The sequence below is a fragment of the Euwallacea similis genome, chromosome 19 (assembly GCF_039881205.1).
Source record: "Euwallacea similis isolate ESF13 chromosome 19, ESF131.1, whole genome shotgun sequence".
Taxonomy (NCBI): domain Eukaryota; kingdom Metazoa; phylum Arthropoda; class Insecta; order Coleoptera; family Curculionidae; genus Euwallacea; species Euwallacea similis.
Window position 1 is genome coordinate 3156 of NC_089627.1, and position 281562 is coordinate 284717.

The following is a 281562-nucleotide window of genomic DNA, read 5'->3' on the forward strand; positions in this document are numbered from 1 at the left end:
CCGTAAGCTCCGGAAATCTCCTAACGTATTCTCCCTGTATTCCACCCCCCGTCTCTTCATCCTTTGTCCCAACGATCACCACCCTAGTTCCGGCATCCCTTATGTCCACTGGGTTCCCTTCCCTAACTTCCGTGTTTTCATACTCCTCTTCCCTCCATCCTCTTCCCACCAGCTCCAGATACTCCCCATAATTATTTACCCTTTCCATACCACCTACTTGTATCCCGATTCCCATTCCTTCCAGCCCTTCTGTTTGTACCTCTGTGTCTATCAGTATTTTTTCGTTTTCTTCAAATTTATGTTTGTCTAAGAATTCTCTTATTATGTTTCCATTAATATTACTTATTTGTTTTTCTAACTTTGTAGTGATCTCTTTTATTTCCTTTTTAGTATTATTTTCGATGTATTTCCTTAAGTTGCCCACCAGGCTCGTAATTGCTCTGATAGACTCCGAAAGTACAAACACCTCGGGGCTCTCCCTCCTTTTGTACACAGACCTTCCTTCCCCTTCCTCTCTTTTCCTTTTTCTGTCATCCTCACTCCTAGTTCTCCTACTCCCCTCCTGTATTCTACTTTTCACTCTATCGACCGCATTCTCCATCCTTCCCCTATTCCTTGTAACCGATCTTTCCTCTTCCTCATCCCAAACCAAATCGATGGAGCGCCTCCTTCCTTCCTCCCCGTACGCAAAGTGGGTCTGGCCCCCCCCAGAATCCATGGGGCCTGCACCGGCAACCGGGGCTTGCACCCGGTCTGAACCGGTGGCGGGACTGACACCCGCCTGGGGTACTATGTTTTGTAACTCACTACTCATTGTACCTCTTGTTGTGTCTCTCTTTGTCCGGTCCCTCTCCCAGGACCCGTCCGGCACGGTTGCACCCACCGGCATGGCTCCTGGGGTCGCAGGGACCCTCAAGCCCTCCCACCACGTCAAGGTGGAGACACCTCGGGAGGGAACCTGAACTAACCTGAACTAACCTGAACTAACCTGAACTAACCTGAACTAACCTGAACTAACCTGAACTAACCTGAACTAACCTGAACTAACCTGAACTAACCTGAACTAACCTGAACTAACCTGAACTAACCTGAACTAACCTGAACTAACCTGAACTAACCTGAACTAACCTGAACTAACCTGAACTAACCTGAACTAACCTGAACTAACCTGAACTAACCTGAACTAACCTGAACTAACCTGAACTAACCTGAACTAACCTGAACTAACCTGAACTAACCTGAACTAACCTGAACTAACCTGAACTAACCTGAACTAACCTGAACTAACCTGAACTAACCTGAACTAACCTGAACTAACCTGAACTAACCTGAACTAACCTGAACTAACCTGAACTAACCTGAACTAACCTGAACTAACCTGAACTAACCTGAACTAACCTGAACTAACCTGAACTAACCTGAACTAACCTGAACTAACCTGAACTAACCTGAACTAACCTGAACTAACCTGAACTAACCTGAACTAACCTGAACTAACCTGAACTAACCTGAACTAACCTGAACTAACCTGAACTAACCTGAACTAACCTGAACTAACCTGAACTAACCTGAACTAACCTGAACTAACCTGAACTAACCTGAACTAACCTGAACTAACCTGAACTAACCTGAACTAACCTGAACTAACCTGAACTAACCTGAACTAACCTGAACTAACCTGAACTAACCTGAACTAACCTGAACTAACCTGAACTAACCTGAACTAACCTGAACTAACCTGAACTAACCTGAACTAACCTGAACTAACCTGAACTAACCTGAACTAACCTGAACTAACCTGAACTAACCTGAACTAACCTGAACTAACCTGAACTAACCTGAACTAACCTGAACTAACCTGAACTAACCTGAACTAACCTGAACTAACCTGAACTAACCTGAACTAACCTGAACTAACCTGAACTAACCTGAACTAACCTGAACTAACCTGAACTAACCTGAACTAACCTGAACTAACCTGAACTAACCTGAACTAACCTGAACTAACCTGAACTAACCTGAACTAACCTGAACTAACCTGAACTAACCTGAACTAACCTGAACTAACCTGAACTAACCTGAACTAACCTGAACTAACCTGAACTAACCTGAACTAACCTGAACTAACCTGAACTAACCTGAACTAACCTGAACTAACCTGAACTAACCTGAACTAACCTGAACTAACCTGAACTAACCTGAACTAACCTGAACTAACCTGAACTAACCTGAACTAACCTGAACTAACCTGAACTAACCTGAACTAACCTGAACTAACCTGAACTAACCTGAACTAACCTGAACTAACCTGAACTAACCTGAACTAACCTGAACTAACCTGAACTAACCTGAACTAACCTGAACTAACCTGAACTAACCTGAACTAACCTGAACTAACCTGAACTAACCTGAACTAACCTGAACTAACCTGAACTAACCTGAACTAACCTGAACTAACCTGAACTAACCTGAACTAACCTGAACTAACCTGAACTAACCTGAACTAACCTGAACTAACCTGAACTAACCTGAACTAACCTGAACTAACCTGAACTAACCTGAACTAACCTGAACTAACCTGAACTAACCTGAACTAACCTGAACTAACCTGAACTAACCTGAACTAACCTGAACTAACCTGAACTAACCTGAACTAACCTGAACTAACCTGAACTAACCTGAACTAACCTGAACTAACCTGAACTAACCTGAACTAACCTGAACTAACCTGAACTAACCTGAACTAACCTGAACTAACCTGAACTAACCTGAACTAACCTGAACTAACCTGAACTAACCTGAACTAACCTGAACTAACCTGAACTAACCTGAACTAACCTGAACTAACCTGAACTAACCTGAACTAACCTGAACTAACCTGAACTAACCTGAACTAACCTGAACTAACCTGAACTAACCTGAACTAACCTGAACTAACCTGAACTAACCTGAACTAACCTGAACTAACCTGAACTAACCTGAACTAACCTGAACTAACCTGAACTAACCTGAACTAACCTGAACTAACCTGAACTAACCTGAACTAACCTGAACTAACCTGAACTAACCTGAACTAACCTGAACTAACCTGAACTAACCTGAACTAACCTGAACTAACCTGAACTAACCTGAACTAACCTGAACTAACCTGAACTAACCTGAACTAACCTGAACTAACCTGAACTAACCTGAACTAACCTGAACTAACCTGAACTAACCTGAACTAACCTGAACTAACCTGAACTAACCTGAACTAACCTGAACTAACCTGAACTAACCTGAACTAACCTGAACTAACCTGAACTAACCTGAACTAACCTGAACTAACCTGAACTAACCTGAACTAACCTGAACTAACCTGAACTAACCTGAACTAACCTGAACTAACCTGAACTAACCTGAACTAACCTGAACTAACCTGAACTAACCTGAACTAACCTGAACTAACCTGAACTAACCTGAACTAACCTGAACTAACCTGAACTAACCTGAACTAACCTGAACTAACCTGAACTAACCTGAACTAACCTGAACTAACCTGAACTAACCTGAACTAACCTGAACTAACCTGAACTAACCTGAACTAACCTGAACTAACCTGAACTAACCTGAACTAACCTGAACTAACCTGAACTAACCTGAACTAACCTGAACTAACCTGAACTAACCTGAACTTACCTGAACTAACCTGAACTAACCTGAACTAACCTGAACTAACCTGAACTAACCTGAACTAACCTGAACTAACCTGAACTAACCTGAACTAACCTGAACTAACCTGAACTAACCTGAACTAACCTGAACTAACCTGAACTAACCTGAACTAACCTGAACTAACCTGAACTAACCTGAACTAACCTGAACTAACCTGAACTAACCTGAACTAACCTGAACTAACCTGAACTAACCTGAACTAACCTGAACTAACCTGAACTAACCTGAACTAACCTGAACTAACCTGAACTAACCTGAACTAACCTGAACTAACCTGAACTAACCTGAACTAACCTGAACTAACCTGAACTAACCTGAACTAACCTGAACTAACCTGAACTAACCTGAACTAACCTGAACTAACCTGAACTAACCTGAACTAACCTGAACTAACCTGAACTAACCTGAACTAACCTGAACTAACCTGAACTAACCTGAACTAACCTGAACTAACCTGAACTAACCTGAACTAACCTGAACTAACCTGAACTAACCTGAACTAACCTGAACTAACCTGAACTAACCTGAACTAACCTGAACTAACCTGAACTAACCTGAACTAACCTGAACTAACCTGAACTAACCTGAACTAACCTGAACTAACCTGAACTAACCTGAACTAACCTGAACTAACCTGAACTAACCTGAACTAACCTGAACTAACCTGAACTAACCTGAACTAACCTGAACTAACCTGAACTAACCTGAACTAACCTGAACTAACCTGAACTAACCTGAACTAACCTGAACTAACCTGAACTAACCTGAACTAACCTGAACTAACCTGAACTAACCTGAACTAACCTGAACTAACCTGAACTAACCTGAACTAACCTGAACTAACCTGAACTAACCTGAACTAACCTGAACTAACCTGAACTAACCTGAACTAACCTGAACTAACCTGAACTAACCTGAACTAACCTGAACTAACCTGAACTAACCTGAACTAACCTGAACTAACCTGAACTAACCTGAACTAACCTGAACTAACCTGAACTAACCTGAACTAACCTGAACTAACCTGAACTAACCTGAACTAACCTGAACTAACCTGAACTAACCTGAACTAACCTGAACTAACCTGAACTAACCTGAACTAACCTGAACTAACCTGAACTAACCTGAACTAACCTGAACTAACCTGAACTAACCTGAACTAACCTGAACTAACCTGAACTAACCTGAACTAACCTGAACTAACCTGAACTAACCTGAACTAACCTGAACTAACCTGAACTAACCTGAACTAACCTGAACTAACCTGAACTAACCTGAACTAACGCTGAACTAACCTGAACTAACCTGAACTAACCTGAACTAACCTGAACTAACCTGAACTAACCTGAACTAACCTGAACTAACCTGAACTAACCTGAACTAACCTGAACTAACCTGAACTAACCTGAACTAACCTGAACTAACCTGAACTAACCTGAACTAACCTGAACTAACCTGAACTAACCTGAACTAACCTGAACTAACCTGAACTAACCTGAACTAACCTGAACTAACCTGAACTAACCTGAACTAACCTGAACTAACCTGAACTAACCTGAACTAACCTGAACTAACCTGAACTAACCTGAACTAACCTGAACTAACCTGAACTAACCTGAACTAACCTGAACTAACCTGAACTAACCTGAACTAACCTGAACTAACCTGAACTAACCTGAACTAACCTGAACTAACCTGAACTAACCTGAACTAACCTGAACTAACCTGAACTAACCTGAACTAACCTGAACTAACCTGAACTAACCTGAACTAACCTGAACTAACCTGAACTAACCTGAACTAACCTGAACTAACCTGAACTAACCTGAACTAACCTGAACTAACCTGAACTAACCTGAACTAACCTGAACTAACCTGAACTAACCTGAACTAACCTGAACTAACCTGAACTAACCTGAACTAACCTGAACTAACCTGAACTAACCTGAACTAACCTGAACTAACCTGAACTAACCTGAACTAACCTGAACTAACCTGAACTAACCTGAACTAACCTGAACTAACCTGAACTAACCTGAACTAACCTGAACTAACCTGAACTAACCTGAACTAACCTGAACTAACCTGAACTAACCTGAACTAACCTGAACTAACCTGAACTAACCTGAACTAACCTGAACTAACCTGAACTAACCTGAACTAACCTGAACTAACCTGAACTAACCTGAACTAACCTGAACTAACCTGAACTAACCTGAACTAACCTGAACTAACCTGAACTAACCTGAACTAACCTGAACTAACCTGAACTAACCTGAACTAACCTGAACTAACCTGAACTAACCTGAACTAACCTGAACTAACCTGAACTAACCTGAACTAACCTGAACTAACCTGAACTAACCTGAACTAACCTGAACTAACCTGAACTAACCTGAACTAACCTGAACTAACCTGAACTAACCTGAACTAACCTGAACTAACCTGAACTAACCTGAACTAACCTGAACTAACCTGAACTAACCTGAACTAACCTGAACTAACCTGAACTAACCTGAACTAACCTGAACTAACCTGAACTAACCTGAACTAACCTGAACTAACCTGAACTAACCTGAACTAACCTGAACTAACCTGAACTAACCTGAACTAACCTGAACTAACCTGAACTAACCTGAACTAACCTGAACTAACCTGAACTAACCTGAACTAACCTGAACTAACCTGAACTAACCTGAACTAACCTGAACTAACCTGAACTAACCTGAACTAACCTGAACTAACCTGAACTAACCTGAACTAACCTGAACTAACCTGAACTAACCTGAACTAACCTGAACTAACCTGAACTAACCTGAACTAACCTGAACTAACCTGAACTAACCTGAACTAACCTGAACTAACCTGAACTAACCTGAACTAACCTGAACTAACCTGAACTAACCTGAACTAACCTGAACTAACCTGAACTAACCTGAACTAACCTGAACTAACCTGAACTAACCTGAACTAACCTGAACTAACCTGAACTAACCTGAACTAACCTGAACTAACCTGAACTAACCTGAACTAACCTGAACTAACCTGAACTAACCTGAACTAACCTGAACTAACCTGAACTAACCTGAACTAACCTGAACTAACCTGAACTAACCTGAACTAACCTGAACTAACCTGAACTAACCTGAACTAACCTGAACTAACCTGAACTAACCTGAACTAACCTGAACTAACCTGAACTAACCTGAACTAACCTGAACTAACCTGAACTAACCTGAACTAACCTGAACTAACCTGAACTAACCTGAACTAACCTGAACTAACCTGAACTAACCTGAACTAACCTGAACTAACCTGAACTAACCTGAACTAACCTGAACTAACCTGAACTAACCTGAACTAACCTGAACTAACCTGAACTAACCTGAACTAACCTGAACTAACCTGAACTAACCTGAACTAACCTGAACTAACCTGAACTAACCTGAACTAACCTGAACTAACCTGAACTAACCTGAACTAACCTGAACTAACCTGAACTAACCTGAACTAACCTGAACTAACCTGAACTAACCTGAACTAACCTGAACTAACCTGAACTAACCTGAACTAACCTGAACTAACCTGAACTAACCTGAACTAACCTGAACTAACCTGAACTAACCTGAACTAACCTGAACTAACCTGAACTAACCTGAACTAACCTGAACTAACCTGAACTAACCTGAACTAACCTGAACTAACCTGAACTAACCTGAACTAACCTGAACTAACCTGAACTAACCTGAACTAACCTGAACTAACCTGAACTAACCTGAACTAACCTGAACTAACCTGAACTAACCTGAACTAACCTGAACTAACCTGAACTAACCTGAACTAACCTGAACTAACCTGAACTAACCTGAACTAACCTGAACTAACCTGAACTAACCTGAACTAACCTGAACTAACCTGAACTAACCTGAACTAACCTGAACTAACCTGAACTAACCTGAACTAACCTGAACTAACCTGAACTAACCTGAACTAACCTGAACTAACCTGAACTAACCTGAACTAACCTGAACTAACCTGAACTAACCTGAACTAACCTGAACTAACCTGAACTAACCTGAACTAACCTGAACTAACCTGAACTAACCTGAACTAACCTGAACTAACCTGAACTAACCTGAACTAACCTGAACTAACCTGAACTAACCTGAACTAACCTGAACTAACCTGAACTAACCTGAACTAACCTGAACTAACCTGAACTAACCTGAACTAACCTGAACTAACCTGAACTAACCTGAACTAACCTGAACTAACCTGAACTAACCTGAACTAACCTGAACTAACCTGAACTAACCTGAACTAACCTGAACTAACCTGAACTAACCTGAACTAACCTGAACTAACCTGAACTAACCTGAACTAACCTGAACTAACCTGAACTAACCTGAACTAACCTGAACTAACCTGAACTAACCTGAACTAACCTGAACTAACCTGAACTAACCTGAACTAACCTGAACTAACCTGAACTAACCTGAACTAACCTGAACTAACCTGAACTAACCTGAACTAACCTGAACTAACCTGAACTAACCTGAACTAACCTGAACTAACCTGAACTAACCTGAACTAACCTGAACTAACCTGAACTAACCTGAACTAACCTGAACTAACCTGAACTAACCTGAACTAACCTGAACTAACCTGAACTAACCTGAACTAACCTGAACTAACCTGAACTAACCTGAACTAACCTGAACTAACCTGAACTAACCTGAACTAACCTGAACTAACCTGAACTAACCTGAACTAACCTGAACTAACCTGAACTAACCTGAACTAACCTGAACTAACCTGAACTAACCTGAACTAACCTGAACTAACCTGAACTAACCTGAACTAACCTGAACTAACCTGAACTAACCTGAACTAACCTGAACTAACCTGAACTAACCTGAACTAACCTGAACTAACCTGAACTAACCTGAACTAACCTGAACTAACCTGAACTAACCTGAACTAACCTGAACTAACCTGAACTAACCTGAACTAACCTGAACTAACCTGAACTAACCTGAACTAACCTGAACTAACCTGAACTAACCTGAACTAACCTGAACTAACCTGAACTAACCTGAACTAACCTGAACTAACCTGAACTAACCTGAACTAACCTGAACTAACCTGAACTAACCTGAACTAATCCTTTATATGATACCGAAATATGTTGTTAAAAACACTAGAAAACCACTCTGAAATTTACAGAAAACCCGAGAAGTATCTCTGAAATCAGTAACAAACCCGAGAGAATTCTACAAAATATCCTAATTCTTTATGAAACACTCTCAAGTTGTATCAGAAACACTAGAAAACTACTTTGAAAGTATGAGAAAACCCGAGAAGTATCTCTAGAATCAGTAACAAACCCGAGAGAATCCTACAAAATATCCTAATTCTTTATAAAAATACTCTATGATGTTGTTAAAAACACTAGAAAACTACTCTGAAATTACTTGAAAACCCGAGAAGTATCTGAAACTACCATGAAATTCCTAGAAAAACCCGAGAAGTATCTCTGAAAATAGGAACAAACCCGAGAAGTATCTCTGAAACTACTATGAAATTTACTAGAAAACTCGAAAAGTGTCTTAAGTATCCTAACAAACCCGAGAGAAGCATAGAAAAGTACAAGAAATATACGAAGAAATAGAAAAGTTGTTTGTACCCGGTTAGTTCAGATCTCCTTTGTCATTTTCAGAAACAAGAAAAGTAGGAAATTATGAAAATATAAGCAAACTCGAGAAAATCTACAAAATCCTAGAAAAGTACAAAGAAACACAAAAGTGTCTAAATCCGAAATAATCTCAATATCCTAACACACCCGAGAGAAGCATAGAAAAGTACAAGAAATATACGAAGAAACAGAAAAGTTGTTTGTACTCGGTTAGTTCAGATCTCCTTTGTCCTTTTCAGAAAACAAGAAAAGTAGGAAACTATGAAAATATAAGCAAACCCAAGAGAATCCTAGAAAAGTAAAGAAACACCGAAAAGTATCTAAATTTACGAAGTTTATACTCGGTTAGTTCAGATCTCCTTTGTCCTTTTAAGAAACAAGAAAATATAAGCACACCCGAGAGAATCCTAGAAAAGTACAAGAAACACACAAAAGTGTCTTAATCCGAAATAATCTCTAATGTACCAAGTTTCTAAAATTACCAAGAAACACAGAAAAGAGTCCCTTAGTTCAGGTCTCCTTTGTTATTTTTTAAGAAACACAAGAAATGTAGAAGTATCTAAATATCCTATAAGTACAAGAAACTTCAAAAAGTATGTTTCAGTCGGTTAGTACAGGTTAGTCTTGTTCTTTAAGAAAAATGTCAAAAACGCAGAAAAGTATCTCAATAGCCTAGCAAACCCGAGAGAAGCATAGAAAAGTACGAAAATATCCTAATCCTTCTAAAATAATTCAAAATGTCAAAATTCTAGAAGAATACGAGAAACGTACAAAAGCATCTAAATTTACGAAGTTTGTACGCGGTTAGTTCGGATCTCCTTTGTCTTATAAGAAATAATAATCTCAAATAGTAACAAACCCGAGAAGTTAGTAGAAAATAAGAAATAAGCCCTACGAATCATACTTAAATATCCTAAGCCACTCGAAATTATCTCTCAAAATCAGTCATAGAAGAATATAAGAAACACCGAAAAGTACCTAAATTTACAAAGTTACTAAAAAAGTATATACTCGGTTAGTTCAGATCTCTCTTGTTCTATAAGAAACACTAAGAAAGAGTGAAAAGTATCTAAATTCACGAAGTTTAGTTCATAGGAAACCGTGAAAATATAAGCAAATCCTACAAAATATCCTAATCCTTTATGAAATACCTAAATATGTTGTGATGAAAACACTAGAAAAAATAAGAAATAGTCTCTCGTAATCTAAGCAAACCCGAGAGACTTACTAGAAAAGGGAAAAAAGTCTCCACGGATCGTAAGAATCTAAGAAACACAGTAAAGTATCTCGATTCGTCAAGAAAGTGTTATAAGAATCCTAGCTAACTTGAGAAATATACTAGAAGACGTAAAAAAAAGTACAAAGACGCATAAAAATATCCTAATTCGTAATAATCCGACACCGAAGTTCTAAGAAACACTAGAAATACCCAAATCCTACTCAGAATATATAAAATCCGAGAGACGCCAGAAAAAAGTAAAAAAGTCTACGAATCCTAGCTAACACAGGAAAATCTTACGAAGAAAGAAAGAGTGTTTATAATCGGTTAGTACCGGTTAGTTTTGTTCTTTAAGAAAAAATGTCAAAAACAGTCAAGTATCTAATTATCCTAGCAAGTCCTAGAAAAGTACGAGGAAACACAAAAGTATCCTAATCCTTCAAGAAATACTAAATTATGTTGTTAAAAATCACTAGAAAACTCGACAAGTCTCTCAAAATCAGTACAAACCCGAGAGAGAGAGAGAAGCATAGAAAAGTACAAGAAATCTACAAAAAATCAAGTGTCTATACTCGGTTAGTTTAGGTCTCCTTTGTTGTCTTAATCCGAAATGATCTCTAAATATCCTAGCTAACGCGAAGTCATATAAAAGCACAAAGAATGTGCGAAGTATCCTAAATCCTTTTTCTAGTTTATACTCGGTTAGTTCAGATTTCTCTTTAGTCTTTAAGAAACATAAAAAAAAAAAAATCCTATAAGAATACAAGAAACATACAAAAGTGTCTAAATCTACGAAGTTACAGAAAAGTTGTTTTTACTCGATTAGTTCAGATCTCTCTTTAGTCTTTAAGAAAACACAAGAAATGTAAAAGTCTCCACGAATCGTTACAAATCCAAGAAAAGCACAAAAATGTCTAAAAGTACAGTTACTCAAAGAAATATCTCAAATTACAAAAAAGTGTTTGTACTCGGTTAGTTCGGATCTCCTTTGTCATTTTTTAAAAAACACTAGGAAAGTGAAAAGTATCTCAATATCCTAGCAAATCCGATCGAAAGTTCCGTAAAGTACACTAGAAATCCTAGAAAACTACTCTAATTATATGAGGAAACACGAAAAGTATCAAAAGTCGGAAGAAAGTATATTCCAAAATCAGTACAATCCTGACAAGTTACTGGAAAAAGTGAATAAAGTATCCAAGTCAGTTAGTGTCGTCCTTTAAGAAAATACGAGAAATGTCGAAAATAATGTGTGATCGTGTAAAATCCACAAGATAATAATAAGTATAAGTTTCTGTAAAATAATAGAAAACACGAAAGTATCTCAAATCACACAAAAGAGTTCTTTCTTTTGTTTATAATCGGTTAGTTTAGGTCTCCTTTGTCATATTTAAGAAACACAAAAAATGTCCAAGTATCTAAATATCCTAATCCTGTATAATCCGACTCTGAAGTTATAAGAAACGCTCGAAAGAGTCATAATTTACTAAAATACAAGAAAAGACAAAAAGTATCTAATCCTAGAAATTCCTAAAAGTACGAAGAAAAGCGTCTAAAATTACAAAAGTGCAAGTTTCTGTAAATTCCTAGAAATATAATTAAGTATCCCAATTACTAAAAATCACGAAAATGTACTATTTATCGAAAATTATAAAAATCTCTAAAAAAAACGAAAAGTATCTAAATTTACGAAGATACCGAAAAAAGTCGTTTATACTCGGTTAGTTCAGATTTCCCTTGTTCTATAAAAAGCACAAGAAATCTAGAAATATCTAAGAATCCTAGGAAACACAAGAAATGTGAAAAAGTATGCAAATATCCCATAATACAAGAAACTTCACAAAGTGTCTAATTTTAAATAAAGACGAAAAAGTATGTTTTAGTCGGTTAGGTTTGCTAGTCTTATAAATGCACAAAGAATCAAAAATAGTGTTTATCGTCGGTTAGTATAGATCTCGCGTGTTCTATAAGAAATCCAAATATCCTAGCTGACACGTAAAATGCAATAAAAGCACAAAGCATCTAAATTACTAAGAATCCGAGAAATCACGTAAAAGTACAAAGTCACGAAGAAGCACAGAAAAGTGTTCTTTTGTTTACAGTTGGTTAGTTTAAATCTCTTCTAGTCTTTAAGAAACACAAGAAATTTCAAAGAGTATGCAAATATCCAAGAAATATCTAATTATCCCATAAAAGTACAAATATACTAAAGTATCTTAATCCTTCTAAAATCCAAAGAAAGTCTTGTCTTGTAAAGTTACTCTAGAAATTCAAAATATTCGAAGAATCACAGCAAATCCATCAAGTCCCATAAGAGCACAAAGAATCGTGAAAAATGTAATTACTCGAAAAAGTATCCTAAATTACGAAGAAGCACTGAAAATGTCTAAAATCGCAATAATGTGCAAAATCCCTAAATCACAGAAAATATCAAAAGTACTATGAAAAGTACAATTACTCCAAAAGTTGTTTATTCTCGGTTAGTTCGGGTTTCTTTTGTTCTTTGAAGAATCGCAAGAAATCTCGTAAAGTATCATAATTTACTAAAATACAAGAAAAGACAATAAGAATCCCAATTCACTAAGAAACACAGAAAAGTATAGAAGTAGTCGGAAGCTGTGAAATCCCCAAGAAATTCAAAAAGTTCTCTTTTTTATTTTAATTCCTGTTTCTTTTGTTCTATAAGAAATCACACGAAATGTCGAAAAGTGTCTAATTCTAGAAATCCTTAAAAAATATCAAAAGTTACAAAAGTACAAGTTCCTGTAAATTCCTAGAAATATAAGAAAGCGTCTAAATATCCTAGCAAATCCGAAAATCATCTCGATTACTAAGAATCACGAAAATATGAAATTCTCTACAAAAGACGAAAAGTATCTAAATTTACGAAGAATCGTAGAAATGCTAAAAGTACCGTAAAATCCCTAAAAGTCTCAAAAATTACTAAGTTATTAAAAGTATGAAGAATCATAGGAAAGTGTTGTTTTAGTTAGTTAGTTCGGGTTTCCTTTGTCTCTTCAAAATTACAAAAAGTGGAAATCATAGAATATATCTAAATAGTACCGTGAAAAGCACAGTTATCCGAAAAGTCGCTTATAATCAGTTAGTACGGATCTCTTTTGTTCTTTAAGAAATCACACGAAAAGTAGAAAAAAGTCCAAAAAGTTCAAGTTCCTATCAAAATCATACAAAATGCAAAAAGAGTCTAATTCTAGAAATCCTTAAAAAGTACAAAGTTCCCATGAATCCTACAAAATCCATATAAATTGCAGAAAGTTCAAATCTCTGTAAAATGTCCAAATCATAGTAAATTCCTAAAATCACAGAAAAGTATTCTTTTGTTACAAGTCCGGTTAGTTTCGTTTCTTTTCAAAATACGCAAATAGTGTCTTATCCTAGCTAAATCGACAAAGTGTGAAAAATGTTAGAATCTATGAAAAGTACAAGAAATGACAAAGTTACTATAAAATCCCTAAATGTGAGAAGTTACTACAATTATGAAGAATCATAAGAAATGTCTAAATACTGTAAAATCCCTATACTTCCAAATTTATCAGAAGTGTGAAGAATCCTAGAAAATCATCAAGTTACTCGAAAAGTGTTGTTAGTTATGTTTCCCTTCTTTTCTTTTAAAACTTCCAAATTCGTCTCTTCTCCCTTCTTCTCAAGAATTGTCGATTAGTTAAGGTTTCCTATGTTCTTATAAAATCACAAGAAATATCAAAGCAGTCCCTACAAAGTTTCAAAATTACAATCAAATAAGCAAATCCTAGCTAACCTGAGAATTCCTTCAAATTGTACAAAAAGTGTGTTCCTGTAAATTCCTAGTCGTACCGTTTCAGTCAGTTAATTCAATTTCCTTTGAGAATCCTAGAAAATCATCGAGTTACGAAGAAATAATCTAATCCTAGCTAACCCGAGAAAATATCCTTTAATCCATCCATCCCTTAAATTGTACAAAAAGTATGTTTCTGTAAATTGTTTACTTCGAGTCAATTTTGTCTTTTCTAAGAAATATCATAAATTCCAGAAATCCCTTAAAATTTCAAAGAAATAAATTAAATAATCAAATCCTGTACGTATCTGTTAATTCCTAGAAAATATTCAGTTACAAGATACTATGAAATTCCCAAAAAGTGTTGTTTTAGTCGATTAATCATGTCTCGTTTCAAATCAAGTCATCACGAAGAGATACTGAAAAATAGCAAAGTTACTATGAATCCTAAAATTGCAAGAAATAGTCGCAATTTATCTTCATTTAGTCAGTTGATTCAATCTCCTTTGAGAATCGTAGAAGTCGTGAAAAGTGTCTAAAAGGTAGTTTCCGTACATTCCTAAGAAGTTTCAAAAAGTGCTTGCTGTTCTAGTCCGTTAATCCAGTTTTCCTCAAAGATCCTAAAATAATGTTGAATCACCATAAATTCCTAAAATGCTAGAAATAGTCTAAATCTATCTTCTTTTACAATTTGTTGTTTTAGTTTGTTAGCTCGGGTTTAGTTCAGTTTTCTATGTTTTCATTAAATTATGCAAGTTCCTATAATTACTTTGTTTTAATCAGTTGATTCACACTCTTCAAAAATAGCTGTTATCTTCTAAAGTTGTATAATCGGTTAGTTAGGGTTTATTGTGTTTCTTTTTCAGAATCCTAGAAAGCTCAAGTTTTTGTAAATTCCTTCGAAATGATATTTTAATCATCTAGTTCCAAATTATGCAGTTTCTTCAGAAGTCCTAGAAATCACACAAATGTTCAAGTATCCGTATATTCCTTCGAAGGAATGTTTTAATCAATTAGTTCCAGTTTCTCCAATAATCCTAGAAGTCACACAATTGCCCAAGTTTCTTGTTAATTCCTAAGAGCACTAGAAGTTACAGTTTTAGATAGTTAGTTCAGATCTCCTTGTTTTCTTTCCTTTTCAATAAGTCCGAAATGTCCGATTCAATCATCAATACTAGTACTTATTTCCACCATCTCATATCTTCCTTATATTCCAGTAATTTCACACTATCCTATATCAATCTAATCCCTTCATAATATCTTCTGCACGTTTCGATACTTCCCCCCTTTCCATCAAATCCAAAGAAATACACTGATATCCATCCTTCCTTTCGAATCAATACTTCTCTCTAGCTACTTCCAAATAGTTCCTACATTTCTTATAATATCCATAGTTCGTTCATCTTTTCCTATGTTCTCATAAGTTAGATTAGTTATCCCCATCGCCTAATATCTCTCTCAAATTCAATACTAGTATCTCTATTCTCCTCATTCCCCACGCTGTAATATCTACAGTCTTCTTATAATATAGTCATCGGACCTATAATCCTTCTCGATAATCATCAATATATCCTTCTAATCTAGTAAAATATCAATGTTCTCATAGTTCTCTTAATAATCCATCATCTAGCTATCAATACACACTCTTATCTCTCTCTCATTTATCTAATACTTCACCATCCTCTATAAATCTCACAGTTCTTTTAATAATCCATCCGCTTCCTATCTCCCCGAATGCCTAAATCATCCGTCTCTCAGTGGTTCCCTATCCGTCAGGAATATAATCTCATAATAATATCCCGTCATTGTCTCTTCTAATAGTTCCTTCTCTACAGTTCTTATAAATTCCTTATCTAGTTCCCTTCTTCCTAAAATATCTCTCATAGCTATCCTCTCAATGCTCAGTAAATCATCTAGTCCCATCTAAATAGTCTTCTCACAAAGTTAATCATAGTAGCTCTCCTTTAAATCCTGCATAAATAGCTCCCTTTCGATCATAATTCAGTTACTTCCTTCCTTCATCCCCATCTCCTATCCCTACAATAATAGTTCCTTCAGTATCTCTCTCTCTCACAGCTTCTAATATCTCTTAATCCATCCCTTTCCTAGTTCTCTTCACTCTCTCATCTCCCCAAATATCAGTTCTCCCCTTCTCTCTAATCCCTACAATCCCCCGCTTGCGAGTTCCCTTGGAAATATCTCCGAATCCTTCCACTACATCCCAGTTCTCTAGTAATATCAATACTTCCTTCCCTAAAAGACACATCCCTTCTTTCCAATCTCTCCCCTTCACCCTTTCCATCTCATCTCTTTCCGTGCCTTCTCTTATCCCCGCTATAGCACTATAATCCCCTTCTCACTAGTCCCCTATTCATCATCCCTTCTAATAATATCTACACACTCCTGTCCCTCATCCCTAGTCCCCCCTGCTCACTTCTTAATCCCTTCCTTTCTCAATCTCTAGTTAGCTTACTCCTATCCCTCTTCCTCAGCATCTCCCGTTAGAATACTCCGCTCCCTCATCGTTCGTCCCCCATTGTATCAATACTCTCTTCCCACACAAATTATAGCAATACTTCTTTCCCCCAATGTTCTAGTACTCCTGTCCCTCATCGTTCGTCCCCGATTGTATCAATACTTTCTTCCCTCACTGTAATATCAATACTTCTTTCCCTAATGTTCAAGAATTCCTATCCTTCATCCCTTCCCCGTGAAAGTTCTAATACTCCTTTCCCACATCCCCCTTCTCCAGAGTTCACAAATTCCCATCCTTCATCCCTTTCCCTTCCCAATTCAAATACTCCTTTCCCTCATCCCTATAGTCCCCCTTTCCCCTCTCGCACCTTCTTAGCTCCCTTCCTAGTCCCCCAGTTCTCATCCCTATCCCATTCCCCCATCCTTTCCTCGTTCCTTTTCCATCCCCTTCATAATCCCACCTTCCTTCCAAAAGCCTTCAATCCCCCTCCCTCTCTCTTATCCTCCCTTTTCCCAAGCTCTTCTTATCCTTCATCCCTTCTAAAATACTCACCTTCTAGCCTTCCTTCCCTTTCCTTCATCCCTCATAAAAGCCCCCATTCCCCCTCCTTCTTAAAATCTATATCCTCTCTAGTCCCCCTTTTCTGCTTCAGCATCGTCGTCTTCTTCTCCTATCCTACCAATCTTCTCTGCTCCTTTCCTCCTTCTCCTTCATAATACTCACCTTATCTCTCATCCCTTTCTAGTCCCCCCTTTATCCTTCCTCTTAATCTCTTCCATCCCCTTTTAGTACACTCTTATCCTTCATCCTTATTCCGTGTACTCCCATCCCTCATCCCTTTTCTAAAATGTTCCCATACTCCTGCCCCTTATCCCTCTTCTATAATATCCAAATACTCCCATCCCTCATCTCCTTTTTATAATGTTTCCATACTCCTCTCCCTCATCCCTTTTCTTTAATGTTCCCTTACTCCTGTCCCTCATCCTTTTTTTATAGTATCCAAATACTCCTGTCCTTTATCCCTCATCCCCCTTTATAAGTAAAACCCCCAATTTCCCTCCATAATGTCCCTTAATCCCCCATCTTCTTCTATTCCCTTTTTTTCTAAAATCCTCAGTTCCCCCTCCCAAATCTCATCTTCCCTAAGAATGTCCCTTTTTTTAAAAATACTTTCCAAATCATCTAATCTCTTTCCCCGCAGTATCAGACAAATAAATAAAGTAATACATCATCTCAGCAATAAAGAAATACAAAAATTATCTCAATAGTTCTATCTAAATAATTACAAATTAATACTAACACCCGTGAAAATCTAAAAAATGCAAAATCACACTGGAAATGTCCCCCTAAATCTACTACACACTTTAAGTCAAACAATAATCTCCCCTTTACTTCAAAATTCAAAGTCCTCAAATTCAATTTCTCAAAAGACAGTCAAATCAGAAAAATACAAATTACTTTAGTTTCTCTGTCTTCCCTACATCCCCAAATTTCCACAGTGCATCCTGACCCTCACAATACAATTTAATAATCAATATATACCACCCTCTAATGTGTCACTTTTTTTTAAATATCTAAACTATCCTCTAATTATAAATAAATAAGAGTACATGTCTTTATTCACACTTTACTCATCTCTCAATATAATACATATAATGCAGACCATGTATCTCTTCTTCATTCATAGAAAAACCAATAATATCCAATAAATAAATACAAAATATCAAAGTACAAGCTCCAAATCAGTCATAATACTGCGGGGAATGTTTCCAAAAATATAGACAATACCTATAAAAAATTACTACTTTTCCCTAAAATAAGAAAAACAGTGTAAACCCAATCCTCTCCCCAATCCCAAAAAGCCACTTTCCTATTCGTCGGGTAACAGGTTTAGAAATAATCTCACACAAAATCCTTCAATTCTGCTTTTATTAGTTGCAGTCAGAAGAAACACCCTTCTTTTAGTTCTAAAAGCTTCTTAAAAAATAATAATAATAATAAATAATATACAGTTACCAAATATACCACCACTCTAATGTATCACCTCGACAAGTACTCTTTCGACTCATCAAAAGTAATACAAAAAGAGTCACAAATTTAATAAATATAATATCCAGTTAGTAAATTACAAACAAAAATGTTATCAAAAATCAGTTAAATAATACATAAACTATAGAAAATTAGTTGTTTCAATTTTAAATTTCATCTTTTATCGAAAATACACTCATTTCCTATCTAGGAACGAAAAGTTTCTTTGCACTTTTACTAAATTCATATGTTTCTCTCAAAAATTCATTAAGAAACTAGTACCCTGCAATGTACTTTCAAATCTTTCCATTTATTTATCCCTTAACCCCTTTTACAATTCAAAAGAATCCATCATTTCTTGTTACACGAGTCATGAGCAATGCTAAAGAACCACACAATATCACAAACTGTACTGCTCGAGTACCAATTACACATCTACTCGACTCTCAAATTTAGAGGAAAAAGTACAATTCACTTTTCGTTCCTCACAAAATACTCTTCTTCTCAAATCCCTCCACCTATCACTACTTCTTATTTCTATCACTTACCTACCATTGGGTCCTTCCATTTCTCCCTTTTCCTTTCTCAGTTACTCAATGCATTTCATCTGTTTTCTCACAAAATTAATTAAGGAGCTTGAAACCTCCAATGCTTTCTTGAAGACATTGTCCCCTCGACTTATCTCCTGGCACCTATCACCAAATGCAAGTGTTCCGAGTACTTCATCCTTCGGAATCTGAAACAATGACAATTCATTGCACCTAGTTCAATGAGACACCACATAATACACATAATAATCTTCTGAATCCATCATTCCCAACACTCCTCAGTCATAATACCTACTTTCATAGCTTGGAATGTGCAAATTCTCAAACTATGCAAATCTAAAATACAAATAATCCTCAAATACTTCCAAAGGCACCTTTACGTGTTCCACAAATACCTTCATCCCCACACCCTGACAAAGTACGATGGGGTTATGTCCGAGGTGATGGAGCCATGGCTCGTATAACCTCAGTTCATCTTCGAGAATGTTATGTGGAATCCTTCGACCAATTCCAATTTACACCAGTGGGTTACTTCTTGTCCCCAGTTTTCAAAAATTACTTCCGAGACAATCGACACACGTAATCAAAGCCCCAAGGAACGAATTGGGGCAGTGTGCAATTATCACCCCACACAAGTTCTCGACAATGTCTTCAAAAGTATCAAAGTTCTGGTAAACTTCAACTTTCAAATGAGTGGACCGCGTTTTCCACAATTATTATCAATGTTTTAAACAATTAGACCTCTTTTCTTAAAAAATTGCTTAAAAGTTTAATCGAAATCTTCAAACTTAAAAATAGTAATAAATAAATTAATATAACCTCACTCTACTCTGTCATTCCAAATCGCATGATCGAATTGCGACTTACTTCTCATCTTCTATTTCTCTCGTGTAAATTACCACGGCTGACTGCTAATGCTAACCTAAAATTCGTCAATCGAAACCCGCCAAGAATTATACACCTACAGTAAATGTACAGTGTTGGGGAAATAACTTTGCTACTTTTCTACTTCCTATTTTAATCGTGGTTAGTTCCGGTTAGCCGTTCTAATTTTCTAATTCTAAATAATAATTCCTCAATTTACAAACGTTTCTCTTTCCTGTTCAAAAGAACTCTTCGTTCCAAATAATGTTCTCGATCGTCGGTTAAATTTGACAAAGTTATTTCCCTATACCCTGTACAATTCACTTAGAACCTACGTCCTAATAGTCTATTTCACACAAGACTAAAGCACTAATAAATTTCTAAAATAATACAAGTTATATCTCACCCACACAGTACGTGAACTACACAAAGAATCTACTACTATAGGAAACGCAGTATAAAATACTAATCAATCATAAAATGTAGTACAAATTTGGAAAAGTAAACGAACAATTCCCTACCTCTCTTTTTCTTAACTTTCCCAGTTCTAATAAATCCTTTAGAACCGTAAAAGTACCTACTAGTAGTGCCAGTTTAATAATACCCCAATAATTTGCACACTTGGCCCACTTGTGTGCAAATTATGTGAGGCTTCCTAAAAAGGCCCCTTCAGTCTACATAAATATCCTACTTATACATAATTAACGCTATAAAAATATTATCGTATGTACACAATATCTTAATTTAAAAACAATTAAGACCATTTCTTTAAAAATCGTTCAAATTCATCTTCCTTTCAATGCTTTCTTAAGAAGACCTTATTCGCTATATCGTTTAAATTCATCTTATCACTTTGCCCACTATACTCAAAATAAACCAATCATATTTTCCACCTTTTTTCTTATCTCTTCTCTTCTCCAATGAATACTGCACCACAGTGCTCCAATCTCTACTTCTCACTTGACTTGTCCACTGCTGGAAATGCTTTTTTCTTCCAAGTCTTTTTCCAGTTTTCCTCATCTTTCAGAATAAATCTTATCTCCCTTCACCAGTTCCGGCCCCTTCCTAAGCCTCTTTCAAATCTTCCCCTTTGCTAAATCTCCCAAGTTCTTCTTCCTTAATTCCGGTTACATCCTTTCTAAGACCTCACAATTTCGGTGAATAAATTTCGTTCACCATTTTGTCCAAGGATCCCCAAGTTATCCTTAAAAACAGACTTTTTCCAAATATCCTCCGGGAAAAATTCCTCAAATGGCTTTTCTACGCCCTAAAGTTCCTCTACAATTTTAGGAAGCTCCTAGCTGACACATATCTAATGACTACATACTAACACTAATTAAATATAATAATGCAACTTCCCTTATTCTATCCCTCCAAACGTGTTTCTCACAAGTTACCTAATACCCTTATAAATATCACTAATTTTAATTTACATGTTCCTTCTAAAAGCTCTAATTACTTCCCTCTGAAATACATGTACTTTCTTACTCTTATCCTTGAAATTCACAAGAAATAATCTTTACTTTCTTATTAACTACAAATGACCTACTGGCAAATTCTACTTTTCCAATATACATTCCTTCCCACTTTTCTTACATATGCTCAAGTTATCCTTCCATATAATAAATAAAGTCCTATTCTTATGTTTAAATCCCTCCTCTTCTTTCGCACCCACCATTTACTTCTAATTCCTATCTTTTCCAATTTCTCTCCAGTTTTGCATTCTATGTGCATGTTTCTGTTACATTTTTCCACCTACATTCCCTCCCTCAAAAGAAAAATTCCCTAAAAAGTCCTATCCTATGTCCCTACTTAAACTTACTATGAATACCCCTAATATCTTAACAGAATTACTTCACCTAACATATGCATCGACAATTTCAAATACATAATTCCTGTACCTTCACAAAAATCATCAGTACCTTTACACTATGCTTTCCTATCTGATATAAATATTCAAATCTTCTAAACAATTACAAATCATGTACCTAGTTTTTCCTATAAAAAATAATACATCCAATTTACTTTCTATTCTAAAGTACTACATCTTTATCCCTAACACTTAAATAATAATCACAATGTAATTCACAATTCCTACAATATCTACTAATTTAAAAATAATATGCTTTCCCTATGTGTATCTAAATAAAATCTAATCCTCAATTATTTCAAATAATACTTATAATGGTGAATCTTTCACCTTACATTTCCAAATATCAATAAAACACCCTATCTACTGTGCTAAGTTACAAATTCCAAATAAAATCACCCTTTACAGTAATATGGTGCCCCAATTAAATACTCTACTTTCTCAAATTACAATTCCACAAGTCAATCCATTAGTTATGGTACAATTTTTCACACATGTCCTTTTTAAATTAATCAAATATCTTTCTGATACATCAAAATAACTAGAAACTAAGAAATTCTTAATTCACTTTCAAAACTAAACCCACAAATTACTTATTAACTACTAGCAAAGTCCTATTCTTCTTAAGACAAAAAAGCAATCTCGTAATAGTACACTTACTTGCAATCCTCCAAATCTCACAATCTCCTCCCTTCTGAAAAAATACTTTGGCCCTTTTCTTTTTCCCTTTCCTGGGCCCCAGTCAGCTTCTTCGATCATTTTCACTTTTGCTGTTCTCGTAATTTCCTACTTCTCTCTTGCCAAAGTTCCATGTATCCATCTGGTGAGCTTCCTCTTTCCTTCCCTTATAAATCTTATTCTTTTTGCTAAGAGGAAATAAATAAACCACTGTCCTTCGATAAAACTACAAAGTACTACCTTGCTATCTTTTTGCCCTTAACTTAAGTTCTTTTGAATCCGACTACTCCGGTGAAAAATCTATCTTTCCTATCCTTGAATGTGAGCAATAATCCAACTTTCGATACAAGTTTTTGGTAAAGTTCCTTGTCTATATCTCTGGCCCCTCCGTCATTGGTGATCAGTCGAGGAAATCCACTATGATCTTAATGTTTCAATCTTTTTATGTCAAATCTGTGGGGCAACCCACCTTCTTTCTTCCTAATTTGTAGGTTAAATGTTCGATCCTTCCTGCTGGGTTTTCTGTTGAAGAACCTCACTACTAATCTGGTGCTCGTAAACCTAACCTAAAAGGTATTTGCTCCAGACCCTTTCTTTCTGTGTTCTGTTTTTCCGTGAGCCCCTCCGTTTGCTTCCTGTAAATGTTTGCTTTTAGGTCTTTAATTTACCTCTTTCTTTGTAATATTTCCCCATCCACGTTTCCATTTCGAATTCCACTGTTCCAGTAAATATTATCCAAAATTCCGGTATTTCTTTACTTTTTCTTACTCTGTAAATTTCTGGATCCCAATCTTCTCATCTCGAATCCCGTAGATCATCGATTCTTTTATTTTTTAATAAATTAACGTCCAAAATTTTACTTCTTTATTTACTTTTTCGGAATACTCGTGACGATCCGAGAGGTTATCCCGTTCTCGTCTTTTACCGTTTTAACTTCCTTTCCGAACCCTTAAAAGATGGAGCCACGCGAAAAACCCACCGCTTCCAAAGAAACGAGCGTATAGACATTCGCGATTTTCACGATTCCCTTCGTCTTCATCTACTCGGGATTCGAGACCAGTTAACGGCAACGACGCATGTCGCCGCCATCTTATCGGAAAGTGCCGGGAACTAAGGCATCTTTCATGCTGGCCCCATGAAAGATTCCCGCGTTCCCCCGCTTTCTAGGGGATGGCTCCGATGTGTTCTCGACGGTGTCGTTCTGCCGAATCCGAAAAACGAGGGTGAAGACCCCCAAAGAGGGGTCGGTCCAAAGTGGCCGACTCCTCGCCAGGTTACCTGGAGGCCAATCGCCTCCACGTAACTTTGCGTCGCGTCTGTCACTTTGCCGGGCCCTCTTTGGGCCCGGTGTCGTACAGTGTTGCCGGCTTGTGCAAGAAATCCTAAAATTTTAAGAAATTCTAACCCGGATCAAAATCCCCAGTTTCCTCTGCCAACAGTTCCCAATTCCCCCCTTTTCTCTCAAAATAAAAAATCATGTTTTTCAAACCTTCCCCAAATTCACGGTGAAATAGCACATTCGACAAATTCCTTGTTCCGGGAATTCATTTATCATCATATCTCAAATAGACAAAACCACCCCAGAGGTGTTTCGGGCAGTAAATCTGTTAAAAAACCACTAATAAATCGATCATGTATCAATTATTACCGTTCCTTCATCGGTATCCTTTCCTACACGTGTTTCTGTTTCGAAATTTTCATAATAATTGTCAAAAGATCTATTTAAATCGAGTAAATACAAATATTCATGACTCAACAGTAACAATTGATACATCTTCGGTTTATTAGGTGTTTTTTAACACGTTTACTGCCCGAAACACCTCGGGAATGGTTTTTCCTATTTAAAATAGGATGATAAATAATTTCCCTGAGCAATTAATTTGTTAATGTGCTATTTAACCGTGAAATTCAAAGATCAAATGAAAATTAAATCTTTCATTTTCCTTTTGGGAGAAAAGGGAGGAACTGGCAACGTCGCAAAAAAAACCGCGAATCTTCATCTAGGTTAGAATTCCTTCAATTTTAGAACTTGCAATAATAAAACACACCATGAAATACTAAATACGGTGGCCCACCTTTTTGTAACAAAACTTTAATAGTACATAGGTAATTTTAATTTAAAAACGTTATGAAAATAACCTCATTGTTCTAAAATTTTCCACACTCGATGTCTTCAAAACAAAACGTTTACGAGCCTATGTTGGTTTGAAATGTTCTTCCCAGTAATTATTCTATGTACTCTTAAAGTCCTGCTACAAAAAAGCAAAAGAACAAATCGAGGTAAAAGCTGTAGAATAAATCACAAAAACCTTAAGCAAACTTACCTGCAAAAATTATAACTGCATGCAAGCAAATTCAAGTAAAAGCTTCGATAAATATCAAAGTTTAAAAACAATTCACTTTATTCTTATTCCACAAATAATAAAGGCCCTTTGGAATAATTAACACCTTAATAAACAATTTTTCTTGGATACCCTTAATAAGAAAACATCTTTTTCCCAAAACATTTAGTAACGAAGCTTCTTTACTCTTTAGATATCATTTTTCCCAAAAACCTTTCTTAACGAAACTGCTTTACTGTTTACACATCAATTTTCCTAAAACATTTAGTAACGAAACTTCATTACTGTTTAAATATCATTTCTCCCCAAAACTTTTAATAAAAAGACAAAAAATTCTTTAAAAAATTAGGTATCACTTCACCTATTTAAAATCTTAGTGGTTTTCCCACCCCTGCTAAAAAGTACTTGCAATTTAATACAAAACCCCAAAACAAATTCCCCCTTGAAAATAAAATCCACTTATTTTTGTATATTTCCACTTTTTCTATAACCCCAGAAATATCAGAGGTGGTTCGTTTTCATATTAACACCCTGTTAAAATACTCTTTCCAATTCTTTTCAATATTATTTTCGTCAACTGCTTAACCCTCAAATCTGACACAATAAGAATTTTAAATTCCTACCTTTTTCTGTCTTCTTCGGGAATACTTCCTTTGGTGGGCACCTTGCACTTTCCCAGATCACACCATCTTTATCGCTGCATTCGAGGTAGACACACACACACACACAATTTCACATCCTTTGGCTGCACTTCTTATCCTGGAAGGAAAAGAGAGGCTACTATAGCACATACTTTCCACGAAGAATTTAATATTCAATATCCTTAAACATGAGAACTTTGAAATCTTTACATTTCATCGTGGCAAATCCCACTACATGACCCCAGAATATAAGACTCAAAACAATTAGATCTTTATCAAAAAGCTGCTTTACTTGTTAGACAAATTCCTTCATCCACAGCTCGAATAACCTTAGTTTATCTTCGAGAATGTAGTCATTCCTTTCGTAAGTTCCAGTACCGAGCATATTTACCCACCTCGGCCCCCACGCCTGACGCCCCTGGGTGGGTTCCTTCTTGTTCCCAGTTTTATAAAATAACACTTTTACACCGTAAGCACACCTAATCAAAGTCTCAAAGGACGAATTTGAGCAGTGTGCAGTTATCACCCCACCGGTTCTCCGCGATGTCTTCGAAAGTATCGGAGTTCTGGTAAATTTGTACGTTCAAGTGAATGGACGACATTTTCTACAATTATTGTTCATTTGTCGAACGATTAGACTAATTTTGTTAAAAATTAGTCATACGCCTTAACGTCTTCGAAATACAAAGTAAATATGGCGACGTAACCTCTCTCCGCTCTGTCAAAAAGTTCTTTTTGACAGAAAATGGTCGAGCTACGCGATGCGTTCCTCGCGACCTACTTTTCGTCTTCCGTTTCTCTCGTGCAAACTTCGAACGTCAATTTTCGGTGCAGATGTCGGTTCTGATGGTTCCCTCGGTACGATAACTTCCGAAAATGCGCGGGAATCATCCCGTCCTCTTTCTTTTCGTTACTTCCTCGTCTCCATGCTTATAAAAGCAATGTTGCAATTTAATATTAATTTCGTCGTCCTTCACAAGTAACTAACGATGACACCCACTTATCCTAATTGTACGGAGTGTTAGGGAAATAACTTTCCTACTTTGATTTCTCCTTTTCTAAAGAAGTATCCAAATGAAACAAACTAAAAGACACATTGCCAATTCTTCAAATGTGTCTCTCTTTTTCCAAAGAAATCAAAATAGTTACGTTTACGAATCTTCTTCCTCTTTCCTATTCCGAAGTTATTTCCCCGACACGATGTATAATTAAAATAAAATGATAGTCTCTCTAACGAAAGACTACAGCACTCGTGAAAAATTCTTCAATTTAAAGATAATGTGTAAAACGCACAAATATAAAATACTTTTCCGTGTTTCTTCAAAAGCAAATATATAAAAAAAGAATAGAAACACAAACTAGCAAATTCGCCACCTGTTTTTGTCTCTACCGTCGCAACTTTCCCAGTTCTAATAAACCCTTTAGAACCGTGAAAATACCTGCTAGTGCCAGTTTAATGTTACCCCAATAATTTGCACACTTGGCCCACTTGTGTGCAAATTATGTGGAGCATCCTATTATCTCTTTTACCTTAGTTTACAATTACAAAAGTTAAAAACTAATAAATATCCTACTTATCCCTAAATAGTTTTCTAATTTAGAAATAATTAAGACAATTTCTTTAAAAATCCTTAAAATCTCTAATGTTCTATAATCCATCTTCCTTTTAATGTCTTCTTAAGAAGACCTCTTTCCCCTTATCGTTCAAATTCATCCTATCACTTTCCCCACTCTCCTCGAAATAAACCAATCTTGTTAGTTGTCTTTTCTCTCGTGTCTTATACAATGACTACTGCACCTTCGTACTCCAATCTCTACTTCTCGCTTCACTTGCCTAATGCTTTTTTCCTCCAAGTCTTTTTCCAGTTCTCCTCTTTCAGGAAAAAATCTTATCTCCACTGACCATTTCCCTTCCTTCCTGAACTTCTTACAAATTTTTAAAAGCACCGAATCCCTAAATCCTCTAAATTAATCATCCCAAGTTCCAGTTAGACCCCTTTTAGGACTCCACAATCTCGGTTTTTTCCCATAGTCAATTTTCCTGACTCCACAATTTCAGTCAATACATCCCGTTCACCATTTTGTCCAAGACTCCCCAAGTTATCCTGAAAAAACAGTGTTTTTCCAAAGATCTTCCAGGAAAAATTGCCCAAATAGCTTTTCTAGCTCCTGCAAAAGCTCTTCTGGAATTTTAAGAAGCTCCCAGTTCACAATCACTACTTACTAATACTAATAAAATATAATAAAGTAATAACTTCCCTTATTCTATCATTCCAAATAGGTTTTCCATAAATTATCTCTAATTTTAATGTACGTGTTCATTTGTTCCTTCTAAAAGCTCCTCTTATTTACCTCTAAAATATACATAAGTTCTTCCTCACCTCTACTGTTACAATTCAAAAGTAATAATCTTTACTTTCTTATGAACTATAAATACATAAATGACCTACTGGCAAATTCTACTTTTCTAATATACATTCTTTCTCATTCATTCCCATTTTTCTTACAAATGCTCGTATTATCCTTCCATATAATAAATAAAGTCCTATTCTTATGTTTAAATCCCTACTCTTCTTTCGCATCCAGCCTACACACCTAATTGCTATCCTATCCAGTTTCTTTGAAGTTTTACGTTCTGTATGCATGTTTCTCGTACATTTTTCCACTCCCTCAAAAGAAAAATACCCTAAGAAATCCAGTACTATATCCCTACCTTTACTTACTATGAATACCTAATATTTTAATACAATTACTTCACTTAGCATATACATCTACAATTTCAAATTTACAATTCGAGTTTATACACATAATTTCTATATCCCCACTAAAATTATTAGTACCTTACCACTATCCTTTCCTATCTTATATAAATATTCAAATCATCTAAAAAATTAAATATCAACACTTACAAAAATGTACCTAGTTTTTTCCTATAAAAAATAATATATCCAGTTTACTTTCTATCCTTAACACTTAAATAATAATCATAATGTAATTCACAATTCCTACAATATTTACTAATTTAAAAATAATATACTTTCACTATGTGTATACAAATAAATTCTAATTTTCAATTTATAATAACACCTGTTATCTCACCTTTTAAACAAATTATGTCAAATAATACTTATAATGGTGAATTTTCCAAATATCCATGAAGCACCCTACCTCCTGTACTGACATACAAATTCAAAATAAAATTACCCTTTACGGTAGTACGGTGCTCTAATTAAACACTCTATTTTTCCAAATATTCAATTCCAAAATAATCCATAAGTTGTGGGACAATTTTTCACACAATTCCTTTTAAATTAATCAAATTTCCTTCTGATGCATCAAAATAACTGGGAAATTCCTATTCCTCTTAAGACAAAAAGCAATCTCCTAATAATCCACTTACTTGCAATCCTCCAAATCTCGTATTTCTCCTTCCTTGTGAAAAAATACTTTGGCTGCCTTTCTTTTTCCCTTTACTCGGCCCCAGTCAGCTTTTTCGATCATTTTCACTTTTGCTCTTCTTGTAATTTCCAATTTTTGTCTTTCAAATTTCCATGTATCCAAGTAACGACTCTCTTTCCTTCCCTTATAAATCATATCCTTTTCGCTAAGAAGAAATAAATAAAGCACTATTCTTCGATAAAGCTACAAAGTACTACCTTGGTATCTTTTTGCTCTTAATCTATATTCTTTTTGGTCCTCCACTCAAAAATGTGCCTTTCCTATCGATGAATATGGACAATAATCCAACTTTCCTTACAAATTTTGGATAAACTTAAGTGTGTCTACCTCTGGCTCCTTGGTCATTGTTGATCTGTCGAGGAAATCCTCTATAATCTTAATGGTGTATCTTATTTATATCAAATCTGTGGAGCAACCCACCTTCTTTCTTCCTAAGATCTAGGATAAACTTTCGATCTAACCTCTTAGGTTTTCCTTTGAGGACCCTCACTACTAATCTCCTGCTCGTAAACCTAACCAAAAAGGTACTTGTTCCAGACCATTTCTTTCTGTGTTCTGTTTTTAATAACTCCCTCTGTTTGCTTTCTGGAAATGTATGCTTTTAGGTCCTTAATTTACCTTTTTGTTGTAATATTTTCCCATCCACGGTACCATTTCCAATTCCGTTGTTAGAGTAAATATTATCCAAAAATCCAGTATTTCTTTACTTTTTCTCACTCTGGAAATTTCTGAATCCCAATCTTCTGATCTTGAATCCCGCAGATAATCAATTTTCTTATTATTTAATAATTAACGTCCAAAATTTTACATCTTTATTTACTTTTTCGGAATACTCGTGACGATCTGAGAGGTTATCCCATTCTCGTCTTTTACCGTTTTAACTACCTTTCCGAACCCTTAAAAGATGGCGCCACGCGAAAAACCCACCGCTTCCAAAGAAACAAGCGTATAGACATTCGCGATTTTCACGACCCCCTTCGTCTTCTTCTACTCGGGATTCGAGACCAGTTAACGGCAGCGGCGCATGTCGCCGCCATCTTTTCGGAGAGCGCCGGGAACAAAGGCCTTATTCATGCTGGCCCCATGAATAATTCCCGCGTTCCCCCGCTCTCTAAGGGGATGACTCCGATATGTCGACGTTGTCGTTCTGCCGAATCCGAAAAACGAGGTTGAAGACCCCCAAAGAGGGGTCGGCCAAACTGGCCGACTCCTCGCCAAGTTACCTGGAGGCCAATCGCCTCCACGTAACTTTGCGTCGCGTCCGTCACTTTGTCCGGGCCCTCTTTGGGCCCGGTGCCGTACAGTGTTGCCGGCTTGTGCAAGAAATCCTAAAATTTTAAGAAATTCTAACCCGGATCAAAATCCCCAGTTCTCTGCAAAAATATCCCCCATTCCCCCCTTTCTCTCAAAAATTATCATTTTCACACCTTCCCCAAATTCACGGTGAAATAGCACATTCAACAAATTCCCTGTTCCGGAAATTCATTCATCATCATATCTCAAATAGACAAAACCACCCCAGGTGTTTCGGGCAGTAAATGTGTTAAAAAACCACTAATAAATCAATCATGTATCAATTATTACCGTTCCTTCATCGGTATCCTTTACTACACGTGTTTTTGTTTCCAAATTTTCATAATAATTATAAAAACAACCATTTAAATCGAATAAATGCAAATACTCATGACCTAATAGTAATAATTGATACATCTTCGGTTTCTTAGGTGTTTTTTAACACGTTTACTGCCCGAAACACCTCGGGGATGGTTTTTCCTATTTAAAATAGGATGATAATTAATTTCCCTGAGCAATCAATTTGTTAAATGTGTTATTTAACCGTGAAATTCAAAGATCAAATGAAAATTAAATAATCCATTTTCGTTTTCGGAGAAAAGGGAGGAACTGGCAACGTTGCAAAAAAAACCGCGAATCTTTATCTAGGTTAGAATTCCTTCAATTTTAGGACTTGCAATAATAAAACACACCATGAAATACTAAATACGGTGGCCCACTTTTTTGTAACAAAACGTTAATAGTACATAGGTAATTTTAATTTATGAACGTTATGAAAATAACCTCATTGTTCTAAAATTTTACACACTCGATATCTTCAAAACCAAACGTTTACGAGCCTATGTTGGTGTGAAATGTTCTTCCAAGTAATTATTCTATGTACTCTTAAAGCCCTACTACAAAAAAGCAAAAGAACAAATCGAGGTAAAAGCTGTATCATAAATCACAAAAACCTTAAGCAAACTTACCTGCAAAAATTATAACTGCATGCAAGAAAATTCAAGTGAAAGCTTCGATAAATATCAAAGTTTAAAAACAATTCACTTTATTCTTATTCGACAAATAATAAAGACCCTTTGGAATAATTAACTTCTTAATAAACAATTTTTCTTTGATACCTTTAATAAGGAAACATCCTTTTTCCCAAAACATTTAGTAACGAAACTTCTTTACGGCTTAAACTTCAATTTTCCCAAAACCTTTCCAGAAAACCAAAAAAATTTTAAAAAAACCTTTCAAATAAGGTATCACTCAATCTTGCTACCTATTTACAATTTCCAATTTTATTCTTACTGGTTCTTTCCCTTCGTACTAGAAAGTACTTGCAATTTAATAAAAAAAACTCCAAAAGAATGTCCCCCTTCAAAATAAAATCCCCTTATTTTTGTATATTTACACTTTTTCTATAATCCCAGAAATATCAAATGTGATTCGTTCTCAAATTAACTCACTGTTTTAATACTCTTTCGATTCGTTTTGAATATAAATTGTTTCTTTGATAACAATTATATTCTTCCTTTGCATAGTAACACCCTCAAATCTAGCACCATAAAAATTGTAAATTCCTACCTTTTTCTGTCGCCGTCAGCTATACTTCCACCAGCAAACAGCTTCCACTTTCGGAGATGGCACAATCATTTCACTGCATTTGGGACGAACACAGACACACACACACTATTTCACATCCTTTGGCTGCAGTTCTTGTCCTGAAAAAAAAGAGAGGCAGCTATAGTACATACGTTTCCCCGAAAAATATAATATTCAATATTCTTAGTTAAACACCAGAACGTTGGAATCTTTGCATCTCATCTTTGCAACTCACATTAAATAACTTCATAGTACAAGTACCGGTTGACTCAAAACAATCACATCTTTATCAAAAAGCTGCTTTACATTTTAGACAAATTACCACACGATTATGTTCAACATAATATAACCACAGCTCTTATAACCTTAGTTTACCTTCCAGAATTCAATCGATCGTTTAATAAGTTCGTGCACTAAGCATATCTACCCACCTTGGCCCCCGCACATCACACCTCTGGGTTGCTTCTTGTTCCCAGTTTTATAAAATAACACTTTTACCCCGTAAGTACACGTAATCAAAGTCTCAAAGCACGAATTTGGGCAGTGACCAATTATCACCACAAAAATTTCGACACTGTCTTCAAAAGTATCAAAGTTCTGGTAAACTTGTACGTTCAAGTGAATGGACGACATTTTCGACAATTATTGTTCATTTTTTAAACAATTCGACCTCTTTTCTTAAAAAATTGCTTAAATGTTTAATCGAAATCTTCAAAGTTAAAAGTGGTAATAAATAAAGCAATATAACCTCACTCTGCCCTGTCGTTCAAATTCGTACGATCCCGCTGCGACCTACTTTTCATCTTCTATTTCTCTCGTGTAAAATTCCACAGCTGACTCTACTAATGATTCAACTTCGAATGGCCATTTTAAATGACTCAGTTTAATAGTTCCCTTCTTTACGACGACGTCCAAAAATTAAATCTCCTCAAATATCACGGTAATTTCCCTATTTGCTTTACTTTCTCATTAAATACAAAAGCAACGTTACGTTTCTAGCTTCGTCAATCCCAACTCGCCGAGGATTACACGCACCCGCCGTAAATATACAGTGTTAGGGAAATAACTTTGCTACCTTCGTACTTCCCATTCTAATCCTGGTTAGTTCGGGTTAGCCATTCTAATTTTCTAATTCTAAATAAAAATTCGTCAATTTACAAACGTTTCTCTTTCCTGTTCAAAAAAACTTTACGTTTCAAATAATGTTCTCGATCTTCGGTTAAATTTAACAAAGTTATTTCCCTATACCCTGTACAATTAAAATAGAACCTACGTCCTAACAGTCTATTTCACACAAGACTAAAGCACTAATAAAATTCTGAAATAATACAATTCATATCCCATCCACACAGTATGTAGACTACGTAAAGAGCCTACTCCTGCAAGAAACACAGTATAAAATATTAATCAATCATAAAATGTAGTAAAAACACGAAAAAGCAGACTAGCAAATTCCCAGTTCTAATAAATCCTTTAGAACCGTGATAGTACCTGTTGGTGCCAGTTTAATGTTACTCCAATAATTTGTACACGTGGCCCACTTGTGTGTAAATTATGTGGAGCATCCTATTATCTTAAAAAGGCTACGTCAACCTACCCTCCTCTGTCCCTCTTATTATCTCTTTTGCGTTAGTTTACAATTACAAAAGTTAAAAACTAATAAATATCCTACTTATACGTAAACAACACTATAAAAAATTATCATACATAATGTTAATTTAGAAACAATTAAAATAATTTCTTTAAAAATCTTTCAAATCTATGATGTTCTATAATCCATCTTCCTTTTAATATTTTCTTAAGAAAACCTCATTTGCCATATCGTCCAAATTCATCCCTTTATTTTACACACGATTCCACTTGTTCAAACCCTTCTCAAAATAAACCAATCTTGTTTTCCACCTTCTCTCTTATATCTTCTCCAATGAATACTGTACCCCCGTGCAATCTCTACTTCTCACTTGACTTGTCCAATGCTTTTTCTTCCAAGTCTTTTTTCAGCCCTTCCTGAGCTGCTTAGAAATTTCCAAAAACACCAAATCGCTAAACCTTCCAAATTCGTCGTCCCTAATTCCACTTAGACCTCACAATTTCGGTTTTTTCCTGTAATTACTTTTCCTAACTTCACGGTTCCAGTGAATAAATCTCGTTCACCATTTTGTACAAGAATCCCCAAGTTATCCTGAAAAAACGGTGTTTTTCCAAAGATCTTCCGAGAAAAATCGCCCGAATGGCTTTTCTAAGCCCTAAAGTTCCTCTACAATTTTAGGAAGCTCCTAGTTGGCAATGACTACATACGAACACTAATAAAATGTAATAATGTAACTTTCCTTATTCTATCCTTCCAAACAAGTTTTCCATAAGTTACCTAATACCTTTATTAATATCGTTAATTTTAATATGCTTGCTCATTTGTTCCTTCTGAAAGCTCTTCTTACTTCCCTCTGAAATAATTGTTCTTTCTTAGTCTTATCCTTGAAATCCAGGAGAAATAATCTTTGCTGTTAACAAATAATCTACTAACAAATTTCTCTCTTCTTTTATGCAGCTATTTGCATTCCCTCCCGTTCTTCTTACATGTCTTTATATTATCCCTCCATATAACAAATAAAGTCCTATTTTTGTGTTTAAATCTCTCATCTTCTTTCGCATCCACCGTTTACTCCTAATTGCTATCCTACCCAGTGTTTCTTTAAAGTTTTACATTCTATATGCATGTTTCTCGTACATTTTTCCACCTACCTCCCCTCCGTATCTTTTACCTCCCTCAAAAGAAAAATACCCTGAGAAATCCTGTACTATATCCCTACCTTTACTTACTATGAATACCTAATATTTTCACAGAATTACTTCACATAACATATACATCTACAATTTTATTTTATGCACATAATTCCTATATTGTGACAAAAATCATTAGTACCTTTACACTATTTCTTCTTACCTTATATAAATATTAAAATCTTCTAAAAAATTAAATATCAATACTTACAGAAATCTATCTAATTTTTCTCCTTAAAAAATAATATACACAGTTAATTTTCTATCTTAAATTACTACATCCTCCTTACCTATAACACTTAAATAATAATCACAATTTAATTTCCTACAATATCTACTAATGTAACAATATATTTTCACCATTTCTACATAAATCAATTTTAATCTTCAATGTGTAATACCTTCTGTTGTCTCTTACCTTTTAAATAAATTATTTCCAATAAGACAAATAATACTTATAATGGTGAATTTTCCAAATATCCATAAAACACCCTACCTACTATACTCACATACAAATTCAAAATAAAATTACCCTTTCCGGTAGTACGGTGCTCCAATTAAATACTCTATTTTCTCAAATATTCAATTCCAAAATAATCCATAAGTTATGGTACAATTTTTCACACAATTCCTTTTAAATTAATCAAATGTCCTTCTGATGCATCAAAATAACTAAGAAATTCCTATTCCTCTTAAGACAAAAAGCTTTCTCCTAATAATCCACTTACTTGCAATCCTCCAAATCTCGATATCTCCTTCCTGATGAAAAAATACTTTGGCTGCCTTTCTTTTTCCCTTTACTCGGCCCCAGTCAGCTTGTTCGATCATTTTCACTTTTGCTGTTCTTGTAATTTCCAATTTTTGTCTTTCAAATTTCCATGTATCCAAGTAACCACCCTCTTTCCTTCCCTTATAAATCATATCCTTTTCGCTAAGAAGAAATAAATAAAGCACTATTCTTCGATAAAGCTACAAAGTACTACCTTGGTGTCTTTTTGCTCTTAACCTAGATTCTTTTCGGTCCTCCACTCAAAAATGTGTCTTTCCTATCGATGAATATGAGCAATAATCCAACTTTCCTTACAAATTTTGGATAAAGTTAAGTGTGTCTACCTCTGGACCCTTGGTCATTGTTGATCTGTCGAGGAAATCCTCTATAATCTTAATGGTTTAATCTTATTTATATCAAATCTGAGGAGCAACCGACCTTCTTTCTTCCTAATGTGTAGGTTAGACGTTCGGTCCATCCTTTTAGGTTTTCTCTTGAAAATCCTCACTACTAATCTCGTACTCGTAAACCTAACCAAAAAGGTACTTGTTCCAGACCCACTCTTTCTGTGTTCCCTTTTTTAATACGTCCCTCCGTTTGCTTCCTGGAAATATATGCTTTTAGATCCTTAATTTACCTCTTTGTTGTAATATTTCTCCATCCACGGTACCATTTCAAATTCCACTGTTAGAGTAAATTTTATGGAAAAATCCAGTATTTCTTTACTTTCTTCTTACTTTGTAAATTTGTGGATCGCAATCTTCTAATCTTGAATCCCGTAGATAATCAATTCTTTTATTTTTTAATAATTAACTTCCAAAATTTTCCATCTTCATTTACTTTTTCCAGACACTCTTGACGATCCGAGAGGTTATCCCATTCTCGTCTTTTACCGTTTTAACTACCTTTCCGAACCCTTAAAAGATGGAGCCACGCGAAAAACCCACCGCTTCCAAAGAAACAAGTGTATAGACATTCGCGCTTTTGCCGATTCCCACCGTCTTCATCTACTCGGGATTCGAGACTAGTTAACGGCAGCGGCGCATGTCGCCGCCATCTTTTCGGAAAGCGCCGGGAACAAAGGCCTTATTCATGCTGGCCCCATGAATAATTCCCGCGTTCCCCCGCTCTCTAAGGGGATGACTCCGATATGTCGACGTTGTCGTTCTGCCGAATCCGAAAAACGAGGTTGAAGACCCCCAAAGAGGGGTCGGCCAAACTGGCCGACTCCTCGCCAAGTTACCTGGAGGCCAATCGCCTCCACGTAACTTTGCGTCGCGTCCGTCACTTTGTCCGGGCCCTCTTTGGGCCCGGTGCCGTACAGTGTTGCCGGCTTGTGCAAAAAATCCTAAAGTTTTAAGAAATTCTAACCCGGATGAAAATCCCCAGTTTTCTCTGCAAAAATATCCCCCATTCCCCCCCTTTCTCTCAAAAATTATCATTTTCACACCTTCCCCAAACCGGGAATTCATTCATCATCATATCTCAATTAGACAAAATCACCCCCGAGTTGTTTCGGGCAGTAAATGTGTTAAAAAACCACTAATAAATCAATCATGTATCAATTATTACTATTCCTTCCTCGGTATCCTTTACTACACGTGTTTTTGTTTCCAAATTTTCATAATAATTATTAAAACAACCATTTAAATCGAGTAAATGCAAATACTCATGACCTAATAGTAATAATTGATACATCATCGGTTTCTTAGGTGTTTTTTAACACATTTACTGCCCGAAACACCTCTGGGATGGTTTTTCCTATTTAAAATATGATGATAAATAATTTCCCTGAACAATGAATTTGTTAATGTGCTATTTCACCGTGAAATTCAAAGATCAAATGAAAATTAAATCATTCATTTTCGTTTTGGGAGAAAAGGGAGGAACTGGCAACGTCGCAAAAAAAACCGCGAATCTTCATCTAGGTTAGAATTCCTTCAATTTTAGAACTTGCAATAATAAAACACAACATGAAATACTAAATACAGTGGCCCACTTTTTTGTAACAAAACGTTAATAGTACATAGGTAATTTTAATTTAAGAACGTTATGAAAATAACCTCATTGTTCTAAAATTTTCCACATCCAATATCTTCAAAACCAAACGTTTACGAGCCTATGTTGGTATGAAATGTTCTTCCAAGTAATTATTCTATGCACTCTTAAAGTCCTGCTACAAAAAAGCAAAAGAACAAATCGAGGTAAAAGCTGTATGATAAATCACAAAAACCTTAAGCAAACTTACCTGCAAAAATTACAACTACTTGCAAACAAATTCAAGTAAAAGCTTCCATAAATATCAAAGTTTAAAAACAATTCACTTTATCATTATTTAACAAATAATAAACACCCTTTGGAATAATTAACCGCTTAATAAACAATTTTTCTTCCGTACCCTTAATAACGAAACATGATTTTTCCCAAAACCTTTTATAAGAAAACTTCTTTACAGTTTAGACATCATTTTTCCCAAAAACCTTTCTTAACGAAACTTCTTTACAGCTTAAACTTCAATTTTCCCAAAACCTTTCAATAAAACGAAAAAAAATAAATAAAAAAATTAGATATCACTCAACCTATTTAAAATCTTAGTGATTGTTCCCATCCCTACTAGAAAGTATTTGCAATTTAATACCAAACCCCAAAAGAAAGTCCCCCTTGGAAATAAAATCCTCTTATTTTTGTATATTAACACCTTTTCTATAATCCCAGAAATATCAAGTGGTTCGTTTCCAAATTAATACACTGTTGTAATACTCGTTCAATTCTTTTCGATATAAATTACTTCTTTGATAACAATTATTTTCTTTCGTTGCATAGTAACTCCTTCAAATCTAACACCATAAAAATTTTAAATTCCTACCTTTTTCTGTCGCCATCAGCAATACTTCCACCAGCAAACAGTTTCCACTTTCTGAGATGACACAATCATTTCACTGCATTCCGAGTGGACACACACACGCACACACAATTTCACATCCTTTTGCTGCGGTTCTTGTCCTGAAAAGAAAAGAGAGGCAACTATAGTACATGCGTTTTACACGAAGAATATAATATTCAATAGCATTAGTTAAACACAAGAATATTGGGATCTCACCAATCTTGCAACTCAACACTAGACAACCTCAAATTACAAGTTGAATTAAAACAATATGATCTTTATCAAAAAGCTGCTTTACGACGGTACCCAAAATAAGTTTTCATTGCGTTAGAAAAAAAATACAAATTTATTTAATCTGTGAGTACTAGAATAGTTATTGAAAGTGGAGAATTACTAAAAACTCCTTGGACAATGAGTTTTGTTACTTTCTTACCTCCTAAGTTCTAATTCTACAGATATTCTGTCGATCGACTGAGATGACACCACTTTTGTATTTTGCTTTTCAATTTTAACTTCCACATTTTCATTTAACGCACGCTTTTAAGTTAATTTCTACATTTCATTTAATATAAATAAAAAAACAAAAAACTCTCAGGATATAATTACTGAAAAATGTCATTAATGTCATGCACGATGTACAGAAAATTACCACAAACAAGAAATCTACAAGTACACACGAAGAAGAAATCTGCAAAGAGACACCAAAAAGAATTCTGTAAAATCGCACAAAGAAGAAACTTGCAACCCAGGTTCCCAGATGACGCCACACATAAAAAATCTCGCTTCTTTCGCATCCACCATTTAATCCTAATTGGTCCTGCTATGAATACCCATTGTCTTGACACGATTATTTCACATAACGTACGCATCAAACAATTCCAAATTTACAATTCTGTTTTATACACTTAACTCCTGTATCGTGATAAAAATCATTATTACCTTAGCACTATGTCTTCTTATCTTATATACATATTAAAATCATCTAAAAAATTAAATATTAATACCTACCGAATCTCCTTAAAAATAATATATAGTTCATTTTCTATCTTAAATTACTACATATTCCTGATCCATAACACTTAAATAATAATTACGACAAAACGTTGATAGTTCATAGGTAAATTTATTTTAAGAAAGTTAAGAAAAATAATTAAAATTTCTTCTAAAATTTTCCACACCCGATATCTTTAAAACAAAAGGTTTATGAACCTATATTGGTATGAAACGTTCTTAAAAGTAATTATTCTATTCACTTTTAAGGTCTTACTATAAAAAAGGAAAAAAACAAATTAAAAGTGACGTCCATATGATCATTCACAACAAAGCTTAAGTAAACTTACCACTGCATGCAAGCAAATTCAAGTGTAAGCTTCTAGAAATATCAAAGTGTAAAAACAATTCACTTTATTCTTATTTGACAAATAATAAACGCCCTTTAGAATAATTAACATCTTAATAACTAATTTTTCTTCGATACCATTAATAATGAAGCTTCTTTACGCTTTAAACATTATTTTTCCTAAAAAAACCTTTCAAATTAGGTATCACTCAACTTTGCTACCCATTTTAAATCTAAGTGGTTTTTTTCACCCCTACTAAAAAGTACTTCCAATTTAATAAAAAAATCCCAAAGAAAAACATCCCTCTTGAAAATAAAATCCACTTATTTTTGTATGTTAACACATTTTCTATAATCCCAGAAATATCAAAAGTGGGGCGTTTTCAAATTAACTCACTGCTGTAATATTCATTGGATTAATTTTGAATATAAATTGTTTCTTTGATAACAATTATTTTCATCCATTGCATAGTAACTCTCATTCACATCTAACACTATAAAAATTTTAAATTCCTACCTTTTTCTGTCGCTGTCAGGAATACTTCCACCACCAGGCAACTTGCACTTTCCTAGATATGGTACAATCTTTTTCGCTGCATTCAAAGTAGAACTACAATTTCACATCTTTTAGCTGCAATTCTTGTGCTGAAAGGAAGAGACAGACAGCTATAGTACCTACGTTTCCACAATGAATCTAATATTCAATATCATTAATTAAACACAAAAGTATTGGAATCTCACCAATCTTGCAACTCACACTAGATAACTTTCAATTACAAGTACAAGGTGAGTCAAAACAATATGATCGTTATCAAAAAGCTGCTTTAAGACGCTACCATAAATAAGTTTTCATTGCGTTAGAAAAAAGACAAATTTATTTAATCTGTGAGTACTAGAATAGTTATTAAAAGTGAACAATTACTGTACACTCCTTCGACAATGGGTTTCTTTTCTTTTTTACCTCCTAGTTCCTAATTCTACAGATGTTCTGTCGATCGACTGAGATGACACCACTTTTGTATTTTGCTTTTTAATTTTAAATTCCACATTTTCATTTAACGCACGCTTTTAAGTTAATTTCTACATTTCACTTAATATAAATAAAAAAACTCTCAGGATACAATTACTGAAAAATGTCATTATTGTCATGCACGATGTACAGAAAATTACCACAAACAAGAAATCTACAAGCACACACGAAGAAGAAATCTGCAAAGAGACACCAAAAAGAATTCTGGAAAATCGCACAAAGAAGAAACTTGCAACCCAGGTTCCCAGATGACGCCACACATAAAAAATCTCTCTTCTTTCGCATCCACCATTTAATCCTAATTGGTCCTGCTATGAATACCCATTGTCTTGACACGATTATTTCACATAACGTACGCATCAAACAATTCCAAATTTACAATTCTATTTTATACACATAACTCCTGTATCGTGATAAAAATTATTATTACCTTAGCACTATGTGTTCTTATCTTATATACATATTAAAATCATCTAAAAATTTAAATATTAATACCTACCGAATCTCCTTAAAAATAATATATAGTTCATTTTCTATCTTAAATTACTACATATTCCTGATCCATAACACTTAAATAATAATTACGACAAAACGTTAATAGTTCTTAGGTAAATTTATTTTAAAAAAGTTATGAAAAATAATTAAAATTTCTCCTAAAGTTTTCCACACACGATATCTTTAAAACAAAACATTTATGAACCTATATTGGTATGAAACGTTCTTAAAAGTAATTATTCTATTCACTTTTAAGGTCTTACTATAAAAAAGGAAAAAAACAAATTAAAAGTGACGTCCATATGATAATTCACAACAAAGCTTAAGTAAACTTACCACTACATGCAAGCAAATTCAAGTGTAAGCTTCTATAAATATCAAAGTGTAAAAACAATTCACTTTATTCTTATTTGACAAATAATAAACGCCCTTTAGAATAATTAACATCTTAATAACTAATTTTTCTTCGATACCATTAATAATGAAGCTTCTTTATGCTTTAAACATTATTTTTCCTAAAAAAACCTTTCAAATTAGGTATCACTCAACTTTGCTACCCATTTTAAATCTTAGTGGTTTTTTTCACCCCTACTAAAAAGTACTTCCAATTTAATAAAAAAATCCCAAAGAAAAACATCCCTCTTGAAAATAAAATCCACTTATTTTTGTATATTAACACATTTTCTATAATCCCAGAAATATCAAAAGTGGGGCGTTTTCAAATTAACTCACTGCTGTAATATTCATTGGATTAATTTTGAATATAAATTGTTTCTTTGATAACAATTATTTTCATCCATTGCATAGTAACTCTCATTCACATCTAACACTATAAAAATTTTAAATTCCTACCTTTTTCTGTCGCTGTCAAGAATACTTCCACTAGCAGGCAACTTGCACTTTCCTAGATATGGTACAATCTTTTTCGCTGCATTCATGGTGGAACCACAATTTCATATCTTTGGCTGCAGTTCTTGTCCTGAAAAGAAGAGACAGGCAGCTATAGTACGTATCTTTCTACGAAGAATGTAATATTCAAAATATCATTAATTAAACACAAAAGTATTGGAATCCCACTAATCTTGCAACTCACACGAGATAACCTCCAATGACAAGTACAACTTGAGGCAAAACAATGATCTTTATGAAAAAACTTCTTTAGGACGGTACCAAAATTAAGTTTTGATTGCATTAGAAAAAAGGGATATTTATTAATAGTTTGTTATTAATAGTTTGTATGGTCTGTAAGTATTAGAATAGGTATTGGAAATGGAGAATTATTGAAAACTCCTTCGGCAATGGGTTTCTTTTCCTTCTTACCTCCTAGTTCCTAATTCCACAGATATTCTATCGATCGACTAAGATGACACCACTTTTATTTTTTGCTTTTCAATTTTAAATTCCACATTTTCCATTCAAACGCATGCTTTTAAGTTAATTTTCACATTTTAATTTATATAAATAAACAAACAAAAAACTCTCACAGCATCATTACTGAAAAATGTCATTATTGTCATTCACGATGAACAGAAAATTACCACAAACAAGAAATCTACAAGTGTACGCGAAGAAGAAATCTGCAAGAACACACACAGAATAAACTTGCATTCCTAATTTCCAGATGGCGCCACACGAAAAAAAAATCTCTTCTCTCGCATCCACCATTTATTCCTAATTGGTCCTGCTATGAATACCCAATATCTTAACACAATTATTTCACATAACATATGCATCAGCAATTCCAAATTTACAATTCTATTTTATACACATAACTCCTGTATTCTGATAAAAATCATTAGTACCTTTATACTCTGTCTTCTTATCTTACATAAATATGTATTCACTTGATTTCTAACGTTGAGATTTTGAATTGATTTTTATAGTTTGGAACCATTCTGAAATTAATGGAGTAAAAAGAGGCTTGGGTCAGGAATACAGTTTGAATGAGGGGTAATTAGTATCTCTTGGATGGAATTATAAAAAAAAATTGCATTTTAGAACGTAATCAGTGAACTTTATTCATTGGCGGTATATGTGACGTGTCAATTGTTTTCAACAGTTGCGTCCGAAAATTACACTTTTTACACTACTCTTGAGTTCAACATTACGTGTAGATTTTAATTTAAAAAGCAAATCTAGAATGCAAATTGGTAGATTTGAGTCAAAACATTTTTCAAAATTACTGTGCTCCTCTTTATCAACCTAAGCAACTTAGCGCGGGACATCTCGTTTAGATTCTTATATACAGCGTCACCTTTGTATTGATTTCCTTAATTTTAAAAGTATCTTTAAAATGAAAGATATCTCAAACTGTTCCCCAGAACCTCAATTGAGACAAGTCAAGGGTCGTTTTTCAATGTTATTGGTGTCATCCAGAACAACCGTCGTAATATCGCAGTCTTTATCGCACTAATAAACTTCTTAAATGAGGTGATCGTAAGAGAACAGTGTGATTGCCATTTTGAGACAAACGAGGTATTGAGATGTCCATCATATTTTGTTTTTTCCGAATTTTGACCTTCGACACCTCTGGAATTTGAGGTTCAAAATGGCTCAAAATAATCGCTTGGATAGACCTCATAAGCTTATTACAAAAACCGCATTGAAACATCTATTCTATTTTGTGGAATATGAAGATCATTGTAATATCCGCCTATTTCTTCCATTTTGCACTGAAACAAAACTGATTTTGCCTCTTTATTCTAACATAACAACTTCAATACACTGTATTCAAAAAACTTATAAATAACCATGCCAACTATTCAACAAAGCCATCAAAACCACCCCTAACATGCCCATCCCTCCAATGCTGGCAGCGCCATCATCCTCCGGCTCTGGAGTCTTATCACTGGCGGGTGGTGGCGTTGAAGTGGTGGTAGTAGTAGTAGTGGTAGTAGTAGTGGTAGTGGTGGTAGTCTCTTTAATATCCAGATATTCATACAGAGACTCCGTATGGTTTGCAATAATTTCCTGGTTGCTTTTCGCAGTAGTTAGAGCCAATTGAATGGAGCTGGTTAGAGTCTCTTTGAGGCCATCGGTAGTTACGAAATCTTCTAGCTAAGATAATTGGGGGATAAGTTAATATTCTGGTTAAGGATTAATGATGCATATTACCCGTTCAATTTGTCCTGTTTTAGTGATATATGAGGCTAAGCCTGTGAAGATCGAACCGGCGTTTATGTTGTTGGTTTCAAAGCTATAACATTCTCAAATGTAAGTTTGGAATTGAACGTTAACACAATAATTACATGTCCAGGATTGCTTGGTAATTTTCAATAAAAAAATCCAAGACTGTGTCCACTCCAATTTCATTTGCCACATAAATAGTCGAGAAAATATTCAAGTATGATGAAGCTGAAATCACTTCGTCACGGATAATAATTTTGGACAAAAACCTTGGGAGTTTTAAGTAAAAAAAGACTAATCATCCATTCTGAAGAAACTTACGACTGTAGAACTGTGGTATTTGTAGCGCAGCCCAATGCTGTCCAAATGATGGTGGTGTCCGTGGAAACGGATTTGTTCTGGTATTGCTGGTAGAGAAAATGCCAGTCGGTCAATGGGTCGTCGCTGTACCTTATGGCGTTGCAATAAACGATCGACCGTATGTTGATATTCGGCCTAAAATACACATGAGATACGTTGAAACTAAAATATTGATGGAATAGAATATTACCTAGTGAAGGTGGTTTTGTAGGTCTCAAAATGCTCCTTGGCAGCTGCAATGCACGTATTACTCCCGAACTTACACGCATAGGTGCTTATTAAATTTTGCTGGAGAGTATACATGTGGTTATCTGGATATACCTTTTGAAGAGGGACTTTACTCTCCGCATTCACCATGAGGCGCAGAAAGTGGTCCTAAAATCAAAATATTAACAAATTACACCTGATGATATTAGAAACATACAGTCAACGCTTTTCCTAAAGTGATGGTACTCCCAATCCTTTGCAGCAAATACCAAAAGAGGCTTGTAGCAGGATACCAGCTGATATAGTCCAAGTCATTTTCCAGGAACTCTACAACCTTCAAAACATCCCCGAAGGTTACAAATCCGGCCCTGGCAAGCATGTAGTAGTCATCGACTATTTGAGCACGGTTGACCACGTGAATGCCAGAAAAGTTGGATTGTTTAAGAGCATTTGCCAGCTTGTCGGTGAGAGTTTGATCGTAGAACACCCGATAGAAGCCTTAGGAGAAGTTCCAGGGATATTTTTCCTGTGATTTTGTTCCTAAATGCTAACTTACCAGTCTCTTGGTTATTGACCACAATCCAATCATTAGTGTTAGCGAAGTCGGAAATGTTGACAAATTGAGTGGGAGTGACCCAGTACTTCGGGGATGTGTCCTCATTGAAATCATTGGAGCTGGACGTGGTGTAGCTTATTGGGATATACCAGGAGGAGTTCTCGGTGTCCGTTTCGCTGTACAAGAAGCGTTGCTGGAATTACATAAAAGCTTTCTGACATAGGGTGCATTATGGGCTTAATTCGGGTTAAATAATATTTGAACCATGTTAAAGCGATTGGATTTAGATTGAATGAGACAAATTATAGTAAAAAATATTTTTTTTAAGTTTAAGATTTTCAAGGCTTGAAAACGCATAGAATTTCTTGATAATTCTTGCCAAAATGGCGATTAATATAACATTTTTTAAAGACACAGGAGCTTATTCAAGGGTTCACCTGTGTAATCACCACATCATTGCCCGACAACGTGACATTCACCACTGGATATCCGCCTTTATTGACCCAATTATCTACTACTTCACTCAAAGTGGTTCCTATGGGCAAATGGGAGATTTCATTCTCCAAAACAGCCTCCAAGGCATCCCATAAGTCTTGAGACACCACTGTTTCATATTGGCTGCAATTATTCAATTATAAAACAATTAAGTAAACAAATTTATGATGTAAAATAACTAACTTGTCATGAACGTATTTTTGAATTCCTAGTTTAAATATTTCACGTCCCATAATGTGTTCTATCATCCTCAAAACGCTTCCTCCCTTATTGTAGGAGTAACTGCCGAATTTGGCGCTAGTCTCACTGGAAGTTGAGGCATTGGAAGTTAACGCTGGCACATTTAAGTTCCCTTCAGTAATCAAAATTGGCTGTAAGATTCTTATTACAAACTGTTTTTCCATCTCCATTTGAGGGTAAACCTGGAACATGAGTTTTAGCATCAAATGGCGAAAAGTTTTTTAGTTTTACATAGTGAGTTGTGTAATATTGGAAAATAGTGGCGAAGCCCTCGTTGAGGTAGGTTTCAGACCACCAATTGCATGTTAGCAGATTACCGAACCATTGATGGGAGAGTTCATGGGAAATAATTGCAGTGATGCTTTGCTTCGTTAGACTAGTCTGGATGTCAGCGTTGAACAGCAGAGCAGTTTCTCTAATTATTCATAAGTTTGTTAACAATTGTCTAATTTTGATAACTGCAAAAGTTACCCATAGATAACCAGACCCCAATTCTCCATAGCTCCAGACTTTCCAGGCACAGCCATCTGATCCAGCTTAGATAAGGAATAGTTGTAGTTCACTCCAGTATAGTTATTGAGATGCTCTATTATTGTGGGTGTGACATCCATGGCTAATACTCTATTTTCCTCTTCATCCATTCTCGAGCATACGCCATACTTAATTCCATGATGTTCTATAGGTTAAACTTTTTCTGTAATGAGAATTTTAGGATATATGTCGGCCTTACCGTTCGTTTTCTCAAGAGATCTTTCAGTGCACGTGTATTTAGAAATGGTGAAAGCCACCAAGTAGGAAGACATGCGAGGAGAGGTTTCAAAGACCGTTTTCGTCAAGTCGGTTCCCCTGGAAGAATTATATTATTTATTTGATGACTTGGCATCATTGGTGGCATTCGTGGACAACACCAAAATATCTCTGTCTTTATTGCACTTATAGGATTGTTAAATGGGGCAGCCATTTTGGTTTAACAAAAGAACAGCGCGACGTTGTCATTTTCAGACAAGTAATGCTGGATTCAAATTTAATCGGAACTGATTTTTAATCAGTTACTGTTAACTATAAATGCAAACTTACTCAACGGGGTAATCGGCAATCGAAGGGGTGTTGGTCCAGGCGTTCAATTCTGCTGGATAAGTTAAATTGAAAGCAAAAGTGGACTTGAAAGAGGGCTCATCAAAGCAGGGGAAGGCGTTCCTGGCACTAGTCGCCTGGAATTGGGTGGTGACGGTATACTGGGTCTCTTCGTTGTGGTCAACATAAGACACCTTATAGAAACCGCCTGGAAATCCCTGTAAAACCTCTTTATCTCAGCTTTTGAACCTCTTACCTCCCCCTAGAAGCTGAGCATTGAAGGCTATTGTCAACATATAATTCTGACCAACCAGAAGGTTTTTAGGGAAAGTTATAGTGAGGAAATTAGTAGTGCTGTTACCCCAGTAAAAGGCACTGGATAATGGCTCTTGATTGTCGAGTCGAAGGGACAAAATCTCTATATAACGGTAGCTCGAATGGAGCTTCACCACATTGGTTTGTACAGTAACCTTAAACGCACAATATTACTACTATTTCGGTAATAATTCCACAATATTTACCTGGAATTGAATAGCTACAGTACCGGAATAGTTGTTGTAATTCGCCGTAAATGCTTCAGAACGCACTACAAGGTCAATATCTTGATGCACAATATAATAATTAGGAGGTAATCTATAGGGGTCATCAGAGGAATCATCCTCCTTCAAATTGAAATAGCCGAGAATTGAGGCCTTGTGATCATCAATCAGTTTATGATTGCTTCTATAGGTGTTCTCAGCACTAGTAGCCGCCGTTACTATGGATGTGGGCAAATCTGGGGTTTCGGCAACGAAGTTTTGCAGCTAAAAATGATTTTAAAAAAAAACACACCTTGACTACTATTCAGAGACCTTCAAAATTTGGTCCTCCCTAGTGAGAACCGAGCCAAGGCCGCTAATGATGTTTTCGACGTCAATTAGTCCAGCTGCGTTGTAGCTGAAATTATTTTATTTTCATGAATAAAACTGAAAGTTTTGTAGAAACCGTGAAAAGGTCATGGTTTGGGGGCTTTAATGCAGACTCACACATCAATAATGGCCTGATAGTTTTCGATGAAATAGTCCAGGACCAAGTCAACCCCCGCTTCGTTTGCGTTATAGATCGTCGAGAAGGTGGAAGTGTATAGGGAGGAGATTATCACGCTGTCATTGGTGAAGATCCTACCTAAGAATCTTAAAAAAAAATTCATTTTAGTCTTCGACATAATTATTACGTAAAAATGTCCTACTTTCTCAGTACGGTGATGTTAGTGGCGCACCCCAAAGCTGACCATATGCTAGAAGAGTCCTGAGACACTGAGGCGTTGCTGTATTGCTCGAACAAGAACTCCCAATCTTCAAGCGGGTCTTCACTGTATCGAATCGCGTTACAGTATATCAACGACCGGGTGTTGATGTTGGGTCTAAAACCATTGCAACCATGACAAAGCCATTTGATTTCCTACCCTCAAAACCCGACCTTTCGTGAGTGCTTTTGTAGGTCGCAAACAGTTCTTTCGCTCCAGTAATGCAAAATTCGTTGCCGTATTTGCAGGCATACTTGTTGATTAAAACTTGGTTGATGGTGAAGACATGGGCATCCTGGTCTACTTTGCTGAGGGGTACTGATCTGACAACAGTATCTAGAAGACGGTTGAAATGGTTCTAGAAAATAAATTTGGCTGTTAGACTTAGGAGAGGAAGCCACTGGCATCTTTATCTGGAGGATAACTTTTTTGGAAACTAAGACTTTTGGTACTTATGCGCATTATCTTCCTGGTAGAGCTACCTGGACTTTGATATTTTCAAGGTTAGGACAATTTTTTTAAACTTTTTTTTATAACACAAATGCTACGCTTCTGATGAACCTTAAAAGTCAATAGTGTTCAAGAAATCTCTTTAATAAAGTCGTTTCAATTTCCAACCCAAATTTAATTTCTTACATACTACGTCTCTATTCTTACGTAAGTCTAAGAATTTTAAATTTTGCTCCTTAAAAAACTCAATAATATATAATTTTTGACTCACTGTGAGTATTCTTCCCAATAAAGATGTACTTCCGGTCCTAGTCAGCAAATTGTCAAACAAAGTGATACCCGGATACCATACAAAATACGATTCATCATTTACGAGGAATTCCGTGTTCTTCAAAGTCTGACCTAAAGTTATAAGTCCAGCTCTGGCTAACATGTCTGAATCTTGCACTACTTGAGCCCTATTCAGGACATGGATGCCGGAGAAATTGGTCAGGAGGAGGGCGTTTGCGAGGTTGTTCCAGAGAGTGGTGTCATAGTTTACACGGTAAAATCCTATAAAAATCGATATAAATTGGGGGCCATAATCTAGTAGATTTAAGATAAAAAATCATGCAGTCCAAGAAATTCATGGCTCAATTTCTGAAAATCAGAGCGTAAGTATAGAGAATTTTCCTTGGTGTTTTCGTACGCCACTGTTCCGACCTCTCACACCACATCACTTTCATAGTGATAGGCCCCAAAAAGTGTCTTTCAAATGAACTCTACCAGGGTTTTATGGCTCAAATGCGAAGACAGTTATTCATAATTTGAGAAACCCCTTTGCGAAAATATGTACTTGCCAGTCTCCTGATTGTTGACCACGATCCAAGCGCTGGAATCGGTAAAGTCTTCAATAACAAAATCTTCGGTGGGTGTGATCCAGCCCTTGGGCGTGGTCACTTCGTTGAAACTATCCTTATCAGCAGTTGAGTAGCTTATTGGGATGTACCACTTGATGCTGCCATCATCTGTTTCGTGGCTAAGGAATCTTGCCTGGAAATTTGCATAAACATGAGCAAGAAAACTTGTCAGAACTGGTCATTTGCCTGTGTCATGACGATACTGGAATCATTCAAAGAGACCGTCACCACTGGAAACCCTCCAGCCTCAATCCATTCATGCATTACATCAGAGAGAGTGGCTCCGGGAGGGTAGAGGGGAGGATCATCCTGACTTACAGCTTCAAGGGCGTCCCATAGGTGTTGGGGCTCCACTGACTGATAGGCACTGAAAAACCCTTTGAAATTGGGAGTTGACGCATGAAAAAACCACACACTTGTCAGTTAAATATTTGTTGATTCCTTTCTTAAACATTTCTCTTCCCAAAATGTGCTCAGCCATCCTCAGAACTGCTGCCCCCTTGTAATAGGAGTAAGCCCCAAAGGTACTGGAAATTTGAGTGGGGGTTGACGCATTGGTCCTTAAAGCTGGGGCTGAGAGTGTGGCCTGTACCGTCATGATGTACTGGATAATCCGCACCAACAACATTTTCTCCATTTCAAACGCAGGTTGGGCCTGAAAATTTGAACTTCAAGCGTATTGTTGGTGATTAGTACCGACATTAACATTTCAACAACGAACCCAACACCCAACAAAACGACCCTTATTTGAAAGGGACGAAATAGAGTGAAGAGTTCAGGTCTGTACGATGTTTTTTACTTACAATATCTGAGATATAATATTCAAATAAAGTAGCAAAACCCTCGTTGAGGAAGATTTCGGACCACCATTTGCAAGTGACTAAGTTGCCGAACCATTGATGGGACAGTTCATGAGCGATCACCGCTAAAATGCTTTGTTTGTTGGCGTTAGTTTGTACAGTATCGTCAAACAGTAACCCTGATTCACTGTATAAGACCAATCCCCAATTTTCCATGGCGCCAGATTTTCCAGGTACGGCCACTTGGTCCAGTTTTGACAAACTTTCAGTGTAGTTCCATCCAGTATAGGTATTTAAGTTGTCAATTATAAGAGAGGTAACCGTTATGGCGTACGTTCGTAAGGACTCTTTGTCTGGTCTGGAGCAGACTTGATGGATGTAGGAGTCAGATTCTATACAGTAAATAGTTGAAATGAGCAAAGAGTTAAAGAAAGCAACAAACTAAGCGCGCCGAATATAATAACTTCTACAGGGTGAATCTTAAATAGAGGGTCTCGTTTTCATACGATATAGGCTTCAAAAAACTGAATAAAATCTTTATATAAGATCTTTTCGAAATATCAACAAAAGTGCGGAACTTTTTTTAAATAACTAATTTTGTAACAGGTGGACAGGTTGCGATGGACCAATAAGATGGTCTGCGAGATCACCTTACTTAAATATATGTAATTTTCATCTATGGAGTTATATAAAAAGTGTGAGGGGATAGAAAACGTTGCAGAAATTATTCAAAGAAAAGAATCTCTTCTAACAACATGTACAAAATTGTGGATAAAGCGAGCGACAATTTGTGTAAGTGAAATCAATGGCGACAAATTCGAAGATCTTTTGTAGATAGTCCTGGAACGAACAAGAATTAGAGATTTTGTTATTTATTAAAACTTTCATACGTGCATATTTCAGTTGTTTTGAAATTTAAAAAAAATGTTACATAAAGATTTTGCTTAATTTTTTGAGGTCAATGTCGTTTTAAAAGGAAACCCCATGCTATTATGAAACACCCTGTATTGAGAACAAATAATTATTTGTGTCTCAAACAGGCAAAAACAATTTTCACTTATTTGAGAAATTTTATTACCTTCAAGAGGGCCTTGGCTGCATGTGTAGTCGGCAATAGTGAAAGCCACCAGATAAGAAGGCATTCTGGGGGTGGCGGCAAATACTGAGGTCTTCAACCCTGTGGTCCTATGAAAAGCAATTTATTTTTCCCTGTTGAAAACCTGGAAACATCACTTACTCATTTATTTTCGAAGAGATTTCCAGGGTGTTGGTGAGGGCAAGAAATTTAGAAGGGTAGGTCAAATTATAAGCAAAAGTGGCTTTAAAGGTGGGCTCATCAAAGCATGGAAAACCGAATCTTGCGTAGGTGCTTTCGAATTGGGTGGCAATTAAGTACTTAGTGACTTCATTGTCGGTGTATGAAGCTCTGTAAATCCCATCTGAAAGAAGCGAAATTTATCAAAATTTGTTTGAAAAAGCGGTCAAAAACGCACTTCCAGAAGTGGTCACTAGCCTGGCATTAAAGGTGATTTTCAAGACATAATCCACCTCCACTTCAAGGTCGTGACTGAACTCAAGACTCAAAATGTTGGTAGTAGAATTCACTGAAAAATCTTCATTGCTTAAAGCCTCCTCATCGTCCAATTGCACCACCAAAAGGTCAATGTAGCTCGCGGATGCATGAAGTTTTACTTCAGAAGTTTTCACTGTCATCTAAAATCACACATAGTACCCCAAAAACACACAAAATATTCCTCACCTGAAAGGTAATCTCTACATATCCAGAATAGGTGGTTGAGCCACCACTTAATGCCTCGTCAGGAAAGACTATATCTAAACCATAGTGATCTAGGATATAATTAGGCGGAAGTCTATAGGGGTCATCTTGGGCTAGAGCCCCGCAAAAGAGCCCTAAGATTAGGGCCACTACGGTTTGCATGGCTAAGCAGTCTCTCTAGAAGTAACAAAAAAAGCTTTGCATGAACCTGAAGTTATATATGAGAATAAAAATCTTTGTTGGTTCAGGGAATTTGGTGAATGATGATTGATGCTTAAGGTTACGAATAGGATCATTAAATTACGCAGTTCTTCAGTTTAATATGACCTAGTGATTGATAGTGACAAAAATCGAGAAATGAAATGGTGCATATGGCATATTCCGATATAAAAACACTATAGTGAAGATCACTATATACTCACCTCAGCCAAAGTAATCACTGTAATAGCAAATCGGTGGTGTTTTTTTGATCTTATAGAAGAAATGTTTTAATTTCTATCTAATCTAAATTAAACCAATTAATTAATACAACACATTTTCATATGATACTTTTACGATTCGTTAATCTTCGATGAAATCCTTTAGTTTTAAACGCTTCAAATCTGGCTGGGATTTGCAATTAATTAGTGTTTATGATCCCGAAAATTAAAATAACCTGTGAAGGAATAAAAACGAGTTTTTTTTTCCAGGAATTTTTTTTATCTCTTTGGCAACGTTGAATTAGACTTATTTTTTGGTTAATGAAGATTAAGTAAAATTTTTGTGGTTTTTACCCCTGCACTGGTTTTTTCATCAGTGTGGACTCAGTGGCGTAAATTTTTAGAAATTTATTATCTTCAAAGGTTTTTGAAGATTCATTTCGATGTCTTCAAATGTGTCCTACTACGGCCATGTCTTTTGAAATGTTAAGTTACAGTGATTTTCTTAAAAAAACAGTACTTAAGAAGTTATTCTTCTTGAGAATTAAGTGTGACAGGTTTGTTTAGCTTACCACAATTTCTCAAAATGTTCTTTTTTTGTAAGGCCGCTTATATATTCATTGCCCTGTCAGTAAGTGCGCCCTCCCTACGCCTCTGTTTTTTGACGATTTAAGATACAAATTTTGTGAATTGGTATAGAAGAATTGTTGAGGAGGCAAAAGTTTTTCAAAACTTCCTTTTTGACAATGTGGTTTAAGTGCGTTTTGTGATATCAATAAATGACCGTTCACTACGCCTCTGTCTCTTGACCAATTAAATTGTAGGCTTAGAAACAAGACGTTAATATGCAGTAATGGGGTTGCACCGATTTTTCCTCCCTTAATAAAAGATTAAATCCTATACTTTGTCCAACCAATCCCTAGGGACCCCTGAAAAATGATCTAATTTACCACTTCAATTAGTAGCTTTACAAAGACGTGCTTTAATTTTATACTATTCGCTTTTTGAGCCAGGCCTATTTTTGGGCCAGTGTTTGGTCCTGCTATGGTTTTGATAGCTTTCCGCATTTCATCCTCCTCCGTGATTTCGTCGAGGTCTTTCACAAATGTCGTCTTTGTTTGAAGAAGTAGTTTACCGTATTAACCTTGACGACCCCTAAGAATTGCTTCTGTTCCTCTTGTTTTCCTTCAAATTTCACGTGAATATGTTCGTCGTTGGTCTTTTTTATGCTCTTTAGTTTCACATAGATCCCCTCCGTTTTTATATATTTTTTTAGAGATTTTACGGTGCCCGCGGAATTACTTTTGCCATCTTGTAATCTAATAACAATAGTTTTAATTTTTTTCCTGTTTACAGTTTTCCAAGCAGTGATTGTAGCTTATTCCCGCCATTATGTTGGTTTTATGTTTCCCATTTTAGTTTTCATTTTTGTTGGCACTCTGTATATTTTCAGCTATACATTATTGGTATCTTTAAAAATATGTTTTATTATTTTATGAGACGTTGTTATAGTGACCGCCAATGTAGTGGTAAATGCCAGATTAATCCTTTCCTTACATGTCGCTATGTCCTTTATTTTTTCTATATTTTCTATGATGGCATTGGTTCTCATTAGCCCCTCGCTGTCAAGGTCAATTTCTCCTAAAAAGGTGTATTGGTTGAAGTCTTTTTCTTAACTTTCGTCGTGGGTTGTGAAAACATTACATTGGGCCACTGTATAGATCTTATTCAGTGCCACATTGGCACCCTTTAGCACTTTTCCCATTCGTGGAGAAATCTCTGCAAATAACCTGAACTAATCTGAATTAGGTCCACATAAACAGGTTCATAATGTCGATTTAAAACATAACGGGAATCTCAGAAATTGTAAGAAAATAAAAATGCTATTCTAAGGGCCTTAGATTGACATTAGTCATCCAAAATGTCCTGTATTTTAAAGCTTGTGATTGATCTAAAATTATACTAAATAATGCCAGATTAAGCCTTAATAAAAATCGTGAATTCGTAGCAAATAAGCTGCAAAGCGTTCAAAGTATAACAACACAATATTATCGATTTACCAGTCTCTAATCCACGTAATAAATGATGAGAAAATCGGTAAATTGTCTTTTACACCGGCAATATTTCGAAATCTTCATATTGAGTAGATTAAATTCTGGTTATACAATACAAAATAAAACATTAATAAAATAAAGTTTATTTATTAGGAATTAATAACGTTAGAGTATAATGAAATAACAAGCAGGAATGGACTTAAGTACAAACTTAACTAAAACAAATTTAATTAACCACAAACAAGCACACACTGTGGACTCAAGTAGAGCTTCGCCACCTTATATTCACTTAAACTATCACCAAAAACAAGCCCGTCAGCAACATCACCAAAGATAGATCAAAGCGGGTGGATCCAGAACCTTCAGTACTGGTGCCGGGGCCCTCTGATGACGGATTAGTCATAGGCGAAGTCACGTTGGTGTCTGGAGAAATCGGAGTGGTGGTAACAGCTGGAGCCTGAGTTGTGGTTCCCTCCGTGACATTGTAGTACTCAAACAAACTGCTTTTGTGAGTGCTAACCCACTCGAAGTTGTTGCGCACAGTGGTCAAAGCCAAGTTAGCTGCTTCCTCGACGGTGGCATTAAGCACACCACTGTTAACCAAGTTTTCAAGCTGAAATTTAATTTAATGACTAAAGGCTCAAAAAACGAGCATAAAACTCACTTTCAACAGCTGAGCATCTGTGGTGATTTTGGCTGCAATTCCCTTCAGGATCGAACCCACTGAATTCAAGCTGGTGTACCTGGGACACAATAATAATCATTGATGATGCCAAAAAAAAAAAAAATACGCACCTGGTCACTATACTAGAATAGTTAGCGGTGAAGAAGTCTAATGCCACGTCCACACCAATACTGCTGCCCGAGTACACAGCTGAAAACACTGCTGCATAGTCCTGAGACCTCACTCCACTGTCATCGCTCAAAGTTTTGGCCAAGTATCTTTTGATTTCATAAAAATGTCAAATTAGAAGGGGATTTTTGGCATTGCAAGGAAATGGCAATATGGCGCTTTGCGCTTGTTTGAGAGTTCGATGTAAAATTTCGAGGAAAATATCGTAGTTTGAATGTACGGCGTTGTCGGATGAGGTAAAATGCCTCCATAAAACAAAAATTTTTTCCTGAGGTGCTTTTTTGCTTTTCTTCGCTTTTCGTCGAGGTTAAAAAGCTCTCGCAGCCGCTCGGAATATTTGCGACATGTACGAAGAAGGTATCATAGGCGTGTCTACTGCACCTCGCAGTGGAAAACCTTCATAATTATATGAGAAGCATCTCAAGGCTGTTTTGAAGGAAGACGCTGGCCAAACAAGTCGCGAATTGGCCGAAAAAATGAACTGCGATCATCAGACCATTTCCAATCACCTTCGCTCATTGGGATTTGACCGATAATTGGGGGCCTGGGTGTCTCGCCAGTTTACCGAAAACGACAAAGAAAATTGCCTATAAATTGCTTCTCAACATTCCCCTCTACATCGAGCATATCTCTTTCAGGCCACGGAAGCAGATAAATGAATCTTTGCAGAAGATGAAAAATTGTGCCTATACTTCAATATGAAGCAAAAAAAGGGTGGGCGGAGATACATCGAAGTAGAGAGTCAAGCTCGATTTCTATCCAAAGAAGACAATCATCTGCGTTTGGTGGGGCTAGGAAGGTCATATGGATTGGGAAGAAAACAATACGGCTAACAAGGAACTTTGCGTTGCCCAACTGCATCGCGTAAATGAACCAATTTAGCTGAAAAGACTTGATTTGGCCGAGTTATACTGCTTTACGAGATTGCCAGGCCCAACGTTTCACAAGTCGTTGAAGTCGCTCTCCAAAATCTCAAATGGGAGGTTCTTCAGCATTCGTCATACTCTCCAGACCTTACTCCAACCGATTACCATCTGTCTGCTCTCCATCGAACCAAATGGGGGGCATTACCTTGGACAACGAAGAGGACCTTGAAAACTGGCTCAACAACTTCTTCGATACCAGACCATGCAATTTTGGTAAAACGGCATTAACGAATATGTTTATTTATTTTATATATTTAAATGTTGAAACGAAGGTTCCCATGGATGCAAAAATAATCGTAATCGAGTATATACTTAAGACTGTACACGCAATCATAGAGATCGCGCACTTGGTTGCCTATTTCTAGGAGCATCTCATATCGCGTTAGTGTTATATAATATTTTAGAATCTATAAGCGTTCCACCCCTCAATAAAACGTCTATAGACTCTCTTATAGACCCCTACTCACGTTAAACCTCTAGGCAGAATAGAAGTTTAGCTTAAAAAAAGAAATTAAAAAAAGGAAAAAAAAGAAATAGAAGTTTTAGCTTTGCTCAAGAGATAATTGTGACTTACGAAGTTAAAACAGCTTCATCACTGGGACACCCCAAAGCAGCTAAAATGGTCACTTGTTCAGTGGACAGTTTGGTGCTGAGAAAAGCGTTCCAAAGGTAGTTGAAATCGTACTGAATGTTGCTACTGTACTTCAAGCCAAAGCAATATACGATAGAGCGCAGGTTCTTATTGGGTCTAGAGAAGATATGATGATGAAGTAAACCCAAGATCTTTGTAGAATTTTGGAAATATACTTGACGGAGGTGTTTTTATACTCTTCGAAGAGGCGCACAGCTTCAGAAGTGCACTCAGAATTGTTGAGTTTACAAGACCAAGTCTGCAGCAGCACTTGATTTATAGTGTAAATGTGGTCAGAGGAGTTCGTTGTGTTGATGGGAACGCTGGGAAGGATTGTTGCAGTCAAATTCAATATGTGTTCCTGTGAAAAAAGTCACTGAAGAGGAGTTTTGATACGTTAAAATTAATACCCCTATGGCCAGGCCTAAAGAAGTGTTTTGCCCAATTCTGCTCAGCAGATAGTCGAACCCATTAAGGGCGGGGTACCACACATGGTATGAGGTTTCTTGAGTCAAGAATCCTATAACGGAAAATAGTTGGCTATAGCTAATATACCCGCCTCTGGCTAATGCAAAGGCATCATTGGCAATTTGAGCTCTATTTATATCGGGAATATTAGAGAAGTTGGTCTGCTGCAACGCCTCTGCAAGTCCAGCCCAAAGGGAGGAATCATAGTTCACTCTATAGTAACCTGAAAATATTTGATTGGACCCTCAACTCTCAACTATAAAAAAATGTATTTACCAGTCTCAAAATTATTGACCACAATCCAGGAAATGTTGCTAGTTAAATTGAGTTGCAATGAGGAGATTGGAGTAATCCACCCTGAGGGAATGGTGTTCTGGAAGAGAGTAGTGTTCTGATCAGTGGTGTAGCTGATGGGAATGTACCAGGTGATGTTGGTGGCTGTGGAGTTGCTTAAAACAAAACGTTGCTGCAATTGAAAGAAATTTGGAGTGGATGATTGATTAGTGTACTTTTCAGAATACTTGGGAAAAAGTCAACTGTAGATTTTGGAGGGAAACATTCACTACTGGGAATCCTGGAGAGTTGGTCCAGCTGTCCATGACTTCTATTAAGGTTCCTGGAAGATTAGTGGCATTTCTCCCCAAGACTTCCCAGAGATCATCAGGTTCAGTGGAGAAGTGAGCACTAAATTTCTTAATATGGTAAACAATTTTGCATATTAATAAAAACATACTATTCAGTGAGGTACACTTTCAGAGCTTGTTTCCAAATATCCTCCCCTAAAATATGCTCCACCATCCTTAACACACTGCCTCCTTTTTCATATGAGATAGTGCTGAATCTTGCGGAAATCTCGCTTTGAGTGCTGGCATTTGTGTGCAAAGATTCTATGGTATCTGCATCAGCATCCAATGCGTACTGTACCGCTTTAGTGACGAACTGCTTGTCAAGTTCTATTTCTGGATAGCCCTAAGAAGGAAAGAATTTTTTAAATAAATTGGATGGATAAACTGAATGGAAGGACACTTGCCTTGTGTGCTGCTACATATTCGAAAAAGGTGGCGAATCCTTCGTTGAGGAAAATCTCAGACCACCAACTGCAAGTTACCAAGTTGCCGAACCATTGATGGGTCAGTTCATGGGTGACTACCTCGATGATATATGCCCAATATGCGTTTGAAGTCTCGTTTTTATCGTATAGCAAAGCTCTTTCTCTGTATCATTAGAATGGCACTGATTTGGGGTCTAGGAGAAGAAAATACTATTTCCTTGCCTATAGGTGATGAGTCCCCAATTCTCCATGGCTCCAGCAGAAAAATCCGGAATTGCCACTTGATCCAGTTTGGTCATTTTTGTGCTGTAATTGAGCCCTAAATAGGTATTAAGAGCCTCTATTGATCGCGGTGCTACCTCAAGAGCCAATTGCCTAGTTGCATTTGTGTCCTCTTGAGACCATACCTGTAAGTTTACAATATTTTAAGGATTTGAGGTAGGAAATAACTAAAGTAATAATCTTACTAAATTGGTCAAAGATCCCTCGATAAGCTCGCCTTCAGAGGAAGTGAAATTGGAGATGATAAACGCTACTAAATAGGTCGACATCACTGGTGATTGCTGGAAAACTTGGGTGACTACACCACTCGTACTGGAAATGATTGTTCCTCAATTCATACAAACACAAGCTAACCATGACAAAATGGCGAAAGCGCTTCGCACTCAACCTTTATTAATCAAATGCGCCAGAACAGTAAACGTACCAAAAACAGAAATTATTTAATTTTTATTTTTAGTCACAATCCAATTGCAAATTGAAAATTTCAAATTTCACCAGAAAGTACAGTAACAGTAAAAAAAATTAAATTCTAGAGGGTTCTTTAAAGCTGAAGTTTTTTCTGGTGGCATCATCTATGCTCCAATAGCTAAATTGAACATTGCGCGACACCACAGAACTACCCCGGGTCAGTTAATTTCGATTTAAAATTTTTGGAAGTTGAGCGCCTTTGTCATTTTCTCAAAGTTTAGAAATATGATTTGCTTAATGCTAATGGTGAGGAAACCAGGGAGTAATAGTGTAGTTCCAAAAAATCAGGTGCAAGTATAAAGGGATGCCAAGGAATTTCAGAGGGAGGTGCTCTTCTCCAAAGTTTGAGTTTCATTATCTCGGGAACAAGTGGAGTCATATTCTTCAAAAATAGCTAAAATTAATTAGCCTTATTAGCCTATGCAAATAAGGTCATAGCACCTCTAATAGCTTTTTAGCTTCCTAACTTTTAAATACCTATATGATACCTATATTTTTGAAATTTAAAAGTGCTCGAAAATAGAAGCACTGCAAACTGCCTTTTCGCAGCTATAAGGTCTCATTTGACTACAGCAGTTCAAAAATATTAAAACTTTCTACAGGTATAATAGTCCTAAGAACGAGGCATCTCATTTTTGCCATACAAATGTCGATCACCGATATCTCAAGAACCTCTGGAGTAATTCCATTGAAGAAATAGCTCAAATTAATAGTGTCGATAAATATTATAAGCTTCCAAAAACTAGGAAACATCTCTTTTAGTTTTTGAGACATTACTAGTATCTCACGATGTTCCAGAATAATGGACAAATTAATTTAGAAACATTTACTCAGTGCTTTGGTTAAGCGAAGCCATGTTCCCCAATGCCTGTAGCCCTAGTCCATCTGGATAACTCAAGGAAATATCGAACGTAGCTTTGTATTTGGGCTCATCGAAACAAGGGAAGGCCCTTCTCGCATAGGTAGACTCCATTTGTGTTGTTACCAAGTAGATTGTACTGTTGGTGATGCTATCGTCATAGCTGCTCTTGTAGAACCCGTACATATCTGTGGTACTCAAGGTACCATCTAACAAGAAAATGAAACAATAGCTAGTAAAGAACTGTAGAAAAAATCTTAAATGAACTTACCAAATGCAAAATTAAGGATGTAAGTTTGATTCACTTCCAAAACAGTTCCCAAAATCACATTAAGGATTTCTGTGGTACTATTAACGGAGGTATTGGTAATTGTGACCGCAGTACCATTTTCTAAAATCAAACTTGTGGTTGTCACATTAATAAAATCTGGGCTGGCATGCAAAACCACTTCTGAAACGTTTTCAAAAGTGGTAAAGGTAATGGAGGCAGTCCCATTGTAGCTGGTTGCATTGGCTGTAGTGAACACCTCAGAAGGGAGTTGCAGATGCACGTCGTAGTTACTGGGACTATAGATGGTGGGCAGTCTGTAGCAGAACGTGCAGCCCAGAAGATGCAGCAGGAGGATGAAGATTACTGTGCTTTTTCTCATTCTATGATGGTAATGGTTAGTTGATTACTGATAGTACCACACACTAAAGCGAGTTGCTATGGTGTGAATGCACAAAAGGTTTCATTAGTACTTGGAAATATAATGTATATTTCATAATAGTTTATCAAAAATTCAGGAGGCGAATCTGTGAATGATTTTAAGCAAAAAAAATCATATAAATATAGGACTGTTTTTGCTTGCTGTGTGAGATACGGGGTAGCAAACTAATATTTACAAGGTATTTCAAATTCGACCCTCACCATTGGGATCTCGGAAACTAGAGGAGATACGAAGAAGTTTAAATGGGGGTAAAGTTGCGCAATCTAGCGCTTGATCGAACACCATTTTCAAAATTTTAATTTTCCGAGTACTTCCGAAGATATCCGAGAAAAACTAAAAATTGAAGAATCCATTTTTTTTTTTTTTTAGTGTTATTTGATAAGGAAGGTTAAATCCGTAAGCATATTTTCATTGCCACTTTTTCTCAGCTACACGATGACATATTCAGATTTGCCATCCGACGTTTCGTCTTTCGACTACCATTATCAACTTTATTTTTTCTTATGGGCGCCATATTGGATTTTTCGACAGAAAAATAGTACGTTTCATTCTGATTTCATTGATATAAAATTTCTTATAATTTACTTTTTTAAAAGCCGAAATTTTTAAATAAAAAGAAATATTACATAGTTGGCCTTGACTTCATCGAAAGACTTTCTTTTGTTCGCGCTATATGACAGAACTCCTCCAACGAGATTAGAGCGTGTGCAGATTTCCAATGAAAATGAGCTTCAGAAATGAAGAGAAACGAAATATGTTAAGACTTTACTACAAATTTGATAGGAACAGTACGAAAACAGCTCAAATGTATTTTGAGTTATATCCGGAAAGACAACAGCCGCATAAAACATTATTTAAAACTTTGGCTGAACATTTCGAAAGCACCAAACTCACCAAACTGATCAAAAACCTAAAATTAAGTATGGAAGCAGAATGGAAGAAGATTTTCAAAGGTACGAAACTCAGCTAAATGTATATATAGGGTATATATATACAGTATATATAGGGTATATATATATACAGTATATATAGGGTATATATATATACAGTATATATAGGGTATATATATATATATATATATGTATATATACAGGGTGTTTCATAAATATACCGACAAACTTTCAGGGGTTGTAGAGCTCATAAAAACAAATATTTAGAACAAATAAAGTTAGATCCAAAATCGCTTCGCTTCCAAGATATAGGGTGTTTAATTCCTTTTTTTTTTAATATTTTTTTAATATTTCAAAAACGGTTTGAGATGCGGACATGAAATTCGGAATATGCTATGGCGGGATAAATGTGCATGTTCTGGAGTATGCAGACCATTTCCACCTACACCAGTGGCGTCCGTGCGGCCATTCAATGGGATGTTTTTAATTAAAAAAATGACACGCCACTGACTTTTTTTAATATGAATATTTTTTTCTTTATATTCCATCAATTCTTAACAAAAAAGGCCTCTTGGTATTTTATTGCCCAAATGGCCGTTTTCGAGAAAAAAAAAATTCTCATTCATGTGCCTAGCAAAAACCGGTGTAGGTTTCCACGTGTGATTTTTTTTAAGGAGAAATTAATGTAATTTTTTATAGTACACCGTTTGTCTTCATGTCTACTACCTCTATTAATTATACTTATTTTCCATAAGTGACGTCAGCGTTCACATCGACAAGTGTCGATAATTATCGAAGGAATGGCAAGTTGGTGTTCTGCATGAGAAAAGAAAATAATTTTTTTCGACGTGAAATGTTAACCGTACGAGAAATTTCCAAGAGATAGAAAAGTTAGAGAAAGGGCTAATGTATCATCAGAAAAAAAACCGATACGATGCAGCTGCCTAACAAAAAGTTCTGATCATTTTTGTACGAAGATGGCTAAGAATTTACCACTTTCACATTGCGAAAAGACATGAACGTTACATGAAAATAATCCCTGTACTAATAAATAAATGCACAATGGGATTAATTAAAATCCATTGAAGCATTCTCGAGATATAGCAAAAAGAATGTTTTTTTTCAAGAACTTTGACCGCCAATAGCATCTAAACGAGAAACTTTCTTCAAATAACTTTTGACCTAAATCTTAATGTTTTGACCCAAATAATCTCGTGATACCATTTTTGACATTGATTTTCAGGACAACCTGTATACATACTTTTTTTTTCTAATAATTCCGTTCTGGTATTAAATATTTTTTGAAAATTGGGAAGCCTAAAATAGGTGTAGAGACACATCTTTTAAAGAAAAAACAATATTTTTAATTTCACCAGTGGCCTACCCATTGATATGACCCTGGCCATTTTGAATGGAAAATATGGCACACTACTGGTAAAAAAAATCAATTAATTTTCTAAATGCTTCATATTTCTGTGAAGAAAAGTCTCTTGGATATTTTTCATAATGTTAACCGTTGTCATCAAAAAAGTATAAAAAAACACATTATTTTCCAACTAATATAAAAATGAAGTAAGAAAATTATATTTATTAAGAAAACCAGTGGTATATGATATTTTTAGTTTAAAAAGTCCAGTGCTACATTAATAGAGACGCGACTAGTGAAATTAAAAACATTTTTGCTCCCTTAAAAAATGTATCTCTATGCACTTAGTTTACGCTCCTCAATTTTCATAAAAATATTTAATGTCGGAAGGGACTTATTAGAACAAAAGTAAAAAAGTATATTACCCTATATTTCAAATATGAAGCGAGGACGGTTCCAAGTTTATAAGCATTTTTTTTCTTAAAATTTTCCACCGATTCCGTGAATGAATTTTCAACATACTATAATGAAATACCCTATATATTGTGAACATTAATTAGTGTGATTGACATGTTAATAGATTATATTGCGGTCGTGAGGCAGATGCTTTTTAATTATTGTTGCTATAGCAGAATTGGTTATTTTCAGTTTACTTTTTAACTTATTGAAGGTTGTAACTCACCTTTTCCAACATTCACACTGGATCAAAATCCCTTTAATACAGTTACAGTAACTGGAGATTAAAAAGAATGTTGCTGATTTTTCGTTAATCTTCTGCTTATAAAGACATATCAACTTCACAAAAAATCAAATAATCACTCATTTTCTTGACAAACTTTAGCAAGAATTACCTCGTACTAAGTAGTCAGTATTTACATAATTTTACAGCAGTATTTGGCTGTTGTTAACATAACTTTAACTTTATCTAAGATATGCCATATTACAACTACAGGTATTTTTTGCCTCATTAATGAGTTTGCCATGGTATAATGCAAATCTTGTGATAACCTACTAGTATGCCCGCATGGATAAACCATTGCAAGTAATGCAATCGTAATTGTGGTTTCAACTTATGCTAGTCAAATACGATCGAATTGAAGGTATCACTGGAACCAAACTGATGAACTTAATTAGATTTCAATTTCGAAATTTGGTAACTAATATTATGAATATTGCTATAGAAGCATTAGTCAAGTGAAAATATTTTAAAATTAACTGAGCGAAATAGTTGTTGTACGCCTATGAATTTCTGGCATGATGATGCCTCAAGTATTGTCAGTAACTGGTGAAATTTGCAATGGGATTAACAAAGAGACAGTGGCGCCGTGGAGAGACATTTTATGGCACAGCAAAGCACACTTACTATCTCGTCGATAAGAGAAGAAAGCTTTGAAAAAGTATTTTTACAAATGCAGACCTTCTACGCCAATGATTATTTGAGAAAATTCTCTTCTTAAAAATATATGTAAGTAATAAAACTTTTTATTTAATTCGTAAATAATAAGTGGCGTTGTGAAGCCTCATTTGATGAAAATTCCCCTTTAAATGTTGTCGGTAAACTGCAAAATCTACAAATTAATTGGTTAAAAACCAATAGAGAAGGCTCACTTTGTCACATCACAAAACCCACATGTCGAGAGAATATTTTAAAAAATTTACATCGATACAGACCTTGTACACTAATGAATTTTTGAAAAAATTCCCATTTAAGTGCTATATGTAAATAATAACATTTTCAATCAATTTAATCAGTAAATAAGCAGTGGCTTACAGCAGCCTCATTTGATGCCATCACAGACCCACACCTATCAGCCTTTATGTGAAAGCATAATTTTAAAAAAACATATAAATGGGTATACTGCGTTGACGAGTTTTTGAGAAAATACTCTTTAATTATTGTTCACGAATGGTAAAATTTGCAATTTCATTGGTAAAGAAACACAGGCGTAGTGAGGAGGCGTTCGGTAACGTTATAACGCCACACATACCAAGTCCTACAAATTTAAAAAAATTCAATGGTCAAAGAAGAAAATTTACACAAGTGAACTTCTGGTAAAGTTCTTCTTTAAGTGTCGGATATATACTGCGTGACAAAGAAAGGTAAACACCCATTAAAGATAATTTTATTTTGATAATTTTTTTTGTACGCGTTCAGTACCACATACTTATTCAATGATTACATTTTCAGCGAGATCAGAGGAAGAACTTCATTTTTTTTTTCAATAGTGTGTTGAGCATCCACGGTTCCTTATACACTAATTGATACGCCTGGGCTCGGATCTAATAAGATTGTCAATGTCTTCTTGAGGTATCTCATTCCAGGTAATCTGAACTTCATGAGTAAGGGCTGCTAAAGTCTGTGGAGGGTGCTGTAAATTCAACAGTCTGCGGCCAATCATGTCCCAGACATGTTCAATAGGAAACAGATCCGGCGATCGAGGTGGCCAGGGTAAACGGTTGATTTGATGTTGATCCATAAACGTTATTGTTTGCCTAGCAACATGAGATCTAGCATTGTCTTGCTGGAAAATAGCGTTCGGGATAGTTCGAAAATATGGAATCACATATGGCTCCAACACTTCTTGGATATAGCGTTGGGCAGTCATGTTGCCTCTAATGAAAACTAGGGGTGACCTGCTACCATATGCGATAGCACCCCATACCATAACGCATACAGTACGGTGGACATGACGCTCTCTGTCAAATTGTGGATCTCGCCTTTCACCCCGTCGCCTTCTCACCCTTGCCCGACCGTCGTTCATCCCCAGACAGAAGCGGGATTCATCACTAAAAATCACCTGAGTCCATTCTTGGTCCCACTGAATCCTCTCTCTACACCATTGTAAGCGGTTAGATCGATGTTCGTGAGTGAGAGGCAGCACCCAATGCGGACGATAGGACAAAAGGCCAAAACTTCGTATTCGGCGATATAATGTACGCATACCAACCCTATTCCCATGTTCTTCAAACCACTGATTTACAATAGCTCGACTGCTGCTAAATCGGTCTCTAAGAGCCAAAGTCGCAATCAACGATCTTCGCGCTCTGTGGTTCCTCTGAGTCGCCCAGTGCCTCTGGCTCTGTGCCCACGGCCTTCCTGAGTCCACGCCTGGTAACACCGCACTATGGTTCCTAAGGATCTGTTAGTTCTTCTAGACACTTCTCTGACCGACAGACCTGCTTCGCGCAACCCAACAATCCGCCCCCTCTCAAAGTCACTAAGCTGACGGATCTGTTCAATTCTACGCACTCTAGGCATAATGAGTAAAAGTTATGACCAATTGCAACACACTTCACAAAAGTTGCGATGCAAATGTGAACAAAAATGTTTAAACAAAATTTTATTTTTTTAAGGAACGAACCATGGAAACTAAAAAAAAAATTAACAGATAAACTTGAAATTTTGATCATTTCTTTCTTTTTTTAAGATAAGTCAACATGCAAAAAATTATCAAAATAAAATGGTTTTTAATGGGTGTTTACCTTTCTTTGTCACGTAGTATAAATGGAAAATGCTGGAATGTGATTGATATATAAACATTAGCTTAGTGGAGAAACATTTTGTCACTGACAAAGGAAGGGACCCAAGTGTCCCTGCCCGATTTTAATAAAATTTTGCGGAGAAATAGTTTAGACTATATATCTAAAAATAGTGTGTTTTTTACGTGCCATTTTCAAGGTTTAAGGGGTGAAAATCACCCCCCAAAATTTCGCCAATTTTTCGTTTTTTGACAATAACTTTTGATCCAGATGAATTAGAACAACAAAAAAAAAAGCGAAACGTTCCCTTTTCAATTTGCCATCGACCTGTCAAGATCCAGAAAAAATATCACCTTATGTTTTTTTTTCGAAAATTTAACTTTTTTTGGACCCCTTTTTTACACACGTCCAGCTGTCTCATTAAATCTTCTACCATTTTATAGAGAAAACATTTGTCAATAGAATGGTACAAAACATAGCTCGATACCATGTTACCAATCAAGACATTTGGGTTCCTTCCCTTGTGAGTTGGGCACACTAAAAAAATAAATGCCAATGTAATTCAAGGATAATAGTCCTCTATGTATTAAGTATTACATAATCAGAACATACTCTAATAGCCCACAGACTGTGACGTAGTAAAATTCCATATAATGAGAGAAAACATCACACTTAACGTGAAAATAGGAAAGAAAAGTTTTAGAGAATTCTTGTAATTTAAATAGATATTCTGTACCAATGAATTTCGAGCCATTCTCTAGATGTGCATATACGTCCATAGATAAAAAACGGCAGTTTTATTAATCAAAGGAACAACAGCGTAATGGAACTCCAAGTAATAACCAGAAAAATTTGACTTAAAAAATTCAAGAAAACTCTAGCGGTTCAAATTCACCTTCTGCATCAAGAAAATTTTGTGTAACTAACCATCTAAAGATCAGTTTAAAGAAGTGCAATTTTACTAATCAAAAACGGTGACGTACATATAACCACAAGGTACTACTTACTTCTCTTTCACTATAGCATCGACAAACTTTGTTCAACAAATAGTACCCGTTACCAATTCTTACGGTACTTATTACAATATGTACGCAAATTTATCTAATCATTTTATTGTGCCTCCGCTATCTGGACCAGTTAATTACTATGCTAATTATTAGAGCTGAGATTTTAACGTATTGATTCATCTTTATGAGATATCCATTGACATAAATATCTTTGAAATGAGAAATATCTTTGTTATCCGCAGATTTCACTTTTCCCTAAGATATGCGATGGAAAATTCAGTCTGGCAATATTGCAGTTACTACAAGTTTGACAGAAGGGACTTCATATTATATGCATACGCTATTTATTACTGAGACAAAAGAAGGAGACGGGGTTGCCAGGTCAATAAAAACATCTTCTGACAAAAATATTCCTTTATTTAACATTGTTAATTCACATATAAAAAAATTGCCTTATCCATTATTTGTCTTTGAAGTGGGGAAGACAAAATGCACTAACCTAACCGAAAAGAAGGAAATAAATTAGCACTATCTGGAGTAGTTGAAAGTTGAGTGGTAGTGTAGTCTTCTTCGAAGATATCAGAAAATTCAGTTATGATGGTGGTGGTAGTAATGATTGGAATAAGAGTTGTGATTATGGTGGAAATAACGGAAACTAAGATAGTTGAAGCTGGAGTTGCAGTTCTTGTCGTGGTTGTAGTGATATCCGTAATGGAGGTTTAATCCTCGTCAGCACCGATTCCGTAGTAATCATTCAGCTCATCCAAATGGTCATTGATCCATATGATGTTGGCTTCAGCGGCCACAAGAGCCGAGCTGGTGGCTGCATAGGAATATTAAATGCGCTTCCCAATTTTAATGAAATTTCTCAACTAAGACAAGACAGTTTTTTTCCATTCAAAATCTGACAACTACAGTGTCAAGAAACAAAAGAAAATCGCTGCGTTGCCATTTCTTTGGAACTTGACATGATATTTTGGGGCCTTCATTATGTTCAATGACGCCACTGATTTACGGTGTCATTAAAGGATTTAGGTATATATTCAAATTGCGTAATCTAATCGGCAATAAAATGTACTTGGGATTTTATTTTTAAATGTGTTAGTTATCTACCCAGAAATCCTAATTTAGGGTGATGAGAACTTATACCCAAAAATTTCTTTGCACTGATAACTTTATACCCCAGAATATTCATCATGTTGCTTAGGGCGTTTAAGCTTTCATATTTGAGAGAAACATTGTCTAAGGGTTGTGTGGTGAGGCATTTGACCTGTCGTTGATAATGTTGTTTTACTACTGTAATCGGACGAAAACCTTGATCCCCACCCTAGAACCCATGTACATTGAAGCGAAGACTTTCGGGATGTTCTGAGTTCCCATTCCTGAGTTTTCATCAAGGGATAGCTGCAAATAACTAGCAGGAAGAGAAGGAAGGGTAGCATAAAATTTCTCCTACGACTCAAAATTACACGAATCCATTTCCAATTGAAACGAATTCCCAGAATACCTTTAGGCCATCTACAAACAATAGGATTACTTGCAGAGAATCAACCTATATTGAGCTAATAAAATATCTCACCTGATAGCAATTTATCGTATTATCTTTATGGTTAAATGGATATAAACGAAATGATTATAAGTAAGACAAATATAACTTCGATCTCCAAAGAAATGGAGTTTTAAGTATTTTAAATGAAAATATGAAATTTGACTCTAGGAAATAAAATTACACACTTAAGGCTAAAATGAAAAATTTGGCAACATGCTTGGAGTTCTCATAAGCATCACGTCCCTGTAAAAGGCAGGCTAGAATGTGACAAAAGAAGGTAGTCGCATTGCCATTTTTTGAATTTGTTGTTGGCGACATGAAGTTGACCGAATTAACTACAACTTGAGTAGACATTAAAGTGATTGCCATATAGGTTTCAAATTCACCTGAATTTGCAATTAAAACTACTTCGGGATGATTCAAATGAACCAAATAATTGATGAGTTGCACTGTGATTGGTAATTTGCAGGCTGTGATGATGGTGACAAATGATAGTAATGTATATATGAGTAACTGGAGATTGTTAGTGAGAAGCTAATTAGGTGTTTTGAAAAAACTTGAACAAATAGGAAAAAAACAAACAAAGGTAAAAGTATTAGTCTACACACTGTGAGTTCGGCTTCGATGCTTTTGAGCTTTATAATTTCTTAGTACTATGGAGACTTAAATTTTGCCTTGCCGATGTATGAAGTTTCTGAATAATGATGAATGCCAATTCTCGGAAGAAATAGTATAAAACACTTCATCAATCCCAGACATTGGAGTAATATTTTAACTCCCACTTTAGATGTTTTTTTAATAATCACCCTTTAAAACACTCTTATTAAATAGATTTCTAATAAAATGGTGGAAGAAATGCTTACTATCACTGATATTATTTAACATGTTTTTGGATATTGACGAGAGCAATTTTAACATGTGCAATTAGTGCTTTTTTGAGAAATTTACCATATTTTCAGATCTAAGAGAACATATAATATATAGCTAAATATCTTAAATTCCTCAATATTCACTTTCACGCGTAACATCGGTTCCCAAAGAAGCACCACTGCAGAAATAGCGTTTAAAGACTACAAATTTAAATACAAATTCATCAATATAAATATAATGTACAAGACACTATATTTTCCAATTTCTCCTTTTTATGCTGCAAAGATTAATCGTGATTAAAAGATATATAAACCTTTGACAATTGCATATATTTCAAATTGAAGAGTAATTGAAGATTTTGTCATAGTTTTAAGCTTCCAGTCGTTTTCGACCATAAAGTATGTGATAATATACTGTTAAACTCTTAATTAGATTTGTCGTTGTATGAACATATGAATTCAAATCCGAAGGTTTATGATTACTAGCTAATCTTATTTTATAAAACGATATAGTATATATGGATTTTTTGACACTATGTCAGACAGACAATATGTCTACCCCCCTCCCTCCCACACATATCATCTACCCCCCTCCCCCTCTCACTCATATCATCTACCCCCCTCCCCCTCTCACTCATATCCTCTACCTCCCCTCCTCTCTCTGTCTGTATTATACGGAAGTGGGTTTCCTCCTTTTCGTTGAAAATGTAATTTAAACATTAAAAAAAGTATATGTATTTATTAGAAGATAATTCAAACATTCCTCTTCTTAATCTGCCTACAAGAAGTCGATACACTGTGAGAACTACCTCATCAAAATTTTATTATTGTTTAGTGGAGGTAAATATACCATAGAATAATGCTATGAATGTTCTTTTCATGGAGATTCTCGATTGATATACGGACCGAGCTAAAGTGAATTTCGCACTAATATTCGGCAACCAGCAATACTTTGTGCCACTCAAATGTCCGTATGGCAGAAGCTGCACAATTGCCATATCTTTTAGAAATATTCAATAATAATTATTATTTTCGGCAGTTTTCTGAAATTTAATCGCTGCTAAATCCTTACATAATTAAGCTATTTACACCAAGAAAAAAATGTCATTAATGAGCATAATGCATCGCAATCACGTCTTCTTTAGAGCTAGCAATAAGGAAAGAACCAACAGCACTAAAGAAAATGAGAGAGCGGCGGCACCATCTGGCTCGTCAGTGCTGATTGGTAAAACAGTAGTGTTGATGACGGTTGAAGGGGTGGTTGTAGGGGTGGTTGTAGGGGTGGTTGTAGGGGTGGTTGTAGGGGTGATTTGACCCGACGTGGTGGTGTCGATTCTATAGTAGGCATAGAGTTCTTCCAGATGCTTACTTAACCATATAATATTGGCCTCTGCAGCCACGAGGGCCGAACTGGCTGCTGCGTAGAAGTCTTCGTGGAGCTCCCCACTTTCGATGAATTCACTCAGCTAAATTAAATAAAAAACTAAAACCTGGCAATGATGTTTTGATAAGGGATTAAGCGACGTCAGGAGAAAACAGTGTGATGAACAAAAGACTGCAGCAGCGTTGCCATTTATTATATACACAAATATTCAAATGGTTCCGAACTTACAGCCGAAAGTTGTTCCTGCGTTGTGAATCTTTGAGCCAATCCGCTGATCATGTTGCTGAGAGCGTTTAAACTTTGATATCTGAGAAAAAACATAACGAAAAAACATTAAATTTGTAAATTAAAGGTGAGTTATATAAAGGCTTTTACCTATCGTTGATAATGAGGTGGTTTTCTTGGAGAAAGTGGAAAGCTACGTCGATCCCCACACTGGAACCCGAATACACTGAGGTAAACACTTGAAGAGCGTCTTGAGCTCTTATGCCTGAGGTCTCATCAAGAGATAGCTGCAAATAACTAGAAAACAGAGCAGCCATTTTAAAGATTTAAAAAATTGAGGCTTACTTCCATAGAGTTTCTCCATTAGCAATGCAGCCCAAAGACTGCAAAATCCTCACTTTCTCGCTGGCAATGTCAGTGGTGCTATAGGACTCCCAAAGATACTGCCAATCCTCGGTATCGTTACCGTAACGAAGGGTGTTACAGTATGTTATAGCACGCAAGTTTTGAGGGGGCCTAACACCGCAATCAGTACAAACATCAATTAATGTTCAAATTTCCAGTACCTGATTCCTGAGATTCTGAATTCCTCAAATTCCTCTCGAGCAAAGTTGACGCAATTGCTCAATCCCAACCTGCAAGCCAACGTTAAGACATCAACTTGTTTCAACGTGTAAGCATGATCGGATCGGTTCAAACTAGTCCATGGAACGCTGTCGTAAATCGTGGCCAGCAACTCCAAGACATGATTCTATAATCTTTAATAAGCCCCTGTTGTTACCGAATTTATCGCATCTGCTTACCGACATGGCCTTCCCCAATTTAGAATCGTACCCGACTCTAACGAGCAGGAAATTGAAGCCATTGATGGCGGGCAACCATGAATGATGGGAAATATCGTTTTTCAAAAAATCTATGATGTGAAAAGCCCTTGTGTAGTTGATTCTATGGGCTCTAGCCAAGTGGAAGGCGTCATCCACGAACTGAGCCCGGTTTACTTCAGGGATGTCAGAGAATCTCGTATCTTCAAGGGCGGCTATGAGTGGTTCCCAAAGGTTATTGTAGTTCACCCTGTAGTAACCTTTAATAACATGTATAGTTATGGTATTTATACTATATGCAGACCCTTGTTAGCACACCTGTCACGTGATTATTAATGACCACCCAAGTGACCAGCTGACTTTGCTTAACAACAAAAGGAATTTCCACGAAGCCAAAAGGCTCGAGCCAGTCCTGTGGAGCTGTTTCGTTGAAAGTGGGGTTCAAATTGGTAGCCCATGTGATGGGGACGTACCATCTAGATTCAGAGTCGTTCCCATTCAATAAAAAGCGACCCTGTAAATGAGAAATTCCTGATAGTTTGGTATAAATTACCCAAAAGGCGATTGCCACATGCAGCTGAAATGGAATGGGCACGAACAGCAACGATTGATCGATTTAAAATTTGGTCATTTACTCACATCCTGCCGAACAATAGCTGAATATATGACCGAGGTGACTTCCAGAATGGGGAAACCAGGATTTACCACCCAATTCTCCATTATTTCACTCAAGTTGGTGCCCGCAGGCAACCTGGATCGATCGGTCAACTTCTCATCAAAGGCGTACCACAGATCCTCCGGAAGGGTGTTTTGGAAAGCGCTAAAATTGAGTTTTTGATTTTTTAGCCTGTGCCCCGTTTCTTGCCCCAAAATTTATTACTATTGTAAAAGATAGGAGCGCAGCCCTTCGACGAATACATCCCTTCCGAGGATGTGCTCCACCATTCTGAAGATAGCGCCCCCTTAAACATTAAATATTACAACAGAGAATTGGGAAATATTTTTCCAGTTAATTTACCCTTGTAATAGGATACTCTGGAAAACCTGGATAGCACCTGCCCGTCGCTCTCAGCTGGATGTTGCAAGGCCTCCGCGGATAACAGAGAGTCAGTTTCCAGCATTGGCAAAATCACTCTCACCACGTACTGCTTGTCCAGCTCCCATTCTGGATAAACCTAAAAACCACCACTTCAGACATTTTCCTCTAGGCGGTCCAATAATCACCTCGTGAGTGGCAAAAAACTCGAAATAAGTGGCAAATCCCTCGTTCAAAAAGGTCTCCGACCACCACGCCATGGTAACCAAATTGCCAAACCACTGGTGAGCGTACTCATGGGCTATAATGGTGGCTACATTCTGCCTGTCCCCGTTGGTCGATTCATCACTGTCCCACAGTAAATATTGCTCCCTGTAGGTGACCAATCCCCAGTTCTCCATGGCGCCAGCAGCGAAGTCAGGAATAGCCACTTGGTCCATTTTCGGGAATCCCATGGAACCGTAGCTGAAGCCGTTTGGTAAAATACTGGAAAATCCTGCATTATCGACTCACCTGTAGTCGGTGAAGTTATTGAGGACTCTCATAATGGACACTCCAGCGTCTAAGGCAAAGTCCCGAATTGCTGTGGATTCTTCGGACGAACAGACCCTGTAGGGCACCACATTAAGTTCAATGTTTTCCCCACTAGAGCAAGTGAAGTCTGAAACTATGAATGCCACTAAGTATGTAGACATCGACTTGGTTGCTGGGAAGTAAGTGGTGATCAAGTTCCTTTAAACATCATTTAGTAAAAACCCTAAACACTACATAATGAACGAAGTCGTCTTACGGATTATTTCCCACAATGTCGCTGGTATTATGAATTTCTTCAGGCATATTGGAAAGAGCGTTTAAGCTCTGGGGATAGGTGATGTAGATCTCAAAAATTGCCTTAAAGGCCGGCTCATCAAAGCAAGGAAAGGCCCTTCGAGCGAATGTAGGCTGGAACTGCGTTGTGGCTAAATATTTGGTAACTCCATTGAAAGTGTAGCTGCTTTTGTAGAAACCATACATGTCTTGAGTGCTCAATCTTAAAAAAGTCCCGATCTTCTAGACACCCTATGCAACCAGCCATTTATACTCACTTGCTTGTAAAAGTAATATAGAAAATTGCACTAAGCTGAGAGATAGTCCCAGTAGAAAGAGTGAGAGTGGCAATGTCAGTGGCCTCATCTACAACGATATTGGTAACTGGCTCGCTGTTCCAGAATACTGAAGTGATGTTGATGAAGTCGTGGGCAGCATGAAGTTCAACTGAATTAACTCCGGCTTGAGTAGCCCTTAAGGTAATTGCCACATAGCCTTCATATTTATCCGAATTTGCAGTGAAAGCAGCTTCAGAGAGATTCAAATGGACCAAATAGCTGAGGGGTTCTACCGTAGTTGGCAGCCTATAAGCTGTTGTGATGGTGGTCAAGACCAGTAGTGGAAATATAAACACCTAAAAGTTATAATTAATTTTTTTTTTAATCATCAAGAAATAGGTATGAAACTTAAAAAGGCATGTACGTAGCGACTGAGGAATAACAAATAGATATGAATTAATTAAATAAATAATTCACGTATCGTTATTCAACGTTGAGCCTCAACCGAGAAGATTCCTGATAGGATGGTTAACGAAATTTCTCATTTACATATTGTGTCTGCAGATAGCTGACTCTATGTTTTTAGTTTTATTTCGCATTAAATACTTCAAGACTAATTAATTAACTAACTCAATGCTTTATATACACTTGCACAGAATCATTCTCAAAACGATTTCAATTGCTCATATTATGAAATAGAAAAAGTGTCATTTAAATTGCCCAAGTTATTGCGATAAAAGGTATTAAGTTTTAAATTCATTGTGATGGTATTTTTTCTCATTCAAAACTTAAACAACATCAATAAATACTTAATCTTTATCTTAGTGACAAGATAGCTCGCCCTTTTATAATGAAAATATCAAATTCCGCTTAATTCTCTAAATACTCAATTAAGAATTTAATTAATAATAAGAATTTACAGGAGGAATTATATACCAATACAATAGATATGCGGGTCTAATTAATTAAATTACCCTTGTTCGTTTATAAGCTGTTCATTAATGTTTGGTTTTAAGACATTTATTGATTTATTAAGTATAAGAGACGGGGAAGTGCTTAGAATATTCTTCAGATGCTGAATAAATGGATTTTACTTAGTTAATAACACAGGGAAACAAGAATTTTGCGACATGGAATTTGAGAATCAATTTTATGTTGCTAAAGTCTACTGAATACGAAGATAAAAACAGATTCATTGAATTGACTCTGATTTCCAAAATAAATACAATCCATTTAAATTAAACAGAAAATGTGATTTAAAATGTTAATGAAAACATTATAAATAATTGAATATTGCAATATTAATTAGAATTAACAAAGATTAACAAACATTAATTAGTTAGGAAAAACGTTTTGTATGTGATTGTCTATTGTATTTTTGATCAGGAGAGTCCCTTTGTAAGGACCAGCGGTAGTTTGCCATCATATGGCGATCTCAGCGGTCATGATATCTTTTCTCCATTGTTTTGATATCCTGGTGGAACCGTTTCCCTTGTTCTTCACTGTAGTCACCCAAATTGTCAGGAAATTTATCCAAATGACTATGCAAATAATGCAATTTTATACTCATATTAGCTCCTAGTTGTTTAAAATTTGCAAGCATTTCGTCGACTATTTTGGAATATTCTGCACCTTTGTGATTCTCCAAAAAGTTTTCGACGACTGATACAAAGCTTGTCCATGCTTCCGATTCAACCTTAGTCATGTAATGTGTAAAATCAACATTCTTTATAGGACTACAAATTTGTGGTCCATCAAAGATGCCCACTTTCAATTTTTTCGTGCTAAGGCCAAGAAATATTTGACAAATGTATTTGAAACAATTACCATTCTTATCCAAGGTTTTTACAAACTGTTTCATGAGCCCAAATTTAATATGAAGTGGCGGTAAAATGACTTTTTTCTCGACTTATTAATGGTTCATGGACGATATTATCTTTTCCCACAGTCATATTTAATCTGAACGGCCAGACTTTCCTACTGCAATGTTCATTTTTTCCACGATTGTCCCACATACAAAGAAAACTCGGGTATTTCGTGTAATCATCTTGGTGACCCAATAAAAAGTTCATCATTTTTAAATCTACACACACTTGCCACTAATGCTAAACGCACTAAATTTTCTATCTTCATGAAATCTCTAAAATTAGTTTGATATTTTGGCACTCCCCCTTAAGTTTTGTTGAATGACCTATCGGGATCGAGAAGCTAATTTGTTTCCATTATGCAGTAACACATATATCAAATTTCTTTTTGAGCTTTCTATAAAGAGTCGCCAGTCCTATAAACTTGAAGGCCCATTAAATCAAAAAGCCCTGGAATATTCTCACCACAAACGATATTATTCTCTTCAGTAAAGTATGGGGGAGTATCTTGCTCTTTAGTCTGATAAGATGTTACGGAAACACCAGGTTGAAGACAACGTTTTTCTTTAAGTCTTGACGCAAGAAGCTCAGCTGGTTCCTTCAACAAATTTAAATCTCGAATCAAATCGTTCAGTTCATATTGAGAAAAACCCTGAGGTTGAGATTACTCTTGAAATTCACTTTCGCTGATACTTCGACTCTGAGTATCTAACACTTCAACATCATCGCAATCAACGTTTGATAAGCCATTGAATACCGGTACAGGTAAATCTTTCCCATGCAGCATTGGTGGTTTGGCTCGGATAAATCCAAAATCGCTTTTTATGTCGGTTCATACCTTTTACATTTACGGCACAAAAGTATCAATTATCAAAGTGGTTTCTCGGTTCATGCCATATCATCGGAACGCTAAATGGTAATCCATTTCGCCCTCCTTGACTCCAATAACGAAGTGATTCCATACAACTTTTGCAAACTTTATGTGGCACCTAATATTTGTCCTGTTGTCCAAGTTTTTTCCTCAAAGCTTAGTAGGCTTCTTTTACGAAATCATTGATATTTCTTCGCTGTTTTTCTTGATAGTATTTACCACAAATATAACAAAAATGATCAAGATTATTAACACAACTGCGTAATGAATTCATATTTGTTTGTAATAACACCAACACCCAATACTATAAATATAAATGAAATAATCATGTTTTTAGGAATCAAAGACTTTAAGCGAATTATTCAAAAAATTTTTTGTACATTTTTCAAAAGCAAATAAACATTTCTTTCAATATACTATAAATAAAACATTTCGAGAGTAAATACGTGATAATTAGTATTTTTTATAGCAGGGTTTGTTTTAAAAATCAAAGTGAATTCAACATCTCAGTCTTATTTTAATGAATTAATAGATCTGAGTGAATCTGAATTCACTCCAAAAACCAATGCAGCAAAAAAAAATTTTTTTTCTTCCTTTGTGTAATCCGTCTATTTCACTAATAGGTCTCATCAAATGGAAGGAGGTGGCAATTTTCTTTAAAATACCCTGCACTAAAAGGCAAAAATGGACAAATAAACCGAAGATTTTAAAGAAATAAACGAATTGGAAGAAGTTAAAAGAAATAATAGAAAACACAAATTGTAAGACGGAATTGCGCTAAGACCTTTGAAGATGCTTCCAGGTATGTTTTTGTATTGAGTATCTTTATAAAACGGTACTTGCCTTCATGTTGAGTACCTCGAGAAGCACCACACTCTGAAGTAATCCCTCCAACGGGCCACCTCTTTTATAAACATTTTATCTTATCAGTTTGCGAAGACTTTCCAATTGCTGGATTATGATGTCCGTTTAGATCAATTAAACTAGCTTAAGATACGTCCTTACCGAAATTCGTCATCGATACATCAATTAATTAAAGATGTTTTCATAGATTTAAGCTTTTAGTCATCTTGGACCATAAACTATGTAAAATGGATGATTTTAACAACAACACGTCCCTATCACATAAAGCTCGTTATATTAGATTGGGATTTACCATAAAGATGAAAGGCATTTATAGACTAATTTCATTGTTTTAGATCTAAAATTGGCGTTGTAGTTTTTGACATTTGTAGTAGAATTAAGGGTTTTAGTCAGTTCGGCACTGGATTAAATGTCTGTGTGGATGTGTGTTTTGAGACAACCTGAGCATAAGATTTATAGTTAACAGCTTGTTTTAAACAGCAAAACCATAGTATAAATTATCCACATATACTTCTCATCATCAGCATTACAAAATTCTACTCATCTTCAATACATAGCAATAAAATATTTATTTTAATAGAATTTAATAACGCTTAATACAAAGGACAAATACAAAAAAAATTGTATAGAAAAATTTACAATCAATTTATCTCGTTTAAAGACAAAAACTATCCTGCTAAAGGGTTTGCATGAATGGTAATACTGTTAATCTTGATGTCATTCAATGGCTTGAAGTTCTTAGGATTAACGGGTAGCTTTTCCAGTTCATCCAAGGTTTCAAACCCATCTATTACCCTGGAAGACACAAATTAACATCTAACAACAAAGATTAAAGTCAGTACCTTCCAAAAATTGTATATTTCAGGTCCAAATGTGGCTGAGGAGCATAAGTTATGAAGAATTGACTTCCATTGGTATTTGGACCATTGTTTGCCATGGAAACTGTACCTCGGACATCGTGCTGAAGGTAAAATTTAAATTTAAACTAAATGAATTTTAACAAAGAACATTACAATTGCTCTTGTATCTATAGATTATAGAACTTTGACAGCACTGTTACTACAAATTAACCTTTAATTGTTCTTTAAACTCATCCTCAAATTTCTGTCCCCATATCGACGTGCCACCTTTCCCAATCCCAGTAGGATCCCCAGTTTGCACTATGAATCCTTTAATATTTCGATGAAAGATGCTCCCATTATAGTAGTCGCTGGCACATAAAGCAAGAAAGTTTTCGCAGGCTTTAGGGCAGCTCTCGCAAAAGAGCTCTATCTTGATTTTTCCTAGGTCTGTGTGCAGAGTTATTGACTAAATAGAAGGATAGTTTTAATGTTATATATTAGGAAATAAACTGTGTTTTCTACTTACCATTATTGGGTTTGAAATGAGAAGGTTATTGTGGCTTTTAGTTTAGTGAATTGATAATTATTGATGATAGAAATTGCTTTTAATCGCTTATTATGGCAATTTAATAAAAATTTAATTTATTTGAATATATACATCGTCAATCTGTTTGTTTACAAATGAAAATTGAGGTTAAACACGAAATCAACTGACTGGTTGGGTGAGAAACTTCCATTAATTTAACAAATATTTTCTGTCTTTGTTTTATCGGTAATAACGGATAAAAAGAGAACATGATCCGGACTGAATCAATTTCAAATATCTGTCAATATTTTAATTTTCCACTAGAAGGAAAAGTTTGGTTCAGGTTTACTTGTTGCTTCCAATAATTTTCAGTTTAAATTTTTAATTTAATTTATTATTTTCTTATTTGTCATTACCAGCATTTTCGTTATTAGCAAATTCTCCATTTAATCTCATGGCCTCTACTTTAACTAATAACCAATTTCTCAGAGGCCGCTACCCAGCCCGAGAGGCCCAGATCACCCAACTTCTTAACTTCTTCGACACAAAAGAAGACCCCTTTCCTGTCAGCCTTTACCTCTTCGGAAGTCCTGCCACAGGCAAATCCACAATCGTCACATCAGTATTACAAACCCTACATATAAAACATGCTCTTGTCAACTTAATAGAGTGCTATACCTCAAAGATTCTCTTTGAGACCATTCTCAATCAGTTGACTAAGTTGGAGAACAAAGTGAAGTGTGATAACCTTATGGAGTTTATTGGTCATGTTCAAGAAATGGGTCAGCAAGAGAGATGGGTGATAGTGTTGGATAAGGCAGAAGAGCTTCGGAATATGGAATATAATTTATTAACAGGATTTCTCATGCTTCAGCAGCTGACTGAGGCGCCTGTGTGCGTCATTTTAGTATCGGAAATTGCCTTTGAGAAGTTTTATTATAAGTTGAATGTTATTGAGCCGATAAAAGTGTTTTTCCCTCAATATTCTAAGCAGGAATTGTTAGAAGTCCTTTCATTGGATTATGAGCATATGTGTGATTTAATTGACAACATAGAGTTTGATATGGAGTTTTTTAAAAACTATTTGAGTATTTTCTTGTCAGTTTTTTATGGTGTTTGCAGAGATTTACGAGAGCTGCAGCACATGAGCAGGAAAATTTTTCTCCCCTACTGTGAACCTATTGAGAAAAAAGAACTGCAATTGTCAGACTCTATGGCCCTATGGAGACACATTTCCCCAATTTTTTCATTGAACCTTGAATATCTATATTTAAGAGTGTCCACAAATAACCAAACAACACTGCAGAAAGTAACTCAAAGCTTCGAGCTGCCATTTTATGCAAAATTCTTGCTGATTGCAGCTTTTTTGGCTAGCTACAATTCACCTAAAGATGATAAAAGACTCTTCATGAAGTTTCATGGCAAGAAAAGGAAGACTCTAAAGCAAGTAAAAAATAAAAGCAAAGCTTCTGAGGAGCTGAATGTGCAAATTGGTCCAAAGCTTTTTACCCTTGACCGATTATTGGCTATATTTTATTCAATTTTGGAAGACAAAGTGGGCTTCAATAACCACTTGTTGGTGCAAGTGTCCAGTTTGGTGGAGCTGCAGCTGCTGGCACTTGTGTCTGATGAATCTAATCTGGACTTGAGAAAATATAAGTGTGTGGTGAACTTTCAAGTTATTCAGGAGGTTTCCAGGATGGTTGGATTTAATATTAGGAAGTATCTCAGTGATTTTAGTCATAATTAATAACAAGAAAAACACTTGAAAATGCAAAAAAACAATATAATAAAATTTTTACAACAAAAAGTTATGCAGACAATGACTAGTGAAATTCATGATTTTATAAAACTGCATTAAAAATACTAAAAACAGTAATATCAATAGTGATGTTAAGTAATAAACTATACAATAAACTCATTAATATAACAATGATTATTAGCTGCAAGTCATATAATGATAAATTATGAGAAACAACAATAATTTGTCTCAAACATTCGCTTAAAACGAAATTTCACACAACAAAGCCTAGTTTAAAGGACACAATGTACAGTTGCATTCTTGTGCCCTTCAAGAATTTAAAACACTGGTAATATAACATTATTTGAATAATAAATACTTTGTAAGCACACTTTCCTAATTCAATACTTAAAGCCAATAGAATACACTTGCTCCTATATAGTTCAACAGTGTTGAATAAAAGTTTCAACTTATTCAAGGGTTAATTGAAACGTTATGACTAGACTATATCAATTCGAGGGAGACTTATAAATTACATATGCACTAAAATACAAAATAGTCGCTTTCCTAGTCGTGCTACGGGTTCGTAAAAAAATCACACTCTTCTTGGTATTATTTGTGCTTTAGGTCGTCGATTAATAGGATTCTCTAGTTACTATGAATACTCTTCAAGTGCTAGAAGCCTTAAGTAGTAAGAGTAGTAATAAGCAACGGCACTTCTATTTAGAATACTTATTTAGAGACAATTCGTAGGACTAGATGGTAGTTGACGCTCGTGGAGACGCTCTTATAAGAGCTTCAATTAAAATTGATGATTTAGGTATAATGTTCATTTTTAAATACTGCCTTCGCTCTCATCGGACATCTCCAAAGCCTCTTCGAGGTTCTCTGAGAGCAATTCCTCGTTGGGCTCATCGGACGAGCTGCAATTTTAATCATAAACTAAGTCTTCAATTTTGCTGTTTTTGGGACAAATTAGCATTTAAGGCCAATTATCAAAGCGTAAAATAAGGAATTTGAAATCTATTTTTCAGCATTCACGTGCAAACTGATGTTATTTTATTAGTAAATTCGACATTAGACCGCAAATAAGCCATGAAGACACACATTAGGTCCGATTAAAACGGTAGAGTTAGTACCCATGAGGATATTTTTTCTCTGTTTATCTTACCCTATCATAGCCACATTCGTACTCCCTTAAACACAAATTAATACAATGAATTAGTAAACAATAAGAGATATTTCGCTGGAAACGCCACTGTTCAAGAAATGGTGGGATTTGGAGGAGTTTCAATATGCGGGATAAACCTAGCCGTTGGGGGATTTAATTCAGATTTTACATGGAATATTCTAATTTCTCTATCCCTTTGCTTATGTATTGAATGTCAACTTTATATTACCATAACCTACTTATTGGTAAAGAGAATTTGGGTGAGTTAACATCTACGTGGTTAATTTATGTAACATTCTAGTAAAAATTTGAAAGAAAATCACCAAAAAATAAATTTTCTTTTAAATTGATTAAAGTGGCGTTTCCAAATCAGTATTGTCCTCATTCCCTATCCCTTCATCATCTATTTATGTAATATCACTATACAAGTAGAATTGAAAGAAAAATCAAACAATTTTCTGACAATTTGGCGAATGAGGGGCTAAAGTAATTTACAACAAGACTTGAGTTTATTTAAATTTTAAAAATACCTATCTTTAACGGATTATTCTCTATATTTCTAGGGTGGCAGATGAGACATTAAAGTAATTATTGAAAATATTTTTTGAAAGGAAATTTTCTGTAAAACCAGGATAAGACCTAAATTTTTCTCAAAGTATATTTTACATAATTGACTAATACTATAGCTTAATTCTTTTAGTCACAGTTGTTTACTAGACTGTGGTCATTAATCACTTGTTTGGTATTATGTTTACTTTTATCGGGGGTCGTGGAAAAAAATAAACAGACATTTTCGTAAATTAGCCGGGAGTTGATGTTAAACGAATGCAGAATATATCAGTTTAACTCATGACCAAATATGACAAACGAGGGATTAGCAGTTATACTGAGTATTCCTAGAAAGATATGAAAAAATCGTATCTTTTCCATCCTCCAAAAGTCCTCATTATAACCAAATAAACATCTAAGAGGGTCAGTGAAACCTACACCAGAAGATGGAATTAAATTAAATCTACCAGAACTACTTTAACTTTTTCTATACAATTGAAAAATTCAGGCAAAATTTATTAATAAAATATTAACTTACATGCTGTCGTTGCCTTCATTTCCACCCTCTTCTGCAACCAACAGCTCGTACTCCTCAGAGGCGTAGCGATCCCAATCAGACATCTAAAAACAATTAAATAGTTTTTATCGGTTAATAAGTATTGGTTGCTGGAAGCACCTCTATGCCATCAAGATCGTGATCCCTCTGCGAGGCGAAAGGATCTCTCTGCTCGTGATCTAGGTACTTCTCCAAATTGAAGAAAGTATCGAAGAAAATCGGGGTCATTTTGCACTTCTTCAGATCGCTCAAAGCAATCCTACCGGGAATCTTCGGTTTGACCATATCAAGCATTTGACAGAGACAATCCTGAAAGAACAGAAATTATTTTGTTGAATGTGGAAATTGAGGCGGAAGTCACCTGGAAAGGTAAAGTTTCAATGCCGATGCTCTCCATGCGCTGCATTTGCTCCTCGTAGAAGTACTCCAATTCGTACATTGATAAGTACCCATCACCATCTAGATCCATACAACGAAACCAGTACTCAATGGCGGTGGGGTGCGACTTGTCCTCCTCGCTGAGCAAAAACCACACGAAGTCGGTGTAAGACATGCTATCTTCTTGGCGGCGTTTATTGCCGCGAGTCACACAGCCGCAGAAAATACGCTCGATTATGCGTGAGGACAGAGCTGAAATCACCCATAATAACCACTGCACAAGTCAAAACAATCCAATTCACCGTGATCGTTGTGCCTGGTCAAATCCTGCTTGTCGATAAATAAATCATGGTCCCGGTCCAGCTCCCAGAACTTGCAATAAATCACATAGAAGTGTTCGTAACTGAAGAACTGCGTAATTTGGTTGATGTCTTCCTCTTCTTCGAGCAGCTGGATCACCGTGAGCAAGTTGGAGCGTCTCAGCTCGGCAACAGAGATTTTTGCAGACCAAGATCGGTTTACGCAGTAGTAAATGCGGGCGATTACTGTGTGAACATATCTTGAGTGGAACTCAGTAGCCTCTTTGAGAAAAGTGAGACCCGGATGGGTTTCCACTACATCCTGAACTAGAGGAATAAAATCCTCAGGGACCAAATATTGCCTTTTCCCGCGCGTGAGGATGTACACAAAGCGGGCGGCTGCGTCATGGCTACCAGCAGACATTCTGTAGCAGGAAAGCATTACATTCAATGAATTTTTACGATGACACAGGACCTACCCCTGCCAAAATGTCATAAATTGTTCGAGGGTGCATGTTCCTTTATCCGCACACGCAGCCAAATACAGGGCAGTTTTCCAATAGAGCGGCAATTGGCAGGCCTCCGTTATCGCCCTAAAATGTTCTCTAAGACAACCAATTAATCAAAGAAATAATTGAAAATCATAATAATTTTTTTACCTGGAAGCCCTTTCGCCGATCTGTGCGAAGGCTGTCTTGATTTTCGCCCTAATCGTCTCAATTTGACCTGGAGGACCCGGTTTGCCAGCCGGATAGTGGAATCTCGGGATGTTGACGTTGCGATGGGCCCGGACGTGCCTCTGTAGCGTCGTGTGTTGCAACGATAAAGGTTTAATGGAAGGCTGAAAAAAGCCCTTATTTTATCGAAAAACCGTAATAAAATAATAACAAATACGTTTCAGTTGCCAAATAAACAAACAATTGCTGTCCTTCACTTGGGAAGTCGTCAGTAATATCATAAAAGTGAAATTTAAGGCCCACGCCACGTATTGGGCTAGCCCACATTCATAGAAACCTGTTTTTGTTTGTAAAATACTTTGTATTACTTTATTATGGATCAGGTTTACTACCACAGCGACTTGTCACTTCGAAAAGTGTGACTGATCATACTCGATATAGAGGCTGTTTCCGGTTTTACTATTCTACAAGGATAATTTTATATTTTCTCAAAAAATCATGGTTGTTTAAAAAAAGTTTTAGGTCAACGAAATGGCCTATCAAGTATTAAACAACTTTATTAATACTATATTATATTATTAATTAAACAATCAAGTACTCCATAAAATATTAGGAATAAGACTGAAAGATAGTTAGTTATGTTGGAAAAAATATTAAGATTCAGATCCAGCTACCGTTTCTTAACAATATGGCGAATGATTTTTTAAGAACACATTAGTATATTTGGGTTTAATTTATTGTTCATTGTTGTTGGATCTTCGTCCTTGTAGAATATATTTGTTATTTGATCTACTAAGATCCAAACTAACTAACGACAAAATTTGAGGAATATGATTTAGCAATTATTTCCTGACGATTTGGCAACTAACCAGCATAGAATAATAATTATTATTATACAGTAAGCACTCACCTGAGGTTTGCTGGCTTGTAACACCGGGTGTGCTCTCACCCTTTTGTCCAGCAAAAAATCGCTTGGACAGCGCTCGAAAATTAGGACCCTTTCAGCTACAGAACCCCTAGTCAAGAAGGGCCGCACTGGATTCGCTGAGGACTGGCGCAGGTGCAGTCTTTGGGTCGAAGTCAATTCCGGATGAGGAACCTAAAAATAGTAAAAAGTGCTTCCTGTATATGAAATAATTAAAACCGCACAGATTCTTACCTGCTGCTCCGGACGTTTCGGTGTGCTCCTAAGGCCCCATTTGGTGATTCCCTCGGGAGATTTTTCAGGCTCCCGGATAATGTGTCTTGAGGGTACCTCGATCACCGGTTCCTCGTTCACAACCTCGCCGTTTTTGAGAGCGTTAATCAGCCTTTTTTCCTCCAATGCCACCTGTCAACGGAGAGGCAAAAGTGCAATAAAAATTCGCGCAATCATATAAAGAGCTACATTGTATTAACTATCAAGTTTACCTCATCAATAGTGGTCTTGGACACCCTCGAGGGTAGAGTACTATATTCCTGAGCATTACTGTTTTCCCTGCTCTGCAAATACCCACTTCCGAACCGACCCAGTGTAGGAGACCCATTACCGGGGGTAGTACCATTACTATGACCCCCATAGGGGGTGGGTATGCTGTTGCCGGTAACGGACTTTTTGCCCGACACCTTATCGGTGCCGATGACGCGATTTTTCAGGGGCCACGTTTGCAACGCCGCTGGGTTCAAATCGGGGGGCAAGGTCATTTCTATGGTGTCCGAAAGGTGGGGCGGTTTGGGGGATATTTGCGGTTTTGGGGCGGGTGTGGCGGTGTGGGTGAGTTTGTTCAGTGGTGACGGGTAAGTCTGTAAAATAAATAATGTAGTTTTACAGAACAAATCCAGCCATTCAAGCAATACGGCGAGGATTACGTGAATGTGTCGTGTACAGGTGTCCCCAAATACAGGGTGTCCCAAATTGCTTATACTCATATGGAAATCTTGGTTACCGTAAGGTATACTGGTTCGGGTAAAAATTTTAAAGAATTCCCACCTGGTTGGGAATTATTTTTGATACGTCAACGTATTTTGCTTAAAAAAGTGACTAAATAAGGTTTTATCTTCAAAATCACTTTCGGCTTGGTTTAAAAACTGCAGGACAAAGTTAGAAATGCAAGGTTTTTCTTTTTTCTATTTTTTTGGAAAACGGTAAATTCTAAAGCAACTTTTAAAACAAGTATAAGTTTCTTGTTCTGAGACATTCCCCATGTAATTAGCTGTGTACCTCTTATGGTAACGGAGACCTCCATATATGTAAAATCCAATTGGGATACGCAGTACATACAAAGGGAATAATATATCATCATGGAGATATTTCAGGAAGCGATAGTACTCTGCAAAATAATTAAAAAATACTAATACACCCATGGTCAAAAACGCTCTATTTTCAATATACAAGGATGCAAAGTTTCACATTTTTTAAAGGACATTTTCAACAGTTCTTATTATTTTCTTTTTGTTTAGATTTATTTTCCTTTTTAGAAATTTGATTAAATGTTACTAAATGGTTTAAATAGTTGATAATTGAATCGAATGATTTTTTTCCTTTACTTTCTTTATATTCTCAATTTGCATCTATAGATATTTTTACAAATTCTACGAAAATACTACAAAAGACAGAAAGTCAAAGAAGCATAAAATAATACGTGACCAAAAAATATTTTTTTAATTATTTTGCTCACTACTGTCGCTCCTTGAAATATCTCCATGACGATATGGGACACCCGGTTTATTTTACACGCAAAAAACTCAAGATTTGATTGCGTTTACACCCGCCAAAATCAATAAACGACACAATCTTGACATGGTATTTTAACGCATTTTTTTTTAAATAAATAGGCCAACAGGATGAGGCACGGATCATACGTTGGCACATACTTAGTTATAATAGAACCGATGATTAATAACGCAAATGATTGATGGATAATCCTGCCCATTAGAGTGATTGCCATTGGCCGAAATTTCAGGTAAATATTGCATGTATTAAGTCCAGTTAAAATGAGACTATACCTCTATAGTACGAAATTAGACTATACCCATGACCTTACGAACTTATTTGGCTCACTTATTGCAACAATAGGCCGCAGATCAAATAGCGTAATCTCTGTCCAATTTTACGCCCCATTATTCCACGGAACAAATACCAATAAGTGGTCATAAGACCTTTGGTTTGTTATACAGAGTGAATAAATGATCTGTGAATAAAATACTTACTTGTTCTATGGTCATCTGTCCGTAATTATTAAGTTTCTTTCCTGGGTTGCCTCCGGTGGTCGGCGAATTTTTGGCGCCCCCCCCGAAGCCGTTTTCCACCACCACGGGGGCAGCATTCTTCTCGAACTTCTGCAGGGCGTATTGGATGCTGCTAGGCATCGGCTTGCAAGCGGCTTGCGCCGCCAACCGGGCTTTATCTTCGTGCACGAAATTCTTCACCAGTTTTTCAAGACGATTATTGTCCATATTGGGCGCCTGCGCCAGCAAGTCGATGGACGGCTTGACCGGCGGCTGGGGCTTCAACATCGACCTGTAGAAAATTGCATGTTAAATGACTTATTTTGACCCCTGCGTGTGGTTTTCCCCGGGTTTCTCTAGGTTTCATGTAGCCCCATGATTCTACATCAAATTGAATCATCGTTTTGAAAATATCAATCAAACAAGTTATAGGCGGGGAGAGTAGTCTCAAACGCAGTAATGTGCACAGCTGTTCCAAGTCATCTTCCGTCCCGTCAATAAATGCTTTGGGCAAATATCTAACATGAAACGTTGTTTCTGTCCCATTTTTCCGTTTTTTGGCATTTATTTCTTAGAATTCGGCCAATAATAAAGTTTTCAACTGGGACGGCTTAAGCCGATTGAAGGTGGGATCAATCAGGAAACAAATCGAACTAACTTCGAGATAATTGAATGCCAGCTCGTAGCCTAAACAACTGGATGAATACGGAAAAAAATCCGTTTGATTGCCGAATTAAATTCTCGGCTCTTAAGCCCATTAAACGTGTGTAAAATTCGCTTACCTCGTGGCTCGTTTTCATCCTATTTTTAATCGCTGCGACGCCTCACATATTCACTCACACACGCACACCACTCATTGCTCGTCTTGAATTCCCGATTTAGAGACTGTGGAAAACATATCGGGAAATGGTAAATTAGATCAACGACACTAGAAAACGGTTCTTTGCCGATAAAAAAAGGAAGTGTCGCGTTGCATAAGAAACCGTTGAATTATTGAAAATTGAAACGATTGATCGTCCTCAATATAGTGAGAAAATCATTATTTTTAAACCCTGACCACTAGAACAAAACAGAGATTTTTCATCATTTGAGATAGTAAGAGACAAGTGAACAAACACGCGTCGTCACGGGAGATACGACACACTACTGGACTATACTATACCCACAACGTCCTACAAGAAAATCCGAAAATAAACTCCCTGATCTATCCTGGGAGCGTTTCCACCATCGAAATTCCCTCAGTTTTCTCCATCATGGAGACCTACCCCAACTTGTCGGTATCCCCTGCTGCGTGACACGCGATCAAATCCGCTGGTGCCAAATTCCTCGATTTCCAGTTCTGGTAAATGACCTCGGCAGTGTCGGAAATCTGCTTGGCTATGGCGGCGATGTCCTCTTCGGCGGCGTCGGCGCCCCCCCCTGGTCGACGTCTCGCCATTGCCGCCATTCCAAGGGCGGTCACCGAGGCGGCTGAAGAAGCACCGGTTGGGGCTGCTTCTTCCCTATATCGACGGTCTTCACTGTTCTCCAGAAAGTGGCAGGGACGGACTCAGACGGGTTGGCGGCAGCAACGTGTGGATCATTGTCGCCTAAAAGAAATAGAAATGTATCATGAAAATAGGTGAAACATCTGAACCCCTACAAATGAGAGAGAAACCGGAAACTCTTAGCATTTGGTTATTGCTTGGTCGTGATACTTTTTGTCCATTGTGTATACAGGGTGTAACATATCCAGGAGATATTTCAGGAGGTGATAATACTCTGTAAAATAATTTAAAAAATGCTAATAGACCCGTAGTCAAAAATACACCATTTCTGATATACAGGGTGGCAAAGCTTCATATTTTTTCTCATATTTTACGTTTCTCTCACGTATGCTTTGAATTAAATTGTTGAAATTTCGTACACCTATTTTATATATGATTTTATAGCTTACTTTATGATTTTTATAACGAAATGTCAAACCGTCGGTAGCCAAATACAGGGCATTATATTTTTTTGAGTCATGTACTATTTTATGCTTTGTACTTTTTTTGAAACACCCTATATGAATTCTGATACCAAATTTAAATTCTTTCTTCAACTCTTCTACTTTTTGGTCTCTTGCAGTATTTTCGTATCTTTCGTAGTTTTCTAGAATTTGCAAAAATATCTATCGATGCAAGTTAAGAAAAGTTCACTTTACATATTTCGGTTTGCAAGATAGAATTCCATGACTGAGCTTCAGCCATTTTAATACTTTTGTTTTGATTGAGAAACTCAGTCATGGCCTCCTAGATCTCCCGACCTGAAGAGTCTGGACTTTTTTAGGAATATCTGAAATCATTGATGTATCATACCCCAATTGAAACAGAAGAGGAATTGCGAAATAGAATAGTGGATTCATTCAACATCATCTGCAATACTCTTGGAATATTTGACAATGTCTGTTAGTCTATCAGCCAAAGAGTGGTGACCTGCATCTTAGTAGGAGGGAGACGTTTTCAACAATTTTTATAACTTTGTTTTCGTTTAGATTTATTTTTATTTTAAGAAATTTAGTTAGATGTTACGAATTGTTTCAGATAGTTGATAACTGAGCCGGATAATTTTTTTTCTTTACTCCTTTTACATTCTTAAATTGTATCGATAAATATTTTTGCAAATTCTACAAAAACGGTGAAAGACGAAAATACTGGAAGAGAACATAAAGTTAAAGAATTGACGAAAGAATATATATTTGGTATTAGAACGCATACAGGGTCTCTACAAAAAAAAAAACAAAACATAAAATAGTGCATGTCCCAAAAAACATAACATCCGGTATATATCTACCGACGACTTTGACATTTTGTTGTAAAGGGTCTTATAGAGAATACGCGTACGAAATTTCAAAAATTCAACTCAACGCATACGTTAGAAATGTAAGAAAAAATGTGAAACATAGACACCCTGTAGTTCGAAAATAGTGCGTTTTTGACGATGGATCTATTAGAATTTTTTTAATATTTTGCAGATTATTATCGTCCCCTGAAATATCTCCATGATGATATGTTTCACCCTGTAGTTCTTCTGAGTTGCTCTAATATCTCCTTTTTTTTATTTCGTCCTTTTAAAAATTTATTCGAAATTTAAAATCGGAACACTAGCGAAGGGTGAAGAGAGGGAAATGCTGAATTTCCTACTTTTGGCTTTTTTATATATTTTGAAAAAAAAACTTCACAGCACACAGTCTCTGGAGGACTGTATTGCATATTTTCCTGCAGTGGATAATAAAGACATGCCATTAAAGCTGAAGTCAGCCCAAATTGTATTGTCACTAAATTTCACCAGTGATTTACCTATTAACCACTCCTTCGGTGTGTCACCATCAATTTTGTCTATTTATACTGGTGACCGTCGAAAGAAAATAAAAATTAATTCCTTGGGCCACGCATGAAGTGACCTTCCAACCTGAACTAACCTCCAGAAGCATAAGCATTAAAGAGTATAGAAGTTAACATAAAATAGGCAACGCTGCTCAGCATGTAGTACCAGAGCCAAAAATTATGTGTGTCGACATGTCGTCGTTTCGAAAACAGCACGGTTGGAACTTCCTTGTGCATCTAACAGTCATATAAATAGCCACGAATTGTGTGTCTACACTTGTAGCCAGCAATTATTTGTATCTTTCACTTTTTTACATATAAAGCTAAGCAGGTACTTCTCCTCAATGCGCGTACATAAATAGTGTTGAAATGTCATAGATCACAGCCCACGTACATACATACTCACTTCGATGCCATTGAGGGCACTAAACGAAAATAAAACTGAACCGAGAAAACGGAATCGTCGAAGATGACTGCGTTGGAGGATTTGCAAGTGAAACAGCTCGAGTGTGACCTTCCCATCTTTGCTCGTAGATGATAATGGGTGTTTAATGAATCGATCAAGCGGAGATGATGGGAATACGAGGGATTGCATCACAGCAGCAGTACCGGCCTTATGGGAGTTGAGCGGCCGACCGGAAAGGGTAGCGGACTTTCCTGGGTTTTCTTGAGGGCAATGGGGGAGCGATTCAAATTTTCGCCCATGGCATCACACTTGCTAAGGCCGGCCCTATGCAGCAGTCGAACTTGAGAAAAAATTCTAAAGTCACCCTGTACGTTTCAATCAGGCCTATGAGGCGTCAAAGGAGTGATATGGATGAATCTCATAGAACTGAAGAGAGTTGGAGGTGGTAGTGGAGAGTGATTATTGCAGGACTCTTCCGTGAGCTTCCATGTCTTCGCTTATGTTTCTATTTTCCTGACCATTTCGAACTGCATGCGACCTTCAAAACTTAGCGCTTTCGTCCTGCTTTGAAGTCCATCGGGATTGCGACCAATTTTCGAGTACAAAACCCCTTGTTCACGCAAGAAAAAAATCTGGTACAAGACAAAACCAGACTCTTGGGCTATTTTTAGTTCGTTTTAGTAACTAGGAGAGAGTAAAAAAAGTGGTTCCCCAAGTATTTCCAGAGGAATAACATCCTCTTTACTAACTACGTGTGTGGAAGACATTCACGGTTAACATTACAGTAAAAATCACTGGTGATGGCATAAAACACGTTTCAACCCCGGTTTTAACTGGGAATTAGCGTGTTTTAGCGTTAAACCCAGCACGCAACAATCCACTTAGTTTCCTTTGGCACAATTTTCTGCGATCCGTATCGAAGCTCCGAACTGCGAAATCATCTATATGCAAGGTCAGCTTACATGTACTAAACCCTGCTCTATTTCGGTTTCTTATTAGAAGTAGCGTTGAGCGATTATTGGATTATTTGCTGCGAGAAAATCGCATTAAAATCAAGAGTTTGAATATGCCTGGAGTTTCCCAGAGGGACATTCTATACGCTTTTTGAAAGTCCATATAATTAAAACTTATGGACGTAATTTAAATTCTGGTCAAACACTGGTACAAATACCAATGAATATTGTCCCCTAAACCATAATTGATTTGAAGGTTTATTTTCACTGCATTTTGCACGTCTGTGGTGCAACTTATTACAATTTCATTAGCAGAAACTGATGGGGAAATAGGCCCAGTCGACGCTATGTAATAATGAATGAAAATGAAGGTATATTATTACCATAATTGAAGCAGTCGCCCACTTAATATAGAGCTGTGCAGCTCCACTGCTTGAGGTGCTAAATTGACGCCCCCTTCATTTCTGACCTAACCTTAAGCCCAGCCACCTTTAGGATCTATTGAAATCCACCATTCAGTTGAAACTCTTCAACGATGATTTAGTGCCTAAATGCTCTCTACTTACTACGCGTGAAAAGCCTGAGCTGCAGCTGCTTGACAAATTTAAATATGAGCCTGAAATCCTTAGTTTCCTTATGAACTCATAATTTAAACACGTACATATATTCAAGCGTGCCAGGCTAAAATTAGAACAGAAGGTTTCACCATTCTTCAGCAACAGGCGAAGCTAATGGGCATCAAAGCCCAGCCCAGAACCAATTCTGAATAATACCCCATTAAATGCCTATACGATTCACTTCGTGGTATTGCTATTTCCTGAAGATCTTCCTAATCACTTACCACTATTAAATATGAGTTTTCCTTAAAGGAATCAGGAACTGTACTCCCATCACAAATGCACGAAATATCCCAGTCTTTAAACACGACCACAAATTTCCAGAGCTCCTGTGGAGCGTATCCTGTAATTAAATAGGGAAAATCGCGTGTTAAACAGAGCTTCAAGTGTCTAATTGACTGTCCATTCCTTTGTGTTTAAACGGAAAACGCTTTTCCTTGGCTTTTCCTTCGGTGTAATACACGTCTAACTGCGCGACTCAAGACTGGAAAATGAAAACATTAGTCAATATGACAGTGACGGGCGCTGACGCCGGCTTCTTGTTTTCAAAGCTTGATTAGAGTTTTGACCAATCGTGCGGTGGAAATTCCGTGATGTCATAAGAATAATGGCCAATCAACATTGAAATTCATAAAAAAATTCGATGAAGATTTAAGAAATCATGAAAAATTCATGTTTTTTTGAAACAAAATACTTATAGTTGTGGTTATTTTGAAATAATTTTATTTTCTGGATTTTTATTAATTCAAAAATTTGAAAATACGGAAAAAACATATTTTGACTATGGCAACTACGCATCTTGCAGTCAGCTGACAGAGTGGGTGACACTGACGTATGTAAATATAAAAGGAATTTTTTCAATTTTCTGTTTGAAATCCTCATTTAATTTATTTACGATGTATTAAATAGGTTTAGATTTTAGATTTACTTTCCATGACATTTAAGAAATATTACGTTTTCCCTTGGGGTGGCATTTCCTTTGCTTGCTCTTAAAAAATGATCCAGCGTTGCCGAATCTTCCATTTTTCATCCTAATGAACCATCCAGTTAATCATGAAATTGAAAATTTATATTACTGGATATGGATCAACCATCAGGAAAACTTCAGTAAAGAAAACAGGTTTTGATGCAAATGAATCAAATTGAAATTATATCTTTGTTTAATAAACAGAGAACGTAAAGCAAGCGTTGAATTATCAAAGGCAGGTCTTAATATGTCTATTAAACTTTAACATTTAATATTAACAACTTGCAATAACTGTTCTGACTTAACTCCAGTTATAGAATGAGAATATTCATTAAATAGATATGTTACACTTGGCAATATCGCTTCAAATAGGCTGTAGCTGTGATTCTGTCGCTTTGACATTATGACGTAAACAAAAAGTTTGGGAGCTCGAAGAGAAATTTCAATTTCTCTCTTGAAATCTTCGTTTATCTAATTATTACAAATAATTTACATTTGTAATACTTATTAATTATAATTACGGCAAATTTATTACAGCAAATTCGAACGGAATAAAGTACATCTAAGTTTTAATTATACAACAAACAAGTGCACTGTATTGGTTGTAGTTGGCTCAGATTCAATAATAAAATATTGAATTCATTTAAACTGGGAAATATTAATTTGAGTCGAATTAGTAATTTATAGGTGTATCATGTAAGTAATACTATATATTGTTTAAATTCTATTTTAGAAGTGTATTGTGCAGTTTGCCTCTATCAGTTTTCAGACAAAATGTTCTTGTAAAAACTATTTACCTATCAGTAAACATTATCAAATTTACAAAAAAAATTGTAATTTATTTGCAAGGAAGCCTTGCAACTAGGCACAAGCAACTGCAGAAATTTAAACTCTCCTACAACAACTTTGTCTTGATATAGATCAATATGTCTCTCAATGCCTTGAAATGCACTTCACATTTGGCAAGACCCCTTATCAACAGCTTCAAAAGTAACATCAGATGTCTGGCTGCCAGTCAACCTTCTGGTCAGCCAGCCTTGGCTAAGAAAGAGTAAGTTTGCCTTAATTCCCAGCAATCTACTAAAAAGCAATTTTTTCTCTTTATAGAATTGAAGTAACATTCATTAAAGCAAATGGTGATAGACTCAAAGCTAAAGGAAAAATTGGGGATTCTTTATTAGATATTGTAGTCAATAATGATTTAGATTTGGATGGGTTTGGAGCTTGTGAAGGTATGATTTAAAAAAAGTATTGTTATTACAAGAAACCATTAAGTTTGTTTTGATAGGAACTCTTACTTGCTCGACTTGTCACTTAATCTTCCAGAAAAGCACTTTTGATGCCTTACCTAATAAGCCAACAGATGAGGAGTTGGATATGTTGGATTTGGCCTATGATTTGACTGACACTTCCCGATTGGGTTGTCAGGTGATTTTAAGTGAGGATCTAGAGGGTTTAGAAGTTAAAGTACCTGCCACCATTAATGACGCTAGAAGCTAATACAAGTTTATTCTATAAAAAAATATACTCCTTTAAATCTCTAGGTGCCTATAATAAAATTATTGTTTTTTAAAATGAGTCTTATTAGCGCGTATGTAAGTCTTGAAGATTTCACGATATTTTCGTGGTTTGTGCATCAAAAATGTAGCCAAGACTGTAGTATTGTAGAATAAACAATTTTGACATGTTTATATGTATTTTAGGCTATTTTCAGCAAGCCTCATTTAACACAAATTTGCGTATGTATTACAGCTATGAGTATATTATAAGTTTAATGTACAGAAGGAAAAACCAACACATGAAAACAAACTTATCACTAATACAACACTTTATCCAATGTTGTTATTGCTTCCATTGCTTCTGCCTGCTCATTTTTCCTGCAATTAAGCCTTGATTAAATCCTACTGATTAGAATGCCTGGCAATTTTAGCAGGAGCACAACAAACTCATACATAACACAAACATTTGAGTCTTACTACTAACCTTCGTGTGGAATTTGCCTGATTCTCTGTATTCTTGCTGCTGTTGTCCTCATCAAAACTGAAATTGCTTTTTGTAAAGAAGTTCCGATCTAAAGTCTCCACATTCTTGTTCCTCTGTTCCTTTTCCACATCATCATCAGCAAAAACTGAATTACTCCCCTCATAGTGTTTAAAACTCGAACTTATCGATGTAGTGTCCCGTTGACCTCGTTTAATGTAGATTGAAGGGCCTCTGGAAGTAGGCATGAAGCGGAAGTTTATTAGGGAGAAGTTGGGATATGACTTACACTCTCTTATAGGCACTGACAGGGTCCAATACTTTTACCAGCTTTATTAGATTCCTTCTCCATATAAAAAAATAGACCGTACAGCAGATTAGAACTATTGTAATGCCTCCAAGAACGCTTTCTATAATTATTGTTTGAGAGCGATAATTATTGAAATTAGTGGTCTGAAACGAGGTATCTGAAAAACGTTTTTAGGTCCTACTGAAACTTACCAAATTTTCCAGCTCTTCTTTTGTTGCAGACATGATTTTTTTTTACTAAGAATTTTTAAACAGTTCTAGATATTCACATTAACGAAATCCATTAGTAGTTGCACAAAAATATACGAATTTTAAATAGGTATGAAATCAGGGTTTTGTGTATGATTCTATCTTGTCAATACTTTAATCTCCTCTAATACATTTACTGTCAAGATAAGAAGCCTTATCTTAATGATGTTTAAGTTTAGTTTATTTAATTTTTCTGAATTAAAATGTGTGAGAGATTAAAAATATGGTTAAATGCCAATATAAAAAGAAGGGTTTGAATTACAGGTGCCTCTTTTCTACCAATTTCACTAATAAAAAAAAATTAAACAACAGTTTTTAATATGCAACAAAACAGGGCTAAATCAGACTTTTTCAAATCACAAACATGTAAATCTATCCCGCAGAGTAAGGTCCTATCCGAACCAATGATCAGTCATGCATTCTCTGGTCCACTCGGTTTGGCAAACCCAGCACCAGTGATATTTGCATCCCGCTCTAGTACACACCATATGCATACATCCTCCGTCCCTCTCAGTTGGAGTTTTACAACTCGGACAAGGTTTGGTGATAACCTAATGTATTAAATTTTTTGCAGAAATAACAAAAGGAGTTTTTTCTTTTAAACAAACTTTTATAGTAGTTCTGGAAGCATCCTCTGCCTCGTTTTTAAGCCTGCAACTCAGTTCGTCATTGCAATAGCCTGAATCATTGTAAGGGATAGATTCCAGAAGGTCGCACTCCCCTATATGGTAACCTTGAAGGCAATTACGGCAAAAAATGTATTTGCAGTGCTGGCAACTTATCCGGGTGCATTCTGGATCTGCTGTAAGGATAAAAAATATGTTAGATTTACAAATGAACAAAGAAATGATATTGGTTAAATTTCACCAGAGGTTGAAAAACATGACCTTAAGGGATAGGAAAACTGGAGAAATTACACTGGTGAAGTTGCACCTTCGGTGGAGTCGAAAATTATAACATCTTTAACTACTTCCTGAACAGGATTTTCAGTTTAAAATAATATTTCTAAGGAAACTTTGGCCACTCTACCATAACTTCAATTTTCAAGAGAAACTTACCTAATATTCCCATACCACAACCAGGTTGAGGGCACAACATTCCTCCAGATTGCAAAACAAACTCTTCAGCTGCAAACCTATGATACCTAAATCACAAAAAATTAAAATTTCACTTGAATTTGGCAAAAATAAGGACCTTTCATAGTTTTCAACATCAAGCAACCTAAAGTGGTGCACTTCCTTTATAAAAGAGTCTGGACACCCATTGGGACAAACAAGAGTGTAACCAAACCTAAAATCAATAAATGCTAAAGCTAATAAATGCAGACCTGAGGATCTTACTCTGGATGCTGCCAAAACTGCCTTTCAGTGAGCTTTGACATGCAATACTGTTTGAAACAATCTAGGCAAACTATGTGATTGTTTTGGCATGGAAAAGTAAACATTGTTTTTGGTATCTCCAGGCATGCCAAGCATTGAAGCTGCCTTAAATTTGGACGAATTAAATCTAAAGGTACTGCTTGATCTCCTTCCCCTAAAAAGCTCCTTTATATAATTGATGTGGACTCATGAATGCAACTAACCCAAAGAAACATGCTCAGAACATTTGAAATAGAACTCTGCAAAAGTAGGTTCCTGGTTCTGCAATATGTTTTCACATAACTCTGGATCATTTTCACATGTGCCAGTTATTTGTTTAGGTGTCAACACATGCCCCCAGTTTTGGGGCTCAGAATGCACAGTAAATGCCCCACTCTTGCAAAAGTGACATCTGACGCGAAGTTTCCCTAAATAATTATCTCAATAATAGACTCCTCAGCATTGAAAAATCAACTACAAACCCTGTTTAAGGTCTTTACAAGTGGGGCAGTACACATAGAAATGTACTTTTCTCTCTGTGACAGGAATTATATCTATGTTGCTCTCAAAAAACATTGAATCATCCAGACTTTCAGTTAAAGGCAGAAGTTTGGAAGTATTTGTACTTAAATGGCTTTCATCCTTATTTTGAGGCTTAATTTTCACCACATGCAGTATGCTCTGTTGCCCCAAATCGCACTCTTCTAATGACCAATATAAATTAAAAAATCACATGTTTTTTAACAAGCTTTTACCAATAACAACATCATCGCCCAGTTCTTTGCCAGCAAAAATAACCTTAAGCTCATCAGGCTGAAGCCCCATTTGAGGTGCTATGATTCCCTTAATATGTGACACCTTGCATTTTGGATCTATATCTAAACACAACTTGCTACCGGTGGTGGTTTTCACATAAATGCTCAGCAGGTTTTGGATTATGTGTTTCTTTGAGGTCAATAGTTGGAGCATGGCTTGGACAATGGTGGTGAAAAAAGAGGTGAGAAATTTCAACATTATTTAGTAGCTCTCAACTGAAACAAATAGGGGGATTTAAGTAAAATGAAAGATATAGAGTTGGCAAAAAGACAGGAGTTTTCTATTTCTGAAACACACAAAAACAGACATTAGGGCTTACTCGTTACAACATGTTGTACAATTTCCTTAATATTTTGAAACTCAGTACAACTACTACTTAATAATAGTTTTGTAAGTAATAATTTACAATTTATTGTTATAATAAATAAATTTGTAATTGTTAATTAATTGAAGATAAAATAAAAACAAGAAATACTTCATTTGTTATTTTCTGTCATTTGAACGTCGATTAATCAAATACTGTCTTTACGTGTTAATGAAATGCAGAGTTATTAAAAACAGAGAGCTTTTAATGAGTGGTCTTGGTTGCAGGAATGGCGGTTAATGCAATAGATTCCATTTTTAAAAGGCCCCAAATTTAATTGAGCATTTTGTTAAAATAATTTCGCCTGGTTACTTTAACATCTTATCGCTAGTCGAAAAACTTCTTTCTCATTCTTATTACTTCTATACATATGTTCCGTTTTACAACAGATCAAAATTAAAACTTTCATTTTCTTTCACCATTATCAAGATTGACGTTATCTTCACAATTACAAAGGGAAAATTTATCCGTTTAATTAAATAAAAGTAGATTCGCTATTGTAAAGATTTTTACTATTTTCTTGACAACGCTGAAGGCAATTTTTTTCTTACCTTAATAACAACTAATCATTAAACAAACCTGAAGATGGCGTTGAAATATGACAGATATGTCTGAGATCAGTCTCTTTGTATCTCAGACACCATTTTATTTTTCGTAATGATAATCTTGTTTATGAGCGATCTTTGATTTTTCTTTCAATTTTTAGGTTATGTTTCCAATTTTAAGTAATAGTTGATATGAAATAATTAAAAGAAAAAAAATTAAAACAACCAACATTTAATGACAGTTAACGTAAATAAATACCCTCTGTAAGCTAAAAGTAAGCACTGGCTTAATCCAGCCTGTCTTGGAGCAACATGCTTGTTCTTCGTCACTCAATTTTATCAGTTCTTGTAACCAAACACCGCTTTCACAAAGTATTTCAGTACCATTTACCTAAAAGACTGAAAAGTTCAGATAGCAAACTTACTCCAACATCTGGTTCCAGTAGTTCCCACAAAGTGGATACCAATGTCAAACCTATTGGAGAAAAAGTCAAAGAGACCACCAAAACTACCTCTTACTTGGCCATAATATTGCTTGGAGTAGGCATTTGTGGGGGGCTTATGTATACTGTTTTCAATGAACTCTTCTCTAGTAATAGCCCCAATAATATTTACTCTAAAGCAGTGAAGAAGTGTATTGATCATGTACAAGTATCAGATAAGTTGGGCTATCCTATCAGTGCTTATGGGGATGAAACCAGAAGAGGTATTTTGGTATTTTTAGCCTTGGTTAACAGTAATCTTTGTGTCTTCCAGGTAGAAGACAACATGTTAGTCATGCATATTATTTAGACAAAGAGGGTCGAAAACACATAAGAATGAAATTTCATTTAAAAGGCACAGCCCATTCAGGCACTGCCCACTTAGATATGGTTGAGGTACTATTTATTTATTTCTTAATTAATCACAACCCTTTTTAATAATCCATTATTGCTTAAAGGGGAATGCTGGCAGCTATGAATATCGATTTCTCTTTGTAGAAGTGGATGATATGTTCAGTTCTATAATAATTGTGGAAGATAACCGAAATTCAACAACTGTATCTATTACTCCAGAATTGGAATTGAAATATTAAAAGTCACTAAGCAACAATGCTATTTATTTAAACATGTTTTATCTTTGTATAACAAAACCAAATTATTCCTAAAAATATAGTCCTTAATTCCAGAAATCAACCACCATGTCACTATGTAGAGGGAAAGAAATTGGATCCAGGCAAACTTTAAAATTTGCCATACTCCAGGCTTGAAGTATATTTTGTGCTCTGGGATGGATAACTTTAAGTTTAAGGTGAAAGTTCCTTCATCATTTACCAATGTGTTTGGGATTACCAAAGGATTTTTAAATGTAGTTTTTACTGAAAATAGTCTATTAATTAGGGACTAATAAGGAGTAAATCAAAGCACTTACTGTCACTTGCTGCATACTTAGCAACAATCTGTTCAAAAGACAAAGTCCTCATATTATCAGGTATTAAATAGGTAAACACACCATCTCCTGAGCATTTCAAAGGTACTGATTGATGTAATCCCAAGTCTGCCTGTAGAATAATATGAGACACACCAGTTACAGCTAATTGTTGGTGAATTATGGCACTATTCATGTGGAAAACGCATGGTGACTTCTTCAACAAGACAAAATATTGCATTGGATTAAGTTTTTAAGATTTCAGCACTTACTTCTTTGATGTCATACTTTAATAAGAGAATAAAGTAATAGGAGGTGACTGCTGGAAACATGGCTTGTATGGTAAATTCCAAAAAGTCTATTTTACCATCATAATTTTGGTCCCATTGGAAAACCTCAAAATTAAAAAATAATTGATACTTCTACCCTTAGAATCATCTTTTAATCTTCAAGCACTACTTTTTGATTAAAATATATTTAATAACATGAAGTTGATGTTGATGTCAGTTGTAAGACCAGGCACCATCTTATTTTTGTGACCTCAAAAAAAATTGTAGATTTAAACAAACAGTAAAGAAGTTTATCCAAGTTGTGATCACAGTCATTTGTAAATTCTCCAAATTTCATCTAAATATCTCAAAAACTGTAGAAGTTAGGTGGAACAAAAATAATTGAAATTGAACACCCTGTTTAACTTCAAGCTTTGAGAAACAGGAATACAATTTGCTGCCTTTAAATTGCTTTATACTGAAAGAATCTGAAGTTAGTAAATTGATTAAATGACCATATAAAAATAAGACAAATAAGGTGGTACATAAATAGTAAACTGTTAGCATCTAGTATTTGGAAATACATATATGGTACAAATAATTGAGTGAAAAGTGATGTCTTACGAAATATTGTTGATCAAAGCAAATGTTGCTTTGGAGCATTCCTCCAAGCAGTATTAGGTACTACATGTGTATCTGGTGCAATAGAGTTAAGCGTTACCTTTATGCTAGAACATGGATCCAACTTAGGTTTATTGTCATCTAGTGGAAATGAACTGCAAAATAGAGTTTTGTCCTTAGCAGTAACCCAAAACAGGTACTCTCCATTAAACTTGACATCTGGTTGCTCATAAACTAGGTCTTGTTTTAACCAGAAACCTGTTTAAATTATAACAATGTATCTTAATAGGCTTCTAATGTTTGAACTGTATTCTTGCCTCTCGTTTGATAACAAAGCACAAATGGCAAAGCGACGGCTACTATTTCACAAATCAAAGTTATTAATGTGGCTTTGGACAGCAAACAAGCTTTATACTTTACTTTCAGAACGTTTGTATGCACCTCCAAAACCGTCATAATCACAAAATGAAAAAAAATCCACTGGTTTTTGTAACCAATTATTTGTTTGTATTTGAACATTGCTAACAACACTGTTGCTATGTTCATAAGGTTTGCTACTAACACCATCTTGAGGGCAAAAAATAATTTTAATTTATTTTTTACATATTTATTAATGACATTATATTTATGCAGTTTCCACAGCACCAGCTGCAGACTCTTCTGAATATTTGCCTTTATCTTTACCCAGTGCAGCCAAACGTCCCTTTGCTCTACGGTCAACAATCTTCTTTCGGTCCTTGTCCATTTTTAGTTTGACAATTACTACCTAGCAAGAAAACTTTGTATTAGCATAGTAGAGTGATATGATTAATAAAAAATTGGTTCAGTTTAAAAAATCAGAGCCAATTTCTCACCATGAGAAAGAGTCAATTTAGCAAAGTATCTATGAGTACACAGAAAACCTGTGTAACCAGTACTCAGCCAAGTTAAACTACTATCGTCTACGAATGGTTTAGATCATCATGATTTCTATGATTTAATTACTATGGTCATATTTCATCAATATATCTAACCTTTGAAGGGTGAATTCCCACATAAACACTAGCTCCATTTGCTTTTTCCCTTTGTATCCTTTCAATATAAATGACAAACTTCTTCCTGTATACTTGGACCACCTTGCCAACTTGTTGTCCTTTGTAGTGGCCTCTTACAACCTACAGAAAAACATCATGAAACTGTAAGAAAAAACAAACAACTTTAACGTACATAACATGTACAGTAAGCAGCAGAAGAAACATGTTATATGTAATATTCACTTGTGAACCCACCTGAACTTCATCATCTTTTCTAATGGGCATGGAACGAACACTATATTTTTGTCGAAGTTCCTTGGATAGGGGAGTTGACATAAGCGTTCTCTTAACATGAGAGGGTGCAGTGAAATGCCGCTTCCTGTTCTTATTTCGGGACGCTGAGACCAGTTTGTTGAACTTCATGGTGATCCTGTGTCGATTTTCACTTTAAAAACATTAACGTATAAACTTTTAAGTATTAAATTATAAGTAAATACTATAATGTTAAAACTCTAACGGAACGATTTTTAGAAGATCAGTTATTAATATTAATCAGTAGTATTCTGATTTTTGTGTTAATTTGAAACGATGATTGTAGATTTCTCCAAAATTATTTTTTACCTACCAACAGCAATAACACAGGAACGAGAAGGAAAGCTAAGAACTCAATTTGACATTGGCAGAATTGGAAAAGACAGGTTGTAGAGCAAAGGTCTTTTCAATTATGCTTGGAACCGTCGAGAGCACAGGCAATATTTGGATTACTGTCTCCTACGCACTCGGTGGAGTAATATGACCCCAGAAAGCCATCTAGTTCATTTCGATATGTCGAAAATTGTCGTAATAAAACAAAAATAGAAAAAAAGTTGGCACTTTTGAATGCCTGAGTTCGTTGCAACTGTAAGAATACATGTTAGAGCTGTCAATTTTAGCAGTGACATGCGACATTAAGAATCTTATTAGGTTATGATGACAAATATTTGTATTCAATTTGATAATTACTATTTCTTTTAATAAAATTATTTTAATGCTGTAAGTTACATCCATAGGTGAGGTCACTACTTTTACAATTAATAAAACTCACCTATGGAGAAACTAACTACTTTGCGAGGTATAATTCGGGAATTCAGATATGCACTACCTGAAAGGTCTCTGAAAGACAATCTGATTTTCAATTATTTGATGAAACAATACAGGAAATATAAGACCACTGATCAGCAATTGTGCAAAGCACAGTAAGTATATAATTTTGATGGAAGAGTTAAAGTAAGTCATTTTTGTAGAGAGGAGATGAACTTTATTGCCAACAGCTATTTGTGTTACTTAAGAAGCTCCCGACTATCTCAAGAAATTCATGATGAGTTTCATGGCAAAGGTGAGAGAACTGTGCAAGAGACTGCAGACATGATAGGATTCAAATTGCCTCATGATCCTAAATAGACTTGATGTTGGTATTTGTAAATACAAGATAGTTTCAACTTAGATAATATAAAGATAGCATATATATTAGTATTATTACTGCACTCACTATATCTGAGGTCTACAGTGGCCTCTTTGTCATTCCTAAGCATGTTCAAGTTTCAGTTCTTCAAAAACATACTCACATCTCTGAATAACATCTTGTTTAAATTCTCTGGCTCATCAGTACTCTGCCAAAAGATCAAATGGTGTTGTTGTTTTCTTAATTTTGCTCCTCTTAGGCAGTTAACCTCACATTCAATTAGCAGTCGGTCTTAGTATATCCTGACTACCTTAACTCTTTGCACTTTTATGAGCTTTTATTTTTAATGACTCACTTTTGAATTTCATCATAGATTTATCTCTGACATACTTTGCTATAAAGATTACCTGTTGTTTTATATTTTGATGTGTAAAACTGATTGGTTAAAAATATTTTTCCTTCAATCTTTCAAATGCATAAATTTAATCTGGAAAACATTAACAATTTCCTAACGTTTTTTCAGCAACTGATTTATATGGTTGAAGATATAATTATCATTATTATTACGTGATCTAATTATACTTTTTCTTGGAGAACTTATATTCTGCCCTACTGTGTCATTTTGATTGTTCCCAAGGATGTACGTTCTAGTCCAGTTAGCTAAGGTGCTAAAAATAAAACTTCAAGTTATTAGTTAAATCATTAGTTTTTAATAATTCCTTCATTTTACTTGCAAGTAAATGAAAGTACCTAAAGTAAAAAAGTAAAAAAACATAATTGACTCCATAGTCAAAATGTCTAGACATAGGTTTGTATGCAAAATGCATGAATTAGTAAATGGCCACAAATACAGTTAAAATAAACTAAAAACTTTGTAAGGAACAAATCCGAAATTAATTGGAGGACCCAGTAAGCTAATGAACACTTAGAAAGATTATTTGCTAGGAATGGAGAAGATGACGCAATACATACATAAATAATTAATCTTATATGTAAAAATATCAAAAATATAAAGTTAATATAAGTAGAGGATAAATTAAATAACCTTACGGAGTCACTGGATTAATGATAATTGAACTAATTAAAACAGAGTAGCTGCCTCAATTAGAGCGCAACCGTCATACAATCTTAATATAGGCACATTTTCTATAACCTTATCAGTAGGTTTACTAATCTAAGTAGTCTTGATTTAACTAATACTCGAAATCACTAAAAACATCTGGATGTGTTGTAAAAATAAATGTAAAGTTTTGCGGTCCCACTGAATGAACTAAGAGTTAAAATTTGTTTACCCTGTACGCGGAAAAACCGGGAATGACTTGATAAAGGGATTTATTGGACGGGACCCACTACCAAATGCGTATAATATAAATGCTCTCGTTAAACTATACAACTAACATCTACAAAAATAGGTGATTTGATTCGTGAACATTTTAATAATTAATAAATTGTAAAGGAGTCATCAGGGAAGGGATCAATCTCACTCGACTCTCACTTTCAGGAAACTTCTTGTAAACGCTGATGATATGCAAATCTCTGATAAAAATTCAATCCTTTTATACTTTTATAATTTAAACCTCCGATTTGATATCATTTGCTCTACACTATACTATATGTATACATATAATAAGTAAATTGTCACCTTCGCTTTGAAGAGGAAATATCAATAACAATCGGAAATTGTGGGCGTGTAATATCACTTAAAAGTATGACACATCTGATGGTGATTATTGAGCAGGTAAACTATGAAATTTTGTTAGATTAAATCATCCTAGCGGCCTTACCATCACTAAAACAGCTATCTACGTATCACATTTGATTGGTGAACCCGCAACCCCAGCTCTAGAGTGTCATCCAACGCATAACCCCATGTCAAAAGTACCTTTCGATTGGCGGTTTGTCAGACGTCCGTTTGGTATATGCTGTTCGATAGGTAGTTTAAAGGTTTTTCTTCGAATTCGCACTCCGAGTCTTCAATTTCGCACAGATTGGTCGACATATCGCTGTTGCTCGCATAACACCCGCCCAGGAGGGAATGACGTTCTTCTAAGAAACTTACGTAACAGAAAAACTCCTTAGTGACAATGTTATTTACCTAGGGTAGTGATGACGCTGGCAATATCGTCATCTACCTGCTTCCTCCTGTTGCGGTTGCTCGGAAAGCCGTAAGGCTCCACGTCATCTGAACCCGGACTTTGTAGCGATTCACCTTCGGCTTCGCTAGGGATATTGTAGATATGCGCGGGAAGGTAAGAATTCGGGTGACGAATATAACTTTCAGCTGTGAATGGAAAATAAATGTCACGCATTAAAATAATGACTAGGATTACGCAACAAACGATTTAATAATCAACAACAGCTCTAATAATCATTCTTGCGAAGCGGATTGTTAATTTTGTTGTTGAACTTTAGGTGAGTGCTACCAGCCAAAACGAATAGAGGATATTTAGCTTGATGCGTGGCCTTATTAAGCATTAGGACTCCTAAGAAATGGACAACTTGGTCGTTTGTGACATCGATTTTATCGCATTACGCAGCATGGGAAAAAATGTTACTTTTTCGTCCTTTTACAACACAAACTCTTTCGACGAAGACGTTATTTGTATCGATGCAAGCAATAACAAAGGACAGATTATCATCTGGATCAATACTATATATTAACAATTCTATTTATTTATAACACTCAGTATGGTTGACGTCACTAATATTGCACGTGTAGATATACCGGCGTGTATAGTATATCCTTGTTTAAGTGAGAGGCGGTGCTCGATAGCGGGCCAAGTCATTCATTTGTAGGAGCCCCAAAAGTGACAAAAAGTCTTTACATTCGGTAACCATTTATGACTTCAATGACAATTGACACGGCAATTCCTGAGATAACAGGCTTTGGAAAATTTCTTTGGTCTTAAAAACTCAGCAGTTTATACGAATATTCATGCACAAAAAGAACTTGAAGTAACGCAGTGCGAGTTGGCATTAGAGATCCTTAGAGATTTCTCCGACTTATGAATTAACGTTTTCCTATTCAAAGGTGTTTAAAATTTCCTAGAGCCAAAATAGCACATTACTAAAAGTCCTTTCAACATCTTTAAAATATACTCACTTGGTTTAATATTAATCAAAGGCACTGCGATAGGAGCACAAACAAAAACTTATGTTAAAAACTCTTCTAAATCGCTTATGCATTTAAGGCAGAATAAAAAATTGTAGTAAAAATTAGTTTTGTGATTGCTAAAGAAGTTTTGTTAGGGTCAAACTATATAACTCAAAACTCATGACATCCACAACGATTCCCTTATGTGATTAATATCTTGTTAGGTATTACATAAGTAACTTGTGGATATTACCAAACTTTATCACTAATCACAAGATATCAGTACGTTGAGGGAAGCATTATACGTGGTACAAACGCAAAAATTCTATCGGTTAAATAAATGGAAAACGTTGCATTGGATAACATTAATTGGTTACTGAAACAGTTAGGTATAAATGCATACTTCAAATTACATAAATTAACTTACAGAGTACAAGTGATTTATTGGTTACAAAGGCACATTTGCTATATAGATGTTTCGTGCCAGAGTATTGCTGAAATCAAGTGTTTTGAGCTTAATTTAGTGCGCCAAAAATTATATTTTACAAATTGTTTTATACCATATTATGATTCTATTTAATATTGAGCTGTCATCAGTCTCATATTGATAAGGCTATAGTCTTCCTATATTGAAGATTCTGGTTGTTTCAATATCGCTCTTAACGATTCAAAACTCCCCAATAGTTACAAAATAATTATTACCTGCTGGAAATCTGTAATCTTGTTCGCTGGATACGTCTCCGTTCAGAGAATTTAGACCGTTGGGCTCGCGACTCGATGCTAAGTCTGTGTCGCCCATATATTCTTCCACGTCCACCTATGAAATTAAACAATAGTTTTTTTAGATTTGTGATGGAGGCTTAAAATCTCCGTCATCAATCCGACTTACCTCGTTTAAGGTTGACACTCCTGCCGAGGATTTGTGATGGGGATACGGGCCAGATATGTGGTTGACACGAGACTCATTACTCTCGTTACTATGAAAACTGGATGAATCCGGAATCTCCGACCCAGGCACTTCGGTTATATTTGGAAGGGTTTGAGACTGCCGCGCCCAATCTGAACAGTCCCAATGGTAACCTGAATAATTCGCAAAGCAATTCTTAAGTAAAGTTAAAGTATATAATGTGTGTATATAAATATTATTTATTTATTTATTTACGTACTTCCTACGTTTCTTTGGTCATCGTCATGCAAATTCCCACCTATTCGTGCATTGCCGTTGGTGGTGTTACTCCTGCCGCCGTAAAGCCTATTGGGTAAATCGCAGTTGCCGGGGTTGGGCGCCTTATAATCTGATAGACACATGTTTTGTCGAAAAAAAAATGCTCCAACTAAACGCACACTTACCATTTTTCATCCTTGTCTTATCGTTAATAAGAGCGGATGTCAGATGCATGTCGGCCCATCTAGTCTTGTCCGGTTCGCAGTGGTTGCTAGTGCATCCCTGCTGAGTATTGCGGTTTAGATTTTTTCCGTAATCAGGAGCAATTTCTAATTCGTCACCAGCCGAACCGTAACTCCTCAGGGTGTCCAAATTGTTCAGCATGAGAGTAGTGGCATTGTTGTTGTAAATACCTGTAAATACCACGGTTCGTATTTCGGTATTTTGCAAGGTAGATTCTTACCATCCGTATGAGAACTGGGCGTATAACTGACTGGTCGCGCAGCGATCATTTCTCTGTGATTCACCTGTAGATTGCTCAATTTAGAGCCTCTTTTCAACTCTGATAGTTCGTGTGGTCTGTGCGCGGAGTTCAGTACATTATTGTCCTTAATGTTTAAGTTATTACGGCTGCGGCGATCCTTTGCTCTACAAATATAATGGAATAAAGTGCAAATAATCACATAAAATTAGCAAATTACTTTCTCATTCTGCAACAGCAAATCGCACAAATTATCACAGACAGCACTACCAGCGCAGCCATTGCCACACCACAATACATCAACTGGTTCCAGGTGATGTTGAGGAAGAAAGTTGCAGACTGTACGGTGTCGAATTGAGAGTTGGCACAATACGCTCCGCTAACATTTGAAGGGCACATACAGTGGAACGAGCCAATTTCATTGATACAAGTGCCTCCATTCTGGCATGGATTCTTCTCGCATTCATTTAAATCATGTTCGCAGAATTCTCCAGCAAACGACCTATTTTCCATTTATTTTTTATTCTTGTAACAGCAGAGGCCATAGAGACTTCATTTTCTTTGATGCGATAAATTAAAGAATGAAATTCTCACGGCCTATTGCTTTACAAAAAAAATAAATTGGCAAAAACAAATATATGAGAAAAATAACGTTCAAGTCAAAACCTGATTTCCGGTATTAAAACTAAACAAATACAAGTTGAACTATTAACATTACCTGCATTTGCACAATGGTCCATCGTCTCCCTCTTCACAGACACCTCCGTGTTTGCAGGGATTTGGCGAACAATATCGTCCATATTCACATCTTTTGCCACTCAAGCGTAAAACGCACTCACAAACGAAATCGCCCGCTATAGTCGATCTGCATTTGCCCCCATACAGACAAGGAGCAGAGGCACACGGGTCCGTATCCACCTCGCACAAAGAGCCAGAGTATCTGTTGTGACATTCGCACTCGAATCTTGAAAATAGAATTTTAAAAAAATAGAATAAGTATAAAACTATTTACATAACCAGTTAGAAAATGAATAGTTTAATGAAACCAGTAGGATTTTACGGTCCGAGCGAGGGTTCATAATATCACACGAATTAGAAAAAGTAGCATTTCTTAACTAGCTTCACACATGATTTATACTAATTGTCCATTGCAATGAAGAAATCCAAAGAAAAAGACACATATTTGATTATATGCCTTGACACTGCTATGCTATTCTGAGATTTGAATAGGAATAAATCTCACCCCGTTTTTAGGTCTCTGCATGTCCCTCCGTTTAAACACGGTTGCGATCCACAAGGTCCAGGAAGAATTAAAATATCGGCATCGCAACTGAACTCGACATTGGCGAATCGCTTCAGTACTGCCACAGAATTCTCTCCAGATTTGTGCAAAGGTACAGACACCTATAATAAAATAATATTCGACGTATACAGGGTAATGAAAAGTTTAATGTCCATCACAGGATATCCGAAAAAATGATAGTTCAAACGGCGAAGTGACAAAAAGTGACTTTGAATCCTGTCAACGCTGAAACGCAGTCACTTACCCTGCTAATTCGAATATCATCCATGCAACCTGTGAAACCTTTCTGAACGTCTTCGTAGCCCAAAATTGAAGGGTGCTGATGTACTTCTGCCCCCAGATACATTTCGTCGCTTTGCAAGTTTAATATATCGCTAACGCCTGGGGCGGATCCCTGGGCGACATACGTGCCATCTGAAAATCAGAGTTACAAAAAAGGCATTTAGATCTTTGATATCTTTACCAATGGTGATTTTGGCGTTATTTCTATCCCTCTCCAACTTAATTTCGTGCCAATTGCCATCGGCAACATAAATGTCTGAGACACGAACTATGCCCTCGCCGCTGCCAAGTTCGAAACGATATTGGACGCCTCCATTCACGATTTCCAAGATGTTATAGTCCACTTTACCGGCCGCGTACATTAAATTCCCTATATTGCAGATTAAAATAAACTCTTAAGCATAATGTAGGATTTTAATTACCAGTGGGTTGAACACTCCTCACGCGTAAACTCAAACTCAAGCGATCTTTGATGGACTTTTTGTTAATAATCCTGTATTGGGAGTAGCTTTTTCCGCTGAACGATAAAGGATTGCGGGCGATATAGCAATTTTGATCGTGGCATTTTGATATGTCCACTTCGCAGGACGGTCCCGCGTAACCTTCCGGACACTGGCAAGAATAGCCCATTTGGGACGCATCCGGCACGCATGTTTTGACTATAGGACACGGATCACGTGCGCATTCATTAACGATCGTGTCACACCTTTCGCTTCCGTATCCTACATAAATTAATTATTTTATAAATTTTTGTACGAGTATGCACTATTTGTTACTTACCCTGTTTACATAAACAATCCAACTTGTGTTTATGTTTCGGAGAAACAAAACTGGTCACATCGGTAGACACCGGTTCAATCACAGCAGTGTCTAAGACGAAATGATCCTGACACACGCCGTACATGCAATATTTACTGTTACACTTCGGCCTGATAATTTCCTCCACTACTAATTTGGTACTTTCTTCCAGTTCCTCAAGGTTATCAGTCAAGGCCTCCCTAATCGCTTCTGAAGAGAAGAAAGCCTCGTCCGATTTCCTCACGGTAAACAGCACATCCAGGTCTTTTTGAATATAACGTTTAGCTCTTAGTAGATCCTCATCGGTTGATGGTTGCACGCTGATGATCACGACGTCTTTTAACTTGCAATTTATCGCGTTTTTTACTGCTTTCACGAAGCCTGAAGACAACAGAAGAATAAGCGGTTTTGCCGTCTTATGCGCATGCCCTTACCTTTCTTATGACTTAAAATGAATGATTCCGGACTGACGTCCCTAAAGCGGATTCCTACCGAGCTGTCGAGCATAACTTCAGTCAGTATTTGAACATTTATTTTGACGATGGTGTAAGAGAAAAATTTGCCGTCCGTTACTGACACATTGAGTCGATATTCCCCTATATCGAGGCGCGGAAGCGCCGTTAAAGTACCATCAGATCTGCAAAATCGGTAAAAAATTTTTAGATAATTATAGCATTACTCTTCAATTGATTTCGGATTCGCCAATGTCAAGAAAACAAACCATACCTGTTGATTTGAAAGAGTTCTTGGGTGGGATAAGCGACGCCAATTGTAGGGTTTAATGCATACGTCAACGTATCATACTGGTCTTGGTCGTTGGCATACACTTTACCGATCACTCCACCAGGATACTCGTCCAAATACGAGTTCACATTGATGTCCAATGGGGTGATAATCGGCGGATACTGTGATTCCTCTATTATTTTTATTAAAACCTGGAAACGAATTTAAGTAACTGAAGAAATAAAAAATCAAAAACGCACCCATGTATCTGAATATAGAGGAGGGCTCCCGTTATCAAACACTCTGATGTGTAACAAATAATTGTTCCTAATTTTATGATTAAACTTGGATGCGGTCCTCAAAATTCCATCTTGGTCTAAGCGAAAGTAGTTGCCTTCATTACCTATTCGAATGTCGAAAGTATAGGGAGTTGTGTTAGGAGGCATATCCTCGTCGCTAATCTTGAACTGTAGTATTGAGTGCCCTGAAATAGAACCTTGTTACTACTAATACCAACTTATACTAAAATAGTCTTTCTCGCCTATAGGTTTATTTTCTTGGATGACCTCTGTATAATTCACTTGGGAAAACAGGGGAGGATTATCATTGGCATCGGCAATTTCGACATTCAACACCGTCTGCCTGGAAAGAATTGGCAGTCCGTTGTCTTTGGCCAATATTTCCAACTCGTACTTTGATATCGATTCTCTGTCCAATTGCGCTGCTACTAAGACGTGGCCCGACTTAGGATCTATCGAGAATTGTTTCAAATTGTCTCCACTTATAATCGAGTATGTTATGTCGCCATTGTCGTTGCTGTCAAGATCTGTAGCAACAATCTACAGAGCAAATAATGATCATAGAGTTGACACAAGCTGAAACAAATACCTGTATTATCTTTTCGTTTATTTCGGCATCCTCTTTGATTCTAGTACTGTACGATACTTGACTAAACACTGGTGCATTGTCATTACAATCTGTAACTGTTATATTAACAGTAGCAACATTACTCAGTGGGGGCATTCCACCATCTAAACAGACATTAATTTATGTTCCCATTGTTATTGTACCATTTAATATTATATATTTAGTACCTATCGCCTGAATGGTTAGAAAGTAGTCCTTAGCTCTTTCAAAATCTAGCATATCGGCGATGGTAATAACTCCAGTTTTATTATGAATAGAAAATTTCTTATGTTCGTTTCCCCCGATTATTGAGTAGTAGACCTCGGCATTCGCTCCTATATCCTTTGAGGTGGCCTGAACACGCACTACGTCAGTACCTTAAATAATAATCAAAATTTGATTACCAATAAAACAACAAATATCATTTCCCATCTTACCCACAGCGTCTATCTCTGGTACCGAGGCAAAATAGTATTTATTCTCGAACTCTGGTGGATTATCATTAATATCCTGGACGTTAACGATTAAGTTGGCAATACTAGATAGCTGCGGGGTGCCCTGATCCACGGCCTGGACAGTTAAGTTGTACATTGCCCGTAACTCCCGATCCAAAGGCTTCCCTAGAGTGATTATTCCGCTTTCCTCGGCCATCAAGAAATGATCGTTGAACGAATCAATGAAAGAGTACTTGATCTTCCTATTGATGCCTATGTCGCTGTCGGTGGCGTGGATTTTAGTCACTAAAGTACCTACCTCGACGTCTTCTGGTAGGGCCACCGAGTAATGGGAAAGAGTAAAAACCTGGGTGAGAGAACATTACAGTTTACAACTACTGTCAGAATATTGCATTGCAGGCAAAATAAAGATTGTTGCTGACTCAAAATTTTTAGGAAATGATGTTGATCTCGTAAACAATTTATAAAATGATTTATTGCTCCCTGAAGAAATAGTATTTGTACAGAAATAATATGTATGATATTGTAATGTGAGAAATTCTTTCATTCAATGTACAATGCAGTTTTGCTGTTAACGAGTAATTACAAATAAGAAAATTCGTGTCTTTGTGTTTTTGTGTTTGTTCTCGATTTCCAGAGTTCATTTCAATATTTTTCCGTCTTACCGGGGGGTTGTCATTCAAGTCCGAAATAACCAAGTCAATCTGAGAAGAGCACTGCCACTCCGTGTGCTCTTTGTCGTGGACGTGCGCCTTTAAGGCATACTTTGGGCGACTTTCACGATCCAAGTACATTGCAGTTTTCAAGTCGCCCGAATCTTTGTCTAGGAGAAAGTGTTCTGAGCCATCGCCTGAGCAAATATTGTGACTTTTAGATAAGATTTTGGAGCAGTTGTGGTAGTAGGTTCCATACCCGATAAAACGTATTTCAATTTCGAATGTTCTGGGCCGTCACTATCGCTAGCCAAAACTCGCAGCACGAATGATCCCGGCAGTATACCTTCGGAGAGCACTTGGCGATAACGATACTTCGAGCAATAAGGCGGATTGTCTGCAAACATATTTAGTATATAATATAAGTAATGCATAATACATATTTTATGAACTTCTAGGTTAACAGGAAGATTAACAGCACACCAGTAATTTGGCCCTGCGTGACGGCAAAAACTAATGACGTGAGGATAATGAATAACGCGATTTATATATGGTCTATTATTAATTACCATTGGCATCTGTGACAGTTACAGTCACCTTAGCGGTATCGGTAAACAGCCCATCAGTGACCAATACGTTTAAGCTATAACTGTCCACTTTCTCTCTATCCAATGGTTTAGCAACGTAGAGTTCTCCAGTTTGACGTATTTGGAATTGGGAACTCGGATCGCCTGTGTATAGTACAAAACATAAACTAATACAAATAAATTAAAAGAATAATTATAAGAGCTATAACGAAAAATCAATGTAAAAAAATCGTCTTGATTTATATTCAAAGTTTTAGGTAATCTGCTGATAATTTAATAATCACCTACTTACCATCAATGATATAAAAGTTTACTGGAACTGAACTGCTATCTTCATCAACTGTAGTTAAAGTTAATAAGACTGTCCCTGGCAGAGCATCTTCACTAACCGCAGATTGATGTAACTTCTCTTTGAATACTGTGGGACTGTCGTTATAGTCTTTAAGTTTGATTATAACCTGAAATAATCAATGAGTCGGTTAGTTGGGAAATCTACAATTTGTATTTTTTTGGTACCGATGTTCTGTCCGATAATTTGGGTGTTCCATTATCGATGGCACTGACGTAGAACTTAAAATCAGGTTTAGATTCTTTGTCCAATTTAACCAGGGTGCTGATCCATCCCGTGTGAGCATCTATTGCCAAATAATTAATAATCTCCGAATTGTCCGGAGTAAAACTGTAACGTATTTCGCCGTTGCTGCCTTGGTCTTCATCATGGGCGATTACTAGTCGTCGAATTTGATTTATGAATCAAAATCTAATTGTAAAAACTTGAAATACCTCTCATTATTGACGCCCCCTCTGGAACATTCTCTGCTAAATCGAGTTTATAGTATTTGCTTTCAAAAAGTGGGGAGTGGTCATTTTCGTCCTGAATTTGCAACACCACTTCCGCCAACGCCGTCAATGGGGGACTACTGTCGGTTAATGCGAGAACTCCTATAACGTGTACTGGTTGAGTTTCAAAATCCAACGGACGGGCGAGGGTTATTTGGCCCTGAGAATCGACAGAAAACTGTGGGTCTTCGTCAACATCCGACACTAAAATTTCAGAATTTTGTTTTAATAGAATTAAACAATCTAATATTACTTACCAATTTCGAAATTAACAGATACATTTGATGAAATCTTCAATTTAGTGATAACAGTACCGATGGCGGAATTTTCGGATAAAAAGAATTTGCTCTCTTTTCTCTCGAATTTGGGTGGAACATCGTTGGGCCCGCTAATTACAATATTGACAGGTAGATCACTGTGCTGTGCCGGTGTTCCTTTATCTGTTGCCCGAACGAAAAATTGAAATACTTGTCCGACTAGAAAGAAGAGAAATGGAATGTTGCATTCTAATCAGATTATTAGCTATAAATACCGTAAAGCCCAAGGTTTCCAATAAGGAATAATTCACCCGTGACGGAATTAATTCCAAAAATCGTAGTCACATTTGAAGATTTCTTATCGTAAATCGAATACTCTAATTGGGCCGCGAAACCTTCATCCGCGTCAGTGGCTTTGATCTGTAAATTTATTAGTTACAATTACGTAGATTAGGGGCAAAGTATCGAACCTTAGAAAACGCTACTCCCGTGGATAAATTCGAGGAAATGGTAATTTTGCTTTCGTTGAACAAAAACTGTGGAGCATTGTCATTTTCGTCGGTAACCCGAACTCTAACCGTCAAAAAATCGTTAAGGCCTCCCGCATCCATCGCCATTACAGAAATTTCATATCTTTTTTTCTTTTCTCGATCCAGGCTTAAAACAAAACACGAACCTCATCAACCGCCCTGCATGGAAGATGATTACTACTTACCTCATTTTAGTCACAATTTTGCCGCTTTTTTCGTCAATACTAAAAATTTCGCTCAGCATGTCAGAGTAAATACTGTATGTTACAGTGCCGTAATCACCAAAATCCATGTCGGAAGCATTTACAAGGGCTACTAATAAACCGGGCATTTTATTCTCTGGAACGGACACGTCTAAAAACCGTGTAATTAAGTTAGTGTGGTATATTCATAATGAACTCTCACCGAGAATAATGTCCTTAAATTTCGGTGGATGCAGGTTGGCGGGAATCAATTCAACTTTAAGCCTGGCAAAGTTAGTATATACGCTGTCACTGACCGAAACGTTTAGTAGCATCATTTGCTGGTTTCCGAAATTTGCCAAATTTACTAGAAGAATAAAGTATTACAAATAAACATCAACAATTTGACCGATGAAAGACTCACCTAGTGATACAACTCCCGTGGCGGAATCCATAGAAAACGTTTGCTGTTCATTTCCCGCTACAATTTTGTATTTCAAATTATTTCGATCAACATCATCGGGGTCACTGGCTTTTAATATAGTCACAAATTGGTCCCTTTTAGCAGACACCGAAACCGCACACGAATACGAGGAAAACTCGAATTTCGGAGCATTATCGTTCATATCCGATACTGAAACAAAGAAATTTCAGAAATTAGATACTCTTCCAAAGGCACAATAAACCTGTAATCCACACATGAGCGGTATTACTCAAACTCGGAACTCCCTGGTCGGTGGCGACAACCACAAAGTGATGTTGTGTGGCCGTCTCATGGTCCAAACTCTGTTTTAAGAAAACGTTGCCCTCTTTATCGTCGATATAAAAAAAATCGGTGGCGTTGTTGTCTTTGCTCTTCTGAATGGAGTAGGAAATGTTCTTGTTAATGCCTGCATCGTTATCAATGGCGATCACTTTTAGGATTCGAGTACCGAATTGCGCAGCTTCTGACACCGAAATGTTGTAGGATTCCTGCGTAAATTCTGGCGGGCAATCGTTGACGTCCGACAATGCTATTGATACCTGTGATTGAACAACATATTGTGATAATAGTAGCAACAATATGACACACACTCACCGGTACTTCGGCATAAACACCAGACACTGAGTCAGTCGCTCTTATGATTAGCTCGTATTGGGGAATTTCCTCGTAATCGAGCTCATCGACCACGGAAATAACACCTAAAATCGCAACAATGTCGTTTGAAAAAAAAATTAATGTCACTCAATATGCTGAGACACAAAAGGCAAATAACAATAACGAAACGCAGCAAAGCTGTAGGCTTTGAAAATGTGATTTAACAGGAAAAAAGATTCTGACCTATTACATTGCAAGTTGTACAAAAACATTTGAAGATTAGGCACTCAGTTTTGGTTACGTGGGAATGATTAGTTCAACTAAAGTAAAACTACCATGCTGTTAATGCGAGAAAATGCAAACTATACAGGGTATTTCAAATTGGAGGGCTCCTGTGGGGATTTCGGAAACTATAAGAGAAACCCAACCGGTCCTATTACGTAAGCAACAACGTAAATTTTTTCCGTAAATTTCAGTTAATTTAGGGTACATTCACGGTTAAAAGTTGACCAAAATTTATTTTGGTCAAGAATGTGGTAATTCTTTCCATATCTCTTTGCTGTTTCCTGAGTTATTAACCAAAAACGATAACTACATGTCAGGAAATACTCAGAACTCCTCTAGTTTTAATACATGTTCTAAATAAGGATTACCATTTTACAAGCATTATGAGCTTCTATATCTTATAGTTTCCGAGATACGCATAGTAACCCCAGAATTTATAACATCTTATGTAACCATGATTGTGAACGCTATCAAGATCTGCGAATGTAAAAGCAAAAAAGCGTTGTTTTTATATTATATTCAAGGATTATACTCACAAGGCCCATTGTTACTGTCTGGAGCTGTGAAAAATAAGGGATTTTATTAGTTTTAAGGGAATATTATATGGGGATTTTAAGGTAATGTTCTTTTACATTAGCGAGTATATCATATCTAAATCTGACGAATCGATAATTTGCAATTTTGGAACATAACCGTGAAAATTTTAGATTAAAACGTCAATTGTTTTTGACAGCTATGTTCGACATTTGCTACATTTACATACGTTTGCGTAAATTTACAGAACAATTTTCACCAACCCTCGGTATTAATCTATTTAATATCAAGCTCAACCATCACCAACAGGGTTAAATCATTCTCAAGTTACATATTTGATTTTTTTTAATTCAAAATGATTTTTAACATTTTATTACGATACAAAATACTTACCAGTGTTGAAATCCAATGCAAACTCCTCCAAATCATTGCCGCGCTCGATGCTGTAAATTAGCTTCCTAGATAGGGGCGATTCGGCCTCGATGCCGACAGACAATGGCGAGTGCAGCTCCACATTTTCCGGTATCGTTTCCGAATAGAATTGTTTTTTGAATACCGGCATAGACCGGTCTATGACTTTTATGTGCACGGTGACGTCCGTCCGACACGGGGTAATTCCTGCAAAGCCAAATCGTCGTTTTACAGTCAGATATTAATGCAAAACTCCTGTTCACCTTTGTCGTACGCGGCTATTAGGAGCTCGTATTCTTTATTGTGACCCTCTAGAGTTTGTTTAATTTCAACATCTCCGGATTCTCTTTGAACTTTAAAAAGTTCACCATGGCCCCTAATCAGTTCATATCGCACTTCTCCGTTATCTGAACTGTCCAGGTCTATAGCGTGAACTTTCGTTATAACCTTAAAACCATTATGCTTTTAATGTCGTATTTATGTGATTTAAAACTAAAACTTTCCTTATTTAAAATATGCTAAAACGTGACAAATACAGAAAGTAATAATGGACAAATTAGGAGCACCAGACGGTCACAGTCTTAAGCTATGTGAGCGAAAAAAAACGGCATGAAGGACTTACCGATCCTTTTACGTCATCTACCGAGACGACTGCATAATAGGGCAAGTTAACGAACATCGGACAGTTATCGTTAATGTCGAGCACCGTTACGTTGATAATTACATTGGCCACCCGCGGTCTTTCTCTATAAGGAACACTGCTCCTTGCCTCCACGATTAGCTGATACTTGTCTTGTTCTTCACGGTCGAATTTCACTCCAGTAGTACGAACCACACCTTGATTCATCCATTCGAAAATAAAACGTAAGACCTAATATGTAGATACTTACCGGATGTGGGCCCAATTGCGAACATATTTATGGGGTTCAAAATCTTAAACTCAATATTTTCGTTTAAGGCGCTCCCCAGCACGTTAACCACGCAGACAGTGGTGATTTTTGTGGAATTTTCAACCACATTTCCCTCGTAAAAGGGACGTTGAAACACTAGTCCACTATTATCAGACTCGTCCACCCTCACGTAAACCTTGGAGACGCTTGAAAACTTCCCATCCGACACTCTTACATGGAGTTTATACGACAATTGTGATTCCAAATGATCAGGATTCAGCAATTTGATTGTTCCATCGTAGGAGCCGATATCAAAGGCGCCTAAAAAGTATCGTCAAAATAAGATAATGAAAGACGATAAGGTTGGACAGTAGACCTAAAGCGTTTCCCTCAATGATGTCGTATTTCAATGAATCGCTCCCTACAGTGTCTGGATCGGAAGCGTTGACCTGAATGACGGCAATGTCTTTGTATGAAGGAAGCAGAAGAGTTACGTTATAAATGGGACTGGAAAACACTGGAGGGCAGTCGTTTACGTCGGTAACACGTATATCAACCTTCGCAGTTGCATCGGAAAAAAGTTTAGGTTTTCCCAGATCAGAAACCTATAATTGACGTGAAAATTTCACGCTCAACTCGTCGCAGACCATCGTACCTGAACATGAAAACTAAAGATCTGTATGCTCTCGTAATCCAGTAGTTGTTTCGTTCTGATCGCCCCAGTAGTCGAGTCAATCTGAAAATATCTCCTCGATAAAGTCTCCAAGATGTCAAAGTGAAGCTGTGCGTTTCGTTCGCTATCTGCATCGAAAGCTTTGATCACTAATGGCTCGCTGGTGTTTGTCAACACCAACGATGCGACTGGCGACGCTTCGCTGACCACTCCATAGTACCAGAACTGGAGGAATTCTGGAGGATTGTCGTTCTTGTCGAGGATATGTATGAGTACGTTACAAGTTGCCGATACAGAGGCCTGAGAGGTGCAAAAATAAACTTTGATTAGAGTAACACGCTGTGAAGGTTATACTTGAAAGATCTTGAAGGATCCGGATGCAACGTATACTTTCCATATGAATAACGTATACTTAAATTTACTTATAGAAGAAACCTATATACTTCACTAGATATTTCATTGATTATTGAGTTTGTTTTTAATAGGTATTCAAAATTTACAATTATTAATAATTTTAAAAATCTTATTTAATTAATTCTCTTTTCGTCCAGGGGTGTTTAGCAGGCTGGACAAATGTGTCCAGTAGAATGGGCATATTATGTGATCCCTTTCTGGTCTCCAATATCTTAATTTTCTGTTATTTAATCATGTGCAAAAACGCTGGTCACATTCCTACCTATCTAAAAATAGCAAAATTAAAGATATTGAAAAAATCCAATTTCATCCAGAACATTGAAAAACAATAAAACAGCATAGAGAGTATTGAACAAAAATAAACAAAAGTTAAAAGGTAACGAATTTCAAAGCTCGCACCTCCGCGTTGAGAAACAAATATCGTATTACGGGGCAACGACGCTGCTTGCTTTTCTAGTAGTTTTAAACGGTTTATAAGGCAGCCATACATACAAACGAATGCGTCCCAACACAGAATTTTCAATGGCTTGGAACATTGCGGAAAAGGGCACAGGGCTTGCCGGAAAAGCCGTCAATGAAAATGTGAAAATCCTTCGTAAGATTCCTAATCTTCGTTTATCGTCCAGTTATTTTTTTTTTGACTTGGATTTTCGCAAGCCCAGCGGTCAAAGTTGAATATTTACGAATTGACGTGAATAAATTTCAAAAACTACATTTCATCGAAACGGATGTATAGATGCGCAAAAGAGCCGAGTAAATTTGCATTCGTTTTTGAATGAAAATTAAGGCCTCTAGTTTAGTCAATTTTTCAGGAAAAATACGGATATCTACGTCACATATAGAAAAAACTTAGAAATTTCATAGGAGCTTTTACGAAAAATGCAATTTTTGCTCCTATGGGGGAATTCAGAAATTGGGAGCAAAATCAGACTTTGCAAAAAAAAATTGTGTAGTAAAAAAGTAACTATAATTTAAAAACTTTTAGTTGATCACTTCCATTTTTGGCAGACTTATTACGTATGTAAAGGATCTTGGATTTTTTCAAATTTCTAACTCATTGCGTTCTGAAGGTACAGGGTGAAACGACCACTAACGGATGTCGAAAATGAAACATCCAAAGTTAAATAACTCGCACAGTATGAGAATTATACGATCTTTTAATAGGGCACCGAATCGTCTCCTTTTTCTTTTTCTCCGAGCTCTGCGATCACGACGGAAACGAATTTTTTCATGTCCCTCGTGACTCACGACGAATGAAAACGCACTTAAAATTAGATCGATTTTCACGTCGAAATTTTCAACCCGGATTTATAGCCTTTAATTCGGGCTACGACAAAGATAGCCAGGACGATTCCGGTGCAGCGTGGGTGACGGGTCTTGCTACGTTTTTGAGTACGGAAGCTATTTGCGGACCCTGCACTCGTAAAAAGGGAAACTGGATTTTTTTTCCTTTACCTGTACTAAATCGAACACCACCGGAAGGCATAAGAAACCCACATCATTAATGTTTAATCTTGTGTTAAGTTTCGGCACGTTTAAGATGTCATTAAGTAACTCGATCTGACAGACTTCGACACACCATTGTTCCGGCCCCTATAGCCCTACCAACCTCAGAAGAGGGCGATGGAACGCTCAAAGATTACTCTTTAAACGGGCTTTAGTCTCAAATCGTCTACGAGTAACCTTCGTTCTCCATAATCCCCCAAAGCATAAAACTACAGAAAATTTTACAAGTACGCCAAATATTTCAAAAAGGATAAAGGTTTTTTAGTAGAACAAGTCTCACTAAAGTTACATCCACAACGAAGTAACATTCAATGTTGATTTTGTTTGCTCCTGGATAGATCTCTACACTTACCATATTAATAGCCATCACCGACAAATTGAAAAACTTGTGTGCCTCGTAATCCAAATATTTCTGGGTGGTGATCACCCCCGTGCTGGGGCTAATTAGGAAGCTGTCCTCGGTATTTCCCCCTAAAATTTCGAACTGCAGAGACGAGGTACTTCTCACGTTTATGTGCGCCACGTAGCTGCCCAGGGGCTGGTCTTCGTAGATCTCCGCTGCGATCTCTTTACTGGCGAACCTGCAATGAAGTTGTTAAACTTTAAACAAAGATAAATTTACAGGATTGATTTTAGTTACTTGGGAGGGGCATTGTCTGCCATGGTCAATGATATATGGGCGGGCACAGTCGACCACAATGGATTGCGTCCGTGGTCGGTTGCTCGAATATGCAACGTATATTCAGAGGCGGTTGCAAGGTCGAGCTCTCGAGCTACGCTAATCGTGCCTAAAAATATTTGTTATTATACTATTTAAAAATAAAAATGTTGCATGTTTGTTGCTGTCTATTAGTCAAAATGGCCACTGGTGGATACAGACAAAAAGATTACTCATTGTTTTTTATATGGACGTAATATCATTTGTTAAGTGGTCAGCACACTAAAATCGCATCAATAGGCACCTAAAATTTTTCCCAAACATTCAATTTTTAAAAGATTCGAAACGACAAAGCGATTAGTGTGTAGCGTAGTATTTTAAAAGGAAGCGCATCACGACCATGAATAAATCAGGCCCCACGGTCGTATAACTACAGCTGTATAACGTTCCCATGAGACATCTGTTTCTCCATTAAGAACTGGGCCCTAACGTGACACACGGGGTGCTCTAAATCCCCGTAAAACGAGTCATTACAATTTTACCGGCTACAAGGAAAAAAAAGCTTCAGTCAAGGTAAAGCCATTCAAATTCCTCACCGGCTAGAAAAAGAACTTACCAAGATCCGAATCTATGCTGAACATATTTCCTAAGTTTCCCGAGATAATTGAGTAGCTGATCCGAGCATTCTCGCCCTTATCGTGATCAAGGGCCAAAGCTCTCAAAACCACGCTCCCTACCGATGCGGTTTCGTACACTTTTCCTACCTAAAAACACGCGTTTTGCAATTGAAATAAAATGAATTATGACCAAATATTACAAGAATTTTGTCTGCGAAATGGGGAGCATGGTCGTTATGATCATGAACGGTCACATGCACCCTGGCTAGGTTCTTTTTAGCAGGGGTTCCAGCATCTCGAGCCATAACCGTAATAATGTGCTCGCTTAGGGTTTCCCGATCTAAAGGACTTCCAACGGTGATTACCCCTACCGGAAAATATGCATATAATCAGCAACAAATCTCGCTGTTTCAATCGATAGATTTAAGTAAACAAAGGATCAAGTAAAATTCAATAAAAGTTTTATTCTGGTCCTCGATCCTCCGTTAAACTTCATTCTTAAATCCCATTAAACATAGTGGAATCGCGCTCCAGAACTACCTATTATCGACTACCGAAAACAAAAAGTACCTACCCCCGATTATACTCACCCGTAATTGAATCGAGCTTGAAACTTTTGAGGGAGAGAACGTTTTCGGCGGAATAAAAGCTGAAAATCAATTTATCCTTTTCGTCTCGATCCGTGGCCTGAAGCGTAATAACTTCCGTATCAACTGGTACAGCTTCTGAGATTTCTTTTTTATACACGTTTTCGCTAAACTCCGGCCTGGAAACGTATTAGAAAGACCACATAAAATGCTTCTTTCTAAATTTCATATTTTTAAAAGTTGAATTGGGTATAAGTACATATACATATACAGGGTGTAACATCATCATGGAGATATTTCAGGGAGCGATAGTACTCTGCAAAATAATAAAAATATGCTAATAGACCCATGGTAAAAAACGCACCATTTTCACATTTTTTCTATTTGGTATTTTTCTCTCGTATGCCTTAGGTAGAATTTTTTAAAATGAAGAACATCAAAAATCAAAACAAAATTATTAAAATAGCTAAAGCTCAGCCATGGTATCCTAGATTACAGACCGGAATAGGTAGACTGTACTTTCTTAATTTGCAAGAAATCAAAAGCTATAGAATTGGGGAAAGAATTTAAATTTGGTATCAAAATTCATACAGGAAGTTAAAAAAAAACAAAGTATAATATAATATATAACCCAAAAAACATAACACCCTGTATATCGCTGTCTACAATTTTGATATTCTGATGTAGAGGGTGTTAAAAAAAATAAGTACACGATATTTAAAAAATTTAACTCCAGGCACACATAAGAAAAACGCAAAATATGAGAAAGAAATATACAATTTTGCCACCGTGTATATCGGAAGTGATGAGTATTGACCAAAGAGCCTATTAGCATTTTTTAAATTATTTTGCAGAATACCATCGCTCTCTGAAATATATTTATGATGGTATGTTACACCCTATTGTATAGACATATAATCATCCATAGAGTGCATAAAGGGTTTACATTTGGAAATACCCCAATAGAGTGGTTAAAAGGAAAAGGAAACGGAATTGTTGTATTTGTCTTGTAAGGCAAAGAGGGTTAAGAATGGTCGAATTGCGACGATTGTCTTTCCATTTCGCCTGAATTTATAGTAGTTTTCCAGCTATTCTTGTAATTTGCTTTGTCATGGTGCCTCATCTTTGAAATCAGTCGTAGTGCAATCTGTTCTGTTGTTTTATGTATTGTTTAGTTTTTTCCATTGCATTTGCCCTCAGCATGTGTCCATTGTCCAACAATGGTTTGCAGATGGACTTATATATTTTTGTCGCAGTTTTTGTACTGATCCCTTTATCGCTATACGTTAGCAATAGGATATGTTTTGTCCGTTTAGTAATTTCTATTCTCATATTTCAAATGTGTTCAGTGAATTTTACGTTTTTTGACGATTGTTACTCCCAACTATTTTATATCGTTTTGGACTTAGTTGTGAGACCCTCGGCCATTAATGTTGTGTGTTCCGCTTTAATTTGGCGATTCGCGAATACAAGTTCGTTTTTGGGGGCATTTTGAGTTGGGCTCCATTTGAAAAATCATGTCACTTTGCTGGCCATTAGGGTCTGAATTCTTCCGATCGTTTTCTCAGTCTTTTTGTCACGTACAGTAAGTGCACTATCGTCCGAGTATTACAATAATGTATAATGTTGTTTGTCTATATGTTTTCGACCTTTAAAGCCATGGTGGTATATATCACGAAAGTATACATTATAAAGGAAGGATGAAAGCCACGATCCCCGAGGGAGCCTTGTTCGAGAGAAAGAGTGTCCTCAATTCGTATTTCTAGTTGCGAGTTTTCAAGTAAGTTTTTGATAATATGAAGTAGATATTTCGGCTTCTTTAAAGTTATACTGTGTGTATTCTGGACTACAAACGTGGTCAAATGCCTTATTTATGACCATAAGTAAATTTGTTCGTCTTCCACTATTAAGATATGTTTTGTATGTTGTTAGTCAGAACAAACACTGAGTGATTAATCGAATGTTTCGATTTAAAGCCAACCACCGGGAGTAATGTAATATGTCTGGTTTTGTGTTTGTGTATTGTCCAGTCCATTTTTGTGATAGGAATTATTATTTCTTTTTTCCATAACTCTGAACTTCTATTATTTATAATACAGTTCTTCAACCAATTTAGTATGAACTCGTGACTTTCTGGAGTTAAGCTCTTCAGAATTTTACTTTTTATTTTGTCTTTTCCTGATGTTATGTTTTTGATATGAGCTAGTACTCCAATGAGTTATTAAAATGATTGTATCAGTAGCTCATCAAATTTCAGTAATGTTTATCAAATTTAGGGTTTTTCGAAGTACTAAAAGACCTCGCCAAGTTTACACTACATACGTGAGCTGTATCTTTGCCTGCATAATATTCCGTTTCACCTTCATTGATTGTACCGTAACAGTTTTTTAATTTTTTGCCAGTGCGATTATCTTGTGTGTGACTGCACAGTTCCCTTTTACGTTTATAGGTATGTTGGTAAAAGACATTCTTCAGTCGAGGAGAAAACTTTTCTATTGCCAATAACAGTTGCTAGGACATCTAGGAATATATTAACTTACCTATGATCATTTATATCGATGACCGTAACGTTTAGCTGTGTGTATGCTTTATGTACAGTGTCCGTTACGCTGATATTCAAGATATATTCATCCTGCAGTTCATGATCGAGTTTATGAGCTAAGAGAATATTACCGGTATCTCTACCGATGTAGAAATCTTGTCTGGCATCTCCATCTGAGAAGAGAAGAAATACACAATATAAATAAAACTTTCAACGAACTCCAGCGAATTCATGTTTTGATACGAGATGAAACTGATTAAACTGCGAGGAGTTCGTTAATTAATACATTCTAACGTCTTTCGCAATAGTGTATTGCGTGGAGACCCATTACTCCGTCTTTCATAATTACGTCCCTATCTTTACTAGCAAGATTAGCAAATGTAATTCAATTTTTGGACCAAATATCGCTAATGGGGAAGTTAGTAATGACATTAAAATAACTAAATAGACCTTCTCAAAACCTTTATTAATAAAGCATGTATAAAAAGGAATATTTGTAAAAATGATATGGCTCTGAAGGAACATCCTGACTAGTTTTGTTGTCACAATAGTGATACCGAATCGCTACCACATATTTTCAATGGCAGGATGGTTCTTATAAATACATAGGTGGACAAAATAGAGAATCACTATCTAAATAAAGATCCAAATGTATAGGCACTATTAATCGTAGTGTTAACATGAGAGCGGCGGAGCACAGGTGTTGCAAAGTAGGACAAATAGAGAAAAGTAGCTGAGCATGCGCTCTCGGACAGATTCCTTTTCACTTTTCAACAAAGTGGATAACGTTCATCCATCTCAACGCTACTATTCAGACTTACGAGAAGCTATATAGAAATATTTAAGCAGTTTTAGCTGGAAGAAAGAAATCACTGCGCTTAATTCGGACTAGAAGCTTAGTTCTGTACACCGATGTCCTTCCCCTCATCACCAGAAGAAGAGGGAATAAATATGCCGGACTAGGCCACTTACCCCTTTAGTCAACGTCTAGAGACCCAGAAGAAGCTTTCATTCGTTGCTTCATCATGTTTGATAATGTCCACCGCAGTTTTTGACTACTAAAGTAAGTTCAATTGATGGAAGGAAATATTACAAAGCATTCTATATTTTTTATTTCAAATTCTCAACTAAATAATTCGCCTTTTTTAACTCGTTAATTTATAAGGTTGGTGGCATGCAAAATACGAATAATATACGAGAAGTCGCGTGATCGCAAAATACATTTTTCACCCGGTAATGAAGCAGGAATTGCCGAATATGAGCGGTAAAACAGAGTCGGACAAAGGTGCTTTCATTGCTGACGGGATTAAAGCTCTTTCTGGGGCAACGGGATCCGAGACCTTAATTAAAAGATCGATTGATAAGTACAAAGAGGGCTTTCGCAAAACACGCATAAAGAGCGGAATGGCTTTTTATTGGGGTGAGGTCGGATTCCCTTCAGTGTCGACGCAGAAAGGGGTAACATATGGAAAGTCTTCAATGATCATTGTTCCGGTTCAACAGAGAGTAAATCCCCTTTAAAGTCTTTGCGAACATTATTTTTTTCCATTAATAAAGGGTGATCACTAAAAAAACCTTAAGTGGGTGTTGAAATATCAAAGGGATCTCTTGGATAAATGCATCTGTTATCTATTGTCAACGTTAGACTTTTAATGATATATAGTAAATTGCTCAATCAACGCATTCCGTTTACAATTCACCACTTACTATGAGTTTTTGCAGTGATCATCGCTTGTTATTAAAACTTACCGACTATGTCATACCACAAGCTGTCATTGTCTGCGTCATTCGCCTGTATTAATGCGACCAAAAATCCAATCTGGTCGCCTTCCGTCAATTTGACGGGTGACGGTTGCTTAATCACGGGGGGATTTTGCGAAGTTTCAGGCACAGGCACGATTTTTACAGACACTTTGCAGGTGTTGCTTTTGGGAGGGGTGCCTGCATCAGTAGCCTTTATCTGAAATTATTTATAAATAATAATGCGCATGGCCTTGTACATTTTTAAACATCAAAAAATCGTCAAACCATGGTGTATTCGTTCTCAGCTCAAACAATATTACTGAACTTCCTAAAATACTGAAAGAACACCCACCTAAATTCTATTGTTTTTCGGATGGATAAATTCGCGTTATTAATGACTTTTAAAGGTTTCCAGACTCCGTTAACTGATTGATTGAAAAGCGGAGAGGTCTTGACGCAGATGTATTGAAAGCAATTTGTCCCAATTAGAAGAGAGAATAAATATTTTCTTATGTTACTTTACGCATGTCGCTTTAGATGAGATTAACCGAGCTGTTACTTACATTTAGCTCATATTCTTGGCCGGGCTCGAAGCCTTTCTGGGCATAAACTTTTCCTGTAACGCTGTCAATCTTAAATTTGGATCGACCTTTGCCGGATTTGATTTGGTAGCGGAGCTCCGCATTCTTCCCTATATCTCTGTCAAAAGCAAGAACCTGGAAAAGAAATGAATGTGTCTAAAATCCACAGTTTACAGAGCAGATAAACTTTTGGTTAGTTATCTAAAACAACTTTTTTCATGAAACTATGGCTTTGTTCGTAGTCCAGCAATATCGCCGCTGGCATTGTCAACAAAACCACAAACTAGACGAGTAGGTTGCAAACAATAGCGCAAGCGAATTCTCTCTAAAATTCCTATATAGAGTACATATTTATAACTTTGACTTTTAGGGGCAAAATTCCCGTGGCCGGATTGTTAAAAGACGTATGCAACAACAGTTTTGGAGTCGTTTGGCCGCTATAACCCTTTCTTCGGTAGTATTGAACGACTTCAAGACTAGTGGTCGTCCTGCAAGCGGAACTTGAACTAAACCTTGCTGCAATTGAGTGCTGGGAGTAATCTACGAAAAAATATGAAGCTAAGGCGGAATCAACCTTTTCTCTTCTTGGTTACACATATTCCCTGGCAGAAGTAGAGTGCTAGCTATTACACGGCTGGTGGTGTTCTGCGAAGTGAGAAACTTGTTCCTTTTCTCCCTCTAGAGATTACCTAGGTAAACATCATTCGATCTACCTGGAATAACAATTTATGCCACTAAACTGATTTCCTGGACGATTGCTGATGGTCTGTTTGCCGGGAGCCTAATTACACCATTTATTTCCTTTCATACATGGTTTCTTTCAATTTAAGTTCTAATGCTGTCCTGTTCCTGTATCTTGTTAATCGAAGACATCAGAGGAACCCGATCGTGATTTCTCCAAGTTATTTTCCATTACAAACTTTTTCAGAGATTGATTTTTCGTTAGCAATAGAGCTCCCCTGAGAGCAGCGAAAGGGGTGCAACTTTCTGGGTCATAAAACTTCCTCATTGCCACTCTTCTTGGCAATTAACCAATATAACCAATTGCAAATTTACGAAGAGAAATTATACCTGAAATAGGCACCTCCAGTAACAGGATGAACATTTAAATCTGTGATCTTTTTTCTGCAAGAATACCGCTTCTGAGCAAACAAAGCAAAAAATAGAGTTATCTTTTCCTCACTTTGAACACAGGAAGGGCTCTTTTTTTACCGCAAAGGACGACCCGATTTGCCCGCATATAAACTTCATATGATACTAGCTTGCCATTTCCGCTCGGAATGGTTTTAATCCATGGAGAATTCCTTTAGTTTAACAGAGATAAAAACAAGATCCGAATTAGGGGGAAGCTCCTATACCAGCACACAATAAACATGACAACGTAGCAAATAACATAAAGTTATTGTTAAACCCTTTTGCAAACGGATTACTCTATTTTACCTGTAAATAGATTCATCCACTCACCATCTATTGATTAAGTAATTAGCGGTGATTAAAAGATGATTAATTAGCATTTACCGAATGATGGATTATTTAAATCGGTCTTATTAGTCCTCTAAAATGCATATGGCGCCAACTTTGCAGAGAAATTTGGGGCAGAGCGGGTATAGATATTTATAGCACTTTTCACTGGAAAACTTCAGAATTTCACTAAGACAAAATGAAGGTAAAGTTTAGAGAATAAGTATTGGCCGTGACATCATTTTGATATAGCCGTACTGTGTCCTTTTCAAAATCAAATTTATATACAGGTTGTTACATAATATTATGTAAAAAATTCAGGGTATGAATCTGTGGGTAATTTTAAGAAAAAAGTTTATATGAACATGGGTTCATTTTGGCTTTCTGGGTGAAATACAGAGTAATCATTTTTTTTAAATTTTTTAAAATAAAAATATTCAAGAAATCTTTTTTCCACAGAAATATAAAGCATTTTGAAAATTTTTTTTATTTAAAAAAATCAATGGCGTATCATATTTTTCGTTTAAAATATTTAAGGTCGCATCAATGGGGACGCCATTGATTGTGAAATAAGAAATATTGTTTTTCCCCTTAAAAGATGTATATCTATACTTATTTTATGCTCTCCACTTTTTATAAAAAATATTTAATGCTCGAATTGACTTATTAGGCAAAAACTAGAAGAATTTTTTTTACTACCCTGTATTTCAGATAGGAAACGAAAACAGACTCATGTTCATATGAACTTTTTTTTCTTAAAATCATCCACAGATTCATCCCTTGATTTTTAACATACTATTATGAAACACCCCAAATAAAAATTAATATGCAATTAAAAAAGTTTTAAAATTTAAGTCAATTTTAGTTTCAAAGTATCTTCATATAATATTCATTGCGTGTGTTCAGTTATTTATGATGTAAATATAACTTGGTCGTCTATACGAACCGGCTTTAAGCATGGTTCATGGATACTATTTAAATATTTAATGAAATATGATTCAGATAAAACGAAACTTCTTTGATCCTATTTATATGATTCAAAAGTAAATAATTTAGTTCACTGCTTTCCTTCATTGCAAACGGTTTATTAAATAGCGTGTACATGAGTTTAGGTACTAGCTCAGTAGTGACTAAAGCTAATTTTAATTTTTTAACCGAATTATAAACATTTAAACTGTTATAGACGAGGTTTCCAGTAAACCTGAGGGCAAACTTACTAAAGTGCTTTAAATCAAGCGGAACAAAATTATCTAGTCCTTTCATAAAAAGGTTCATAATTTTCTACTAAATTGTTATAAAGGTCATTTATTTTATATGATTTATACATATATGATGCTAAGTGATCATAGTAAGTAGAAGAGACAATAACAGGACCCGAAGAGAATGTGGTAATCTTATACAAACAACATCAAAACTAACATTCCAATAAAAATCTTACTGTAATGGGGTGGGTACGTCTGGAAATTGCTATTGGACATGGATTATCTCGGAATCGTAGCTAATATCTTCGATACAAACTATTGCCATTCGAATATCTATTATGTTCAGTTTCTTCTTCAACTGAAACTGTTTGCTTACTGGGTCAGTCTAGTCTTAATCGGTTTAGAAACGGGGATTATTATGTTTTTAAAATTATTCGTTACATATCCACTGTAGATATTTTGCAATATAAACAGATATTTGAGACCCTCATCGAGTCAACAACACGGTATTATGGTTTACTATGCTAATAGCTACTAACTCTTCAAATAGTGGATTAAATAGGTTTAGTTGGAGCAGGCAATTCATACTAATCTTAAACCCGAATGATCCTATATGATTTCTTTAGTGGTTAGAACAAAACATACATTTAGTAGGTAGATATTTAATGCTTCAACACTCAAGATATTAATATTTTAACCTCATTTAAGCCAGATTCTTTAATTCAGGACCTTTAAAATTAATTTAATTGAATCTCATTCTATCTTCATGGAAGGTATAGTATTTTTTCTAGTTGTATGCAAACTGCAAGGCCCATATTTTTGCATGTCCTCGTTGAGCATTGATCTTTGTTAGGTTCAGAAATATAATTAGTACGAATATGAAAGAGGATATTTAATAAATGTCATAATAATATATAAGTATCTACTTAATAATCTTCTCAACCATAAGATTTACTTAGCTAATGGGCAAATTTAGAACTAGAATTGTCCCTTCTTTCAAAAATAATGAGGAGATTGAGAGGGTTTACGTCTGGAATAGTATTCAGCAGTACATTTCGATCCCAAAATTCTGTAGATAGATATAAATTTTATTGGATTAAGATTTATTCGACGTCTTCGACCCCCACATTGTATGAATTCTAAAATTTGTCAATGTAAGGACTGTTATCCTGCCAACTACCCCGAAAGGATCTTTCCTGTATATATATATATATATATATATATATATATATATATATATATATATATATATATATATATATATATATATATATATATATATATATATATATATATATATATATATATATATATATATATATATATATATATATATATATATATATATATATATATATATATATATATATGTATTTCATTCAAAAACAAATATGCTTATTTCTCATCAGACACATGATTTTCCATATTGTAGTTTCTTTTGAATTGCATGTATTTGAACTGAATAGTCGAAACCTCCATTAAAAACAATTATATTGTATTGAAAGTAAAATGTATCTATAAGGTCATCATTTGACTTTGGTTTGATCCAGGAATTCTCATATATTGAGACATCATTTTCTAGAACTCTGTGGTATTGCTAACCTGTAACGGCTGTAGCTGATTCATTGCAAACATTGCTGTAGTTGATTGAATTGATTCTTCCAGAAATTTGAGCTCTTTCCAGTTCGCAAAAGCTTAGTACGTTTAAAATTAAACACTTCTTTAGTGCTATAATAAAGTATTTCAAATACTGACATCTAACTGACGACTTAATAATCAAATTTTTGATTTGATTAATTCCTCACTCACCATGTTACTGCAACTGTAACAATCACAGAAAGATATTTTTACGTTTTCCGATGTTTCATCCACCTTGTATTTTTTAAAGGGAGAAAAGAAAACGTGATGTGATGGTCAAGTATTTAATAAAATTATAAAATGGTTATATCCAAAAAAATATATTTTATAGTCATTCCACTGGTTGCAATTGATTATTACAGATCAAGAATGAAATTGAGCATAAATAGCCAAAAATAAAGCAGGTAATGAGAGAAATTTAGAAAAAAATGGTATTTGATTTTGAAATGTAAGTTATAGTCAACCTATGGAATAAATGGATTAAAAAATATACCCTTAAAGCTTAAGGGTACCATAACAACACCTAATGGACGTGCATCCCATATTATTTTATTTTATATTGTCGCCTAATTTACAAGGTATTTGTGTTCTAGGTACTTACCAGCTTATCATAATCTACACGATTATGGTGTCCTGTAAAAAGGTGCCCGAAAAAAATAGGTAACCTTGGGAAAAACGGGTTAATTTATGCGACCCTAATTTATCTCCGACTTTGACCAATATGTTGCTGGCATCGCCTTTTATTACGTCAACTGTATTTGACATCTGATTAATTAACGAATGTCACTCTGTCAATTGTCCTCTACATTATATTCACTAGCTCGCATAATTTGTTTTATTTTCTTAATCATTAATTCGTTATTCCATTCCAAACCACGGACTAATGCAGTTATTGACATATTATGCCTCGTTTCACAAGAGTCATCGTTTTGTTTCAGGATGCGATACTAAATATAAACACCTAAAGCTTTGGGAAACAGGGAGAACAACAAGGTTTTGCCTAAGTCTGTTTGGAGTTTCAAATGAACGTATTAAGGGGTACCTATAACTGTAAATAATCCGAGCTATAAGTTAAAATGAAGGAACGCTGTATTAGCAATGATTCATAATTAAAATACCGTGCGTTTCTTTGCTTAAATATTAGTTATAAATAGCTTAGTAAATTATATAATTTTGGTATATTTTAATATTGTATAATTTTCGAACGACTTTAGTGTGATCTTTAGGTTATTTGCACACACCCCTTCTCGATGAACGCACCCAAGAATTGGTGATTCCCACGCTTTCTTTGAAGATTGAAAATTTAGGTCATATTGCTTATAAGTCGTTCAGATGCATCTATACAAAACACCATAAACATAATGATAAAAACTCAAAAAACAATGTTTCTTGAAAATGTAGCGAAAGCAATATTATCTACGTTTCTCACTTAATGGCAATCAAACGCAATTAAGTATTTATTTATCTCATTCTAGTAGTGTCAATTGCATTTATAGTTATTTTATAAACATTTAGCTAATTACCTGCAAACAAGTATATTTTGCAATTATTCAAATTATCGGTTGAAATTAGTGTTCACCATGATCGCAGTAATGGAAAAATGTATAATTTAAGTACAAGAGTTGTGGAAACGACAGCAATTTCAAAAGTCATGTCCCTAAGGACCACTGGATCAATGAACTAGCAACTTTATTTGAAACTTCCATGAAAACCTCGAAACTGAACAATGATGTGTTGTTATTTCAAACATTTATATGAATATTTTCCTCTTGGTAAAGTTAAGAGATTCAAGACTTTCTATTCACCCTAATAAGAATCCGATAACATTATTTGACAACAACATTATAGTATTCGGTGCTGTAATGTTCGATTTACCGGTCGCAAATCAATACCCTGCCTTTACAATTTATCCTGTGTTTCGGAATAGCAAAGGGTAAACAGACCTACTTAGAGACTATGAAATAAACGCTATTAACGTGGTTAGTAATATTTCAGGAGAAATTGCTAATAATATATCAAACTCGTTTTGACTTTGGCGATTTTTGTTTTATCTATTTTCCTGCAAAGGAAAGATGGGTATAGGGAGAAAAAGGCAGATTTAATTCATGGTTCATCGATTTACAAATCAGTAATCTTAACGGGCGATCAATAAATCGACCATCGAGGAAGAATAAATGACGTTAAGCAGGAATATTTGCCCTTAAATCTGAAAGTCTAACCGAAGCCGACCTTTCCGTCGCCAGTTTGTCAAGATGACGAATGTGGGCTACGTGTCAGTCCCGGCTGTTGGATCTGGAAGAGTGGCCCAGATAATTATTATGGATTAGAGCTTTCCTCCCTAAAGTTAACCGACCAGAAAACTTGTCAGACTGCTTTATAATTCATAGCATTTGATATATTTACAGGTACCAAGAATATATTAACTAAAAAAGGACTTTAAACTGATTTAAACATTTAAACTGGTAATATGATGAAATGTTTTTGTTCTTTCGAAATGAACTTGCATTCGCGAAATACGTTTTTCAAGCGCCACTCCGAAAACGATTATTGTGGCTTTGAGCTAAACCTCGGGATTTCAAGACATTATACTTTACCTAATGAATTCCGAGGGATTAATTTTAAATCTCCCCTAAGGGAAGAGTCGTTTAAATTAATTAGATTTTTCGCCCTTGTTACCAGTATTTATCGGTTTCATTTGAACTGTTTCCAAGCTTTTGTAGTTGTTCTTTATATATAGAAACATATATATAGTGTTGAAACAAGTGCGTATTATGAACACAGCATAGGGTGCTTTATGCATTGGATAATAATGAGCATGCCGCATGCAATGAACTTGTCTAAACCTTACCCGAAGCCCGGATTCGAACCCTTCGAAGTCTGAATGACTCTCCCATGGTTCAAGTTCGACCGCCGCGTCTGCGCCGTCAAAATCGTCAATTAAGTAGCCTCTGGCGTCATTCTACGAACATATTACCATGACAACAAATTTATGAATAAACAACTGCTTTACTAAAGCCGTAATGCAATGCACACGAAACTGCTTAGTAGCAGCGGGTTTTGGTAATATTTAGTAAGTAGAAGATTTAGGTCATTAAAGCCAGTTGATAGTTAACATAGTCAACTGGGGTCTTAATCATAATTCTATTACGTCCAATAAAATATCATTGTAATTGTCACTGTTCCATGTGTTTTTGACCGTGATATTGTAATATACGCGTATTTAATGAATACGCCATCATTCTCTTTCTGCAGTGGTGTCATAAGTTTAGACTATTCGGAAATTACCTGGAACATGGCACGATCATAGTTTCCCGACGCCGGAATGGTGATAGTGTAGAAAGCTTGTTCGAACTCAGGCGAATTATCGTTGACGTCATCTACTGTCACTACAACCCTGGTCGTGGATGACAACTGGGGTGTTCCATTATCGGACACTAACACCTGCAAAGACAAAGTCTTATTGTTTTATGAGCTCAATGATATTAATTATGACGAAGTATTTACAAGTCTTAAAACTAAAAATCTTCAAATTTCTCAACTTCGTCCAATAATGCATTACAAGTATTTGAAAGTATTAACGAAAATTTCCAACAAACTTCTGGGAGATGTTACCTACTTTCCCCCCATTGTTGTTGCATTCATTAATAAACCAACGCCTTGGACGGGTCGCCACTGAGCAATGCGTTATCACCGGACTTGATAATTAGTCTTGACGGAATATCTAAATTAAGGCTGGAACTCGCAAACCGCGCTTTTAAAATTATGATAAATCGTTCTGGGGCCGTTGGTATGGAAAACGGCTTAAGCTGTGGGGCATACATTTATACTGATTAACTCGGTCATTAAATTAAGCCCTTTGTAATCGTTAACGTAACGAGGTAATATGTGACTGTTCTCAAAACCACAAAGAAGATTCATTCGTCACTCGAGATGAGAAAGCATATATTACCCTCAAAGAGGAAACAGCAGACCACAAAACTCGAACGCCTAATAACACGGAACGCGTCATCAAAGATTATTATTGCGTTCGAACGAGGCGGAACCCCTAAGGTGCTAAAATATTACGATACCGGCGACTAAATTCGCGTTTGCACGTCCACACTAGCTAAATAACATAAGAAGTTAATTAGGAACTTTATGAAACTTCACGGCTAACAAACTTTAATGTTAGGTGTCGTAAAATATGCAGCAGGCTTTATTGGAAACGTTCCATATTATATTGTTCGCAGGTTGCTGCTTATAGCCATTATGCGAGTAATGAGGTAAAATCAAATTTAACCCAAGGCGAAGCAAGGAAGTATAAGATAATACTACAGGAATTTGCGTTTAATCGATGATGCTCAATCACTGAAAAACTACACCCCAACCACTTTGGCTCTAACATGAATAAAATACTACGGCCCCACACCCTGTCGTTTCAGGTCTAGTGGGGGATGATAATGCACTGGCCTATTTCCAATTATGGGAGGGTGTTTCACAATGAAAACGATAAAGGAAATAAAGGTTGTTTCAGAACCTTCACAGAAACACTAAGCTCGCTCTAAAACTAATTCGACGGGTTAATTTATAAGTTTGGGAGATGTTCTATAACAGTGTTTGGAAACAGAATAATTGAGCTCCCCCTTGAAGCAGAAACGAGAGAAACCTCGGACAAGATAATTTAAAACACCACATTAAACCATTCACATAACCGTGCTAATGGAAATAAAGTCCTTATTTTGTGCTTTTCGTTAATTAAATTCAAAATGACCGATACGGTCTAACATGTATCGTAATAGTTACAGATCTTTGTAGCACTTACTACCTGACCTGGCTCAATCTAGCTCAACCCTTAGTATTGCCCAGAACACCTTGAAATACAAAAGTATCACTACTCCTCACCCATCCACCACCTATGCTGTAATCAATCACAAACCTATCAATGGCAGAACATACACTAGCAAATTTGATTTCAAAATTCACCTCTAAAGCAAAAGAAGATATGAGACGCGAAGAAGTGGCAAATCTAACATTCCATTAATTTAAAATAAAAAAGTTGTTATCATTTCCGGACAACCCTTTATTTATTTTTGTTAAGAGATTTGCACGAACCAAATAAAATTCTGAAACTTTTATATTTACAATTTTTGTATACAGGGTGTAATATATTATCTTGAAAATATTTCAGGCAGTGATAGTATTTTGCAAAATATATATATTTTTAAATGCTAATAGACTCATTGTCAAAAACGCACCATTTTACCCATCAAAAAACATAACACCCTGTACATGATTACCTATGATGTTCATATTTTGTTGTAGAGGATCTTAAGGGAAATAAGTGTACGAAATTTCAAAAATGTAATTCGAGGTGTACGTGAGAAACACATAAAATATGAGAAAAAAAGTGAAATTTTGTCACCCTATATATCGAAAATCGTGCTTTTTTGACTATGGATTCACTAGCATGTTTTTATTATTTTGCAGAGTACTATTGCTCCCTAACATATCTCCATGATGATATGTTACACCCTGCCTAATATAACGTAATAAACTTTGCCCTGGGTAAACCCTACTCTATTTAGTAATACATAAACAAACACATGTAGTTAGATAGTTATTTTGACTATAGAATTTCCACTTACCTCCAAGATATGTTCGTTCTGCGCCTCACGGTCTAATTTTCTAGTGGTAGTCGTTACAATACCTGCAATTAAAAGATATATTTATATATCGTTCATCTAGCATGAGGTGCACATTGCTTACAATTTGGACAGTCCCAGACACTCAAAATATGAATTAGTGGACTTACCTGTGTCAGAATTAATGGAAAAGAAGGACTCGAGATTTCCCGATATTATCTTGTAAGTTATCTTCTGGTCGGGGTCCTTATCTCTATCAGTGGCTTTCACTTGTACGACTACAGTTCCCGGGGGACTACCTTCCTCTGTAACCGGGTAATAAGCAGGAAACTCGGTGAGAGGGGCGTTATCGTTCTCGTTCGTGACCTCAATATAGACCTAAAACAGAATTATTATTATTATTAGCGACAAAGATTCTCTCGTGGATGCTAGTGTGAATAGGAAAAACATTTTTATGTCTATGTTATACAAACCTCAACTGAAGAGAATAAAGGGATCACTCCATGATCTTGAGCAAATATGGTTAACCAATAGTGATCCTTGGTTTCGACATCCAAAATTGCTGTCGTCTTTATGGACCCTTGAACAAAATAAATAGTGGTGAATGTTTAGCAAACATAGTTATATTTAATAACATAAATGTACTCCCCCAATAAATGAACAAATCTTCCTGAATTAAGGGAAGGTACTGAAGTCCAGGGGGAGTATCATTTCGACTGTAGGGCCACTTAGTTCGTAACCTTGTATTCCCTAATGGTCAAGGTATATTAGGGGTATTCAAATATGGAAATTGGTCGCACCGTTGTATATTAAATATCGACTTTATGGTTTAATCTAACTATCTATTGAAACTTTGATGAAACTCAGTTCCATTTAAGCTAAACTAACACTTACACAATTGGACTACGAAATGGCCCACTGATGTAAGCAGAGTTTAACTGACAAATTAGTTTCAATTCCTATCCCATTGCCAATACCAGTGACGAGCAAAGTTTTATTGCCCACCCCCGACTCCTGGCGCTAATAAACTAGTTTAGCCATAAACTACGATGTCATAAATCTAAAATTCAAAATTTCCTAAACCAAATTGGAACAGAGTATAGATCCAGAAGCCTACAAGTCACTGTATATGGCTCCCATAAAAAGACCGTTTCGGTGCATTTCACAAAAAGGGAAAGGTAATTCTATTTCGAAATCCCTTTTAGCCCTGCCGGATACGTCTGTCAATCTGGGCGGAATTTGTCGGCTGACGTAGGTAACATTGCCTTTATATAACTACATGGAAAATGATTGGTTTGAAATGGGGTAGGGAAAAAATAACTTGAACCTATTTGGCAATAGACCTATTGAATAGGGAGGCTTGATTAATAGAATATCGCGGCATTTTCCTGCTATTCTGGAAATTCTATTTGCGTGGTCACCGGGTGTTTTATAAAACCCACTACAATTTAACTCAACTGGAGGACTAAATTCGTTTCTGTCACAAATAATAAACGACGCAAGTTGTTCCATAATACAAAACCCGCAAGGGTTTTCACGAGACAACCCCCGGTTTTGGGTTGAGATACGCACGTTATAGCAAACGCTTGTTTTCTATTATACAAATCGAAATATTATTACACTTAAGCAGGATAAGAAACACTTTCCATTATCCCATATTAATAGTGGCGTTGTCAAGCAACATCGCTTCTGCTTCATACCATCAATTTTAACCCTTTGTATCTCCTCCGGATGAGTGATCTTTTAAGAGTGATTTACATTTTCAAATGTGGCTAAATTTCCTTAAACTAACCGACAAAAACGAGTTATTGAATAAGTGACTCGGATTGGCTATAAATCAGTTACTTCACCAGGCCCGACACCAAGCCTCCGTTTTTGGAACAAAACGTTCCATTTCCGAGGCATCGTTTTCAATAAAAACCCTAATGAAGTAAACTAAGTGCTGAAAGTTGATGGAAACGCCTTCGGCGCCACCACAAAAATGAGATCTTCTTTGGAAAATAAATTGAGTTTTTTTGCTTGAATTTAAACAAATTTTTAAGTTATACACATATGAAGTGGAAGTCTTTCGTTAAATTCGCATCTAATTAGGGCAAATGTCTTATAAACCTGCCAGCAAAATTTATAACTTTCCATGAATTATTTCAAGTTGGGACAACCGCAAGTTAGGACTGCCAAAAAAATAGTTACTTACGTCCTCATCCCAGTAGGTGATCTGCTATAATACGAGTTTTTTACAAACGAGATAACTTTAGGACTCGAGCCTGGAAAGTGTGGACGAGTGCTCTAGCGGCACCTAATAGACGTGTATTGCTATTGAAAAAATGCGTGTTCTAGGTATTTACCTGCATGTCGGCAATATTTGCTGTATTCAGTTTTTTTAGATCGTGGTCGAAAACACAATTTTTCTGGAAAATATGGCGAACGCAAAGTCTATCTATCTATCTAAATTTGTCAGAAGCAGTCGAACACACTTTTTTAAAATCTTTTTTGGGAGAAGGGGTATACATTTTTGGTTGTTACACTCGTACCTGACTTAGAAGAGATTTTATACATTCTATCTCTTTTAGTTACTGAGAAATGTTATCAACCACACCGAAAAGTTGACATTAAAAATGGATGTTATTAGTAGATAAAATAGTAGTTATGGAAACGACTACAATGTTTCAAACGATAGATCCCTGAGGCCATTACAGTCAAGTAAGGCTATTTAACAACAGCAGATAGATAGTGTAGTGTTTGTTGTGCTACCTTCGAATTAGTACATCAGCGCAACACATGGTAAATAGGTTTACCTCGATAATATGAAATAAAACCTAGTTTTATAACTACTTTTTTGACATGGTTTTAAAACTGTAGAGCAACACTAGACCTATTCGCTCATCCATCAACGTCATTGCTATTCTACAGAGATACATTAAATAAAAACAGTTCGAATCCTTTTTCACTGGGACAGATCTCATCCCAGTCATTAGTTAACTTTTTTCAGTTTAGGTGGGATTTTACTCTAAAACGGTTAGGTCGCAACTTTGGCTACTTTTCAGCTGAAAAGTATAATTTTCTTCCCGTTAAAATCACATCACACACACCACTATATCCTGCTCTATTTGCTTGTTTATGGCGGGTGTCAGAAGTTTAAGTTATAAATTCCCCTGTGCTCGCGATATATATTATAGTTTCCGGCGACTTTTATTGGCCTGTTGGTGAATTATAGTTTGGTCAAGAAACGTCGATAGCTAACAGATGATTTATTTGAGCAATGGAAACATTGCAATGGTAAAAATGTTCTTGAGGCTGGAATTATGCTGAAGTAAAAACTACTGCTTAATTTAAAAATTAAAAGTCTAAAAATAAAAGGCCTCGATCACGAACATGGGCGTAAATCCTTAAAGTGTATAAATAGTGAACATTTTTGGGTCAACCCGACTGTTCCTTCGATTTTAATTTACAATAGACGACACACAATCGATTTGTCATTAGTTTCTTCGACCATTGTGCGATCTAATATATGCCGGCAATTTTTAGTGTCATCAATCTTTCCCCAAACCAAGCTAACTTCCAATGGGAATCTGGAAAATCGTAAAACTAAATAGCTATTCAATAAAAATTGGACCTAATCCATTAATCTGTGGTGAAATTGAGGATTTTCGGTGTACACATTGAACTAATAATAAGTAGATTTTGTGTAGAAGCGATTTATATTCCACTCAATATTTCGCATACATTTCGTATTTTGAACATAACAGAACACAATATTTAATATAATATTAATAGGTCAGTTTGCGAGCAATTTTTGGGAACTGGTAGGTAATTAAAGAAATGTACAATTTACTCACCGTTGTTGTCAATACTGAACAGACCAATCCCGTCGCCGCCTCTAATCGAGTACTCGATCAGCGCATCTCCGTCGCCTGGTGGATCAAGATCGACCGCGGTCACATTCATAACGACGCTTCCGATTGGCCGATTTTCGCGAACACTTCCGGTCAACACCGCATCGGAGAATAAGGGCGCGTGTGCGTTTTCGTTCACGTCAACGACGTTTATCGTCAACGTTGCCTCAGACGACAAACTAGGATTTCCTCGATCTCGCGCCAGCATCATCACACTATGCACCTGCCTCTCTTCGAAATCCAAAGGTTTGGTAGTTCGGACCGTCCCCGAGAGTTTGTCAACTTTAAAAGTGCCGTCACTATCGCTACTTTCCAGGAAGTAATCTACCTCGCCGTCGGTACCTAAATCAGGATCTGAGGCAGTTACAACGGCCACTACAGTTCCTGAAAACAATAGTTTTGATAATAATATTTTGTTTGAATTCAAACAACATGTTAGAGACTTACCCTTCGGTACGTCCTCTCTCACTTTGACTACGTAATTGGGCAAGCTGAATTTGGGCGCGTTATCGTTGATGTCGTCGACAAAAACCCGTACCACAGCATCAGAAAACAGAGGTGGATCATCGGGGCCGTTACCGCCGTTGTCACTGGCGCGGATTTTCAACTCGTACAAGTCTTGACGTTCCCGGTCCAGAGCATTTGCCACTGACAAAGCTCCACTTATCCTGTCAACGACAAAGTCTCGCGTGTCCGTTGCTAATGAATAAGTCACTTTGGCATTATTCCCTTCATCTAAGTCGGTAGCGTTAGCCCTGAAGATAAAGGTGCCGTTCAGTGCGTTTTCGGCCACTCTAAAACTGGCCAGGGGCTTCTCAAATATAGGCGCGTTATCGTTCACATCCAACACAGTAATCGGCAACACCTTGGAGGAACTTTTTTGCGGTTTTCCCAGGTCGTATACCGTGATGTTGAGGAAATACTCATACTCCTTTTCTCTATCCAGATAACCGATCACTTTGAGCTCGCCGGACTTCATATCCACATCGAACTGGGAACGAACGTCACCTCCTATGAGTATAACAACAGACTTACAGATCCCTTTTTCCTTCTCAAGAGTGACTCTCACCTGATATACCGAAAACCAATTCTCCGTTGAATCCCAAATCGCGATCTCTGGCCTTGAGCTTCACAAGTACACTGCCAATAGGAATGCTTTCGTTCACTTTAACCTCAATCGGAAAGTCAATAAATTCCGGATGGTGTATGTTTTGTCCGTAACGAGTAGGCATCATGGGGAAATCCTCAATTTCCAGAGGGCCATTATTGTTTTCTGCCTGAGCCAGGACTTCGGTGAGCCGCCGGGCCACCTAGCGAAGATAAAAGATTCCGTTGCAATTTTACCATTGTGACACCGAAGACATATTATCAAAGAAAGTTCAGTGAGCCGCAACATCTTGATATATAACTCAAACCAAAACAGTGCCTATAGAACCCTAAAAAGTTAATTCGCAATTCGATAACGAACGACTTTATAATGACAGATAATTGACAGATAATATTAAGTTAAAGACTTAAACAACAAGATGAACATTTTGTTGCTATCTGCATGAGAAATTATAAAGCTGTTTTAGACACTATTTGTATTCTAACGGACTCATGACATTTCAAATTAAAAAAGATATCTCTCATTGGCACTTACCCCTGTATCTTTGCAATCGAAAACACCATTATCCTCCGTTAAAAACCTTCCATTCCCGAAGGGGTTCTTCTTGGTGTTAACCAACTTGAAGCGCACCCGCGCAATATCCGCGAAATGTGTATTATCCGTCGCGGTAACATTCAATTCTCGCTCGCTTACGCGCACGTCATTCAAATCGCAGGCCACCGTTATTGTTCCTGACGTGGAATCTATACTGAAACAATTATCCTCACTTCCCGATACTATACGATAACTGATAATATTGCCCGAATCAAAATCGATCGCCGACAGAGTGATAATTTCGGTACCGATCGGTGTCTGACGTGGCAGATTGCCCACACAGCCCACCTTCTCGAACTGAGGCCGATTATCATTAGTGTCCCGAATCTAAAACGACATATATGTAGTTATTTTCACACCAATAAGAGGGCTTCAGTTAACTTACCTTAACTGTCAATTGCATCTCTGTTTGACGTCGGTATGGTTGGCCCCAATCCGATGCTCTGATCCTCAACACGTACTCTCTGCGCATGCTCTCATAGTCTAGCAGCTGCGTAGTCCTTATTACGCCAGAGAAATGGTCTACCTCAAAGGGCACTTTGTTCAAATTCGCTATCAAATACGATATGTAAGCATTTTCGCCGCGATCTTTATCCTTGGCGTGAACGGTCGTCACAGATGTACCGGCCGGCATGTTTTCGTCCATCCACACAGACATTTCTGACTTATCGAATATGGGATCGTTGTCGTTAGTATCTTCTACGTAGATTTTCACCTGAAAGTAAACCGGTAAAAACCGGTTGACAGTGAACACTGCTTTGTGGAACTTCTTAGATTTCAGGTACTTCTTGGATTTTATAAATACTATTCTTACCTTGGCAGACGACTGCTTCCTAGTCCCCGCATTTCCTTGGTCTATAGCGGAAACTGTCAAACTATAGAATTGCTTATTCTCGGCATCCAATGGTACTGCCGTGTACAGCATTCCCGTGTCCGCATTAATGTAAAATTCGCCTCCCTCATTGCCGCCAACAATTTCCAGAAACACTTGAGCATTACGGCCCTCGTCAGAATCGGAAACCTTCAATCTGATTAACGGGGTATTTAGGGGGGCGCTCTCCTGTATCTTCACGTCGTATATTTCCTTGTTAAAAACTGGAGCGTTATCATTGAGATCGGCTAACTGAACTGGTACCAATTTGTAACTGTCCCGTGGCGGAATACCTAAGTAAAACAAAAATACTTAAAGAACCTTTTGGAAGGACATAAAACGCACCCTTGTCAGTGGCCTTCAGCTGCAACTGATATCCTTGAGGTGTTTTCTCTCGATCCAGCAGTTTTAAAACTTCAATATTGAACTCCCCCTTTTGCCTGGTAGGCCGTATCCGAAAATGACCATCAGGATCTCCGTCCACAATCTCTAGTTTGGCAATCTCTCCGTGAACGCCCTCATCTCGATCGTGCACATTCACAATGGCGTAAATATCCGCGTTACTGTTTTCCACTATCGAGGGATGACGTCGAATTTTTATCTCTGGAGCATAAAGATTCACTCTTTTCACCGTAATCTTGACGACCGCAGCACTAGGCTTGATTTGGGACCTAAACCCACTAAGGGTGTGAATGCCGCGATCGGTCGCATACACTTTAAGCTCGTGAAAGGGTTCCTCATTGTATCTGCAAAGCAAAACCTCTGGATAAAGCCTCGGATCAACCAATTTTAGACGCTTCTTACAGCAGCGGTCTGGTCAGGGTTATGACCCCGGTAACTGGGTGAATAGCAAACTTATCAGTTTCTTCGGCAAAATAATAGTAAACCTCCCCGTTCCTGCCCAAATCCGCATCAACAGCGATTACTTTCAAAATGCTCTGGTGCACAGGGGTGTCTTCAGTAACAGTGGCATTATATTCATGGGGGTGAAACAAAGGGCTGAAGTCATTGGTGTCTAATACCGATACCACGACTGTTGTTTCCGTCGTATACTGAACCTTTTAAGAAATAAATTGATGTAGACAAACAAATTTAGCGAAAGTAAGTAGTACCTTCTGGCTTCCTTCCTGCAAGTTTGCAGTAGCGCGTAGTTGCAAGATGTAGCTGTCCAGTCTTTCCCTGTTTAACACATCGTTGTTGCCCGTTTTTATGCGAATGAATAGGAAACAAAAATCTCCTACTAGACGATATTCCGCTTTGAAAAATCGATCTTTATCTCCTTCTATTATTTTGTACCTAGGAGATAGATGATTTAAACTAACTAAAGGTTAGTAGATCAACTCGGTGGCAGTTTTATTTAGAAGATAATTTCCAAAGGTGACTGATGATTTGCTAGTGTTCCAACGTTTCTATGGAAATTACCTTTCTTTTAAAGTTACCTCAGGACATCAATGTTAACAAGACTGAAACTTCAAACATTACTTACCTGATATCTGTAAATGTATTGGGTGCTACCGGTATACCCATGCGGGATGACCCAGGGCTCTGAAGGGCGTAAGTTTTCGCGATACTGTTCTCTGGAATGCTGAGATTGTACAGCTGAGAAGTGAAATGGAATTCGACATCATCGGAAGACTGACCAGTAAAAGTGTGAGCGAGAGACAAAACGACCGCGACAGTAATCAACCATTGAGGCATCTTATCCTCATCTCATCCCCAAAAAATCTGAAATTAAAAGCTAAAACTAATACGTTGAGTTTTTATTTGTTTGAATTTTTATGTTCTCAATTGAGAAAAATACCAAATAACATTTATGTAGCATATTATCCTAGGCCACCCTGTATTCTCGAATATGGGAAGGCCTAATACTGTGAAATTGGTCATCTCGTTTAGCATTAAAATTAAAAATAAATAAATACATAGCTTTAAAAGTTGTAGAAAGAAGTGCGGCGCATATTTGAAAGTTAAATCGAAATATACAGGGTATTTCGTAATATCAAAAATTCAGGGGGTTAATCTGTGGATGATTTTGAGAAAAAAGGTCATCTGAATATGGGCCTGTTTTTACTTCTTGTCTGAAATAGAGGGTGATAAAAAAATGTTTTAAAGTTTTTTCTTAATGAGTCAGTTTCAGCATTAAATATTTTTGTGAAAATTGGAAAATGTAAAATAGATGTAGATACATTCTTTAAGGGAAAAACAATGTTTTCAATGTCACCAGTAGCGTTCCCATTGACCTAAACATTTTAAGCGAAGTATGATACGCCACATGTTTTTTTAAATAAATATAATGTTCTTAATGCTCCATATTTCTTTAAAAAAAAAGATCTTTTGAATATTTTTCATAAGGTTTAACATTTTCGAGAAAAAACTAAAAAAAAAACGTTATGTTCTAATTAATACTAAAACTACAAAACTAAATTAGTTCAATTACTTCACTTACAAAAGAAGAATTAAATAAAGTGTTGAAAATACTGTTCACCTGCGATAATGCATGCCGCGGCCCTTTTTCGTATATTATCGCGCACTTTGAAAAATCCCTAGTATATATTTTTATTGTGTTAAACGAAAGAACTATTTGATTTATCAATTACAAATTGTTGCGTTTAAACACTAAAATACACTTAAGGACCCTAGAGCTCTTACAGAAACAGAACCAATTAATATCAACAGAGGGATATATCGGGATGATGCCTTGAGTGCGCTGTGGTTTTGCATGTCATTAAATCCGCTCTCTAGAGCCCCAAATCGCCTGTAAGGTCGATATAAAATGAAAGTTGGAACGTCGTTACATACAATAAACCATCTCATGTATATGGATGACGTTAAGTTCTATGGCTCGACTAACGTACAATTATAAAACCTGTGGAAAACGGTGAGTAAAATATTATTAGGTATATTAATGAAATTTGGAATGGATAAATGCAAGACCAGGCATTTCCAAAAAGGCAAATGGACACAACAGGATACCAAGAATACCCTCTCAGATCAAATCCTAGATCTAATGGACATGCGAGAGGTATAGATACTTAGAATGAGACTAAAGTACAATTGGGTCGCACAACACTCAAACAAGATTGCTTGAAAAGATCAAAATAAATCTACGAAACCCGTTTAAAGCCATCAATACGTTATCCATCCCCGTTCTAACGTATTCTTTCAGAATAGTGAAATGGTTTACCACAGATTTGACAAACGTGACCAAGTAATGAGAAAAACAACTGCATCCCAAGTTATGTATCCATTGACTAACACTAGAAAAAGCGGAAGATGGTTGAGGATTGATTGATTGATCTACGTGAACTTCCGATCAAACTAATAAACCTCATGAGAGCATAATTTCATAATAAAGATCATCCATTATATAAAACCATAAGTATACTAAATAACAACTATACTCCCAACAACTCTAATCAAAATGGGACACGTAATAATGGCAAACAGAGCAGATATAAAAAAATACAATGGCAGGCAAAACAGCTGCATGAAAAGTACTGTAAGGCCGTGAACCAAGATCAAATAGATGCATCAGGGATGTACACATTTCTGCAAGATAGGCAGCTATGTCTTGAAACATAGGATCACCACGTCATGTCACCATATATGAGTACCTTAGCAAGATCTTTGCTAATTTTGGTACAATGAGGGTTCACAACTTTGACCTGCTCTGTGCAGTAGAACGAGATATTTGCAGTCTTTAGTGGCATTTGATGGTTCTCCTTTTTATTTTTCCTCAATGTTTCAATGGCTTAGTATATGACCAAGCCGTACTGTCTAGTTAGTGGGCAGACTCACTATTGATGGATCTCATTCTGATCGCTCAGGCGAAAAGAAAAATCGTTTTACATCGCTTATCATTCTGAAATGGTTATATCCAGGAATGATTACGTTAAATTGCTTGTTAAAAAGTTCACTCAGGACATTTAGATTATCCACAATAACACCTTAATTTTCTAGAATTATATTCCAGACTCATGTGGTCCCAATTATATGATAGATACAATTCACTGAGAAATCGATGTTAACAATCACCACATGTCACAATGGGTTGATGAAGGGGGAACACCTCATGCAATATCTCATACAATTCAGAAGTAAATTAATGTAGCCACTGGGAGACCTCTTTAAACATTTTTGTCAATGAATTTACAGAAACCACAAGCAACATATATTCCATTCATAATTCCAATTGATAATAATAAAAGGTGTGGAGGTGGATCAGTCTACCTACCATTCTACTTATTGAGGTCATATATTGCACAGGCCTAAATCTAGATAGTATGAACTGTAAACACCCACTATGATGTAGACAGGTATTTTATTGTCAAATTAATGAAAACCATTTTGCAATCTTAGGTGTAGAGGTATCGACATCTCAAGTGACTTACTCAAAAATAAGCTCATGTAATTTACCAAACAATTAATTATGTGTAACTGTTAGTAACTTCAGGTTACTCAACTGTAGTCTTAGCTCAAATACGTTTTAAATTTGAAGTAAATGAGCCACAATGATTATATAAGGGCTAAGTTAACCTAAAGTAACCCAAGTAATTTTGAAAGATTAATGACTATATTGAAATTATTATAGAAAATAATTAAATTTAAATTAAACAGATGCTTTGGGATGGAGTTAAACAACTCTTAAACTATATAATTTTACCAGACTGAAGCTTAGTGCTTGGCAGAGTCCCAAACTAATGAGTACCTACAGTACTCTGTACGTAACCATCAAAATGGGGCACTTACATTCAGAACAATACCACCCCCAACAGACTTCCAAAAGATCATCCAAGGCTCGTCCTATAGCGAACATAAATAAATCCGAATACTGTGAATTAATATGTAAACATGGAACAAGATAAACAACTGTCCACTATACTGGTTATATTCGACGGTCCAAGAAAACACCACTTTTCCACGGTTTAAACCAAGTCCGTGCCAGTCAAGATTGTGAAATTTCAGACGAGGTACTGCTGGGGTTGGGGCTCAGTTATTTGGAGCACATTTCACTGGGAAAACTGGCGGAAAATAGAGGAAAACCCCACGAGAAACGCGACGTTCAACTGTCTAAAACTATGGCCTGACTAACCTCAACACCTCCCCGCTACCGCGACTCGAAATTTCGCTCGCCGGCAGAGTTGCGCGGTTTAATTCTTCGAAATCCAGATTATGATCACAGGTATTCTAGTTTTTATTAGCAGATCCCATTTTATGCTTACTGCTTGGTACCGCTTTACGTTCCTATAGACAACTGTACGGTAATGCTATGTCAATGAATCCTTAAATATCTACAATAAAAAAATCCTGATGATGATGATTGATGACGGAGATTTGCGTGTACAAAGGTACACAGTGCATGCAAAATAGGACAAACGTTTCAAATAGGGTGACGTTTTATAGACATGAATTGCAGCAAATCGATAGTCATTACCCACATCACTGGTGTCAATATAACATCTCTGAGGACTCCTTTATATTGCATTACAATCTACATTTACAACAAGGTGTCATCTATACGTGACAGCTATAGCTTGCTAGTAGCGGAGATGATCTGGAATAGATTGAATGTCCCTCAATTCCTTTAAACAAATAGCACATCGGCAACTATGCTTCGAAATCTCTGCCATGTACTTAGTTTACGTTAACACTGTTAACAGAAAGGCCATGCGGCCATGTGAATGTGCCTATGTAGCTGCATGTTGCATTGGCGTGTCTTGGGGGCCAGAAATTTAAATTTAACCTTTTACCGCAGGACACATTATAGGCCTAACACAAACGCGTTTTGCTTTATATTTTTATTATGAATAATTCAGAAATAAAATTTGTTTATAAACCATAACAATTCAACAAATATAATATCATCAAAACAATAAGAGCTAAAGAGTTTTAACTTGTTTCACAGACGAGTAAGCATTCAGATCTGAACATCCATCTCCAACATCATATTTCCAACAAAATCAACAAAATGTTGCATGAGGGAACACTAAAAAAAACTAGAGCGACAGGTTTGGTCTTAAAGGACACAATAATAAAACATTCGTAACAGTAACAAAGATGCATAGTACACATAGACAGTTATGACAAAAATTATAAAAATAAAATAAAAAATTATAATAACTGAAAAAAAATCAAGTGGATAGTAGCACTTGGCCGACAAGAATATTATTAGGGATTTTTTAAGTTCTCAACGCTTTCTATTCTATCTTCAAAAACACTCTGATGGCCTTGTAGTAATACCCACTCTTGAAAAATTCAAAGTTGTCTGTGGGGATCCATAAACCGTCCCTATTTCTGGCCTGCAGTAACATTGCCTACGAGTAATCATCAGCACTAGTTCTGTACAGGAACGGACTCCTCTCACACATGCATAACGACAAGGAATACAGATCTGAGGCCGTTAAGGTCCAGAGAGCCAAATTGAGTAAAGAAATTAGTGGAAATATACATTTTACTATTCATTTGTACCCCAAAAATACTAATGGGCAACTCAAAAGGTCCCCAAAATTTCACACCGTAACTAATTTAGGATTGCACGCAAGCTAAATAAAGTATTTTTATGATGCCTAAGAAGTGTCTAATCTTCTAATTATGGCACACAAACTGTTCGGTCTGAGCTGCAACTTCCTGATATGTCCTTCTAACCCTAATCTGATGTCCTAAAGAAAGGACCAAAAACCTTACGCTACCTGAGGCAAGAAATATTTTATTGTTGATTCTTACGTGTACAGAGTCATTCATTGACGATCATTTGAAGGCTGAGAGAACATTTTGTGGTCAAATTAAGCCTTAACCCATAATACCCTCATCATCGCCATATATCGCCAACCCCTTCAATATAGTACCAATACATTTCTAATTTCGTGTCATCCGCATTTCTCTCATATCCTACCTCTATTGAATTCCTTCTTAACGCCATTAACACACAAAAAAAAAAATCCTACTCCAAAATCGAACCCTGCCGGACCCCCCCGAAAAACCCTTGCAGACACCAACACAGAATCTACTCAACCTCCATCCCATACCATATAATGATAAATGGCTTAATCAACGTTTTACGTTTATAAGTTATCGTCTACTGGGAGATTTCTTTTTAAAGATTATCCTTAAATTCTGTATTATTAAAGATAACAGTCATGAGTTCTTGATATCGTGGCGAAGACTCCACAAATTGACACTTTGGATTGAAAATATAAATAAACATTTTTCGTAACATTATCCACATAGAACAGAAATATAAGACTAATGGCAAGAGTTGGTGTCTCTTTGGGCTGTAAAAATAATAAAAAAATATAAGTAACATTACACCAGGTATTAACTTCCTTAACCGCTTGTATGTAGAATAACCTATTTGTGAACTCATTAATTATAAGGCCTTTTTAGTTTTCACATTATCATTCGATGCATCCTCCTCAGAAGACTTATCTGGGACTTTATCGCTGCTGTTTTCTTCCCTCACTTGTACCTCATCGTCACCGTTTAACTGGGGTGGAGAGATGCGCGACGGACCCGCTTCAAGGCGGTTAATTAATTCCACATGCCCTTTACGCACTTCCGAATTCTCCAATAGAACTGCTTTACCTAGACCAAAACGATTATTTTTATAACGTGACGACGCTAATATAGAATGCTGACTACTTACCTGCACCCTTGGCAGTGCCTTTAATCAAACGTTTAGGTTTAAAAATTTTCGTATTTTCGTAGGTATTATAAACGTTCCCTGCGGCATTTAGAGAGCTTTCAGTTGTAGATGCACAGTGGGGGCCCCATCTACAATATACATTTAAACACTAACAATCATTTGCTACCCGACGAATGACGGTTTTCTCACTTGTGTTCTACAACTTTTACTGTATTATCCTTCAAACTGGTCCCTAATATACCAGCCGATGTCTCTAATCCCCTGGAAATACAAAAAAAAAAATTATTTGATACTGTCATTTTCCAGTAGACATTTTAGTTAGTTAGTTTAGATTTTGTCTTAGCATCTTACCTATAGACGGTAGAAAACCCTTCGACAGCTCCTGCTGCTATGGTCAACGCGCTTTTCATTTTCTCGGAGGCCTCTTGTTCAGACATGTGGAATCCAGATCTTAATAGTTTAGTACCTTGTTTCTGTACGTGCGGAGCTAAGAATTTTCCCAATAGAGCTGTTCCTTCTCCAACTCGTTCAGCTAACAAACAAATGCAATAAGTACGCTAGTTTGGAAGCAACTAATCTGGGCTAACTTTTTTGGATACAGTTCACTCTTCAATTTTTTAGGCACTCATTTACCATTTCTCACACAAATCCCTGATTTTCCTACCTAGCTCTATACGGCTATGCCACCATCATCACCAGATGATTTTTTTATATAAATTTACGTTTCGTAACGTTAAAATAATATATTGTTTCCTTTTAATGTAAGTTAACAATATCTGTGATATAAACACAGTAAATTTAACACTGAAGAAAATAAAACATAACAAAGATTTTGACATTTAGAATGCCTACAAAAAGATTTCATTTGTACATTTTACAAACAAGATAAAAAGCTTTTAATACAAACTGAATGAATACAAACCTACCTACATAACCAGTCACTTGTACTGCTTTAGATGTTGCTGCTTCAACCACTTTAACACTTCGTTGTACCGAGGCAGAAACCTCTATAGGCCTTTGGTTTGGCTCAATGCTCTCAATCAGCTTTGGTGTCCCTCTGTTTAAAGCTTCGCCTGCTTTCTGTGCTCCCCTGACTATTCCCTGTGACAAAACCCATGCACCTGAAACAGAACAAACCTTAATAACTGCCACTAAAGGCCAAGATAAGCAAAAACTTTAGCACCATTCACAATTTTATCTGAAATGCGTTTACTGGCGTCCTCTCTTTCATTTCTTCGACCCTTCGCCTCGTGAATTTCTCTTTCTGTTTCTTGAGTAACAATCCCATGTAAAATACTCTCCAAAAGATCAAAAACGTCGCTATCCGCATCGGACGGTAAAATTATACCAACAGAAGAACCTGCCAAAAATTCTGTATTTTGTGGGAATTTACAGAATAAACAGAACTTACCTGATATATCCGAATAAAGATCAGGTAGGATAAATGCTCCATAATCAGTACGATAACAAGGAGATACTCCAGGCACTAAAGGATAAATCCAGTCGCCAATTTGTAAGATAGCTTTAGGAACATTAGGCTCTGAACCTATTGTGGAAGACATAAAAATTGGTGACCTCATGAAGGTGCATACACACACCTTCAATTAAAGAAATTTTCAACAATTGGGGCTCTCTAGTTGCTAGCACATCGCCAGTTGGAGATATAAAATATAGTCTAACGCCAGGATAGCTATACACCAGTTCCTCTTTTAAACACTGATTAGGATCCATGCTAAGATTGTGCAGAACTGCTGCTAAATCTCTGTAAGTTACATGTTGAGATTCAATGCCCCCTACAAAAAAAAAAGACAATGTAAAAAAATATATATTTTTAAATTTGGTTCTTCACCTGGTTCTTCACTACTACTGGCAGTCTCAGAGTTAGAGCCACTCACAGCCTCTTCATAGGAAGGTGGCTGATCATTCACTGACTGAAACCCAGGAGAAGATTGTATACAATTAATGCGAACCAATACTTCAGCACGAGTTTTTTTAATTTTTTTTATCATGCTACATGCTTTGTCCCAAGTAGAGTCTGGGTTTTCAGGGCATTGTACTGGAATGCTTAGAGCATCGTCAATTAGTTTAATACCTTCTTTGTACATTTCTATGGCCTAAAATGGTAAAAATACAAACCATCTACACTTGTTTCATAGCAATAGTAGTATATTCACTTTGAGGGGCTTTTCCTGTTCTTCCAAAGAAATTGCTTGTTCAATAATTCTAAATACATGATCATGTTTGTTTTTTATAGATAAATATGTAACACTCCATTCACTTGATTGGCTGTTGCCCATTTTGAATCTGAAACAATGAAGAGCTATTGCCTCATTCAAAACTAATTGATGATATGTTTTTGGTATTAATTTTTGGTTTAACTAACAGGAGCTAATTCTAGTAAGTTGGGTGTCGCTACCTGAACAACCCTTGCTGTAAGTGCATTAAATTTTACTGTCGTGAGAGTGTTGAAGATGTTATGAAGAGGATGATAATGATCAAGACAATAAATTGATTATTGTTGTCTTCACAAAGTTTGTTACGCCAGCATATATGAAAGAACCTCTACATTTTTTGCTTCACTTTTTTATGCCAAAAATCTACCTTTTTCTTGTTAATTTTATTATATTTTAATGGTTTTTTTAACTTTAACTGTCACTCAATCTTACGTATTCTGTTTTACTGAATCACTCTATAGGGTTCTAGAAACACTGCCGAGCGTTTCTTGACTAATTAATCAACAATTATTGCATGATATCAAATTTTAAAATAAATTAATATTATGTTTAATCAAGACAAATCGAGGCCATAGCTAATACAACGAAATAACAAGATTAATAATTAATAAATAAAATTAAAAAACAATTATAAACTGTAAACAAAAACCGATTAGAAATAATGCTCAGGTACAGATGGAAGTGGGCAGTTCCAAGGGGTAGAAAGAATGGTTGATATTTGGAGCGTTTAGAATGCATTTGTTGAACTTAGTGTAATTTCCACATGCCATCTGTCATTCTCACTCCTCCCTCTAACACCCCATCAATCATACTCTACTTCCTTGTCTTTGTCATGGTTATTTGTCGTGGTTGGATTTTTATTTTTCTTGAATCGTTCAATCAGAAACTCGATTCTCGCTTCTTAGTCGCTCAGTTACGCACAAAACACAAATTCATTATCTTATCTTGTGCTTAATCATGTGAATTAACTGCAGTGATCCCCTTGAAAAAATAAGTCTATATTTTATGAATTTTATTATTGTGGAGGTTATTTTCTGGGGAACACCTCTGGAACCTTCTAGTTTTAGAGAACTTTAAGTGGGTATCTATTTTTCCTAAAGTGCAGTCATGGAACCGGTAGCTGTAGATGCGGAGAGCTCCTGCATAGTAAGTATCATATCGTTACAGAAACAAATAGTTCATCACCCCAGTTATCCACTATTCAGGATATTCACCATATTCAATGAAGTGTTTACTTAAGCAAATTCATAACAAAGTTGATTGCCTTTTGAATTTTCAATTTAACCACTGAAAAGTACCAGTTTTATGTTCAACCTTGAAAACTTGCTTTCCTTTTCTGGCCTTATCCACCCTAACTTAATTATACCACCCCAACCCTCTGCCAAAAAGGAAAGAGTATGAGGGCGCTTTCTTTAAGAGATTTATAGATTGACACAACATGAGCCCAGCTCACAAGCTTCTGTAAAATGCAATTTATACATTTGATTTCATGTTTGTCAATAAAGTTGTCTTGTTTGAATACAAAATTTCTTATGAATTTGCATTAAATTTTCTTTATTTATTTTTTGGAACTTACATTATTTTACTTTGTTTTTTGGGTCATTTACCAATCTATATGTTTTATTTTTTATTACTTAACGAACGTTTGTGTAGATTTCTACTTAGACTACAAAATAACACTGCCCTGAAACCATAATGTATCTTATATGAACTTTATACTGATTCATAAGTGAAACACCTCTCTAGTAACAACCCTAATTTTTAATTAGTCAATAAACATTTTCCATTAAGTTTTTTAACTTAAACCTTTTTAGGGTGCATTTCTTGCCGATCCTAGTTTACTTTGAAATTTCACATTTTGTCAACTATGATAAGAATGAAGGAAATATCTGGTTGAATTTCCAATATAATACTTTTATAAACCAGTATTGATGCTATGAAAAAATCTTAGTTTTTTATAGCTCATTCTTGATTTAATGTCCCACCAAGTTAAAATCCCTTTTGGTCCATTTTTAGATTTTGAGAAAATTCAGGTTAGTTCAGGATAGACATGTTCTTAAGATCTATAGGAAAAGGTTGATGAATTAAAGCTTTTTGAGAAACTTCTGGTTGAAGATGTTACTGAAAATGACTTATGTACTTAAATACATCCATATTGCAACTTCTGTGTGGTAACATTTATTAAGTTTTGGATTTGGTTTTCTTATGTCACTTACAGACTTATCACCATTTTTTCTCTTTGGTCTGTGTTGTTTTTGATGGTCATGTCTATTTAGGTTCTGTGAGTTAAGTTCAATTCAAAAAACATGTTTCCTCAACTAAAAAAAATGTATTCCTTACAGATGAGTAGTTTGTTTTGAGATCTCACAAACCCTTTTTGACTGGCTCGATACAAGGTGAACACACTTGTACATCTCCAAATTGAATCATATAATCCTCATATTTTAAATTTCTTATTTTATACTTGTGTTTTGCTATGCCATTCTATAAATTTAGCTTTATTCATCCACTCACTTTGATGGAATCTACCACTGATAAGAGTAGCTGTTGCAACTTTATCCATTAAATAGAAAATTTAATAAACCATTGATATCCTTAATTGACATGAAGCTTCGTCAATTATGATAACTTGAGTTTGATAAGATATGTAAGGATATTTTATACACCATGCACATGAAGTCTTTGTCAGTTGATTGGTCTTATTGGATAGTCTAAGGCTTCTGACATAGTGATACATTCATTCATCATAGCTAAATTAAAACATTATGAATTTTCACAATGAGTATGTAAGTGGTACTGTGGCTACCTTGAAGGTGAAACTCAAGTGATTAAATCAGATAAGGATGGATTATAGATAGTGTCAGTAGTGGCTTTTTTTTCTTTAGATATAATTTCAGTACTGTTCAATGTTAATAATGGTAAAATTATTCTAGGAGACTGAGCGAGAACCTTGAGTTTGTGCTTTGATAGTCAATTTGATTTCTAGGTATACATAGAAAAATTAAATCAATAATGACTAAATTAACAAATTTAAATGGTATTTAAATATTTACTAATTGCTTTTATTATTTACTGATAACAAGTACCACGCCTTACCTGGAACTTGAGTCTAGATAAGATCTGTGAAATCGGGAAATTTTCAGAATCAGATTTTTCCAAAACGAACTCAAATCCTTATTGTAGAACTCATATTTTTCCTGAAACCCCACTAAGACTCAATAAAGAGATTGTTCATTTAAAGATACGCAATTAAATATTTACATTGCTGTGTACGTCCTAAGTACCTTAAATTCTTTGGAAAAGAGAAGAGATTTATCTGTATTTATCTAGTATATATTTATTAGGATGGTCAATTTTACCGCAGTTAAAGATAGGTTTCATCACGACCAGTTTGAGACTATTAGGGAAAATTTACCCCCAAAGGTATTTAAAAAGGCTGATCAGGAGGAGTTAGAACCAGTTATTAAAGGTTTTAATTAACTTCGTACTAAGGGCATGTATGTCATGACTATACTATATATGTTATGTAGTGGCCATTATTTAACTTTTTTCTTTACACTTTGGGGCAATTGAATGTTTATAATCTGTAATTGTAATCATTGGGGCCAATATATAAAACTCCTGCTAGGTTAACCAACTGAATCATTTCTGTAGAAATAATAGATTTGGGCGAAAGCTTTGATTAATGCCTCCGTTTTTATGGAAATTATTTTTTGAGTAAAGTTGACAGGATTTGATTTATCATATACCATACAGAGTGTAACATGTCATCATGGAGACATTTTAGGGAATGATAGTACTCTGCAAAATAATAAAAAAAATGCTAATAGACTCATGGTCAAAAATGCACTATTTTTGATATACACAGTGGCAAAGTTTCACATTTTTTCTTAAATTTTGTGTTTTTTTTCACGTATGCTTTGAGTTAAATTTTTGAAATTTCGTAAACTTATTTTATGTAAATGCATTTTATATATTTTATGTTTTATGTATTTTAAAGGAAGTAAGGAAAAAACAATCATCCAGGTCAGTTATCAACTATCTGAAGCAATTGGTGATATTTAATCATTTTTCTTAAAATAAATATAAATCTAAGCGAGAATGCCCTGTTGTGATGTGAAAAAATGTGAAACTTTGCCAGCCTGTATATAGAAAATGGTACGTTTTTTACCAAAGATTATTAGTATTTTTTTGTTATTTTGCAAAATACTATGGTTTCATGAAATATCTCCATGATAATATGTTACTCTCTGTATATCTATAATTCATCAAATTAGTGTTAAGGCCAACAGATCAAAGTAATGATAACTTTCCCAACAAGATAATATCCATGGAAGTATTCAAATAAAGGCAGACTATTGGTAAGTTTTGTGGTTTCCATAGATTTTCCATGTAAATTTGCCAGCACACTGATTTAGAAGTACAGACGATAGATCAAAGTATTGGAAATTTTATCTGGAAGATAATTTTCATGAAAACTCACAAATGTATGACTCCCCCTTTCATTCTCTTTTATATCATTGCAACCATGGTAAAATCGCTCAATGCTATCTATGTATCTGATTAGCCTTGAGATACTCATTCTCTATATAACTGTCGTCTGTCCATCTCTCTGTTGCACGTGATCAGGAGATATGTAAAAAGGAGATGGTAGATCGAGATGTAGATTCCATGACCTGATAATTGGGGGGAGGGAGATATTTGGATTTCCTTAATTTGTACATAATGTATCATTTCATTATATAATTTTTCAGAAATTTTGCCATGTGTGCACGAATAAAGAAAACGATGAGGAGCACAGGGACACGCCCCAGCATAAAGTAAACGAAATGCTACTCGCCTTTTATCAAAACAGGTATACCTCATTACAGCTTTATTTCATTTGGCTTACTCATAATAATTCATATTTATTATCTGATGGTCTGCTGGAATTGAGGACAAAGAGATAATAATTTGTTTTATCTTTGGTAAAAATCCTCATACAAACAATACCTTGTTAACATTGATGACCTAATAGCAATTGAACTTGATTTATTGTTCCTCAGAACTTCAATGCGTAATCCAAAACATGGAGTGCAATTGTCGATCACGGTTAAAGGGATGGAAGGATATTCATATAATTTTAGTACGGAGCCGGACAAGAAAGGAAATCATTATTTGAAGGTAAAGCATTAAGGAACTTACGGATCAGGTTCACTCAGCTCAGGTGCCTGAATCTCATTTACTTTGACATTTGTAAGTAATATTGATGTCAAAGTCACATCATTAAGACTTACTTACTCTAGATAACACCTGAAGACTTTAAGCACCAAGACAACAAAGTAGAGTTCTTTTGCTCAATAAAAAACGCCCGAACAAAGATAAATAACTCAATTTACATCCTCTATGCGGGTGTACTGCAAACGTTCCAACCGTATTCTATGATATATCCGAATGGGGAGACAGAACAAGATAAATTTATCGAACTGGATGCCGGTAAGCATTGTTGGGAATTCTCCATTACCTTCCTAACCCTTTATTTAAAGGAGACTCGTATGTTGTCATAGTCAGGCTGACTCTCGAAGAGTGTCATGTCAGTAATTTTAAGATACCCGTCTGCTTTTATATTCAAACTGAAAAGGAATCTGGGACAAGTGAAGCATTTGTTGTGGCCCGATCCATTGTAAGTGTTTCTTCCCTTTCAACATGCTAGCAAATGGAGAGTTTTTTGGTTTAACAGGTCGTGGCTATCCAAGAGAACATACCAGAAAAGGAAAAAATTGTAGAGAAAAGCCCGTTTACCAGTAACAAATGGGACAAAGTGGCGGCAGTTCCTATGGATCGTCGGTAACTATTCTACTTTATTTGTAAATTGTGGTTTTATTGGGAAACAATTGAATTTTGAGCTTTCGTCGAAAAATTCAAGAGGATTTCCCTATTCCAAAGGGCCAATTTAAAACACTTCTTTTCGGCTTGAAGAAAGATTTTCAAGATGGGGTTTTACAAGCGGTCAAGTGAGTTATAATTTAAATTTTTTTAAATAATTTTTCTTAATCCTTTAATTTTTTCCCTAGAGAAGACTTGAAACCCGGTCACACCACTCAAGATAAATATGACATTTTTTATCATCAGTTGTTGTGGTTAGAGGAAACCTGCGCCATCCTAGGCTTGAGTTGCTACAATATGGAGGATGTAAGAATTTTTTTTAATTTGTTTTTTTGAACATGAGGAAGATCTCACAAGATCTAAGTAATGACATTGCGGTAGGAATATTTCTGGATATTGACTGAGTGTTCAATAACCCTTTGCTTGGTTACCTCCACAAAGCAATTGCCGGAAGAGTGGTAGCACAAATCATACAAAACAATAAGTAATGTCCGTTGAAAAACCTAAACCATTTTTACAAATAATGACTACGTCTGTTAGCTAATTTTATCTATACCACGTTTGAGTAAAAAAGCAAATACATTGCAGCGAATTCTTATAGCTCATGTTAAAAAAGACATCTTATATGAATGGTACCTAAGAGAACATCTAGAACCACTTGCACTTTAGAGGAACATTAATTCATTTGCAACAGAGACGAAATATCTAGATATAATCCTGTATAAGATACTAAACTAAAACGCACACTTATAGAAAACGATTAACAAAACAATACTATCCTTTAGGACTCATGCAAACACTATTGCGAACCGTTGCGCGTATAGAACTCAACAAGCAAGCAAAGCACCGCAAGGAGCAAACTGAACAACTGACAAGGACATTGGTCAGATGGTCCACAGATAGGTTTCAAATTATTAGGGCGTGTTCAAGACAAATATTCTGCCAGTCGAAATTAACGGCTTTATCTGAGAGGGGATATAGAGATGTCCTATGACATGTCCCATTTGACAAATTCTTCCAACATACAAGGTGATCTTCCCAATATCGGGAAACCGGTAACAAAATAAAACCTATTAAAGCTGGACTGTTGCTGATTTACAGGCGGTTGAAAGGAGACAGAAGAGTGAAAATTAAGACAATTTGTATGTTCTTCTCCATTATTCGGAACAAAAAAATCCCAATACTTATTTGATTTTGTGAAAAAGTGTAAACAAGAATCGATTTTAGTGTTTTTTTCTATTTTCACTGTGGATATAATTGAGTTGAATATATAATGAAGTTGCTGATAGTAATTCATTTCAAATAGGTGAAATTAAAATTCAGAACGGGGAGCATTCTAGAGTTGACTGTACCAGGGCTGGCGGAAAAGAGACCCTCTGTACTCAAAGGCGATATGATCGAATTGAAAATTCATGGAGATCACACTTCGTACGAAGGCAATATCCGGGAGGTAACGGATTGTTGTGTTGTGATTGAAGGTATTAATAGCATGTGAGTATCTGTATAACTATTCAATTGTAACCGGGATGTATGCATTAAAAAGTGAAGATTATACATCGTTTTTTAATCGGTATTATGAAACACTTGCCATTTTAGATTGATTCAGTGCGTGATCATGAATCCCAACATTAATATTGACGTCAGATTTAAACTTCGGAGACTTCATTTTGAAAGAATGCATCAGGGAGTCGACCAGGTAGTAGCCAGCGGCTTCGTCGATAATCTATTTCCTAGTGTTGAATTGTTGTCCAAACCTGTTAGCATGCCGATTCAATTAACGGAGGAGGAGTAAGTTAATCGTAAGTTAATCATTTCCCTGCTGAATGTACCATTTTAGCTTTCAAAATAAGAACATATTTGCCAACCAAGAACAATTCACTGCCGTACAAAAAATCGTAAACAAAACGTCCACTAGCGTGCCTTACATTGTATGGGGCCCACCCGGAACAGGTAAAACTGTTACCATTGTGGAGGCGATTTATCACCTTAAGAGATTGACGAAATCTAAGATTCTCGTTTGCGCCCCCGCCAATGCCGCCTGCAACATGTTGACGTCAAAGTTGGCGAAATTTTGTGATACTAGCGAACTTCAGAGGATCATGTCCGAGAACTGTGATGTGTAAGTTAAAGTTTTTAAACTAATGTAAATACGTAACAATTTCTTTATAGAAGTTCAGTACACGAAGACCTAATTCCTTATTGCAATGTGATTAAAACTGCGGATGGAAGCCTTCAGGTGATACCGTTCAGCCAGTCTAACGTTTCGAAGTTAAACAAAGTTAGGATTGTGGTTACTACTCTAGTGTTTGCAGGCAGATTTACTAGGTGAGGAATTTGCCTTTAAAAGAATGTAACGTTAATTTATTCCTTTGCTACAGAGAGTACCATCCGGATGTACTGTTTGTGGACGAGGCAGCTCAAGCGCGAGAACCCGAAGTATGTTGTGCAATCGGGCTTTTAGCCAGAAACAAGCAGCTGGTTTTAGCCGGGGACCCTATGCAATTGGGCCCCGTCATTAACTCGGAACTGTGCAAGAAGTATAGACTGGGTACGATAAGAAAATATGTCATTTTTATTTTTACGGTGTGTCTATCTATGGTGTTTCCTGTTTATGTCCAAGAAAAATGCAAACACAAATGAAGATTATTTGAAATTGAAGGTAAATGGAAGCAGGCTTCAAATGGATGGTGCTCCTCCCCATTTTACAAATGCTGTTAAAAATTTACTAAATCAGGAGTTTTCGAATAGGTGCATAGGAAGATTGGGCCCAATTTTAGGGGCGCCTATGTCCCCAGACCTTTCCCCACAATGATTTCTTTCTTTGGGGCTCCCTTAAATCTAAAATTTATAATAACGTTCAAATTCAAAATGTGAAAGAATTAAAGTAGCGAATACGTAACGCTTGTGACGAAATAAACCCTGTTTTTCTAAGAAATTCTATGCGAGAATTTGAAAATCGCCTTACCTATTGTTTGGAACAAGAAAAAGGGCACTTTGCATATTTATTTTTAAATTTTTGATTTTTGAACATTGTTTCAATTAAAATTTGAGTTTATATCATATAAACATTATTTTGCACTTATTTGTATCTTAATACCGTTAAATGAGAGAGTTACTTTTTAATTATGAATTATTGACGGACGTTACATTTTTAAAAATTTGAAGTTTTAATTATTCGCTGTGTAATGTTAGTTGCTTACGTTCCAATTCGTTGAGGTGTGTTTTTTAAATTGAAAATAGGGTAATAACGTGGTATGTTCAGAGATGAAAAAAAACTTATTGTATATAGTTGTATATGTATGTATGTTCTGTTATGTTATAAATATAAGTTCACCTCCATTGCTACGAATTTTAATTTTCAACTAGAGTTTAACAAACAAAAACATAATTTGATATGTTGATTTAACATTTTGCAGACATCTCGCTACTAGAAAGACTGATGCAACATGATTTATACCAGACCGACACTGAGCATAATTTCATAACGATGTTGAAGTCGAATTTCAGATCTCACGCCGAAATTTTGAAGCTGCCGAATGAATTGTTCTACGACAATAAACTGCAGGTGCGTGGCTTCATCCGCGCGACATATTATTCGTAATTTTTATTGAGATTTTTAGGCGGCATCCGCAAGCGTGCAGAGTGATCCCTTGGCGAAGACGCATCTCTACAAAATGATTCAAAAAGGCGGTTGTACCAACCAAACCGGTGCCCCCATTGAGTTTCATTCAGTGCTTTCCACTGAACGAAGAGAAGGCAGATCACCCAGGTAAGAAACCACTTTTCCAAGAATGGGTTCTGTCACTCTTCAATATGTTCTTAGTTACTACAATCTCGAGGAAGTATACGTGGTAAAACAATATGTGAAGGCATTGGTCAATCTGCGATTCCCCAACCCGGCGAACAATATTTCTCTAACGGAAATTGGAGTCGTTACGCCTTATATTAGACAAGTACATTATTTCCATCATTATATACTATCCCTAATGGTAATTAATGTTTATATTGATGTATTAGATGTACAAAATTCGTGATGCTCTCCATGAGTACCGCGACGTTGAAATTGGTACCACCGAGTCCTTTCAGGGAAGAGAAAAACGAGTGATAATAATTTCCACAGTTCGAGCTCAAGAAGATTTGCTGCTATATGATGGAAAATATAGAATCGGTTTCGTTAAAGAACCGAAGGCAAGTGAGAATTTATTGTATTTTAAAATTAAAAATAATCAGCACAAGAGTGCATTTTGTTCAAGTTATATAAGATACGTTTTCTATGACTGACAAAAAACAGAGGAAAACATTATTTTGCAGAGAAAAGTGATTTTTTTATTAACTGTACATAATATGATTAATGAAGTATCATTACACTTTCTGATGGCTTCGAAGCTATATAGATTAATGAATGTGAGTGTTTCATTTAATTCGCAGAGATTCAATGTGGCAATAACGAGAGCGAAATCAAAAGTGATTCTCATCGGCAATCCTTTAGTATTGACCAAAGACGATAAATGGGGCAGATTAATTCTGCAATCGAAGACGTTGGGTACTTTGTGCGGAGCCCCGTTTCCAGTTAGGAATTTGGAGGAGCTGCACGCAGTTATCAATCGCCTGAAAATGTTTCCGAAAAACGAGATCATACCAAAGAAATTTTCGCCCCATGATGCGGAATAAAATATATTTTAACTATGTATGTAGTTAAAATAAAATTTAACTACATATGTAATTAAAAAAAAGTTTTCTGCAGGGTCATAGAAGCTTTCCTTTAAAAGCTACAAGTTTAAAGTAAATTTTATATTTTTTTACAATATTAGTACAAATGATGATTGCAGTGACCAAAGCGGTCACTCTTCTACTATTAAACTAACCTCAATTCTCAGGGTTTTAAGGTAAGCAGAAGATATAGGCCTCAAGTAAACTAGTATCACCCAAGCGATGCTCTTCTGTGCGAAAAATATTTAATAGTTATAATAATATATTTTAAATACAGATAATCATTTTGCACAGGTACATCATTCGACGAGAATCTGTAGTGAAAAAATTTCTAAAAACATCGCAAGGTAAAGCATCGTTTGACCGGTTTCAATGTGAACGAGGATTTACAATATATTAAATATAAATGTTAAGAAAGTTTGTCACCGATTCCGCTGAATGTGCAATGTCTGTGTTTTGGAAGTCTATTTTTAAAGAAGTGTAGTGTTTATTTGCTATAGTTTGTTGTATCTCTATTAAGATTACTCAGGAAATAGTGAGTTTTCTTAGTATTTATGTCTGGTTATGACGACTAACTATATGACTGATTTTCGTATGTAACGTAATATGTATATTAAAGATTATCAAAAAATTTTAGATCAATATGCCTGAATGCAGTTTGAGATAAAAATAGTACAAATACGCGTAGTGTTGTCGCTCACACCTTTTGTCTGATCTAAATTACCGAAATTCTTATTATTGGTCTAAAATTATTTGTAATTTTTAATGCATTGACTGAAATTTTTTGAATTTACTAATATATTTTTTGAGGGCAATATTTATCGAATGGTGGGCATGAGCAAAAATCATATCAAAAATTGACTTTTTGAGATCCTCTGCACGCACCTATTATTCTGTATGCATTACTTTACACCTGTATTTTGTGTATGTGTATTGACGATATTTTAGTGTTATATTTTAGGTTTTAAACGTTTGGATTTAGTGTCTTTTTATATAGTTTTTTTATAGTACGTCCCAAAAATATATATAAATGAAATAAATGAAAAATAAGTGTCATCAATAAAACGTGTTTTTTGCTGTACTTGATATATTTGATTACATTGTAAACGGTAAATTAATAATCAATAATAATAATTTACAAAAAAATTATTAACACCTACAATTGTGTTACCAAGGTAAAAATAAAGATATGTCAAACCTACCGAGATTACCGAGCTCTAAATTTTCGCAGAGCTCCAATTGTATGATGACAGTTTAGACATTGATATATAATACTCCATTATTAATGTAATTGTAAATTTAAAAAATATCTCATAAATAATTACAGTGGGAATTCACAATATTGCTGCTCCCCAGCTATTTCGTGATTGAATAAAACATTTTTCAATATTGTTTACCTCAAATTGGGCAAAATCGCCCTACACTGCGTTGTGTAAACACATAAATCCCGTTGAAATGAGCCTTAAGTTTACTTAATTTCCCAAACGCTGGCTGGCCGGCACCCTTTTCTTCCTACGTCGCCCACCCGATCCACTATGGGTGGACAGCCAATGCTCGTAGTGTCTTTCATTGGCCAACCAATCTTGGTACTTGTACCACCACTCTTCCCACTTGACGTAATCTTCCAGACTTAAATCGCGCAAATAACCTGGGAAATGATACATACATGTAGGAAGATCAAACGCAAATTGAACACAACTTGCCCAAATCTTTGTAATATTGGTACCGAACTCGGACGTCGTCCCATGCGGCCAGCCTGGATTGACCAGCTGACAACAATTCATCTGGGTACGGTCCCTGGGGCACTGGGGAGATACTTAACACGATTTTGTAAGATTTGTTATCAACAATGGGAAATGTGTAAATACCTATAGCGTCGTGGAGGCGAACCGTACAAAAAGTCATCTTCCTCGACCATTACTTTCATGTTGCTGCCAGTTTTTGTTATGCGCATGTTTTCTATGTCACGCCTTTCTCTGTCGGCAGACCATTGGGCAATCTTTCCAAACCTAATTATAAAGAAACCTAATATAAGATTTATATGACAAGATGTTCTATAAGGCGAATGTCACCTTTCTGATAAAGTCATTGCAGTAGTTGCCACAATAGGCACTGAGGCCAATGTGCCGCTGTCTTCGGAACCTGAAGATTCCGCTCCGGGAGACCCAGGATGTTTCTTATTACGAGGAACTCCCTCCTTTTTGACACGGGCAAGCAATGGCTGCTGGCCAAAATCAACCATTAATCTATTTTTCTATGAGCGCGCGGTAAAGCGGTTTTATCGGACGCAAATAAAAATGAAGGGCAGAATTGAGAATACATAACGCAAAAGTAAGTTGGGTAGGAATGTAAAATCGATATCTCTCACACATTAGAAGCTTACAACCATTAAGAGTATAAAAACGGATATGCATTTTTATAGGTGTGTACATGTTACATTTAAAACAATTTTATTTTGTATATTCTTTAACGAAATTTAAAACAAAAAATAATTTACCTGTTTTCCGGGCGGAGGTTTCTCTCCGACCTTCACAGTACCTTTTGGCGAAACCGGCCTTGGAGGCGGCGGTCTCGTCCTAGGATCTGTGGGTCGATCGCTCGCACCCGGTCTGGGCATGCGTTTCGCTACTGGCGGCGTCATGGGGCGAGGCATTCTGCGCGGAGGCGGCGAAGAAGGGCTGGGAGGACGTGGTCGTGATGTTGTAGGTTTGGGCGGGGGAGGTTTGCGGACCACAGCAGAAGCAGTGGGACGAGGTGGAGGAGAGAAAGACCGTGATCTGCAAAGCAACACATGAAACACTACATTCTCCCATTCCAACTTTAAATTACCGCGAACGTCTATTATGTTTTGGAGAGCAAACTGAGCATGAATCATCAGAACAGCTGCTCATACTACTGGCGGAAGCGGAGCGTCTTCCGCATCTATTACTGCAAATTGAAATAAGGCTTTTTGAAACCTCCTACATCAGTGACATCTGAGAGTTTACCTCTTCCTAGGTGATGGAGGTGTCCTAGGTCGTCCACCTCTATATCCAACTGGAGAGGCGGCTCTTCGAGCTGGGGGTGATCTGGGGCTCCTTGTTCGCGGCGGTGGGGGGCTACGCGGAGATCGAGCTCTCGGCGGCGGCGAACGAGGTGAACGTGCGCGCAGGGAACGTGCTCGACGAGAAGGTGACGGCGAAGTAGCGCCGGCGCGACGCGACGATGAAAACGAACGTGAGCGAGAGCGAGAGGAGGAGCCCCCATCCAGATAGAGGGATTTGTAACCTGAATGACGCCACCTAAGCAAATATATTAATCCCCACAAAAAAGGAAGAATAAATCTTGAGAACTGTTACCTGTTTGAATCTTTAGCCTCCACTTCCAATAATTTCTTTTCCCAAATAGCACTAGAAATGGGAGAATTTGTAGCTCTGGCCTTCTTCATTACATTATCAATTTCTCGGCGCCTTCCCGCAGGTAAACTTGGATCTTAATGCAAAAATTAACAAAAGCATTTAGTTTGTATGATTTATGCAAAAGCCTCTTTTACTTACCTGTAATTCTTACTGCAGGAGCATTATCATCCATTCGTAGCTTAGATGAGACTCTATCCCTGCTGTGACTCCTTTTACGAGATGACATTTCAAAGCTACAGAATTACATAAATATAAAATGAGTGGTGTGGTATATAAGTTTTAAACCCAAACAATGAACAATTGTCCCAGATTAAAGTCACTTAAAATATATAATTTCACCCTTAAAATGTATAAAGAAATACCTCAATCCACAGTATCAAAGAGTATGAAAACCAAAGCCCCTGGTAATGTCATCATCAGAAAAGTAAACCCGGTTTAGCGAGTTAAGCAATCCAGGAGATTTTGGACCGAAACCGAGGCCTCCCGGGTGGGCCTTGATATTGTTGACCGCCAACAATTACTTAATTTTTGTTTTGATCAATTTTGTATTGTTGACACACCGTAGTTGGTTACCCGGGAAGCATCCGAATGTGCTTTATAGAGATGGTAAACCAACGGTCGCACGACGGCTATACATATAGGTTTTCATCACATTTAACGAAACGGAGCGAGTACCCACATTCTTTCAAACTCCAACAGCTCATTCATACTCTTCTGCCACTCCCAGACTCAATTAACCGACACCAGTGCTAGATATTCCGGAGGCCCCGACGTTTTCGTGCCTCGAAGCCCCACGGGGGGTTTGCGTATAACGCTCGTGGGTCATCGAACCGCATAGGTGTGTCAACACGCGGAATATAAGAGTTTCTTTAAGATATTTTTCCAGAACGAGGAACGCACCACGATTAACGATTTCCGCAGCGAAAAACGAAGGAAAATCGATCATTTTGCAACGAAATTATGCATGATTTCGACGGCCTTTGACGGAGTCCATATTTGTCCTTTCTGGGTCGAGGAAACTGTAAAAATCAATACACCAAATTCTTAACACTACAAGAACACTTACATCTCGTGAAACTTGATTAAAAAACACTCTTAAAATGCAGCACGAGAACTGCACACTTTAACTTATGATTTTTCCGGTATTTTCACCTATTTTGATGGAAATTTAGAGGAATTTCGTTTGCAAACTTCCTCCCTCGACCATAGAACAATGACAAAGGATCGTGACGGGTTGGGAGAGCAAAAAGATACGACAAGTACTACAAATGTCAGTGTCAATGGCATCATTAGTGTCAGAGTTGATTAGCGCACATATGAGAGAAGCTGACGAAAACACCTTTTCTGGAATTTGATCATTACAAAAAGAAAAAAACACGTGGTGAAAGTTAGGTTAATGTTCTGTATAATAAGATTATAAACAAAGTCTTTACTATCAAGAAAATAACAAGATTTAGAGCAGTTTAGAGAGCTGAGAAAGCAAACTTAAAATTCAAAACCTACATTATTTTAAGTTTAAAAATCATTTTTCATAAGAGCGTAATTTTTTCCTATACCCTAAATTAAATTATTTAAAAAATCCGTATAAAGCGCCGTGAAATTTTATTTCCATATACATTCATAATAATGGTTCGAAAATTAAAATATCATGAACAGAAACTACTGAAAAAAGTAGATTTTATTTCTTGGGCAGTGGATAATAATTTACATGAAGTGAAAATACTGAAAAAGTATCATATACAAAAACGGGAAGACTATACAAAGTATGTATATTGGAGTGACTAAACTATTTAATAAATAAATATTTAAACCTGTTTAGATACAATAAATTGAGTAGAGAAATCCGCGAATTGGCAAGAAAAATCAAGGAACTTGATGCCAAGGACCCATTTAGGATCCAAGCAAGTGCCCAACTCCTTGAGAAACTGTAAAAAAAATCTCAAAATAACATTGAGATGTTAAATACATTTTCTTTATTTTTAAGCTATGTCATGGGGCTTATTCCCACAAGGTGGGACCTCAGTTTGGCTGAAAAAGTTACAGCATCTGGTTTTTGTAGAAGGAGATTACCTGTTGTTATGGTTAGAAGTGGGTATGTTACTTTCAATTTAAGCTTAATAGTATTAAAAAATGTGTATAGATAAAATGTCAGAAAGTATAAAAGGAGCAACAAAACTGATTGAACAAGGACATGTCAGAGTGGGCCCAGAATTAGTAAAAGATCCAGCATTTTTAGTTACAAGAACATTGGAAGATTTTGTCACATGGGTTGATAGTTCCAAGATAAGGAAACACATTTTGGAATATAATGGTTTGGTAAGTTTGTTTATATTGTTGTTTCCCTAAAATGAAAAATGATTTGATTCCAGAGAGATGACTTTATTGTGTGATCCAGTTTATTTAAATATCAAATAAGATGAAAAATATTATATTATGTATATAAAAATCTAAGAATTACATTACTTTAACAACAATCATGATGCAGCAACCTGAAGCATTTTCCCTACATCCACAATTTTCTCCCGGGGCTTTCCCACTTTCATCCCCTCAGCAACCTCATATTGATCTATCTTCCTCCAATCTTTCCAATTAACTATTTGAACATTTTTCTCTTTTAACACATTTTGGACCTGAGCGAATCCTGGCTTTGTTATACTGAGAATATCACTCTTTAAAAGATCTTCTATTATTTTTTCTGCAACTCCAAAAGAATTTGACATTGTTGATAGAATAACACCAAGAGGACCAGTGCCTGTGAATGTTTAAATGCATTTTATTTAATTGAAAATGCCAAAAATAATAGTGTTTACTTAACCACCCTGATGTGTATAACCCTGCATCAATTTTTCCATGTGTGTTTGTTGCTATCCCTTTATTAGAGTCAAATGGAATGCTTGGATCTACTTTAATGCTCATATACCCTAGTAAAACAATGAAAGAAGGATTTGTTTTGTTGGGACCATATCCATAAACCTACCTATACTTGTAACAAGTAGCCCACACTCAATAAGCTCTTTTATATCAGTCAAATGAGCCTTTTGCTTAATAAAGTCATCACCCTCCAACTGATTAACTCCCAACAAAACCTTCTCTACATTACCCCCTCCTAAAATTTCAATTGGAGATCTTAGAAAAATGGGTCTAAATACTTTTCCATTGATGTCTGCAACCCTCTGCTCTTCAACCGACTTTAACATTAGCTCTGTGATCCTTTTCCTTGGTCTTGCCAGTTTGTCAACCATATCCTTTCCTATATGTTCAAAGTCCTTTTCTCTCCATGCTGTTTGACAGTCCTTCAATTTGAGCATTTCACGAAGCTCTTTGATGGTGAAAGCAGCTTGCAAAGGTCCTCTTCTTCCAATCAAGTAAACTTGCTTGATTTTTGATTGAGCCAATTGTTCCAAAGAATGTTGAGTTATGTCTGTAGTCTTTAACTGATCTACTGGAGTTAACAATATCCTAGCTACATCTATTGCAACATTTCCTTGCCCAATTATTGCCAATGATTCGGCAGTAAAATCAATCTTTAAAAAAGTGTCACTAGGAACGCCATTATACCATCCAACAATTTTCCTAGCAGGTATAACATTTTTTAAATTTTCACCTACTATATTAAGTTTTCTGTTTTCTTCTGCACCATAAGCCTGAAGATACATTTTTATGCAGGATATTATATTATTAATAAATTTGAACTTACAAGCAGTACTATATGATAGGATTGCCTTAAATCATTCAAAGAAATGTCCTTTCCTAGCTCAATGTTGCCAAAGAAATTAACATTGGAAGTTTCTGCAGTTTTGGTGAATGTGTGTATTACATTTTTAACTTCTGGATGATCTGGGGCTACACCAAATCTATTGAGGAAAAAATTTATTTTATCCTCAAGTAATTAATAAATCAAGTACCTTACTAAGCCAAAGGGTACAGGAAGCTTCTCTATAATATCAATTTCAGAATCATACAGTTTCTTTGACAAATGTTGGGCAGCATAAAAACCTGCAGGACCTGCCCCAACAATGCATATTTTTGGGCTGTTTGAAGCCCTAGTTGCCAGACGCTTGCTTGAAATTTTAGTTAAAATCCTAAACATATCTATGGATAGCCTCAGGTTAGCAATCTAAGCACCTTTTTGTAACTAGTTAACTGTGAGAAAAGTTGATTCTGATGCTACAAATTCTTAGCCTTTTGAAAACAACCATAGGAACTCTTCAACCGATGGAACAAAAGTTGCTCTATTAATTATATTAAGGCATTAAATTGGTAATTCATTCTTTCCTTCACTATTAATGGTCTTACAAATGGAGATATTTAACTTGTATAATTTTTGTAGTTTAGTAGGTGGCGAAATTGACTGACTACATCTGAGTTTTGTTTCCCATCTTGATTTTTTAAACCAACTTATTTGGGTGGAAAACCTGACACTTTCCAAATCTAATCATCTCCCTTAAGGCGGCAATCCAGGGTATACTAGCATCTACCTCTTGTCAGCTACCGACTGCCCTCAGGGCGCAGTTCCAATTATCGGTCCGGTAGGAATCACTTCCAACCTAAAGAGGTTCCTGTTTACTGCTCGAATCTCAATGGTGGTTTAATGACCAAAACGATAAAAAATCTCTTTCTCGGCTAACAAAATGGAGTCTAATGGTAATTAATAATAATTAAAAATAATATTAAAAAAAAAAGTTATTGTTTATATTTGTCACTTACTTGTCAAAAAAAAACGCAATTGCTTTTGGATCGCACAGCGCCTGATATGGTTATCTCTTTTTTATTGGTCCGTCGACGATAAGTGGATGGTTAAATAACTCTTTCACATAAAATTTATTGATAGTTGGTACTTTTAGTAACAGAAAATGTAAAATTATGAAGTATATCGAACATTAAAGCACCAAAAAGTAGCTTATACAATATTGTTATAATTTGCTGATTGATTCGCTACTTCGAGACAATACTAAACAGTAGTTGTTTCTTGTGATATGCCATTATTATTACTGCATATAAAACACAAGACTGTTATAATAATCGCAATATTTTCCATTTCAGAATATTGAAAAAAATATACTATTTGCCAATACATCACATTCCTCACGTGCCATAGCGTTTCATAAAGATTAATTTTGCTATAATGTTTTATAATTAAGCGTATAGACAGAAATCTCCCTCAAACTCAGAACTGAGATCCCTATATCTGCCTACTTATCTTATAATTATTTATGGTACGAATATGACCTAGAAACCTATCTTAGATACCTTATAATCAGATAATTTCATTCAAAAAAAGAATTAGCTTGCTCTGCTTTGTTCCTCATTAACTACCTACTTACTTCTTTTGGGATATTGATTTGTTTTCACCTCGTCCCAATCAATATTTTTCTAGGACATGTTTATAGAATTTCACTTCCAAAACGTTAGCGGCATTTGAAATGAATAATTCACATATTATTTTCTACACAGTAATTTTAATGAACCTGCTCAATTATTTTAAAGGATGTAAGTAATTATTTAATTGAATTAATAAGATTCCGATTCCTGGATTCATCTTACACACTACAGGTAGTGCCATAGATTGCTTTAAATGTATATCAATAAACAACGACTATGCTCCATGCGAAGATCCCTTCCATAACAATTACACACTTGACATTTTCCAATCTCCCTGTATGGGCGGCAGAAAGGGCCGAGATGGCATATTCCCTGCCACCGCTTGTGTTAAAATTACGGGTGTATTTGGTAAATATCAGTAGCAATTACGCATTAACCACACACGCACAATTCATTAAATTTAGATGACAATAAAGACACTATAACTATAAGAGGATGTGCGTTGGATAGTGGCACTTTAACCACAGACACTGAATTGGTGAGGATGTCTCACTGCGGAGGGTTTTACTATTCCAATCGGTGAGCAGTGTATTAAATGACCATTAAAGCATTAGAGAAATAACGTTTTGCAGGTATGTCAGGGGTTGTGTGCAAAGCTGCAACGATGCTGACGCATGCAACTCATCGGAGAATATGTCGAGTTATTTGGGAAGTAAGATAATGTTAGTGCCCCTCTTAGGTCTGCAGCTGATGGCTTTATCATATTGGAATAATGTATAAAATATTGCGACATGAAAAAAGTCCGTGTGTTGCTTTAAGTTGGTTTTTGGGTGGGTGAGGTGCATAATTGAAGGCATTAGGTTTTTGAATTTACCTACGTATTATAGGCAGGATACAGCTAAAGTTATATAGAACTGGTTTTTACAATATATACAAAATATCAAAAACTTCCTTATTAATTTACGAGCTAATATTTAGTAAACATGCACATTAGACTTGACAGCTGATCATGTATGTCCTTAATTGAGTGATGTCCTTATAGAAGTTTAAAAATTAGTAAAAATTTGAAATAATGCCGATTTAAGATATTCACGTATTTGAACTAACAAAATCGGTCTATAAAATTAATTTAATCGAGGACAGAAATTTTGGTACTATACTAATCAATACTATTGCAATAAGGATGTATGTAATGTAAATAAAGTCCATCGTTTTAAACATAATAAAACATAGAAAAGAAATAGATTTTTCTATTAAAACCTCCAGCCTATAGGTTTATATTATGTTTTCTTTTATTCTTGACAAAATGGTCAATGTGTTGATAGAGAGACGTCGTAAAATACTTCAAGACATGGTATGATTCAATTCATATCACCTTTTAAAGATGTTATTTAACCATTTTAAAATACTTTAGATTGCCTTCTTAATCTCGCCTTTATTTCCGACATTACATAAAGATAAATCTTACATAAAAATAAGTACCGACGCATTTTGTTATAAATATCATCAACTCATTGTGAAACATTAAAGCCTTATGATGTAACATTAACGTTTTATGATGTATGTCACTACTCCAACTGGCTATTGGTAATTATTACTTAGATATTTACGACACGCAGTAGGACACTAATTAATGATAATCATTAAAATTTAGGTATATAACTACGTTTCACACAAATTCGTTTAGAACTTACACAAATAACAAAATACTGAAGTCCACTGAAAAAGAAACACATTTCATGCAATTTGTCAGTTAATAAAAGGCTCAATACATGCTCACTTACCTTAATATTGCATCTCAAATTCTATGGTTTTAAGGTCAAAAGCCTCCTAAGCCCACAGTTAAAAAGTGTTCTAAGATTAAACACTTAGAAAACACTTCTAAATAGTTCTCTTAGTTCTAATTACATATAATGCATTTATATGGTAAAGTTACGTAAAAAACTAAATAATGCACATATTACTATAAATAGTATACAAATAGATAGTATACGTAAGGAGCAAGTATACGTAAGTTTCCAATCCGAATTACGAATTGCTGAGAGGGGCGTATATAGGTTTATAATTTCGACAAGTTATTTTGAATGAATATGGCAATTTGCCGTCCCACTCAACAACCTGTAGTTCTTCCAAAATAGCACGCGAAAATACTTAGAATTTTTAAATTCGCATCACACTTAATTCATTGCCAAAAACGATCCTGCATGATTTACTGTTCCAGTTTGGGGTAGAGGCTGTCTAGTGATCTGCAACGAGAAAATTGTTATTAATTGAGCAATTAAACGATCTGAGTTTTTTACAGCATAAAGTAAGTGAAGAAGAATGACAAAAATAAATTTTATGTCGAAATCTGATATTCACACCAATGCGCACTCAGTGGTACAATTTTTGAAATTTTAATAGTTAATTGTTAATTTAACGCTAACAATAACGTGACAGGCAAACAGGCCTAATTTGTATCTTCATTTTAAATGATTTAAATTTAATTTAAACTTTCACTTCAATTAAAAATTAAAGTAAGAAATTTTCTAGATTCACATTTCTGTACTAAACTTACAAATTAAATTAATTTAAATGTCAGTTTTAATCTAATGGACGACGATGACAGAGATGACAAAGTTTAATGCATTTTCACGAATTATGTTGAACTTGGCCTAAAAGCTGCTTAACATTTGATTTTAAATTAATTTTGATCTAACATAAGTTGTAAGTATAACTAATCACAAAAATGAGTTCAGTTTTATTTTATTGTGGGTTTTAATTGACATATTATTAAATAAAACAAGGACAGTCGAAAACATCGGCCATACTGACGCGCTGAGTGAGCACTGGCAATCAATTTGATACAACATGATGGAGGCCATTTGTTGACTAATTTTTCGTTTGTTTTTCAAAACATCTCCCTACGTTACAGAATTACCTCTCAGTGTGTGTTGGCAATTGTTTCCGCGCTTACTTTTTTGAACATTACGCCCTCTAATTTTCTTAGGTGGTTGTGAGAAAAAGAGACTATCAACCACATGCAACATCCAAAAATAACCTCTAAGCTTAGAATCAAGCAGGCATGAATGTCCTCCATGCATTACACTATTGGGAAAACATTGAAAATGCTCACAATAGCTAGATAGGACGCAATACGGAATTCGTCTGAAGATGCCTTTAGATGGTTCAAACTGTGCTTTAAAATTTTTCTCAGCCCGAACTCCGTATTTTGAAAGCGCTTTCTCCTAATTGTCAACTCAAACCTAGGGCGATAGCTCCTGTCCGTGCATAGGATCGTACCCACAGCTGCTGGCGTCGTAAGCACCGCCCTGATCATATGCCGACCCCATTGAGTACCCCATAGAGTCCTGTGGGGGCGCCGGGGACATCATTGGAGTGGGAGTACCGGAATAAGGAGAAGCGCCTGCTGCCTTTTTGGCTGCGTACAGATTCGCCTCCTCTTGAGCTTTACCAATGTTCTTCTTATACCTGTCAATGACAATATTGCATGAGTCGTAGATATTCCCCCAACTAAGTATAAGGGCTAATCAAAAGAAATTATACTGTAGTACATGCTAATTGCTCTATATCCAGCGACGCAAAGCACAAGTACCATATTTTTCTGCGCGGGTCTTTTAATTTTGTTACGTTCTATAACTCCAATTAAATAATAACGTGCGATAAAGTCTTTTTCTATACACACAAGTGCAGTAAAATGTTTTATCAATCCATACTTATTGTCAAAACAAATTGTAATTGACACAGCAGGGGGCAATCCTAGAACAGAGATCCCCAATGTAACCGCCAAATTATCGAGGCCCATTAAAGTCAAACCACAGAAGTGCAACAATTGACAACACCAATTGAACTTTTAGAAGAATGAATGCCTATATTACACTTAAAAGTTAACTTCTTCTATCTTACTAAGAATCAGACAAAGCGTCGCACTATTTTTAATTTTCTTCAAAAAATGTTTTTGCCTTACTCTTCAGGACCCTTTAATCTTCATATCTTCAGATTAAATTGTATCGTCGGCAAAGGAGACGCATTTACCATTGCCGGTTCCAACACTAAAACTTGAGAAACAGCAGCATCTAGCAAATTCTTCCTAAAGATGGAACACTCAAATCAAATTTTCTGTGACATTCCCTTCAGATATAATTGAAACCAAGTGAGGATATGGCTTAGGAAGCTGTAGCATTCTATCTTAACCAGCAGCGCCCTGTGATAAACACCATCAAAGGCCTTAATCAAATTACAAAATATCAGGAGCTACTAAGTTAACACACATGCATTCACAGGAAGAATATAAGCATAGTATTACTCTCTTCAGATTTAATTAAATAACTATTAAGAGATGTCAAAATGTGTTTTAAACAATTTAAATATCTATATGTATGGAAATAGAATAGAAAAATTACCTGATTCTTTTATTACCAAACCAATTGGACACTTGGCTGACAGTAATACCACATTTTCTTGCTAGTTCTTCTTTTGCTTCCTCACTCGGGTATGGATTGCTGAGGTGAGAGTAAAAGTACTCATTTAAGATTTCTGATGCTTGCTTACTGAAATTTCTTCTTTTCCTTCTGGCATCAAGAAATCTGGACCTGCTCAGAGATAATTTCACCCATCATTAAGAAACACATTGATGTGACAAATATATCTATACCGCAGTATCATTACAGCCTCACAAGTGGACTGTTTCAACTGCATCTGAATGGAGCTGAATTTCTTGTGAATTATCTGTACCATTCTCTCAATCTCCTTGGGTGTAATAGGTCGAGTCCTAGACTGCTCACGTAGCAAATTCATAACATGAGTGGTGAATTCATTGCAGGCCTGTAATTAAACTATTTTCCTATCTTGGAAATATATTTTGTTGATACAATTTCTTACCTGTTCATACTTTTCCAATTCCTGGTGATATATCTGTCGTATTTGTGCCAATTTGGCCCGATAGTCAGAATGTTCTATGGCATTATCAGGTTGACCAGCTTGAGCGGCAGCCGAACCTGATGCTGCAGCCCCGGCTCCTCCTCCCTTCTCTGGTCCTGCCACGCCCTCAGCAATGAGCATGTTATCCAATCTAATTAAATAAAAACAAACTAATTTTTCATGAAAATAGCAAATATTCACTCTTTTTACCTCATTAATTGTGGATCTGGAGGTTCTTCTTCCTGCGTGTTTCTCAAAGAAAGAACTGTTTTTTCCTTGATTTCACAAAGAACGGAAAACAAAGCAGGTTTCATTCTGTGGCAATTTAAAGTGTGTTTGCGAGCTTGAGCTTCATCCAGACTTTGATCAGTAATGTTCATTATCTGCTGCAGGATCTCTCCGATGTCCTGTTTCCGCGGTTCATTGTCACCCCCAGGTGCGTCGCCTAACATCGTTTGTATTATTTACTCATCAATAAATTAAAGTATCACATAAATTTGATACCCTGTAAGTACCTTGAGACATTCCATAGGGTTGAGGAGGCATCAATCCTGGAGCTGTATGGCTCATCATTCGGCCGGGGTCATCCATTCTAGATACGCCTTAGGCTCTGGATAGTCTAAAGATCTGGGAAGTGTTTTTTTTTTTCAAAGATACAAGAACAAGGAATTTGATTAGTGGGTAAACAAAGGGACAATTAGACCAATAACAAGGAAACAATTAATGGAATCAGGTGGAGAGACTGGAAGGAGAAATAATAAGGACGCCATTGCAAAATTCGGCGATGCCAAACGTTTCACTTAATAATTAAGACTACGATTTTGTTCTTTTGAAGGTTCTTAAAACCATCTATTATAAACTAAAAACGATAATTATTGTAACAATTAGTATATTTACTCTTTAAAAGATGCACTGCAACATTTGTGCCAATTCGACACTCAAACCATACTATATAATTCGGATACGCATTCATGAAATTTTTGACATGTGGCAATACTGGATCCAGCAGTCAAGTTTTCATCTTTATCGGTGACAATCACAATTGCCTTGAAATCGATTGTGTTCTCAGCTCTATATGTTTGGTTCAGCTTGGAGTGCACTGACTGATCTCTGGGTTGGTTTTGCCAATATTTATTGGATTACAAGCCATGAAGCAGAATCGCAACAGTGCGCTGAAAAAAATCTTTGTTTTTAATGTAAATTTTAATTCTTCATATTTTAAGTACAATTTTTTTAAATAAAAATTTTCATCGTTCACGTTTTTATTACAAAAATTAAAACGAGAAAATATTCCAATTTTTCGCAAAAACCCATATATTTACTGCGACATTCAATCTAAGATATCTTGTATGTACAGGGCATCTTTCATTTAGTGTGTCCACTGATTGATGTTTCTGACTGAATAGTTGCAAAACCAAGTTTGATTAATAAGAAAAAAGGTGTTTTTCACGAGTAAATATTTATAATGTTGTGATATGATATCTGCGACAATAATTTACAAAAAGTTGTTCTTTGATTTTATTGCATACAGTCCAACTTAAATGCGCCATTGTCAACTTTCATATCACGACTAGCAAATAGGGATGATGTGACGACCAATCTTTCTGACGTCTATTTTTGTCATTGCCATTTATTGTTATTGTTTTTGAATTAATAACTTATTATAATAAGTTACATATTTCTTATATGTAAGGGCAGTTTAGAGTTTTCTACAGTACTTCGTTGTGTTCTTTTACGATAATGGCAAGTTTATATTCAAAGTATTCTTATTTCGAACATAAAATAATTATATTTAAGGATGTGTTGTGCAGACCTGCAGAGGAGTTTGAGAATGACCAAAGCATAGAGGCAATGTGGGCCATGAAAGCCTACGAACATGCTGAAATATATTTTAATGTAGGTTTTGGCAAAATGTTCATTTTAGGATATCAAACAGTATTGAGACCTGGTATTTTTTCAGTTATTATGTTCAGTTGATCCCAAACTCCTTCAACTCACTCCAGAAGATGACCTCATTTACAAGCTATTCAGAGAAGAATTTCCCAGTTTAGATATCAAAATCATTATTGAGAATGAACTGAAGAGTACCAAGGAAAAGGCAAAATGGAGGCCTTTTTGTGAGCGATTTAAAAGTGTAATTGAAGGTAAGGGATGGTTTTCAATGAACTTATAGAGAAATGTATTTTATTTGTATTTACAGATTACAGTTATGGCACTCTACTGAGATCTGATTCATCGAAAGATTATAGTGAGGATAATACAATTTTGGTCACAAGAATACAGTTCTATGCAATTGAAATTGGTAGAAATAGAGAAGGCATAAATGATATTTTACGCAAAAAATTTATGACAAGTCTTGTTGAAGTTAAAGATTTTGAAGACCGTTAATTAATCACTTAATATTTTGCATGGAAAGCTCAATTAAATGTCCATTAATGTGTAACGATTTTTGATAAAGAGTTCGATACCCTGTATCTTGAAAAGGAAACATTTCCGGGCCTATGTTTATATTAACTTTTTGTCTCAGAATTACTCATAGAATCTCCCCTTGAAGTTTGTCCACGAACTAATAAAACCTTGTACAGGGTTACTCATTAGTGCATCAAAGTGTGATATTTGAGTAAACATGAGTTTTAGAAAGAAATATTTATTACCAAAGTTTTTGATCATTGAGAGGTGCATATTTTAAAATTACAGTATAACTCGCTTAAAAACAAAAACTCAAGAGACAGGCTTTGCTTGTTACAATCGATCACTCGTTATATTGGGTCCATTGTATTTCTAATATCCTTATATGTATGTAGACATATATTTAGACATAGAGTAAGCATTAAGATATTATACTAAACTCTAACTAAATTTTCTGACAAGACTGCAACTGGAAATGAAGGAAAACTTGTTGTGAACACCACATTTGCATAAAAACAAAATCATTTTCAGAAGTTTTGCGCATTTTTGGATTCTGACACGGTCCATTCCGAAAATTGGAGTATTCTATTTAAAATAAGCAAGTTACTGAAGTTTGGAAAAACTTTTTTTTAATTAAAACACATTAAAACGTAGCTTATTATGTTCTCTTGGAGCCCCATAAGACCAATGTTGAAATTCGCAGCGGTTAGGGTACACCACCATTTCCATGAGACCTTGCAACTATTCAAGTTTTCGAATTTTCCCGCACGGCTCGGAAACTCGGGAACTGACATTAAAATTTGACGATAAATCCGAAAATAGCAGAAAAATTGATGAAGGGTTCTATTTGAAACAACATAATTTGATATTTCCACACTTTTATAACAGGCCCTGTATATTTTTGATAATAATTTTAAAATATGTACTTCTTAATTGCCAAAAATTAAGATATGAAATACAGTAGAACTCGTTTAATACAAACACGCCTAATACGAGATCACGATTATAACGTCCAATTTATAAAATCTCCGCCAAAGGTTCGATATAAACGAATGCATTTGAGTTTAATTATAACAAGTTATCATTTAGGAGCAGCACATTTTTAAGCCCCAATATGAAAAAATATAAATATAAATATTCGGACACAGCAAGCAAGTTTAGTAGCCAAATATCAAACGAGCCGCCAGTATAAAACATCAAAGTTAAAAAAAGCCTTCGTCGTTAAGCTGATCGAATTGCAAAAGAAATGTCGACGCCTTTAAATTTATATTGTTTCTTTTTGAGAATTTGTCAGAGGCTAGAGTTGCATTTAGTTTTCAGTTTTCATTTTTCCATTGATATTCGACTCGTTTTCACACAAGGGAATATCCTAATTGTGACCTGTTGATCAATGCGCGTTAAAAGTTTCAGCAGAAACTATAGAAAAAGTTAAACGTAAACCGTTAACATTAGATAAAAAAACTAGAAATTAATCATAAATTACGAAATGGCTCTATAAATACTGCCAACCATATGGAAAATCGGGAAAAATCAAAAGATTACGTAAATCAAAACACCCAAACGTAGACAAAGACTTACTAAAATTGTTTTCTATAAAAATAAAGCAAAACGTTCCTTTTAGGAAAAACATATTAAAGGAAAAAGCAAGAAAAGTGAAGAGAATGGGTGAAGATGTCGATCCAGAAAAGGACAGGGGTCTCCGGTATTTCTCGCGGTTGACTTAATAGAGTGAAGTGAAAATACAACATTAGTTCCGGAAAAATTAACGGAAAGTCAGCAAGTGCCTCTGGTGAAATTACTAATGACTGGATCAATCACAAAGATTGGACAATCAAAGTGTGTGGCCTAATCTATGGCAAAAATACAATAAATGAGACTTTTTTAATGACGATGAAATGGGTTTATTTTTTAAAATGACATCAGATAAAACTTTCAAATTCAAAGGAGAACGTTGCTCTGGGGGAAAAGTATCTAAAGAAAAATTAACTGCCTTTGTTTGCGCAAATATGGACAGTAGTAAGAAAAAATGCTTATTGTTATTGGTAAATCCACCTCTCCCATATGTTTGAAGAATACTAACGTTAATAATCTTTCTATGATTATTTTGCAAACGGTCGAACGTGGATGACCGCAGAAATTTTAAAAAACTTCCTGGAAGATTGGGAAAAAGCACTCCGTGAGACCGACACAAAAAAATAACTTTTAATAGATAACTGTCCTGTTCAATCAAAGTGTTTGACGTTGTGAAATATTGAAGTGGTGGTTCTATCACCGAATGTAACAGCCACGCTTCGACCAATGGATCAAGGAGTTACAAGGTGTTTAAAAGTTTATTGTAGGCAACAACCTCTTGTAAACTTAGTTTGTGCTGCAAATAACAATGTACTGCTAAAAGATCTAAATGCAACAATGATGTCTGTAAATGCCTGGCGGCAAGTAAACAGGCCAACAATTTTAAGTTTCCGACATTCAAATTTCTTATGCAACGAGTTTGATGAAGACGAATTGCCACTTGTTGAATGGATAGAGTTACAAAAACTACGAGAATCAAGAAATAATGCAGAACTCAGTAACATTTTTTGCAAATGATGATTTAAATGAGTTTGAATCGGTAGATGATGATTTGGTGATTGTCGAAACCCTTTCCGATTTAAAACTCATTTTTTCAGGATACGAAGCTGAAGAAGGTGATGAAATTGATGTGATTGATGGTCAGGAAGCAGATCTTGCTGCAGTGCCCACAGCTCAGATTGTGCTGGATTTAGTAGATAAAGTTCAATTAAAAAAAAAAGAATAAATTTGTTAGTTTTAACGACGTTGGCACTAAATGTGTTCAAGCTTTAAACATAGTTCAAACAGAAATTCAACGTTATGTTTTAGAAAATAGAAAACAGAAACAAACAAAAACAACTGATTTTTTTATACATTAATGTTTACTTACCATATTTAATTTTTTTCGGTAATATTTTATTAAAGGTTAAATGTGATCTATCATTTAATTGCATAAACCAAGAAAATATCATTCAGAATGTGTTTTCCATTTAACATAGACACGTAGACAAAAATATTAAAAATACAATGGACCCGGTACAACGAGGGATCCTTTATAGCGAGCAAATTTGCCTGTCCTTTGAGCTTTACATTTAGTAAGTTGTACTATATTTCCTTCTAAAACTCATACTTACTCAAATATCGCACTTTAACACACTAATGAGCAACATTATATTGGTTCAGGAAACCTTTAGTTGTGCAGAAATTTCTGTATTCTATCATTAATCACAGATTTCTGGAGCAGTAAATTATGGTTACCCTTTGCATTCTTTTGAACTTTCCAGCTGTAATAATGAAATTGAGGAATCCTGAATTTTAAAACATGAAATCCAAAAATTCTGGAATTCCGAGATGAACTCTCGAAATTCAGAATTCTGAAGAACGAAATGTTCTTGACCATTTGCAAATAAGTTTTCGCTGAAAACTTGAAATCTAGCTAAAAAGTGCAATTACAACGTTTTGAAATTGTAAATTAATCCCAAGGAATTTGGGTTTGAAACCGAAATCTGAGAATGAATTCAAAAAATATTAAATTATGGAACGTGAAACTTTCTGTAATCTGTGGATAATCCCTTCACTGTACACTTATGTACTTGTGAGCGTTTCCTTCATATTTCGACACTGTACCCGGCGACAAGGACAAAAGCCCCTTTTTCTTAGGATTAGATATTAATGTTAGTGTTCTGTTTTGTGTAGCTTATAATTGTAGGCACGTCGAATTTATCTAATTTATAAACTGAGGCCACACCTTCATTTTTGGATTGCTAAATTTGTGAGTTCTTAGGAAGAGATATAACAGCCGTTGTCGGGTACTTTTGGAGTTTTGGGTGAAAAAGGGGGTTTTTAAGAAAAGAAGAGACACACTTGTTCTTGGGCCGTATCGACCACAAGCCTTGTTTTACCCCCTAACAATAATCTTATAGAAATTAAATATTTTTTTTAAAAAGGGAGCTACTTTTCCACTTTTCCGTAACATACATATGTATTTTTGTGTCTCTGTCTCTGCCCGGAAATAGAAATTTGTTTCTGTCTAGAATAATACTCGTTCTACGGAATTAAAAAAATTTGAAGCTCTGAATTTAACTTAAAATCCAAGAAAAAAACTTATGCATTTCCAAATTATGAAGCACGAAATTTTCTTTACATCTTGCAAATCTATTTTTACCAAAGGCTTGAACGGTCATCAGTTCCAAAAATGTTTAAATTTTGAACTTGAAAGCTAAAATTCAATAAATTCTGAATTTTTAAACATAAAACCATATTTACCATTTGCATGGAACTTTTCATCACTATAAAGATTTAATTACACGCGCGCTCGTTTTCAATTTTAATTTCACAGGCATTTTTCCTTCTCGTAGACATGTGCCCGAATAAGAAAAACTTTCCTACAATTTGACAACCCCGCAATTATCTCCAATAAGTCATTGGTAAATATCTTAATGAAGCTTCATAATTACTTTCGGACTTAAACTATTCCACCATAATTCATTCCTTCTTTATGAGAACTATTAGTTGAAAAGAGACATAAAATGCTTCTCAGTAAATCGCAGCTATTCTCATAATATCTTTCGAACCGTGCTTCTGCGCTGTTACATTTTGGCTATCAGCTGACCTTTAGGTTTTCAACAGTGATTATCAGTTTCGCTAATAGTGGAGAATTTTGTTGCCAACCCTGAACAAATACACGTAAGAAACTTTTTGTAAAGCTTCGTTTTTAGTTACAGGTATTTTAATAAACCATTAAGCCATAGATATCTCATAAGTTCATTAAACACTTCATAAAAAAATGCGGATATGTCCACTTTGGTGAGCCGCGTTTGTTTAGGTCACAAGCTACGTTGCCAAATTGTGTGACAGTAATTCGGAATTCTCTGTTCAATCAAAAGTTAGTAACTTAACATAGTTTCGTTTCGTTTCCTGAGAAGGATTTCGTGTATTGGGTTCATTATTCTTAGGTGAGGAGAAAGAAACAAATCAACTGAACTGGAAAATTTCATGCATTTTAAAACATTTTCGGTCAAGTAGGCTTTAGAAGCATTTGACACTGAGCCCGTATGTCTTTGATCTGTTCTTCTACATAATCTCAAACATAAACAAATAAACTTAACCTCACTAAAATACGATTCTATTTACTTTTATTATTAGTTGGATTTTATTAGAAATAACCTTTTTCAACACTTAAATCTTAAACCAATTGCAATATCTCAGTCTCTTTTCAAATCCCGAAAGCTGCAGTTGCCAAAGCATTTGCATCTTGTATGGATATAATCTCAGATATTTTTAAAGGATTAAAGAAGTGCTAGGCAATACATTCACTTGTTAAGAAAATATTCTTAAAGATGTGATGGGATTGTTATCCTATATTCGCCCGACATTTTCAACAAGTTTTGGAGCTCGTTTAATTGATCCACTACTTCCTGATTTCCTTTGAACACTACCAATACATAGTTACATTATACAATTTTACATCATAATTGGAAGTGTCGTGAAATTGTGGTTCCAACACTGCAATGTGGGAAAATATTCCATGAAACTCTTGTAGACAGGATTCAATACCAAAGCCATTCTCTGTTTATGAACTGTTCATTCAGAAAATAAGACTCTGCCATAAAAACTTTTTGTCAGAATACAAACACCATTTTTAGAGTTCAAAGTACTTTAACTAACTAACTTAGAAATCTGTGGAGACTTGAAAGAGGCTATTTTCAATAAAATCTCATCAATAATGAAAGTAAGCAGAGTCATATTTAAGTAAGGTTAGTTCAGGTTAGGGTTATTTATTTATATTCAAGATCACATAGAAGAATGTATCAAAGACATATAGACTCTGTGTCAAATAATTCCAAAGCCTACTTGACCAATTTTTTTTTTGAATGCATGGTACTACTTGCAAAACAAAAACATTAATATTCAGGATCAGCGCCAAGATATCTGGAAGAAAAAAGAATTTAACGGGTCAATGAAGCGGTTCCGTGTAATCCGTAGCAACCACGTAGTGCAGCTGATACTATCGCAATTTTTTAATTAACAAAGAAATAACCAATAAGGTGGATAAAGAACTAGGAGAATATTTTGGGAGAAATTTGCAAGATATTGAGTTAAACTACCAGTCCAGTTCATCCAACACAGCAATTAAGAAGTTGGAAGAAGAAGTATTATTGCAAAATCTTGTTGTTCTTGAAAATTTGTATTATGGCAGATTTTGAAAAAAAATAAGAGAGTTCTATAAATTAACTTTTCCTTCTGAAGCCTAGTGAGGAGGATTTTGGAAAAAAATGATTGGCATTGGCTTGCTATGTAAAGTTTTAAGACGTGCGAATTTAAATTATAAATAATTACTCACTTTCGTCTGTGAATGGTAAAAAGATGTGAACTCAAGCCTTTTAATGCATGTTAACCAATCTTGTATGTTTGACTGATTTTTTTGAGTTCAAACTGAGTGAGGTTTACATAGAATGGAAAAGTAAAATCCACATTTTATAAGAACATTTACGGACTAAGGACTGAATACTTTGATCTGATGAAAAAATCTGCATAAAAGAAAACCCATTTTCAGTTATCTAATTTTGAGATGGTCCTAGTGTATTTTTAGCCAGAAAAACAGAAATATAAGAATAATGTAAATTTGCGCTTGTTAGGGATATCACCTGCGACGTGGGCAAAAGCTCAATTCTTTGGAATGAACGGATAAAGACTGTTTGGACTGGAGTCAGCAGTCGCGAAGTCACGTGGTGAAGCAGTCATTATTAGCAAATTCAGAACCAGAGGATACTGAGGGAAAAAAATCTATTTAAAAAACTTTTCGTTATGGATGAATTTAGAAATTATCCAAAGCATTTAATAAATCTTAAAGAACTTTTTTTTTGTTTTGTTGTGTTTATCCATTCCGCAGCTGAGAGAGTGTGACAAATGCTTGAAGATCCTCTAAAAATGGACTTATCTAATTTTATTATTTTATTACATATCAAGTATTGTTAGCAAGAATTCAGAGTAATATATCGTGCCGCTCTAAACTGTCCCTCCTTGTTAACATTTTAACAAATTATTATTTTTTTAATTCACAAAATAACATTAAATAGAACAAAAAATTCTATCTTTTAACATTTGCTTGTTTTTCTGAATGTTGCTTACGTCACCGGTAAGGCAAAATGGCTAATTTTTTAAAATTGAGACATGCGTCAAGTCACACTTCAAATTAAAAGTTTTTGAAAACTACATTTAATGGTATAATGTGATTCAAAATCTATCGATTATTTTTTGACAAGAACAACTATAAATTTGTTTAAAAATGCAATACAAACTCAATTTAATAGTATGTCAACAATGGAAAAACTTGTTTGTTGATAATAGGAAATTGATTTGTTTCTGATTTTGTGATCACAAACAATCTTTGGTTATTTTCAATTATGTATCTATTCTTTCACTTTTTTTTAACTAAGGACTGATTATGAGCACAAAATCGAAAACAAATCAATTTTTTATCAATAAACAGATTTTTTTGTTGCTTACGTACTATTTAATTTTTTACAAAATTTAAATATATTTTTCTCAAAAACTAATCGATATATTTTGAATTGCAATACACCATCGAATGTAGTTTTGAAAGACCTTGAATTTGAAGTGTCACTTGAACCATACTTCAATTTTAAAAATCGGCTACTTTGTCCTACCTGTGACGTAATAATTAGAAAAACAAACAAACATCAGAAGATAGTATTTTTTGTCCTATTTAATGAGTTTGAAATTTAAAAAAATGATGATTATATTACATATATAAAGAGTCATACAACCAATGACATTATCCCAATTACTTCTTTCGAATCATAATTTTACCGAAGAAGCCCCAGAGGAGGCAAGTGGTTGTTATGCTGATGTTTTTGTACCAGTTCAGCGAACTAGGCGGTGAGTTTAGAAAACCAGGCTTCCTCAAACTGATCATATGTAAGGGACTCGTTCGAGTGAACAGAAAGCAACTTCGGAAAGTACTGAAACTAGGAACCATCCAAGCCTATTTTGCCGATTAGTAAAACGCTACTTTATGCATCAAAGCGCAAAAGAAATCGTAATCTTTTGCTTTAACCCAAGGTGTGGTCTTTTTGTACATTTAACTCAGCGGACATTATTGATTGCTCATAGCACACGAATGTCTAAATAAACCTCAATTGGGCGTATATTTTCACAGCCTTTGCCTTTGAACATAGTCGTTAGTATCTCGAATCAAAAGCACACTTTAAAGAAAGTCGATACTAGACGATTACAGAGAGTGACTGAAAGGGTCATTGGAACAAAATTGGACTATAATAGAAATGACATTATCAGTGGCTTCGATGAGGATAATGATGTCTTAAAAACAGTCAATCTTTATATGTAGCCGATAAATCTAAAATTAAGTTCCATAAATCATTCGGCCAGACACCGAAAGATAGCCTGGTAACTGGTTCGTCTAATAGAAGTTTAAAGTACTATATACGAAATTTCTTTATAGGGAAATACACTTGAAAGTTTATCCACATCAAAATTACATTTTAGTAACACATGAGTGCATAACTCAATATCTCAAAAACTGACTAAGCTGTAAAGGACAAATTCACAATTTTTTTTTCTTCATATTTTAGAAAGAAAATTGATAATGAGATTAACAATTATTTCTTCCATAAAATGAGAGCTATATATTATTATTGCTATGAATGCAAGCAGTATTCATGATCCCGATAATCTGACCCTTTAGAGTAGTTTTAGAAATTATTGTGCCATAAATCCGAGATTTACCAGCTTAATTTTCTCCATATCTTTACGTTCTTATAATAATTAAAGATGTCTCAATCTGGTATATACATACTTGTAAATCTACAAAACAAATTGTATGTGATAAAGCTTCATTATAACAATCTTTTGGTTGTGGCGTCATATGGTGCAAAAATAAATTCACCCATTTTAGTTCAAATCCAACTATAGAAATATAGGAAAAAATGTCTGTTTTAAGCACAATTTTGGCCCATAAATGGCTGTTTTTTTTTATCGTGGGCAGTACGGCACTGTTGATAAGCACCATAGTGTTAGGCGTTGAGGTTTCGCAGTTAAAAACTGCTTTGAGTGAGGAAAAGAAGAAACATTCTGATAGTGAAGAAAACAATACAGGTATTTAGTAAATAAATTCTAACTAAAAATAAAGAATCAGTCCAGGATTTCATAGTTTTCATATAAGTCAAGTCGTTTCTGAACATAGCGCCATAAATTTAATATTTTTTGTATAAAATCGTCAATAAAATTAAATATAAAAAAGTTTAGGTCATTTTTAAGTGCTACCCCCCTATATTAGCCGCCTGGAAAAATGTGACAATTTTTTTTATAAAGAGTCAGAAAAAACACAAAAAGTTATAATGAAATACAAAATTTCATAAATGTATTTCGAAAATACTAAAAAAAAACCATCCCCAGGAACTAACCTTTTACACTCTGTATATCGAAAACGAAGTGCCTTCCAATATATGTATGTATGAAGTTTTCGTCATATTTTGGAACCTACAATACGTGATTGAATTTATGACAATATGTTCAGAAAGACCTTGTATATTACTAACTGAAAAATCATTTACCTCCTTACACCAGATAGATTGCCGTTATTAATATTTCTGCCGCGTTCTCTGTAATTTTCAAGAATTTCTTTCATAATTTCAGTGACTGCAACCACCAGTTCGTCAACTACAGAAACTCCCGATTCAACCATGTCCAAATTCCGACTTCCTTCGACAGTTAAGCCTATTTTATACAATCTCTATTTATATCCCGATTTAGAATCAGGTAAGTTATTTAGCATGTTGCATTTGATTTTACCTTAATTTTTTTTTCTTTTAGGATTGTTCAAAGGTACTGTGATCGTCTCAATAGCCGTTTCCAAAGCCACAAACAGCATTATAATTCATAACAATGGATTGAACATCACCAGTGTTATTGTTGACTCAGAAGAGGCTAATTTCAGTCTGGATTCTGAATATGAATCTGTGATTATCACTAGGAAAGATGGGGCCGACTTCACAACTTCCACTGATTCCATATCTATTGAATTTCACGGGGATATGAAGAATCGAATTGTGGGATTATACACCAGTTCTTATACCAGTGCAGGAGGCAACGTAACGTAAGTACCAGTAAAAATATAGAAAGTTTGAAATTATCAATGCAGTTTAATGTCAATTGTTATTTGCTTACGGTGTTAAATTGCATTTAGCATCATGGTGATTCAATCTGATTTATTGCACTTTAAAATCCTCGTGGTGATCCCGATCACGGTTTTCATAACAATTAATTCTTGTAAATGAATTTGTAATGGTCAGCATGAGGTTTTGCGAAAAAAAATCGTCTTTGGATTGCATTAGCTGAAAATGATTCAGAACAAAGAACTATGGTATTTTCCCATCGATTTACTTTTACTTCTTTTTTCACTACAACTTCTTCATTTGTATTCGGTCAGAAACTTCACTTGATGAAAATGGAGTGTCTGAAATCTCAGAGTGTTAACAGTACAATGAAGGAAGTTGATGGGACTTTAAATTACTTATAAATCATTGTCGATTATTTTCCTCTTATTTACTTTTATCACACTTAAATGAGCTCTATGAGGTCATTAGTTTGGGCAACTCTATTCGGATCACTCCTTAATGACTCGTATGTACCGCTCACGGCGTTGGTGAGCAAATCAGGAGCCTGGAATGTACAGTGGTGGCCAAAAGTATGGAAGATTCTAAACGTATCATTATAATTAATTTATAACAATAAGAGCTGCAGCCTTCAAAATGAGGGTAGGAAGACTTTTAAAAGTGAGATATCACGGAATCGTTTTGACGGAGGTGAGTTTTACCCCTCAAGCTTAAAAGGGTAGGTTTCTTTATTTATAATTTTTTTCTTAAAAAGATGGGTAAATGAGGGAAAGTGTTCACGTTACTTTTCTGATCAATTTATTAAATACCGGAAATGACTGCCATTTACATCCATACAATAACATAAATTTTGTTCAAAGGGTTGTCTTATGTAACATTTCGGGTGTAATTTGGTGGCATTCATGAATTACACGATTTGGGGTAAAACTCACCTCCGTTAAAACGATTCAGTGATATCTCATGTTAAAGGTCTTTCTGCACTCATTTTGAAGTCTACAGCTCTTATTGGGATAAATTAATTATCACCTAAAAGCTTTTTTCCCAGAGGCCTTGACATGCTGTTACATCAATGGGGGTAATAGCAGTGACTTCAAACTTAAAGATTATAATCAGGGCAAAACTAACTTTAAAATGAAGTATCACGCGACACTCCATCTCATTAGAAATTTTGGGGATAACTGTCACCCTTATCAAGGAGTTAAAGTTAAAAAGTTGAAAATACAAAAAAATGTTTCCTTCAAATCAAAAATCGATGGGTCCGAACGTTTTTACACACTTTCATTTTAAATACGGAAAATCGAGGTAGGAAATTTTCTTTGGGTCACCCTATATGTACGGCTAAGGGAGATTATGTATGATTATTAGTTAGTTTTGTACAATATCCCTACAATTATTCTCACTTCTTGGATTAAGCCGGGCCTGGAATAGCGATGTATCATAAAACCCTTGATAAAAGCTTGGAGCTATTTTCTAACTCACAAACTTTAGAGAGAGGCTGCTGTTAGTAGATACATAAATGAGGCAATACAAAGTCTTGCAGCCATTCAAAACTTCCCTGCATTTTTTCAATTATGTATCCGTTTCGTGTAATTTTTCAAGCAAAATCGGAATATTTCGGCTGATCGCGAAGTGAAAATTGAAATTAGTTATTTTGCGTTCGCTTTTATGTATCCGTTAATTGTATAGAATTAATATAGCGAATTAACTTGTTCTGATCCATTTAATGAACTTTACGTAACGTAGCATAAATTGCTCTGAATCGGTCGAATTTTTGTAAATAAACGATTAAAATTCATCGGGTAAGCTGGTACTAACGCAGCGGAAAGGTTTCGTAACCAACTACGTACCTACTTGGCTACCAGCGAATAACCCGACTACTTGTCTAAGCACCAATTAAAATCTGCTTTTATAAGTTTTAGCAACAATTATTTCACTCGAGCAGAGCGATTGTTCGTCCAAGAATCGTACCGGCCAGTTACGGTACTGTCACTATCATAGTCCTTATTCGGCCGAAGACTTACAAAACGAATTTACGCGTTTTGAAACTTTAGTGAAATGTGTGAATAATCCTCAGATTTGAAATGTCGTGTTGTGGTAAAGAAAATCGTGGTCGAAAACATGCGTCCAAAAGAGAGAAAAAAGACCCCAATGGGTCAAGTTGTGTCACATGTCTCTGCACGTGCTGCATGTTTTGGTTCGTCATATGCGGGATTCTAGTGACTGCCATAGTGTTTGTAGGAAGACATTTAGTGAGCAACAACGTGCCTCCTGGGTGGTACTTTCATTGGATCAGCATTCAACCCAACAGTTCAAGCACTAGTGAAAAAGTTTATCTGACTCTACCTAAAGACATCAAGCCCACTCAGTATAATTTAACCCTTTTGCCCTTCTTGGACAAGAACTATTTCGAAGGGTTTGTGAATATTTCCCTTCAAGTCTACAATCCTAAGGCGCAGATTGTGCTTCACAGTAAAGGCCATACAATTTACTCAGTAGAATTAGTGCAAAACTATAAGCGGACCTTTGAGTTGATGAGCGTTACTGATAACATGAAGTTTGAGGTTTTGATTATCAAGCCCAAGGAGAAAATTTTTCCTGGAAACTATTCTTTGGCTATCAAGTTTAGGGGTGTGTTGGGGAAGGCCTTGGGAGGGTTTTATAAAAGCACCTATAAAAATGGGAATAAGACCAGGTATGTCGAAGCGTCAGCTTTGCTAGTTACACAATTACAGATGTTTGTTCTTCTTTTTACATGTTGGTTACATTACCTCACTCCTTACATCCTCTCATCACCTTACACAAAATATTTAACCGATTGATACCTAAATGAGAAGTGTGCTTAACACTGAATTTTTAAGTAACGTTGCCTTGGGGTTGTAATATGATTATCGCCTTAACGAGATCCTTATTGGATGACCCGAAATAGGTACCATCAGTATTACAATTTGTTAGCGCAATTAATCATTTACTTGAGAAATGACACGTACTGAGTATATTATGCTTTAGATACATGTTATGCATCTGTATTATCTATTTATCATCGATTATGGTCATGGGAGCTCGCATCAATCGAGAGAAATATGAGTCTAATTGACCTTCTCAGTTCATATTTTATTCATTTTATTTTGTATGCAAATATTTGTCATTCAAAGAGAAAGAAAATATGGGAATTTTTAATAAGTACTTATCTCCATTTCACCAAGGTAGCTTTAGCTTTTGTGCAGTTTCAAGTCATTTTACCCCAGAACGACAGAAAAAACTCTTATAATACAGGGGTATTCAAAAATAATTCGACAAACTGCTGGAGGTTTGGTCGACGCTTAGTTACGAAGTTACAGAGTGTTACCAGGGAAAGAGAAATAAGATTTATTGCGAATAATTTGTTTCATGTCTTAAATCTTAGCAATAATCTGTTCAACTCTGGAACTTAGGACTTTACTTGATATTTCCCGATCAAAAGCTACACTTGATTTCAAGTAAAGTAACTTAAAATATGTCGTGACAGCTATTTTGTACATAGATGTCCGATTTGTCATGGATCTGACATAACAATTTCTATTTTTTTATGCCCAGAAACTGCACGTTTCTACTCGATTCTCCATGTAATAACCCGGGTTTTCATGTAATGGGCGTGATGTTCACCCAGATGAAACGATTAGTGGCGGTTTACCGAAATACAAAATGGAAAAAATTGGTTTCAAGCGTATTCTCGGTAATTTCTTCTCAGATTGGGGACATTATCAATCTGGGATTACAGGCATTCTCTTTTAAATGTGGAAAGTTCCTTTTGAAGGCTCAGTCAGATTCTTTTAGCAGAACTAAACGTTTCCTTTGTAACATGCGATTTTTAGTATTTTTAGCTTCAAATTTCTCAAATTCTCATGAACATGTTACAAAACGTGCTGCTATATTTGTCAGAAATCAGTTCGTATCGATCGCACAAAATATTCCTTATTTATCGCAACAACTATCACTTTCATTAGTATGCGAAACTACTAGTCTACTCGTTCATAATCCTCGGATATTTGAACCGCAAATGCGTATCTCTTGCTAATGAGATTCGCAAACTTCATGCAAAGAAAGTCAAGTTATATAAACATTGCGCTTATCCAAAAATTTGAATATCACATCAACGATATATTTCACAGAACTATAGCCACATCGAAATTCGAACCTACATATGCCAGGCAGGCCTTTCCTTGCTTCGATGAACCGAATATGAAGGCCAAATATTTTGTCCATCTCCTGAAACCTAAGGCTGAGAATTACATTGCATTGTCCAACTATCCAGTTGCAGTAAGAAGACAATGTCTTTACTTTTATAGAACTCGCTTCCATCATGCTACGTTTCTAGAGCGTCCAGTCGTACGACGATAACAACGAAATTGTCACGTTCCAGGAGACTGTGGCCATGTCCACATATCTAACGTGCTTCATAGTATCAGACTTCGTACATAGTAACACGACATTTAACAATAATGGTAAGAAGCACGGGAATTGCGCTTTATGAGGAAAAACAGAATTAATTTAGACCTTGTACTAATTTTCTCATGAATATATGTACAAGGTGATCCACTAGTTTATCTCAAAAGCCGTAAGGTTTAGAAAACAAAGATTTAATATAAAAGTTATTTACTTTTTCATGAATTTTTATTATTTAATATTTTCGAAGTTACAAGGTGGCCCAGACAACCGTGGCGTGACAAAAATAATTTTTTTTAAATGGAATATTACATAGTCTGTTACGGATACTAATTTTGCTTGTAATTATAAGTATTTTTGTTATTGCAAAATGTGAAACATTTTTAGCAGGTTTGGAGTTAACTCAATTTAAAGCAAAGATCGAATGAAAAATAATCTTACTAATTATCTTAATTCTCAATAAATTCACAAAGTGTTAATTGAACCGTTTGTAAACTTGTTCAATTAAAAAAGGTGGTTCTAGTAGAGTATATTTTTAATTTTCGAGAAATTTTATACAAGGTGCGAAAAAAATCCAAACTTTTCATCTTTTAATTGCCGCAAACTCGATTATTTTAATGGGACACCCTGTTTTCTTTAATGCATTATGAATAAATATATACATATACATATATACAATATAAAGATCTTATATAGCTGATTAACATCATTAACCACCATTTTTTATGTTTAAATTACTAATTACATATTTATCATTCAATTAATGTACAATTATAAAATTCTAGTCTTTAACTACATTCTAGGTTGGTACATTACTAATAAGTTACTTTATTTATATATATACAATATATATTATTAAAAATATACTCTAGCAAAACCACTCTTTGTTTTTAACTGGACAAGTTTTCAATCGATTCAATAAATACTTTGTGAATTTATTAAGAGTTTTTAAAAACTTATTTTTCCTTTGGTCTTTTCTTTAAATTGAATTAGCTCAAAAACTGCTATATTTTTTTCATATTTTGTAGTAACAATAAATGTTTATGGTTACAAGCAGAATTAGTATCTGCAACAAAATATAGGATATTCCATTTAAAAAAAATGTTTTTTGTCACGTCCCGGTTTTCTGCAAAATAAAAAAGTAAAAAATTATTAATAACTAAATAACTTTTATATTACATTTTTCCTAAGCTTTACGATTTTTGAGGTAAGATAGTGAACGATCTTAGGTGGACCATCCTCTACATACATCTAGTGAATAAATTTTGTATAATTTTAGGCACTGAGACTGAATTAAGAGTTTATGCTAGTCCTGGAAACTTGGAGAAAACCACTTACGCAGGGGAAATTGCCAAGAAAGTTATTGAGTATTACGTGTCTTATTTTGGATTATCTTATCCATTGCCCAAATTAGGTGCTTCACCCTGCCTCTAATAGAGAACAAAATATGTAAATTCACGGTTTTAGATATGGTTGCCATTCCTGACTTTGTTTCTGGAGCCATGGAACATTGGGGTCTGGTAACATATAGAGAAACCGCTTTGCTTTATACAAACACCACACATTCCTCTGCTAACAAGCAAAGAGTGGCCACAGTAATAGCTCATGAATTGGCACATAGTTGGTTTGGGAACTTAGGTGAGTCTTCACATAAAATCTCAATAAATTTCTTGCCTCAATAACCTAAAATGTAGTCACAATGGATTGGTGGAATGATCTTTGGCTCAACGAAGGCTTTGCCAGTTATATAGAGTACAAAGGGACTGATGCAGCAGAGCCAACCTTCCAGATGGTATTCATCAATTAATACTCTAATGCATTGTTTAAATTTTAAACGTCCAGATGACCCAATTTCAAACGGCAGATCTCCACCCAGTGCTGTCGCTAGATGCCACATTGTCTTCTCACCCCATAGTAGTTAGTGTTACCTCCCCAGATGAAATCACTGCCATTTTTGATACAATTTCTTACAACAAGGTACTTTATTATGTGATAATTCATCGAGGACGGGCGTTTTTCATTGGTTTTTAGGGTGCGTCAATTTTGAGGATGTTGGAAAACACTGTAGGAGCTGATAACTTCCAAACTGCTGTTAGCAACTATTTAAAGAAATATCAGTTTGGGAATGCGGTGACGAAGAACTTCTTGGATGAAATTCAGGCTGTGGTAAATCTTTTACTTAAATTTTTGGAATTACCTTTCACCCATATCGTTCAGTTTAAAAACAACCAGCTTCGAATTTAAGCTACATGAGTAGTGTATTGAGGAGAAAGACACCCGCTATCCTCAGAATATAGCAGACCCTCTTAGTAAAACTGTATTTGGTGACATCAAAATTATGACAAAGGCATAAAATTAGTAAGAAATTCCTGATTGAGATCAAATGTTTCGATATAAACATATAGAAGTCCCAATTTCCTGCACAAGATCCTCTTTTGAACCTGCCCTTCGAAGGGTACTTAAACCAAGAATAGTCATAAAAACTAACTGATATTTCTTTTTTACCTGCTTTGAGATGGTTGATTATCTCAATTTTTATTTATACTTTTGGGTACTGGGGCTAAATTAACAACTTTATTTCAGTGAGAGATGTTTGCTATTTGTGAAATTAAATTGAAATTTTGAGACATTGTTACGGGGGCATTTTAGTGGAGTTATTTATTTATTCCTGCAAACTATAACTCTTTAACAGTTTTATCCGTTTTTTGGAGCTATTATAATGTAGTAGGCTTACTGGTCCTACTGAGGGGCTGTAAAAGCGAGTGATGCCTTTGACTCTTAACATTTACTGCCTCTCTGGCTTAAGGTAGCTAAAGGGGAAAATACATATAGAAAAAAATGTTTGAGAATTTTTTTTTCCTTACCATTATAGGAAAACATCTTTAGAATGTTCTAGGAAATCTGTGAAATTGATTTCGAGTTTTCTTGTCTATTATTTCTTGCTAAAAGTGCGATGGCGTCAGGTCGGCCGGAGAGTGCTAGTATTGAAGACGCTCGGACTGCCCGCAATTTTTTTGTATGGCCCTTTGCCTTAGACTTTCTTGCAAATAGTAACTGTTCTGTATTTGTGAGACTCTGTTTCGATTTGTATACGTAGCGTTTATTCGTTGTCATGAGTTGAGTAGATTTTGTGAATTCCAACAGGACGTGTTTGTTTCGCATAATGAGTAGAAAAAAATCGAACGATAACCCACAGTTTGGACCAAGCCGGCTAAAGAAGCGTAGATTTTTCGAAAATCAATTTGATGCATTTGATGCTAGAATTGATAAGGACGTACAGCAAAGAGGCAAGAACCGGCAGAGAGGCAAGCGGAGTTAGTGTATCCGCAAAAAAAAAGGCAACTGCAGATGATATTTACGTAAATTATGCTTTCTGCTGCGGAATTATTGAATTTATAAGTGTTTTCTCCTCAATATCAGATAATTATGTATTTAAAAAGTGCACTTAGAAACAAACGTTCGGCCAAGCGAGTAACCGAGGACAAGGTTTTAGAATTGGTGTAAAATGTTTGTGTGGTACTGTTTTAATCAATTCAAGACCGTTCGTAAACAATGGCTATGAAGTAAATAGACGAGTTGTTATAGTTATACGTTTGCTGGGTTTTGCAAGACAAGCATCAATTTATTTTGCGACTTCATGAAACTTAATTCTGGAATAAGCCAACGCGCCTACGATAATACCGTGAAACGTCTCCATGACTCCGTGGAAAAATGATTCAACCTTTTAGAAAACTGCCGAATTGCAAGATGTCCTTGAAGAAGAAGGACTGCTGTACGGTCCCAGTAGAGCAGATTAACAAAGAAACCGTAAGTTTACATGCAGAACTTTTTCCCAGCCATTTCTTTCTCTAAAATTTTAACCGCGGTTTTCTAGAAATCCGAAATTCCAAAACGCGGACACGACAGTAGTTATGATAACTCAAAAATTACTCGACCGATTTCGATCAAATTTTGAGAGAATGTTCCTTAACTCATTAGCCTTTGCATGAACCTCTCGAATATTTCTTGTTTAGCGCTATAAAAAATTATCAACAATATTTTCTAAAAAAACATGATTTTTTTTGTAATTTTCAGAATTTCCATAACCTTTTAGGTTCATGCAAAGCGTGTTTCCGTAAATTAATGAAATCTTTTTGGTACTTCGGTTATAGATCATTTTACCGACCTCCACAGTGCATCGCAGATTTTTGACATGTAATTATATTTAAGTCGCCATTGTTCCACGATTAATAAGCATTAAAAAGGAAAAAGTACTTTGTAGTTATTATAGCTAACAATAACTATTTAAAATTGCAAGTCACACGATGCAGTAATTTTCGGGAAAAACATTTAAAAAAAACAAGCGTTCTATATGTATTTCCCCCTTAAAGGATCTTTTAAGGGAGTCGTCTGTCCCTAAACGACGGAAAGATCTTAAAAATCTGGCTTCGAGTCAAAACGACAGAAAAGTCATAGTTTCATCATCTACGTGTGTTATGCGTATACCAATGGATGAAATTTTTGCCGAAAAGAAATGTACTGCCATCAGGGCAGGAAAACATTATTTTTTTCCATTTTTAGGTCGATCCATCTTTCGATGTGTCACAAATGATGGATACATTTACCGTCCAAATGGGTTATCCTATTTTGAATGTAACCTACAACCAAAGTACTCGCAACTACACTTTAAAGCAGAAGAGGTTCTTGAAAGATCCCAATGCTACATACGATTCCAATACCACTTACGGGTGAGGATTGAAGATCTTTTATTGTCGTAAAAATGATTGTAAACTGTCACGTATTTTTTTTACAGCTATAAATGGTCAGTACCTGTAACCTACATCACAGACCTTGGTCGATCTGAAGGATACATTTTGTTCCCTTACGATAAAGAAAGCAGTAAGTTTTTGGTCTAATTATAAGGTTGTACGGTTGTCTCATGAGTCAGAATTCGTTTCCAGTTACCATACAGCTACCACAAAATGCGACATGGCTCAAATTCAACTACGACCAAGTGGGTTACTACAGAGTTAATTACGAAGAATCAGAGTGGCTTACCCTTGGCAATATTTATACTGCTTTACCTGTCCCTGATAGGACACATCTATTGGAGGAAAGTTTCAGTATTGCGGAAGCAGGGCACTTGTCATATAGGTAAAAAAATTCAGTCATTCCTCCACTTGCTCATACAGTTGTGGTCATATACTCGTAAAAAGCACACTTTTAATTTTAAGTCCAACTGAGAAATACTTCTCACAACTTTTCACAACCATTCTAGGATACCTTTAAATTTATCAAGACAGTTAATGTCTGAAACAGACTATGCTCCCTGGTCAGTAGCTTCGTCTAAACTGCAGGCAATAGGTACCTATTTATCAGGTTCCTCACAGAATGAAGCATTTAAAGTAAATTTAACTTTTATACCTTAAGACTACTATAAATCTTCATGGCAATATTTTCAGAGTTATGTAAGAAACATCGTTTCAAATGCTTATGCAAATTTCACGTGGATTGAGGGAGCAGATGACAGTCACCTTGTAAGGTAAATTTTTTGATTCTCCCTGTTATGGGTCTCCTCCAAGTCCGAAAGGCAAACGCCGGTCGTCCTGGTTTGAACGTGAATCCTGGCCACCCAAGTCTGGAAGAGAGACCCCGATCGTCCACCTCGGAAAAAAGAAAGCTTGGGCCAACCAAGTCCGAAAAAAGTATTCCGGGTATGAAGGTCCGACAAGTTGATTTTAGTGGATGACAAGGGTTCCACTTTCGGACTTGAACCATTATGATTTCTCTTTCGAACATGGAAGGTCATGATACCCCTTCCGTACCTCTCAATACGTCTATGAGATTATAAGTAATTTGATGATGTTTTAGGTTGACCCGAGTTATAGTTTTGTCGTTGTCCTGCTCAGTAGACCATCCAGACTCCCTGGCGCAGGTACAGAAGAAATTCAATGCCTGGATAAACGATACCTCAAAATCTCTTTCTCCAGATTTGAGAAGTATCGTGTATAAATATGGTTAGTGTGAAAATTTTGGTCAGGTTTTTCGAACTCCTAGTAATTTTATCCGCACGATAATTTTCATAGAAGTGACGAAATTGGAATATCATCGGAACATTTTTAAGAACTAAAAAATATACATAATTAGGATGAAAAAAAATCGCTTGAGATATTTAAGGTTCAATAATGTCCTGTTAATTATGAGACACCCTGCATAAATTGAGCTTTTACATAAATCTGGATATAAATTCCGGGCTTTGCTTGTTATTGAGAGACGTTTTTAGTCTAGAGATTGTTGGAATCTGCAAGTGGTATTTGAAGTTCCCAATTTGAAAATAAATAAATTGAATTGTAATGGAATTGAATATTTCTCAGTGACCTTCACCTTTACGACATGTTTTAGGTATAGTAAATGCAGATGCAGCAACTTGGGACCAATTGCTAGCAGTTTACCAGGAAGAGCCTGATGCATCAGAAAAATTGAAATTGATAAATGGCCTGGCCAATGTTAAGAACCCCTCATTATTAACGAAGTAGGTAACTACGTGTATTTATGTTAACTGATCATTGAAAGTCTGGATACTATAGAATTTCTCGTTTTTTTTTTCGTAAAGCCCCATGATGTGTTTGCAACGATTATTCAAAATAAATGTTTGTTCGTTTGTACTCGAAACTTCGTAATAAACACAAAATTGGCATTTTTAGGCTGCTGGACTTAGCGAAAAATGAATCCATTGTAAGAGGTCAAGATTATTTCACGGTCTTAGGATACATCTCTGCAAACCCCACAGGCACTGATCTTGTATGGGATTTCGTAAGGTAAATGTTTTTGCTTACTGTATCACTTGTGCTGCTTAAGCAAATATTCAGAATTGTTTTAAATGCTTTAATTAATTTTAGGCAAAACTGGGAATATTTGGTCGAACGATTTACCCTAAATGACAGATATTTGGGATCGATGATCAGCACTATTACCAAAACGTTCTCTACGGATTCAAAACTGACAGAAGTGAGTAAATTTACAAAACAATTAAGCTAAACACTATAATTCTTTTTGTAGATGGAGGAATTCTTTGCCAAATATCCAGAAGCAGGTGCTGGCGCTACATCAAGACGAACTGCCCTTGAAACTGTGAAACAAAACATCAATTGGCTATCAAACTACAGATCCACCGTTGAGAGTTGGCTGCAATCGTAAAGAACTAAAAACAAACACACATATGCAGGGTTCTATACATTATTATTATTATTATTATTAATATATTAATAATGAGAATAACTTGTTAAATAATTTTTCTATCAAAAAATGTTTCAAGTAAAAGTTACAAGACTAATTTGTTATCACTTTTTGATAACCTTGTTTTTTTTCTTACGCCATAACATTCTAACGAAGTTCCACTTAAGTTTTTCAAATATGATCTTCTATTTTTGACTTATTTTATGGAATCTGCTTTAATTGTGTATACAAAAATATCCAATTTTATTGGGGTTAGATAAGAAAAATTTTGAGAAAAAAATGATGTACAGCGTGTATCAGAATTGTTCTGCCAACTGCTTATTGTAGGTTCCTACGACCGAAATAAGAAATAAAATTTATATAAACAAATGTCGGGTCCATGACACTTTAGGTACTTTTTCATTTTTATGAAAAAGAAACAATAATATTTTTAGCATTCTGAGGACATTGTCTAACGAAATAAATGTGGGTCTTATTCATCTTTTCATTTTTTCAACACTTACCATAATTTTGACGCAAACCGTTTCGAAAATATTGCGAAAAAAACATCTTCAGAGTTCTTCCTTTAAGAACTTCTAGCCCCTTTAAGAAACAATTTTTGGGGTATGTTTTTTTATCATTTTAATCTCTAAAATCATCTCTCAAAATATTTCAGTCATTTTTGGATACCATTATTTACGCGTATGACGAACCTTGTATAGAATAGCTACAAGTTTCTTAACTTTTTGACAGAACTATAATATTAAAGCAACAAAATATTCTTGTTAAAATGTATGTAATTTTTAAATTTCCATTTCATGAAAGTCATGAAAAATAAGTAAAATGAGAATAGCGGTTCATGAATATTCCCAATATTCAATGTTTCCATTCCTATTCATACCGAGGTCAATAATTGTTATGAAAAGCTTTTAATGCGAACTTACCCAACAAAATTATTTGGTAAAAGTCCATTTTGAGAAAAACTGAGATTATTGGCCTTGTTACATTCTCGTGCTTAAAAGAATACTTTTTGTTTTTATTGATCAAAGAGGATTTAAAGTTTAAGCCACCTGTTTGAATTTTGTGTGTGTGTGGGTTTTTGTTTCTTTGGTCTGCAATGATTTGAAAGAATTTTGTGCTCATGGATCCCAAACAACGTAGATTCGCCAGGCCCTCCTCCCATGATTACATTCAGACTGCCAACAGTCTCACTTTGACCCGAAAGAAACTAACAAATGTTCCTCCAGTTCGATGAATTTCTGCTGAAAGCACAAAAAGATCACAATACAAAACTACATAATTGCAAAAAGAGAACCTTTGGGTGACCTCGTCCAGAGGCAGACGAGACGGTTCCGGGGTCAGGCAGAAGAGAGGAGGTGGTTTTGGTGGGTAGATGGGTGCATCAGCTTGCGTTCAAATCTCACACTACCCGGCTGTCACCAATGGGCCCACAGTAGTCCCTAGTCGGGTGTCTTTGGGAAGATTTCCACCTTCTCGGCCAAAAAAAAGTTTATTTACCCCTACCCGCTAGTTATAATAACACACCTGCTGGTTAATTCTTTTTGGTGATTTAGTTGCATTTTTTCTTGTTTCGTTTTTCCTCTCCTTTTCTTTCTCTAAATACGTCTGTCTAGTTTCCTACGTGTATTTTTACGGAAATTTTCATTTTTTCAATTCTTTCCACTCTTTAAATTTTTTATTTTTCTTCCACAATTTTCGGATACCTTTTCCTGAATTTTTGACTCGACGAATATTTGTCTTACTCTACAGCTTTCTCTTTCGTTTATGAATCTTGTCCATTATTTAATGGAAAAATGTAAAAATATGATAAATTTATTTCCGGAAAACTAGTTATAACCTTTCAACAATAAGTATTTACATAATGTATAAAACTCCGAATTCGGTATTGTGATTTAATGTGATCAACTAAAGGTTTAAGGTTCATAAATTAAAACATTTGATTATTCGATTCCGAGTTGACCTATTATCACCCTTTGGGTTTAAATGGAAGTCTTGTTTGGAGCTAGAAGCGGGGCGTTCAACCAGTTTATATCAATTTACTTATTTAACGTTTTTGGTTCAATTCGATTATTTCTGATCAGTTCCTGGCCATTGATGGGAAAAGTAAAATACCTACGATTAGCCATCTTCATATAAGTTGACCATATCGAATTTAAGCATCTGATAGGTAAGCAACTAATCTTAGACTTAGCCGCATAAAAGTATTCGACAAATTTGGTAAATGGGAACTTTGCCGTGCATAAAAAGAGGAAGATGTATCGAGAAATCAATATTTGTCTGGTACTTGCAGTAATTTGCGTGTTAGGTGGTGCTGGAAAAGTTTAGGCTCACGGTACCACTGATTACAAAGTGGAGATACACGTATTTCGATCATTGCATTAGTTCTTCAGTGCAGGCGGACATTTTCTATCGGTGTTTTTCTGGAGGTAAGTGGAAGGTATGTTGAGATAATTAGTCGATTATTCCCTTCGCGTATCTTCTTAAATTTTGAAAATTTGTGTTAGTTTTTTTTATTTGTTTGATTTCTAGTTTCTAAAAACTAAATGAATAGTTCTCAAGTCATTTATAAAATCAGCTTTTATTTCCGTTTAAGAGCAATTTTCTGATCTTGGTAATCTTCAGGATTTTTCATTAAGAATTATGAGGCATAAATCATAACTTTTCAAAGAAATCCAGATTTCTGAAAAGAACCAAATAATTTTGTCGTGAATCCTTAAAACATAACGCTCATTTGCCTGAACTTTTATTTGAGACTAATTTATTTATATTTTTTCGATTCTGTTATAATGAGTTCTAAGCACGTTCTTCAAGATATTCTGAAACATAGATACTCAGTTTCGGAGGCACTGATTATCTCAGAAACTCAGAACTTTGTGTAATTTTCCAAAAAGAAAGCAACTCATCTAAATTAATTCAAACATTGGTACTCTGTTTTTAATGGCCATAAATAAATGTTTTAGAAACTACTCAGAGATCTTACATCGCTCAATATTGCTATTATTAGCTATTTTTTCAACCTCAGTACTCAGTCCATTCAGAAAAATGTCATTCTCACCCTTACATGTTCCTACAGCATCGATGCAGTGTTCAGAAATTCTTCCGGAGAACCTTCACATTCCTTTGCTCTTTTAGAAGTTCTAACCGGGGTTCATATGTGATAAAAAAAGGATTAGAATCCGACATGCCCTAGTCCCCCCCAATCATTAAGAATTTCTGTATCCATAGGGTAAGAAGGGTCGATGTATGATTATAACAATATCCGTTCTTTTATCTGCCGAATAAATTAGGATGAGAATAATTTAGAACTGGACCTGAAAGGAACTCCGATGAATTTTGAGCAGTTTAGGTTGGTATAGAAACTGAAAATATTGCGGCTTTCTTGAGACATCGCAAAGCGATCTCTCAAAGGTCTGTTTCTCAAGGCAGTCCATAGTTTTACGCACCAAATTGCATAGAAATGTTCATTCAAATTTGCAAAATCTTGTTTCTCTGTCCTATTTAATTAATGTTTCCACTTTTCCCTTTTTGAACTTGTTGCCTGGTTTATAGCTCCTCAGACTTCGTTGCCAAATTTCAGAGAGCCTGCCTAGCTGGCAATTTTTAATTTTAAATTTGTTTCCTTTTTATTTAAGTTGCGTGTCTTTCCTAATGGAAATTAATGGATCTTTTATATTGTGCGGTTCTAAATTATCCTCCACCTTGTACACTTTTTAACAAATTATTTTTTTTTTTCAAATTCAAAATGGACATTAAATAGGACAAAAATACTATCTTTCGTCGTTTGTTTATTTTTCTAAATGTTGCTTACGTCACCGGTAGAGCAAAATGGCCGATTTTTAAAATTGAAACATAGGTCAAATCTCATTTGAAATTAAAAGCATTTCGAAACTACATTTAATGCTGTAAAGCGATTTAAAATCGATTGATTAGTTTTTGAGAAAAAGAGCTATAAATAGAAAAAAATCAATGTAAAAATTCAATACATATCAGTCTTCGGTTATTTTTATAAAATGTAAAGAGTTATGTAACCATCTGCACCATCATGGGGCCATTTGCGTTATCTCGTGGCCATCTGCATTTCATTCTATCTCATTTCATTGTATTATCCTGTGCAAAGTCGCCTGGCGCGATGAACCAGTGGAGCTCCTTAGGACCACAAGATGAAACCGCCCTTAATCACTGAAACCACATCATTTCTTCTCACAATTTTCTGTGAACAGTTGCAAGTATTATCATTATAAATTAGTTCTTTAGCGCAATAAAAATAGTTTCTTTTAGTGTAATAAAATCGTCGAATTACAGAAGTTTGCAGATCTATTAACCCAGAAACCTTCGTTAGTGTAAGCCAGGAATTTGTTGCATTTTTGTTAGAAGCAAAGTGGTGCGCAAAATGGTGCACATTTTGCGCACCATTCTGCTTTTTACACCATTCAACATTTAATTAAATTAATTTTCTACCAACAAAACAAGTTTTTTAAAAATTGTTTACGTACTATGAAACCGAATTTGTATTGTATTTTTACACTCATTTTTTCCCACTTACAGCTCTTTTTCTCAAAAACTAATTGATCGATTTTAAATCGCATTACTCTATTAAATGTAGTTTTGAAATGCTTTTAATTTCAAATGAGATTTGACCTATGTTTCAATTTTGAAAAATCGGCCATTTTGCTTTACCGATGACGTAAACAATATTTAGAAAAATAAACAAATGACAAAAGATAGTATTTTTTGTCCTATTCAATGCCGCTTTTGAATTTTCAAAAAATAATAATTTGTTAAAAAGTTTGCAGAGAGGGACAATCTAGAGCAGCACGGTATTTGGCTCTTACTTCCCGGCATACTTAAAGTATATCTCAAGACAACATTCATCATTCCTGACTTTTTGTTATCTGTCGGCGGATTCAAATGCGTCAAATAAATAAACAAGCAGGGCAAACATTTTCAAATAAAACAATAATCCAAATCTCCAAATCTTAAAACACCATGTATGGTAAATAGTCATTAGCAGTGAAGCAGATATTAAGCTACGCATGATTTTTCTTTTTGTAGGTATAACCTACATAGCTCTACTTAAGTGTATTTGCACGTCGCATGTTCAAAACGAAAGATTAGTCACTTCATATGGACACTTAAACAGTGAATACATACACTTATTAATGAAAAAATAGCCACGATCATTTCTTGTGTATGTTAACTAGCACGTGTCGTTGAATAGGCCTGTTCCATTCTTAAAAATGTTTGCGTAAAAGGTATTTTTATCGCAAATTAATTTTTTTTTTAATCTACTTAAAGTGTGTTTTAAAACATATGTTCACAAATGAAGGGTGTAATTCCTTGGCTCGCTGTAAGAAAAAGGTTCTTATTAACGTGGACCCGTAAAAGCACCGTTTTCGAGATACAAGATATTAGAATTTTTTTTTCAGTTTTTATGAGCATTTTCTAGGAACCGTTTGAGGTACACAATTCAGCTTTTGTACACATATTATCGTTAATACATATTAGCTACTTTTGAGCGCTAATTCAGTTTTCTTCATAGGCTAATGACGGAAAGTTGAAGCTTTCATCATCAGGTTTTATGCCCCTAATTTCCAAACCACTGGCACAATTGACATTTTGAAACCACCTTCTAAACCGCCAATATTTTATACATAAAAAATACTTTTGGCCAAAAGTTTTAAAGCAAACCGTATTCCAGAAAAATTGACGTTTTATGATGAAAAACGTGAAAAAAGTAGCAACACGTTTTGTTGCAAAAAAAATTGTTTTTAATCTATTCGTCTGATTTAATGCACTTCTTAACGTTAATATTTATTATTTTTAAGTAATTAATATTAATGAGAATGTGTGTGCAAAAACTAATTACTGGGCCTCAAACGGTTGCTGAGATATCGTTAAAAGCCTGAAAAAAAACCGTTATTTTTAACGCCCTGTATCTTGAAAATGATGCGTTTGCATCATGTTAATAGGAACTTTGTTTCTTAGAATGAACAAAGGAATCACACCGTTCATTTACGGACACACTCTTTATATGAACTGACCAAGATTTTTATTCGGTCCTTTTATTTCTCAGATATTTCTTACATAATACATGTGATGTAGGTATTTGTTCATCATTCGTGTCATCCTTTGACTGGAAAATAAAGGTGGTTGTTAATTGTTTCATTCCTCAGTTCCTTCAATTCATATCTAATAATGGACCTCTTGCATAATTTAAGATTATGTGAAACGTGTGTTTACAATGAGCTAAGTCATCATGTAACTTAAAAGGACCATGGTCGAGCAAAATTTTGTTTATTTTGCTCATTTACATTATTACTTTTAAGGCTTTTACAATTGCAATTGCCCAAGAAGAGGTATTTATGCCAAATGATAATAAAGATAGATGTAATGATTGATTGCCTAAAGTGGCTTAATTCATTCCTATTGACCTTCTCCTGCCTTTTGTTCTTAATTAAAAATATTTTCCAGAAAATTCATAATGACTGCCAGGACCTTAGTTGATTTTACCCATGAAAAAGGGAAGGATAAGATTGAGGATTCTGCAAATCACATTATCGGCGCAAAGCACGATAATAACAATTCAGTTAATGAGACGAAGAACAAGGAAACGTTTAAAATGGAGATAGTATGGAAAAACGTGATTTTATTTGCAACAATGCATGTGGTCTACGTGTATGGAATTCTTCTATTGTTAAGGGGTCAATGTACAATTGGTACTTTCATTTTTAGTAAGTATTATTCTCAGTTACCATAAATCTCCATAGCTACTTCGATCGCAAAATTCTTTTTATGCGAAATGTCGCTCACCTCATAACATATTCTTTTTACTCTATTTTACTCAAAAAATCAATGAGAAATTTCGTGTTTGTCAACAAATTCGAATGTTTAACCATATTCATATGTTTGACCCGAATTGCCTCTATCCAGAAAGTAAGAAATTTTCAAATCTTTGAATTTTTAATTAAATAAAAAGTGCATAAAGGTTATTTGATTTTTTTGTTAATGTGCTGTTTTAATTTCTTTTTAAACAATGAGATGTTGTGTTTTGGTTTTTCTTTAATAACAATCGATGAATAAATATACTCACACAATACCTCATAGTGTGATTTCTTAGTCTGCAAATGAGACAAAACCACAATACAGGATGATTCATTAACAATGAGACAACCGAAAGCTGGAGATATTACACGCCAAATGTTGATGATTGAAGAAAATATGCCTTATCCGAAAGTTGATAGTTTCGGATATACAAGGTGTTGGAACTTCAAATTTTTAAACATTTTTTTGCCATTATTCTGAAAATATCTAAGTTAAACACATAAAAATTTGAAAAGTTAGGTTTTTTTAGATCATAAATAAAATACGTTTTGCAATATCCGCGTTTTTACTAGAGGGTGCCACTTACGGTCAATTTTACAGAATTTACGGTTAATAACTTTTTACCCTGTATATCTAACATGAAATTTGATTCCAAATCTGAAATAGCAATACTTTTCCATTAATTATGTATTCTTGTTTCATTTCGATACCTCCATCCGTTTTCGAGTAAAATCTATTTAACGAAAACTATGTTTAAATTTGATAATACGAGAAATTAAAAGAAACTAATTGTATTTTCATTTTCTAGAACACAACAATTAAAGAAATGGTATACGTAATAATGATTGAAAGCAATTGTCCAAAGTGTCCACCACTGACATTGATATACTTGACAACGTTTTCTAAAAGATATCCAAGTTTGGAATAACATATTTGGATTGCTTCTGATTCGTTGGCAGCGACTTGTATTCTTTGCCACAATTTTTCACGCGTATCATTAGATTCTTTGTAAACTATATTCTTCATTCGAGACCAAATAGAAGAATCAAGAGGATTAAAGTTCGGACGTCTGGGTGGCCAAGCAAAAATACTTCTATGGCCAGTCCAACGATTTGGAAAGCTATATCCTAAATATACTCTCACCGGCCGAGCAAAATAGTTTAAAGCTCTGTCGTGCATGAACCACATATTTCTTCTTAAGTAAAGTGGCTCAAACTTCCTCAAGGAATTCGGCCAAATCTTGTTGAAAAAAATTTAAATACAATTGGCTATTTAAATTGGGAGAAAGTTCGAACGAGGCGACAAAAAAAATGCCAATTGCATTGTCGTTATATTATTTTTTTAATTTCTTTCTCCATTCTTCGTTTATCGTATTCTTCGTCTGTTTACTTACTTTTTTCACATTTATATCGCACTACTCTTGGGCTGTTCAATGGCACGGAGTAATGTATATTCTCTGTTTCAACACATAGATCCTAAACCTGATAGGTTTCCTGAAACCGAATGAACTGAAATAAGGAAACTACATAGCAAACACATCCTAATTTCGCATCTTAATTTTAGATTATCTCTACGGTATATATGGAGGACTTTCAGTCACTATAGGAGCCCATCGACTATGGGCCCATCGCGCTTATTCCGCCACACTGCCCTTTCGCATATTCCTCATGATAGGGCATACTATAGCCATACAAAACGATCTTTATATTTGGGTATGGGTTCAACATCTTAGCCACGCTTGACCTGATAAATAATATTTCCAGACGAGAGATCACAGAGTCCATCACAAATTTACAGACCTGAACGCAGATCCACACAATTCCAAGAGAGGTTTCTTTTTTTCCCATATGGGATGGTTGATGTTGAAGAAACATCCCGATGTGATGGAGAAAGGAAAACTAGTAGACATGTCTGACTTACTGCAAGACCCAGTGGTTCGCTTCCAAAGAAAGTATGGCATTTTTTTGAATATAAAGGCTTAAGATTTGACATAAAACCATTTTCAGATATTACATTCCATTGGTTTTCATATTAAGCATCGCATTGCCAATTTTCGTCACACACTATTTTTTCGAACAGACTATTTGGACATCTATACTGGCTGTGAATTTTAGGTTACTAACATCGTTGCATATAACTTGGCTTGTCAACAGTGGAGCTCATATGTGGGGCATGAAACCATACGATAAGTAAGTTATCGCACGCATTTGCGAGCTTCACCACGTATGCGCGGTAAAAAGTTTTACCACACGCAAATCAACGTATCCTACATAAGTATCGAAACTTCTGTGAGAATTTGACCGCGGTAAAACTTTTTACTGCACATGTGCGTGTACAACCGCGTGCTACTACTTGATGAGAATTATAAAAGACAATAAAGTTAACACACATGCGCACGAAGGAAAAATACTGTATCCAAATATTCATGCGAAATGTGATGTACCCGCTCAGTTGAGATGCCTACAGCCTCAGCTACCTCACGCACTTTCATTCTACGATTGTCCAATATCATTCCATTTTATCGACAATCTCTGGCATGAGGATCTCTTTTGAACAACCTGAAAGTTCTACGTCACTTGTGCTGGTACGTCCACAACGAAACTCGGTAAACCACTTCTTAACCACTAACCACACTAAAATTGAGGGTGCAGAGTTCCCATAGTATTTATCAAGCATTTCCTTGGTTTCGGTGATGGTTTTTCTACGTAAAAGATAATGCTTGATCAGCACACGAAATTCACTTTTTTCCATTTTCATCGGAACTCACTAGGTCGCCTGCTTTCAATGGCTGTTAAACACGAACTAAATGACGAAGCTTACCGAAAATTTGACAGTAGTTTACTAACAGATGACAGTTGACAGGAGTAGTGTTGCATTTAAAGTTATTACCAGAGAAATTCAAAAGGTCACTGACTTATCAAACGTCCCTCGTATTGACACATAAAAAGTTTTCCTATTCCAACTTATTACGGTATACTGAATTTCATAATTTTAGCGCAAACCGTTTCGAAAATATTGCGAAAAAACCATCCTCGGAATTTCCCATTTAAGGGGCTTTAGCCCTTTAAAGAAGCAATTTTTTGGGTATGTTTATAAGAACTTTTTTTATTATTTGAATCTCTACAATCACCTCCCAAAAATTTCAACGTTATTTCCAGATACCCTGTGTAGGTTTTTTCAAACTATTGAAACATTTCAATATTTCTCTAGATCCATAAATCCTACAGACCACAAAACTATAGCTTGGATGACAATGGGAGAAGGATGGCATAACTACCACCATGTCTTTCCGTGGGACTACAAAGCAGCTGAGTTGGGCAACTACAAATACAACTTTTCGACGTTTTTGTTAGACTGTGCGGGCAAGCTTGGGCTTGCTTATAATTTTAAAACAGCCTCCGACGAAATGATCAAAAAGAGGTAATTTTTTTGAAAAAATACTGTAGGTACACTAAGTATTTCCTTGAATGTAGGGTGCTAAGGACAGGAGATCCATTGCTTTGGAGTACCTTAAGCAAAGATAGTGAATTAAAGTTTGAAACCGACATGAAGGCTCACCATCGCGAGGAGCAAATCTGGGGCTGGGGCGATAAAGACATGAAGAAGGATGAAATAATGGAAGTAAAAAGAAGCTGCAAACAGAAGGTTTCACCATCTACTTGATATTATTTTTAGTATGTAGGAGGCTTATTTTTTTGTATTGTATTAAATATAGGCATGTTGCTTTAATCATAGATTTAGCAAGAAATAAACCGATGTTGCGTAGTTCTATGCACCACCTAGTAAATTTCAAATCAGTATGTACGAGTAGGTCATTGCAACGTGGGCCGGTCAAATTTACATCAGAGGTTACATTCTAGTCGCCACTGAATGATTTCAAACAAACAATATTAAAAGTTACATTATAGAATTTACAGGTGGAAGTGACTTTTCGCATGGCTAAATTAGTAAATGATATCATTGATGTATTGTCTCTTCGCCTCTTATTTCGCGCTGTGGGTTCTGATAAACACTCTTTGTGCATTGGTGGTATGTATACACAACATCCTGTGACCCATCTACTCTTACCCGACTTGTGAACAATATGCAATATCGCGGTTTCTGCAGGTAAAACAATCGGTTAAGTCTATAATGTTTGCTCCGGATACCTTTGCGATTGCCGGTCCATCATAATGGTCATTCCACGGGAATGTCTTTTGGTCAGTGCTTCTGTTGAACGTATTTTGTAATACTTGACGTTTTGAGCTTCTTGTTTCGGTGTTTACTAATTTTTCGTGGTTATCTCTTTTTGGATTTTCTCGAAGGATCGAACGAGCGACGAATAACGTTGGTCTGAAGGGTTCCCCCTGTACTACGGCATACGCAGAGAGAATTAAGATGATTTAACGCAATTATGTAATGTAATATACAGGGTGAGTTTTTTCGGTGATTAGTGAAGAGATCTCGGAAAGCAGTAGAGCCAAGAAGGTTAAATGAGGAAAGAATTGCAGCTTTGGGGGACCGATTTGAAGCCACTTTTGATTACTTGAAAAAGTTCATGGTTCACTGGAGATTTGACAAAAACCAAATTTTGTCGCTTTCTTTAATCCATTTAGCCTCGTGATTATTGGTTCTAGAGAAATTATATAAATATGAATATTGTAGATAATTTTGCTCTAAAAAATAAAGAGATTTTTCTGACAGCTATTATTTTTGAAATATGACATAAACTTACTTTTTTTTAATGGAAAACATAGCAGGTAATGACTTATTTTAAAAAGTATTTTTTCAAGTTTTAAAATGATACCAATAAGTAGACAGTTATTTCTCAAAATGGCGAACTTACAGCCTTTGTTTTTAATCCGATATTGTAAGTTTAAGATAGTTGGCCATGAAATCGTTCATACTGATTCATTATTTATTTGACATTGACACCTCTCATCATTTAAGTTAGATATAATTTTAAGTTTTTCTATTGCTTTGATAAGAATTTTTTAAAATATTAAAAAATCTAATACCTATTTATGCACAATTATTTTCTAATTACCTAATTGATTATTAATAATACAGATGGTCAAAAAGTTCTCCATTATTATTTACACACGAATTGCATCGCTTCAAAACTGAAATTGCAGCTTTTGTATTTGAACGCCCATCGTTAATATTGAAAGCTTCCTCAATCGTTTCTCTAAAAGTTTCTCCTGGTTCATAATTTTTTCTGTAAATTTCGCTTAAACATATTATTCCTCTTAGAAAAAAAATGAGACTCGACAATATGCCGATTTTCCAGGCTTGGAAAATTCATTTCGAAAACTTATGCACATTTAATGATAATAATTCGTTCCGTGTCTTGAAAAATAACTCTAAAGTACAACATATTAAGTCGGACAGTTAAAATGAAAAAAATCAAAACATTCAATGCGAACTTTAAACTTTAAATATCTCAAGAAGGAATGCCCACAGAGGCTTATACCACGACACCTTCTTTCATAAATCATGTAGGAAAGCACAAATTTATTGAAAAATAAGTTTTATACCGAGCGATAAAAAAAACTTATGCCCCTTTAAAGAGGGTTCATTTAGTTCATTCTGCTTTCTTGCCTCTAAAAACCTCCCCATGCTACGTTTTGCTCAGATCGTAGCATTACAAACGAAGTAATGAATTTTTTACCTTTTTTTGATCTTCATTTTGACGTCTTATATTTTAAAACCATCCACTTTCGGACTAACGTAAATTAGATAAAATCGTTATGTTTTCGTCTTAGGAATCTGCGGTAGAATTTCGTACAAACTTTTTCGAGACACCCTGAATGCAGCGTGATTGAGTTAGGTCTTGGAATGAAATCTCGACATAGACTTTTCCTCGAATTCTCCAGCGTAACAGACTATATATAAATTGTATGAATTTTTGATCGTCTCAAACGTGATTTGAAACTAGAACGTGATTGCAAGAGGCGATTGTGCAATAATAATGATGAAGCCTTGTTGCTCGGAACATAAGCGCCTCTAAACTCAAAGCATTACAAATAAAGCAGTGACACACACAAAATACAGAATTATTCACTCACGCTACATGGAATATTGCGTTTAAAGTATTTAATATTTTGATTTTTTTCTGTTTAAATAAAGGTATATTTTAAAATGATTTCCCTTTTATACGGGGGGCTGTAAATAAGTGAAAAATATCAAAGTTATGTTTTTTTAATTGGAACACTTAATATATTAGTACCGTTTTAAATTCCTTGAGAAAAATACATGTGAGTTTGATTAAGGTTTATCTACTCTAAATCTTAGGGACTTTCAAATAATTGAAATTTTGTAAAAATGTAGAGCAAATTTAAAATTATTAATCTGATTTAAAGAAAGTTTAAACTGGAGTAACCTGAAATTCACACCAAACCTCAGACATGAGACATATTTCTTGTTATATTCATGAAAATTTAAATATCTTATACGGTAAAAATATAAAAATAAGTCCAAAAAATAAGTTGAAAAATGTATTTACTTTGAAGAGTATTAACTTGCTTAAATTTAAATAGAACACTCTATATTTGATTAGTTGATGTAACAGATAGAGATCTTGCCAATCGAAAACTATTATAACGATTGTTTCCTAAGTATTCTAAAATATTTCACGGGGTGAATGCCTAGCTCAAAATATAAGAAAAAGTTCATATGATCATAAGTCCGCGAACGCTTCGTCTCCAAGATACAGGGCGTTAAAAATTAATATTTGTTTTCCGTATTATGTATCGGTTTGGAGAAAAAAGAATCAATAATATTATTGAATTTTACCAGTTATAAACACGTTAATATTTTAACGTTTCTAAAAATAAAATATTTCAATAAATAACGTGGTCGACCATCACTAAACAAGTGATTTCAGTTTTCCCAGTTATCGTAAATGTGGATCAGGTACTAGGTGGTCAAACCAAAACGGACGGATTTTCAAATCCTGTCAAAATTTTAATTTTGAACGTACAGGGTTGAGCATAAACTCAATCTGTAGAGAAACTCAGGAAATTTTATTGTCAAAAGGACAAAATCGAAAATATATTATGTTTTAAAAATAATCTCCCTTTGAATGGCGACCCTCAGTTACAATGCATTCTTCCAGGCGGTCGTTGAAATTTTTCATTACTCTTTGCACCATATCATCTGAAATCGCCGTGTTTTCATTTTTTATGACTTTTTTTAATTCTTGGATCGTTCTTGGTTTGTTGACATACACTTTACACTTTAGGTAGCCTCAAAGACAGAAATCACAGGGGGTCAAATCGGGGAAACGTGGAGGTCAAGACACGTCACTATTTCAAGAAATCACGCGTCAAGGGAAAGCCGCTCTTAGGAAATCTATAGAAATCCTTGCCGTGTGAGTCTCATCTGACATCATTGAATCTTTATTTAAAATTTCTAACATGTTCCTTGGCCTATTAAACTCTTTTCGAATTTTAATTGAAGCGACGAGCTGAAATATGTGTAATGGCCAATGGAGGTCATTTTCAGCAATTTCTTTAGTATAATTCAATTATTTTATTATATCATATTCTTTTTTTCTCATAATGTTGAATTTTTTTACTAACGCAGCAATATTATTGATTTTTTTCTCTCCAAACCGATACATAATACGGAAAACAAATATTAATCTTTAACGCCCTGTATCTTGGAGCCGAAGCGTTTGCGGACTTATGATCATATGAACTTTTTTTATGTTTTGAGCTGGGCAATCACCCTGTGAAATATTTTAGAATACTTAGGAAACACCCTGTACTTTCCTATACGTAAATATACAAGTTTTTTTCAAAAAGTAAGATTAAAAAAAAGTGGAAAATCCTATTACTTTTCGCATCATTTGCCATGGTTACATCTAAAATGTCAATATAGAAAGTCATGTCTATGCGTTCTTGTTTCGAATAATTTTTTATTTATGATGTTTTCAATACTACACTGCTGGACAAAAAATCCGGACAAGCTTATTATTTAAGTTTTCAAAGAGAAAAGCATGAAATTGAATGGTAAAGTATTTTTAAACTAAGACAGGGCATCAGATCTAACATTATTTTGCTGTATTTTTAAAAATTATTACTGTTAGCATTTGTTTTGAGAAAAATAACGTAAACAGAATAATTTTAAATATTGATTTCTGAGTAAAAAGTAATATTCGGTCGGTTTTTTTTGCGTTTTAGCATTTTTTGGATTTCTTTGAAGTAAACAAATACAGTGCAATCTCCTTAATCCGAACACACGATAATCCGAACGGCGAAATCATGAGTTACAGTCCGAACGCTACCTCGATAATTCGAACGTTAATCAGAAAAGAGTTGGTGGTTGTTACCGCTTGAATTACGCCACCACCGTTGGTAATGTGGGACTCTCGTCGCCCCATCGGGGAGTCCCTTCGCTCTGTTTTAAGTTAAACCTTTGAATATAAAGATCATTGTGTTTAGCGTCCCTAATGTGTGTGTGCGGGTAGTAAGAGATCCGGTTTGGGCTTGCTTCCCAGAAAAATGTCAAAAAGAAAGCACGTAACACTCGATTTAAAAAAAAAATTGAAGTGTTAAAAGATATAGATGCCGGTGCAAGTTATTCAAGCATTACATCTAAATATGGTATCGGAAAAGCTATTGTGGCTGATATTAAAAAAAAAAAAACAAGATCCTGGCACACCTCCATGAAAACGATTTTGGACCTTCAAATAGAAAAACTTTAAAGTTCAGTTCAAATCTTAGAGTTGAAAAGGCTTCATTTACGCGGTTTATGCAGGAAAGAACAAAAGGTAAATTCTTATACATATTCCATATTTTTGATACAGGTTGTAGGAATTCCTTTTGTTTTTCTAGGTTCTCCAATTTTTGGAGAAATTCTTCGCGCGAAAGCTCAGTTTTTCTGTAAAGAAATTACACAAAGAGATGATTTTAAAGCAAGTTCTGGTTGGCTTCATAAATTTAAGACTAGATTTGGTATTCGCCAGTTAAGCATTTGTGGAGAATCACTATCTAGCGACTATGACGCTGTCGTGCCATTCGTGGAAAAACTTATACAATTGATAAAGGAAAAAAATTTGGTTCCACATCAAATTTATAATGCTGATGAAAGCGGACTTTTTTGGAGGGTTTTACCAAAAAAAACCTTAGCTCATTTCAAAGAAAAATCTGCCCCCTGACGAAAAGTAAACAAAGAACGGATCACTTTTATGGCTTGTTCCAATGCATCTGGACCTCACAAATTAAAGTTATTGGTTCTAAGTAAGAGTGTGAAACCCCGTGCGTTTAGAAACGTTGAAGTTCCCGTTTGTTATAGAGGGCAACGGAGAGCTTGGGTAACTGAAGATATTTTTACTGAATGGTTTCACAATGAGTTTGTACCATCAGTTAGACGTAAAATGAAGAAACTCAACCTTAGTCCAGAAGCAATTTTAATTTTGTACAATGCACCTGGGCATCCCACTCAGTTGTCTAGCAACGATAATAACATTTTTGCACTTTTTCTTCCTCCAAATTGTACACCGTTGATACAGCCAATGGAGCAACACGTTATACAAGCAATAAAATTGTTCTATCGCAAAAAGTTGCTGAAAAAAATTGTCGACTCTGATTGTGATATATCAGAATCACTGAAAAGCATAAATCTGAAGGACGTTGTTTTCTCTTTGGACGAAGCATGGAGATATGTGAGTGTTAACTTAATGCAAAAATCATGGAGTAAGATATTACCGCATGAAATAAATGCTTGTGACAGTGACTAGGAAGATGAAATTCCATTAGCTAGGTTAGCTAGACAAATCACTGAGCCCAATCCCACAGAACTGAATAACGAACTAAAAGAGATTGTGGATTTGGGAAGAAAGATTGACCAAAACTTAACTAAAGAAGAGATAAAAGAGTGGGTAGTACACGACAAAGCACTCAGCGATGAATTGATTGAGGCTGATATCATTCAAGAAATAGATGAAGATTCCTATTCTGATAGTGACTCTGACGATGTTTCGGAAATTCCACGTTTGGTGACAAGTACTGATGCAGTGTCAGCTTTTAACACTTGTATTGCTTGGGCAAAACAAAATAATGTTCCTGAACATCGAATGATTTTTCTGCAGGAACTGTTGGTTCAAGCGCAAGATGTCGCATTTACAAATAAAAAACAGACTCAAATAACACATTTTTTTACCAGCATGTCAAATAAAAAACAATTCTTAATTACTTTTCGTTGATATTCATTTAGGTATATGTCAGTACGTAAATACATACAATACATATTTGATAATTTTTAAATTTTTGAGAAAATTATTTTGAGTTGTATGTCATATAATGTATAAACGTAATATATGTGCATAAGTGCTAGTGTTAGGATTTATGTATATGTTGTTAAGATCGGATTAATACATGTCTAGAAAATATGCATTTTTATTCTGTGTTCGTTAATCCGAACCATTCGATAGTCCGAATCAGGCTTGGCAATGCGGTGTTCGGATTAAAGAGGTTGCACTGTATATCCTATATGTTAAAAAGTGTTTATTATGTTAGTTCACAAAATGCGGCCCAAATTGTTGTATTAAGTTAAGATGGTCGAGTCGTACGATATATTGCAATTTAGTTTTTCTTAAAGTCACTATTAATTTGGTTGTTTTATTAATTTTCAATTCAAATGTTTTCTTTTTAATTTTTTCATGTATTTCATTTTTCCTAATTTTTTTTTAATACAATTGTATTAAAAAACAAGAAAAGTATTATTGTTTCGTATCAACTTGTCCGGATTTTTGTTGTCCAGCACTGCATTTGCGTAACTTACAAGGCAAAAAATGCTATTTATGTTTTTGAAGTATTCTTGATACACTCGACTGACTTATGTTAGTATTCTAACAAATTTGGCTTTGGCTAACTTGAGGATTCTCGATTACAGCACCAAGCACATCAAATTCATTTTATTAATCCTTATGACCTTAATTTTTATGACCTATAGCATGAAGTATGCCTCATGCCTGACATTTAGTGTGAATTTCAACTTACTGTAGTTTAAACTTTCTTTAAAGCAGAGTTTTTAAATTTGCATTACATTTTTACAAACTCAATTATTTCAAAATCCTTAAGATTCAGGGTAGGTAAACCTTAATCATACTTACATTTATTTTTCCCAAAGAATCTAAAACGGTACTAATATATTGGGCATTCCGTTTAAAAAAAAACATAACTTTGACATTTTTCACTTATTTACAGCCCCCCGTACAAAAGGAAAATAATTTTAGAACGTACCTGTATTTGAGGTCTATACAACGCAAAGAAAAAATATTATATACTACAGCCGCAATATTCCGTGTAGCATAACGCGAATAACTCTGCACGGTGCGGAACACTTTTCACACGTTTCAAAAATCACTTTTCGTACACGAGTGAGGTAATTTGCGAGGGGATCAAATTTCACGAGTTATTTTTGGCACCAGTTGCATAATACATTAATTAACAACCGCAATTACATTCCTGAATTCTCGTTAGCGCTTTCGTTTGCCTACCGATAGGAGAGCCGATTATAGTACTTCATGATGAAAGCTAAAACTCCACCTAAAGGTGCATTGCAACCACAAACAAAATCATCGCAGGCGAAAAAACATTTCTCGCGTTGACTATAGTTCAAATTGGGACTTATTCTAGTTTCGTTCTTCGTTCGAAGTGGAGAGTTATGTTTCAGATTCGGGCTCGAATTTAATCATTCCGACCTTTTTTTCGGCATTGAATTTTACGGTGTTTCGGCATGCCGCGAAGTGTTTTTCGCTCGTTTCAGTTCGTGAATTTCGAATAGATCAGAGGCGAGTAAAAGTTAACCTTTTGTTCAAGTTTTACGGAAATAGTGAAATTGAATGGTTTGTGGTAAACCGGGGGACTTGGGCAATTTGAACCTTGTGCGGGTACGATTTTTTAGGCAAATTTGGTGAACACTGGGAAGAAAATATTGGTACGGTTTTCATTGTTTTATGCTTTCAGACCCAAATAGATAAAAAGGCAAAGTTTTATTTTCACCGTGAGTGGTAAATAGCCACAAGCCGGAAGGTCCGTGCTAGTAATCAACTGCATGACCAAGAGCCTTGACACAACAATGAAATCTTATTTTTAAAACTGGGCCACGTGAGCCTTTACTTAAAAGAGTTCCATTGTTGGATGTTAACAGTTTCTACCGTATCAGTCAGAGCCTGCTTTTGGCCATTGTTACCACCACGGATCATGAGATATTCTCACTTTCTGTATACTAATTATCCCTGTATGTGGTATGTGGAATTTCTTCGAAAGGCTCACGTCACGTGATCTTCCATCGACCTGAACAGAATTGCACCTCTAACGCTGCGCTATACAATGTGGAGCTGATTTTGCTCATATTCAGCTGGAATCCTATTACGAATATATTACTAAACCAACCGATAAATATTACTATTAATACTAACAATTAATCAATCAATAACCGCCATTTCAATGATTCTAAGGAAAATGGTTAGCTCGGTGCAAAAACCGATCAACACTAATTTTTTTTAATATTGAAAAATCAAGAAAAAATTATACAAGGTGATTCATTAACAATGTGACAATTGAAAACTGGAGATACTCCATGTCAAATGGTAACGATTGGAGGAAATATGTCTTACCCAAAAGTTGTAGTTTTGGATATACATATACAGGCTGCTGAAAGTTAAAAATTTTAACTCGTTTTTTTGCTATTATTCTGAAAATTTCTCGATTAGACCCTTGAAAATTTGGAAAGTTATGTTTTTTAGATAACGAATAAGATACTTTTTGCAATTTCTGTGTTGCTAATAGAGAGCTCCACTTACTACTAATTTTACACAAATTACAGTTAATAACTTTTTACCCTGTATGTCTAACATGAAATTTGATTCAAAATCTAAAAGAACAATGATTTTTCCATTAATTCTGTATTCTTGTTTCATTTCAATACCTTGAACCGTTTTCACAAAAAAATCTGTTTAACGAACTCTGTGTTTAAATTTGATTAGATAATACGAGATATTGAAAGCGAAACAAACCAAGTGAATTGTCATTTTTTAGAACACAGTTTGTCGCCTAATAAAACGTAACTTTATAAATTTTGAAGTGTCTAACATTAATATTTTTAGAATAATGACAAAAAAATTAATTACAATTGTAACTTTCAACACCCTGTATATAGGGGTGGTCATTAGTGCGTCAAAGTTCGATACCTCAGTAAATATGATTTTTATAAGGAAATGTTTCCTATCAAAGCTTTTAGGCATTAAGAAGTGCATATTTTAAAATTCTTTTCAAATGTACCGTCATAAAAGTGTGGTAAGACCAAATTATGTTTTTTTTTAATGAAACCTTTTTTTCAGCGGTTAAGTAGCACCAATTTCCGTGAGACCTTACAATCATAAAAATTTTCGAATTTTCCCGAATAACTCGGAAACGGTAAACATAAGACTCTTTACATAAACTGATTTTAAAATTCGACGATAAATCCGAAAATAACAAAAAACTTGGCGGGTTCCATTCAAAAAAAACATAATTTAATCCTACCACACTTTTATGATAACCCCTGTATATTTTAAAATACGTCCTCTTTTATACGAAACATTTTCTTTTGAAATTCATATTTATTGAGGCATCGAACTTTGACGCACTAATGAGCAACCCAGTATATCCGAAATTATCAACTTTCGGATAAGGCACGTTTCCTCCAATCGCCACCATTTGACATGTAGTATCTCCAGCTTTCAACTGTCCCATTATTAATGATTCACCCTGTAGAAAAAGAGAAAAGCAGGGATTTCGACACCAAATTTCTCAAGTTCTCATCTTCAATATGTCTAATTTCTTTTCTTTCTCTGCGTTAAGCACATTATCTAAAATTGGCTACAAAAATTCTGTTGAATTCAATCCCCAAAAAATTAGCTCTGCAACTATATTCTGGTAAAGTTGCCAGAAAATTCATAATTTTTCCCTTAAAATGGACCCTTATATGCGGGATTCGGTGAATTCCCAATAGTCGCTATTTAACGAACTATTTGCTGAATCATTCGTTTCATGATCGTCAATTGGCGAGCCACACATGCTTAATTGACAATATTCGACATACGTATTTTATCAAGTTCAGACGAGGATGACGAATAACATCACAGTCAATAAATATTTGCCTAAGGCGATTTATGTACACTTTGCAATTACCAAGTATTACCGAATATTCGATATTCGCAAGTATTCGAGACTCGTCGAATCCCGCATTTGCGGTTCCGGTTTAGGAAAAGTACCACCTGTATTCCACCATTTCTTTTTTATTTAACGTCATGATCAACGTCGCGATTAATGATATTTGTAAAAAAATATTTGCATTATTAGTGGTATAGCAGCTTTATTATATCTGAGACTTCGCTTTAGTACATGTAAGTCAGAAGGGAGATTTTCTGTTATTTTGGAAAGCGTATCAATTGCTTCATCCAGCTTTATATTTGATTGTAGTTAATCTCTGCGGCCTGTCCTTCCAAAGTTCGTAAAACTCCCTCTTATGAAATTTTCTTTATGTGCAACTTAGACTCCTAAGTCGCATATAAAAATAACAGGGATTGAGGTGACTATCCTTGATCCCTTTGATATTTAATGTTTAATGAAATACTTGAATACTGAGTGAATGATCTTCTCCAAATACATTCAAGATGACCTATTTTCTTAGACTCATTTCACTCTATTTTGTGCAACTGCTTGAGGCATTTCCTTGTTCCTGGCTTCACATTGAAAGGTTCCTCTGAGGACCTATATGTCTGTGTACAGGGTTGGTCCGTATATTTAGACAGCACCTATTATTTTTATTATAAAAAAGAGAAAAACTTAAAATACAAAAATTGTAGGATTTATCCTAAATCGCCAAAAAATGTTACGTAACACAACAGATGAATATTGCAAAGTTAACACAAAACCGGTAAATTTATAATGGAAAACGCTCTCTATTTAATAAAAACGTAATAGACTTTTATTTTCTGATTTCAAAAATATATAAACCAAATATCAACATGTTATATATTTTTATATAAAATTTGCAGGATGTTCCATTATAAATTTATCGGGTTTGTGTCCTTCTTTAACTTTGCAATATTCAACTGTTGTGTTACGTAATATTTTCTGGCGATTTAGGATAAACTGTAGAACTTTTGTAATTAAAGTTTTCTTTTTTTTATAATAAAAATAGAAGGTGCTATCTAAATATACGGACCAACCCAACCTGTATATTGATAGGCAGTCTTGCTTCTACGTTCCATATCCAGAGTACACATATATTCTTTTATTTTTTCCCATATTCGTTCCAATTACTTTTCCAGAACTTTCTATTCGAAGATTTCGTTTAAAATTTATTTTCTTTGGTAAATAGTTTGAGTTTTCACTTTTTTGCATTTTGCTCAAAAATTCCCTGTATCAGTTCACTCATGCTCCTTTTTTCCTAATCTCCAGTTTGAGTGTGATTTTTTTCTCAATATCTGCTCTCGATCAATTTCTTTCACGAGTATCGGTGAGTGACTCTCGAGAAAAGAGATGGGTTGAAGTAACGAGTTTTATATAAGATTTTATTCAATTTTGAATATACATATTGTGACTGAAAAATAGGAATAAATTTCTATGATATTTGATCCTATAGAACATAATGAATTTTACTACATATTGTCAGTTGTATCAGTGGATTATTTTTTTATACCACTAGTGGAGAAGATAGTTCTATTTAAAGCATCGATGTGCGTCAAATAACGGACTCCTAACATATTAAATTTTAATAAAATATAATTGCTCCACTAACAGTTTAAGAGTTCAAAGATTTTTCATCATCTTAATAAACAAAATAATTAAATACCCGGTCTGATGAGTAATGGGAGCTTACTATACCAGGTGTCCTAGGTTTTATGTGAAATACGATTTAAATATAAAAGTTCTAAGATGACGGTTATAAGGGATATTGTATATAGATGCAACTAAGAATGCCATGTGACATGTTAAAACCGAAACACAAAAAATCCAAAATTGTAAAAATATACCATTAAAATTCCATTTAAATAAATTAAATAGATCCCATGAATTTTTCGAGTCGCCTTGTATATTTTAAATTATATTCAGCCGCACCTCTGCCTCCATCTAATAACTTTTGTATTTAAACGGTTCTTCTATCTCTACGAAGTTTTGACATAATTTTTGTCACACAAATTCCGGGACATCCTGTATAAAAAATTGGCAATATTCATTGATTACCAAGCACTTATGAGATAACCGACATTTAATAATTTTACATTGTGTGTCCAATTTACTAACGTTTCCTTTAATGAAAGAATGGGCAAAGTCCATGGCTAAAACTGTTTGTTGATGATTAATAATTTTTGCTATGCCACAACCATATGATCGAATATTTAGATATTTTTGCTATTATCCTTATCAGTTTTCATGATAAAGCGGTTGTAAATTCCTAATTTTGTGGTATGTACGGTTTTTGGTTAAATGGGTTTTGAGATATGTGTGTAACATGATATGTTAAAGTTTAAATGGAATGGAACAAGGTTGGTGTTAGGATGGATAGAAAAAGGCGTGAATAGCACGATGTCATTAGCTTTTCCAGGTCAAGAGCGTACATTGTTTCTGTAGGAATAACAATCAGTGATTCGATATAGTTGTTATTGTTAACGACTTTACAAGTATACAGGATGTTCGAGTTTCTGTTACAAATTTTATTAAGTAAAAAATTCAATGCCCTGTTTCTTAAAATCCACGCGTTTAGAGGCAATGTTCATACAGTGAACTCATACAATTTTTCAATTCTTGCTCAGTTCCTCAAGTTTCCGTCATGGAAACCGAACCACCTTGTATGGTAGATTTGGGGCCACCTTTTCCGAACGATTTTAATGGCTCTTCAGAATCTTTCAGTGTCAAAGAAGTTATTCAAAAGCCCCTCGAAATCAACAAAGGATAATTATTGACAAAAAAATTCTTATACTATCAAATTTATGAATACTCGAAACTCGGGTCTTAACTGGCGTAAAGCTCGCTGATCATACGAATTTAAGCTTTGTAAAACGGAGCCGGCGAAATATCAACCAATAATGTCATGCAATGGAATGAAAGCAAAACTGGAAGTTTGTCGTTGAAAAATTAACGGACTCATTAATTAAAAGTTCTTTTGACTATATTGACGTTAATATTATCTGCTTCCTGAAGCCGGAATCTTTTGATTTCACGTCTGAGTATACCAAATTAGGTGGCTATACAGAATAATTCAAATTCACTGTTCACTATTGGGATCTCCAAAAGCATGAAAGATATGAAGTCGCTTAAATTAGGGAAAAGTTGTGCATTTTCGAACTTTGTTAAATGCCATTTTAAAACTTGGAAATTTCCGACGACTTTCGAAGACAATTAAAAAAACCGAAATTTTCACAAATAGCTTTTTTTAAGTTATTCGAAGAGATTTTTAAAAATTAATTTCACTTCCTCTTGGGTACTTTTGCTCCTTTATAAGATGGCGTAATTAGATTCTAAATACAACGTTTCAGAATTTGGCAACCTTCATCAACTTAATTTTTTTTATTACAGACCTGAATTTTTTATTGAATTTTTGGAAAGCCTTTGATTTCCAAATTAAATAATGTGCCACACTTATAGTAAAAACAAACGTAACAGTGTAAAATACATTTTTAATTAATAAATTAATGAAATACTACTCAGACATTGGTGTTACCATGAAAACAACAAACTAAGTCTCTGCAAGGCGTCAGTTTTCAAATGCCAAAGTTAATATAAAAAATAAAATAATTATAATAAAAAATTATATAATTAAATATAAGTTAAATAATTTTATAACACTTACAAAACTATTAACAGTGTACTGAATTTGAAGAAACCTATTATATTTTAAATTACACAAATGAGGAATATCGTGACATGTTGTTTCATACACCACAGAAATTCTCTGCGTGCCAGTGAAGCATATCTTCAAGAATATCGTGAAAAATAGCAGCAGTATTATTTACATTTTTGCCGGTTTGATTGAAAATTGGTAAAATATGGTGCATTTAGTTGATTGTTTCCATTACTTTCATTACTTTATGTATTAAAAATGTATATTGCACTTTTACATTTGTTTTTACTACAAGTGTGACACATCATTTAATTCAGAAAATCAAAAGCTTTCCAAAAATGCGATAAAAAATTCAGATCCGTAATAAAAAAAAATGAAGTAGAAGATGGTTCCCAAATTCCGAACGTTGCATTTAAAATCTAATGACGCCATCTTATAAAGGAACAATAATTCTCATGAGGAAGTGAAATTTATTAAAAAAAATTTTTTCAAATAACTTAAAAAAAGCCATGTGTGAAAATTTTAGTTTTGTTCGATTATATTCGGAAGTAATCAGAATTTTCTAAATTTTAAAACGGCATTTAACAAAGCTCGAAAGGCACAACTTTGGTCTAATTTAAGCTATCTCATATTTTTTATGGTTTTTGAGACCCCAATGTTGAATAGCGAATTGTAATCACCTTGTATAACCTTAATACTTTCTGATTACGTGGAAGGCATATATTGATCGTATAAAATTTTGAGAAGCGATAAACGTTATCATCTGGTAAAAATAAGTCCAGGAAATAACGTTTTTCATAGATAATTCGAGGAAATCTGAAATATGATTTTATGAATCATTGCAATAGTGTTATTATTCTTAGGGCTGCTTGGAATGGAGGTTACTCGCTAATTCAAATTTTTATATTTTATTACATGCAATTTTTACATCTCATTGGGATTTTGCTAAAGTTTTCAATGTTTCATATGTTCTTCATTTTTCGTATATTTTCTGCATTGTTGATATATCCGTATTAAAAAGAACTTCGCTATTTTCTTTAGATCACTTCTGCTTAATAATTCTTTTACTTATACTATATCTCTAGCGGTTTTTGAGACATTAATTAATGTTCTTAAATTTTTGTCTAGAAATTGTTTCGGAAAGGTTTACGGTTGGAGACTAAACCTGCATTAAACTGTGTTTTTTTCATAAAATATTCTGTATATCAGCAAATATACTGAAAGACAATAGCATTTACTTAAAAACGAGACATCATATTTGAATACTTAAACCATCATATTTCACAGATAAATGTGGTATTGTGAATGGTCTCAACCTATTGTGAATCTTCGTTTACTGTCGTATCAAACGTCTCTGGGCGACGCTAAAAATGATGATCGAGATGCAATTTCCGATTTGGATGTGAAAAGTATAGCGACTGGTCAGGTCATTGGCGCAGATAAATTATACAACAATCTGCTTTTTTTCTTTTGTACAGAGTGTCCGAAAATAACGTTGAGATATTTTGGGAAATGATTCTAGTGATTAAAATAACAAAAAAAAGTTCTTATGAACATACCCCAAAAATTGCTTTTTTAAGAGGCTAAAACTCCTTAAATGGAAAACTCTAAAGATGATTTTTTCGCAATATTTTCAAAATGGTTTGCGCTAAAATTATGAAATTCGCTATACTGTGGTAAGTTAGAATAAAAAAATTTTTTGTATTAATAAGTGCAAATTTTAGTCAGGGGTGTCACATACAGGGCGTCTCATACATATATATTGCCGTAACTTTTTTGTTTATGACATTTTAAAATTTTTTAAATCAAATTACTGAATCGCAAATATTTTTAAGTAAAAAAGGTCCTTTTGTTTAATCGTGGTAGAATAGATCGTTTTTCAAGAAAATGAGTTATTATGAACCGATGTACCATTACATGGACATCGAAATGCATCTTATTAAACGTAGTAGGCATCCTTGCAATATTTTTTTTTATTAGCTGGCAATAACAAGACTAATATTATCAAAGATTTGCCATTTATTCGTAATAAATGTTGAAAATGGCCTCTATTCATCTCAATGGATCTTCTAATTCTTTTCTTCATAGATTTCGTTGGCCATGTAATTATGCGTCGGCTTATAAAAACTAATTTTTCAAGAAAATGGTTAATCCTAACGAGATGAAATAAGGGAACCTTTTCTACTTAAAAAAAAATTCGTTTCAGTAACTTGATATCCAAAATAAAAAAATGTCACAAACAAAAAAGTTAAGGCAACGATTACCTAAGAGACCCCTATAAGTGACGACCCTGCCTAAAATCTGTAATTATTAATGTTAAAAAAAATTCTTATTCCAACTTATTACAGTATAGCAAATTTCGAATATATTGCGAAAAAAACATCTTCAGAGTGCTTCCTTCAAGGGGTTCCAGCTCTTTCAGGAAGCCATTTTTGAGGTATATTTATAAGAACTTTTTTATTAATTTAATTTCCAAAATCATCTCCAAAAATATTTCAACGTTATTGCCGGACATCCTGTATTATCTGGGAACAAGGCCTCCCACACAAGTGTCGAAAGAGAATTGCAGTTTATTCACATGATTTTTATTAACGGTTCGGATGAAAACCTTTATTAACCTTTCCATGACAAATTTGTCCCCTTCTTCAGAACCTAGGAAAAAATGAGAATGAATGGTAACCTAAATTATTCGATAGGTGAATATTTAAATTTTGTCAAACACGTTTTATTATTTGTTATAGATTTGATTAAAACTTTTATTTACCTTTTTAAGTTATTAATTTTTTTGCCACTTGTCATTTTATTACCTATTTTATGCGTAATTTTCAAAGAATTAAAAAAAGGTGTAAAAATCCGCCTCACACGTATAGAACATATTTTTCCGTTTTTTCATGTTTTTGAATGCCCATATTCACACACATATTTTTTATTTGCTACGTTTTATTCGGTCACAGCTATCTACTGGTGTTCTTTACTTATTTGTCGCCTTTTTAACATGTTTCCCTACACCTACCTATACCTAAAACCATATGGTTAATATTTCCAATGCAAATGAAAATTACATAATTATTGAATAAATTGATTTCGGGGAAAATCACAAAACGAACAAATTGAAACTTCATTAATTTGTTAATTTCCAGTAGCAAACTTAAAAATATGTTTTAAAGTGTGTCATTGCCAGCATTCGAACAAGTTTGAGAATTATATTCTAGTCAGTTTATTCATTGGTGGATTACGAACACCATATATTAAGCTCTTCCACCTATATAAAGAACAGAGGAAATTGGAGTGAAACAGGTGTGTTTAACATACTTGTATAGATAAACTATTAGCGTAAATATTGTTAAGCATTACTGTTTGCTGATATAATATTGTGTAAATTGGAATCTTTATTTGCAGCCGTAATCTTTATTTGCCCTAAATAAATTTTCTGAAAAAAACCACTGTCTCTGTGGCATGTACAAAACGCTCCCCTCCTTTCACTCCTATTGTATATGCAAATACACAACAATATACCCACCTGGAATCATCATTTCTAATAAGAATTACTCACACGATTACATCACCAATTTAAACAATTATTATTCGTTAGAAGTGTGTCACCAATTAGCGGTCAAAACACCGTGAAAAGTAGCTATAAGATTAGATTTTACCCAATCGTTTAGAACTAGACAAAGATTAAATAGTTTCTTTCCGTGTCGCTTACGGTAAAAGCACCTTTGAACTAACAGGCCCAATGACCTCGACCTCCTTTTTAAAAATTCGTTTTCTTTTAAATTTTCATGTGTGTTAGGTATCATTTGATTAAACGTGTTGCTTTTTTTTTTTTGTGTGGGAAGACAGGCATCGACTGGGTAAGTTTACTTACCGCACAATACTTTCAAAACAGTCAATCTTTGGCATTACCAGTTAAAGAACGTTTTAATTCCAGACCCCTCTAAGTAACTCATCATCATGTGTCCGACAACACCGAATCCTCAAACTTCTTCAACATCCGCTCAGCTAACATGCCGCACAACTCCTGAGACTTCAAGGAACGTAAATGATGAAAATGATGAAAACTCGAACTCGAAATTCGGTGCCGAAGTCTTCAGCGAAAAAGACAATGATATAAGCAGGATTGTGAAAAGATTAGCCGAAGAAACCAAAGGGAATAGCAAATTAAGAAAAGAAATAGAGGATTTCAAGCCCACCATCAGATGGCCTGATTTGATCGCGCAATTATTTATTCATATAGGATGTTTGTATGGATTGTTCCTGTGCGTTTGGTCTGCAAAGATTTTGACCACAATATTCGGTGAGTTCCTGAAAATTTTGAACTAGTGTGTAAACGAGACAAATTTCCACTTGTTAAGGTTGAAGTGATGGGTCTCCAAAGACATTTTTTCGCACAAATCGAAACTGAAGTATTTTTTTCATTTCTTTCATTTGTAATAATACCTATCTAAAGATACTTAACGAAATAAGTCGCGGCATCTACACTGCAAGTAACCTGAACGGCCTCGATTCTCCTTACGAGTTTGTCTCATTTAATTTTCTTGCGAAAATTTTCCTGAAATTTGACCTTTTGTGAATCTCTAGTAAAATTTCCCTAATAATCTATAATGATATGATGTTAGTCGTCAATTTCCAGTAACCAGTAACAGGACAGTTATGATTTTTCAAAAAAGTATTCCTAGCTTGAAAAATTTCCTCAAATATTTTTCAAGGTATGAATTGATTTTTGCTCGATTTTGCGATAAGTCCGTACGAATTGGATTTTTCTCTACTATTTTGTTCCAAAAATTTCCATTAACCTACAATGGCCTGAAATGTTTCACTATTATTTAGTAGTTTTCCTAACTTTAACTTCATTTTTAATGTTTTTTACTAGGTGGGTAAAAAAGTCTGCATTGACTAGATTTTCTTCCAAGAATTTCTCTGTACCACCTGAACTAACCCAAACAAGTCTAACTTTATTAAATAAATAAATCTGAATGTATTCAAAGGTTTTTCTCTTAACTTTCATTGCTATTTTAACATTCTTTAATAATTGAGCTTGCCTAAAAATGTTTTATTTTCTTTTCAAATAACCCTCAAACCTGAAGCTAACTGAAGATTTTCAAGAACTTTCTGTGTAACAACTTGAATATGTAGTTCCGATTTCATGCCAGTATTTTCCTAACTTTAACTGATTATTTTTATAAGTTTAACCTGAACTAACCTGAATCAAATGTATTTACGATTTTTTAATGGCAGAAAAGGAGCTGTCTTTCATTCATTTCCCAGTAAACCTGAATTTTTAAAAGTTGTTTACCTGATTTGATCTGAATGATTCTCGCATGTGAACTAGCCTGAATTGAAACTTTTAACGATTTGCTAATAATGTCAAATAATTTCGAATTATTAACCTAAACTGACCTGATTTTTAGACTGAAAACATATTCATTTTCAATATCTTTAATGACAGTTTTTTTATGTGTTTTTGAAATGTTTAGTATTTATTAGTTGTTTTTGCCTTGAATATATCCTATATTATGAATTTTTCCACAGAAATATTATATCAACATAATAAGCAATTCAGGGCTTTTAAACGCGAGGCCCAATGTTTCCTTTAGATTGTCAAAGCTATTGCTGCCATTATCATTAAACGGCTCTCCATATAATACCATTTCCGTGTAAATGAAAGTTAATTTCCGACTTTATGGTTTTCAATTAAGAAACGAATACCAGATGTAATAAAACCGAAATCTACACTGTTTTGATTCAATAAACATATACGACCACGAATTAATTGCCCCTCTGGAACCTACATTTATTTATTCATTAGGATGGCCATTTAATGGTTTTATCGATTGTATTCTAGTAAAAAAATACGCCAACTGCTTCAGTTTCGTATTGAGTCACAAGTAGTAGAACACGAAATTTCTCATAATTCTTACTTTCAAAGCCTCCAGTCCTATTGGATGCCTTTAACTATGTAGTATAATATAAAATAAATCTGCTCACAAGAAATCAAAATTCACCACAACCCTATAAAGTAGTTTCAAAGTTTCTAAAGATCCCCGAATATTCATTAAAAATCAAAGAGCTGGGCGAGAATCCCATCGGAATTTTAAAAAATTTTAAAAAATGTATAAAAAAACATCAAAATATCAGTTTCCAGGATTTCAACCTATATGTTTGGGATATTTTGATATTAATTTATTTCTGAATAATATCAAAATATGCCAGGGTACATCTATTGCGATTTTGAAGGTGGTGTAACATAAACGTCCCTAAAAATGCTTTTCCAGGACCTCAATTAAGGTGTCCACGATGAATATGGGAAAATTTCTGAATAGTTCAAAAGTAAGGGAAGTATCTAATTTTGCCATTTTTTCAAATTTTGGACGCCAAAATTTCAAGAACTAGTAGAGCAATTACCTTTAAAAATATTTTAAATTAATCGTTTCAATGTGACCTGTGTTCCTGCACGAACTGATTTGTAAGATTTCTTTTCATCCCTCAGGCAGAGGGTTATATTGGTACCTACTTTTTACGATTTTAATGTAGAACCTAAGCATTGACGGGATAGTTGAAGTTCAAGTCTGTATACCAAAGTTTAAGCTTTCGATCCGATCTACATATATCGTTTATTCTGTTTACTGTTGTAATTAATTTTGAGCTCACCTTCATTCGGAGTTCAAACTTCTGGCATGAAACTAGGCTTTAGAGACCTAAATTCGTTACTATTGTATTTTTTTTCAGCTCTAGCTTCCATAATTGCTTCAGGATTCGGTATCACTGCTGGAGCTCATAGGCTGTGGTCCCATAGAGCATATAAGGCAAGATGGCCCCTTAGATTACTCTTGATTTTTCTCTTCACCATTTCAGGACAGGTAAGCTTAATTTTACTTAAAACCCACAAGTGAATTATACTCAAACACCATCAGAGTTTGTTTAAGTTACCATCTAAATTTGCATTTTATGGCAGGATAAATATGTCTTTGTGTGTTTAGGTAGCAGAAATAAGTCCGCCAAGTACTAATTCGAGTATAAACAACAAGTCAATAAACATATACTAATTCTGCACGAATAAATCAACTAAATATCGTCTCAATCGACATTTATGTTAACTGTAAAAAATATTTTTTTGTAATATTTAGAACTTTCTTCAGTGCGTAAAGTTTCATGTACGAATCGTTATACAGGGTGTTTAAAAAAGACGCTGCAATATTGAAAGGAGTAATTTCTCAGGTCATTTTGTGAAAAAGTTCTTATAAACATAGGTCCAAAAATGTATTGTTTCCAAGATACAGGGTGTAAATTTTTTTTTGTTAAGCGTTATTGAAAAATAATTCAAATAACTTTTGACTAATTTTTGTGAAATTTGGTAGTGTTGGTTGTAGTAATAAGGGCCTGATTTAGCGCTAACTATATTAAAATAATTAAGTCCAGTGGCGTCAGGGGAGGACACCTTATGGATGGATTATGGACCAATTTATGGACAAAAGAATGTACACCACTGACATTAATTAAATTTCTATATTTTTTTGAAATGAAGTATCTAAAAATACAACTTTTTTGTCGTATCTTGCTTTGTTTACGAGATAAAAAATAAAAACCATTTTATTGCATGTCCATTTATTATACAAAAACATTTTTAAACATTCTAGGAATATTAACATTTACATGAACATGAACATTTAATTTAACATTTAGTATGTTAGTAAATAAAACAGTTATTTTTTGTCGAATTGTTCGCAAATATTCTTAGAATATTTGATGTTTTTGTATAATAAATGGACATGCAATGGAATGTTTTTATTTCTTAAACAAAGCAAGATACGATGAAAATTCAAGAGACAAAAAAGTTGTATTTTTAGTTGCTTTATCTCAAAAAAATATATAAATTTAATTAAAGTCAGTGGTGTACATTCTTTTGTTAATAAATTTGGTTAAGGTGTTTCCCCTGGCACCACTGGACTTAATCATTTTAATCCAATTAGAACCAAATCAGCAACTTATTACTACAAAAAACGTTACCAAATTTCACAAAAATCGGTCAAAAGATCTTTGAATTATTTTTCGAAAGCCGTTATTAAAAAATAAAATTAACACACTGTATCTTGGAAACAATACATTTCCGAACTCATGTTTATAAGAACTTTTTTTTATAAAATTACCTAAGAAACTACCCTCTTAAATATTGCCACGTCTTTTTTAAACACCTCGTGTATAAAAAAAGAACTTCCACGAATACTAAACTACCAAATAATTGTTACGTTATGTAGGGAATCTACTTTAAATTATTAAATTTTATTCAACGACTTAATTAACATCTTGGTCCGACCGCAGGTCATAACCCCTTTAATGGGCACTTAGCTATCCCTGGTCTAAACGTGATTTGAATTTATGTTAAATATATCGCAGAGAACACGCAAAAAGCCAAAAATATACAATAGCGCCATAAAATCAAGAACGACATATAAACAAATAGAAAACATAATTCCTTCGAAGGAGAGTTTCAAAAATCACAACAATTTTTTAGCGAATTTTATTAGATCATAAGAAAAGTCAATAATTAAGAAAATTGCAGTGATCAGAATTTAAAAAAAAAAACGCATTTTCATATAAAAGTTAACAAATTCACAATTCGTCTATCTGTTCCAGAAATTCAATTTTCAAGATTTGTTTTTGCGTAGTATGTTTCGTATAGTTCCGTGTTCCTTAAAATGCTTAATCGCATGAAAAACTAGTGTTTTAGAGCATTTAAATCTTATTGTAATATTCTTATGCGACGTCTCAGAAGACATCAAATTAATAATTAATTTTCTAAGTTGTGATGTGCAACTTTTTGATTTTCCCATTCTTTTCTACATTTAATTAATTCTCAAAATCTAAATCACATAAAAACTCGCAAATTATCATCAATAGATATCGTAAACTGACAAATCAACAACATTCTAAATTTAGTTCGCTCTCTATCAATATTTGAAATGCACTAATTTAGTATTTTCATAAAACATGGGAATTCAATGATCTATTATAAAATTGGAACTTGGGGATTCCCACAGATACTTTGAAAACATAGATTCTTACAATGTTGCCAGATTTTCTCAATATATTCCAATTTCAGTAAAACAAGTAAACGTTTTTAATTCTTTGTCGGCCAACGTATATGAGATGTGGGATATGATAGAGTAAAGCTACACCCTGTGATTGTTGATGAATATTTGAAGTTTGCTTATGCAGAAGGAAGGAATGGTATTGGCATTTTATGGGAGAGAATGAAAAACATTTTTCTAGAAAAAAAGCCTTGGAGATAGAATAAAGACGACATTTAAAATCTCTTCGAGCGTCCTGGGGATTCCAAAGAATTTCGTTAGTCACCACGCCTACTCACTATAGGTCTTGCAAGGCTGGTTGGTTTGAGTCTGCATGTCGCCTTCCCCGGCCCAGAAGAATCAGAAGAGGAATATGGTTGAAAAGTTACTCCACAGCACCCACAGGTGCGGTCCTCATGACCTCTGTCATACAGAGGCATGCCTACCCCTGTAGGAACAGCAATTTTGCCACTATCGCCCCTGAGTTTTTTGGAACCAACCTGCGTACGTGATTCGCGTTATAACCTTCATGAAAATCCAGAGTGATTGCTGGGGGTACCAGGACCTCCCGCATATGTCTCAATACGTCGACATCCATGCGACAAGCAATGCTTTCCGCACGATATTAGTTACCTGGGTGTTCCATGTAAGTGATTTATCAAGATCCGAGGTTTTTCATTTCTGCTAAGAACGGCGTTGCTATCTCAAAAGAAGACGGTTCTTTTGGGAAGTTGAGTTTCTTCTTTTCTCGATGAATGCAGCAGTAACCATTTTTCTGTGATTGATTACAGATTCTCCTTGTCGCTCTAGCTACACATTGAACTCATCACCTTTTGAGTATTTGTGAAGGCGCATCTGTCAGGCCGATTCCTTATAAGTGTCGCTATCTCTTTTGCACTTCCACTTACATGACAGCGAACAGGTCGTCTAACAAGGGTACCCCGTAATAGGTAAAAGGCGATTTTAATGAAACTTGGCACCAACGTAGACTAGTGCTACAGTATTTGCAAGGCAATACAATTTTCCTAATATTCACCTGGAAAGGTGTGTGAAAGAATTTGGAGGGCGTTGATGTTAGATTTTTGGCAACCTGATTTGCAACGCGAAAAAAAAATTACAAAGTTGGAAATTACTACAAATTTAATTTGTTTTATCCTTTCTTCTCCAAAAATTTATTAGTGGTTCTAAAAAGAACCGACCGACTTGTTATTACTAACAAATTTTTTAAGGCTGAATCCAGAAGTAGTGACTGCCACTAACACCGAATCAACGATCAGAACACAGCAATTTGAAAGAATTAGCCCAAATGCATTTCGGGAAAGTTTCCTCCTCACATTAGTCGCACATTTCTCCGAATACGTTCAAACAAAACTGATCCTGTGGTTCAAATTGTTCTCGAATACTTCCACGGTAACCAGTTTTAATCCAAACATATGGGAGCATAGGCATGTATCGCTCTGCTCGAAATTGATGGTGTGTGAAGCGCTGCAATTTCAATATGCTATTTCTCTGAAATAGCTGCACTGGAGGACCATCGAGTAGTATCCGATCCGATATATGTTTCAGGAAGTACTTGTACTGCTGAAAAAAACAATACATCAAGTTGCTGAGCAATCATTGTATCTCCTTCTGGAATAGTCGCAAACACCAATGAATCGGAATTGGGAAGTTCTAGCAGCGATGACACGTTTCTAAACAACAAATCAGCAATTGTATAATCAGTATATGACGCGCTCCCAACACGCGCTTCAAATTCTCCTTGTAGAATTTCTGGAGCACCTCTTTTGTGACATTGACGGATTTCGAGCAAGTTACATCAAATTCTCGACAGCAAAGCTACTGGCTTGTACTTGAGGGCCAAATGCTCCATTAGGTGCCTCTAATACGGACTAATAATTTCGGTACCAGTTTTCTCGATTTTTATACCATCGGTTGTATGGTGTATGAGTGCAGCTGCTGAATGGACTAGATCCAAGGTTTGTCTTTCTCCTTGCTATAAAAAGCTTCGCATTGTATGGATTTCCTTCTTGATTCCAGATGATCCGTGTCGAATATACTGCCATCGTCGGAATTCTACAGCAATTCATTGGTTGTAACCCAAAAATTCACCAGAATGTCCGTTCATCCATCTTTATTGTCCTCGTACCTTGATATTGTAAAGCGAGTTATTTTACGGGAAACGGTGCGAGCAGCCTGCTTGTTTGAAAAACTAAATTTCGCCAACAACAAACCCTGGAAGTCCGTCAAACTTGTTCTTTCGCATGGCCCGCAAATCAACATTGTGGACATTGGCATGTAACGCTTGAGCTTTCTGAAATTCTGCTAGAACATTTTAGCAAATTCCCGCATTTTCTTCTTTCTGCTTTCGTCATCGTCATCTTCACATTTCCACTTAAAAACGATCGACTCGTTGGAGTACATTTTGAGAAAATACAAGCAGGCACACATTGAGGTCCATGGACAGTATTTGCTCCGTCTGCTGGATCTCCAACCAATAAGAACTTCTTATTTCTTGAAGAACGCAACTACCATGGGCTTTCACTGTTCGTTGACAATAGACCCATATGATTTTTTGTAAATAGCGTAAAATGGTACTGAAGGAATAGGTGTTATTATAAACATAACCGTACAGCGATATTTGACCTGTGAAAACATGTAAAAATAATTTAAGCCAAAAATTAAAATATCCTTAGACATTTTGACGGTTGTTACGGTGTTAGACGGTTGTGTGTATTTTACCAACTGCAGGTGGATTTATAATGCTCATAGCTCTGAAAAGACGCTAAGAAATTAGATTGCTATTTAGAAAACCAACAGTTCCTGCGAAAAGTGCGATCCTGATGCTTTTCTCAAACAATTTTGTCTGATTAGATGCTGATCGTATCGAATTACCCGAAGACCAATTGTTGTATTCCCAATGTTCTGGAACTTTTATAAAAAGAACGCAAGGAAAAGAAAATGAAATGAGTTTTATAAGTTTTCTTGACGTTAACGGGAACTTAAACTTGAATTCATTACCGATCTCGTAATTTTTCGTCCTCGCGTTGCCTAAAATTTGGCACCAACGCCCCCAAATTCTTTCGTTAATTACACGTCTTTCCAAGTGGTCAATGGGAAAAATTATATCGTCATGCGCATAGTGTGGCACTGGTCGACATTGGTGCCAAATTTCGTCAAAATCGCTTTCTTAGTGATTGCGGATTTCCCTTGTAAGGATAGTGACCACAGAAGAAGCGATAGAACCCCCCTGTGCGATCAACTTTTTGCCACCCTAGAGTTAATCGTGCCCTCATTTAAAATAATTATGATTGCTCTGGATCCCAACATGGTGAGGATCCAATTAGTAATGTCGATTAAAAATTCTCGTTCATTAACTGCGTCGGACAATCAATCCTGCACTGGGTCCCGTATGAAGCCACTGCCCTTTCACTCCAGAGATCTTAATCGTTTTTAGAAAAAAAAGATGAATTTCAGTTTTATAATTTGTGACCTCAATATAAACCTCATTTAAAAGTGAATAGGCTCATTGCTCCCTTGTAGGTGCAACTTCGGAATAAATATCTTATCAGAAAATTAAAAATTCGGCCTCGTCAGGCCTGACCCTACGGAACAAAACCATAACAAGCTTATTTTTGTTGTTTTATTTACGATTATGACCATTATACCACGTTTTTCGTGTCTGAAAAATCGATCCTAATCACGCTTTCCACGAAGTTTAATGTCCAGTAGAGCTTTTTCACCGATTTCGTGGAAATAACTTCAACATGTAAGGCCTTGGTCTATAGAATTTCTAATGATATGGCAAATATTTATTATTTAGGTTCTCAATTATGGAATTAAAAACGGTCGTTATATGAAGGTGTATGAAGTAGTACCTACACTAATGAGTACGTAATTAAATTCACCAATTTAGGTCATTTAGTTATTAAAGGCGCTCGTGCTTCTGGTTGAGTGGAGTGGAACAAACTTTGGTTGAAAAATGTTCTATTCGACCTTGATCGTAATTTTTTTTATTTTACCCCTCTTTTCACATAATTTTTTTTTTGTTCAGAGGCATGTCTACATTTGGGCTCTAGACCATCGCGTCCACCACAAATACAGCGAGACGGATGCAGACCCTCACAATGCAAATCGAGGATTCTTTTTTTCCCATGTAGGCTGGCTAATATTAACACCTCACCCTTTGGTGGTGGAGAAAAGAAAGATGGTGGATATGTCTGACTTGGAACAAGACCCAATCGTCATGTGGCAGAAGAGGTTTGACAGCTTCTAATTATAATCCGGCAAGAAACGACAGATTTTCGGTTGGAAATTTACTCAGTATATTGATGACCGAATCGGAAATGCAGACACTGATTGCTTACTGATTATTAAAACTTTTAGTAAAATATGAGTCCTACTGACCATAACAGTCTTTTATGAACCAATCTTATATCAATCGCGTTATGATCAAACTTGTAGTAAAGCGCGTTGCATAAGCTTCAACCAGAATAAGTTATATCAACGGTATACTAAGTAAAATCGCCATCGAAAATCAGTCGTTATCCTCTGTACTATTATATTTATACAGGATGTCCCAACTAAAACTGGATACCCCGAATACCTTGTTAATTATGCATTTTATGAAAATTCGGTAGGAGGCGTTGATTATAGTTTCAATAAAAACTCATTTTAACATACATGATAATTACCCATTTCCATCCCTCTCCCTTGCTGAGCTATCTCCTTAAAAAACTTAAATGGGAAGTAGGGTTAAGTGATACATTACTTGAAAGGGTTTTCAGTAGCTTAAATACTGATGATAATTTTTTATTTTGATGGCTCTCTCTGCCAAAGCAGCCTTTTCAAACTACCAATCAGCTTTGTAACCGCGCTTAGATCTTCTGTAATGACAAAGATCTCTGGACATTCTCTTTTTTATTATATATGGAGCTTCTTTCCCTGTGCTTTCATCCGCCGTGTCACTCCTTTTCCGATTCACTCAGCGAGTCTTTTTTTTGCAATCTCATTCTTGCCCTATCCACCTGTTTTTCCAATTTGACTCCCAACCCACCCTTATTATTGATTGCTAACCGATTTCACCGCCACATCATCCCAAACTAGATCAATTGTTTTTGCCAATTATCTTTTTGTCATAAAATTAGTTAATGATTTATTTCTTGAAATAAGTACATGTGCTTAATTAACACCCTGTATAGAGCCATCAAAATAAAAAATAATCATCATTGTTATTTAGACCATTGAATGCCTTTTCAAATTTAAAAAAATGTAAAAATGAATTTTTATAAGCTGCATAATAAACAAGTTATTCGGGGTGTCTAGTTTTTACTGGGACATCCTGTATAGACAGTTCTAATCAATAGCAATTTTTACAGACTATATCCTTTATGGTTCCTGCTCATAGCAGTCCTAATGCCAGTGTCCATTCCAGTATACTTCTGGAACGAGACCGTCTGGAACTCGTTCTGGATTAACTTTAACTCTAGATTTTGCATCACTCTGAATATTGCCTTTTTTGTCAATAGCGTGGCTCATATGTGGGGCCAAAAACCTTATGACAAGTAAGTTGTTATATCCAATTTCGAAAAGTCCGGTCTACTTATTAATACACCATTTAACCAGGTACATAAGCCCGGTTGAAAACCTTGCAGTTTCCATTGCAGCGCTTGGAGAAGGGTGGCACAACTTCCATCACGTATTCCCATGGGACTATAAAACTGGAGAATTGGGTAGGTAATGGTTGATATCCAAAAGATGAGTTGAGATTTTTGTTCTTTAAACCAGGAAATCGCTGGAATCCCTCTACTAAATTCATCGACTTTTTCGCCAAATTAAACTGGGCGTATGACTTAAAAAGCGTCTCAGCGCAAATGATTGCAAGAAGGGCTAAAAGAAGTGGGGATGGGACCTACATTTGGGGCTATGGGGATGCGGATATACCTGCTGAAGATTTGAAAGAGCTCGAAAATATGAAGATGGAGAATGCTGCCGAAGTTAAAGATGATTAACTTTGATATCAATCGCTTAAATTTTTTCATTTGTTGATTATTTTCTTGTTTTTGTTGAAATAATTATTGTAGTCCAAATAAAGGATAAATCCTTTGATAGTGATCGTAAGTTGTGAGTTTCACAATTTTACAATTGATTTATTACGCTATTCAGTGCTGTTTAATATTAATTGAAAGTATTATAAACAATGCAAGTTTTTAATTTTAGATTTTGAGTAATTAACATTTTGTTACCGATTGACTAGAACATTAAAGGTATGATTTACGGCTTGTGTGATGAACTATTAGAATAAAATCAAGGATTTTAATATATTTGTTACCTATATTGTTTTTGTTTAATTTGTATTAATTTTAGTTTATTTAACCGTTATTTTTAAAGATCTGTCGTAATTTAAGCGTCATAGAAGTGAGCACGTGCTCTTCTAGGTTCAATTCGACTAGAGTACTGTGGCGGAGTATGTCCCCCAGTCACGATATTGTTGAACAAGGTTGGCTTTCTTTCCGGAACACCGACCGACTAAATTCCCACCCTCTCTTCATTCCTCGCCCTTATAGTACTCGTACCGCCTCCAGGCATTCATCAGGTGAAAGGCGGCTCCTTCCTTTCCTACACACTACCGGTGAGTCCTCCAAATTCGTCTATGTGCCTTTTTCTCACAGTGATTTCTAACATCTTTGTTATTGCTAACTACGTCTTTTCTATCTATTATCAGGTCATACACATTGTTCCTTGTTATCGGTGCTCTGCATGTTTCGGCCACTATATCTCGCACTTTTTTACTGGAGATGCAATTGAATTACTAATTTCAGAGACACCTTGAGTCACAAATAACAAGTTTTGAGATAATAACAAAAAACGAATTTGGTTTTCTAAACTCTGTTTCCATCAACGTAAAAATTGATTGCGACATACGACAATATGATAGCTTACAAAGTATGTTATGATAGAATGGTTGAAAGACGGTCATGTTAAAGAATGCCAGAAGGTCAATTTCGCATGAACTTAAATTGTTTCTGCATAAAACGCCGAACAACTCTGCCATATTTTTGAAGATTTTAAAATATAAAAAAAAGAGAAACACGAAAATAAACTACAACAAAATATTGATAATAATGAAAAGTGGACTTAAATATTATCTTTCTATTAACCTAAATCTTTTCATCGGCCTTCATCCTTTGCAGCGGTACTTCAATTTAAAATATAATTCTAGAAGTTCTGGGCCTTTTCGTTTTGGCCCACAAACTTATGACTCTTTTTGATGTAGTTCATAATCTTTATACAAATTGGGACTTTTCCATTGAGCATAGCAAAATGTTGTAGAAACTCAGCACTCATCACCCTTAACAATAGCAACGCAAATGCAGTTGCGGCGAAAAACGTTCTATATTATCAAATCCAACATTTTCTAACAATGAAGGAGTTTTCCATTTTCGAGTTAATTTACTTTAGTTTAGATAATGTCTTACTACTTACCTTATACTCTACAATTGATTCATCTTCTTTTCCCAATGAGCTCAAGTTTTTCAGGAAATTCCCAGACGTTTGCCATTGCTACATCTAACATGTATGGTTCAAATCACGTAACTTTTTATCCATATCACAAAATGTAACAATTGAGAGTCGCCTTCCGTAAAATGACAAGTTATATAAATTTAATATGCTAAAAAAGGAAAAAGCTATATTTGAATGTCTATACATAACCCTATTTTTTTGCACGATTGCCGCTTAATTTGTTAACGTTTTGGTTTAATTTGGTGTTTTAAAGCATTGTGTTCTTTGTTCATCAATTTTGGCGGTATAAATTTGTTCATGTGAGAACTAAAATAGTGCTCCTGGTTATTTGTTATCGGTGTTGTTACATTTATTGTTAGTATAATGTCCAAGTTCTTAAACAGTATGTGTAGAGAGCTTGTAGCGCCCCTTATCAACTATTTTGAAAAAGAATCGGAAAATAACGAGCCCTTGTTACCGTTGAATTCAGTTAAAGAGGTAAATTGAATTTAATATTTTTCATTGAGTGTTGTAAACTCTTGTCTTATTTAACGTGTTTCGAATACATTGAATTTGAATTTGCCCACCGTAAGTAAGGTACCAGCGACAATGAAAAGCAATATGAGGCTATATTCCCCCAAGAAAAATCGAAGGAGAAAGAAATAAACTACTGATATATCATTGATGTTAGTGTTATCCGCAATGAAATTTATCATATACAGTCAGTCAAAAAAATCTCCGTACACTACTATTTATTTAGTTTTTTTTTTGGTGTGAATTTTTATTTGAATTGAAATATAAGTAAATATTCCAAAAAAAGTATCAGGAGGTCCTTGTGAAGTAATTAAACTAAAAATAAATTCATTTAAAACATTTCATTTGAACATTAGAAAATGAAACAGTTGGGGCAACAAAAGTTTACATAAAAAAAGTCTCTATACAGGGTGTTTCAGAACTGTAGTGACAAATCGATACAGGTAATAGATTAGATTATCGAAAAATAAGTATAGTTTACTTAATAAACGATTGTCCTAAGACCCATCATTTCTGAGATACAGGGTGTTAAAGTTCAACTTTTTTATTCTTTTTTTACTTTACTTCAAAACTACTGTAACTATTGAAATGAAAATCCTTTGTTGTTTGTGTAAGTTTGCTTTTTCATCCGATAAATTTGATGGGCATAATTAAAATATTGTACATTATAAAGGACGCTAGTTATAAGTGTATCATCACATATTTTCATCCAAAACTTTTTTAAATTTAAATTTATCGGTAAAAGAATTCAAGAATTTTAAAGAACAATCAATTTTGCACAAAAAGGTACTCTTAGTAAAATACCCTAAAGTGAATGGTTGTCCAAAATTATTGTCATCGATTTTAAACGCTTTTTTTAAGAAAGTCTGAAATTTTTCTAATATTGCTTTTAATACTACCTAATTACAATAAAATAAACACTATTATTATAATAAATGTTCAAATAATTAATTGATGTCCGAAATTGTTGACGTACCAACACCATATTTCGTGCCCAACACTTTTTCGCTGATATTTCTATTTAATTGTTGCAAAATATGCTGTTTATTACCGATAGTTAGTGTTTTATAAGGTCTTTTTGGAGCCATACTTTTTAGACATGAATAAAATTAATTCAGGGTTCCCCCTTCATTCTGTTAGTTCATACTCGAGGATTCTCTGCGGTATCCACGTGCAATCCAGATTAGGGGAACAATAGTGAATCCGGACTACAAGGTACATAATAGAAATTTACATTTTTTCAATTTTGTCCGGACTACAAGGACATCCGGGTTGCGGGGGGTTCGAATTAGCGGAGCTTTATTGTATTTGAGTCATTAGCGGTTGACAATTTGCCGCTAGCGAGTGGTTGAGGCTTGTGAATCAAGTAGTGTATTTATTTATCGCTAGATGGCTGTACGACACGAATAATCCAGTTACGGTATAACCATAAAACCACACAGCAACTTTGGAATAATTTTTAATAATTGTGGTTTTGCAGTGATACCATAAGGCTCGAAAGAATTAACTTTGCAATATTCATCTGTCGTGTTATGTAACATTTTCTAACGATTTAGGATAATCTCTAAAATTATTGTTATTTAAATTTTTCCTTTTTTTATATAATAAATGTAGCAGACGCTGTCTAAATATACGGACCAACCCTGTACTTACATACCATGGGCGACGGTTAATTCGTATATGGATAAATATTGCAAGTTATGTGAAGTAATAGAGAAATTTTATGCCCACCCAGCTCCTTTATGCATTTTCACGATATGGTTCAAGAGAAGTTTTTAAGTACAGATTAAACGTAAACATTTCATGTTAAATCAAATTTACGTGTTGTCCACAAAGGGTGTCCAAAGCTTTATCGAAGGTCATCGGTTGGTATTATTTGGTTTAAAATTTATGCAAATGCACGTAAAACTATTTAACAAAAGCAGTATTTTGCACACAAATTTTCGGAGAAAAAATTTGCATCCAGAGGTACCTGAAAACATTTTACAGGGCCGGATCCTGCATGTCCGTTCAAGAAACTACAATTTGAGCCATGTAAAATACATTAATGTGGACACAATTTTATGATTTCTTGTGATTGAGAAAAGGAGTTTGCTAATTTTAGAGTTAATGCTATAATTGAATTTTTCCAACAATTTTTATTGCATTTTCACATTAAACTCAAAATACGCTCCTGAATTATATCGTCTTTCTTAAGCACAGAAAAATATTAAGAACTGGAAAATGACAAATGAGCCATTAGCTATTAACTTTATTTACTTCTGAGATATATTAACAGCAAGCAGAAAAGTTTCCATGAAAATTTTGTTGGAGATGGCGTCAACAAGAAGTGTTCATATACTGTTCGCGTTTTTGTGTATAGTGTCCCTGGTGGTTCCACCAGTTAAGAATGCTCCTTTTGGATTTGATTCGGTACGTTAACCGTTAAATAAAATATGTTATCAAGTCATTTATTTCGTGGCACAAATCCCATCTACTCAAAAAGAAGTATATAGCTCACATTCATCCTTTGAATAAGCTTGAAACGATACGGCCATTTTTACATAATTTTCCTATGAAACTGAAGCTTAGAGTTCTTTTATACATCATTACTACATCTACTTCTGCCCGAAAGACATACAAGCTAGAACAAATTCGGGTTTATGTATGAGGATCTCGGAAATGGTAAGAGATAGAAAGTCAATTAAATGAAGGCAAAGTTACGTATTTTTAAAAATTCGAATACCTTCGAAAACATCTGATAAAAATCGAAATTTGGATTTTCGTTTTCCTCAAGAAACTAGGAAACCATTATTCGGAGAAAGCTAATAATGAAACATTATTAGAGCACTTTTTGCCTGGCTTCCTACTGTTTTGATCAATACTTTTATTAAGAAAGGAAATGTCATGTGGATTCCAATTGCGTAAAAATCCAAAATTGTTCATCATATCTTAAAAACCAATCGTTAAGTAAAGATATCGATCACAACAGTAGAAAACCGGACAAAAAGAGTTCTAGTAATGTTTCATTATTAGCTTTCTCTGAATAATGATTTTCAGATTTTCTGAAAAAAACTAAAATCCAAATTTTCAGTTTTTATTAGATATTTCCTAAAGTATTCGGATTTTTTAAATTTTGCAAATGGATTGTCGTTGAGCACCGAAATACACAACATTGCCTCTCGTATTTAACCGATTTTGTATCTCTTAGCGCTTCTGAGATCCCCATATATAGATTCAAATTTGTTACACCCTATAGAGCATTGAAATGAATTTTCAGTGGTATGAAGGCGACCTTCTCAAATCAATTGCTTGCGGGCTATTCGATTACTGTGATGATGAGGACTATGAAGAAGATTGTCAGGACACTGAAGGTAGAATCTGTTGAAAAAAATATTGTTTACCAGAGAATAATTTACGCGTTACAGAACCTACGACTTTTACAGCAACTACTACGGTAACTCCAAATACTACAGATCCCTTTTTTATGAAGCCATTAATCCTTGAATCACCTACACCACCTATGACAACCCCAGCCATCCAAAATGAAACACGATGATGGAAGGACCAAATTCACTACAGCAAATATCATGTTAATAGCTCAACCATCAATATCATTTAGTAATAAAAAATATATTAAAATTGGTCGTTTCTGAGGCACAGGAGCTAATAACCTTTCATGCTCTTCTTCACGCTAACCTTTTTTTTATAGAGAATTAGAAAATCTTTTACCAGACATGTAGACTAACTTAAAGCAAGCTTAGGTGTCCAAAGAGTCAGTCCAGGAGAACGGACTGACTAAACTCCTTTCCGCTCTTTACCGTGACGACCCCTCCTGGAATCGGGTAAGCATTAATTCGGAAGGGCGATGGAAATAAACCATTCGATTTTCTTGACTCTCCTACAAATTTTTTCTTCTATGTTCCTCGATCTTGCTTTTCATCATTTCTTCCAGCATTTTAGTTATCGATATCCAGAATTTTCACCCTTTATTAGAAATTCCGTAGTATTCTTTCTTTCGCAAATTTTAAACAAACGAATATTGTATGTTGAGGGTCGTCCACTTGGAAGCAGTACCAGTACTTATTGTCTTCTACTTGCTTCATTCTATAGTGTGTCAATTTGAAAGTTTTGGATTGCCTATAACTGCGAAGATCGAAATTTTTTTTAGAACAATCAAAAACCGTTTTGGCAGAATGAAGAAGGAACCAGTTTAATAGTAGTTGCAAACTTCTACGTGTACTTGCGAAGTAACGTCGTTGAACACATTGAGACTTCACCCAAAATTTCAAGTTGAAGTGCTTCATTCAAAATTATTGAGTGTTTTGTCTTGATATTTTATACCAATCCAGTGGCTTCAAATTTCTGCACAAGAAATCGTAATAAACATCTCTGACATTTTTACCTGCGTACTTTGCTTAAACGCAGTAGCCGCTCGAAAGGCACAACGAAATTATTTCAGCAATTGTGTATACTATTTTTGTAAATTTTTTTCAACGCAATACTTGGTCCAAAACAATACTTGTTAACATCAATATTCAAACTAGCAATAAATAAATGTATTGCGCAGAAATATCTCACCATGCCCCCTGGCAGATGTTATTACAATCTCCGAAATTATCTCATCTGGACCTGGGACTTTTTTGCTTTAATCTTAAATATTTTTAGACTCAGTTATTCGAAATGTCATTCTGTGTCTTTTTCTCGTTTATCCACGTCACGGTCGTTTTTTGGAAACAGCTTTACAATCTCCTTTTCGGTCATATGCTCATTAAGTTTTAGTTTTTAGTTGCTTTCTAAGCTTTAGTCTTCCTGTGACTATTTGGTACACCTTTAATCGTTCATCGCCCCCTAGGTCGTTACATCTATTTCCAACTTTCTAATTTGCTCCTGTGGATCTCTTACTTTAGATCCCGTTTTGATTTTTTATACAAAGTCTGGCTCACTTCTTTGGGTCACTGTTGGATTAAATAGCCCTTATACGATACGTCAGTTTCCTTTTTAAGATATTGCATATTTCTTTTTTTTTTCATTTCAGTGTTCCACTAACACAGGATGTTCCTTAATGTCGTGCCAACATTTCTGAGTGTAATTCCTCATGTCATTTTATCAAGAAAAGTTCATATGAACATATGATCACAACGGCCAAAATTTTTAGCTAAAGGGTGTTGAAATTTTTCTTTTCAAATCGTTATTTTTCAATTTCTTAGAAAGTACTTTAGATATTGCTTGCAATTTTGGTATATGTTAATAGGATATAAAACCCCGTATTTGAATTTAGAAAGTTGTAATTCTATTGCTGGCCCAGGGGCGTCCCTGCATACATATTTTCGAATATTATTTCCAAAAAAAGTGGCATGCCATTGACATTTTTTCATGGGAATATTTGTTCTGATTAGGCTGGTCAATTTTACATGAAAAAAGTCTCTTATAATAAACTATAAAGTATATACTATTTAATATCAAGGAATAACTTATAATAGACTCTTAAATAAACAAATGAATTAAGACGATGTTCATTACTTTAATCAGGAACGGCTCGTCTCATGAGAAAAGCATAAGAGACCTTTTTCATATACAGAGCAAGGTTTTTTCGATGATAAGTGAAAGAACTCGGAAACTAGCAGAGTTACGAAATCTATTAAATAGGGAAAGAAGCTTTAGGGGACCAATTTAAAGCCACTTTTGGTTTCTTGAAAAAGTCTACTACTAGATATTTAGCAAAAACCAAATTTTGTCGATTTCTTTTAATTAATCCAGCCGTGCAATTATTGGTTCTAAAGAAATTATGTACATATATGTGGTTAAGCGTTGACCCCCTCATTTTGGGACACCCTGTGCACATGACATGTATTCATAAAGTAAGTTTAACAAAATTACATGTTAAAGTTTATTGCTTTATTAAACATAAGGTACGTAATTGGGAATTTTATAATTAAACTGTTCTATTATTTTCAGAGAAATGTGTTATATTAAGGAGTATTAAGAAGCAATTTGTTGCAAAACAAATACTCGATGCCCACACTACTATCAGAAAACTCCTTTCAAACATAGGATTTCATTATAAAGAAGGTGATAACCGAAGAGCATTAATGGTAAGAACCAGTGTAGCGTTGGCAAAAATTGACTTTTTTAGAAAAATGATTGGAAATCAAAATTCAAGTACGCCCAGACCGTTGGTGTGTTTAGATGAAACACAGAAATTTACAAAAGCTAGCAAAACAAAATCATGGCGAGACAATATTAAAAAAGTGTACGTAAATTAGAGCGGTATAAGGGAAAACATTTTATAGTACTACATGCTGGTACTAGTGAAGGTTTGTCAATAATGCGGAACTAATCTATTCTACCAAATCTCAGTTGGCAAATTATCATGATGATATGTATGCCAATATATATTTAAATGGTTGCAAGAAAATTGGTTTCCAATTTCAGTGAATCTTCGGTAATTATAATGGACAATACCCTCTACCACAGCATTCAATTGAAGAAACAACCTATATCCTTATGGACCAAATCTCAAATAATTGAATAGTTAGAAGAGTCAAATTTACTATTTAACAAAAATGAATTTAAAATACAAGTTTTAAAAATTGCCAGGTACAATAGGAAATCATCAAGAAATAAATTTGATGAATTTCTATAAGAACATGGACATGACACATTAAAGTTACCTCCATACCATTATCAATTTAATTACATTGATTGAAATAATTTGGACAAATGCAAAAAATTACTATAATGCTCATATTAGAGAAAATGGTTATGACAATAATAAGGTAACTGCTTTATGGGAAAAAGGCACTACAGAAATGTGGTCAGTTAGTGTAAGATATACATTACAAGTAATCCAAGAGTACTATAACACGGAGTGAATTTTAGATAAGATTCCAAAAATAATTATAAACGTTAAAAATGACGTAAGAAAACGTTGATAAAAATGATACAGAAAGTGATCATTCCGGCAGTAGTGATAGTGGATAGTAACGGTGTTGGAGTTTTGTTATTATAAATGTAAGAATATACATATAAATTCCTTGACATTAGTTTATTTAAATTCAAAAACAAATTTTTTAGACGCCACTGGTCATATTTTATGTTGACCTTGAATTAATTTGAAGCATACTATTCATATGTATGACGCATATGCAAAGATCCCAACTAAAAACCATATTTAAAAAGGTATTTTTTCAAGCCTTAAAATGATACCAATAAGTAGACAATCATCAGACCTATAGCATTTTTTGAATCCCATATTGCAATCTTAAGATAGTTCACCGTAAAACCGTTCATATTGATTTATTATTTATTTAACACTGACAGCTCCCATTATTTAAGTCAGATATATAAATTTAAGTTATTTAATTGCTTTGATAAGAATTTTTCAAACCGGGGAATTATTAATTATGCATAAAATTTTGAAATTATTTTTTCAAGCCTGCAAAAGAGGAATATTGTCGAATGTAATTTTTTTCTCTGGAGAACAATGAAAAACGAAATCTGCAGAAAAAAATATGAATCAATATAAGCTCTAAGAAAAGCGGTTGAGGATGCTTTCGATACTATGGATAGACGTACAATTAGAAAAGCTACAATTTCATTTTTAAATCGACACAATACATTTGTAAATAACAATAGAGAACTTTTTGAACATTTGTATTATTAATAATTAATTCGGTAATTAATAAATAACTCTTCATAAATAGTATTAGATTTTTTATTTTAACTTAAATAACATTCACCGTTCCATCTAGCAGTGATTTCGTGCAAAATGTTCTGTCATTGTCCTTCGCATATTTTTACTAATGGTCGTCGATATGTTTCCTTGATAATTTGACAACGACCAGTACTCCTACCTTTAATTTCAACTGTACTTTTGTCATTATGGTATTTTACAACATTCGCGATTAATGACTTTGACAATTATAAGTCCTCCGCTATTTTTTTAATGATTTTCTTTTAACATGACGAGAAATGAAATTTCTTATAATTTTTGGGAAATAGACACACCTCGACCATATTTTGATATTTTTTTCAAAATTATGCGTTTACTAGTGACAAAGTATACATATAAAACAAGGGGACGCGTCAAAGTCAAGTCCTCACAACCTAATCTTATCTGTTATGGAGTCCCAATATATAATTGTCAAGCATAATATGCAATATTTCTTAAGGTTTATCATTTTTAATGTTTAACCATTATTTCGTTAATTTAGTTTTTAGTAGTTGTTGTTGCATTGTATAAGTAGTTTGATAATATAATTCGTTCAAGCATATTAACAATTATTTACTTTAAATCTTTGGCAAATTTTAAAATTATGATGCGTCCCAATATACAGGGTGTCCCAGAAATGGCAGAATACTTCCGCAGTACATCTTGAAAGACCCTCCAAGGAATAGGGGAAAAATACCGAAAAAAGTTCTGTGGATTCTTCATCGAATTGTTAAGAAAAGGGTGTTTGATAAATTTGGCAACACTGCCAGCGAGTAAAAGGCTTTTTGATGCCATTTTAATAAAGTATCCGTCATCCGCATATCCAGCCATCATATGAAATTGGAAGGTCGTTCAGCAGCAGCTGCATGTTGTGGCTTTCTCCCAACAAATGTCAACATATTCGCGATTTGGATACATGATAATAATTTTTTTTTATTATTGTCACTCTGGCATTTGAATTGACATTTTACAGTCAGTAAACGTTAAACACGCATTCCATGGTTGCAAAGTGTATTTTTTTTAGGTATTGTTAATTACTCCGGATAATTAAGGATAAAAAAAAACTACGTGCATGGAATGTTTAACAGAACAACTTCATTCTCTTCTCTATTAACATTCCATGGACTACGGACCACGTCGCGCTCTCACCGTTAGTGCTCGATCCAAAAATTATTAAGTCAAAAAAACCTCAGTTCGGATCCCAATATGCCTACTCAGCATATCGCATCAACGTTATATATTGTTACGCTGAGATGCGACGTTGCTGAACATATCCAGCCAGGCAAACCTACACAAGAGGTGTTAGCAACTATTACTTAAAGTGCTAAATGACAACACACAAACATAAATTCGCTATTACTGTTAAATACAAAACAGGTATTTCGATCGGATTTTCAAATTTTTAAATTTTAATTTTTTCATTATGCGAGTATTCAAGTGCGATTTTTTTTAATGGGAATTTCTATAACATCTTTGTATCCTCAAAGTAAAACAGGCGGTGTTGCAAAATACCGTTGAACAAAGAAGTTATATTTTCAACTTTCCACTCTTATATTTGATTTGTGAATTGATTGAAGAATAGGGCCTCCAGGAATTTTTTTGATGTTTTTCCCGTATTCCTTGGAGAGTTTTTCAAGACGTTGTTCGGAGGTATTTAGCCATTTATGGGACACCCTGTATAATTATTAGGGCTGGCATGTATGTACACATAAGACTGTGCGAAAGTTCGGAATGAAATTAATACCTTTTCAACAAGTGACTTGAAAAAAACGTTGAAATACGTGAATTGATTTTGAGTTGTACGTATTTTTTGGTAATAAAATGAAATATTTTCCATCAACCCCTTACCTGCAACCTTTCCCAACTTTTTTTAAACGGAAACATATCGTGTGTGGGCTAGTTGAAGAGCCCGTGAAAGATGGAATCTTACCATACCCTTTTTATTTCTTTTAGTTATGTGGTTATTATGAAATTTTAAAAAAATCCTAAAAACAAAAAAATTACGAATACCTTCATAATCCTACCTACAGGTTATTTGATGTAGCAGATGCTGAAAATATCTTCCATTCCTCGACTTCACACACTTCACTTGTTCAAAGAGAACCTCTTGAGAGTACACAAATTAATAAACTAGGTTTCAAGGCCAATTGAAATAAAAATGATACAATTTTAAAATAGAATAAAAAAATGAATTGTTTATCGTGGCAATAAACTCGGCACAAAAAATGCAGCAATTTTTTTGCTTTTTGAAGCGCATCGTGATATGCTGAATACTACTTTGCTTGTTTATTTATTTTATCGATGTGAAATAAAAACCCATTCAAAATTAAAGACAGCATATCGATATTAATTTTTATTCGAATTTACCATCGCATGGGAGCATGCCAAGTAGAAGGTGGAGGACATTTTTAGCATCTGCTACGTTAAATTACCTGTAGATAGAACTAAGAAGATATTCGTAATTTTTTTGTTTTTAAAAGAGTTTTTTTTTATTTCCTAATAACCACATAATCACATAACTGAAACCAATAAAGGGTATGGTGAGTTTCCATTTTTAACGAGTTTTGAATGAGCCCATACACGACATGTTTCTATTAAAAAAAAAGGTTAGGTAAGGTTGCAGCTAAATGATTGAAGGAAAATATTTCATTTTATTACCTAAAATTGCCCGAAAAAACTGAAAATCAATTCACGTGTTTCAGCGTTTTTTTTTAATTAATTCGTTGAAAAGATATTAATTTTATTCCGGACTTTCGCCCAGCCCTGTGTTTCATACACCACACATTTCTGGACACACCTGCGAAGGCCTGTTCGTGTTTATAAAGGTTCGTAGTATTTTTTGTTAATTTAACAATAAAGTTTCCAGCTCTGAAATTCATATTTCTCGCGAAGAAATTAGGAATGTCTTCACCAAAAGCCTCTAAGACCTTTATGCAGATCTTCCTCGGACTAATATGTGGGTAACCATTTTCCCTCTCGCTTAGTGAGGCATAAATTTGAAAATGCGTGAACCTGGACTAACCTGAACGACTAGCGAAATTGTCCAAATAAACCGTAAACTTAAATTGTATATTATGATTTATTACATCATCCATTACATTTGATACAAACAAAATCAGATTAAATCATTACATAATAAGCAGAATTTTTGAGTGAAACAAAGAATCAAATACTCGAATTGGAACTCCTATACATCTAGTCAGTCATAAAGCGTCTCACAGCCGTCTATCTATCACTTGTCCACTCTGGTTATTAATGCAATTGAATGTTGTTTCAAAACACGGTTAAAATCTTTAATGGAACTGATAAATTGCAGGTTCTGCTCCAAGACTAAGATATGGCAAGGATTCATTAGCTCCATTTACATTATTACAGGTTTGCATTCGCAACCAATGATTATTTTTACTTGGACAGACACCCAGTCATCAGCCAATGATTCTGGCAAATGCAACTCAGCATCCTCACTGTATTTTCCCTCCTGGAGCTCATCCGAGTCTCGCTTCTTCAGCAGACGTAACTGATGCATTTTGGGCTTGCAACGATGAAATCTGTCGCAATTGGTCCTCTTGCACACACCTGTAGGGACGTATCTACAAGAATTTTATAGATTATGATCCACTAGAGCGCTGACAGTTACCTTGGATATATGCTGCTTCCTAAGTCCATAAGTCTATAGCTCATTTCACATTGGCACGAAGAATTTGATTCTATTAATGGAGCATTTTTCCTGCTTCTATTCCACTGAACCCCCAAATTTTTAAAATCTGTTTAGGTAGTTTCAGACGTACTTACGTAATACTTTCTCAAGGGCAAGTTAGAGGCAGGTTTCGATGAGTCCTTCAGCTCCTTCAAGCAATGATTCCTAAGCTCGATGGAGCACCCTTTGCCCTTATCTTCTTCTATGGCTATGATTTTATTGCCATCACTCCAGGCGATGGAGCTCGCCAGCTTAATCCGGAGCAGACATATGAAGAGTACTAAGTATTCGATCTAAATACCAATATTTGTACTTTTTAGAGCCACTTTAGGATAACCCACCTTGCGTAAAATAAACATCACTCCCTCAACTTTCCACACTAGTTGAATTATTAACGACTATACAACATTGCGAGGCGAGAGAGCAATATGAAATATCACCTAAAAGGGCCCTTTTTATATAAAACCTGCTCCCTTTGTTAGTGGAGACGTCAAACGGCCACCAACACAACAAGCCTAATATACACAAATGGGCAGTAGATCAGGTTTCCTATAGAAACTGATCAGCAGTTCTTGTAGCTTTATTTTTGTGTGACAAAAGTAGCTGTAGAGATGCAAAGAAATTTATGTCAGCATTAGTTTTTTTTTAATAAGGATGTTTCCAGATGTGTGGGTGCTGAGTATCGATTAATAGATTTCTTTGGCAATTGAGGGTCGCTTAACAAAACGTTATTTATGCACAAGCAATTTAGTGCATCTGCCCAAGTGAACGCTAGATGCAGTCCGCAATAGTCCATCATATGACCAAAAAAAAACACACATATTAACCCTTCATGATTTAAACTGTATTTTCTGTGGATCAAGTGAAGAGCGTTCTTTGATTTTTTTTTAATTCATCATTTGTTCATGTGTTTTATTTATTCTAAAGTTGTTTCATGTAAGAAGATGAAGTTGAGTTTAGGTATGGGAACGTCGTCGTTTTAAAAGAAATTTAATTGCCTTCCATAGTAGAAACATTAATTTCGATCCACTTTTTCTGTATGCGGAAAATTCGCACATCTTTCCGAAACAATTTCCAAAATTTCTGCTTTTTGGGGCCCAGAGAGCTTCGTTACGACGGCAAACGAACACTCACGATTGCTTGAACGATTGAACTGTTTTCAACTATTATGGCGTTCCATGGCCATCTTCGACAAAAATGTCACAATGATCCATACCCAGAACTGTGTTTATTTACGAAATGTCGTGGTCTAGGGATGGGAACGCGATATATCGTTTTAAATCGTCATTCCCTTTTGCCGCAGAAGCATTAATTTAGACCCACTTTCTCTACATGAGGCGAATTCGGGGATTTTTTCAAAACAATCTTCAAAATTTGCGCTTTTGAAAATTCAAATCGCGTTGTCCCACAGGTTTTATCAATTATTTCGAACACGAAGGTAAGAACTTTAATTAATATTTCGAAAACCGCTAGAGATAGGTGTAAGAATTGTTAAACGAAATGATCAAAGGCAAATGGAGAACTACTTTTTTATATAGAGTGTCTTCAATAGGGAAAAGAAATAGAGCGATTTGGCTGAACTTACCGCAAACAAAAGTTACTTTTTTTCATTCTATGGGGCATCGAAGAAATTTTTTGAATTCTGTAAATTGGGGATAAATAAGTAGATTTTCGGGTGCAATAAATTCAATTAAAATATCTGTTTCTTCTTTATCAGGGCGGATAACCTCAATATCTTTGCGAATTCTGTTAGCCTGAACTCTTCTACATTAAAAAACTATTTTGAAAAAAACTTTATACATATTACGGTTTTCGACATTTTCAATTAAACGTTTTGGCTAATTTTCAGTCTTTTCTTACTATTACTTTCTTGGTAAAATACTACAACAATAAAATACTTGTTTAATTGAATAAAACATGATAGTCTACAGATATCTCTAGTTAACGCGCACTTTATTTAACGAAATTAATAATATCCTTAGTTGAACCAGGAGCCCTAAATTACAAAAAAATAACTAAATAGGAATATTATTCTCAATTAGTTTTAATTGAGAATAGTGTGAAATTCCATCCCTACACTTGCGTGTCAGGCCTTATTCTGAAATAGAATAAAAGGAAAACAGTAGATATTGCGATACTTATTTGAATTCTTGTCTCAGTACTTTTTTGCTCAACGTGGAAATTGCAGCTCGATTCTCGTTTTAAGCTCGGCCCAGAGGTGGTTGAATTATTCACAATTGTTTTACGTCATGGCGTTCCAAAGCCACCTTCGGCAAAAATTCCGGAATAATAGCATGCATCGAGATGATGCGTAACACAGCATTTATCATTTATACTAATATTAATATTTTATTTTATATTATTTATATTTTATTAGTGAAATGTGACGATTTAAGTATAAGAACACGATGCATCGTTTTAAAGGAAATTTACTTGTCTTTCAGTGCATTTGCAGATATACATAGTGTTCAGTTAGAAAACACACTTTAAGCTGGTGTAGTGTCTAACAAAGAAAGTAAAGGTTATCGAAAAAAAATATCAGTTATGACTTTCTAAGTAAAACTTTAATTGATATCAATATTACATTACATAACGGCTGAATGTGAACTATATTCAGAACATGAATGTTGCGAACAAGCAAACCTTCCAAAAATTTCCATTTCTTTAATTGGAGTCATGGATACAAATGGAACGACCATTCCGTTTTTGCCGGTTTCTATTAGTGCACGTCAACTGTTCCCCTTCGTTAGTGTAAATTCTCGAGATCCCAGCCAACTAAAATTCTTCCTATATGTAGTATAGTAATATAGCTACCATATATACATAGAAAAAAGCAAAAACAGGCTCAAGGGCTTTCTCTTTCATTCGGGGTTCTTACATCATCTCCTAAAATTTGCGAAGCATCTCTCATCACAAACCATATAACATGTTCCGTACAAGGAGGAGTAGTAAGAGACCCAGTGTAACTGAAAAATTTCTGAATATCATTAGGGAAGAAGTCTTTGACATTTATGCCTCTGGTGGCAGGTACGCTTTGCCCGACGCTTCGGACCACCTTTTGCACCGCATCACTAATAGCCATAAAGTTTTCATGATTAGTTTCATTGCAATTTTCCGTTTCCTACAATGCCCACTTCAAACCTACTTAACTTTGACTATTTCTCGGCATACCTGAAATAAAATCCCCACAACGGATACAGCAAAAGGCTCAAGAAGAGCTGAGTTTAGATTGGGATGCCTGTCATTGTAGAACACCAAGTGGGCTTCCAGGTCATAGCTGCAAATGTGATTTTTTTTAAAATTGATGTGAAGGAGTATTCATTAACCGAAACACACTATTTTTCGTTTATGGCGTGCTCAGAAGGCCAGTGGAAATGTATGTTGTCTAAAATGTAGTTTCCTGGAAGTCCTGCACCTGAGATGTATGGTTTGGCGTAGTTGGGACAATTAAGTGAAACACTTACTAGAAACCCACTTATGGATATGCAAGACTTAGTGTTCATTAGAATATTACCAGTATGACCATTATTTACAACCACAACATCATTGAAATAACCGGTGTTTCTTACAACCAAAGGAAAGAATATTCCGTATCTAAGTGATGAAGAGGCATCCAAGTTAATGGGAGATTGGGATAATCCAGTTTGGCAAATTCCTCTCCAGTTCTCTATAAATAATTAATTAATAATAAAAGCAATAAATTTGCTTAATAATTAGGTACCTTGATTTTTGTAGTCCCAGTGAGGTGTTTCACCTGCGATGGCAGCGAAGTGTGCTGCGTCCAAACTTAAAATAATAATTTTTAAAAAAATACTCAATTTCAGCATCACTGAAAAATTCATACTATGCATAATTATTATTTATAACTTATATGCATAGAAGAAATTGAGCAGTGACTTTAGGTGCTTCCTAGTATAGTAGCAATAAAGCTATAGGAGAACTACCATAGTTCACAAGCTACAATGAAAATTAAAATAAATATAGTTCACTATTACTTACAGTTATATTGCTCTGATGATTTTTTACTACCCAATAAGCGGGCCCGTTTACAGGAGCATTACCTGAAACATTAACATTATATTTCACTCATGAGTCGTGTTGGTTCGTTTATGGAGCAAGGTAGGGGAGAGATGAATACAGTGGAACAATTTTTTTATTCAAAGATATCTTAGAAGGTTTTTGGGGTAAAATAACTTTCTTATTAAAAATACTTTCTAAAACCCCTAGTAACGTTTCGTACAAATGACACCGCCTTCAGACCCTCGGGAAAAATGTGTTTTGATAATTTTTTAAAACTCGCTGTTTTGAAAAACTCAAACTCAAAGCCATAAATTACGAAATTGGAAAGTTCTTTAATTGCTTAATGAACGAATTAATTCTGTAACAAAATTTTTATGATGAATCAAGCGCGCACCATATTGCCATACACAAACACACAAGTATGAAATAAATTGTCACATGATTTTTCATATTCCACAGATGTTGCCACATTTACAATTTCACGGTTTGTTGATGTGTAGATGTTTTAGCTGCATTGTCAGTCACATGGCAGCTGACATGTTGATGTGAGGTTGTCCTGCTGTCGTGGTATGGAATCACTAGGCGTTTTCCATTGGGTGTCAGAAATAGGATTGCCACACCAAACTCGTAAAACAGGAACGTGATGTGTACACCTAAACTAACCTAAACTTAGAATAAACTTATTTCTACTGTGTACAGAGTATGATTGTTACCAATTGGAGTACATGTGGAGGGTGCGAGGCCCGGAAGAGAAAAGAGACCGTTGGTGATGTGATTAACGGTTTTATATGGTTTGGATCGAACTATCCAGAATGTATTTCCGGAAACCGTTACGGAAAATGTTTTCCCGCCGTTGTTTTAGTTCTCTACAGAACCGAGATACTGCTCTGGTTCGCAGTGCACTGTCACTGTCATTATTAGACGAGTGACACTGCACGCGCTGCTGGCTCCGCCACATAGTGTAGGCACCTCTATAGATAGTGTGGTTATATCTATTATTTAAGACGATTATGATCTTATTAAAATATTTTTAAATATACAATTTTAATTTTTACATGTACCATTATTTTTCTTACGTTAACAGAATCAATAAAGTTGATACTTATGTCAATTAATTTTATTAGAAATGAATGCTTTAGGCCTGAGTACCATTCTCCGAATCGGATGCCTATGTGCCAGTGAAAGTGTTGAAATACATGGGATCAGATATATAGTCAAAGATTTACTTGGAGAAGGGTAATAAAATAACAGTAATAAGAATATTATAGATTACATTACTGTTTAAGGGAGGCAATTGGGAAATACCCAATATATATACCCCCATCATATGTTGGTCATTTTAGACACTGTTATGTGGGTCTAACTCTTTGACAGTTTCTGGCATATATTCTGGCCCTTTAGTGATTTTGTGTTTTCTCTTTACTGCATTATTTCCAGGGGTTTCTCCTCTGTTGAACTTGTAGAACAAGCATCCACAAAAACCAAATATGCACTAAAGAGAATAAAATGCCACAGCTTTGAAGATGAGAAAATTGCACTCAATGAAATTAACTATTGCAAGACATTGAAGCATCCTAATATCATTGAACTTATTGGTAAGTTTTATCCTTTTTAAATAATACATACATATATTTATATATATATGTATATTTAGTTTAATGGATGAGGTCTCAAAATTATCAAAGCATAAATACAAACAGAATGTTTCTAGCGCCATTAGTTGCTTTGTTCTGGGTAACATTTCCAGACATTCGTCCCTGGGCTTGTATACTAATAAAACATACTGCAGAAACTACCTTTTTCTGAAAGATTCATGTCTCGCTTCTAGATTCTTGTGTCAAGGGTACAGCAGATGCAGTAATAGATTCTACCTCAGAAGCCTTTCTGGTTCTTCCATATTATAGGAGAGGGACATTGCATGATTACTTAGTTTTAAAATCCTTCTCAAAAAATTACTTAGATGTCAGGGAAGTGGTCAGGTAGGTTTATGTCAATTTATATTTAATTCCTCCATTAATTAGGCTTTAATGAAGTATAGATCAAGGAACTGCATTTTCTTGTTGACCTACATAAATTCATGATTTTAAAAGCTTAATGCTTTTTTTTAGATTTTTTAGCGATATTTGTCAAGCAGTAAAATACATGCATGACTTTAGCCCTGAACCTATTGCGCATCGAGATTTGAAAACTGAAAATATATGCCTTACTGACAATATGGATGCAATTTTAATGGATTTGGGTAGGTTTTAGATATAATCCTTAATAGTGAAATAAACTTAAATCCTAATAGGTTCAAGCGCCCCTGCCAAGGTTCAAATTTGCGGGGTACAGGATGCTCAAAGAATGCAGGATATTGCTGCTGAAAGGTGTTCTATGACCTATAGAGCTCCTGAACTTTTTCATGTGGAAAGTTATTGTATTATTGATCAACGAATTGATGTTTGGGTATGACCTATTTTTGATGATTTGAGCAGATTAGATACATAATTTATTTTAATTATAGAGTTTGGGTTGTATTTTATATGCACTCATGTATTTTAACTCCCCCTTTGATGCAGTTTATGAAAGAGGGGACTCGGTCAATTTAGCCGTTATATCTGGGAATATATCTTTTCCGGAGGATAGCCCATTTACACAGGTAAATGTTATGAATATGAATTGTAAGGTAATATTGAATTAAATTTAGGTATTTTTACAAGTTTTTTCATGTGTCAGGTTTCTTAGCTGTTCTATATTGTGCATTTGAAAAACGTACTATATAAAAATGTATACCTATCTTCAGAATATATGTATTTGCTTCTTTTTAGGGTCTGCATGATTTAGTACTATACATATTACAAGTAAATCCATCCGAAAGGCCCTTTATAGACGATGTTATTGGAAAAATAGACGAATATAAACGAAGTCTTGACACGACCGTTTAATTAAGAATATACATTATAATGCTAGTGTACCTACATAATTCGTGGGTATTGCAATGCATTTTTACATTTATAGTCTTAATGTTGCATGAATGTACTTAATTTATTTGATGTATCACGAGAGTGTTTTATCATCTTACTTTAGTTAGATAAGGTTAAGAGCATTAGTTAATGATGATATGAAAAAAATTTTATTTACTATGACTATTCATTGAATAATGTAAAATATATTATATCCGGATCCTTGGATCAGGATAGATATACAAAGCTATCTATTATATGGGCTGTCCCAGAAAAATAATACAATTAATTTTTACTGAGAATAGTATGTAACTGCATGCCTACTGCAAAGCCTAATTCTCAAATAATATAAGAGAAAAAAGCAGAGAGTTGCATAATAATATTGGATATAATAAAACTTAATTTGTTACCTGTGCCACTATTCTGCATATGAGTCACTATACTTTTTCAAGATACTGTGACCAAGAAAATAAATCTTTAGGTATATTCATATTATTAATATATGTTGAGGAACCTAATGAATTTGAGATGCATAATGTCAGTTCTCCTCATGATTAAAAGAAAGGATACTTTTTCAGACATCCTATGAGAGTCATTAGTGAAAAGTTCAAGAGGGGATCAATATAACTTGTGCATGGAGAAACAGATTAGAATGCACTAATTCTAGTCCTGAGGGGGGTTTGCACGAAAAGATATGAGAACACTTGAGTAACTTAGATACATTATTATTACCTCAAACGTAATTTCTAACTATTTTAATTACATTTCAGTGATAAGTTAAAACATTATGATCTAGCTAAAATCAAAACAAATATTTTTAAGGTTATGATGGAATAAACGAATTCAATAGCGGGAAAGTTTCCAATATTATCATTCTATCTCTCTCTGAGTCGTATGATCCGAGAAGCTGAGACAAAGATAAGTCTATGACGGACTGATTCTATATTACACATATTAGCATTCTTATCTGACTATCGTCACGATATGTTCGTACTCTGTCTTGCCTGCGATTACCCACTGACTCACATTCTTTTAGAGCTATTTGTTTATTAAAAAAACATCCCCTTTAAGTGGCGCTACAGCACTTGACATTGGAATGTATGGAATGTAGGTCAGTTCTGGTGAACCGGATATTACCGGTTTTTCGAAGAGTGGAATCTTTTTTCGTCCTTGAGTTGGCGCTCCCGGTGGAATTTTTGCAATGCGGATTTGACCGGTTTTTGAACCGTTTTTTCCTGGAATTATTTTTAAAGGGCCGCGATCATCTATACAAGGCGTCTGTTTCTCGAAGTCAACCATAGGGATTTCGGTAACCATCAAGGATCCGAGGTCGGTTAAATTAAGGCGAAGTTGCGCAATTTGGAATTCATAAAATGCCGTTTTAAAATTTGGAAAACTGCGATGATTTTCTGAAGAAAAAATGTTTTTATATTTTCCTTTGCTCGTTTGGCGTTTTTAGTGAATGTATCGAGGCTCCATAATATGTTCGAATTTGCCGTTTGAGGTCAATGCAAATCGCGTTTGAATATGATTCCAAGTTATTAAAATATTCAAGTACATTTCCTTAAATTGAAATTGAAAACAGGTATTTTTTTATTTGACTTCCCTGAAGTGATTTCTACTGGTGCCGCCATCTAAGAACAGTAATCGTAACCGAAGTAGTACTCGATCCGTTGATCGGAACCACGACTAAGTTGTTCCTTGAAGGTTTCTGCGTACAACGACGATTTCTTCAAAAACGGCGTTATTGTTTCTTGAAAAGTTCGAACATATGAAGGTAGATTAATCCATAGATTCGATTTATAACTCCACAATTTAGAATTTTGCTGTCCAGAGTTTCCGATATGGAGAATACTTACACGTCTAAGGACAGTAAAAATATCACTATTATTTTAATTTTTTCTATTTTTCCTAAATTAAGACAAATTTGTGCTGACACCATCTTCTTCAGAGCCAATGGTAACTTGTTACGATCTGGAACCACTGCACGCTACCTCAAAAAGTATTCTACTAAATTGAATTTTGAGTCAACAAATCCATCAGGATCTGCGACCCTAAATTGCTATTTAATAGCCACGCTAACTTTGAAGTGATTTTTAAGACGTAACTGTAAAGAACAAATTTAACCATACAGTTTTGGTATGATAGAAATATTCCCAGTTACGCCTGAACTTCTCAATTGTAGTGCCACCTTAAAGTGGCATAATAAAACAATTCCCACGTAAACAGAACTCATTAATACTTATTTTCTGTAACTGTATGCAGTTATTACGAATATCAATGCGTTGGAATATTTTTAAGTCTTAGGTATCCGCGTCTGATTATCAAGACTTCTTTATTATCGCATTGCTCATCATTTGATAAGTTGATGCTGCGCGAGACTACCATAGGTATACGACCTTTTCACTCACCAGATTATTACCATTACTGCAATAATGCTATTACTTAAGGTCGTGCATATAAACTACACATCATTCATCAGCGGTGATTAAGAAAACACGCAGAATACCTGCAACCGACATTCTTGGCGCAGGTAGAGATTATTGCAACATCGAACATATTGACCAAGCGATTGCTAAAGTGTTGAAATTCTTATCATTCCTCGAAAGCAAATAATCTTTCTTTGCAAAAAATATCATTAAAACGAGTCATTAATATTGTTTTTTGCTGAAACAATCGATATTTGTGTGTAGAGATCGCGCTGTATTTAAGTTTTTCTGTAAGCTCCATTTATTAAAAAGTATTAAAATTAATGGTTTCATTTTTAAAAAGATCGCGATGCTTTTTGGTTCCTTGATCTATGAATTTGCATGGTTAAATGCATGGGAACAGGCGCAAGACGTGGTATGGATTTTAGCTACATATATTGTATGCATGTAGGTCCCTATAATAAGTAAAGCAGGTTTCCTTCTCTAACGCATCGTCGAAATCTCCGCCAAGACAGTACCTGTGACTGATCTAAGTAGTACCCCTGGTACTTCGTCGTGCCCCCACCGCCGTCCACATTCTCCAACTTTACCTGTTGTGGCGGTCGCAGTTACCTGAGCCGAATCCGCGACCCGAGAACGACTTTCGTGGCTGTCTACGTAAGCTCTGTCGAATGCCCTCGAAATTCCGTTAATTATATACACATTTACAACTTAAAGGGTGTGAATGTTCAACTTTTAGTCTTATTACTGACTTTTGGCGGATTCTATATTAAAATCCAGGCGTTTTCGAGTCCAGCGACCTCCGCGCCGGCCAGAGACGGCCCCTCGTGATCTTCCAACCATCAGCTCGTGAAGTGTGAATTTCTTGAAGAATTCAAGGTGTGTATTTGCGCTGGAATTTCTTGAATAACTGTTGTGCTAAAAACGTGGATTTTCGTCGAGATTTGAGTCGGATTTTTCGGAATTGTGTGTCTGTGTGTTAGACGTGACAGGACTGCTTCCACACAATAGAGGGTAGGTTCTGAAAGTATTTATTGGGTGTGCCTTCTTTTCAAGGTTGAAAGGATTCTTTGGATTTTTATGGTCGCTGGTGATGGTATATTTGTGAGGTGAGCTGTAGGGAATTTGCCGCGGCACAGCTGAGCTATTTTTACGTTATGGAATCGCGTTTTTAAGTGAGAACTTGAACAAATCTGACTAAAAGTAATTGAGCTAATAAAAGCTGACAGTAACGATTTTGTTCTTTATTACATTTTTTTCAGTGAGTTTGAGAAACCTAAATTAGCTTGATTTAGGCATTTGACTAAGAAAACGGAAATTCGACTTCAGAACGTCCTTGTTCCCTATATTTTTCTCTTTATGGTTTACCCATCCTTGTCTTACTTAATACTCCCTACTATATGTAGTTTTGACTTGATTTTTAATAAATAATTCCCGTTCAAAACTCCTGGACTTTTGATCACATCAATGACTAGAACTAAGCAAAGGCAGTGAGTGCGTTCTCTCTAAGTTTTTGATAAATCGATCTTCACAATGATACCGCCAAATCTGAAAAAGTCCTCGGGAATTTAAAAGGATTTTCATGGACTTAACGTGGCTGTTTCATCACTGGAATAACTAATTGATAAAAGTTCGCTATTTCGTTTCAAATATTGACTTGTGGCGACGTCATAACCAATTCGAAGTAATAGAAACTATAATAAACATGCAGACGTTCTCTTCACGTTGCACAATTCCCTTTAGGGAAGTCATCTCGAGTTGCCCGATTGCAACCACCATACCGACCACAGACATTCATAAACTTACACAACATTTACGTAAAACCATAATAAATAATAATAATTCTCGCGGGCAAATCTAGAATTCGATCCCACTTTCTTTCAACTTGCGTATTAAACAATATCTAACTGCGATGCAGAGCAGTGTAAAATCCATATTAGTGCAAAAACAAGACTAAAGCTGCACGCGGGAGAAATGTGCATATCGCTAATTATGAATAAGTAATTATCGGATTTTCACCTTTTCAGTTAACGGTCTAGTAAAAATAAACTAGTTCTTTGAGCAATGGCGTAGAGAGACAAAAACATCGAGAGATATCCAAGGCTTCAGAAGCGCTGGACGGATGATTGGTCGCCCAATTTAGCTGTACTGGCAAAGACAGAACACATAACAGCACATTAAGATATAATTTTCATAAGAAACCAATGCGTGTTGCAAAATGAGAAGCAAAATGACAACTTGGCCATGGATGAGCGCGCTAATGACCTTATTGGCCGTGCATCTTGCTCGATTTTTTTCCATTAAGGTCGAGCAATTATAATAAAGACTCAAAACAAATTGAATACGTGAATTGCAATCAACATAACAGGGGAACAATAACCGTAATAAATCGAACTACTAGCAGTCCGGTTATGTAGGCATGGAGGTAGGAACATGGAGCTCAACATGATGTGTTGCTATACTGAAATGAATATTTTTGTCTCTATTCTTGGGGGCAGGGGGCGGTGTTCAGGCTAGTTCGGCGGTAATTGTTAAGGAAACTGCTTTATTATAAATCAGAGACACATGTACATAGAGCCATAACAATCATGTGAGTATCGGTTTGCATGTGCCAAAAACTCGATTTTTTATTGATATAACTGAATTTCGGTCTAATCCACTGCTTATCTTACCAATTACTCGCTCGCGGCTCGTGTCTTACTCGTGTGGAAAGTGCCATTTTCAGCACAACTTGCACAATACGTTAATTATCATTGATTTAAATTAGCTCTGGAGCGAAATGCAACCGGTGTAGAGTAATAGAAATTTTAGTTGTCTAAGCTAAGATTCAGCTAATCAGAAGAATTCCGAATTTCCCAGCAAAAGGGGGCACCATAACATGACCTTGTACACGACTTTATCTCGGTACTGGCCTTATGGGGCCAGGAAGGGCGCCAGACTTGCGAAGGCCGACCTTGCCTAAATCGCCCTATGTCGCAAATAGTTTTTTCCCAATTGTAAATCATTTGTGCGTCGTATTGAAGGTCTCTGGGGCAAGCTAGAAATTATGTTTGAACTGTAATTTCCGAATTCAGCTTCAAAATTACAATGGCTTGCCAGGGCAGTGGCGCAGTTAATTAAAAAAATAAATTAAGACGAATTAAGTCCGATGAGGATGTTGTAGAGCAAATATGTTATCTAACGTTGCTATGCAACAACCTGTTTGTTTTTAATTCCATTTGCTAACAAGGAAATATAAAGAAATATATGAAAATTCGCGGAATCGCTTAATTGAAAATATCTCGAAAACACTTCAGAGGTACGAGTGCTCTTGCAGGATTTGTTTTAATGTAATATGGTTGAGAGGATTCGTAAAAATATTCAATTTATTGGTAATGCGATTTCGGTTCGAAGTCACCAGAAATGTTTTCGAAAGGCAAAAGAATGATGTTTTTCGATGATGTTGCCGCATTCGAGGACTTATAAATTGGTTCGCTAAACTTACCATGGCCTGCACAATCACGTTTGGACCACCCTGAGCTCGCAGTCGCAGAGACTGGCACTGTTGACAAGGTTTGGTGGTGTCGAGCAATTACATACGTGGTAAAGAACAATATTCAGGAAAACGAGTTGTTTACGTGAATGAAAAAACAAAACGAGTCATTTCCGATTCGGGTGGTACTAGCCAAGTGCGTAAAAAGGGTGCCAGTCCTCACACTTCAACGTAAACCAAAAACAAAACAAAAGAAAAACGCCTATGGTGGGATGGCGGTGTTGCCACGTCGACTTGGGCCTCATACGCCTATCTGCACAGGTCCTGGCACCAACATAACAGAGAAAAAACGGCCAAAGCAGTACGGTTATGGATCTCATAATCGAACTACTATCAGTCCGGTTATGTAAATACCGAGAACATGGCGCCCAACAGCCATGCTCTGCCATATGTTCCCATAGAGAAACACACATTTTTCCACAGTTCTTATAATCAGAAAATTGAATAATTATTAGTTCGCACTTTTGTTAAAATAAAAAGCATTCGTCAGGAAGCATTACATAAGCGTTTCCCTGACAATTATAAACGAAACCAGTATTAATGCACCCATTAAGCTGCGTGTCATAGAACCCGCGTATTTCTCGAACCATGGGAACCTCCAGGAAGTCGGTCTACCTGGCAAGGTAATTATTATTAGTAAACGGTTATGCATCATAAGCACAAACGCGAATTAGTATTAATTTTTAATGCGTTAACTGCGATTTCTGTTACACAAAGTAAAAACTTGGCGGTTTTCAGACCTCATCAACTTTGACCCAGATTTGATCCTTTTAAGGGTAAGTCCGGCAATTTTACGCGTAATTATTGAGTGAGATTTTTGCAGTGCAAATTGGAAACTTAAGCAGACGTTCTTGTTTAAAGATATTCGTTTTACTCACACGTAAATCACCGAACAAATATGCGCTTGTCTAGACTTTCTCTCGCATTTTTAAGAACCAAGTGCGCATTGGATATTGTTCTTTGAGAGCCATAAATTCCATCACTGGCACATTAACTGCCGTGCGAATGCATCGGGTTGGAAAAATCGTCACTGGTTTAACAGCAAAATTGCATCAAAGGTGCCGATTAGAGAGTCCAAAGTCCTTAAGAATTGGACATGGTCAAACGCGTGGGTGTGACGTCAAGACCACATATAAATCGCTGTTCTATTTCAAAGCTGGTCCTTGATGACCATGCAGCGCAAAACCTGAAAGATCTCTTAACGTTGGTTGGTTAGCAGATCATGTTGACTTCACTCAATTAATTAATTCAGTTAAGGAAATAATGGGAGGAAAAAATAAATCACCAAAAAAACTCTTCTAGAAGCCCGAAAAGTACCTAAACCCTCAATCGACCTCAAAAATTCTATGGGAGAGGTTCTCGAGGAAGAGAGACAGATGGATGAGGAGAGGAGTCTCGAGATATCTAAAATCTTGAAAGCTGGCTGAAATGGGAAGGGAAGAGGTTTTCGAGATCCTTAAAGTCTCGAAGGTTATCCAGCGTATCCGAATTCGAGAAAAAAATGTTTCGTCTATGGTCTATGGGCATGGTAATGAGTAACTCCGAAAACTTCCGGAAAATTGTCTCGCATAATTCCCAAGGCGATCCAACGCCACAATCTTGACCAAGATTGACCACAACGCTCAAAATATCTCAAAATCTTCCTCAAAAGATCTTACTGTCCTTCTCCATCTCTCTCTTATATATATATATATATATATATCTTTCTTTCTCTCATGCTCTGACAGAGAAAACTAAGCTTCATGCTGAGGAAAGAAAGACCAAAAGAGAAGGTAGGAAAAACAAGAAAATTCTAAAAGGTTTAGTTCCACACCTGAGCTGATGAAGTATTTAGTCAGGGAGGCCCAGTAGAGAAGGAAGAAGGAGAAATACTTATTAGGAGGGAATGTGGAGATGAAATTTCAAATCTACATGAGAGATAATAACACACGAAATCACAGTAAGCATTAATCTCGCTTCCACCGAATGAAATACTGTGCGGGGTGGTGGAAGAGGGGTGAAAAAATTTAAGGGTTGCTAGTAGATATTCAGGACAGGACCTGCAAAAATGCATCTGGATTACAGTATTATGAATTTTTGGCTTAAAATTCATGTGTATATTGTTGAATTAGTCAGTCCTCATTTGAATTGAAAATAAACAAAATTCCCTACTTTGTTATTTCCAACTGGTATTTCGTTCGGCCTTGAACGGGATTTTTACTGTTGCAAACCCGCTCACGAAAATCGTTTTAGATACCGACAAGAAAACAATATAATTATTGCATTTGTGCAAGGCCACGTTAATAAACTTAACAACCCAATTATCGATAAACCAGACATGCAGAACACCACTATTAATATTAATAATAATTAAACAACAACGCGAATTTGAGCTTTGGCAAAGTTCGCATTCCTCTGTAATGAAGAGGGGCTCCAAAGATATATGACGCCTTCAAGATGATTGCACATGTGTTCTTCAAAAGCGGGGAACCTTGTTTAATTTCCTCCTGTAGGTAGGAAAATGATTAAAATGGACAAAAATGCGTTGAGTAATCTTGACGGACAATGAGCACAATCATTAGTCACATGAAGCATATAATAGGAAGGCCTCTTGTGTCGCAACAGGACATACTTGTATGGTACACAAGAACTTCAACAATACAGTCATTGCTTGTGGGAGAGGCATTTTAATGGGTAATTATCTATTGCAAATCCTTTTTTATAGACGCTACTGAGCCCCGAGTGGTAAATATCTATGAGACATTGCTACCTCTGAGCTCAGAGACACTTCGTGAATTATGTAGATCTTTACATGTATGAATCCTCGAACGCAGTCGTTTGCGATCGCCCGAAAGTGGCATTAAGTGTTCAGTTTGTTATCTACAGGGTGTCTCCTGGTCACGAGTGCTGTGGAATTGTTTGCACATTATGTAGGAAAATGATCCAGTATTCAATGGGGGAAGAGGCCAAAGCTAAAGCGGAATTTAAGCAACGCACTCTTGGCCAGGAGTTACTCGTTACAAGGCGTTAATGTCCACTACAACAATATATCGATACATAGAAATGGCTGAATTTGGAATTTTCAAGGCTTGAAGCAAGCAGTAAATCAATAAATTACTAAATAGAAAATTACGAAGTGGAAATTTGCAAGCAAATCCTTAAGAAAACTCAAATGTTTCGCATAGAGAATTTTTGCTGCAGGTTGGTGAACATAAAGCTTCTTTTAGTTTCTGAGATACCTACGCAATTTTTACGCTAAGAGTTTGAGGGGGATTTTCGACGAATTTTCAACAAGCAGTTCATTTGAAATGTCTCCAGATTGAGAGTTTTTTTTTCCAAGTGAATCCTGATCTTTTCTGACCGAATTCCTCGCAGGTTCTTGAAAACTCAGAACGTTTTTGCCTGCTTGTAAATTTCTCCTTTTTTCATTTTATTACTTACTTCGCATTCATTGTGCGTGCTTCCACGTGAACGCTAAAAATTATAAATTTTTCGCAGAAAATATCTTCTATTCAATTTAAATGGCTGTTTTAATCATAATGTTTCATTGTTGCTGATGCCACCATATTAGCTGCGTGCAGGGCCGGTCTTAGCAAGTCTGGCGCCCTGGGCGAGAAATTTTAACCATCTTTCCCTACTCCCAGGAAAATTCGCCAACCAGGAAAGTCCGCCGACCTTCCTGGTCTGCCGTCCTGGACCGTCACCCAACCTCGCCCCCCTCCCCTTTAGAGCTGATAGTGGTTGTGTAAATACAGATTCACGTTGTCAATCGTTTCCGACGGGAAAATACTGGAAACCTATTTTTAGCATCGCACAAATAGTTTAAAATTAGATGTTGATGGAAGATTCCCGATGGTGTCATTAATTTGTTATTCCATCAACAAATTACTAATCGAACGTGCAGAAGATCTTTTAAGCGAACTTATGCCTCGACTACGCACTTGCACCAGCGATATCCTGTTCTAGGTATTTATTGCAGTTATGTGCATATAAGTGATAAAAGAAACCTTTCTGCCAAAGAGAAAAATGTTGCACAACAAAGTGCTTTCACACGTTACCTTGTAGATCCATATTCAGTCGAAAGCCGCTGCAAAACAATTTTTTACTTTCATTATCAATTTTGGATCAAAGAATGCAAGCTTAGTGGACAGGCCCATTTAAATAATTTTGCATTAAAACTGTAAATACTGATAGCTCTAAACGGTGACTCATGAAATTTTGAAGGCAACAATAAGCAGTAACTTTTTTATTTTTATTTTTTAATTATCAAGTACCGTTGAACCACCTATCAAGCTATGGGAATAGTTTAACACACTTCTTTGAAAAAGGCTTGTTATTGTTATTTTTGCCACCTGTTACCAAAAGGTGATAAAATTTCTCTCCACACTGTGACACAGATCTTCTCTACATCAACAATATGCGCAACGTTCCCCGGTAACACCTTCCAGCAGACAACATTTTATATTAAATTTCATAATTTTTTAACTTATTTTTTATTTTTTTAACAATTTCCTTACATCAAAGAAATCGAAGCAAGCTCGCAAAAGGCATTAACTGACCCCAACGAGATGTTTTAAACTCGGCTTCCATTACAGGAACACAGCCACCATGCGGCCATACCCTCGCAGACTGGTGCTTTCGATCTAAAACCTCCGAAAGGGAGATTGAGGACTGTTCAAAGGCAGAGGAAAGTCGTGCACCAGAGGCAACATGAGCGAATCGACTCCGATATGCAGGTGCAGGGTCCTCTATTTGGGTTCCAGCGTGCCGCATCAAACTAAAGATGGACTTCAGGGCATTCAGGAACCCTTGCAGGAGCTATACCCGGATGAGGTGAGACGTTTTATTAGTGTTTTCTTCGTTCATCCTTGATTTGATGGTCAGTTAGAGCATGTTTGACCTATCGGTTTTTGGGTCTTTCTTTTCTATGCAGCTTTCAAATGCCGCATGCAATTCTCTACTTTCTATATCTCGATGTGGCCTTCTTATCGACCACCCTTTGAGGTGAAGCGAATTTTCATATTTTCTAAGTGTTTGTCTTCAGTAAGATTACGTTATTGTTTAACGTTTAAATTCACAAAGTATCGTTAGAATTGCCATTAAAAGTGGAATTTCCAGCAAAAAAGTGAGAACTGATCTAATTACATCAGGGAATTAGTACCTGCCAGGATGCTAGACCCGAGATCTCTAATTATGTGTATGCTGCATGCTAACGGTATGCATGATATGTAATGGTGTCTTCAAGCAAACCTGCTTTAGCAAGAATATGCTGTGCATACGTTTTTAGTTGTAATGTAAACTGAAGTAGGTTTCTTACGTTTAGGGGGCCATCGGAGCTAAAGGAATAGACAGTTGGCTGAGTGTATGGTCGAATGGAATCTTGCTGGAAAACGTAGATGAAAATCACAAGAAGATTACCAGGTTCTTCCCCATTGAGAGCCTCCATTATTGTGCAGCTGTAAGGTGAGTTAGAATTCCTAAGGAAGTTAACGTCCGAGATCACCTAAATCTCATCGGATTAATCTAACGCAAGTTTCGGCCTCACGTGTGTCCATTCTTGCAATATCATAATAATGACATTAGCTCTGGTCAATCTAGATTAAGACCTTTGGGCATGGGCAACAACTCGTTAACGGTATTGCTAATGATCTGTGACCATAACGCCCAAATTACGATACAGTTAATTGACGGACAAAAACTCATTAAAGGCTTAACCTGAGTGTAACACTGAGATGAAAAAGGAATTTCAAAAATTGTTAAATAATTCCATTAATTATTTTAATCATAGTAGAGGAGCACTTCCTTATTAAATGTTACGCGTGTCCAAAATCCAAAGCATAACGAATGGGTTAAATCCTGGTAATCTCTGTAACAACTCTCTTACAGCGTTCGTGAGTTTTTTTGTTACGAAATGTGCTTCCTAGATAACAAGATTAATTGATGTAGGATCAGTCGTTGAAAAATTGATTAAAAAGTGGTGCAATTTCGCAACCAAAACGTTGAAAAACGCCTGGGCGAGTGCAGAGCGGAACGATCGAGGTGGGCGCTTATACCATAGAGCTCTTTTGTTGTGGTAGAAAATAGATGTTCTAAGTGGTCCAAATTCAATTCTTTTGAAACATAGAAAACTTCTTCCGTGGGACATTTTCCACGCGATACTCCCAAATCAGCAAGTTCTCGACTGAAAGCACCAATACTGAATATTTTTATGACCTGTCGCACTTCGATTTCTCAATTGAGAACTGGATCCCTGGACATACAGCCTGATCATTTTTGAGGCGCCTTAAAAGTTAGGACATAATAAAAGGCCCCCGCATCATTTGCTCCCCCGGTTTGCGAGAAATCGCCGAAGATCTCAAAAACTGAAAGAGTTTTCCTCGTCAATTTCTGAACGCGCGAAGTTGGTTATTACGGTCAATTTCAGTGAGTTTCTCCTTTCTCGTCGATCTATTCCAAATGATCGACTCTTTGAACATAATACCCGAGCAATATGTTCTGCATGGCCGAATGTTGACTTCTTAACCTTGAAGTACCGCTAATTCGTAGCGAATCCTTTATTGCCGACCAGCTAATGCTGCATCGTAACCGATACTTTACCAACCATATCATTTGGAAACGTTACTCGCAATTGATATGAATTCTATCTGGCATTTATAATAAAAAAAATCACGGTAGTTCATGGCTGAAAGTAGGCGTTTTTCGAAGGGGTATTTGGCAATTCCTCACAGTGCGAAAAATAATTCAACAATGCACGAGTGTAAACGTCATATCGCTTCGCAATTTCACGGCGAATTTAACTGAAAAGTCGAACAATGACTAAAATGTGTGTAATGCTTGTGCAGTCTTTTCTTTCATTGTTTAACATCAGTTTACGTTAGTTAATCAGCTGATATGAGTGTTCTTACGATTGTCACAGGTATAACTGGAAAGTGATTTTTTTAAGAGGGAGCTTTCGATACCACACACGCTGGTAACGAAGTTCCGAGGAAATGGACATTTTCTTAAACACATTGTATGTAAAACACAATCGGGCATTATGCAGGAAACAATAATCGAGATGCATACTAAATATGAACACTTCCCGCGTTCTCCTCATGTGTTTTATTTTTACAACATTTACTATCACTTTGGATTATTTCGGTCCTGTTGAACTTCTTTTCGCCTTTCGTGTAATACAAAGGACCTTCATGATGGCCTCCCGCCCTCGTGAGGGTGTTTGGTCCCTTCGTTTTTTCGCCTCGAACATTTATGGCTTTTCCTGTCGTGTTGGCCCAAAGAGCTTTAATTATGCAATAGCTCGTTCCTTCTGCCTCCCGCGTCTGTTCCCTCCTCCTGAATTGGTTATCCAGACTCGGGGGAAGAGGTTTTCAGGAGTCATCACGTGAAAGTGCGGATAGATTTTTGACGCCCATGGGGGTACTTACAATAATACGTCACACGAGAGCAACACTTTGGATTAAGACGGCTTGGAAAACAAAAAACAGCGCTTCGGTTGTCAGTGTTCATGGCGTCTTCGCGTCTCCCCCATTTCGCTCGCGAAAATGATCAAATTTCGACTGAAAACGTGAGGAAAATTTAGAAAAGTGTATGCGGATTTTGAGGTTAATTAAATAGTACGGTAGGGAGTGTTCAAACGGGATCGTGTCCGGTTGAAAACATGGAAAAATCGCACTTTTAAAATTCGATTTTATTTGACAATACCAGGAATATCGTCTCGTTTGCGCTCGGGTCTCCGAAATCGCACGATCACCGAGCGGCATGCCGGGAAGAAAATTTCGCCAATCGAAAAGAAAAAAGTCATAGGCGGACGTGAGGCCTGGCAGTGCAGTGCATGCTGGGTCGAAAATAAACAGTATCTAAAATTTCTTTTCTTAATGACTGAGAAATGCTAGTTTTTTTGACAGGATTCCAAAAGGATCATAGCTCCAGAAGGTTTATTTGCAGTAAGCGATTGCTGTTTGATCATTGTATCCACATAATTTACCTTCTCTCTTTATTAATTTTATTTTCTGTGTTGGTGACCGCTCTAAGTACCGTTTATATGCCATTTGAATCGAGTGAGCACAAAACGAAAATTGTTCCAGATTCTCGAGGGAAATAAATCAACTCTTTCTTCCTCTCAGAAACCACACCTTGCCGGGTCCAATGATGTCAATCTTCATACTAAATTACAAACGTTCTGTAACCTCGCCTTAATTGAAGATGAAGCTTTGTAGTTTTAGTCTTCAACATTACCTACTAAAACCGATACTTTCTATTCAAATGGAGACAAATTCCGTCGTAAACCATCACCAGGTGCCGGTACCACCCTGTTGTCGACCGATAAAACTTTAAATAATTATCGATGAAGGAATTTTTAATGAATAAAACATATCGTGCGTCCTAAGGCCAGTCCTCGGCGAGATTCTTCATAACCTGTTCCTCTCTCTCTGTATCTGATCAATAGCGGCTTCTTATGCAATTTTAGAAAACTGCTACAATATGGATTCTATCGTCGCTCTGAATTCTACTTAGTGTTCTTCAGTGCAAGGAATTTGCACCGGAAACTGAATCAGTTGTATTACTAATTTAGCGAGGGTACAGTTTTGGATTTTCTCGACACTTAATTAAAATAATTATTGGATACTGACCGGAGATGTCGTTCATGCGAGAAAAGGTAATGAAGCCCAAGACACGAGAACGTCTGGACAGGGCGAGAGAGTAAAATCGACGTTAATTGCACGAAACTATTCGAAAGAATCGGCGTGCAAGTTACAAGCGAGCAACATTTTAACGCAAAAATTTCAGTTCAATAATAAATATAATTGCAAAACACAAATCATATTAATCTCCCTGTCGTGTTCCATCTGCCTGCACTGGGTGGATTGCTCCGTCTCTTTTACTTCCTGAGGTATGGACTAACATTTGTAATGTCACATGCAAATATTCCGACATTATGGACAATTTCCAATTCGTCTTCCATGATGGAACATTGACAAATGTTCTAAATGAGTGACACATTTAATTACTACTGTTGCAGGTACGTTCTAGTCCCTGAGAAAAACACTCTGCACGCGCCATCCCCCAAATTTCTACCTCTGGACTCGCCCTTCGCCAGAGCCCCAAATCCAACTCACCCTCCTCTATTTGCCGCAATTCTGAGGAGAACGACAGGAATCAAGGTTCTGGAATGCCACGCCTTCATCTGCAAGAGGGAGGTGGCGGCAAATGCCTTGGTACTGCACTCTATTAGTGGTACTTAATGATTTTTTAATGTTGTCGTTTGTAGGTGCGATGTTGTTTTCACGCTTACGCCGATTCTAGTTATGCCAAACAAGTAGACACTGCCGGAAGTATCTACGGAACTTTAGCTTCTGAAAGACTAACTAATAAAGATAAGGTGAGTAAACTCATAGCAGTGAACCGTATTGTATAAATAAATATTAATATTGACGTGGTTCCCGGTAGTTTTGCCTTAGTCGAGAATAAATATTTCCTTTCGTGATTTCAGCAATCTGATCACCCACGTACTTAAAGGAAGGTCTTCGAATGTATTGTACTAATTGTGGTCATAAAACAAAATTTGCAATGTGTTAAAGATTTATGTTTTATAAAAAGTTGTGTACGTATTGATGTATGGGAGATGTTTAAAATTATTGTATTTGTTGCTTCTGATTGTGGGAACAAAGTAAACGCAGTCTTTGTTTCGCTTCTAATAGAGGCCACGTCTTCACTTTAGAGGACTTTTCTGACTACTGCGAGCGCGCATTTGATTAAAACTCTTTTAAATTGGATTAATGGCATTTAAAAACTAGATGAAGGGCGAAAATTTTAATTTTGAATCTATTCATTTGAACAAATGGCGAGACCAAATTTGACCTAATTGACTTCTCACATTAACGTCAATGAAAATCACATTAAGATGTGCTAATAGGTAAAGCCATGTGTTACCAAGTGTTCATGTTTGTTCGGAAATATACGATATACTTGCATTCAGGTTAAAAAGAATGTTTTTTTACAGATAGACGAATGGAAGATGACAAGGTCACAATCAGGCTCAACAATGACCATCAACACCATCGGAAATGGGAAAGATGATGTCAGCATATACAATGGAGATGAAAACCACAAAGTAAGTTTTAATTTATACCAACCTGAAAATTAGATATGTAACTTCAAGTCTAAAATTCAATACCGGTTTTGCCTCAGGTATATTTTTTAGAAATTTAGAATCCATATCGACAAAGGTGTTTCAGGTTTGGGCGGGTAGCCAGGACAACTTGGATGGAATCTACGATATTTACGCCCCTTCCTCCACCTTAAGTCGACCATCTCGACCTCGGCAAGTAGCTCAACCTGTGGCGGTACCGCCGCCCCCCGCCAAAGAAAAGAAAAAGAAGAATAAAATGCTTTCGAAGTCCTTAGCTGGATCTAGGGAGGATCTATATCATCCCATGATGAATGGCAAAGTACTGTGTTCGCCTTCAGCTATTTGTTAATTATAATTGATATCATTTGTAATTTGCAGGCAAATAGTGTATCAGGTACTTTAATGAAACCTAGACATAGCATACCCATGCAAATGGGTATGCAACCTGGGGCTCCGCAACCAGTATACATAATGGGGCCACCACCAGGGCATTATCAA

The 281562-nt window shown here is 35.5% G+C and overlaps 29 protein-coding genes and 2 long non-coding RNA genes across 57 annotated transcripts in view; 14 read left to right on the forward strand and 17 right to left on the reverse strand.

Annotated features, from left to right (window-relative positions):
• Positions 1-18819: 18819 nt before the first annotated feature.
• LOC136415216 (uncharacterized) lies at positions 18820-42927 on the reverse strand. Of its 4 annotated transcripts, XR_010752591.1 has the most exons (10): positions 42805-42927; positions 42337-42463; positions 40477-40604; positions 38603-38739; positions 32169-32305; positions 25830-25965; positions 23334-23499; positions 23105-23281; positions 22847-23052; positions 18820-19640 (listed from the first exon to the last, which is right to left on the reverse strand). It is a non-coding gene; the product is annotated as an uncharacterized lncRNA (long non-coding RNA). The 4 variants fall into 4 exon arrangements; XR_010752594.1 differs by lacking the exon at positions 40477-40604; XR_010752593.1 differs by lacking the exons at positions 42337-42463; positions 42805-42927 and adding an exon at positions 40921-41056.
• Positions 42928-43719: 792 nt separating this feature from the next.
• On the reverse strand, positions 43720-67681 carry LOC136415267 (putative aminopeptidase-2). The gene is given in 42 exon segments (XM_066399784.1): positions 43720-44541; positions 44599-44680; positions 44733-44879; positions 44932-45105; positions 45161-45345; positions 45395-45675; positions 45734-45926; positions 46171-46351; positions 46412-46650; positions 46700-46883; positions 46940-47314; positions 47546-48012; positions 48064-48345; positions 48394-48478; positions 48568-48714; positions 48771-48944; positions 49001-49185; positions 49549-49829; positions 50117-50309; positions 50363-50543; positions 50593-50831; positions 50980-51368; positions 52055-52161; positions 52214-52415; positions 52470-52689; positions 52736-52930; positions 53176-53241; positions 55522-55839; positions 55891-55969; positions 56022-56168; positions 57580-57753; positions 57813-57997; positions 58047-58327; positions 58381-58570; positions 58626-58788; positions 58838-59073; positions 59135-59318; positions 59378-59562; positions 59623-59749; positions 60736-60973; positions 61036-61415; positions 67564-67681. Coding segments are annotated over 42 exon segments (8742 nt in total). The 5' UTR covers positions 67647-67681; the 3' UTR covers positions 43720-44223.
• Positions 67682-71285: 3604 nt separating this feature from the next.
• LOC136415063 (aminopeptidase N-like) lies at positions 71286-78787 on the reverse strand. Its single transcript, XM_066399436.1, has 15 exons — positions 78766-78787; positions 75187-75542; positions 74892-75131; positions 74615-74833; positions 74290-74566; positions 74084-74240; positions 73946-74027; positions 73705-73885; positions 73384-73579; positions 73048-73325; positions 72811-72995; positions 72590-72760; positions 72395-72541; positions 72248-72326; positions 71286-72101 (listed from the first exon to the last, which is right to left on the reverse strand). Exons 1-15 carry the CDS (start codon positions 78769-78771, stop codon positions 71766-71768), a joined length of 2910 nt encoding a protein of 969 aa, XP_066255533.1. The 5' UTR covers positions 78772-78787; the 3' UTR covers positions 71286-71765.
• A 549-nt stretch (positions 78788-79336) lies between these two features.
• On the reverse strand, positions 79337-80313 carry LOC136415075 (peptidyl-prolyl cis-trans isomerase-like 3). Its single transcript, XM_066399462.1, has 4 exons — positions 80155-80313; positions 79858-80094; positions 79629-79747; positions 79337-79581 (listed from the first exon to the last, which is right to left on the reverse strand). The coding sequence occupies exons 1-4, from the start codon at positions 80155-80157 to the stop codon at positions 79455-79457; spliced, it is 486 nt and encodes a 161-aa protein (XP_066255559.1). The 5' UTR covers positions 80158-80313; the 3' UTR covers positions 79337-79454.
• Positions 80314-80578: 265 nt separating this feature from the next.
• Positions 80579-81934, forward strand: Orc5 (origin recognition complex subunit 5). The gene has a single exon (XM_066399454.1). The coding sequence runs from the start codon at positions 80609-80611 to the stop codon at positions 81902-81904; it is 1296 nt and encodes a 431-aa protein (XP_066255551.1). The 5' UTR covers positions 80579-80608; the 3' UTR covers positions 81905-81934.
• A 38-nt stretch (positions 81935-81972) lies between these two features.
• Positions 81973-94556, reverse strand: LOC136415064 (serine/threonine-protein phosphatase 2A regulatory subunit B'' subunit beta-like). Of its 5 annotated transcripts, none has more exons than XM_066399438.1 (14): positions 94280-94556; positions 89998-90321; positions 88715-89024; positions 86936-87307; positions 86685-86855; positions 86436-86624; positions 85508-85689; positions 85328-85453; positions 84852-85273; positions 84533-84801; positions 84292-84480; positions 84154-84236; positions 83067-83091; positions 81974-82818 (listed from the first exon to the last, which is right to left on the reverse strand). In XM_066399438.1, the coding sequence occupies exons 2-14, from the start codon at positions 90177-90179 to the stop codon at positions 82807-82809; spliced, it is 2532 nt and encodes an 843-aa protein (XP_066255535.1). In that variant the 5' UTR covers positions 90180-90321; positions 94280-94556; the 3' UTR covers positions 81974-82806. The 5 variants fall into 5 exon arrangements, with proteins under 5 accessions (XP_066255538.1, XP_066255535.1, XP_066255536.1 ...); XM_066399439.1 differs by having other exon boundaries at positions 83067-83087; positions 84150-84236; XM_066399437.1 differs by lacking the exon at positions 83067-83091 and having other exon boundaries at positions 81975-82818; positions 94280-94555.
• A 903-nt stretch (positions 94557-95459) lies between these two features.
• Positions 95460-96585, forward strand: Fdx2 (Ferredoxin 2). The gene is made up of 4 exons (XM_066399463.1): positions 95460-95718; positions 95943-96073; positions 96130-96254; positions 96311-96585. The coding sequence occupies exons 2-4, from the start codon at positions 95949-95951 to the stop codon at positions 96520-96522; spliced, it is 462 nt and encodes a 153-aa protein (XP_066255560.1). The 5' UTR covers positions 95460-95718; positions 95943-95948; the 3' UTR covers positions 96523-96585.
• On the reverse strand, positions 96566-97644 carry LOC136415074 (uncharacterized). Its single transcript, XM_066399461.1, has 4 exons — positions 97504-97644; positions 97292-97455; positions 97006-97236; positions 96566-96899 (listed from the first exon to the last, which is right to left on the reverse strand). Exons 1-4 carry the CDS (start codon positions 97534-97536, stop codon positions 96839-96841), a joined length of 489 nt encoding a protein of 162 aa, XP_066255558.1. The 5' UTR covers positions 97537-97644; the 3' UTR covers positions 96566-96838.
• Positions 97370-100226, reverse strand: park (parkin). 3 transcript variants are annotated; one of them, XM_066399452.1, is made up of 9 exons: positions 99674-100017; positions 99401-99622; positions 99143-99346; positions 98901-99093; positions 98755-98850; positions 98619-98704; positions 98169-98362; positions 97925-98111; positions 97370-97469 (listed from the first exon to the last, which is right to left on the reverse strand). In XM_066399452.1, the coding sequence occupies exons 1-8, from the start codon at positions 99930-99932 to the stop codon at positions 97953-97955; spliced, it is 1413 nt and encodes a 470-aa protein (XP_066255549.1). In that variant the 5' UTR covers positions 99933-100017; the 3' UTR covers positions 97370-97469; positions 97925-97952. The 3 variants fall into 3 exon arrangements, with proteins under 3 accessions (XP_066255549.1, XP_066255548.1, XP_066255547.1); XM_066399451.1 differs by lacking the exon at positions 97370-97469 and adding an exon at positions 100210-100226 and having other exon boundaries at positions 97565-98111; positions 99674-99949; XM_066399450.1 differs by lacking the exon at positions 97370-97469 and adding an exon at positions 100054-100077 and having other exon boundaries at positions 97565-98111; positions 99674-99949.
• A 594-nt stretch (positions 100227-100820) lies between these two features.
• Positions 100821-101818, forward strand: LOC136415086 (mitochondrial import inner membrane translocase subunit Tim21). The gene is made up of 3 exons (XM_066399483.1): positions 100821-101349; positions 101400-101521; positions 101584-101818. Exons 1-3 carry the CDS (start codon positions 100956-100958, stop codon positions 101716-101718), a joined length of 651 nt encoding a protein of 216 aa, XP_066255580.1. The 5' UTR covers positions 100821-100955; the 3' UTR covers positions 101719-101818.
• LOC136415088 (transmembrane protein 231) lies at positions 101724-103507 on the reverse strand. The gene is made up of 5 exons (XM_066399485.1): positions 103258-103507; positions 103041-103198; positions 102323-102445; positions 102054-102267; positions 101724-102000 (listed from the first exon to the last, which is right to left on the reverse strand). Exons 1-5 carry the CDS (start codon positions 103505-103507, stop codon positions 101738-101740), a joined length of 1008 nt encoding a protein of 335 aa, XP_066255582.1. The 3' UTR covers positions 101724-101737.
• Position 103508: 1 nt separating this feature from the next.
• On the reverse strand, positions 103509-104432 carry RpL26 (ribosomal protein L26). Its single transcript, XM_066399484.1, has 3 exons — positions 104209-104432; positions 103954-104094; positions 103509-103706 (listed from the first exon to the last, which is right to left on the reverse strand). The coding sequence occupies exons 1-3, from the start codon at positions 104374-104376 to the stop codon at positions 103566-103568; spliced, it is 450 nt and encodes a 149-aa protein (XP_066255581.1). The 5' UTR covers positions 104377-104432; the 3' UTR covers positions 103509-103565.
• Positions 104433-104935: 503 nt separating this feature from the next.
• Positions 104936-105457, forward strand: LOC136415094 (protein FMC1 homolog). Its single transcript, XM_066399502.1, has 2 exons — positions 104936-105188; positions 105237-105457. Exons 1-2 carry the CDS (start codon positions 105040-105042, stop codon positions 105391-105393), a joined length of 306 nt encoding a protein of 101 aa, XP_066255599.1. The 5' UTR covers positions 104936-105039; the 3' UTR covers positions 105394-105457.
• Positions 105458-106081: 624 nt separating this feature from the next.
• kug (kugelei) lies at positions 106082-151647 on the reverse strand. 2 transcript variants are annotated; one of them, XM_066399657.1, is made up of 67 exons: positions 151304-151647; positions 148044-148282; positions 147670-147853; positions 147362-147615; positions 146903-147303; positions 146501-146850; positions 146072-146401; positions 145627-146013; positions 145054-145294; positions 144432-144995; positions 143928-144368; positions 140565-140671; positions 140262-140469; positions 140095-140156; positions 137756-137911; positions 137319-137429; positions 130152-130304; positions 129595-129805; positions 127844-128018; positions 125307-125482; positions 124917-125083; positions 124716-124863; positions 124082-124229; positions 123794-124022; positions 121504-121821; positions 121225-121453; positions 120849-121169; positions 120581-120795; positions 120222-120405; positions 119941-120165; positions 119550-119573; positions 118729-118832; positions 118337-118673; positions 118075-118284; positions 117874-118017; positions 117654-117822; positions 117409-117595; positions 117214-117358; positions 116939-117157; positions 116625-116885; positions 116358-116569; positions 116134-116299; positions 115824-115985; positions 115514-115651; positions 115267-115451; positions 114584-114947; positions 114335-114523; positions 114129-114271; positions 113782-114079; positions 113501-113724; positions 113244-113452; positions 112952-113154; positions 112500-112898; positions 112142-112441; positions 111901-112089; positions 111682-111851; positions 111378-111538; positions 110853-111098; positions 110355-110636; positions 110117-110301; positions 109839-110066; positions 109655-109783; positions 109378-109568; positions 109191-109305; positions 108498-108521; positions 107490-107675; positions 106082-107440 (listed from the first exon to the last, which is right to left on the reverse strand). In XM_066399657.1, the coding sequence occupies exons 2-67, from the start codon at positions 148253-148255 to the stop codon at positions 107295-107297; spliced, it is 14151 nt and encodes a 4716-aa protein (XP_066255754.1). In that variant the 5' UTR covers positions 148256-148282; positions 151304-151647; the 3' UTR covers positions 106082-107294. The 2 variants fall into 2 exon arrangements, with proteins under 2 accessions (XP_066255754.1, XP_066255755.1); XM_066399658.1 differs by lacking the exon at positions 108498-108521.
• A 690-nt stretch (positions 151648-152337) lies between these two features.
• spartin lies at positions 152338-156881 on the reverse strand. Of its 4 annotated transcripts, none has more exons than XM_066399448.1 (11): positions 156863-156881; positions 156371-156500; positions 156046-156310; positions 155795-155989; positions 155608-155742; positions 155380-155556; positions 155123-155317; positions 154548-154728; positions 154386-154457; positions 154197-154324; positions 152338-154135 (listed from the first exon to the last, which is right to left on the reverse strand). In XM_066399448.1, exons 2-11 carry the CDS (start codon positions 156491-156493, stop codon positions 153921-153923), a joined length of 1686 nt encoding a protein of 561 aa, XP_066255545.1. In that variant the 5' UTR covers positions 156494-156500; positions 156863-156881; the 3' UTR covers positions 152338-153920. The 4 variants fall into 4 exon arrangements, with proteins under 4 accessions (XP_066255545.1, XP_066255544.1, XP_066255543.1 ...); XM_066399447.1 differs by lacking the exon at positions 156863-156881 and adding an exon at positions 156798-156816; XM_066399446.1 differs by lacking the exon at positions 156863-156881 and adding an exon at positions 156613-156653.
• A 381-nt stretch (positions 156882-157262) lies between these two features.
• LOC136415259 (putative helicase mov-10-B.1) lies at positions 157263-168074 on the forward strand. Of its 2 annotated transcripts, XM_066399774.1 has the most exons (18): positions 157263-157576; positions 161185-161285; positions 161476-161593; positions 161716-161905; positions 161956-162092; positions 162150-162256; positions 162316-162423; positions 162484-162601; positions 163602-163786; positions 163892-164083; positions 164133-164414; positions 164465-164620; positions 164674-164843; positions 165712-165860; positions 165916-166064; positions 166119-166248; positions 166313-166483; positions 166724-168074. In XM_066399774.1, the coding sequence occupies exons 1-18, from the start codon at positions 157538-157540 to the stop codon at positions 166964-166966; spliced, it is 2745 nt and encodes a 914-aa protein (XP_066255871.1). In that variant the 5' UTR covers positions 157263-157537; the 3' UTR covers positions 166967-168074. The 2 variants fall into 2 exon arrangements, with proteins under 2 accessions (XP_066255871.1, XP_066255873.1); XM_066399776.1 differs by lacking the exons at positions 157263-157576; positions 161185-161285 and having other exon boundaries at positions 161476-161665.
• Positions 168075-168147: 73 nt separating this feature from the next.
• Positions 168148-171640, reverse strand: LOC136415260 (serine/arginine repetitive matrix protein 1). Of its 3 annotated transcripts, none has more exons than XM_066399777.1 (10): positions 170766-171640; positions 170542-170636; positions 170344-170476; positions 169993-170286; positions 169835-169933; positions 169503-169782; positions 169078-169226; positions 168874-169014; positions 168709-168821; positions 168148-168653 (listed from the first exon to the last, which is right to left on the reverse strand). In XM_066399777.1, the coding sequence occupies exons 2-10, from the start codon at positions 170627-170629 to the stop codon at positions 168478-168480; spliced, it is 1473 nt and encodes a 490-aa protein (XP_066255874.1). In that variant the 5' UTR covers positions 170630-170636; positions 170766-171640; the 3' UTR covers positions 168148-168477. The 3 variants fall into 3 exon arrangements, with proteins under 3 accessions (XP_066255874.1, XP_066255876.1, XP_066255875.1); XM_066399779.1 differs by having other exon boundaries at positions 168149-168653; positions 171470-171640; XM_066399778.1 differs by having other exon boundaries at positions 168149-168653; positions 170542-171408; positions 171470-171640.
• A 206-nt stretch (positions 171641-171846) lies between these two features.
• On the forward strand, positions 171847-172877 carry LOC136415147 (U3 small nucleolar ribonucleoprotein protein IMP3). Its single transcript, XM_066399594.1, has 5 exons — positions 171847-172166; positions 172223-172330; positions 172388-172491; positions 172544-172719; positions 172773-172877. The coding sequence occupies exons 1-5, from the start codon at positions 172030-172032 to the stop codon at positions 172791-172793; spliced, it is 546 nt and encodes a 181-aa protein (XP_066255691.1). The 5' UTR covers positions 171847-172029; the 3' UTR covers positions 172794-172877.
• On the reverse strand, positions 172762-175032 carry dare (NADPH:adrenodoxin oxidoreductase, mitochondrial). The gene is made up of 5 exons (XM_066399593.1): positions 174309-175032; positions 174101-174257; positions 173381-174047; positions 173214-173324; positions 172762-173155 (listed from the first exon to the last, which is right to left on the reverse strand). Exons 1-5 carry the CDS (start codon positions 174491-174493, stop codon positions 172878-172880), a joined length of 1398 nt encoding a protein of 465 aa, XP_066255690.1. The 5' UTR covers positions 174494-175032; the 3' UTR covers positions 172762-172877.
• A 647-nt stretch (positions 175033-175679) lies between these two features.
• On the forward strand, positions 175680-176952 carry LOC136415033 (uncharacterized). Its single transcript, XM_066399386.1, has 4 exons — positions 175680-175893; positions 175957-176133; positions 176190-176304; positions 176358-176952. Exons 1-4 carry the CDS (start codon positions 175827-175829, stop codon positions 176503-176505), a joined length of 507 nt encoding a protein of 168 aa, XP_066255483.1. The 5' UTR covers positions 175680-175826; the 3' UTR covers positions 176506-176952.
• A 188-nt stretch (positions 176953-177140) lies between these two features.
• exd (extradenticle) lies at positions 177141-181526 on the reverse strand. Of its 2 annotated transcripts, none has more exons than XM_066399385.1 (7): positions 181161-181526; positions 180856-181090; positions 180607-180796; positions 180380-180549; positions 180129-180317; positions 179008-179196; positions 177141-177971 (listed from the first exon to the last, which is right to left on the reverse strand). In XM_066399385.1, exons 1-7 carry the CDS (start codon positions 181234-181236, stop codon positions 177935-177937), a joined length of 1086 nt encoding a protein of 361 aa, XP_066255482.1. In that variant the 5' UTR covers positions 181237-181526; the 3' UTR covers positions 177141-177934. The 2 variants fall into 2 exon arrangements, with proteins under 2 accessions (XP_066255482.1, XP_066255481.1); XM_066399384.1 differs by having other exon boundaries at positions 178971-179196; positions 181161-181524.
• Positions 181527-182265: 739 nt separating this feature from the next.
• On the forward strand, positions 182266-183054 carry LOC136415097 (protein PBDC1). The gene is made up of 4 exons (XM_066399506.1): positions 182266-182388; positions 182443-182541; positions 182606-182789; positions 182846-183054. The coding sequence occupies exons 1-4, from the start codon at positions 182386-182388 to the stop codon at positions 183031-183033; spliced, it is 474 nt and encodes a 157-aa protein (XP_066255603.1). The 5' UTR covers positions 182266-182385; the 3' UTR covers positions 183034-183054.
• Positions 183055-187772: 4718 nt separating this feature from the next.
• Positions 187773-204894, forward strand: LOC136415058 (glutamyl aminopeptidase-like). Of its 3 annotated transcripts, none has more exons than XM_066399431.1 (20): positions 187773-187791; positions 192784-192906; positions 192961-193243; positions 197411-197558; positions 197617-197743; positions 198964-199098; positions 199152-199322; positions 199379-199476; positions 199527-199661; positions 199716-199850; positions 202245-202411; positions 202477-202562; positions 202625-202817; positions 202942-203068; positions 203126-203205; positions 203535-203680; positions 204066-204195; positions 204368-204481; positions 204563-204671; positions 204723-204890. In XM_066399431.1, exons 2-20 carry the CDS (start codon positions 192831-192833, stop codon positions 204858-204860), a joined length of 2598 nt encoding a protein of 865 aa, XP_066255528.1. In that variant the 5' UTR covers positions 187773-187791; positions 192784-192830; the 3' UTR covers positions 204861-204890. The 3 variants fall into 3 exon arrangements, with proteins under 3 accessions (XP_066255528.1, XP_066255527.1, XP_066255526.1); XM_066399430.1 differs by lacking the exon at positions 187773-187791 and adding an exon at positions 191982-192243 and having other exon boundaries at positions 204723-204892; XM_066399429.1 differs by lacking the exons at positions 187773-187791; positions 192784-192906; positions 192961-193243 and adding an exon at positions 195165-195954 and having other exon boundaries at positions 204723-204894.
• Positions 204726-206648, reverse strand: LOC136415059 (uncharacterized). Its single transcript, XR_010752580.1, has 5 exons — positions 206424-206648; positions 206194-206368; positions 205949-206137; positions 205823-205892; positions 204726-204864 (listed from the first exon to the last, which is right to left on the reverse strand). It is a non-coding gene; the product is annotated as an uncharacterized lncRNA (long non-coding RNA).
• Positions 206649-207307: 659 nt separating this feature from the next.
• On the forward strand, positions 207308-215450 carry LOC136415072 (acyl-CoA Delta-9 desaturase-like). The gene is made up of 7 exons (XM_066399457.1): positions 207308-207325; positions 211371-211630; positions 213285-213433; positions 213485-213672; positions 213728-213910; positions 214932-215141; positions 215195-215450. The coding sequence occupies exons 2-7, from the start codon at positions 211381-211383 to the stop codon at positions 215382-215384; spliced, it is 1170 nt and encodes a 389-aa protein (XP_066255554.1). The 5' UTR covers positions 207308-207325; positions 211371-211380; the 3' UTR covers positions 215385-215450.
• Positions 215451-223240: 7790 nt separating this feature from the next.
• On the forward strand, positions 223241-244716 carry LOC136415071 (acyl-CoA Delta-9 desaturase-like). Of its 2 annotated transcripts, none has more exons than XM_066399455.1 (7): positions 223241-223646; positions 233473-233838; positions 236271-236401; positions 242661-242866; positions 243985-244170; positions 244232-244338; positions 244394-244716. In XM_066399455.1, exons 2-7 carry the CDS (start codon positions 233496-233498, stop codon positions 244615-244617), a joined length of 1197 nt encoding a protein of 398 aa, XP_066255552.1. In that variant the 5' UTR covers positions 223241-223646; positions 233473-233495; the 3' UTR covers positions 244618-244716. The 2 variants fall into 2 exon arrangements, with proteins under 2 accessions (XP_066255552.1, XP_066255553.1); XM_066399456.1 differs by having other exon boundaries at positions 223241-223504.
• A 1551-nt stretch (positions 244717-246267) lies between these two features.
• Positions 246268-250304, forward strand: LOC136415133 (uncharacterized). Of its 4 annotated transcripts, none has more exons than XM_066399571.1 (4): positions 246268-246607; positions 247784-247858; positions 249903-249996; positions 250051-250304. In XM_066399571.1, exons 1-4 carry the CDS (start codon positions 246494-246496, stop codon positions 250179-250181), a joined length of 414 nt encoding a protein of 137 aa, XP_066255668.1. In that variant the 5' UTR covers positions 246268-246493; the 3' UTR covers positions 250182-250304. The 4 variants fall into 4 exon arrangements, 2 of the variants coding, with proteins under 2 accessions (XP_066255668.1, XP_066255669.1); XM_066399572.1 differs by having other exon boundaries at positions 250069-250304; XR_010752584.1 differs by lacking the exons at positions 246268-246607; positions 247784-247858 and adding an exon at positions 248876-249055 and having other exon boundaries at positions 250069-250304.
• Positions 250305-257446: 7142 nt separating this feature from the next.
• Positions 257447-258392, reverse strand: trk (trunk). Its single transcript, XM_066399655.1, has 4 exons — positions 258375-258392; positions 258129-258326; positions 257974-258077; positions 257447-257926 (listed from the first exon to the last, which is right to left on the reverse strand). Exons 1-4 carry the CDS (start codon positions 258390-258392, stop codon positions 257698-257700), a joined length of 549 nt encoding a protein of 182 aa, XP_066255752.1. The 3' UTR covers positions 257447-257697.
• Positions 258393-260697: 2305 nt separating this feature from the next.
• On the reverse strand, positions 260698-261875 carry LOC136415263 (carbonic anhydrase-like). Its single transcript, XM_066399782.1, has 6 exons — positions 261755-261875; positions 261548-261700; positions 261370-261496; positions 261181-261310; positions 260912-261148; positions 260698-260808 (listed from the first exon to the last, which is right to left on the reverse strand). The coding sequence occupies exons 1-6, from the start codon at positions 261873-261875 to the stop codon at positions 260698-260700; spliced, it is 879 nt and encodes a 292-aa protein (XP_066255879.1).
• Positions 261876-263062: 1187 nt separating this feature from the next.
• On the forward strand, positions 263063-265109 carry LOC136415057 (serine/threonine-protein kinase 16). The gene is made up of 7 exons (XM_066399428.1): positions 263063-263289; positions 263491-263648; positions 263882-264032; positions 264162-264292; positions 264344-264498; positions 264557-264691; positions 264861-265109. The coding sequence occupies exons 1-7, from the start codon at positions 263180-263182 to the stop codon at positions 264975-264977; spliced, it is 957 nt and encodes a 318-aa protein (XP_066255525.1). The 5' UTR covers positions 263063-263179; the 3' UTR covers positions 264978-265109.
• A 2921-nt stretch (positions 265110-268030) lies between these two features.
• The window catches only part of LOC136415090 (uncharacterized), a 15251-nt gene continuing 1719 nt past the window's right edge, over positions 268031-281562 (forward strand). Inside the window, exons 1-8 of one of the 4 annotated variants that reach the window (XM_066399491.1) lie at positions 268031-268438; positions 275531-275768; positions 276259-276398; positions 279955-280150; positions 280204-280314; positions 280936-281046; positions 281162-281383; positions 281443-281562. The exon at positions 281443-281562 is cut by the window's right edge and continues 34 nt beyond it. In XM_066399491.1, the coding sequence (XP_066255588.1) occupies positions 275646-275768; positions 276259-276398; positions 279955-280150; positions 280204-280314; positions 280936-281046; positions 281162-281383; positions 281443-281562 (1023 nt within the window). In that variant the 5' untranslated portion in view covers positions 268031-268438; positions 275531-275645. The remainder of the gene's footprint in view (positions 268439-275530; positions 275769-276258; positions 276399-279954; positions 280151-280203; positions 280315-280935; positions 281047-281161; positions 281384-281442) is intronic. The other 3 variants (XM_066399487.1, XM_066399489.1, XM_066399490.1) reach the window with 3 other exon arrangements.

Coding starts and splice junctions, on each gene's coding strand:
- LOC136415063 (XM_066399436.1), bottom strand. Junction 74,241..74,289: donor AGTTTTTTGCCACTCACGAG/GTGATTATTGGA, acceptor GGTGGTTTTTAG/GTTTATCCAGAATGGGAGCT. Junction 72,327..72,394: donor CACCTCATTATCAACGATAG/GTAAAAGCCTTT, acceptor GTTTTTTCTCAG/ATATCAAAGTTTAAACGCTC.
- LOC136415075 (XM_066399462.1), bottom strand. Junction 79,748..79,857: donor AGTTTAAAGAACAATTAAAG/GTTAATTTGTAG, acceptor TTTTACCTTCAG/CACGATGTCCGAGGTACAGT. Junction 79,582..79,628: donor AAATATACAATTTTTGGAAG/GTACTGACTTTA, acceptor TGTGTCTTCCAG/GGTAATAGATGGGTTTGAAA.
- Orc5 (XM_066399454.1), top strand. CDS start 80,609: ATGGCCTCTACTTTAACTAATAACCAATTTCTCAGAGGCCGCTACCCA.
- LOC136415064 (XM_066399437.1), bottom strand. CDS start 90,179: ATGGCGGCAATGGCGAGACGTCGACCAGGGGGGGGCGCCGACGCCGCC. Junction 85,690..86,435: donor TACAAGCCAGCAAACCTCAG/GTGAGTGCTTAC, acceptor GGCTTTTTTCAG/CCTTCCATTAAACCTTTATC. Junction 85,274..85,327: donor TTTATGACATTTTGGCAGGG/GTAGGTCCTGTG, acceptor TTCCTGCTACAG/AATGTCTGCTGGTAGCCATG.
- Fdx2 (XM_066399463.1), top strand. CDS start 95,949: ATGTCTCTCAATGCCTTGAAATGCACTTCACATTTGGCAAGACCCCTT. Junction 96,074..96,129: donor CCAGCCTTGGCTAAGAAAGA/GTAAGTTTGCCT, acceptor TTCTCTTTATAG/AATTGAAGTAACATTCATTA. Junction 96,255..96,310: donor TGGGTTTGGAGCTTGTGAAG/GTATGATTTAAA, acceptor TTGTTTTGATAG/GAACTCTTACTTGCTCGACT.
- LOC136415074 (XM_066399461.1), bottom strand. CDS start 97,536: ATGTCTGCAACAAAAGAAGAGCTGGAAAATTTG. Junction 97,456..97,503: donor AAGAAGAGCTGGAAAATTTG/GTAAGTTTCAGT, acceptor ACCTCGTTTCAG/ACCACTAATTTCAATAATTA. Junction 97,237..97,291: donor GTCAGTGCCTATAAGAGAGT/GTAAGTCATATC, acceptor GCCTACTTCCAG/AGGCCCTTCAATCTACATTA.
- park (XM_066399452.1), bottom strand. CDS start 99,932: ATGTTGAAATTTCTCACCTCTTTTTTCACCACCATTGTCCAAGCCATG. Junction 99,094..99,142: donor TTCTGAGCATGTTTCTTTGG/GTTAGTTGCATT, acceptor GGAGCTTTTTAG/GGGAAGGAGATCAAGCAGTA. Junction 98,705..98,754: donor GATGTTGAAAACTATGAAAG/GTCCTTATTTTT, acceptor TTTGTGATTTAG/GTATCATAGGTTTGCAGCTG.
- LOC136415086 (XM_066399483.1), top strand. CDS start 100,956: ATGCTTGTTCTTCGTCACTCAATTTTATCAGTTCTTGTAACCAAACAC. Junction 101,350..101,399: donor TGGGGATGAAACCAGAAGAG/GTATTTTGGTAT, acceptor TGTGTCTTCCAG/GTAGAAGACAACATGTTAGT. Junction 101,522..101,583: donor CCCACTTAGATATGGTTGAG/GTACTATTTATT, acceptor TATTGCTTAAAG/GGGAATGCTGGCAGCTATGA.
- LOC136415088 (XM_066399485.1), bottom strand. CDS start 103,507: ATGGTGTTAGTAGCAAACCTTATGAACATAGCAACAGTGTTGTTAGCA. Junction 103,199..103,257: donor GCTTTGTTATCAAACGAGAG/GCAAGAATACAG, acceptor TAATTTAAACAG/GTTTCTGGTTAAAACAAGAC. Junction 102,001..102,053: donor TAAGTATGCAGCAAGTGACA/GTAAGTGCTTTG, acceptor GACTATTTTCAG/TAAAAACTACATTTAAAAAT.
- RpL26 (XM_066399484.1), bottom strand. CDS start 104,376: ATGAAGTTCAACAAACTGGTCTCAGCGTCCCGAAATAAGAACAGGAAG. Junction 104,095..104,208: donor GAAAAGATGATGAAGTTCAG/GTGGGTTCACAA, acceptor GTTTTTCTGTAG/GTTGTAAGAGGCCACTACAA. Junction 103,707..103,953: donor TGGGAATTCACCCTTCAAAG/GTTAGATATATT, acceptor TTTTCTTGCTAG/GTAGTAATTGTCAAACTAAA.
- LOC136415094 (XM_066399502.1), top strand. CDS start 105,040: ATGGAGAAACTAACTACTTTGCGAGGTATAATTCGGGAATTCAGATAT. Junction 105,189..105,236: donor CAGCAATTGTGCAAAGCACA/GTAAGTATATAA, acceptor TCATTTTTGTAG/AGAGGAGATGAACTTTATTG.
- kug (XM_066399657.1), bottom strand. CDS start 148,255: ATGCCTCAATGGTTGATTACTGTCGCGGTCGTTTTGTCTCTCGCTCAC. Junction 144,996..145,053: donor ATTGGTTTTCGGTATATCAG/GTGAGAGTCACT, acceptor TTATACTCATAG/GAGGTGACGTTCGTTCCCAG. Junction 107,441..107,489: donor CAGCGTCATCACTACCCTAG/GTAAATAACATT, acceptor TAAGTTTCTTAG/AAGAACGTCATTCCCTCCTG.
- spartin (XM_066399446.1), bottom strand. CDS start 156,638: ATGCACTTACAGCAAGGGTTGTTCAG. Junction 156,311..156,370: donor AACAGGAAAAGCCCCTCAAA/GTGAATATACTA, acceptor TTACCATTTTAG/GCCATAGAAATGTACAAAGA. Junction 154,729..155,122: donor ACAAGTGACTGGTTATGTAG/GTAGGTTTGTAT, acceptor TTTGTTTGTTAG/CTGAACGAGTTGGAGAAGGA.
- LOC136415259 (XM_066399774.1), top strand. CDS start 157,538: ATGGAACCGGTAGCTGTAGATGCGGAGAGCTCCTGCATA. Junction 162,257..162,315: donor GCAGTTCCTATGGATCGTCG/GTAACTATTCTA, acceptor TTGAATTTTGAG/CTTTCGTCGAAAAATTCAAG. Junction 166,484..166,723: donor GTTTCGTTAAAGAACCGAAG/GCAAGTGAGAAT, acceptor TTTAATTCGCAG/AGATTCAATGTGGCAATAAC.
- LOC136415260 (XM_066399777.1), bottom strand. CDS start 170,629: ATGTCATCTCGTAAAAGGAGTCACAGCAGGGATAGAGTCTCATCTAAG. Junction 170,287..170,343: donor GAGGCTAAAGATTCAAACAG/GTAACAGTTCTC, acceptor ATATTTGCTTAG/GTGGCGTCATTCAGGTTACA. Junction 168,654..168,708: donor CCAATATTACAAAGATTTGG/GCAAGTTGTGTT, acceptor ATCATTTCCCAG/GTTATTTGCGCGATTTAAGT.
- LOC136415147 (XM_066399594.1), top strand. CDS start 172,030: ATGGTTCGAAAATTAAAATATCATGAACAGAAACTACTGAAAAAAGTA. Junction 172,331..172,387: donor GCCCAACTCCTTGAGAAACT/GTAAAAAAAATC, acceptor TTTATTTTTAAG/CTATGTCATGGGGCTTATTC. Junction 172,492..172,543: donor ACCTGTTGTTATGGTTAGAA/GTGGGTATGTTA, acceptor AAATGTGTATAG/ATAAAATGTCAGAAAGTATA.
- dare (XM_066399593.1), bottom strand. CDS start 174,493: ATGTTTAGGATTTTAACTAAAATTTCAAGCAAGCGTCTGGCAACTAGG. Junction 174,048..174,100: donor CCTATCATATAGTACTGCTT/GTAAGTTCAAAT, acceptor ATGTATCTTCAG/GCTTATGGTGCAGAAGAAAA. Junction 173,156..173,213: donor ATACACATCAGGGTGGTTAA/GTAAACACTATT, acceptor AAACATTCACAG/GCACTGGTCCTCTTGGTGTT.
- LOC136415033 (XM_066399386.1), top strand. CDS start 175,827: ATGAATAATTCACATATTATTTTCTACACAGTAATTTTAATGAACCTG. Junction 176,134..176,189: donor TAAAATTACGGGTGTATTTG/GTAAATATCAGT, acceptor CATTAAATTTAG/ATGACAATAAAGACACTATA. Junction 176,305..176,357: donor GGGTTTTACTATTCCAATCG/GTGAGCAGTGTA, acceptor AACGTTTTGCAG/GTATGTCAGGGGTTGTGTGC.
- exd (XM_066399385.1), bottom strand. CDS start 181,236: ATGGATGACCCCGGCCGAATGATGAGCCATACAGCTCCAGGATTGATG. Junction 180,797..180,855: donor CCAGATCCACAATTAATGAG/GTAAAAAGAGTG, acceptor TTATTTAATTAG/ATTGGATAACATGCTCATTG. Junction 177,972..179,007: donor TACGACGCCAGCAGCTGTGG/GTACGATCCTAT, acceptor TTCTCGTTGCAG/ATCACTAGACAGCCTCTACC.
- LOC136415097 (XM_066399506.1), top strand. Junction 182,542..182,605: donor ATGCTGAAATATATTTTAAT/GTAGGTTTTGGC, acceptor GTATTTTTTCAG/TTATTATGTTCAGTTGATCC. Junction 182,790..182,845: donor ATTTAAAAGTGTAATTGAAG/GTAAGGGATGGT, acceptor TTGTATTTACAG/ATTACAGTTATGGCACTCTA.
- LOC136415058 (XM_066399429.1), top strand. CDS start 195,344: ATGTCGTGTTGTGGTAAAGAAAATCGTGGTCGAAAACATGCGTCCAAA. Junction 202,818..202,941: donor GCAGGGCACTTGTCATATAG/GTAAAAAAATTC, acceptor CAACCATTCTAG/GATACCTTTAAATTTATCAA. Junction 203,206..203,534: donor GATGACAGTCACCTTGTAAG/GTAAATTTTTTG, acceptor ATGATGTTTTAG/GTTGACCCGAGTTATAGTTT.
- LOC136415072 (XM_066399457.1), top strand. CDS start 211,381: ATGACTGCCAGGACCTTAGTTGATTTTACCCATGAAAAAGGGAAGGAT. Junction 211,631..213,284: donor AATTGGTACTTTCATTTTTA/GTAAGTATTATT, acceptor TCTTAATTTTAG/ATTATCTCTACGGTATATAT. Junction 213,434..213,484: donor AAAACGATCTTTATATTTGG/GTATGGGTTCAA, acceptor TAATATTTCCAG/ACGAGAGATCACAGAGTCCA.
- LOC136415071 (XM_066399455.1), top strand. CDS start 233,496: ATGTGTCCGACAACACCGAATCCTCAAACTTCTTCAACATCCGCTCAG. Junction 236,402..242,660: donor TCTTCACCATTTCAGGACAG/GTAAGCTTAATT, acceptor TTTTTTGTTCAG/AGGCATGTCTACATTTGGGC. Junction 244,339..244,393: donor CTATAAAACTGGAGAATTGG/GTAGGTAATGGT, acceptor TCTTTAAACCAG/GAAATCGCTGGAATCCCTCT.
- LOC136415133 (XM_066399571.1), top strand. CDS start 246,494: ATGTCCAAGTTCTTAAACAGTATGTGTAGAGAGCTTGTAGCGCCCCTT. Junction 246,608..247,783: donor CGTTGAATTCAGTTAAAGAG/GTAAATTGAATT, acceptor TCATTCTGTTAG/TTCATACTCGAGGATTCTCT. Junction 247,859..249,902: donor TAGTGAATCCGGACTACAAG/GTACATAATAGA, acceptor ATGAATTTTCAG/TGGTATGAAGGCGACCTTCT.
- trk (XM_066399655.1), bottom strand. Junction 258,078..258,128: donor TGCCCTTGAGAAAGTATTAC/GTAAGTACGTCT, acceptor TTGGGGGTTCAG/TGGAATAGAAGCAGGAAAAA. Junction 257,927..257,973: donor GGAAGCAGCATATATCCAAG/GTAACTGTCAGC, acceptor AAATTCTTGTAG/ATACGTCCCTACAGGTGTGT.
- LOC136415263 (XM_066399782.1), bottom strand. CDS start 261,875: ATGAATTTTTCAGTGATGCTGAAATTGAGTATTTTTTTAAAAATTATT. Junction 261,701..261,754: donor CTGGGACTACAAAAATCAAG/GTACCTAATTAT, acceptor AATTATTTATAG/AGAACTGGAGAGGAATTTGC. Junction 260,809..260,911: donor CGCAAATTTTAGGAGATGAT/GTAAGAACCCCG, acceptor GAAGAATTTTAG/TTGGCTGGGATCTCGAGAAT.
- LOC136415057 (XM_066399428.1), top strand. CDS start 263,180: ATGAATGCTTTAGGCCTGAGTACCATTCTCCGAATCGGATGCCTATGT. Junction 263,649..263,881: donor TAATATCATTGAACTTATTG/GTAAGTTTTATC, acceptor TCTCGCTTCTAG/ATTCTTGTGTCAAGGGTACA. Junction 264,293..264,343: donor TGCAATTTTAATGGATTTGG/GTAGGTTTTAGA, acceptor AAATCCTAATAG/GTTCAAGCGCCCCTGCCAAG.